The sequence below is a fragment of the Zootoca vivipara genome, chromosome Z1 (assembly GCF_965207765.1).
Source record: "Zootoca vivipara chromosome Z1, rZooViv2.hap1.1, whole genome shotgun sequence".
Taxonomy (NCBI): domain Eukaryota; kingdom Metazoa; phylum Chordata; class Lepidosauria; order Squamata; family Lacertidae; genus Zootoca; species Zootoca vivipara.
In genome coordinates, this window is record NC_142583.1 from 65,996,365 (window position 1) to 66,258,881 (window position 262,517).

General features: G+C 45.3%; 1 protein-coding gene across 4 annotated transcripts; it reads left to right on the forward strand.

Annotated features, from left to right (window-relative positions):
- The first annotated feature begins 25,130 nt into the window (after positions 1–25,130).
- SLC4A4 (solute carrier family 4 member 4) lies at positions 25,131–216,047 on the forward strand. 4 transcript variants are annotated; one of them, XM_035103066.3, is made up of 26 exons: positions 25,131–25,268; positions 70,321–70,394; positions 90,235–90,405; positions 137,291–137,426; positions 145,838–145,998; positions 147,257–147,436; positions 156,596–156,672; positions 167,595–167,752; positions 169,451–169,538; positions 171,153–171,307; positions 171,866–171,979; positions 172,120–172,294; positions 177,921–178,054; positions 179,238–179,509; positions 184,770–184,840; positions 188,000–188,188; positions 189,035–189,148; positions 190,418–190,579; positions 194,306–194,484; positions 194,751–194,823; positions 199,375–199,443; positions 203,603–203,776; positions 207,440–207,601; positions 210,959–211,055; positions 213,318–213,397; positions 214,988–216,047. In XM_035103066.3, exons 2-25 carry the CDS (start codon positions 70,322–70,324, stop codon positions 213,359–213,361), a joined length of 3,228 nt encoding a protein of 1,075 aa, XP_034958957.1. In that variant the 5' UTR covers positions 25,131–25,268; position 70,321; the 3' UTR covers positions 213,362–213,397; positions 214,988–216,047. The 4 variants fall into 4 exon arrangements, with proteins under 4 accessions (XP_034958957.1, XP_034958959.1, XP_088516787.1 ...); XM_035103068.3 differs by having other exon boundaries at positions 147,257–147,409; XM_088660661.1 differs by lacking the exon at positions 210,959–211,055 and adding an exon at positions 155,142–155,237 and having other exon boundaries at positions 147,257–147,409; positions 214,988–216,035.
- Positions 216,048–262,517: the final 46,470 nt, after the last annotated feature.

Genomic DNA, 262,517 nt, shown 5'->3' on the forward strand with positions numbered 1-262,517 from the left:
CTCTGCTTGGGCAGTTTGTACAGCTGCTCTTGATGGGCTGCAGCTCAGGGACAAAGCATCTATCCTTGCATGCAGAAAGTTCAATCCCCAGCATCTTCTGTTAGGACTGGGATAGACCTTTTCTCCTGAAACTCCAGAGAGCTGCTGCCAACCAGTGCGGTCAATACTGAACTAGATAGTAAGGCAGCTCCCTGTGAAGAAAGGAGATTCAGGATCAAAGTTCTGCAGGCCTATAGAGGTCACTCTCAGCTGAGAGGAGCAAAGTAACCCTTCATACCCTCCAACATTGCTCAGTTGGAAAGAGGGACATTTCTCAATTCCCCCAACTGACCCTTGGAGGGTATGACCCTTGTGCTGGGTACCGCAGTTCAGGATCCCAGCTAACCCCATTCCATCCCATCCTGTTTTTCTGCCACCCTCAACTCGGCAGTGTTCTGTGGTCACTGAGAAGGTCCAACCCTCCCTGAGCTGCTTTGGGAACTTCTCCCCATTTTTATAATTCTGCAAACTATGGGGATCCCTCTCTTGCGTTTGTGTGCTGCTGCTTTTGGCTAAAAATGCAACAGCACTCATAGCCTGATCATTAGAAATAGAGGGATATCTCAAATTGATCATGGCACGTATTTAAGGAAAAGAGTAACCACCCCTCCCCACATAGCCAAATCCATATTTTGTTACTCTTCCATGAGCCATTTGGGCTTGTAGGGCAGCGTAAGGTGAAGAAGGGGCCCAGTAAATTCTCTCGTCAGTATCCTTTGCCAATCATATCTCAATGCCTTTGATATATGCCCTAAGGGCTTCCTTTGCATAAGTACTTTTATTGCTTGCAAGTTGGTCTCTCCATAGCACAAGAAGGGAATTTCTTCTCTTCAGGCTTGGGCACGTCCTCTCGTAACGTCGCTTTTAATAGTGCAATAAAAAACACTTTTTAATCACGTTTAAGTGCTTTGTAGGCAGCACATTTTCTGGCCTTTAAAAACTAGATTCACGGTATGGTCACATTGCTGTCGTACATTTAAAACACTCTTACACCATTTTGTGGCTTCTCCTCCCCCCCACCCACCCAAAATTGGGAGCTGTAGTTTGTTGGGCATGCTGGAAACTAGCTCTGTGAGCTGCCTCTCAACAACTTCCAGCACTTAACAAACTACAGTTCTGATTTTTTTTGGGGGGGGGGGAGAGCCAAGAATGTTGAAGTGGTAGGAGTCACAGGTAATTTGACACACTCTGCCCAGCTCTCTCCTCTAGTGACAACACACTCTCAGTTGGACCAATATATTTTGGTGCCAGAGACAGAAAATTATGGTCTATTTTTCTGCACTAGTCATGAGCAATGGGAATGGGGACTAGGTTTGATGTTCTTGGCTTTTACTGATAGTTATTGGTGGTGATGGCAAAACCTTCCCTCCAAGTTACACCTCTATTGGGGGCATCCTTGAAATAACCTCTCTTATTCGTTTTATACGATTGGTTTGATGGATGTTTTTTTAAAAGCTGCTGTAAAAGCTGCCTTGGGTGCATGCCGGGGAGTGGCAAGGTAAAGCGGTTTTAAATAAATACAAATCAATCGATAACGGCTTTGTAGCAGTTGTCAAAGCTAGGCTGGGAAAGGAGGCAGCACCAATTCAAACCAGGATGTCTGTTTGCCAGGATCCCTGTGAAGTCAGTAGCAGGGGCTGCAGAAACTGCAGTCAAAGTCATAGCAGCAGGGCTCCGTTGCCTAGGCAACAGAAGAAGGCCCTGCCCAAACTTTAAGTTCCGGCACTACTTCATCTCTAGAAATGCTCTATATGAATTCCACCTCTGCCCCCTACCAACAACCAATCTCACAATTCAGAAAAGAAGAGTCTGTTCAGTGGGGGACTGCCATTTTGGTGACAGGCCACAATACAAGCCCTTCTAGAAACTGTGCCACAAGATTATGCAGGCCGGAGAAGATGCTCAAAGGCAAGGAACAAGTGGTCTAAGCACTTAATTGCGTTGCCAAAAGAAAAGAAAAAAGAGGAGGCAGATTTGCATAAATATGTTGATTTATATGTCTAGGTGTACATTTAGTATTACTAACAGGCAGAGGGCCTTCTCGGTAGTGGCGCCCACCCTGTGGAATGCACTCCCACCAGATGTCAAGACTATCTGACTTTTAGAAGACACCTGAAGGCAGCCCTGTTGGGGGAAGTTTTTAATGTTTGATTTTTAATTGTGTTTTTAATATCCCGTTGGAAGACGCCCAGAATAGCTGGGGAGGCCCGGCCAGATGGGCGGAGTATACGTAATAAAATAATAATAATAATAATAATAATAATAATAATAATAATAATAATTCAGGTGACCTCTGTGGTTGCTCTGTCTGCTGTCCAGGTGTGAAGTCGCGATGGGCAACTTCAATTCCCCTCTGCTCTCCCTTCTTGTGACTCTTTAGTGTTAAACAGGCCAGACAGGCTTCCAAGTTGAGGAATCCCCTTGGTGAAGTAGGGCGCTCTAGGAAAACAGTAGAAGAGAAATCAGCAGCAGGACCCAGAAGGTGGATAATGGATGGAATATACTGCAGCTTTTCTGTGGGGTTTCAATTTCTGCTCCCTCACAAGTCCAGCTGGACTGAAGACAACGTTGTTTGCAAAGGTGAAATAAAACAAGTTAAACCACAAAAAGGCAACTTTTTCAGGCAGAGAACTCCAAGGCCGTCATTGCAGGTGCCATGTTTATCTTCAGCTACCTTCCCCTCTCCAAAGACTTCACACTTAGCCTGTATATGTGGCTAAATGGCTCCGGTGCAAAATGGTCCCAGAATCCTTTGCACCCTGGTGCCATCTTGTGCACAATAAGCAGGTATGTCTGGAGGTGTGTGTGTGTGTGTCTCCCTGCAGGGTATTGCTGCCATCCTGAGGGCCCCAAGTGCCCGACATCTTAAGAACTCTGGCCCCACGAGATGTGTTCAGGACCAGCCCACACATCAGAAGTGGCCTTGGGGAGTGTCACTCAAAGGCCAGCGCCTCCTGTCATGTCCAGTCGAGATGAGGCAGCCCGTCCCTTTGGCCTGACGAAACGCTATGTTGGATGCGAGGCTCTGGGAAGGGAAAGAGGTCTGGAGCCACCCAGATGCAGAAGATCAGCGCATGTGTTTATCCAGCCGAAATGATGTGTGAGATCCTCCAAAGGAAATATTTTGTCCTGGTTCTCTGAGAGCCTGAAATGAAAGCCTTGCCCTTTGACAGCGCAAATGTTTACATTCAGCATGTGAGCCCAGAACACTCTGTCTTCTTCATGCACATCACAGCTCCGTCGTGCCTTGTTGGAACCCAGTAAAGTCAGAGGAATGGAACGGCCACACCAAGACAATGGCCCCCCGCTGCTGTGTAAACGTGGAGGTGAAGCCCTGATTCTGATTATTTTGGAAAAGCAGGAGACATCCGTCCTCCATCACTTTAGTGTGTAACTGTGTATAAGCTGTTTTTTTTATTATTATAAAAAAAAATCATAAGTGTTTTCTGTTATGCCAGCTAACAGAAATGGCCTTTAAACTGGTTTGTTTTTAAAGATATTGGGGCAACTGGATCCAGATTCTCATACTGGTTGTGTGAACCTGTGGCCCTCTCATGTGTGCTTAAACCCTACTGAAGTCAATAGGACTTAAGCAAGTATTATCTCCCCTCCACCCTATTTTCCCCAGTACATGGAACGGTGTGGCAAATGGTAAGAATTAAAAGGATGGGAACATTCTCTCTATTGTGGAGGGAATTAGTTGTGTTTGCTGGGGAAAGTGCTTAGGTGAGATTGTGGGGGAACCTCCAGAACTCTCCTGTCATGCATGCTGAGGGCCTGCGAAAATCCTGAGATTTACGTTCTTCTGAGGAGTAACACATGAGATCTTCTTCATCTAGAATGTTAATTACTTACACACACACACACACACACACACACAAACACACACACACACACACACACAGCTTGATCACAATAGCTGTTGACAGTTTATAATCCCCCTACGTAAATGCAAAAAGTTTTGCCTCAGAAGCAAAACTGTATATAAAAGAAAAAACCTCAGGCAACAGGACCAACAAATCTAGGAAATGCCATGTATGCAGGGGAGACTTGGTGGCAGTGGTTGTCAACCAGGGTGCTGTGGCACCCTAGGGTGCCTTGAGTGATGGTCAGGGATGCCGTGGGCAACACTGACCTCTGTCCCTCTTTCCTTCCCTCTCTCCTCTGATGCTCGCGTCTCTGCCTTGGGAAGCTTTATTGCAAACCTTTGGGGGGGGCTGTTTGACTTTCTAATGCTCCCCCAATGTGAACTGTTTTCTTTAGACTGTCCAAGGGAGTGAAAAAGTAATGTGAGCAATATATATGGAGAAGCGAAATGTAAATGACACAGGTGCAATTTTCAGCCTCGAATGAGGAGATAGCAAAGCAACAAAAACAACGTCAAGCCTGACACAAAACCTCTGAGTTAATAGGAGACCGAAAATGAGTCCCAGGGATACGTCACTCTAATAACCACCCACCCAAGCAACAAATCTCCAGTCCAAATCCAGTAATTGACTCCCATGTGGCAAGGGCCCTGTGTGCACAATCTCTGTTTTGTACGTACAGAAATGCACGCTGGAGTCAGCAAAGCACACAGAGAAAAGAACAAAGCCAGAGGTTGCCTACATTGGGAAGTGTGTGTGTGTGTGTGACACACACACACACACACACACACACACACACACACACACACACACACACTTATACTGGGCCACTTTGTGTGGGAAAACTGAACAGCACACACAAACGGAGAAGAATATCTGCTTGTACACCTGCTTATGCAAAGCTCATGCCAGTGCAACAGATGGTTTTATTTGTTAAAACAATTCAGACCTCCAGATATAAAAAGATCTTCACCAGTAAGCAGAAGGAGGAGGAGGAGGAAGTGGCTAGCTAGGCAGATGCCTTGGCCACATCCTGATTAGATTATTGCAAGACACTCTATGTGGGGCTGCTCTTGAAAAGTGTGCAGAAAGTGCAGCTGGTGCCAGAATAATTTCCAGTGCTTGTTTTGCTGGCCATATCATGCCAGCCTTACTAAAATTGCATTAGCCTCCTGTTTGTCTCTAGGCCCAATTCAAGCTGCCGGCAATGATCTGTAAAGTGCTAAAGGGCTTGGGAGCAGGGCATTTGAGGGAACACCTCACCCACCCACCCCCAATGAATCTGTTTTATTTTGGTACGTTTGTAATTTTTACTCTTTTTGGTTTGTATGGTTTTATTGTGTTTTTATTTAGGTTTTACTTTGTTCTTAAGGGGAGGGGCCAGGGCAGCTTGGGAGTGGGTCCCAGCCAAAAAAAATCGCTGGGGCAGGTTCCATGGGGGGGGGGAGGTACTGGGACAACCGATCTCAGTGATCATGGGTAGGAGGAGGAGTTACGCTAAGACCAGACCATGTCATTACCGAGGAGGCTGGTTTAGTCGTTGTCTGAGGACTATCCCTGCCTCCGGGTCTGGTCTTGACTGGATGGATACTGGAATCAGCAAGGGATACCCACATGACCTGAAGGTGCTGCTGTGCAATGCCAGGTCAATGATTCATAAGACCACTGGTTACAGGTAGGTAGCCGTGTTGGTCTGGATCGAAGTAAAATAAAAAAAATTCCTTCAGTAGCACCTTAAAGACCAACTAAGTTTTTATTTTGGTATGAGCTTTCGTGTCTGAAGAAGTGTGCATGCACACGAAAGCTCATACCAAAATAAAAACTTAGTTGGTCTTTAAGGTGCTACTGAAGGAATTTTTTTTATTTTACTTCATAAGACCACTGCCATCCATGACTTGATTGTGGATGGAGGACTTGACCTGGCATGTGTGTAACAGAGACTTGGTTGGATGAAGCAGATAGGCCTGTCCTTGCTGCTGCTTGCCCACCAGGTTTCTCTTACGCACAGCAACCCAGGAACATTTTTGCTCTGTCAGGTTTTAGTATTTCGATTATATTGAGCTATTGTTTTGTTCTGTCTGGTTTATTTTGGCTTTGAATGCGCATATCAATTTATTGATGTCTTGTTGTTGGAAACTGCCTTGGGACAGGTGCTCTTTTTAGAACTGAAAGAAATAATAGGAAGGTTTTAGAAACAAACAAAATCAATCGCCTCCCTGGGCAGGGAGTCCCAAAGGTTGGGTGCCAGGAGAAGAGTTTGCATTGAGAGTTTGCAGGTATCAAAGACTTATAGAATTATAGAATTGTAAAGTTGGAAGGGACGAAGAGCAACATCTTGTGCAGCCCCCTGCAATGCAGGAATCATTTTGCCCCATGTGGGGCTCAAACACACAAACCTGAGATTAAGAGTCTCATGCTCATTGAGCTATACGTGATTCGTTGATTTCAAAACGTTTCAAAAACGTGTATATTAGGCAAAATTGTATACAGAAAAGTGTTCATGAATTTTCATGTGGAGAACTTGGAAAGAACTTGGAGAATTTTCATGTGGAGAACTTGGAAAGGAAAGAAACCAAGATTGACAGATTGGTTTATATGTACAGTGGACGCTCGGGTTGTGAATGTGATCTGTGCAGGAGGGATGTTCGCAACCCGCAGCATTCGCAACCTGCAGCGCTGCATCTGCGCATGTCGCAATTAGCCACTTCTGCACATGCACAAAGCGCGATATAGCATTTCTGCACATGTGTGAGCGCCGAAACCCGGAAGTAACATATTCGGGTACTTCTGGGTTCGGTGCAGGACCCAACCTGAAGAGACGCAACCTGAAGCATCTGTAACCTGAGGTATGACTGTACTTTCAATATCACAGCCAGTTTGACAATATAAGAGGATACCATGGGACGAGACTTCCCCTTCTCACCTGAAGTGTCCCTATTTTTCAAAAAGGGGAAAAGAGAGGACCCAAACAATTACCGCCCAGTCAGCCTGACATCAATACCAGGAAAGATTCTAGAGCAGATCATTAAGCAAACAGTCTGTGAGCACCTAGAAAGAAACTCTGTGATCACTAAAAGTCAGCATGGGTTTCTGAAAAATAAGTCATGTCAGACTAATCTGATCTCATTTTTTGACAGAATTACAAGCCTGGTAGATGAAGGGAACGCTGTGGATGTAGCCTATCTTGATTTCAGCAAGGCCTTTGACAAGGTGCCCCATGATATTCTTGTAAAGAAGCTGGTAAAATGTGGGCTAGACAATGCTACCATTCAGTGGATTTGTAACTGGCTTACTGACCGAACCCAAAGGGTGCTCATCAATGGCTCCTCCTCATCCTGGAGAGTAGTGACTAGTGGGGTGCCACAGGGTTCTGTCTTGGGCCCAGTCTTGTTCAACATCTTTATCAATGACTTGGATGATGGGCTTGAGGGAATCCTGAGCAAGTTTGCAGATGACACCAAATTGGGAGGGGTGGCTAACACCCCAGAGGACAGGATCACACTTCAGAACGACCTTAACAGATTAGACAACTGGGCCAAAGCAAACAAGATGAATTTTAACAAGGAGAAATGTAAAGTACTACACTTGGGCAAAAAAAATGAAAGGCACAAATATAGGATGGGAGACACCTGGCTTGAGAGCAGTACATGTGAAAAGGATCTAGGAGTCTTGGTAGACCACAAACTTTACATGAGTCAGCAGTGTGATGCAGCAGCTAAAAAAGCCAATGCAATTCTGGGCTGCATCAATAGGAGTATAGCATCTAGATCAAGGGAAGTAATAGTACCACTGTATTCTGCTCTGGTCAGACCTCACCTGGAGTACTGTGTCCAGTTCTGGGCACCACAGTTCAAGAAGGATACTGATAAGCTGGAACGTGTCCAGAAGAGGGCAACCAAAATGGTCAAAGGCCTGGAAACGATGCCTTATGAGGAACGGCTTAGGGAGCTGGGTATGTTTAGCCTGGAGAAGAGAAGGTTAAGGGGTGATATGATAGCCATGTTCAAATATATAAAAGGATGTCATATAGAGGAGGGAGAAAGGTTGTTTTCTGCTGCTCCAGAGAAGCGGACACGGAGCAACGGATTCAAACTACAAGAAAGAAGATTCCACCTAAACATTAGGAAGAACTTCCTGACAGTAAGAGCTGTTCGGCAGTGGAATTTGCTGCCAAGGAGTGTGGTGGAGTCTCCTTCTTTGGAGGTCTTTAAGCAGAGGCTTGACAGCCATCTGTCAGGAGTGCTTTGATGGTGTTTCCTGCTTGGCGGGGGGTTGGACTGGATGGCCCTTGTGGTCTCTTCCAACTCTATGATTCTATGATTCTATGAAGTGTGCAAAAAAGGTGTTCCTTGAGGTACAGAATGGACACTAGACACTTTCACATGAGGTGGAAAATGTCACATGGCTTCCCACCCATCTTTGTATATCGGTGCAAATACATCTCTGCAACTGATGTTTGAGCATCACTTGGTCCATTTAAAGAAGTGCCACTGAAATATTTGGGACTGTTTTCAAAATAACACCCCAATGTACAGTGGTACTTCAGTCTATGAACAGCCCTGTTAACGAACGCTTCGGACAACGAACTCCGCAAAACCGGAAGTAGCTGTTCCGGTTAGCGAACTTTGCCCCGGAAGATGAATGGAAGCCAAACACCAGCAACAGGAGACCTCATTAGGGAAAGAGCGCACCTTGATTTAGGAACGCTTTGGTTTAAGAACGGGCTTCCGGAACGGATTAAGTTCGTAACCCGAGGTATCACTGAACAAACAAATTCCTTAGATGAGAGGAACCTTTCTTTTCTTTTTCTTTTTTAATACTTTCTTTACACTTATGCATCATACAGATAAACAATAAATAAAACGAACATATAATACCAAACCATAAAAAATACAACCTTTCTTGGAGTAGGCAGTTTATAGATTCTTGCTCCAAGCGAGATATACGGCGATTCCCACCAAATGTAATGATTACTCAGAAACAAGTCTCATTACACTCCAGGAGACTTATTCCCCCCCCCATACTTTATTATTATCGTACCTTTATTATCAAGCAGCATAAAGAGACACACAACCAGCCTCAGACAGTGGCTCAAGACAAAATGTTTATGTAAAGATTACCCAAAGCAATGAAACAACACTAATTGAGAAAGGAAAAGAGGAAATGTAACAATTAACTTCTGAGTTAACAAACAAGATGTATCAAATACCAAATAATCATAAACATTTTTAATAGAAGGAAATTTGTGAATGAATGCGAGACTTTTTTTCACATTCAGCCAGAAGAGGGCACTCATTTAAGATTCAGAAGTAACTGAAGGATACAGAAGAACATCATGGTACCAAAGATTAATATAACAGTATCACCATATATTATTGACAACTTTTGAGGCTGACTGGTGGACTGATTGGCATATTTATCAAACCCGCCAAGGTATTTGTTTCGCCATAAACTTCAAACCTGAAACATGGTACACAAATAACGCAGGCTGGTTAATATGTGGTAGTGATGACGCCAAGATTGCAGGTTCGATCCCTGCATGGGACAGCTGCATATTCCTGCCCTGAAGGGGGGTTGGACTAGATGATCCTCAGGGTCTTTTCCAACTCTACAGTTCTATGATTCTAAAACTAGCATACCAGGCAGAAGGCCGTGCTAGGAACATCTTTTTTTGTTGTTGCAAAATTACATGTATAAATTGGAATTTATGACGGTGCAGCCCAGCAGGAGAAACGGCTAATCATGTCATCCAGAAAAGAAAGGAAAAAAAAAAGGCTGATGATCAGATGATCCGGTTCTTGAAATTAAAATAAGTTCCCAAATGTTTGGGTTTTGAAGCTGGGATTACTGGACAACCAGTTGAATGCCTTGTGTGACACAGAAGGTCACAAAACACATTAGCATAGCAAAGGCCCTCCTAGCATTATTATTTATGAGTTGATGGAAAAACATAAGGAGCTGACTTTCTTCATGATCTGACTTGTTTACAGTCTGGGAAGTGTTTTGGCACTGGGGAATAGGCAAGCTGCTTATGATTCTGGATATTTGACTACTTGAATAGACTGTTCATTTCCACTGTGTTAACTATAAATACGTTATTGTTTCCAAAACGTTTCCATCAATTTGTTTTCTTCTTCTTCTTCTTCTTCTTCTTCTTCTTCTTCTTCTTCTTCTTCTTCTTCTTCTTCTTCTTCTTCTTCTTCTTCTTCTTCTTCTTCTTCTCATTTTCTTGGTATCTGCTACCAAATCCACTTAAAAAACAAAACAGACTTTTCACAGTTAGGAAAGTGATGGGAAATGCACTGAAAAATGTGGGGTGAACGAATATTTAACAAAAAGATTACAAGCAACATGCACGAAAAATTGGATGAATTCAGAATGAATGCTCATTGTCTTACAACTTCCCCACGAACAAATCAGAGTAAATGCTCAGATAGGAGCATTTATGTCTAACCTCCATGGAAACTTTGTTCAAGCAAATCAGGATGACTATTCAGTGAAGAGATTGTCTGGAGGAACTCACAGTCTGACCGTCCATATAAAACAGTCTTGTCTGCTGTTCTGATTGACCTAGTCTGTCAAGACTCCACAGTCATATCAGAGTGAATACTAATTAAATTGCCAAAATCATCTATCTTCCTCCAAACAAGATGAATGCTCAATCAGCAGGTTGTCTGGAAGTGCCATGAGTGCAGAAGAAACGTTTGGAACTGCGAGCACCATTCAGTCTCCAGAGTCTTCACTTATTTTTCTGGGGCGGCTGGGGTGAAAAAAGGAGTTAGGACCTACATCTTCTGAAATTCCCTCTTCTGTACAGCTGTTTCACTGGGCCATCATACTTTCTTCCCATGGCCTAGGACAGGCATAGGCAACCTTGGCTCTCCAGATGTTTTGGAACTACAACTCCCATGATCCCTAGCTAACAGGGCCAGTGGTCAGGGATCATGGGAGTTGTAGTTCCAAAGCATCTGGAGAGCCAAGGTTGCCTATGCCTGGCCTAGGAGAAACCCTGCTGCAAGCTGGAATTAATAACTCTACATTGAGTGGTATAAACCTTCTGCTTAATAAGCCTGCGCTTAATATCTTCCCGCTGCAGCTGGAATTTCAGAATCAAGGTTCAGCAGGCAACACAGAGGAAACACCACATACGATGCTTATTGCCTTGGAGTTATTTTTCCAAGCAAGGTCTTTGCTTTATTCAGAAATTGATTCATCAGTATGTTTCTTGCCCCTTTCCCAGCTGATCATGCAACGGCATTTAGGATTTGTAGTTAGGCAATTTAGGCCATGTATAGAGCCTCTGTTCTCCAGAAGAGGGCTCCAAAATAACAAAATCACAGCCCCAGGTAGAAGAGACCCACTCCTAAGTGGCTCAAAATGCACCCAACAGACATTTTTTTCATCCCGATGCTTGCCTATGCTACTAATAAACACAGCTTCAGAGCTAATATGGCAGGCTGCTGATCTGCAGTGTACATATAGGCTGAAAGCTTTAGGGAACATCCATAGGATCTGTATCTTTCCCTCAAATGCAGCTGAAATACATCTCTATACCATTTGCCAACTATTACGCTACTGGCTTGTTTTATTTACAATGTGATGTTAGGCATGCTGTTTGTTGAACTGTTTCATAAAGTTTACACATCATTTGGTTGTTAAAACAAAACAAAACACCTCAAAGCAGTTTCCAAAAAGATAATAAAATTGAGAAAAATTCACAACCCTGTGAGATAGGCTAAAATGAGAGGTGAGTGGCCTAAAATCACCCTATGAATTTCAAGGCTGAGTGGGGATTTGAACCCTGGTCTCCCGGGTCCTAGTTCAACACTCTAACTGCTACACCACACTGGCAGTAGGTAGACCCAACATTTCCTTTCTGTAGTCAGCTGGAAAAGCAATTACAGTTAGGCTTCACATAACAAAAAAGTAATGCTTTCTCTCTGTGTGTTTTTACATTTGCACCTTGTTCACACCAATGTTTTTTAGCTGGATCTTTGAATGGCAGCTTGGGACCGTGGGGTCCCTAGGAATGAGGATAGAGATCTATGCAAAGCATACGCAGGACACTACAAGGAAAAGCACATTTCAGTCCCTACGCAATGCCTTGCAGACCTGCCTGGGTAGGTTGCACAATTTGAGGAATGCCGAAGTTGCTGCCCTAGGTTGGGCTGGCTGTTCGTCTGGTGCTGTACCCTGTCTGGGTCAGCAGCCAGTCTTGGGTGCTTTGGGAACAAACTGCGCCAGGCGATCAAGGAATAACTTCCACTCCAGGGACCATTTCCTCTCAATTCTGCACAGCTTGAGAGTGCCAGAGCTTATCTATATGTATATACTATAACTGTAATTACAATTGTCTTGGAATCCCTTTTGGATATATGCAATGGAAATGCAGGAGAAAATGTCAATGTGTACACGTATGTATGAACATTTGTCTTGCATTTCTTTTTACCATTTCACCACAATTAATGACAAAAGAAACTAGGTGAAATTCTCATGGGGCTCATGGGTTTTGGTAGTGTTTACCATTGCGGTTGCTGGGGGGGCTGCTTGTAAGGGCGTCCTTTAATTCTACAAATCATCTCACAAGCGGCCTTAACTCTGCAACTTTCGCCGTTGCCTGAGCTTCGTTGAAAGCCCATGGGAAGACACTGTGGAGGGTTTTATTTTTTCAGATCAGAGATTCCCTTTGCAATCAATGTTAGCTCTCCTATTCAGGCTTTCAAAGCACATGGAATCTCTGGATCTAGGGGGGGGGAGAGAAAGTGTGGGACAGCAGTAGAATTGTGGAGTTTGTAGGGACTATGAGGGTCATCTAGTCCAACCCCCTGTAATGCAGGAATCTTTTTGCCCAATGTGGGGCTCGAACTCACGACCCTGAGATTAAGAGTCTCAGGTTTTACCGACTGAGCTATCAGGACAAAGCAGGAATTAAAGGAGCCATGAAGGATTCACAATCCACATTAAGCCTAGCTATCAACGAGACATTGCATCTCGCACCAGGTTTGGGAAACCCAGCCAGATGGGCGGGGTATAAATAATAAATTATAATAATTATAATTATAACAATTATTATTATTATTATTATTATTATTATTATTATTATTATTATTATTATAAAAATAATTATTATAATTATTAAAGTCCAGGGTCACCACCCATCTGGTCAGTTCCACACCCCAGTGTTCTAGGATATCTTATAAAAAATTAGGATATCTTTTTAAAACAACACACATGCAGCTGGTCTGTATGAGGGTGGCTTAAGTCACCCATTGCTACATTTCCTTTTCTGGATGCTTCCATGATTTCATTATTCAGAAAAAAAATATTGGGCTCTCGTTATGGCGTGTGCTGGACAGACTTTACATTAGTTCATTGTGTCTTTATGTGCCTTTAGCACATTATGAAAGCCAGCTTATTCATTGGATTGGATTCTGTATCAGTTTGTGCTCTGCGTAGTCCCGGGGCACACCCACAGCTATCTTTGACCTCACTTGTTCACTAAACCCACTTTTTCCTTCCTTCTCATTGTACTCAAAGTGCATATCTACCTACTGGTTGTTTCGCATGAAGCAGTCATGCTCTGCTTGCGCAGCCTCTCACCCATGAAACCTTATTCCACAGCACACTGGTAATTTGAGTCACTTCCATACCAGAGAGGAGAAGTCCTGGTTGTTAGTATAAGGTTACCCTTTTTTTTTTTCAAAGAATCCGGGGACACTTTTTTTTAAAAAAGGTTATTTTAAAAAAGTTATTTAAAATTATAATATTTAAGAAGTAATATCTTCTCTTCTGTGGTCTCCTCTGTCGCACAGCCTTCCTCTGGGCCCTGGCATGCTCTCTTGGAGCACTAGCTGTCGTGGAGTAGGCTTGGCCACGTGTTCTTGCCCTCCTGGTGCTCTCCTACCTCTCCTCCTCAGTGGTGGTGGCAGCAGTGGTGGGGCAAGGTCAGGGCTCCCCTCTTTTTTTCCTCCTTCCTCTTTCTCTCTCTCCCTTCTCCTCTCCTCCTCCTCCCTGCTTCGGCTCTGGGGTTGTCCTGGCCCCAGAGCGCCGCTGGGCAGTTGGCCGGGTGGCCAGGCACTCTCGTTCCCGGCTTGATTTGGGTCATGGGGAGGGATGGGGGTCAGTGGTTCCCCCAGTTGATGCGCCGGGCATCCCTGGTTCCCCTTGGCAGTGGCGGCAGCAGCGGCAGTCTCAGCAGCCCAGAGCCAGCCTGATAGCGCAGTTGGCTCTGGCTGGCTTCAGGAGCTGCTCGCTGCCGTGGCACTCGCCATTTTGCCTTGCCGGAAGTCCCCATATGATGTGTCTTGTGCCGTTGAACCAATCACACAACATTCATTCCATACTAATAAATCTACAACACTTAAAATATAAATCCAGGGACATTAAATGAAATCCGGGGACATTCCGGGGATGGATTTTGTCCAGGGACACATTTGTAAATCTGGGGACTGTCCCCGGGAAACAGGGACATCTGGTTAGTGGCATTCTTCTCTTTATGTTCATGTTGAGGGAAGATCTAGGGTCAAGATGAGGCTGATAAGGTGCTGGTGGCTTCTTGTCTGTGGCTATCTTCCCCAAGCCCTAAGATCAGCATGAGAGTCCTGCTCTCTGACCCGTCATTAATTAAGATTAGATTGTTGGGTACCAGGACAGGGTCTTTCCAGTTGTGGCCTCCTAGTTTTGGAACCCCCTTCCCTGAAGAAATCTGGCAAACCCACCTCTCTTGCTATCTTTAGACATGCTGCAAGGACCTTTGTGTTCTGCAAGGCTTTAATACGATTAGGGATGGGGAAGAAATTCAATTACGTTTGCATTCAAATGTGAATCTTCCTAGTCTGCACTTTCTGAAACAATACAAGAGCAGCCCTCTTTTGAAATTCATACTTCTCTAGACCTTGCAATGGTGTTCTCCGGCCAAGCTGTCTCTAAACAATATATGCATATACTAAGGTGCACTTGAAAGGCATATTTTAGTGAAAACAGCATACAAAAATGAAACGACATTTGGGAAATTGCTTTACAAAAATGTGTCTTTTTAGGAGAAACACACATTAAAATGCTGGTGATTTTCCATGAGGACTACTTGATAAAACATTGGCAAACTGAAATGTGGAGAACTGAAATTACAGATTTGCCTATCCCTAAATAGGCTGGAACGTGTCCAGAAGAGGGCAACGAAAATGGTCAAAGGCCTGGAAACGATGCCTTATGAGGAACGGCTTAGGGAGCTGGGTATGTTTAGCCTGGAGAAGAGAAGGTTAAGGGGTGATATGATAGCCATGTTCAAATATATAAAAGGATGTCATATAGAGGAGGGAGAAAGGTTGTTTTCTGCTGCTCGAGAGAAGCGGACACGGAGCAATGGATTCAAACTACAAGAAAGAAGATTCCACCTAAACATTAGGAAGAACTTCCTGACAGTAAGAGCTGTTCGGCAGTGGAATTTGCTGCCAAGGAGTGTGGTGGAGTCTCCTTCTTTGGAGGTCTTTAAGCAGAGGCTTGACAGGCATATGTCAAGAATGCTTTGATGGTGTTTCCTGCACAGCAGGGGGTTGGACTGGATGGCCCTTGTGGTCTCTTCCAACTCTACGATTCTATGATTCTATGATAAATATGCTTCTCAATCACCATGGTCTTCAGGACTCTCTCCAGGCCACACCCCTCACCAGCCTTGCTTTACACACCCCTTGAGTCCTTTCTCCTTTCTTTCTGACCAGAGCATGCCCTTGAACTTTGGCAATGCCTCCTGCTGATGTGTGGAGGATAGAGGGAGGGTGGGTGTAGAAGCAGCTAACCTTTGCATGGCTGGGATATAGCCTACTCTACAAAGATAAGAGTCACACCCATTGCTCTGCCCAGTTTTGCACCCTTGGAAGGGACAGTGGATGCCATGGGGACAGCTTAGCACATTTCAAAGTAAGTGCAGTAAAACACATTGCCATCTAAAGCCCCTCTAAGTCTGGACTCTAAATTTACCTAAGGGCATTGTTATCTCCAACCTGTGATAGGTGTCTTGTGCAAAAATGCAGAGAGATTTCCATTTATCAGGAGACGGGCTGGCAAACAGTCATCCCCACTGACGAAACTTCAGCCAACGACCCTAAAGGATTTGTTGGAAATCCTGGAAACCAAGTGCTCTTTGGTGAGAGAACCCCGGCAGGGATTTACGGTAACACGCCAAAACATGTAGCAAAGAAAAATGTGGAAATATAGGCTGTAAAACCTTTAAAATGTGCCCTTTCCAGCTACTTGCCTAACAAAATAACAGCCAGCCAGCCAGCCAGCCAGCTGGCATCACAATGTCATCTTCCTGGCTGTGCCATTCTAATTCAACACTCCCGGTTCGGATTAGACTATGTGGTTTCTCTGAAGGTATGATCACAGCTCTCAGGGCTAGCCTGACTGCACACCAAGCCAAGCAATTGCTAGGGTGGCAATTTGTTTAAGTGCGCTGACAAAGCATCTTGGACGATCTGCCTGCAACTTTTGGAAGGGATGCTGAGATGATCCTTTTGGATTTTCACTTTTTGAAATATGGCAACTGTAGAAGAAGGAAAACCAGTATTAATTTAGAACTTCAGGCACTTAGATGTCCATGGCAAAAGTGTCTCTCACTACATGTAAAGGAACTGTGAAAAAGACTCTATGAAACCAACAAGAAGGCGAAAGATGTACTTTCCCCTGTTTGCTTGATTGTTTTGTAGCACAAGAAAATCTTTAATAAAAACTAACAAAGAAAAAAGGCCTTCAGGCTCTAGCTAGACTTCTGTACAAGACTGTAAGCAATGAAGAGTACCTCCTTCTTGCCTGTTTCTTTAATGTCATTGTGATCTAGTATCTGCTACTTAATAGTAAAAAAGATATAGAAGCATTCTTTTTTTTAAAAAGCAGGAGGTTTTGAAAAAGGAGGACTTTTTAAAATTAAAAAAGCTACTTTTAAGGGTGTACCATAGCCCAGCTGATCTTTGCAACAAACAAACATAAAGTAGTGGAGGTGGTAGGCTTCAACTCAAAACGAAATATGAAAAACAAACAAACACCAACAGTGTGTTTTAAGAACATGTTTTGATTATTTTATATTGTTACATACCAGATAAGAACTGCAACAATGTTATCAACACAGCTATGGGGAGGGGAAGTAGCTCAGCGTCTGAGCACGTGCTTTGCTTTCAGAAGTACAAAGTTCAGTTGCCGGCATCTCATGTTAAAAGGATGTCAGGAACCAGGGCACGAAAGACTTCTGACCGAGATTGGGCAGAAACTGGGTTACTGGGGGACACGGAACAACTGCCTGTCTGGTGTAAGGTAGTTTCACAGGTCAACGGGGCTCTCCCTGTGTTCATTTTTTTTAAAAGGAAGCAAATGGATTTGTGCCTTTGGCATTCACAATCGTTCATATCAAAAATTATTTCTGTAATAACAAATTTAACCACAAAGAAGAGAGAAAAACAGGAGAGAGAAAAAATCCACCAGCTCACATTAAAAATACAATAACCATCAATTCAGTGAGACCATGGAGTGAGCTTCCAGGGAGGAAGCCAAACCGCTGGAACCGAAGTGACCTCTCTGGGGCGCAAGACTGGGCAGCGTGTATGGAGGTCCTGGGCTGCCCAGACGACAACACCCCCTTCTCAGCCTGGCTGATGTGGTCCAAAGGAAAGCAGAGCCATACATTTGCCACCAGCTTGGCTGCAGGAGTTGCAGGAAGCAGGCGTACCAGGCGCCATCCAACTGCCTTAGGGACTCCACTCCGGATTTGCGTAGGGTTTTTACTCCTTAGCCTTTTCTCCTGAAGACAACCTGCAAGGCAGCAGAGCTTTAGGGTCAGTTTTCCTTCTCTTAGATAGGCTATGCTCCCAGGTTTACAAGCCCCATCTACACCTCACTTCCTTCTACAGCACGTCCAGAAAACACCTTGACTATTAGACCCATGACTGGTCTCGTCCGCTCAATCTACTGGCAAATTCTTCACATGCTGGGGAAATACTTAACTCCCTGAGGGTTTGAGACCCATCGGCTACCCTTACCTGATTTAGCTGGCCAGTCAAAGCCATTCCTCAGGGTGTGGCCGCTGTTGCATACTGACAGCTTCTAGGAGCCACAGGTGAGAGCTGAGTGCAGGGTAGGGACCCAAGGTGGACAAACTAGAAGGAGCTTGGCATGTTTCTCACCAATGGTACTGCCCATCCCCCTAACACCCCACCATTGATATATCCATCTTAATTTAAACATGTAAATCAATATATACCCCCAAATAGGCATCTCCACCAAGTTGATGCTTGTAAGAAGGTTTGTTGTTGAGACTTGGCTTCCTTCCTTTTCCTTTATAAAGGTACTTTTATTGCCGAGGTTTTCAACATTTTTGAGTCCACAATTGCATTCTTTCTGCAGCACTCTTGTGGGGCTCATGAGCCCAGTTATGCCACCCCTTGCCTGCAGAGCTGGCAGCCTCTCGCCCAGGGGTCAGCAAACTTTTTCAGCAGGGGGCCGGTCCACTGTCCCTCAGACCTTGTGGGGGGCCAGACTATATTTTTGGGGGGGAAATGAACGAATTCCTATGCTCCACAAATCAGCCAGAGATGCATTTTAAATAAAAGGACACATTCTACTCATGTAAAAACACGCTGATTCCCGGACCATCTGCTGGCCGGATTTAGAAGGGGATTGGGCCGGATCCAGCCCCCAGGCCTTAGTTTGCCTACCCAGGCAGTCTCGCCCTTTTTTCAACACCTTCCCTTGTGGAGGGTTCCCTCAGCCTCCTCTCCCCTCTCCTTGGGAGTCCTCCGGGCAGCGGCTGCTGTCGTCCCTGGTCTCTGAGCTTCCCTCCTTGCCCCGAAGAGAGGTGCCTCCCAGAGTCACCATTCGCCTGGAGAGCCAGTGTGGTGTAGTGGTCAAGAGTGGTAGACTCATAATCTGGTGAACTGGGTTCGTGTCTCCGCTCCTCCACATGCAGCTGCTGGGTGACCTTGAGCTAGTCACACTTTTTTGAAGTCTCTCAACCCCACTCACCTCACAGAGTGTTTGTTGTGGGGGAGGAAGGGAAAGGAGAATGTAAGCTGCTTTGAGACTCCTTCGGGTATTGATAAAGTGGGATATCTTCTTCTTCTTCTTCTTCTTCTTCTTCTTCTTCTTCTTCTTCTTCTTCTTCTTCTTCTTCTTCTTCTTCTTCTTCTTCTTCTTCTTCTTCTTCTTCTTCTTGCCAGGGCTGCGGCAACAAACAGTTGTGCACACTGGAAAGACCTGTCAGGAGTAAGCATGGACCAATGGTATCAAATAGTATGGGATACAGCCTTATTAGAAAAACTAACCAATGAACTGAAACTGACATGGGGACAAATAGAAGAGGACACCTTCACCCCGCTATGGTTACCCTGTATCACATACACAGCCCAACAAGACGACAAGAACCCGCCAACAGCATACGAATCAATCTGGCTAACCTGATTCAGAAACACCCCACCCCCACATGAAAACAGAGTTCACCACAGCCAATCACAAACAAAGAACCACACCCTAGGCCAGGCACCCCCAAATCTCGGCCCTCCAGATGTTTTGGACTATAATTCCCATCATCCCTGACCACTGGTCCTGTTAGCTAGGGATCATGGGAGTTGTAGGCCAAAACATCTGGAGGGCCGCAGTTTGGGGATGCCTGCCCTAGGCCAACCCCAAACCTCTCTCACCACCAAAGAAATACAAGGAGCAAATAGTAAGAGAACCCACACAAGCAACGCTGACACAAAACCCCACACATACTGTTGTGTATTAAAGTAATAGCACAGCCAAGTATGTATTGTAATATAGAGTTTATTGTATTGTATTACAGAGTTTATTTGAATGTATAAGTTCCAGCGGGAACGTATATCGTTTGCTGGTTCAGAGTGCAGGATTTGGATCCGCTGCTGGATTGGTTTACGCTGGAGGGAATCCTTGCCATTGGTTCCCGCCAAAATGTATCTTTTCCCTGCTATAAGCCCCAGTTTTCCCCATTCCCTGTGTTCTGGCTCTTACTTGTTCTTTGAAGTAAAGAGATGTTGTACCAGATTCTCGCCTCCTGTTTCTTATTTGCACCGAGCTGAAATCACTGAAGACCCACTACACAACACATACACTGAGTAGAATAGAAGCCTTGCCACCCCACCCCACTCCACTCTCCATGGACCCCACCACCTCTGTCCCCCTTTTCTTCCTAATGTTACACTAATGTAAACTGATCTGTAGAAAATGTAACTTGAAAAAAGAGGCAGTGCGCATACTTTTGTAAGCCAAGAAATCTCACAAAGAAAAAAAATATTTAAAAAACAAAAACAAAACAACAAATAGCTGTACAAGCCTTTGGGAGGCAGAGACATAAGAGGGCATCAGAGGAGGGAGGGGAGGGAAGAGGGACAGAGGCCAGTGTTGCCCGCAGCACCCTTGACCATCATTCAAGGCACCCCAGGGTGCCACGGCGCACTGGTTGAAAACCTCTGCTTTTATTCCATCCCCAACACAAGAATCTCTGTAGAGAGGATACTTGAATTGATAAATAAATAGATTTTGCACTATGTAATACATATCAAACTTAACTGGACAAATGACTGTCGTTCTATGTTGTTCTTGTATTTATATGAAAATCAGTAAAAATTATTGGTAAAAAGGAAAAAAATGGCTAGAAAGAAAAAAAATGTAGCAAAGGTTGTATTATTGCACTTTATTGCACAGTACAGGCCAATATACTGTATATATATATATAAATTGTTTCTTAGATGCCTCCTCCACCTGTGGTTTCAAACAAGAGAAGGTGTCCCTTCTGGGAATGGTGGCAAAAATAAATACTCCCTCAACAAAAATGTCTCCAGCAGTGATCCCCCCCCCAAAAAGTTTAGGGGTACTCTCATTTTCCTACTCATATTGAAATAATGCCCCTCAAGGAGGCCAAACTTAGATTCACAAAATGTTTAGGGGTAAGCGTACCCCTGTGTCCCTGTCCCCCCCCCAAAAAAGCACTGGTCTCCAGTGAAAAAAAAGTCTGGCCTCCCCATGAGACGCAGACATACATAATATACTGCCTGGGGGGGTGGGGAGAAAGGGTTTTACTTTGCAATAGCCCTGAAGCACTTCCTTTAGATTACATGAGGCAACCGGTTGGGTAGGGAAGAGGAAGGGGGAAATCCCTGTACTACGCACAAAAGTGGCTCTTCAGTTAATGCTACACAAGTAATAAATTCCAAGGAGGCAGCCCTGTTCATCTCCTCCCACCCCCTGGAACGTGGTGGCTCCTTAAAAGTGATCTTTATTGTGATGGAAGGTTTTGTGGGACAGAATCTACCCCGTTATGGCACAATGTTCATGCCACAATGAACGGGCTTGGTTTTTCAATGTGCCATTGGGCCGTTTTTCATAGTAGGCAGCAATTTTCTACACCCTTCTCAGACAATTGCATGGTGTCACTCCTAATATGGATTTGCCCCCCCCCCCAAGGCCAACCTTTGCTTCTTTATTTTTTTTTTTTGCTGATGCGATAGTGTCACGGTGCTCACTGGACACATGACCTCGAATTGCATTGTCTCAAGACTGTGCTTTTCGCGTGTCATCACCAATTAATCAGACTGTTTACAATCCCCCCTCTTCCTTCTACATCCATATGTATACACCTCTGCCTTCTAACACTTGGAGCAACCTCACAAAGCAGACTTTTGCTTACTAGAGCCTGTGCCACGATAAATTTGTCAGTCGTTAAAGTTCCACAAGATGGCTGGCTTTGCTGCAGCAGCGGTGCAGTGCTTCGCAGATGTCTTCGCAGATGTCTTCGCAGATGCAAACTCCACCCAGTTCTGTCAGAACCTACTCCCTGGTTAGGTGAGTAGGGGATTGCCGTCTAGCATTTTTACCCTTTCCAGAAGTTTTCTTCTGAATGCCTGGCCTGCCCTTTGAAAGGAGGACAAGTTTTAAACTTAAGCTGGTGTGGTGTGGTGGTTTTGGAGCGTTGGACTAGGACCTGGGTTCAAATCCCCCCCCAGGCCATGAAGTTCCTTGGGCCAATCACTGCCTCTCAGCTTTGCCCACCTCACAGGGCTGATGTGAGGATGAAGCAAAGACGCAGAGAACAAAGTACACCACCTTGAACTCCTTGGAGAGAAGTCAGAATATAATATTGTTGTATGTTTCCTGGGTGCTAGACACTGAATTTAGCATGTTAAAATATAAACCAGGCTGGCTTCATGATGAAGTAATCACCTGGAGAAATGGACCATTTATGGACCTGCAAAAGAGTATTGGGAAATAATTTATAATGAGTTGAAAAAAAAGTTTAAAAGTACTTTTCAAAAAAACCAACCAACCAGAGTTCTTTTCGTTGGGGATAATTCAGATGGAAATTCCCATGTGTCAAAGGTGGTTATTTATGTGTGCTACTACTGCGGCCCGTGTTTTGTTAGCTCCCAAACGAGCGAGGCCCCAACTAAAGAAATATGGAAACTTAAACTGATGGAATATGCGCAGCTTGCAGACCTAACATATAGAATAAGAAAGAGAATAAGAAGAACATACATTTAAAGAAGATTGGAAAATGTTTCTTGAATATACGGGGGGGAAATTGTGTACACCTGAAAACATTGGCAGCATTAAGATAAATTCAACAGTGTAAACAAGTTTTGATGGATGTAATAATGGAATACTGAATGGTTTCGTTTATGTAAAATATGCAGGGATTTATGATATGCAAAATGAACCATGGAAAGGGAAGAAGGGAAGTCATTGATATTTTAAGGTTGTTTAAATATTTTAAATTGCAAAACAGAAAATTTAATAAAAAATATACACACACAAAAAAGAGAAATGGACCATTTAAAAGAGCACAAAGTAATGGGTAATGTCCCATTAAGAAGGCCATTAACAGAGAGTCTCTGGGCTGCCCAGCAAATAGGTAGGCCTAAAGCCCCTTCCTAAGATGAGAGACAGTTACCGTGTTTCTCCGAAAATAAGACACCGTCTGCTATTTATTCCCCCCCCCCAAAAAGCCACTATTTTCAGGGGATGTCTTATTTTTTCCCTCCTCCTCCTGCCACGGCCGGCATTGATGCTGGGCCTATCACTATGTCTTATTTTCAGGGTATGGCTTATATTCCTTGAATGCTTAAAAATCCTGCTACGGCTTATTTTATGGCTTCGTCTTATTTTCGGAGAAACAGGGTAGCAGAGGCAAATGGACAGAGTTTGGGGGTGGGCAGCAGAACTACAGTGGGCAATGAGTTATGAGAACAGGAAACAAGGGACAGTTTTGCAAGAGGGGGCAGGGAGAAGGGGCGCAGTTTGTTTTATGGTGCAGAAGGGGTCAGACATGATGTTTGGAGTCTCTTGGAATCGGAGGCTGTGGCAATGGAAGGAACAGGACTGTGCTAGGATGTGAATGCTCCACACTCTCTGCATCTAGACCCAGGTTGTGTGTGTGTGTGTGTAAATAAACCGTATAGCATAAAGACACAACAGTCTCTGCTGAACCTCCTTGTCCAAAAGGAAACACAGACCCCCATAAGTGCATCTTGAACCCCAGGAATCTTGCACCGCTTGGAGACTGGGGGTGGCATGGAACAATAATAAGCAATCATAAAGGGACCGCGAGGGTCATCTAGTCCAACCCCGTTGTAGTGCAGGAATCTTTCGCCCAACGTGGGGCTCGAAAACACAACCCTAAGATTAAGAGTCTCATGCTCTGCTAACTGAGCTGTAATAGGAAGCATCTGCCAAACAACAACAATAAGAAGCACCTGCCCAGGCTAAAAGTGTGTGTGTTTGTGTGTGAGAGAAAAAGGGAAGAATATTTATAAATATATATAATTTTTTAAATTTATTTTCCATTTAATAATATACATTCACGTCATCATTATCCACTTTACGTGATCCTGCACAAACCTTGGACATGATAGCTTGTGCAAGTCCCATTATGTGGATGGGAGACACAACTCCCAACTCACAGAGGAGGTTTCTTTTTTGTGTATATATTTTTTATATTTTCCATTTAATAATATACATTCACACCACAATTATCCACGTTAAGTCCCTGGCTCTTTAGAGCCTATCAACTTCCTTCCCTCCTGCCTCATGGCTTTCAAAATTAACCTTTAGAATCATTGCATTTTGTACGTTTTCCAATTCTAATTACACTCATTACAAAATAACTCAAAATTTAAATGAATATAGAAAGGTAGAAAACTTCTCCTTACAAGTCTTCAGATAACCCTGCTAGCGATGTTAATTGCTTACAATAATCTTTTAGATATGATATAAATTTACTCCGGTCCTTTTGGAACACTTGATCAGGCTGGTTTCGGATTTTTCCTGTCAGCTTCGCCAGTTCTGCAAATGGAAGAATAATAGACTCATAGAATTGTAGAGTTGGAAGGGGTCCCCCGGGGTCATCTAGACCAACCCCCTAAGGAAAAAGCTGCAAATTCCTCCACAGCCCCAGCCAGCCTGCCTTCCAGCGCAATCCCTCGCCCGTTTCCACAGAGCAACGGGACTCCAATTCCCAAGGGGGGGAAAAAAACCATTGCAAAATTCTCCTGGGAGCTGCTTCGAAAGCACTCTGAGCGGGCCTGAGGGGGAGATCTAACGCGGCCGGAGGTTAGATCTCCCGACCGAGTCGAGGAGGCCGCGTGGCTCCTCCTCCTCCGGCTGGCCGGGGCCCCCGTGACGCTTCCCGGCGGCGAGAGCGCACCAGGGCTGGCAAGGGAATGGGATCTGGCGGGAGGAGGGAGAAGGAGGTGGGGACGGGCGGGAGGCGGTGCCGAGGCGACCGAGTCACTGCTTTAAATCTTGGACGGGCGAAGCGAGGAAGCTCCCAGCGCTGGAGGCTGCCGGGTCTCTCGCCGTCTCCGCCTCTCTCCCGCGCTCTCGCTTGCCGCCTCCGCCTCGGAGGAGCGCAAGGAAAGGGCGCTTCTGGGGGGCTGCTCCACCCGCCTTGGCGCGCTCGGACGTGAGGCGAGGCGAGGCGAGGCAAGCGGGCAGGGGGCACGACGCGCTCGCCTTCAAGGGAGCCATTGAGCGAGCGGCGACCCACGCGCTCCCTTGCTCCTTCCTGGAGGGGACGGACTGACTGGCTGACTGGCTGACTGACTGGGCTGCGCTTGGCCGCTGCTGGCGCCGGCCGCCCCTCGCGTCCAAGTTGAAGCGACTTTCTTCCCTTCCCTTCCTTCCTTTCTCTCTCCCTCCGTCCGTCGCCGGGCTGCGCCGAAGCAGCTCGCCGCCCGCCGGCGTGTGAGGAGGGAAGGACTCCGGAGAAGGCTCGCCTCGAAGGCTTCCTCTTCTTCTTCTGCTGCTGCTGCTCCGGCAGCCCCGAACAGCCGCCGCGCTGGAGGAGAGACGCAAAGGAGACCCCCGGAGGTAAGGAAGGCGACGGGGGTGGGCCGAGGAGCGGAGTTGCCCTCTCGTTACCGCTCGCTTTCCTTCCCGCAAACAGCTCACCTGCTCCCACCTGACGCTTTTCTTCTTGCGTTCTCACAACCGCCCCGCGAGGTAGGCTAAGGCTGGGAGAAAGTGGCCAACGAGCGAGATTCGTGGATGGAAGGGAGACGATATTGGAAGCAGGGTCCCACTAAATCTATTCTGACGCTCTTAAGGACTACATGAAAATAGTTTGGGGTAGTGCTTTTTATTATTATTATTATTAAAGGTGCTGGTAGACACCATGAAGTTGTCGTAGTAAAAGTGCCACACTTTTTAACATTTTTTTTTTTTGGCGGGGGAAGGTGCCAGTTCTACATACTCTTGAGACCCTCCCCAGAAAAAGTACCCGGTTCGGGACAGGACTTCTTCACAGTTCGCTAGACTTGGAGAAGAAAAGTATTTTTTAAAAAATATTTCCTCGTACTTATTTATTTATAGCCTGGATTAAAATAAAGCAAAGCTTTTTGCTCGGGTCTGCTGACAAGGTTTAAATAATTGACAGGCACAAAGTGGGGAAAAGACCGCAGAGGGTGGAATGATATTGGTAGTGGTGGAAATGGGAACATAGGAAGGACTGTAAAAATGTATGCCGCAGAGCATGTGCATAGGGCCCCCCATGCCACATCTAACTTCCATATATTGGGAAGTGACCGCTGTACAGGCAATGGGGGTAGATGATTAAAAGTGCAGGATTTAGAGGTGTGTGTGTGGGGGTTTCTTGTTTGGGCAGGAGGGGCCATAGTTTAAGTTCTGACATACGGTTCTGGAAGGGGTGTTGTGTGTTCAGACTTGTCCGAAAGTTGCGCATATTGACCCACTCTTCTTGCTTACAATCAGGTGTGATCATGGTTACTTAGCTGAGAAAGGCAAGCACTTTGCACATGCTCCGGGGAACTCTCTTGTGAGGCTGAACCTGGGCATGGAAAGCATGTATGCACATAGCTAAGGTTTGGTGAGTTCTGGTTAAAATGAAACTCTGCAGAGAGCCAAACCTGACCCAGTGAATTTTGGGGCTTGAAGGAAGAAAAGGAGAAAGGGCAGTATTTGAGAGGTCTGGGAAGAGCAGTGGGAGTGCAGAGAATCTCAGGAGTTGTTTAGGGATTGCATAAAGGTATGATGGGGGACCCAGGTGGCGCTGTGGTTAAACCACTGAGCCTAGGGCTTGCTGATCAGAAGGTCGGCGGTTCGAATCCCTGTGACGGGGTGAGCTCCCGTTGCTCGGTCCCAGCTCCTGCCAACCTAGCAGTTCGAAAGCACGTCAAAATGCAAGTAGATAAATAGGAACCGTTACAGCGGGAAGGTAAACGGCGTTTCCATGTGCTGCTCTGGTTTGCCAGAAGCGGCTTTGTCATGCTGGCCACATGACCTGGAAGCTATACGCCGGCTCCCTCGGCCAATAATGTGAGATGAGCGCGCAACCCCAGAGTCGGTCACGACTGGACCTAATGGTCAGGGGTCCCTTTTCCTTTACCTTTAAAGGTATGATAGATGAACTGCAAGGTAATTTGGCAGTAAGGTGAAAAGAGTCAGGACTGGTTGTCCAAAGAGAGCAGCAGGGCTTAGTGGTTTGGGAAATAAGTTGTAGGGTTACTGACGAGAGGCTAGGCGTTTGGGGGTGTGGGCTGGTGGGGTAAGATGGACAAGGGAAGTAGTTTGGAAAGCAATGCTGGAGTTTGCGTTTCAAGGGCTGCTTGCTTGGAGGCAAGAGAGAGCGAGTTGCTGGATCTGCAAGGATAGTTTGCCCAGAGGGGGATATGTTTAGGGTGAGTGAGACAATTAGGATTAGCTGAGACAGGGAAAGGGAATTATTTCTCGCTGTTGTGGAAAGGAAGCTGGGAGATATAATTTGCATAGTGGAAGAGAGTGATAGAGTAGCATTGAGGTTTCTATCAAGACAACCAATGGGGATCTGTGGGAGGATTAGAGTTTTTTTTTCCTGCTTCAGGTGGCCAGCAGATGGAGTTTGTTTTTGATAGAGGTCTCTTGTGATACAGGAACACTAGATGTGGGAAATAGTAGGGTCAGGTCAGAGAGACTGCAAAGGGAGTCAACTCTCTGTGTTGGAAACTGAGCACAGCTGGGGTGGAGCAGAGGACTTTGGGGCAGCGAAGTATAGGGATGGGGCATATTTATTTTATAGCCCCATCCTTTACTGTCTCATAAGCAAAATGGAAGTCCTTCCCCCCCCCCCCCCAGAATTAAAGATCTAAACTAGCAAGTTGTGGAGGTCGGGGAGCACAGATACTATTAATATGCCAAGGGAATATTTGGATATGAGGTTTTGGGGTTGGAAGCATTCAGTTTATAAGCCTAGGTAGACAAGGTACTGAAAGTTGAGGACTAAGTTACATGTTTCACAGAGTTGTGTTTTGCTTTGCCTGTGCAATTTTTTTTTTATTAAAAACATGAAAAGTAGTCTCTGGAGGTTGCTACTGCAGACAGTAGCAGGCAGGAGCAACCATTTACTGTAAATATTTTCCCTCCTGCCATTTACCCCTTCAAAATCACCTCTCCTGGCTGCGTTTTTCCATGGCAAAGGGAAGAAGTTGAGGACCTGGGTCTTTTTCATTTGTAAGGGAAAATCCACTTATGGAGTATGTGATACTGAGCACAGAAATGGCTTGGGGTGGGGAGGGGAGACTAAACAACCTTCCCACCAAGGTTGTAGCTGGGTCCACATTGCATGATTCAGAACACACATCTGTGCGTAATCCATGGTTTTGACGTGACTATGGTTCGGGGATATCAATGGCAAGTTGGGTGGAGTTGTGTTACTCACATGTGGAGCAGCTGAGGAAGGAGGCAGTGGGAAGTGATGAGGGAGAAAAATTGGGGGAGTGGGCTTGGAGGTTTTTGCGTTGTGAGATGGGGATATATATTTGAGGCTTTGGGAAGAGGCACATTAAGAGGTGGTAGTGACTTAGCTATTGACTGGCGTACTTATTTGCCAGAACTACCACCATCTATTGCTGCTAGTAAAGGTAAAGGGACTCCTGACCATTAGGTCCAGTCGTGACCGACTCTGGGGTTGCGCGCTCATCTCGCATTATTGGCCGAGGGAGCCGGCGTATAGCTTCCAGGTCATGTGGCCAGCATGACAAAACCGCTTCTGGCAAACCAGAGCAGCACATGGAAACGCCGTTTACCTTCCCGCTATAGCAGTTCCTATTTATCTACTTGCATTTTGACGTGCTTTCGAACTGCTAGGTTGGCAGGAGCTGGGACCGAGCAACGGGAGCTTACCCCGTCACAGGGATTCGAACCGCCGACCTTCTGATCAGCAAGCCCTAGGCTCAGTGGTTTAACCACAGCGCCACCTGGGTCCCTATTGCTGCTAGTAGAGCCTTGTAAATTAAGTTTGCAAACGTAACTAGCTTGCCTTTCCACCGACCCACTAGCCTGCTGGCGATAGGCATACAAAATGAAGAAAATAAAGCATTTTTATACTGTGTGCAGAAGAGGGACGGATTTCTCTATCCCTCCTCTGCCAGTCTGCTCAGTGGCCTGCGCGCGCAATTCATTCTCGCCTATTTCAACCAGGCTAATGCTTATTTTAAAGGCTCCGCTCAGCAAAAAGCATGGCTAAAATGTATTTCTGGAACTCTGTCCTGCCTGTAGTAATTATCTTCTTACCTGTCCATTTCCTCCAGTTTTCACCACTGTGGCAAATAAAGGTTTCTGTCGGGAATTGCAAGGTTTGGGCTTAAACAAAGGAAAGAGCAGAAGGGTTGGACACATGTTTGTGGTCTGTAAGCACCAGGCACCAAGCTCAGGCCCTCCTGAAGGGTCAGAAGTGTGCTATGTTGACACTGTTATTGGCTGGGCAAAGAAACTGAGGGGCGGCGGCACTAGGTCAGGCCATGTTTCTATCTCACAGCCCAGGTGCTAGGCCACACAATCGCCACATTTGCAAAAATGTGGGGTGCGACCATTATGTGAACTATTATTACTAAACAGTCTTTGCATGTTAATGCATCACTGTACAGTTTAGCTGTCGTGGGAAGATGCAGGTCTTGCCATATCGTGTGCCTCACCTATGGCAGCTTCGCCCGCCTGCCTGCTCCCTTTGTGCCTACAGAAATGTGGTATACTGGCAATGTGCGAGAGATAAATGCGTATCCATAGGCTACTGGTGCATACATTGCTGCTCCATTTAGGTAGTGAGACGAACGGAATTATACCAGCGATGAAAGGTAATTAACCCAATTTTGGGACTGAAAAAACAGGGTGTGACGATTCTGCACTGGCGATGATGAAATACGATACTGTGTGAATCTTGCCCATGCATCTGGTGGAGAAGTGTGCAGGAGAAAAAAAGACATCTTCCGCTATGTCATTTCTGCTGCTCTGAACCAGCCTTTTCCAACCTTCTTCAGATGTTTGGAGCTTTCAGTTTCCATCACCCCCAGGCAGCTCAAGGTGTAGGGAAAAGGCAACTCTAAATGCTTTTTTGTACCAGTGTTTAATTGCCACCTGATCCCTCAGGTAAGAAAGGCGATGATGATCTTGCCAAGTGCTGATCTCCCTCTTAAAGCGAAACAGCTCTAAGCTATGCAGACTGCTCTCCAGTTCTGATTTTTAAAGTGCACCCTAGTAACCTCGGTGGGATGAGAAACAGTGAGGTTTTCATGGCCCACTTCTAGAAATAACTCATGCAAACCAGACACTCCTTCATGTAGTACCTGTCTGTGAGAAAGGGATAGATAGTGTATATATTTGTTTGTTCAGAGGTTTGATTGGGCAGAAATAGCACAAACCTAGGCCCTTCATGTGTTTCCTTGTAAGAGAGAGGCTTGGAAGGTGGCAAAGAGGCAGGGCCTTTACGATTGTGGATCCTTCTGTGCCCGTGAAGTGCTCCCTCAAGGGACATCTGTCTGGTGCTGACACTAACATCTTTTTGGCGCACGGTTAGGACATTCCTTTTCTCCTGGGCATATGGTGATGTTTGATCCAGCTGAGTCAAAAGTTCTACCTTAGTTCTACTCTGGATTACTGATAAGTCATTCCCTGCTCACTCCCCTTGCCAAGGCTTTATGTATTGATTCAGTTGTTTACATTTTTGATAGATGTTGCTTTTAAACTTGACTGTAAGTGCTTAGAGGCTAACGCAACAACAATAATAAATAATAAAGCAGATATGCTGCTCAACTCATTTTTCTTTCGTATGGGTTTTGCTTCTCCCCTTTTACTCAGTCTTCACCAACCTAATGATCTGCAAAAGTTTTGGGCTACCAATTCACATCATCAGCCCCAGCCTGAGTCTCAGGGCCTGTGCATCTATAGAAAGAGCAATTTTTTGCAGTGTGCATATTATGCCAGTTTGGATGGCTGTAGAAACTATTGCATTCGATTTGCGCATCTGAAATACAAAATTCACATGTTTTCCCTGCGCTGTTCAAAATGTTGAGCCTTCTTCAGTTCAGGTGGCTTAGTCTGTTGAAAGGTGGTATGGAACCTACACCTGCTCCTCTCTTCACCTGCTTAATATTGCATTTCCAGTTCAGTCTAGCGTTGAGTTTTCATTTAGAAAAAGAACAGCGGATAAACACAAAACCATTGTGTTTTTAAGGACTTGGTGTTGATTAAATCGGATGAAGTGGCATCGGCTCCCCATTTCTAGGAAGACGTGTTTCTATAAGGCATGTAATATCCAATTAATCTTACACTGTGCTAAGAGGAAATATTGCATGCCCACACTATAGTAGAATTAACTTCTTGCACAACCTCCCTTTGCTTTCTTGAAATAAACTTCCTGCTAATCCTGGTGTGCTCTGTTCCCTCTTTTTTGGCCTGCTAAACTTGGTGTCTTAGCATCCTTTTGTTCTCTGTACACCCCCCCCCCCCCTGATCACTATAGTGTTGTAATAAGCCTGCCTTTTGTTTGCAATCTTCTTCCCTCCTTTCCTTGCTTTGGTTTTCACTGGTTGTGTGTTCGCCAGGAGACAGGATATGTGAGTGGATCTCCATTGCACATAATGTTTCTTGGAACTGAAACTTCTCCTTTTCAAATCGTGTTAGGGATTAGGTAAGCCTTTAGCTCAGTATTTCTTGCTTTCATCACTGTACAGTTTGTGACACAGCCTATTCAACTTGAGTAACCTGTGTTTGCTTATTAATACAGTGGAACCTCGGTTTATGAACACCTCGGTTTATGAATTTTCGGTTTATGAACACAGTGGACCCATCTGGAACGGATTAATTCATTTTCCATTACTTTCAATGGGAAAGTTCGCTTCGGTTTATGAACGCTTCAGTTTATGAACAGACTTCCGGAACCAATTACACCCATGCTTCAGTTTATGAACGCTTCAGTTTAAGTACTCCGTGGACCCGTCTGGAACGGATTAATCCACTTTCCATTACTTTCAATGGGAAAGTTCGCTTCAGTTTATGAACGCTTCAGTTTAAGTACTCTGGAACGGATTAATCCACTTTCCATTACTTTCAATGGAAAAGTTCGCTTCAGTTTATGAACGCTTCAGTTTATGAACAGACTTCCGGAACCAATTGTGTTCATAAACCGAGGTACCACTGTACTTGCAACTGCTCTTGATCTAGAATCTTATCGGGCATCTTGCACTTTGCTCTTTCCTATTCTTGTGTGTCATGGTATGATTTGATTGAATATAGATTGCGTTCCTCTGCTATATGGGCTAATCTCCACAAAGGCCTCCCCCCCCCCGAAATCTGTCGCACTATTAGTGTGACCAAGAGACAGAACCTAACATTTGGCCCCTATCCAAGTGCCCAGCTTTACTTTCTCCCATATAAGTCAACGTGGAAAAGCAAAGCCCTGCACAGGGGGAGGATATTGGATGGGTTGGAAATATCTGCTACCTCCCCCCTACTGTGCATCTCACATATTGGCAGAGCTCCTTCAGGGGTTCCACAGAGGCACTTGACTTTACTCTTCAGGTTCTTGCAATATACAAACTTCCCTCCATTCTTATCTGCATTTGATGGACGTTTTGCTAGGCTGTTCAGAATTCCTGGGAACTGTGAGTTGGCATAGAAGGGTGGATGAGGGGATCTAATGAAACATTTTTAACAGGGGGCAGAGCAATGAATGCTGTACAGGTGGCCCATTCTCCCCTCTAGCTGCTTACTGGGTGGCCATGATGTGGTTCCCCTGGGGGAGAAGCGGTCGAGTGCCTTCCCCACTCAAACACACATGCCTGATGTGTGATGGTGGTCATTCCTTATGAAGGCCTTTATGTATGATGGACATCCGATTCATTTCACTCTTCCCCATAAAGCAGTAGCTGGAGCATGTGGATGAGGCTTATGCATGTACAGAATGCAGGTGTTTCTGTTCCAACCTGTGTTCATGACCACCAGCGCTGTTTCTCTTCTGCTGCTGTTCAGTTTCCACCAAATACTACATTATTAGTCTTGCTGTCTGCTGTTTAACATAGGTTACGTAACGTATGTAATTATTTATGTAAGTTGCATTCATCTCGCATAAAGGAAACACCGAAACAATGTAAAGAAAGTAATTATAACATACCATTTGCAGATTTTAAAACAGCAACAATGTTAATGGACACCAATAGTCTGTTCTTGTCTGATTTCAGTTCCCGACCGTACACAAACTGCAACAATTTCTGCTCCCTTTTCCATTTTCACCACAATTTTTTGGGCTTCCCATTGCAAGTTTGCTATTAGGGGCTAATGCCCAGGTTTGCTTTGCAAGCCAACCCCTCCACCTGCTGCCTCGGTCACTTGTCCTGCCTGTCTCCAGTGTTTCTCTCCCCCTGGAGCATACACAGTCTGTCACCAGCATGACAGTGGACTAGAACAAATATAGCATAGAGAGACATGCACTGCGCATAGCGGGGAGTGGAGAGGAAGAGGCAACATGCCTGAGGCCAGCTTCCAATTTGCAAACTATTTTATGTAAAAATTTCCAGAGGGGGTAGTAGCCATGTTAGTCTCTTGCAGCAAAACCAGCCAGAGTCCTGTTATACCTAAAAGACTAACAAATTTATTATGTCATAGGCTCTTTCATGGACGGAAGCCCAGTTTTTCAGATGCGTCTTTAAGTTGCCACAGGACTCTCTGATTATTTAATGCATGAAGCCTGCTGTATAGCCTGCAGTCATAGAATCATAGAGTTAGAAGAGACCACAAGGGCCATCCAGTCCAACCCCCTGCCAAGCAGGAAACACCATCAAAGCATTCTTGACATACGCCTGTCAAGCCTCTGCTTAAAGACCTCCAAAGAAGGAGACTCCACCACACTCCTTGGTAGCAAATCCCACTGCCGAACAGCTCTTACTGTCAGGAAGTTCTTCCTAATGTTTAGGTGGAATATTCTTTCTTGTAGTTTGAATAGTCAACCACGGAAAAGCAATACCGCCTTTTGGGTATTGGGTGGGTGTGTTCTCTTCTTTCAGTATTTAAGAAATCACAAGGATAAATTGGGCTTATTACATGTCAAGCCACTATTTCTCATTGCTACTATTGGTATCGTAGTAGAACTTTGGCTGCAAAGCACCCACACAGTGCTGTAGAACAGCAGAAGAGGCTGCAAGGCTTTCAGGTAGGAGCAGGGTGGAGACAAAAGCCCCTAGCATATCATTGCCATTGTAGGCTGGCACTGCAGAAAGGCTTAGGCTTACATGTGTTTTTGATAATGGGTGATGCAGTTTGGTTTCGCGTGTTCAGGACCCACCTAGTTGCTGGCAGATCCTGTCAGCATTCCATTCAACTGATAAGTTTTGACATTTATTATTTTTAATTTTTGCTAGTGCACGGCAGATATCAAGATTTAAGTATCCCATGTTATCCCCACTTGCTGATTTTGCATAATCTGAAAAGGGGTCAGTAGGATTTAACAAGCTACTATAGAATATAAACCTGGTTATTCCTGCCCCCCCTCCCGCTCCCTAATTCCCCGTTGTCCAGTCTCCTTTGCTGTTGTGTTTTCATTGCTTACGGTGTAGGTGTTCACAATGGAATCATAACAAACAGTGCAACTTCTGTCAGGGAAGTGAAAGGTCAGTTTGGATGGGAGAGAAATGAAATCCACATAGGGTGTACTGAGGGTACTTCCGGGAGAAGCTGCTATGTAGTTGGGATGACTGGGATGTTAGAAGCAAAGAGGTCAGGAATTTTAAGGAACAGGGAAGGGTGAAAAGGAGCACTGTAGGCCGAGAAGCAGGAATTTGAGAGAAAGTTAGTTAGAGGGAAAAAAAGGATTAACAGGAAAAGCCAGGATTTTTTTTGGGGGGGGGGAAGGAAACCTCACATAGGACCTGGGACCAGGAAAGTTTGTATTGTGTCAGCCATGGGGCTGGCAAGCAGAACTGAGGTGGAAAAGAGTAAGAAGTGGTCTGGAAGTCAGGGGTCCTGTGAACGAAGCACACACATAAGCAGGTAGCAGTGGGAAAATGGGTTGGTGGAGGTAGCAGATGCCTGAGAAAGTAAAGAGCTGAAGGCACACCGGAGTGGAGAGAATTAGGAGCTGAGGAGGTGAAGAGCCTTCATTCTCGACATGCATTTTCTTAAGCGAGTGGCTTTGCCGCACAGGTCAAACTTATAGATACCCTGGTGAGACAACTTACTTAAAGATCCTTATTTGTTTGTAAAGAATGTTGTTCTTGAGCTTACCTGGCTGTTAGTGAGGGCGCTAGAACCTAATTGGAGAAAGTTTTGTTGCAACAGCTGCAAGTCAGGCTCGACTCCCCAGGAACATTCTTGCTTTCACATTTGAATAGGTTCATCGATAACGGAAGTAGGGCTAGTGGCCGCGAATCAATTGATGCTAATTAATATCTGTGTTTTTTTAAGAAAATCATTTTTATTAAGGATTTTCTTAGTTTACAAAGATAAGAGCAATGTCTCTCTTAAGATTTTTACAATTCAGTTTCGTTTGTTGAGACATTGGTGAGGGGGGGGGAAGGATAGTAGGTGGAGGGAGGGTGGGTGGAGTGGGGTGGGTTTTTTCTTGTCAGCGACGTTTGCATAGGTTCTCTGTTGTTCGCTTGTTTTAATTAATATCTGTTAACACTTCGGGGCTATGGTAATACCTGATGCTAGGCAGCTTTGAAAAACCAATTTAATAGACAAAATAATTTCTTTCTTTTAAAGAGGGAGAAGAAGTCCGCCGAATTCCACAAGTTCTGCTCAGTAGGGAATAAATATTCCTATCAAGTATCTGGTTCATTTAACGAGGAGTTAATGAGGATAAATGGATGCACTGGCCTTGGTAATTGCTACCATCTCCATTTCTCTTTAAGTGCTTCCTAATGGTTGCATTGTTTGAAAGAATGTGTAAATATTGACAAGAAATTAACGGTTTGCTTGGTTAAAGCAACAGCTCCCGTGTCTGACCATCTGTTGCTATTAAGACAGCCAGATGTCAGTGTGTGCAGAAGTACAGAAATGAATTGGCTTGTCCAGCATTCGGCCAAGGGTTTGTTTATGGAAGTCCAGTATCCAGGATCACAGTTAGAACATAGCACCGTGGCCTGTAGACTCCACACCTTCTCAGTTTTCAGCTGAATGAGATTATCGTGTTGCTGATAGCTCCTACTGTACAATTGAGAGAGGAGAGGCGAAAGCTCCTTTTCAATATGCTCCTTCTGTTCTCTGACGTAAAATACGTCAAAACTGCCACACGATTGGCGCAGGAACTTTCTCTTCACAACGCTTTAAGCCACTTCTAACTAGAAATACAGGAAATCTCTTTTTATGGTGGTGTTGGGGAAGAAACTTTCCTCTTTAGTTCCTGGAGGGTTCCTGTCCCAGCATAGCAAATTTGGTTATTCAAACTGCTTAACCAGTATTGATAAGGTCAGGTTCCCTCCCCACCCCGTGTGGTGTAGTGTTGCCTGATGACTCAGTGAGCAGCGCAATATAGGAGATTTAGTGTGTGTATGTAATGGTAAAGGTAAAGGAACCCCTGACCATTAGGTCCAGTCGCAGACGACTCTGGGGTTGCGGTGCTCATCTTGCTTTACTGGCCAAGGGAGCCGGCGTACAGCTTCCAGGTCATGTGGCCAGCATGACTAAGCCGCTTCTGCCAAAACCAGAGCAGTGCATGGAAATGCCGTTTACCTTCCCGCCGGAGCGGTGCTTTCGAACTGCTAGGTTGGCAGGAGCTGGAACCAAACAAAGGAAGCTCACCCCACCACGAGGATTCGAACCGCCGACCTTCTGATCGGCAAGCCCTAGGCTCTGTGGTTTAATCCACAGCACCACCCATGTGTGTGTACAGAGGGCTTTTAAAACCATTTAGCACATATTTGGCCCTTTCATAAGCTTCTGTGCCTGAAGTTTCTTGTGGGAACTTCATTGGTAACCAGGTCCTACAGGAAAGGATTGCAGCTATTTTTGGAGTTATGAATATTTCTTTTATTATGGTTTCTTGGAAATTTGTTTCCCCATAGCCTGATTGTATGACAATTGTGTTTGAAGATCTGGCAATGTGTAACTTTGGTGCAGAAGAGGCAGTAGTACGGTGGGGGGGGGGAACACACACACACACACACACACACACACACACACACACACACACACACACCTCCAGGCCAGGGGCTGAATGTGGCCCTCATGTCAGGCGCTAGCCAGCAATAAATCACACAGTGTAAGTTGGAGTTAACCCTTTATTAGCAAAGACACTATTAGCACAAGAATGTCAGGTCTAACGAGCACAGCAGCTCGTCACTGGTAGGTCTTGCCCCCATGAAGCAGTTGCTGAGATGGAAGGTGTCTGCCTCCCCACAGCTTCCTAACGCCCCTCCTCTACAGGTTCCCCCCCCCCCAAAGCAATTGGAGACTGTGCCTATGTGAAGCCAACCTCTCCTCCACCCTTTTAATGCCTCTCTTGGTTCTGGGAGACCAGGAGGGATGGGAGCTTGTCATAGCAGCTTGTCACACCTGTGACTCTTCACCAGCCAGACTCATCTTTGCCTCTTGGCCTCCCTCTTCTCGTACTTCAGCTTCTGCCTCTGATTCTGGACTTCTCTCTGCCACAGACTCCCCCAGCTTACTAAGGCCTGTTATCTCTTCAGCTTCTGACACCTCCTCCCAACCTTCTCCCTCTGACCACTCGTCATTGTCCCACCACCACTTCCAGGGTTCTGAACCTTCGTCCCTTGGTGGTTCCTCAGCTAGCTCCATTCCTTCGCATCCAACCAGTCCATGACACCCCCAGGCCTCTGTCTGGCCTTTGGCACTCTCCCCAGGTCACACAGCCACTCCAACCACAATGGATTTTCCCAGGTCACATCCCTTAGTGACCTTGATTTGCACTCTCCTTTTGTGTCTTTGCCAGACTGGAATGTGTGCTTGAACTTTATATTCCTCCTTGCTTGCCCGATTGGAGGATAGAGAGGTTGTGTGTACCCACTTGTTCCTGTGGCCCAAACCACCTCTAGTATTCAGCCCTAGTAAGTTGCCCATTAGGGAATGTTGCCCCCAGGTGGAAAACACATTCCTCACCCCTGTGGTAGGAAGAAGAAGAGGAGTTTGGATTTGATATCCCGCTTTATCACTACCCGAAGGAGTCTCAAAGCGGCTAACAATCTCCTTTTCCCTTCCTCTCCCACAACAAACACTCTGTGAGGTGAGTGGGGCTGAGAGACTTCAAAGAAGTGTGACTAGCCCAAGGTCACCCAGCAGCTGCATGTGGAGGAGCGGAGACACGAACCCGGTCCCCCAGCTTACAAGTCTACCGCTCTTAACCACTACACCACACTGGCTCCCAAGCTGAATATCCACCTCACAGTTTATGGAGAAGGGTTGCGGCCTATTCTTCTCCCTGATGGGATGACTTTTCCATGAATGTGGGGATTTCCTCCCCTTAAACGGAGAACTCAGACAAACTTTATCCCCTACCTGCTCCCTGGTATGGCATTGTTCAGACAGTCTGTTGTCTAGGGCTAGGCGATAACTGACTCCCAACATGGTGATATATCAGCAGCTAAACATGATGATATACCCATATTTCACGATGTCTGAAATGAGGATGGAGCTATGTAGAGGCATTGGCTGGTTTCACGGTTTTCCCTGCATTGTGATTTTTGCATAACACCCACCCTGATTTGTGATATAATTGACAGGTTAAACATTAAAATGATATCATGGTATGGACTTCAAACCATTTTTGGACAATATATCAGCATATCTCCCAGCCCTACGGTATATCTATGCATGTATTAAAAAATATTTATATACTGCCCTTTATGGTTTACCAGAGCAGGGTGCAGAGCAGAAAATAAAAACAACCAATAGATACTAAAATACTCCATCAACCAAAAGAAACGGCTAAAAGCCACAGAGCAGGCGGGACCATTTCGCTGCATTTCACCTTTGACCTGGCCCTTAATCTGCAATATAAATGTTGGTCCTGATCCAGCTAAACTAAGCCCTATTGCATTAATGGAGCTTATGTATGTTGTGACTGTCTTAAGTCCTGTTCATTTCTATGAGGCTTAAGCCCCACTGACTCTAGTTGGGATTTGAGTCACAGGTACTATGCCTTTTGCAAGACGCCTGTGTTTTGTTGTATTAGCTACTCGAGCTTGAATGAATTCATTATTCATGGTGAATTGTGGAGGGATAGTGGTTAGCAGAGCTGTTTGTTTCATTGCAGGGGCTTACGCCCCTGTCTTCTGGAGTGTCTCACATAGGGTGTGGAATATGATGGTATGTTGCTGTGTGAAATACAATAAAAAAACAAGGTGTCCGTGGTTCGAGTGATTTATGTCCTAGCACTCTGCTGAACTTGCCCCCTTACAGTAGCCTCCTTTCTGTCAGCTGTTCCAAACTCTCCGTGACCCTGTAAGGAGGTGAGTTGGATTACCTGTATGGCTGGCACCTGCCTCTGAATGAAACCTGTGACCTACCAAGCCAAACATAGCTCGCAGGTGTATCAGGCCCACCTTGGGCCTGATAACCGTCCTGTTTTTTTTGCTGCATGCCTGCTAAAACAGGCAGACCTTTGAGTGCCTGGAAAATAACAATTCGAAGCTTGCAGGCAACCGCACCGTAATGGTATTTTGAGGGAGAGGTTTGCAAATGTGATAAAAGCACGATGGTTGGTATTAGAGCAGGATGTACGGCTCTGGTGGAGCATTGTTCTTCCTAAGTCAACAAATAACTGAAAAGAAAACTGGAAAGGGACAGAAGGAAAAGCCTGTATAAAACCCGTCTTTCTACTCTGTGACAAGTGTAGAGATTTAAACAGGTGATTCAGAGGCACACAATCGCATGGAAGGAAAAGCGTGCATCTATTCTGCATTTAGTTTCAGTGTCAAGCTCCTCAAGGACTAATAAACTTGCTACACCAAGTCCGTTTCCAAACTCTTGTAAGTGGGCAGATTTCTTACTATTCTTGCACAGAGTTTAATGTTACAACGTGTTGTGTAAATAAACTGGGAAAGACCTGGAGCAACTTTCTTATTCTATATTCCTCTCAATGAGTATTGCCTATTATGCAAATTTGTATTCTGCACCTGCACTCCTAAGCCTTTGTTGTTGGTTCAGTTTTCACATGGCTTGTCCAAATTAAGCTAAAATATTATGCAGTTGCAGATGTGACTCACTTGCAGGTGTGTCAAGTACCATGCTGAAAGTTTGTAACTTTAATTTTACCACCTTTGTTTTTAAAATGCAAGCGTTCTGGTCTGTTATATGTAATGCTTTGTTGGCTTTCTCCTTCGGAGACTGCACTGAATTATTTTTTGGGGGGGTGGGTGGGTGGTTTTTTTTTCAAGGCAAGGGGATTCGGGGGGGGGGCATTCCACAAAACTCTTCCCTACTTTTACCATTTGGTGCTTTCAAATGCTGCTGACCTCTATGTGTGTCTCTGTTGTGACATTGTTTTATTGTGTGTTTTAATTGTGGGGTGTTTAAATGTTTGTGCAACTGGTTTTTATATTTCGTACACCGCTTAGAATCTAGTTTGGGCATTAAGCCATATATAAGTCAATAGAAATAATACAATTGGTGCCATCTAAGTAGCAACACCGCAGTTAACTGCTTCCTGAGACAATCACAGGTAGTCATGGGCATATAAGCAGCATGATGCTGTCCCATCATCACTTAGTGAGTTGACTATATGATGTCATGAAGCCAAATCTGAGTAAGGGAAGCACTCCTTCTTATCGCTGTGAATGAGTGAACCGTTTTAGACACTGCATCTTGCGCTTGGCAAGAGAGAATGACATGTGTGTTTTTCTGTAGCGAGACAGAATCTGTTTCCAGAAGACAATTTTTGTGTGCATGACCTGAACAAATACATAGAACTGTGTGCTTGAACTGTGCCAATATACAACCTTTACTCTGCTGCCTACCTCTTGTCCATCTGATGGAAATTGCAACTAATTTTTGTGTGTGCTGCGTGAGCAGAAATGTCTGAACGTTCTTGCCGTTTTCTACACCCTTGCGTATAATCCTGAAGCAGGTCCTTGCATCCTAGCCCCAAGGGAGTTCAGGGTCCTCTCCATAGTGCAGTCAGAAATGAAGCTAAAATACTCTGAAGGCAGCTCGCTTCGTTGATTGTAATCTCTGGGATTTTCTGGCCTCAGCACTCTGATGTGAGCAGAAACTTTCTGATCAAGGTTAACGGCTTTTTATCATATCTGGCTATCAGGCTAATGTTGGCTCAGTGCAGTTGAACCTTACACCTAATTCCAGGTACCTTGGCCTGGCCTTGGTCTCAGAAGCTGATAACTAGAGGGGAGGATCCATGGGTGGTGTTCAACTACTCAGAGTAGTCCCATTGAAATAAATGAGCATTACTTGGTTAGGTTGATTAAATAGGTTTGCTCTGAGTAAAACTTAGTTGATTAGCACCCCATGTTATACTTTCTACAGGGTATGTGTGTGCATTTCATCATCAGACCCCACTGAAAGTGAATGGGGAGCAGCACAATGGCATACACGCCTTGTAGGCTTATAGGTTGCCTGTTTCAATATCATCCCTACCATATCATAGATGCTATTCAGTTTCACATATTTTTAAATTAACCCAGTTCCCAACATTCGGGGCAATATCTTTTTCTGGCCTGGCCATGTGCTTGGAAGGAAGTGAGGGGACACCTGGGTTCTCCCCCCCCCCAAAAAGATCTAGGAGTCTTGGTAGACCACAAACTTGACATGAGTCAACAGTGTGATGCAGCAGCTAAAAAAGCCAATGCAATTCTGGGCTGCATCAATAGGAGTATAGCATAAAGATCAAGGGAAGTAATAGTACCACTGTATTCTGCTCTGGTCAGACCTCACCTGGAGTACTGTGTCCAGTTCTGGGCACCACAGTTCAAGAAGGATACTGACAAGCTGGAACGTGTCCAGAAGAGGGCAACCAAAATGGTCAAAGGCCTGGAAACAATGCCTTATAAGGAACGGCTTAGGGAGCTGGGCATGTTTAGCCTGGGGAAGAGAAGGTTAAGGGGTGATATGATAGCCATGCTCAAATATATTAAAGGATGCCATATAGAGGAGGGAGAAAGGTTGTTTTCTGCTGCTCCAGAGAAGCGGACATGGAGCAATGGATTCTAACTACAAGAAAGAAGATCCCACCTAAACATTAGGAAGAACTTCCTGACAGTAAGAGCTGTTTGACAGTGGAATTTGCTGCCAAGGAGTGTGGTGGAGTCTCCTTCTTTGGAGGTCTTTAAGCGGAGGCTTGACAGCCATCTGTCAAGAATGCTTTGATGGCGTTTCCTGCTTGGCAGGGGGTTGGACTGGATGGCCCTTGTGGTTTCTTCCAACTCTATGATTCTAACTCACCTGCCCTGTCTCTGACAACCCCACACATAAACACAGGGTCCTTGGGTTGAGGACTATGCCAGGGGTGAGGGAGCCTGCGACCCTCCAGACTACAGCTGCACTACAGCTTCCATAATCCCTGACATTTGGTCATGCTGGCTAGGGCTGATGGGGAGTTAGGAGTCCAACATCTGGAAGGCCACAAATGGTACAGTCAAATGGTACAGTGATGATGTCTTAACAGTGTTAGAAAATCAGAAATATGAGCTAGGGGCCAAATGGCTCCTTAAACCAGGGTTACAGTCGCCAAAATGGAATGCCTAGTTGCTATTTTGGGGCCACATGTATTTTTCAATATGAGCTTTTGGTTCCTGAAATTTGTTCTGATTGTACAGATAAAGTATCATGGATAGAATTCTACAGGATGTCTTGTTGGTGTGTGAAAACAGTCCAGATCCAAGGATCCCCGGGCATGCACCTCCAGATGGTGGAGGCGTCAGGCACCATCCTGGCTCCTGGGCATGTTCAGTTGGTCACAAGTGGCCAATAGCCAGGTGCAAAATGTGCCTGGAGTTTCCAAATGTTGGTGACGGCTGAGGAAGGACAGTGATTGAGGTTGCAGTCTTCCTGGAGAGCGACTCCTTTTGAACGTGGTGGGACATGCTTCTGAATGAACATGCTGAGGATGACCCTGTAAAATGCACACTTTAATACCCAGATGTGTGAGAGAAAAGCTTGAAAGACAAAGAATGGTATTATCGTGCAGGCATTCTCGATAGGAATTTTCCAAGAGAATGCTATTTGGGACTTAGGTGTTGTGTGCCTTTTTGGAAACTGGAGTGGCTTCACAACAAATACCGATGCTTTGAACGAACTCTTATACAAGTCCAACAGAATTCAGTGGGACATTCAAACCAGGGCTACCCTTTGGAGCCTATTGTGGATACTGAAAGTTCAGTTTTGTAACAGCTAGGGCTTGCAAAGCTTGCTCCTGATAATTGTAATATAATGTAAGTTTTTAATCTGTGACATTTTAATGTATTTTAATGTATTTTAATCCCCCGCCCAGAGTAGCTGGGGAAACCCAGTTGGATGGGCGGGGTACAAATAATAAATTACAATGTGCAGAGCGCACTTTATAATTATAATGTGCAGAAGGCACTAGTAACCCCTTGCTCCAGTATGGAATTACAAGTAGTACTCTCAAATGACAGGGTTTGTTAGTCTCCTGGAAACGCCAAGTTCTATTGTGCTTTTAGAAATTATTTATTGCTGAACTTTGCATATGACAGTTGTAGAGTAAACAGGCTGCCTTTTGCATGGAGTAGCCTGTGTTATATAGCAGCAATAAATCTGTTGCCATATTGATGATACTTGTGAGACAAATGATGGCTGAAAACAATGAGACAGAATGAAAAAATGGGTATATTGTATGTGATAGGATATTTAATGTAATGTAACCACTGAGCCTAGGGCTTGCTGATCAGAAGGTCGGTGGTTCGAATCCCTGTGACGGGGTGAGCTCCCGTTGCTTGGTCCCAGCTCCTGCCAACCTAGCAGTTCGAAAGCACGTCAAAATGCAAGTAGATAAATAGGAACCGCTACAGCGGGAAGGTAAACGGCGTTTCCGTGTGCTGCTCTGGTTCGCCAGAAGTGGCTTTGTTATGCTGGCCACATGACTTGGAAGCTATACACCGGCTCCCTTGGCCAATAATGTGAGATGAGCGCGCAACCCCAGAGTCGGTCACGACTGGACCTAATGGTCAGGGGTCCCTTTACCTTTACCTTTATTTGGTATATAGTAATTCTGGTGGAAATTTATGGAACATGCATTAGAACTGCATTAAAATGGACAGGATTGAAAGAGGCAAAATCTGCAGGATTCACAAATCGAAGTTGTGAAAGAATTAAGGTCGTTTGGAATCGCTGAAAAGTTCTACTTTTGAGTTTGTACTTTTGCTTCAGGTGATGTTCAGAAGGCCTGGTGAAAGACAAAAGACAAAAAACTGCATTGAGGTTTTCTTACAATCGAGTGGCATATAAATTTAATGAAACAAACAAAAGCTGAAATCCGTAACTACAGGATAAGGGAGTAAAACTCACCAAAGTAAATTGAGTTTATTTCTAAAATAGGAATGTTTTGGAATTATTATTATTTATTAAATTCGTATACCACCCTTCACCTTCACTCCGCAATTCACAACATAGGAATGAGCTTCAACTGTTCTAACCACGCTATATTATTTGCTGGATAAAACTGAGGGCAGTGCCAAAGTTTGTAAGGGGCATCTCAGTGTGGCAGAGTCAAAGTTTTGCATGTGTGTTTTGCCTGCAGTTTCAGACATGGACAGCTTCAGCTGAAGAGGCACCTTTGGCTCATTGGTGATGAGGAAGCCTCTTCCTTTCTTGAGATTCTGGAAAGCCACTGCCAGACAGAGTAGGCAATACTGGTCTAGGTGGAAATATAGGAACATACGAGCTGCTGGATCAAGGGATGACTATGGGAAAGTGCATTCTCTCTGCCAAGGAAAGCTGGATTTCACAACTTGCATTAGTCATACACATTTGCATACAGTTCTTTGGTTTGCATAGTTCGCAATAAATGGGATTGGCTTTTTGATATTTCAATTATGAAAGTATACATTTTAATCTTTTAATAGGGTTGTTTTATTGTGCCAGTTAACCGTGTAATTTAACTAAAGATGTTTTTATCTTAATGCTTGTGTCATTGGGTTTTTGTTTACTTGTAAAGAACTTAGAAACCCATTTGGGCTTTCGTAAATCGCTTTGAGTTCATTTTTTAAAAAATAAAATAAAAGAGTGACTCATTAAAAATATGTAAGGTCATAATGATAACAACAATAATTTAGTCTGCTTCTGCTAATCATAGTGAGGGGCAAGGAGATATAGAGATAATAGAATTTCTTCTTGGTGTCTGAAAGTGTTGTAAGTTGTTCTGAGCATCATTCTGGAGAGTTATCAGACATTTCCTCCCAGAGATTTTCAAATATTCATCAACCATAAAGATAATAAACTTGCTTAAAAGTTTGAATTCTACAGTTGGTGCCATATTTGATGGCTTTTCCTTACTTGCTTGGGAAATGGAGAATTGAAACAATTTGGTGAAATTTTAGAAGGTCTGAAAACTTTGCTTTAACTTGTGAAATACAAGCCTGGATTAAACTGAGAGCTGTTTCCTTCTGACCATGCTTGGTTGAAGCTGATGGGTGAGTTGAAGTCCAAAACATCTGGAGGGCACCAAGTTGTAGAAGGACCCATTTTGTATGAGCCCAGAAGCAATTAACAGAAAGATGCAGTAGATCTGTCTGCATCTTTTTCCATTCTGCCTTTCGGCTTGAAATTCTGACTGTATTTCAATTAACCCCGCAGCTCAGGGTCTCCTGAGGGCAGCTTTATTTATAGTGTCTCTACTACATTGCGGCAATATTTATTTATATAGTGTCTCAGGATCTGCTTGGGGTGCATTGCAGAATGGTTAAAAACAGTTCAGGTTAAGAGTACCTATGTTTGCAGGTAAGAGGAGAGGTTCTGTGCCGTAGTTTCTCTGCCTCAAGTGAAGTTGCATTCTGGAGTTACAATTTTGTCATCTTAAGTAGCCCCCCTACTGCCTCGCCCACTAACTTCCCATGACTGGTATATTTAAAGAATGTTTATCACTAGTTTTTATCTTTTAAAACAATATTTCCTGGTGGCCTGCTGCTGTTACGCATCTTCATTTGGAAGCATGCTGCGTCACGCAGTGTGTGCTCATGAAATGCCTACCAATTTGCTTTGTCTCTTGAAAGAAGCAGCAGATCCTGACAGGATCCTGACAGGAATGGACCTTCTCTGCATGTTGGGGGCGAGGTATGGCAGACTGTGTCAAGGCACCACAGTGGGGTTTTTTTTTTTGTAAGATGCCTTTGGTAGTAGTCTCTTAATGTGCACCAATTTCCCCATAAATTTCCAGCTGTTCCTTACAGTTCATAACGCCTTAATGGCCCATGGCTATTGGATCTGAGAGAGCAAGAAGAGGCTGTCGCAAATAGCTCTTCTGTGTACTGTGCTGCTGCAGAATCTCTGGAAACAATCTTGTAGTTCTGTCCTTGCTCGGCTGCCTAGGCTGAGATAAAAAACTGCCTGCGGGTAATGGATGGGGAAGTTCAGTGGTAGTGCAGGCAGGTTCAGCAATGGGAAAGAAGATTCCTGCTTGAAATCCTGAGGAACCACTGCCTGTCGGTGTATATGCAGTCCGGAGAAAGGCGGAACAGTGGGTCTGTTTCTTTTTTTTATAAAAGCAATTTATTGATTTTTCCAAATAAACACATTAAAGACAATAAACAAAACAAACATTCAAAAAACAGATACCACACACACAATTTAACAATTCTTCCCAAATCTCTTATTCCCCATGCTCTGCTGAGCTTGACTTCCCTCCCTCCCTTCATTTGGTTTTCTTTTCAGATCTTATCTCGCAGTTCCTTTATTTTGTCCATTTAAAATCAATTCGTAGGATTTATTTCAGTCCTGCAAGTGTCTTTAAACTTCTACAGTTCTTTTCCATATAGTCCACAAATTTACTCCAGTCTTTTTGGAACCTTGTTTCCCCCTGGTTCCGGATCCTGCTAGTCAATCCTGCTAACTCCGCATAGTCTATTATTTTTGTCTGCCACTCTTCAATCGTTGGTAAATCCTGAGTTTTCCATTTTTGGGCTAACAAAGTCCTAGCCGCGGTTGTCGCATACAAAAATATTATATGATCCTCCTTTGCAATCTCTTGTCCAATAAGTCCTAATAAAAATGCCTCAGGTTTTTTGGGAAAGGTATACCTAAGAATCTTTTTCAATTAATTATATATCATTTCCCAAAATCTTTTAACTTTTTCGCATTTCCACCACATATGATAAAACTCTCCCTCCTCCTCCTTACATTTCCAGCAGATTTTATTACTCATCCTATACATTTTAGCTAATTTTGCTGGTGTTAAATACCATCTATACATCATCTTCCATACATTCTCTTTCAGGGCGGTACATGCAGTAAACTTCAATGTTTGATTCCATAGTTTCAACCACGCATCATACTCAATATTATGCCCAAAATCTTTTGCCCATTTTATCATCACAGTGGGTCTGTTTCACATGCTCTCTACTGTTGCTGCACGTGAGCATAGGCCATGGGTAGGCAAACTAAGGCTCGGGGTCTGGATCCGGCTGAATTGCCTTCTAAATCCGGCCTGCGGACGGTCCGTGAATCTGTGTGTTTTTACATGAGTAGGAATGTGTGCTTTTATTTAAAATGCATCTCTGGGTTATTTGTGGGGCCTAGGAATTTGTTCTTCTTCTTCTCTCCCCCCCCCCCATATAGTCTGGCCCCCCACAAGGTCTGAGGGACAGTGGACCGGCCCCCTGCTGAGAAAGTTGGCTGACCCCTGGCATAGGCTATTGCTCTCTGCTATGTCTTCATGAAGGGTTATCAATAGCTGCCACCCATGTTGGCTACTTTCTGCCTCCACAGCCAGAGGAGGTTGTTGGAAACTGCAGAAGGGGCATGTGCTCTTATTGTCGGGTTCTGTTTGTGGGTTTCCCACAGGCATCTAATTGGCTGGTGTGAGAACAGGATACTCGATTGTAGATGCTCCATTGGCCTGATCTAGCAGGCTCTTACGTCTCCTGGGAAAGTGCAATGAGTTACGGTAGCTTGTGATATCATTTTCCCCCTCGCAAGAACCCTGGGAAACCTATGGCCCTCTCATCATTCCTGATGGTTGGCCCGTGTTGGAGAATCACAGGTTTTCCACCTGAGGGGGGTGGGGGGTGGAGAGAGACAAAGCGGAGGTGTGCTAAAAGACTGTTAGTAGCCTTAGTGCTTTGCTGAGTTCCGCAGGGCCGGCCTGACCGTGAGGCAGATCGAAGCAACCGCCTCAGGTGGTGGAATCCTGTGGGGCAGAGCCTGTGGCGGTGACTTCCGGCAAGATATTGCTGCTCAGGATCTTGCCAGAAGCTGCCATGGCACAACCATGGTAAGCAAGGTGGGGGGGGCAGCACCTTCCTGTCTCACCCCCTGAGGCGAAATGGGACAGGCCGCCCCTGTCCCCAGGTGAGGAAGTGCAGCAGGGCAACGATTGCTGCCTCGCGAGTGGTCTCTTTGCCCTTTGCCCTTGGCAGGCAGAAGCCTGCCAATGTGATGTTGGAAATGGAAAGCCCAATGTGTTTGTAATAATAATAATAATAATAATAATAATAATAATAATAATAATAATAATATTTATTATTTATACCCCGCCCATCTGGCCGGGTTCCCCCAACCACTCTGGGCGGCTTCCAACAAAATATTAAAATACAGAAATCCATCAAACATTAAAAGCTTCCCTAAACAGGGCTGCCTTGAGATGCCTTCTAAAGGTCTGGTAATTGTTATTCTCTTTGACCTCTGGTGGGAGGGCATTGCACATGGTGGGTGCCACTACCGAGAAGGCCCTCTGCCTGGTTCCCTGTAACTTGGCTTCTCGTAGCGAGGGAACCACCAGAAGACCCTCGGCGCTGGACCTCAGTGTCCGGGCAGAACGATGGGGGTGGAGACGCTCCTTCAGGTATACTGGACCGAGGCCGTTTAGGGCTTTAAAGGTCAGCACCAACACTTTGAAAGCACGTCAAAATGCAAGTAGATAAATAGGAACCGCTACAGCGGGAAGGTAAACGGCGTTTCCATGTGCTGCTCTGGTTTGCCAGAAGCGGCTTTGTCATGCTGGCCACATGACCTGGAAGCTATATGCCGGCTCCCTCGGCCAATAATGCGAGATGAGCGCGCAACCCCAGAGTCGGTCACGACTGGACCTAATGGTCAGGGGTCCCTTTACCTTTACCTTTACCAACACTTTGAATTGTGCTCGGAAACGTACTGTGCGCATTAACCTCACAATTATTTTGAAGGATGCTTTGAAAACACCAGTCCTGACCTTCAGCAGATGCTGCATGTGGATGTTTAATTTTACCCAGGAGGGGGGGGGAATTGGCTTTGACACCTTTCTGGAGTTTGAGAGTCCAAATCCTGCCTCTATAAACAGTGCCAGAAGTTTAATTCTACTCCTTGCAGTGCAGGATGGGATATGCTCTCTTGTCTTTCTGGCTGGGAAATGGCTTTCTTTAATTACATTATTAGCCAAGAGAGACAAGCAGACTATTTCTGGTTTAATGCAGCAACCACGTTTAATGTATTGGTTAAGAATGAACAGAAAGGTGGAGGGACACCGACAACAGAGGTCCTTCCTCCTCTGGTCACTGCTATGGATGTACAACCTGACACTGTGTCTCAAGGCACTGCAATCGTATGCAAGGGATTCCCATGCGGTGGGGTTGATGTTGCCAGCCTTCCTGCCACATTGGCAGACATCTTTGTAGCATAGAGTTGGTCTGCCAATGGGATTGGTGCCCGAAGCCTGCTCCCCATAGAGCACATCCTTGGGGATCCTGCCATCTTCCATTCTGGGGACGTCACTGAGACAAGACTTGAAACTTGACTAAATACAGTGGTACCTTGGTACTTGAACGGCTTGGCTCCCGAACAAATAGGCTCCCGAACGCCGAAAACCCAGAAGTAAGTGTTCTGGTTTGCAAACGTTTTTCAGACGCCGAACGTCCGCCGCGGCTTTTGCTTGAGTGGAGGAAGCTCCTGCAGTCAATCAGAAGCCACGCCTTGGTTTTTGAATGGTTTCGGGAGTCGAATGGACTCCGGAAAACTAGCAACTCATGCAGAAGGCTGAGCTAGGACCCTTCATTTTGACACCTAGTTTTCTATGGGGGAGGGCATGTTATGAATGGAAGGAACATTCAGTAAAGTTAGCCCCCATCTGAAGTCAGAGTGTTGCGACCTAGACACAGGCTTACAACCTCAGTGGAAAACTAGGCGTTAGTCTAAAGGTTCTGTTGAGTTGATTTAGAAACCTTGAGCTCTCGATCTAGTATAATCTGGCTTTAGGCCTAGTGCACTCATTCCGTCTGCTGGAGCCATAAAAAACACACCAAGATAATGGGTGTAGATAACCAGGGCTTAGTATCATCAGCTTCCTGTTACCTTTAAGAAGGCATAAATTCTTAATAGGAATTGAATGTAAAGGAGCTTATTTTTAATAGGTTTCTCTCCGGAACATGTTTGCTCAGCTAAGAGGTGGAATGCCTCAATGATAGCATAGTCAATCCCATGGAAAAATATCAAGGCGGTGTATGTAATTGGAGGCTGATTTACTACACTGCCATATTTGGTGTGCAAAGTCTGTTGTAATCGTTATGCCATTTGTCTTTGCAATAAAGCCTGGAGGTGGTACTTTTTTGGGGGGGGGGGCAGATGGGAAGTTGATGCAGAGAGATAGATGACCTGGCCCAAGGTCACCCTCTGAGCTTATGGCTGAGAAACCAGTTTCTCTGATTCATCAACAGATGTTGGTATCGTAACTCAGGAGAGCTCAGTAACAATTCTAGGCAGTCCTGTGCATACTCCACAAGGGAGATAAAGATAACACTCTGTGCCAGGCTAACCTGGATGCTGTGCCAGTTTGGTTTGCACAATTTTTATTGTTCTCCCGTTACTCATGGGGAATGGCACAAAGTGAAAGTCCTGCCCGTAGCAAATCCCGCTTGGTTCCCACTGCTGCCCTTCCTGTCTTTTGAAATCTCACAAGTTGTTTCCCACACCTACCCTTTCTAACAGTTGAGGACTAGAAACTTAGTTTTTAAAAAACAAACAAAGTGACAGCTGCTTCCAAGGTTACTCAATTCCACGTTGCATTTGATTTGCTGCTGCGGATTATTAAGCCAAACTCTGATTTATGGCCCTCCCCTCTATTTCCTTCCTACCCAATTTCATTTCACAGCTGTTGTTTTTGGAGAGTCACTGTATGTTCTTTTGGGTCCATCCTTGAACACCCTAGTCAGTTGTCCCAGGTCTGGCTCCAGGTGTGAGGAGGCCCTTGCCAAAATGTCCTTATGTGGGCCTGCTTCTCCATTGGTTAAGGTTCCTTTGGTGGGCAAGGCGTGACTTAGAGCCACCATTTAGGGGTGGACCATGGCTCAGTGGTATTGCTCCCGCCTTGCAAACAGAAGTTCCCAGGTTCAAGCCCCAGTGTCTCTAGTTAGGGCTCCCTGTAAGTGTGGAGAGACACTGCCGGTCATTGCAAACACTACTGAGCTAGCTTCCTATGTTCCTCCTGTCCCTGATGCAGCATTGTTCAAAATTAAAATGATGGTTCCAGTGTATTTAGTAGCATGGCTTGAAAACCTAGGCTTGCTGGCAGGTGCATTGAATTTGCACTGTGAAGCAGTGGGTCCTGCTGGGGCTCAGCACACCTGGCAGCTATTCCAGGATGCTGCATGCCAACACTGGGCTCTAGTGGGTCCTTGAGCCGGCTCTTTCTGGCCACGTGCCCTGCAACCTCCAGTGGCAGCTGTTGTTTCTTGCTTCCACTGCCTCTCAGAGGAACAGAGCACCAGATTTTCCCCTACTGGTGGCTTGTACTGCTCCTCCTCCTCCTCCTCACTGCTGTTACCTGTTGGTTCTAGCAGGAGAGTGTAGGTGAGCGAATAGACAACAACTTCATAAGAACAGCTCTATGGATGTGGTTTAGTACAGAGTGTCATAGAATGTACTCAAGGCTATGTAAAATGGCAGCATGTGTAAAATGGTCCTTGCTAGAATCTGGATTATTATTATTATTATTTAGTATTCCTGTTTTAATTCACAGATGTTTGCTGCATTCCTAGTTTGCAGCCAGCATTCAGGATATATTATTTGTGTTACGGTCGTTACCTTGAACTCTCATAACATTGACAAGAAATACAGAATATGTGAGGCAACACTTATTTTTGCACCAAATAATTATTGTTGTTGTTTAGTCGTTTAGCGACCCCATGGGCCATAGCACGCCAGGCACTCCTGTCTTCCACTGCCTCCCGCAGTTTGGTCAAACTCATGTTTGTAGCTTCAAGAACACTGTCCAGCCATCTCGTCCTCTGTCGTCCCCTTCTCCTAGTGCCCTCAATCTTTCACAACATCAGGGTCTTTTCCAGGGAGTCTTCTCTTCTCATGAGGTGGCCAAAGTATTGGAGCCTCAGCTTCAGGATCTGTCCTTCCAGTGAGCACTCAGAGCTGATTTCCTTCAGAATGGATAGGTTTGATCTTCTTGCAGTCCATGGGACTCCCAAGAGTCTCCTCCAGCACCAAATAATACTGTTCAGATTTTTATTTTTTTCCTGTGGAGAGATTAGCCCATATCTTGGCTGTTGTTAACATCTCTTAGTTACTGTTAATATCATCATAATAATATCATACGGGCAATTCCATTTGCGTGATCTGGCTGTTTTTGTGTAGAATACTGTATATCTGTGGTCTGAAAGTGAAGACTTGGTCTTACTGGCAGTTACAATCACTTGCAACAGCTTGTTTGGGAAACGTTACTAGTTTTTACTTATGTTGCATTTAACACTGGGATGAAATGAATTGGTTTGGAAAATGTTTGCATTCTCAGATCAGTAAATACATTGTTTTGTTTTGTTACAAGTTAGTTCTGTTTTTCCCTGTTTGCCTTCTATGCTGTTAACTGCTTAAAAGGATATTGTGTAATACAGAACTGAATTTGAGGAAGAGGGGGACACTCTGACCATGCTTTCAAAACTAGCATTGTTGTTGCTGTTTAGTCGTTTAGTCGTGTCCAACTCTTCGTGACCCCATGGACCATAGCACGCCAGGCACTCCTGTCTTCCACTGCCTCCCGCAGTTTGGTCAAACTCATGTTCGTAGCTTCGAGAACACTGTCCAACCATCTCGTCCTCTGTCGTCCCCTTCTCCTAGAGCCCTCAATCTTTCCCAACATCAGGGTCTTTTCCAAGAATTCTTCTCTTCTCATGAGGTGGCCAAAGTATTGAATCCTCAGCTTCACGATCTGTCCTTCCAGGGAGCACTCAGGGCTGATTTCCTTCAGAATGGATAGGTTTGATCTTCTTGCAGTCCATGGGACTCTCAAGAGTCTCCTCCAGCACCATAATTCAAAAGCATCAATTCTTCGGCGATCAGCCTTCTTTATGGTCCAGCTCTCACTTCCATACATCACTACAGGGAAAACCATAGCTTTAACTATATGGACCTTTGTAGGCAAGGTGATGTCTCTGCTTATTAAGATGCTGTCTAGGTTTGTCATTGCTTTTCTCCCAAGAAGCAGGCGTCTTTTAATTTCGTGACTGCTGTCACCATCTGCAGTGATCAAGGAGCCCAAGAAAGTAAAATCTCTCACTGCCTCCATTTCTTCCCCTTCTATTTGCCAGGAGGTGATGGGACCAGTGGCCATGATCTTGGTTTTTTTGATGTTGAGCTTCAGACCATATTTTGCGTTCTCCTCTTTCACCCTCATTAAAAGGTTCTTTAATTCCTCCTCGCTTTCTGCCATCAAGGTTGTGTCATCTGCATATCTGAGGTTGTTGATATTTCTTCCGGCAATCTTAATTCTGGCTTGGGATTCATCTAGTCCAGCCTTTCACATGATGAATTCTGCATATAAGTTAAATAAGTAGGGAGACAATATACAACCTTGTCGTACTCCTTTCCCAATTTTGAACCAATCAGTTGTTCCATATCCAGTTCTAACTGTAGCTTCTTGTCCCACATAGAGATTTCTCAGGAGACAGATGAGGTGATCAGGCACTCCCATTTCTTTAAGAACTTGCCATAGTTTGCTGTGGTCGACACCGTCAAAGGCTTTTGCATAGTCAATGAAGCAGAAGTAGACGTTTTTCTGGAACTCTCTAGCTTTCTCCATAATCCAGCGCATGTTTGTTATTTGGTCTCTGGTTCCTCTGCCCCTTCGAAATCCAGCTTGCACTTCTGGGAGTTCTCGGTCCACATACTGCCCAAGCCTGCCTTGTAGAATTTTAAGCATAACCTTGCTAGCGTGTGAAATGAGCGCAATTGTGCGGTAGTTGGAGCGTTCTTTGGCACTGCCCTTCTTTGGAATTGGGATGTAGACTGATCTTCTCCAACCCTCTGGCCATTGCTGAGTTTTCCAAACTTGCTGGCATATTGGGTGTAGTACCTTAACAGCATCATCTTTTAAAATTTTAAATAGTTCAGCTGGAATATCATCACTTCCACTGGCCTTGTTATTAGCAGTGCTTTCTAAGGCCCATTTGACTTCACTCTCCAAGATGTCTGGCTCAAGGTCAGCAACCACACTACCTGGGGTGTACGAGACCTCCATATCTTTCTGGTATAATTCCTCTGTGTATTCTTGCCACCTCTTCTTGATGTCTTTGAAACTAGCATTACTGCCACTAGCATTACTGCCACTCAGAAGTTCACCAAAGCAGAAGGACATAAACACCAGGCTTCATTATATTACTACATCTCCATGTCCGACACATTTTGAGAGCGCCTACTGCATGACTCTCTGAGATGACTATGGAAATATGTTGGGGATAGAGTTTGCAAAAGCAAGCAAACAAAAAACTCAACTCTAGCAAGCCTGTCTACAAGCATGAGCAATGTTATATGGGGTTCTAGAACTCATACAAGATTGTGACTCTCCTTCCGTGGACTGAAAAGTGGCAAGTTGCAATTCTCTAGCTTATAGGCAGGAACTGGGGGATCTTGCATGAGCTTGCTTGTTCCCACATTACATTCATTATGACACTAGACCGCTTGCCTTGTGAGCAGTTTACTTGTGTGTGTGCGAATCTGCCTTTGTATGGTATAAACATCATTGCACATCTTAAATCACTGCACATTGCGCCTGCTGTGTTACTGCTCTTAAATGTTAGTCCTTTTCCGATCTTAAACCGAAAATATGAGTCCTGCTGTGGAGGAACCCATATAAACACATCAACAAGGGCTTAAAATAGACCTTTGCCAACATTAACATTCTGTGGTCTTAAAAGCCTTTTAAAACTGTTGGGAAATGTGGATTCTGTCACCAGGGCAAGTTTTTGAGGGCGATGAGAGTTAGAGAAGCATTGCTCAGGATCTCTACAGCTATTGTTTCTTTACAGCAACTCTGCCAAAGCATCTTTAAAAACTTTATAGGGTTTTGTTGCCAAGAGATACTTGCCTTTAACTTGAGAAGCATTTGTCTCACATGCTCTAATCCTCGAAATCTCCAGGTAGGGCTGGGAGAGAATCGTTCCTGACACCCTGGAGGAGCCATTGCCAGTGTAGACCAGAGGTAACCAACATGGTGACCTCCAGTTGTTCTCAGACTACAACTTCCATCAACCCTGTCCCATTGGCCATGCACTGATGGGATCTGGAGTCAAACAAGATCTGGGGATATCATTAGTATCTCCAGCTTCTTTTTGGACTACAGTTCTCGTTATCCATGCCCTCTGGTCCTTCTAGCTAGAGTTGATGATGAGAGTTGTAGTCCCAAAACAGCTGCAGACCCAAGTTTGGGAAACACTGGTATAGGCAATAGTGAATCAACCAGACCAATGATCTGAGTCTATGTGAGGCATATTTCCACATTCCTGCTTTACACCTTGATTTCCATGTGGGGAGAGAGAGAGCAGATAGTGGGCCTTGTCTGTCATTCTTGTCCCCTGCTTCCCTTAATTTGGGGAGAAAACTTAAAAATAAACCAGGGATTTGTCATGTGGGTGGGGACCTTCCACCAGCCCTGGAAGGTTAAAAGAGCCAAATAGCTCTAAACCGTTCTCTGGTTTCCAGGCAAATTTTTGGTGTAAAACCTGAATCTCTGTGCCCACCTTAACTTAAAATCAAGGGCAAAAGAAGGCTGAGTGGGCCCCATATCGGAAATGTGGCATTTTTTAATTATAAAAAAGGTTAATCTGGACCTGACAGCCCTGTGGAGACCCCAAATGGTGGTGCAAGGAAGAGAGATGGCATCTTTCATTGAAGGCACATAAATGAAGCTGGTTTGAGAAACAAGGCGTCAAACAGTAGTATCTTACAACAAGGTGTATAGGATACATACATATGCATTTCGGATAGTGTTGCATGAACACTAATTAAACACCCAGTAAATAGGAGAGTGAGTGTAAACACAGCCTAAGAAACCTTGGCTTTCCATTAACAAACCTGGGATCGTAGTTTGTTCCTCCCTAACAACTGGGACACAGGTGGCTCTGTGGTTTTATATATAGGGCTTGCTGATCAGAAGTTCGACGGGGTGAGCTCCCGTTGCCCAGTCCCAGCTCCTGCCAACCTAGCAGTTCGAAAGTACGTCAAAGTGCAAGTAGATATATAGGTACCGCTCTAAGCGGGAAGGTAAACGGCATTTCCGTGTGCTGCTCTGGTTCACCAGAAGCGGCTTTGTCATGCTGGCCACATGACCTGGAAGCTGTACGCTGGTTCCCTCGGCCAATAATGTGAGATGAGCGCCGCAACTTCAGAGTCGGTCATGACTGGACCTAATGGTCAGGGGTCCCTTTACCTTTAACAAGCCACAAACACTAGTCGGCCTGAAGCCATGGTTTGTTAGGGAGCAAGAAACCATGCTTCCTGGCTTGGAGCTAATGGCTACCTGGTTTGCTTATCTTGTTTGTGGCAGGAGAGGATTAATGTGAAAGAGATGAAGCAGCATTCATTCCTAAATAAATTTATGAAAAGCCAGAAGGTCTGGTTTATTGTTATATATGCACCACAGCCAATACCTCTCTGTTTGGAACTACCTGTGTTGAAAACGTGAGTTTTTGAGTCACAAGCTGGATATTAAGACGGCAACTGTTGCAGGAATCAGAAGCATAGCTGCCAAGTTTTCCCTTTTCTCGCGAGGAAGCCTATTCAGCATTAGGGAAAATCCCTTAAAAAAAGGGATAACTTGGCAGCTATGATCAGAAGCAGATGTTGCTGGCCCTCCCTGTTGCTTTTACTGTCGGGTCCTAATGTGTGGAAGTTTCGTTTTATTAGTGGAGAAAACAAGACCTAGATGACAACCGAATGCGGTTATTATGAACTACACCTGCTTCCTGGCTAGTAATTTTGGAGGTTTCTTAACCACAGACCTTGTTAAAAGTGTATTTATCACCACTGTAGCCTTGTTTGTTTTTTGTGGTCACTATCCTACCATAGTGGTGTAGAAACATGTGATTTCATGTCTAGATTTCTACCCTTGCTTCTCTCTACAGATATATAACGTCATCACAGCGGGAGGATACTGGGCATATGATCGGGCATAAAGGAGCTGCTTTGTGACTGTGATGTGTAAGGGAAATGGTTCGCTTGCAAACAGTCAGCTTTCCTCTGTTCATTGTTGATCTCTTTCTTGTTCATTGTTATCTTTCTTGCACGAGTTCCCCCCTCCCCTTTCCTAGCACTCCCTGCAGTATTCAACACGGTTTGCTAGATTTCCCCGGGCCCTATGAATTTATATATATATATATGTTTTAAAAATACTTTATTTAGATTGGAATTAAAATACATTCATCACTCACTCGAAAAGAATCATACAAACAAATAATAATACATAAATAATAATATACCAAATCATATAACATGATAATAAAATAACGTAGAAAATAAGCTATAACTTCATATCTAAATAATAACAATCATACTGTGGTATAAATAATAGTAATCATAATATTCATAAACATAGAAAAAAGAAAGAAAAAAAGAAAGAGAAATAAGTAAAAGAAAAGCATACATACGGTAATCATTCGTATCGAAAATCAGCAATATCCTATCAATCCAACAATGTTCCCAGTCCCCTACCTGTTGTATTCCACAAAAGACTTCCCCTTATCTTTATCTCAGATGTGCTTAACAATTATCCTCTAACACTGCAGTCCTAATTTTACATATTTAGGTGGATATCTCCAATAATTGTTAATTAAACTATAATTAAGATATAAGCTCGACTTTCTACACATTCCGTAAGAAAATAAGACGACCAAAATAAGATTTTTGGGGAGTCTTCCTTCTTTCCCCAGCACCATTACTTAATTTATTCATTTCTGTAGAGACCACCCCATTAAAATCTCCAAATATAATAATTTTTTGGTCCATGAAATCTAATAGTGCTTCTTCTAATTTTTGATAAAATTCTGGTTTTTTGGGGGCCCTATGAATTATATTTTGAGCCTGCATTTTCATAGGAACCCAAGCAAACCGAGTGGCAGCGGGACAAGGAAGTGTTATCTAACGAATGGATAGAAATTAATTTGGAGAGGGGCAGCCCAGCTGGCGGCGGCTGTTTTTTTGTCCCCCCCCCCCCGGGTCGGTGTGTGTGTGTGTGTGTGTGTAAATATCAAAATAAAGTTACCTAATGGAAGACAAAGGAAACTGAAAAACCAATCTGGATACAAGGTTGCAAGGGATATGATTATTTGGTGTTTCTGTAGTGTTTTTCCTGGGCGCTCAAAGCATTTCAGCACATTATCTCAGCAATTCTTAAAATGATACCCCAAGTTACTATCCCAGAATTTCTAGTGGGAAAGTGCTTGGGGGCAGAGTGGGAAGGTATTCCCTGAACTGAGCAAGTTCAAGGCGAACATGAGATTTGGACCCATGGACTTCCCAGCTCAGGAAGTCTCTTCATCATTGTTGATGCCTTCCTTGCCTGTTCACAAAGATTGGCTGTTGGTATTGCTTGCCCCATTTATAATGATCTGGGCCTTAACACACTCTAGCTTTTGAAAAATCCGCTTTGCTTTGCTTTGCTGCTCCTTTTCTGGTTGGGTCATTCTACTCATATGTTTCTAATTCATAGTGTGACTATGGCAGCGTGGTTTCAGGCCCCAGTGCAACTTCAAAGAAGGCTACTGTAAGCAGGGTTTCCATTCCATAGCTCAGCTGATCTCATGGCCAAAGCACCGAACATCTTCCCCACCAGCTGTCTTGTTCATGTTTCAAGGATGATGCCTTGCAAGGGAGTCCTTCTGGAATGATAAACTCCGGAACGCTAGTTCTAAGAGAGAAAGGGATGTCAGAACTGTGAATATTTTGCCTTTATTGGGAGAAAGGGAGATTACAGTTCAGCAGATTTTCCAAGGACACCAGTCCATCAACATGTTTCTTTGCAGAAACTTAGGCTACGTACACAGAGAGGTTTGAAATGCAGCGAGGTAGTTCCTCCCCCTCTGTCACATTTTTAGAGGGAGCGGGTAGGGATATCTTCACCCGACGCGCATTACCGGATTTGTTTCCGAGTGCCTGCAACTCCCCAAACTGTCAATGGAGCACGTGCAATGGCTATCTGTACTGTATACATACCTCAGCGTTAACCATGGCTTATGTTTTCAAATTGGATGGAAGCTGGTTTGAGGGAGAATGCATCAAACGGCCGCATTTCTCAAGAAACTCCAGGATAACTCAGGTAGAGCACGAGGCTTTTAACCTCGGGGTCGTAGGTGGGAGCCCCATGTTGGGCAAGAAAATCCCTGCCTCCCACCTCTACAGTTCTATGGATTATGCCATGTGTATTTTGCTTCAAACACCGGCAGTGGGAGGAGACTGGAGCTGGAGCAAATGATACACAGCCTCATTCAAAATGAAGAGGAGCCAAGGAAGAGCTTAATAATGGCCTCCAGTTTAGCAAGGCAATTGCATGCTGGTGTCTGCTACTCTGTGCTAAGCACCGTTGCTGGATTAGGGTGCCAGACTCTGGGGTGCTCCCTCCAGCCCCTTGGGATGAATGAGGTTGCCCTGGTTTTGCTCAGATATTTTCTGCAATGTTTCTCTACACCTTTTGAAGAAGTGTGATGCGCATGGAACCTCCTTGGATTTTAAGATATCCCCAATGACTTATCCTCGAAAGGTGGAAATGGGTGCCCGACTGGTTTTGGTGTGTGTGTGTGTGTGTGTGTGTGTGTGTGTGTGTGTGTGTAAACATTTTCCAGGTATTTGAATATCTAAATAGGGCCTGCTGAAGTATTTTGTGACACATCCTGGTTTGCAGGGGAGTTTTTCTTTTTTTTGAATGATTTATTCAAACTTTCTCAATGATTAATTCAAACTTCCTGCTTGTATTGAGAAACTCCTTTCGACGGGGAAGTTACAGGAGTCATTGACTGACTTGGGGCTATCAACTGATTTAAAGAATTTCTAGGTGACTTATCAGTCAAAAGGAACTTGGTACATGTAGGTTGCACAGTGCCAAACCCTTGTTATTCAAGTTGCCGGGAATCCCAGGTGGGCAGAGTGCTGCTGCGCTTGTGCAGGCTTCTTGCGGGCATCTGGTTGGCCACTGTGGGAACAGGATGCGGGACTAGATAGGCCACTGTGTGTAAGGGATATTTGCAACATGTTTTGTTGCAGCTGGGGCAGATGAAGGCGTCCGGTTGTGCTGCTGCAGATGCACCATGGCGTTTCTTCTCTCTGAGCTCTTCCCTGCGGTCATCCCTCCTCTGGTCACTGCTATGGATATAGGACCTGACTGCCTTTAGGGTTGCCAGACTCAGTAGAGCACAGGACTTCTGTGCCTTTAATTGCCCTGCTCTCTTTTGAGTCTGGAAACCTGAAAGAGAAACCAGCAGACCCTTTGTTTAATTTCCAAGCAAAGGATCTGCTGTTTTCTCTTTAAGGTTTCCAGACTCAAAAGAGAGCAGGGCAATTAAAGGCACAGAAGTCCTGTCCTCTATTGAGTCTGGCAACCCTAACTGCCTGTCTCCGGGCACTGCGGTTGTCTACAAGGGATTCCCACATGGCGGGGCTGATTTTGACAGCCTTCACGCCACGACGCTTGCAGACAACTTTGTAACGCAGAGTTGGTCTGCCAATAGACTTGATGCCTGAAGCCAGCTCTCTGTAGAGCATGTCCTTTAATGTGTGTGTGTATTTGTGTATGTATTCTGTTAATAGACACAGGAGGTGCATCCCACACAGGTGTGCCCATAAGGTGGCAAACAAACCAATTAAATTTTGCCATTTGCAATCTTGAAATGTAAAAATTTAGTTGAGTGACTGGAGCGAAGCTTTCAGTTGTAGTAAATACTTTGCTATTTACTGCTAAGGTTTGGCGAAGATCTCTAATTTTGGCACTCCGTGAACTGAATTGAACTGCAGACATGCTGAAATCTATTCGGCAGTCTCTTTCAGAGCCCCATACGAGGTCTACATTAAGATTACCAGATTTTTTTCAATGAATCCAGGGACACTTTTCTACTTCAATGGATTTCGTATGGGGACTGATTTGTAAATCCGGGGACTGTCTCCGGGAAATGGGGGACTTCTGGTAACCTTAGTCTACATTTCCTTTCGGTGACTTGGAGGAAAAGTACGCCAAGGATGGGGAAATGTCACCTAGTTAGATGAAATTTTGTACAATGAGTGTGCAGGTGTTCCGTGGCGGATATGCAGGAACTCCTTGCTAAACGTATGCACGATGAAAATGTTCCCAGAGGACAGGGTGTTCGAAAATCATTGATAGTGCCGTTCAAGCACAGGATGTGTGAGCCTATATTTTCCTGAATGGAAGTGAGTTAAACTACGTTGTATACTTAGTAGACCAGACCTCTACTTCCGTTTCAGTAGCAGATTGCTGCCGTGGAAGCGCAGGTACTAGGTAGGCGAAACATATTTTGAAGTTTGTGTGCAGAAATATTTGTGTGTGTGTGTGTGTGCTTTTTCCAGCTGGATCATGCTTAACTGTGCTGGTGGTACTTATTTGTGTAGCTGGAAGATCTAATTTCACAACTGGGAGGGGCCAAGGCTGATTTCATTCTGTGTAATTCTAACATTATGCTCCTGTGTTGACCAACAGGCTCAAGCTATTAATGGAGTGGCTGTTCTCTCTCTCCCGCCCCACGGCTGCCTGCTTCCCTCCCCTCCTCTGACTTTGCATGCTCTCGTAGCCTGTTCTGACTTCACTGACTGCAAAGGGAGTGGTATTTCAACTAGGCTTTTTTATTGGACGTACTGAACGCTACCCATATAGGTTCCTCAGCTGACTGGTGTTCCTTCAGTGCGTTTGGCATAAACCTTTGCTACAATTTTTCATGCAGGTTTCGAAAGCAACCTTGAAATGACAGCAGTCAAAATTTCCGCTCCCTCTCCCAGCAAATTGGAATTTCTGTGCAGAGATTCCTAGGACTTGTGGCAGAGGTCTGAACTTTGGTTTGGACACAAAAAACAACTGTAAATATCTTGCGTATGAAGCATTTACAAGAAGGTATATACTGTACTGAGGTCTTGTGCGATTTCTTTCTTCCTTTTTTTAAAAAAGAGAGATACCAAGAACAGATGGAAGAGCTTCTGAAGCAATTAGGTAGCTTTAAGAGAAGCGTAAATGAACATGCTCTTGACTGTGGAAACATAATAAAAAAGGACACTAAATGAGGATATCCAAGAGGATTTTTTAAAATAAAAAAAATAGCAGCAACATTTTGAATTATCCATAACCCTCACTTTAATTTGTATGTCCTTTTAGGAAATCTTAATTTTAGACCCTAGAAAAGCCTAGAGGTAGAATTAGATTTTCTTGCTATTGGAAATAACAATAGCTCCAATGTTATGCCAATATCTGCAATTTAAGGTACAACACTTAAGTGTGCATACCTGGGAATAAGTCCCATTAACCTCAGCACGACTTACTTCTGAGTAGACATACATATGATTGCACTCGGGTTCTTCTTTTTAAATAAAAATATATAAAGTATTCCCAGCAAACAAATTACCCGACTAGTCGCTTTCTGTATTTAAAATTAATAGCGGTACATTTCTCACTAAGTATGAAATATACTTTTCTGAAAGGCTATGACATCTTCAGGACTGAACTAAAGCTGTAATTTTTACCTGGCTGGCATCCATCTCTCTCAGGAGACAGTGGAAGGGTTGTGCCTTCAGGGGTCAAACCCTTGGGGAGTTATAGGGCCCCGCTGTAAGAAATGTGTATTTTCAATGTGGACTCAAAAAGATTATGAAGAACTCTGCTTCACACAAAAGACCCACCAACCTGGACAACCAGGTGTCTATGTAAGACCCACTGGCAGGATATGGGGAGATAAAAAACAACAACCACAAATCACGTTCTAGACTTATATAAAGAGCTCTGCCAGTATAGCTTCACTGGATGCATTTTTTTAAAAAAATTATTATTTTGCACCTGTTCCTTCTTCAAGTAGAAAAAAGAAAAGCATTTCTCAATGCTGTCAGCGATTAATTGTCCATTTAAACTTAGCACAAGAAGGCCTTTCCTCTGTTGCACAGCTGATTTGCATTAAAAAGCATTTAAAAATAAATAAATCTGTAGGCTGTGATGAGACTCTGTAGCCGAAAGGTGGCAGTACCCCATCTGTTTAGCTGCTTTTACTCCTTTGGAGAGAAGCAGCTTAATTTCTGCTCGCATCTGGCTTAGACACACTGATTAACAATTCAAATCCTTCACACTACGAGGACGAAATGCATGGCTACCTGTTTGCGTGGTTGTCAACCCACAAGTTTCAAACATGTTTTTTTAGGACATCAAAGTTACTTTTATTAAAAGAGTGCATTAAAGTGCCTTTTAGGGCAGTTGCCCTCACAAAGTGGCATACGGAAAAAATTCACGATAAGCGATTGTGGACAATATTAAGGTCCCATCAATCCACACTGCAGCCCTGAAAACGAGCACAACAATGAATAAAAAGTGGATTGAAATAATAATAATAATAATAATAATAATAATAATAATAATAATAATAATAATAAGACATGACAACTACAGTAGAAAGTGGATCGAAATAGTGGGCAACTGTTCTCTCTCTCCTTCCCCATAATATTTAGCCTCAAAATCCTTCATGGTTTTTAAGCAGACAACCTTTTGCTATCCAGACAATATAAATAGATTCTGTGCAGTAATCAAGGGAGCAATACATGTGCAGAAGATTTCTGTGCAGACCAGAAATTCCTCACCATCTGTTCCAGCTGTTGTTCAGCTGAATTTATAGCAAGCAACTACTTTGCTGCTTCAAAAGTATTGCATGTGTATGCAGATGCAAAGACCGTGGGCAGGCCAGAACAACCATAGAACCCGTTGTTTGGTGTGTGCAACCAGAGACACATAAATGGCACAGAGTAAACTCTAGGGGAACGTGTGTGCGTCCATAGCTTTGAACGGGGAATGGGTGTTTAACTGGCAAATGTTAGCTTGTGGAGGATGCAACATCTTTTTATCATCACACTGGTTCACAGAGTAGCTTGCTATCTGACTGCTGATAAAGTTGGAGCGTTTCACCAAAAGAATACAGGTTTTTGCATGCTATATGTAAATTTGCCTGTGCACTTGAGTGCGCAGATACTATTTTTCTGCACAGATGCAGGGATGTACTTAACACACAAGGCAATACTAGAAACGGTGTTGCCAGACTTGGCTAATCTACACATTCGACTGTTGCATAAAGTGTGCTGGTGTATATATAGTGCAACATTTAATTAGGAGTGGTCAATAAATTTGTTCTTTGCAAATTTCTTGATCGGCACCTGCCAGGCTAATGCGTGAAACAGGATGCAGTTGCCGTTTGGATTCTGCACTTCTCTGAATTTTGCAATGCATTTATTGGCTCAAACAGTGTATCCAAATGTGTATTTTAGGATAAATTACCTCTTAAAAATCAAATGCACATTTTGAGAGGGGAAAAACATTTAGAAATGTATATTTTGTGAGAAAATGCTTATTTAAATACAAATTTTCTTGTGGATTTTCTTTTGCACAGATTAATACGGAAATGAGACAGGACATGCTTATAACTGAACACATGGAAAGCTGACATGGTCTGAATATAGCCCAGGCTATTCATTCCTACATTTAATAAATTATACTAGAAAAATATTTAGACCCTGCAGGCTTTTGTCTATAGAGCAGTAGCATCTGAAAAAGAAGCATTTTACCTCTCTCCTTCCCTGTGCCTGCCCCAGATCTGCTCTGGAGGGTCAGGGGAAACTCAAGAGCAGCACATGGGATGGAGGAGAGAGCAAATTGTTCCATCGGGCTAGCGGAACCCTAATTCATTTCTACATACTTTTGTATTCACTCAGGTCCAGAGTCTCCTGAGCCGCATAGCAGCTTGATTTGCATATAATACTAAGCTGTGGTTTGTTAGAGTTGTGCCACAGACAGATGAAACAAATCATGGTTTAATTTCCCCAAAGATTGGTTTTTATTGGACAGGTGAACCCACCTGCCTACAGAACCTCTGTCTTGTTGGGATTCAGCCTCAGTTCATTAGCCCCAGACCATTACAGCCTCCAGACTCAAATAACCCATTGACCCGTTGAAATACAGCTGGGTGTCATCAGCACACAGTCCTGCAAAATCTCCTGATGAGCTCGTCCAGTGGCTTCACGAAGATGTTAATGCCATGATGCGTGTGCTTGTGGGATCCCACAGCACAAATGCCGTAGGGCTGCGCAGAGGTCAGAATGCTGCCTTCTGGAATTGCCTGTAGGTAAGGAGTGGAAGCAGTGAGAGATTTTACTTTCTTGGGTTCCATGATAGCTGCAGATGGTGAAAGCAGTCACGAAATTAAAAGACGCTTGCTTCTTGGGAGAAAAGCAATGGCAAACCTAGACAGCACCTGACAAAGGTCCGTATAGTTAAAACTATGGTTTTCCCAGTAGTGATGTATGAAAGTGAGAGCTGGACCATAAAGAAGGCTGATCGCCAAAGAATTAATGCTTTTGAATTATGGTGCTGGAGGAGACTCTTGAGAGTCCCATGGACTGCAAGAAGATCAAACCTATCCATTCTGAAGGAAATCAGCCCTGAGTGCTCACTGGAAGGACAGATCATGAAGCTGAGGCTCCAATACTTTGGCCACCTCATTAGAAGAGAAGACTCCCTGGAAAAGACCTTGATGTTGGGAAAGATTGAGGGCACAAGGAGAAGGAGATGACAGAGGATGAGATGGTTGGACAGTGTTCTTGAAGCTACCAACATGAGTCTGACCAAACTGCGGGAGGCAGTGGAAGAAAGGAGTGCCTGGCATGCTCTGTTCCATGGGGTCATGAAGATTCGGACATGACTAAATGACTAAACAACAACAACGGAGCGGAAACACAGCAAACGCAATCAGAGGAGCCTCCCAAAACAGTGGAAATCGTGTATGGAAAGATCTATCAAACAGCAAGAATGTCCATAATAAACCAAGGCTGATAGTATCAACAGCCGCCAAGAGAACAAGGAAAATCAACAGGGACGTGCTACCCCTGCCCCAATCCTGACCGAGGTAATCCATCAGAGTGACCAAGGCTGTTCTTCCAGACGTGCCTAGAGATGTCTTGCAACCACTGTCTTCAGCATCTTGTCCGTTTTTCCAGAGCACAGGTCCGAGAAGAGGACTAAGGAGATGGGGGGGGGGCTAAATTACCTGCTGCCATTCTGCAAAGTTGAAATGGCAGCTGGCAAATGCTGTGGTCCTTCATTGCTCCCTTTTTTGCCATTCATTTAGCCATTGTGGGGTGCAGTGTAGGACCAGATTTGGCCTCTTGAGTTCAAGATGCTGTTCCCTAGTGTACAGCAATATGCGAAACAGACCTGCTGTCCGTGGGTTTGAGAAGTATGCAGCACAATCCTACTTACATCTACTCAGAAGTAAATCCAATTAAGTGGGAATAAAGCTGGCCTGGATTCAGCTGGACAGATGCGATAGCGGAACTGCTATCTGGACTTTCCTCACTTCTACTTGCACCCCTGCAAATTGACTTGGGGTGGGTGGGAGAACCCCCAGAACAGTATGCAGTGGGAGGTGAGGGGAGATTGTCTGGTCTTGTGCTGGTCTTTACTTAAAGGTAAAGGGACCCCTGACCATTAGGTCCAGTCGTGACCGACTCTGGGGTTGCGGCACTCATCTCGTGTTATTGGCCGAGGGAGCCGGCGTACAGCTTCCAGGTCATGTGGCCAGCATGACAAAGCCGCTTCTGGCGAACCAGAGCAGCACATGGAAGTGCCGTTTACCTTCCCGCTGTACCTATTTATCTACTTGCACTTTGACATGCTTTCAAACTGCTAGGTTGGTAGGAGCTGGGACCGAGCAACGGGAGCTCACCCTGTCGTAGGGATTCGAACCGCCGACCTTCTGATCAGCAATCCCTAGGCTCTGTGGTTTAACCCACAGCACCACCTGCATCCCCTATGACATGAGGAGCAGGGACCGAGCAATGGGAGCTCACCCCGTCAAGCCCCCCTTACTACAGCCCAAAGATTGATAAGGTAAAGGTAAAGGACCCCTGGACAGTTAAGTCCAGTCAAAGGCGACTATGGGATTCTGGCGCTCATCTCGCTTTCAGGCTGAGGGAGCCGGCGTTTGTCCACAGGACAAACATGACTAAATCGCTTCTGGTGCAACAGAACACCATGATGGAAACCAGAGTGCACGGAAACAACATTTCCCTTCCCACCGCAGCGGTACCTATTTATCTACTTGCACTGGGGTGCTTTCGAACTGCTAGGTTGGCAGGAGCTAGGGCAGAGCAACAGGAGCTCACTCCGTTGCGGGGATTCAAACTGCTGACTTTCTTATCGGCAAGCCCAAGAGGCTCAGTGGTTTAGACCAGGCATCCCCAAACTGCGGCCCTCCGGATGTTTTGGCCTACAACTCCCATGATCCCTAGCTAACAGGACCAGGAACAGGTCAGGAAAGATGGGAATTGTAGTCCAAAACATCTGGAGGGCCGAAGTTTGGGGATGCCTGGTTTAGACCACAGCGCCACCCATATTGATACACAGGAAAGATTAATCTATGGTCTCCTTTAGTCAGTTGATCGAAGATATGATAGCACTTGGAACTTATGAATGCATTGCTTACAGACGTAGGCTTTGTATGACAGTTATAATTATATTTGAAATGTGTTTATAAAAAACTTAGTAGGTTGTAAATAACCACATATTGTTATTAACACTTTTATATACATATATACTAGATAAGCATATATGAAATTGTAGTTGTTTGCCCATATAGTGATATATTATAACTTTCCATTTCCTTTCTGTGCACTTTATTTTTGTTTTATCCTGTGCAACTTTCAATAACTTTTTTAAAGCAACACACCAAAATCTCCCCCCTCCCTTGCCTTGGTGCAAAATCTAGATAATGTTTATTAGAGCTTAAACAAACAAAACAAACACCAATATACTGGTAAAAGGTAAATGGACCCCTGACCGTTAGGTCCAGTCGCAGACGACTCTGGGGTTGCAGCGCTTATCTCGCTTTACTGGCTGAGGGAGCTGGCGTACAGCTTCCGGGTCATGTGGCCAGCATGACTAAGCCATTTCTGCCAATCCAGAGCAGCGCACAGAAATGCCATTTACCTTCCCGCCGGAGCAGTACCTATTTATCTACTTGCACTTTGATGTGCTTTCGAACTGCTAGGTTGGCAGGAGCTGGGACCGAACAACGGGAGCTCACCCCGTTGCAGGGATTCGAACCGCCGACCTTCTGATCGGCAAGCCCTAGGCTCTGTGGTTTAGACCACAGCGCCACCCACGTCCCACTAATATACTGGTATTATATTGTACAGTATTCGGGAGCAATTTAAACCATATTCCCCACAAACCGGGCAGGGCTTTGTGGCGGTCTACCCTGCCACATAAAGTAAGTGGGACAGAAAATGCCCGGGGTTGGGGGGCGGGCAGTTCTCTGCATAATCCTGTAGCTGCCATTGTAATCCTGCCCACTTTGGGTCTGATCCTGTCACGTCATGGCAGTGGGGCCAGCTTTCGATCCAATGGATTCTGGGCTGCCTCATCCCTGCTCTGGGGAAGCTCCATTTTTGGGTGGGTGGGTGGTTTTGGTCCTTACCAGTGGCACTTCCACTTGCCCACAGATTCAATGTGTGGAGAAGAACACTCCCATTCAGTCGATCAACAACTCCTGCCCAGCGCAACGGTGGTTTATTTATTATTATTGTATTGTATTGTATCCCACCCTTTCCCCACCTAAGGGGCTCAACAGGTGGCGTCCCTCTACCCATTTAATCCCACAACAACCTTGTGAGGTAGGCCGGGCTGAGAGGCAATGACCTGCCCAAAGGTTGCCTGGCCGAGTGGGGATTTGAACCCAAGTCCTAGTCCGACACTTTAACCATCACCTCACACTGGCCATCTCTGGGTTGCTCTGCCCATCTGCTAGCCTAACATCAATTAAATTCTCTTAACAACAACAACAAGTTACAATTTATTTGTATCCCACCCATCTGACTGGGTTGCCCTAGCCACTCTGGGCGGCTTCCAAACATAGTTAAACCTTAAAAAGCTTCCCTGTGCAGGACTGCCTTCAGATGTCTCCTAATATATAATTGCTCATCTCCTTGACATCTGATGGGAGGGCATTCCACAGGGCGGGTGCCATCACCGAGAAGGCCCTCTGCCTGGTTCCCTGTAGCCTCACTTCTCACAGTGTAGGAACCGCCAGAAGGCCGTTGATGCTGGGCCTCAGTGTCCTAGTAAAATCACTATGCCCGACGCATGAAGCATGCTTTCTTTCTCTGCATGCCTGCATTGTAGCAGGCATGGTCTGAGAAAAAGTATTCCTCCCATGCTTGGAAGAGAACGGGAAGTGTCTCTTGTAGGAAAGCTTTTAAGCCAATTGTTGTTTTTTTTAAAAGGGGGAGGGGAAAAAAATCAATGAATTGAATTGATTAAATGTTGCAGCATCATTAACATTTTTATTTGTGATAAGGGGATGGAGGGAATTGACAAGATACACATACTTGAGAGGGAGGGAACTGGAGAAGAACGATAGGTGGGTGACCGTCCGAGATATGCAAATGAGCCTGGCGCTCTGACTTGCTGGAGCTTGCTGGTCCCTGGATAATCCTCAGATGTCAGATTTCCGTAAGGCTAACATGTGACACGCAGCTTTGCCTCGCAGTGAAGAAGTGTGCTTTGCTGGTATTAAGAGGGCTGGCGGGAGCTTCGGCCACGTCTGTGGGTTTGCACGCATCTCCTGCCGCCTTTTGCTAGACGATGCGCACCGCTCTGTGGACAGCTACCTTGCGTGGGGTTTTTTTAAAACGTGAATGCTTCCGCCAGCGGCTCAAGCCCCTCTTCCTCTTCGTGGCATCTCTTTAATTAAAAAGGAAAGGAAGGAGAAAACAAAAGCCTTCTAGTTGCGAGCACCCTCTCCCCACTCCCACCTGCCCCGTCTTGTGATGCCCCGTCGAGATTAGGAGCAGCTGAGCGCCGTGGGACCAGTGGGGGGGAGCTGCATGAAGGAGTGGCGAGCCCAGAGTGAAAATCGACCCTGCTCTCTTGTAACATGAACAATAGCCTGCAAGTGAATCTGCCCAGGAGCTGGGCCAGTTCGAGTGGCTCCCTCCAGGAGAAGTCTGAACACTCTTTCTTCCTTTTCTACTATTACAGGATGGAGGATGAGGCGGTCTTGGACAGAGGGGCCTCCTTCCTTAAGCATGTGTGCGACGACGAGGAGGTGGAAGGTAAGGAACTGTCCCTTGTTTCTCTGCTTGGTTTTGTGAATGGACCAAAGGTCTGCGCTTCCATGATCAAGAGGCATTGTGGGATGGTGCAGTCTCTTTACTGGCTGAACTGCTTGGGGCACTTGGGAGTGGAGTTGGGAATGAATGGGGAGTGTTTATTAATAATGGAGAGTTTTGTTTTGAGAACGTCTATGGGGTGTTCCGGGTGCCACGGTTTTTCCACGCCTCCGAGTTAATGCATACTTCGTTTTCACGCAGTTTTGGCTTTTGATGTGTGGAATACTTATCGGTGCTTAGTGAATCGCTGCTCCGTAAAGGATAATGCAGGCGGCAAAGCGTTTAGCCAGCCTGATGTTAAACGAGGCCGGCAAAGCTGGCTCTGAAAGGGAGGCCTTGGAGGGGCAGAGGCAGAGCCCTCTCGTAAGAGGATCATGTCTTTCTTTCCTGAGGGATTCTTTCAGATCAGGACACGACTTTTTATGATGGAAGGCTTTCTCCCCAGTCTCCTCCCACTTAAAACTTACACTGAGCAGCGAGAGAAGTTTTCCCTTTTGCCTTTCCACAGAGGTGGAAATGAAGCATGCCTGTCAATTTGCAAAACGTTTTTAGTGCTGTGTGTTGGTAGATTTTTCGCGTGACTCTTGAAAGCTCCTGGAGAGAGGGGTAGTGTTTTCAGATTCCATGGACCAGCTTTGAACTCTGGATATGTAATGGAAGCCAGTCCATTGAGCTCAGTGAGGGCTTGTTGACACATGAAGTTCCTGGAGGGAAAAATTAGTAAATCCCCCCCCCCCCAAAAAAACAACTTCTGGGAAGGCTCAGTTGCTGAAAATATTCCTGTTGTGTGTTCATTTGATTTTTAACAAACAAAAAAACTTGAAACTGATTTCCTTATCTGTTTCTCATGGGTTTCAAAGCCCAGAGTCAGTGCCAAACTAACTGGTGGGCAGTCAGAGTTTGGGGAACATCTCTAGTAACACCGTTTAGAAAATAAATACATTTATTCATTCTCTTTTCTGTCGTGGATACTCATACCAACTGCCTTTACTTTAGCAATTAAAAAAAAAGCTTTCATGCTTAGAATGACTTGTTTTGCCAAATAGGTTGACATAACAAGGGATACATTGCGAGTGACATTTTCCTGTGCTGGCAAAACATGCGCACTGAAATATGAGATTTGACAGTATTATGATAACATTTGCACCCCATCCTTCCTCTAAGGAATGCAGCTGCTGTTCATGGGATTGCCTCGTTTTATTATGATAGCAGCTTTGAGAGGCAGCATATGGCTGGATTGGGCAGCCTTCCTGAAGGCACTAGAAGAGTGAGGCCTTGTAATTACAAAGTGGGTGGGGTCCCTTGCAAGACCCTGTCCTTAGGTTGACCCCAAGGTGAGTCCCCTCCAGCAACTCCACTGGGCCCAGACTTTTCATACATGCTGCCTCCCGAAACATACTCACTTGTCAGAGAGCAGTAGGACTTTCCTTTATGTATCACTGAATCATAGTCATAGAGCTGGAAGGGACCTTGAGGGTCATCTCCTGCAACCCCTTGTAATGCAGGAATCTCAGCTAAAGCATCCATGACAGATGGCCACCCAACCTCTGCTTATCTCCAAGGAAGGAGAGTCCACCGCCTCCCGAGGGAGACCTTTCCACCAGCAAACAGCTATTTCTGTCAGAAAGTTCTTCCTGATGTTTAGTCGAAATCTCCTTTTTTTGGTAACTTGAACCAATTGGTTTGGGTCCTGCCCTCCAGAGCAGGAGAAAACAAGCTTGCTCCATCCTCCATGTGACAGCCCTTGCGATATTTGAAGATGTTTTCGTATCTCCTCTCAATCTCCTCTGGAGAGCCAGTGTGGCGTAGTGGTTAAGAGCGGTAGAATCGTAATCTGGGGAACCGGGTTCGCGTCTCCGCTCCTCCACATGCAGCTGCTGGGTGACCTTGGGCTAGTCACACTTCTTTGAAGTCTCTCAGCCCCACTCACCTCACAGAGTGTTTGTTGTGGGGGAGGAGGGGAAAGGAGATTGTTAGCCGCTTTGAGACTCCTTCGGGTAGTGATAAGCGGGATATCAAATCCAAACTCTTCTTCTTCTCTTCTTCCTCTTTTCCAGGCTAAACATACTCCATCATCCCTAGCTAATCACCAAATCCAGAACATCTGGAAAGTCACAGTTTCCCCACAACCAACACAGTCCCACTCTTGCCCTGTCCAGAAAGAACGCAGATGGTAGAAAGTGAAACATATGTTTAATTAAGGAAATAACTTAAATTCGGAACAAGCAGACACTAAATATTGACACCCTGCAAACGATATCTTCCCCTCATCCAACGAACTCTGTTCCTACATGTTATCCTAACCGTGTATTGTTATTTATTATGTACTGAATTTATATACCGCCATATACCTGGAGGTCTCAGGGCGGTTCACAGAATAAAACTGAAATATAAAACCACAAAATACATACTCAAAATAAAAACAACAACCTAATATCGCCTCCCAACCCCCCGCATTTTAAAAGGGCATAGGATGTCAGTCAAATTAACCACAGGCTGGTTTTCCATTGTTGTTGTTTAGTCGTTTAGTCGTGTCCGACTCTTCGTGACCCCATGGACCATAGCACGCCAGGCACTCCTGTCTTCCACTGCCTCCCGCAGTTTGGTCAAACTCATGTTCGTAGCTTCGAGAACACTGGTTTTCCATAAGTGCCACCAAAGCAGCATTTATAAAACCAGTTTTGGGGCTGCTCTTCGGTCTTCTAATGCAGGTGTGGGGAACTGGACCTGGCTGTATCCTTATTTCCACACACCCCTTTTGGCCAAATTTGACAGGTGGGCAGACTCACCCACTTGTCAACCACCCGATGTCACAGTGATGTCAGATGACCTGCTTTTGCTCACAGGGTTTGAAATCCAACCACACGCGGACAAAGAAAGGCGTGCAGCACATCCTAAAATGCTGACAATCAGCTGATCGCTGTTGGCGGTTGGGAAGCCTTATGTGCCACATCTACAAAGCGTTGCTGGTGCTTGGGGAAGTCCTATGTGTAGCACTTCAAGGGCACTGAATGTCAGCTGATTGCTGCTGTTTGCCTACCAAGCTTGTGTGCTCTAGCGAGAAGTTCCTACCAAACTGAACACCTGCGCACTGCTTTTCCTCACAGGGGCTGCTACTCCTTGAGGAAATGTACCTTCTTGCTTGCCTGGAAGATGCTGTTTCTCGGTCCTTTTGCCTATGTGCCGATATTTTGGAAACTTGAATATCCTCCTTAATAATAAGAATTTCATTATTTATATCCCACCCATCTGACTGGGTTGCCCCATCCACTCTGGGCGGCTTCCAACGTGCATAAAAAACATTACACATTAAAAGACTTTCCTATACAGGGCTGCCTTCAGATGTATTTGGAAAGTCATGTTATTGGTTATCTCCTTGTCATCTGAGGGTGTTCCATAGGGAGGGTGCCACTACCGAGGAGGCCCTCTGCCTTGTTCCCTGTAGCTTCACTTCTTGCAGTGGTGGAACCAGCAGAAGACCCTTGGAGGAGGACCTCAGTGTCCGGGCTGAACGATGGTGGTAGAGACACTCCTTCAGGTATACAGGGCGGAGGCTGTCTAGGGCTTTAAAGCTCAGCACCAACACTTTGAATTATGCTCTGAAACATCCTTCCTTAGAAACACTTGCTTCTGGAGCCCACCTTGTTGAAGGCTTGTTCCTTTCTGAACCTGAATGCCCCACTGTTGGCTCCTGCCTTCCGAAGGGGTTTTAGTCCTAGTCCTCACACATGGTCCCTACTGAATTAGAGTGTCACAGTGGCCGGATCAGGCTACTTCAGAGTAACGACGCTACGCAGCTCTGCATTTTATTCTTTTATTGGTGCTGCGTATTTACAGTGAGGAATTCATTGCTATTTACACAGAGTGATGTTGTCAGTCGCTTTCAGAACCTCCGAATGACTTTTGGCGCGTCTTTCCCCAACACAAAAGCTTTGGAAGCCCCATCCTCTTTCCCCTCCTCTTCCTGCGTAATTCTGGAGTTGGGGGGATGGGTCTCCCCTCCTTCTTGGCCCCTTCCTGTTCCACCTGGGACCCTGGCTCCGCTACCTTGCCTGAGCCTCGGACCCGACTTCCTGCTTCCCCGCTGGACTCGGAGCTTCCTCTGCTTTCCCCTGTGCTCGGGGCTGGGCTTGAACTCAGGAGGGGAGGGACTTCGCGATATCCCCTGTCCCTCACATCCACCCCCCTTCCAAGCTCCCCTTCTCCCCTCCCCAGGTCCCCCCCAGGTGTCGGTGACGACTGGAAGCCTAAGAACTCAGTGCTTTCCGAGCCCGTTGGTGTGAACACCTCCGCCCAGTCCTGCGAGGCTCCCCCTTCCGCCTGGGAGGACTGGAATCCCAAAAATTCCGTGGCGTCCGAGCTGGTGGGGGTAAAAATGTGCTGCCAATCTGCTTCTGCCTCTGACTGTGTGGATCTCGGTGACACCCATATCTCGTCTCCCGAATCCTCAAACTCCGCTTCCCAGCGCCATGGTGAGCTGCTCTCCCTTGCCTCCTCCTCCTCCCCCTCCCTTTCCATGTGCCAGGGCTTGGGTCTGTGGGGATAGAGGGCGTGAAATTCTTCCACCAAGAATTCCTCCTGTATCTGAGTGGCTGGGACCCATTCATTCTGGGACGGTGGAGCATCCTCCCATGCCATGAGGTACTCCAGGCCCCTCACCCCTCTCCGTGAATCAAGGATGGCCGTGGCCTCATTGAGTTGCTCCCTGCCTCCCCTCTCCCCCCCTCCCTCGGGGGTTTGTTCGCTGTCTCGGAGCCTGCTGCTTTCCCTGTACGGCGACAGCAGCGATCTATGAAACACTGGATGCACCCTCATATCCTCTGGCAGTGCCAGCCTGTATGCCACCGGGTTGACCTGTTGCGTGACCGTGAAGGGGCCCAGCCGTCTGGGTGCCAGCTTTTTGCACCTCCCTCTGGTGGGAAGGCCCTCCGAGGACAACCAAACCTTGTCCCCCACCCTGATGACCTCCCCTTGTCGCCTGTGGCGATCCGCCCCCTTTTTGTACGCTTCCTTGGCCCTCTCCAAGTGTTCTCTGAGCTGCTGGTGCACCGTCTCCAGTTCCTCTGCCCAATCCTCAGCCTGTGGGCCCTCCTCCTCCTCCTCCCCCTCCCTCTCTGGGAAAGATCTGAGGTCGCGCCCGTAATTGGCCTTAAAGGGCGACACCCCTGTGGAGACGTGCACTGCATTGTTGTAGGCAAATTCTGCCAGTGGCAGGCGATCCACCCAGTCCGTTTGCCGCTGGCTGACGTAGCATCTCAGGTACTGCTGCAGAATGGCGTTGACCCTCTCCGCCTGTCCATTGGTCTGCGGGTGTCTAGCCGTCGACAAGCTGACCTCCACCTGCAGGAGGTTCATGAGCCGCCGCCAGAACCTGGAAACAAATTGGCGGCCACGATCCGAAATAACCCTTAAAGGTAATCCATGCAGTCTGAATACGTGATCAACAAACAGTTTGGCTGTCTCTTCTGCAGAGACCGCCCTGGCACACGGTATAAAGTGGCACATTTTGGACATGAGGTCCACCACCACCAACACTGCGGTCTTGCCCCTGGAAGAAGGCAGATCTGTGATGAAGTCCATGGACACCACTTCCCACGGCCTGTGTGGCGTGGCTAAGGGCTCCAGCAATCCTGCTGGCGCTGCTCTGACCACCTTTGCCCTCTGGCAGGTGTCACAGCCCCGTACATAGTCTCGAACATCTTCCCTCACCCCTGGCCACCAGAAGTGTCTCATGACTAGGTGAGCGGTTTTGTCCCTTCCAAAATGACCCGCCGTTGGGTTGTCGTGCATCTGCTTGAGGACCGTACGTCTAAGCTGGGTGGTGGGCAGGTACAGTGCACCCTTGTAGAAAAGCAGCCCCCTGCGTTCTGCAAAGTCCTTTGCCTGCTCCCTCCCCCCTCTCAGTTCTCTGAAGATGCGGTTGGCAAATTCATCCGCTGCCGTCAGTGCTGTGAGTTCTGCCTCGCTCACCACTGCTGCTCCGCAGGACCATGCTGACGGGGGGAAAATGTGCCTTGGTGCTGGTGGCGCCTCCTCCTCCATGTACTCTGGCTTGCGGGAGAGGGCATCCGCCCTGACATTCTGCTCCCCCGGGATGTAGTGGATGGAGAAGTTGAAGTTCGAGAAGAACTCTGCCCACCGTATCTGCCGCTGGTTGAGCACCCTGGCCGTTCTCCAGAACTCCAGGTTCTTGTGGTCCGTGCACACCTGGATGGGGTGCTTGGCGCCCACCAGGAAGTGTCTCCAGTGCCGGAACGCAGCGTGGATCGCAAGAAGTTCCCTGTCAAACACTGTGTAGTTGCGTTCTGGCTGGGTCAGCTTCCTGGAGAAGAAGGCACAGGGTCTCCACTCCCTGTTGGCGTCCAGTTGCAGCAAAATTGCGCCCACAGCTTTTTCCGAAGCATCTGTCTCAATGCGTAGGGGCGCATCCTGCACCACGTGGAACAGGTTCTGGTCTGAGGCGAACACCCTCTTGAGGCTTTCGAACGCTGCCTGCGCCTCCGGTGTCCACCTGAACTTCTGCTTGCCTCTCAGGCAGTCCGTGATGGGAGCCGTAACGCGGGAGAAGTTCTTGATGAACTTCCTGTAGAAGTTGGCGAAGCCCAGTAGGCGTTGGGCGTCTTTGCGCGTCCTGGGGCTGTGCCAGTCCAGGATGGCCTGCACCTTGTCCTTGTCCATCGCCAGCCCCTTGTCTGACAGCTTGTAGCCCAGGAAGTCCACCTCTTTGGTGTGAAACTTGCACTTCTCCAGCTTCACATACAGGTGGTTGTCCTTCAGGCGTTGCAACACCTCCCTGACATCCTTCACATGCTGCACAGGGTCATCGGAGTAGATAAGGATGTCATCCAGGAATACCAGGCATTTCCTGAAGAGTAGGGACCCCAGGACGTGGTGCATGAAGGCTTGGAAGCATGCTGAGCCCCCTTGCAACCCGAAGGGCATCACCAGATATTCAAAAGAGCCTAGAGGCGTGAACATCGTGGTTTTCCATTCATCGCCTTCCCGGATCCTGATCAAGTTGTACGCCCCCCTCAGGTCTAGCTTGGTGAAAATCTTGCCCCTGCGTGCCGCTGTCAGGAGATCGTCCACTCTGGGCATGGGGAAAGCCACTGGCTCTGTCACCGAATTCAGCCGTCTAAAATCCACCACAAGACGGCGCTGTTGCGTGTCTTTCTTGTCCACCCAGAAGACCGGGCTGCCCCCAGCTGCCTTGCTTTCTCTGATGAACCCCCGCTTGAGGTTCTTGTCGATGAAAGCGCGCAGATCCTCCAGTTCCTGATCTGACATGGCGTACAGCTTGGCTGGGGGTATCGTTGCCCCTGGCACCAGGTTGATCTGGCAGTCAAAAGGCCTGTGTGGGGGTAGGTGGTCGGACTCCGCTTCGCTGAAGACCTCCTGCAGGTCCCAGTACGGCTTGGGTATCGCCTCACCCCCTTTGACGTGCATGGTGGCCACCGTGGCTATCGGAGGCCCCTCCCCTGGTTGGTGCTGCATGCAATGCTCCAGACAAAAGTCCGACCCAAACGTGATGCATCTCTGGTGCCAACTTATGGAGGGGTCGTGGCGCGCCAGCCAGCTCATGCCCAAGACGATGGGGGGGTCTGAGATGGTCGTGACGTTGAAAGCCAGTGTCTCTGAGTGCCTTCCCACTGTCATCCTCATGGGGGGGGTTTGATGAGTGATGGCCCCTCCCAGCAGCTCTCGGCCGTCAATGGTTGCCACGTGCAGAGGAAAATCCAGCTGCAGAAGCTGGATCTGGTGCGCTTCTGCAAAGTCCCTCGAGAAGAAGTTGGCTGAGGCACCACTGTCAATTAAGGCAAGGACTGTCATGGGATAGCCATTTGGGAGCGTTAGCGTGACTTCTAGAACCACTCCTGCTCTGGGAGGGGTGGGCTGGCTCTGCTCCTCTCTGTGCGGGTGGGTGGGCTGGGGCTGTTCTCTGCTGACTGTGCCTGGCTGCCGCCCCTTGTCTCCTGCAGCCAGGCTTTCCCGTTTCCCTGCTGTGGTGCTGCGTCAGTGGGGGAAGGCACCACCGTTCCCGCCTTTCCTTGCCACTCCCTGCGATGTGGGCAGTCTCTGACGAGATGCTGGGGGGAGTTGCAGAGAAAGCAGTTCCCTCCCCTTCCCTCCTTGCGTCTTGGCGCCGCTGGGGTTTGAAAAGCCCGCGCGCGCGCGCTATCAATCTGCATGGGTTCCTGGTCCTGGCTGGCTCCAGGCGTGGCTTGGAATGGCTGTTGGGGGAGTGGCTTCTCCTGCGACCGTGGGAACCAAGCCCGCTTTGCGCGCGTTGCTTGCTTGTCGTTCCACCGGGATTCCTGTCTCACCCCCACCGCCAGAGCCGCTTTGCTCAGCTGATCCATACTACTGGGCTTTGGACCTCTCGAGAGCTCATCCTTCACCTCCTCACTCAAACCCAAGTAGAACGCTGCTTGCATTGGAGCTGATTCCAGTTCCCACCCCAGTCTGTGCACCAGCATGGTGAATTTCGCCCAATATGCGCGGACTGTCATATTTCCTTGGCGCAAATTATGCAGTTCCTCCTTAGTCTGGTCCATATGACTATCTGACGAATACATCGTTTTCAAACCTTCTAGAAAGAGTTTGACATTTTTCATGCAAGGATTCTTTGTTGCGATTAACGGTCTTAGCCACTCCCTGGCTGCCCCGGTCAGGTGCTCCACAATAAACGCTACCCTGTGCTCATCGTCAGGGAAGTCATCATGGTGCAGCTCAAGAGCATACACAATCTCAGTCTCAAAGCCATGATATTCCCTCGGGTCTCCATTGAACTTGCTTACTAGGGTCCCGGCTCTCCTTCCTGGCAGCACTTGGACTGGGGGTGCCCCTCCCGCCTTGTTTTTCTCTGCATCCAGTTTGTTTTGGAGGTCTACCGCCACCGCCCTTAATTGCTGCTCTCTTTCCTGGAGCGCTCTCACCTGTTCCGCAAGTTGTACCCGGTCGTCTTGGAGTTTCTTGGTTTCTTCTTTAGCTGCCCTTAATTCCCCCTGCGCCTCCAACGTCAGCTGCTGCAGGTCCTGTTGGGCTTTCTCCGCGATCTGCCGCCATTTCTCCGCCTCTGATGCACTCATCCCGGCAACTCCAAAGTAGCCCAAAAAAAGATTCGGAGGTTGCTGTCACAGTGGCCGGATCAGGCTACTTCAGAGTAACGACGCTACGCAGCTCTGCATTTTATTCTTTTATTGGTGCTGCGTATTTACAGTGAGGAATTCATTGCTATTTACACAGAGTGATGTTGTCAGTCGCTTTCAGAACCTCCGAATGACTTTTGGCGCGTCTTTCCCCAACACAAAAGCTTTGGAAGCCCCATCCTCTTTCCCCTCCTCTTCCTGCGTAATTCTGGAGTTGGGGGGATGGGTCTCCCCTCCTTCTTGGCCCCTTCCTGTTCCACCTGGGACCCTGGCTCCGCTACCTTGCCTGAGCCTCGGACCCGACTTCCTGCTTCCCCGCTGGACTCGGAGCTTCCTCTGCTTTCCCCTGTGCTCGGGGCTGGGCTTGAACTCAGGAGGGGAGGGACTTCGCGATATCCCCTGTCCCTCACATAGAGTAAAAGGGTTCAGAGAGGTTCCTGGCCTGGTACTTAACAGAGGGTGTCATGGCAGGAGCAAGGTTACCCCCTCCTTGGCTTCTTGGTACATTGCTTCGTTGAGAGGCCAAATAGTCTTAAATCCCGAATTTGGTGGAGCTTCAGATGTGTTTTACAAGATAAAACATTTTTTCCCCTAAGAAATGGAAAGCATTTCAGAGCTCCACCTTTATCCTTTTGAGATAAGCCTTTGGCTCAGCAAACGTGAATTCCTGTGAAAGTTGTGGCAGCCTCTATGACTTCATAGGGGAGTGGAGATTTCTCATCTGACAGCTCAATTACTGGAATTTTAAAGGAAGCAGGAAGGGGGGTCCTGGGGGGGGGCTTGTCCATTCATTTTTTTTGTACCTCTAATAGACAGATGTTGAGCAGTTGCTCAGATTTTCTGTCTGGAGGGTTAATTAGAACACTCTGCAGGATGGAAAATGGATTAACACGAATCCCATTAACACAGATGGAAGTTAGCCACAAATTATGAGCAATTTTTTCGTGTATAGTGCATTCATCAGTCTGAGTGCTTTAGAGATACGTTTATCTTACTCGCCCTCTCAGCAACTGTAGGGCCTTATTGTTTCTCTGGCTGCAATTCATGATGTTGAATGCAATATTGGAGTTGGGGCTGCCTCCATCTTTTTCTGGTGTTGTAACTGGGAGCTCGATTCTAGGCCAAATCCTGTTTCTGGAGGTCAAGAGAACTGTGTGAAACTTAAGTGACAACAGGCAAGCCTGGGGTGGAATGGGAGAAAGCACCATTTGACCTCCACCTCTATTTTCATTCACAAAATAGCCATCATAGTTGCTGACCAGGAGCATGCTGCCTAGACCTGAAACATTGCATTTACAAAGCGGGTAGCAAGCTTTTCTTCATGGAAACTACTTTCCTTTTAAAAATCCAAACTCCTATCCTACTGCCTACATTTCCTTTAAAAAACCCACCACCAACAACAAATGTTTAGGGATTCTAGAGTTCCGTATCACAGGCTAAGTAAGACTGCTGATGCAAAACATTTAGGTACAGGCAATAATCAAAACATGTCAGGAACAAAAAACGATAAGCCTAACATTAGACAATGCGCACCATAGTATAAGTAAGAAACAACAGGCTGTATAGATTGTTTAATTTGGTCAAAGGCTTGGGAGAAGAAGAATGCTTTTGCTTGGCGCTTAAATATATGTAAGCCTCCCAGGGGACAGAGCCACTGCAGAAAAGGCCTGTGTTATTGTTATTGTTGGTTAATATTGTTATGTATTTTTGTGGTGTTATGTTGCAAACCGCCCTGTGATCCTCAGATGAAGGGTGGTATAGAAATTTAACAAAAAATAAATAAAAATAAACATGGCAAAAAGAAAATGGTGCTTGAAGCAGATGGCGGCTGTCAAAAGCCATGAAAATGCACCCAGAGTTGGAAAATAGGCTTGTGCATCTCCCTCCCCATACCCTTTTGTGCTCCCCCTGTAATGGAAGCCTTTATATTTGGGGGGGGGGAGGGAGTTTTGTTTTTTTTAATGAAGCTCACAAAAATTCAGTGTGGTGCAATTTAGAATTCTCAGACTCCCTTTACATACATAAATATGCTGTTTTAAGTCAGCCCTACCTTTAAAACCTTTGCCTTTTAAAGTAGGATCCAAGTCGTGCTTGCTCGATTAGAGCAGGGATCATAGCAACGCAAGCCTGATGGCTTCTCTAACCTCTCACTCTCGCAAAGGAAGAAAAGCAGATTAGATGCCTGGGAGTCCGACTCTAGCAACAGGTTTACAAGCGATGAAGGAAAGGACTGCCCCTCTCCCCTCAGAAGTGCTTTTCTTTCTCTGCCTTGACTGCATTGCAATGGTTGCTCAACCGCTTCCAGTTTAAGGGGCTAACTCTGACATGTAACTCCCTCAATAGGAGCATAGGAAGCTGCCTTATGCCGAGTCCCAACTAGCTCAGTATAATGAATAATAATAATACAGAATATTAAGAAACAGTTTTAAACAACTTGCAGTCACAAAATAAGGTGGGTGCTAAAAATATTCACCTCGACTTATGTAAGGTAGCCTTCCTTACATTTACTCAGGCTGGGGATAGGACAGAGGTTTCTGCAATGTGTAATGACTTAGTGACAACACTAACTTAAGTGTTAGATATAGGGTTTTAGGGGTTTTTTTGATGAGTTTTTTTGTGTGTGGATTTTTTTTTTTTGGTATTGAACCCTGCTCGAATCTTGTATATATGCCAATAACAGTTTGAGAATCTGAAAATCTAAACCTCAAGATCAGGCATGCCTTTAGTATTCTTTGGTAGCTGCGCAATGAAGGCGCCAGGCGCACCTCTGTGGGAAGGGAGTTCTGCAGGTTAGGGGCTGCCACAGAGAAGGTCCTCTCCCAGGCCTCCCCCTCCCTGAGCCTCTAACAGTGAAGGAACTACCTGGAGAGCCCCCTCTGCTAATCTCATCACCCGGGAGGGTCTGTAAGGATGGGGTTGGTCTTTCAGATATTGGTCCATCCAGTTCAGTATTGTCTACACTGGTTGGCAGTGGCTCTCCAGGGTTTCCAGACAGAGTCTTTCCCTTTCTGGAGATGCCAGGAATTGAACCTGGTAACTTCTGAGGATGGATCAAGCATGAATGTATTACAGATCAAGCGTTGTGCAAGTCACAGTTTGGTGCTAAATGGGTGTAACATGGGAAGTAGTTCTGTGACTTTGTAAGAAATGGAGTGAGAGAGGCGTGCATTTTGTTTTGGAGCACAGGGTTTAAACTGGTCATGTGGGTCAGAAAAGCTGCCCCCCAACCTTTCCCTCTCTACCGTCTTTAGTATCAGACCGTCTTGCAAGCCAAAGTCTTCTGGCGTGTTCTTGCATGTCACGAAAGTCTTCAGAGGTCATTTATGTAAAAGATTACACTGGCCTTTGGAAGACACTTGCGTTTCAAAGACCTGATTAGAAATGATCAGGCTATTCTGCAGTTGCATGCTTGATAAGACGTGCCCCCCCCCACATTCCTATCCTTTTCATAGTCCATAAAAGGTTCGATTATAACTTTGAGATAAGTGCTGAATCCTCACTTAGATTTCCCAGTGTCAATAAGCTAGAGAACTTGTGAAATAAGGGTTAGTGGAAGCTGGTGATTCTGATATGTTTTATATAACCCAGGGGTGGGGGGATGGATTCCCTGGATTATTCGTCAGCCTTTTGTGCCCCCTCTACTGCTTCAGCCTCGGAGTCTGAACTGCTTCCTATCACAGGCTCTTTCTACTCACTACATCCTGTTGCCCTTTCAGCATCTGGCCCATCCTCCCAATCTTTTCCCTCTGACCTCTCCTCTGTGCCCCACCACCAATCCCCTGGCTCTGGGCCTTCCTCCTCTGGGGTTTCCCTTGGGGGTTCCCCGGCTGGTGCGTCCCACCACTCCTCTTTGTCCAGCCAGTCCCTGACAGCCATGTTGGTAGGGGCAGATGGGAGTTGGAGTACCAACATCTGGAAGGCCAAAGGTTCCCTGTCCTCTAGACGAGCACTGGGCAGAAGAACGAACCATGTGGAATCATGTACTGTAGACCAAACATGAGTCCCCTTCCTAGCACAACCTCATGAGACTACCTGCAAGGACGGGCTTGAGCCAATGCACAACAGTCCCAACCATCCAACCGCCGTCCTCACAAGGTGACCAACAGAGAGACACTCCCCCTATATAGCCCCTCCCAGAGGCAATCTACTAGGGCAGGCCAGTCCAACTCCCAAGAGACTGCAATTTACTCCCAGTGTAAAAACAAACAAACTGGAAGTGATCTACCCATTGTCAATGAGGATTGACCAGAATTGTTGAGCTTTTTTGGGGGGAGTTGTTGAGCTTCTTTTGGGAATACCACAGCTGTTGAGCTTTTTGGGGGAGAATCAAATATTTCCCTCATCTCACGCTCCGCCAATAACAAACGCTCGAAACGTATTCAACAGCGCAATAAGAAAACACAAAACAGTGCCCACTTTACGTGGTGGAGGGACAGAGCTAGGGGGCCAGGGGGGCACGCAGAAACAATCATTCAAAAGTTTTTCTAAACCTGCGATTGATAAGGAGCCAGCGATCGACCGGGATCACCAGGGGACCTACCTGTCGACCGCGGTTGACCGGTTGAACATGTCTGTACTAGGGTGATAAAGGTCTCAAAACAAGTGAGTCAAAACAAGGCCCGAGGCCTGAATACATCCAAAACAGTGAGTTTACCTGATGCCTCCAGCACGGAAAAGAGAAAATGAACATTAGTTTGCTCTAGCTGCTGATAACAGAATTCTCAGTTCCTCTTCAGCTGCTCTCTCCCTCCAGCTTCTTAGCTAGAGGGCCCTCTGGCCCCACCTTGGCAACTTCTCACAGTTTGTCAGGTTTTATTTTTTTGGCTGCAGTTTGTGGCTGGCATAACCTAATTCCCATGCCTCTCAGCCAACTCTTCTCTCCGTCTCAGCTTTTGGGGCAGCCACCTGCCAGTCTTGAATCTTCAGATAGTCAGCTCAAGTGCTTCGCTCTAAATCAGCCTGACCTCGTGCCCATTGAATGTTTGGGACTGCAGCCCCCATCAACCAAAGTCATTTGGCAAAGCCTGGTCCAAATTTTACACCCTTCCTGATTTTCAAACTGTTAACACCACCTTCAAAATGCCAAGATATAGTCCTTGTTGGTGACTTTTGTGTTTCCAACTCTGATGTGCTTCATCTGCCCCAAATTCTTCTGCTCTCCAGGGCTAGAGCTTTTTGTTTGTTTGTTCATACGGTAGTTCCTATGCCCAGAATTCCCCTCCCAGGTTGACCTGTCCCTTTCCTTTATTTCATATATGTTATTTATATAATATACAAAAGATTGTGTCCCACCTTTCCAGTGTCTCTTTGCCACTCAGTGTGGCTCGCAACAGCTTAGAGTCACAATACAACAAAAAATAACATGAAATGCAGCAACAAAATACAAAACATAAGCAACAACCAATAATTGTTCATTTTTAAATACTGCACCTGTCCTTTGCTTTATATGTAAGAAAAAGTCTCAGAGCAGCTCAAGAAGATGGAATACAATGACTAAAAGCAATTGAAAACCAAAAAAATGAAAACAAAGAAATGCAAATTTCATAAAATGTTCATTAAAAAGTCCTACCCACGACACTAAAAGATGAGCAGTTCTGTAGGAGGCAACTTGACTACCAAAGGTGTGAGTGAATTAAAAGGCACCTAAAGACTGGCAGTGATGGTGTCAGGTGTGTCTCCCTGGGGAGAGCATCCGTCAGACAAGATCTCTTCTATTCCCACTCTCAAACCAATCTTTTCCATGAAGCCTTAGCTCTTCCCTCCCACCCCAGAACAAAGCCAAAGCATGTGCAATTGCACTTGTACACACCAACCCCCTGTTACCTTCCCATCCCTCCCCTCCTCTTCAGCCCTTTAGTTAATTTCCCTAACTGCTGAAATTTGGGTGGCAAGCTCCCTGGGGCAGGGGACTCAATATGTTCCCCCCGCATCTTTCAACCTACTTTGAAAAGCAACACGTCAGTGGATAAATAATAAGGGATGCATTTCGCGGCAAGCCTGACATCGAGCTAGGGATGAAAAGATGAGAGCAGGGTGCCTCTCAGGACAGCGGCATTACGTGCCATTGAAAATCAGAGTTGGCAGGATCAAATCTGCAAGGCACATTCAGTAGAAAACTGGTGCCGTCCTTTGGTTGCTGGAGCAGCAGTGGCTACCTCTGATGAATTGTTTTAATGCTTGATAATAGAAACACATCATAGTAAGCCTGTAGTCCTAATACTTTAATATGCTGCCAACAGAACTAGACAATCTCTTTAATCCCTCGATCACATGTGCACCAGTGCAGCTTTTGGTAACATGAATCTGAAGTTGTGTGTGCGCATTGCTTTCATGCTTTCCCCGTATTCTGCAGAAGAGAGAAAATCACAGTATTGCTTTAGGTGCTTCAGTAAGAGAAACAGACAACAGAGAGAAAGGGTTTTCTGCTTTCCCTCCCGCCCCCACCGGAGACTTTCTTGGAGGAAATGGTTGGCATGTGTATACAATATCAAGACAAACTCCTAGACTTTCCTCCCAGGAGTGCCTCAGCGGGAAACACTTGACACAATTTTTCAATGAGCCTTTATGTACGAGATCTCTCCCCTCCCCCATTTACTAATGCAACTTGAGTTTTCCCATGGGAATGAGACCGTAAATTGTTCTTGTCACAATCCTACTCAGCTTCAAACTGATCAAGCTTTTTCCAGTGGTGTTTCAAATATACGTGATTTCTCTTAAACGCACAGTGCCTTGGAACGTAACCCCCGTGTAAATTGGGAGTTGCCTGTATGGGATATGCCCCCCCAAAGGATATGTGTATTTTGGTGTCTGCCTCAAAGTTGCTGAAGAATTTGAACTCGGATGTTGTTGATTTCCCCCTAAAGCTTTAATGTTTAACATTGCGAAACTCAGGCGGTTAATCCAAGGCACAGATACACGAAGGCGGAAGGCAGGTGAGCCAGCTGTTCAGGTTGATCTGACGACGATGCACCCCTTGCAACCCTGTTATAAGTTGGCTGGGTTCAGGTTGGCATGGCAAGTGGTTCTGTTCCTTACCAAGCAGTCTAGCACTCCTGCCTAGAAGGAGGAACCCGCTCCACCTATTGGCATCTACAGGACCTAGGTGATGGAGGGAGTGGGTATGTCTCCTGGGTGGGTGGAGCATTCCCCTCTGGACCCAGTGTCTGATGGCCCCTGGGTGGGTTGAGCGATAGGTGCATGGTAGTGTCAGAGGAAGGCTGTGTTAGAAATTAGCCAGGCGCCAGACACATTTTGCACCTGGCTATTGGTCACTTGCAACCAGGTGAAGATGCCTGGGTGCTAGGATGGTGCCTGACAACTGCACCTCTGGAGTTGCATGCCTGGGGAGGGGGTGCCATTGAATCTTGACTGTTTTCACACACTTGATACCACATCCTGTACAATTCTATTCGTTATATTTTATCTGCACAATCAGAATGAATTTCAGGAACCGAAATGCTTTTCCTGTGCAGCTTGAGCAGGAGCAGTGAACAGCGCTAACAGTTAATTGTTGTAGCTTGTCTTCGCTTACCCCCACCCCACTGCTCTGCTCACCATTGTGAAGAATATTCTTTTGTTAGGAATGGTTCGTTTTGAGAAAACTAGGTAGGCATAGGCCAATAAATATGTGGACTGTCCCTGGATCAAGTGACTTGTCTTCTTTAAGTTCTCAGAGTTCTTAACCTAGTTTAAGGTTGTCATCTAAACTAGCCAGATTATTTAACCGAGAATCAATCTCAGCCGTTTGAAAAAGAAGGCTTTAGAGCCACCTGGCCCCCAAATGGCACCTAGACATGCCATTTTGGTAACTGTTACCTTGGTTAACAACAACAACAACAACAACAACAACAACAATAATAATAATATTTATACCCCGCCCATCTGGCTGGGCCTCCCCAGCCACTCTGGGCGGCTTCCAACAGAAAAATAAAACACAGTGATCTATTAAACATTAAAAGCCTCCCTAAACAGGGCTGCCTTCAGATGTCTTCTAAAAGTCTGGTAGTTGTTTTTCTCTTTGACATCTGATGGGAGGGCGTTCCACAGGGCGGGCGCCACTACCGAGAAGGCCCTCTGCCTGGTTCCCTGCAACTTGGCTTCTCGCAATGAGGGAACCGCCAGAAGGCCCTCGGTGCTGGACCTCAGTGTCCGGGCAGAACGATGGAGGTGGAGACGCTCCTTCAGGTATACTGGACCGAGGATTTTTAGGGCTTTAAAGGTCAGCATCAACACTTTGAACTGTCCTTGGAAACGTACTGGGAGCCAATGTAGATCTTTCAAGATCAGTGTTATGTGGTCTCGGCGGCCGCTCCCAGTCACCAGTCTAGCTGCCACATTCTGGATTAATTGTAGTTTCCGGGTCACCTTCAAAGGTAGCCCCACGTAGAGCGCATTGCAGTAGTCCAAGCGGGAGATAACTAGAGCTAGACTGGCTAGACAGTCCGCAGGCAGGTAGGGTCTCAGCCTGCGTACCAGATGGAGCTGGTAAACAGCTGCCCTGGACACAGAATTGACCTTCGCCTTCATGGACAGCTGTGAGTCCAAAATGACTCCCAGACTGCGCACCTGGTCCTTCAAGGGCACAGTTACCCCATTCAGAACCAGGGAATCCTCCACACCTGCCCGCCTCCTGTCCCCCACAAACAGTACTTCTGTCTTGTCAGGATTCAACCTCAACATCCTCCAACCGCCATTTGGAGTCTAGCTTATACATATATCTGAGTTTGTTTTAACACTGGAGATAGGCTCCCTGTGGGGAGGAAGGCAGGGTGAGCAGGCCTTCCCACTGCGACAGGTGGAGCAGAACAAGAGGTTGAGGGGATTCTCCCACCTGAACCTTCCCCAAGGTCCTTGACGAACCACCCTTCTGCATCATCACAGAGCCAGTGTGCCCAGACTATGACCTGGGAGACCAGGGTTCGAATGCCCACTTGCCACGAAGCTCGATGGGTAACCTTGGGGGCCACTCCCTGCCTCTCTGCCTAACTTACCTCACAGGGGTTATGAACACCACATTGAGCTCATTGGAGCAGAAAGGATATCAAGACAATAAATAAATGTTAATAAGTCATTGTCTTGACTCAGCCAGGCCACGAGAGTTGGTGCATATGATTGCTTCCAGTCACTCTGAGCCAAATAACCGAAGTGATTATGGTTTGAAGGAAAGCGGCTGATGGCACTTAGAGATATCCAGCTGCTGCTTGAGTTTACGAGAAGCACACCTTTCCGTCACTGCCGGTGTATGTTTGTTTATCTGTAGTTCTCCTCCCTAAAGCCTTGAGAAACGAGTGGGTAAAACCAGGATTATCTGGCCACATCAAAGATACTTCATGTTTGTGTTCTATGTGAAATTAAGGCAAGCAGATTCACAGTATGATGGGTCATCAGATTATGGAGTAAACATCTGACTAATTTTTTTCATAGGTGTTTTGCTTTATGACACTAAAATGCTTTCAGCATTTCCCTCACCTAGGGAGGGACCATTGCTGACATTTTTTTTCTTTGCTCCTTTTGGCTGGGATAAAGATGCATCAAACGAATCATGAATAAATCTGTTGGCTAGTACACACATTCATTTTTAAAACTGGAGCACTTCTTCTTTATTTCCTGTATTAACAACATTCATACCTCTTTGTGGTCTGGCAATGTTTTAAATATTCTTGATAATCAAGTCCTGTGTTTTCATTTCTTTGACATTCATAAAAAAAACTCATTCTAGTCCTCATGAGTTTAGAAGGAAGCTTGAAATGCGAAGGCAAAAACGGGGGGAAAATGCTGATGGATCCATTCTCATGGCCATCTGCATGCATGTTGCCTGCTGGGAAAGACCGTATGTGGTGCTGTGTGCAAGGTTTGACTTTTGGCACATGGGTTTTTTGGGGTGGGTGGGTATGAGAATGCCACCCCCCCCAGTCAAATTTCTTGCACATGACAAATTCATTTCAGGAAGTGGGGCATGTTTGAAGAGATGTTTTCAAGTGTTCATCTTATGGTCAACATGTACCCAACAATCATGGAGATAGGCACTCAAAAAGAATTTGTTAAAGGCTAGCAATGTGCAGTATTTTAAGTTGCTGTGAAAGCCAGGCTCTTTCAAAACTAGGGCTGTGAACAAGTCTGATGTTGGATGTGGAGCTGCTGGTGAAAACGGCAGCCCTGGGCCAAGTTCTCTTTCCACTGCATGTCTGACACGATGCCATCATGCATCATGGATTCAAATTACAAGAAAGGACATTCTGGCTAAACCTTGGAGAGAACTTTCTACTAGTAAGAGCTGTTTGACAGTGGCATGGACTGTCTTGGAAGGTGGCGGACCGTCCTTCATTGGAAGCTTTTAAGCAGAGATTGTATGCCCACCTGTCAGGGATTATTTAGCTGAGATTGCGGGGGGTGGGGTGGCTAGATGACCTTTGGGATCCGCCGCAACTCTGCAATTCTGTGATTCTTCCCCACTTCTCCATTCCCCATGGTTGGTTTGTGCAGGCGAGGAAGTTCACATGCTGAGAATGATATGCAACCTCTTGTTCTGTGCCTAAGAATGAGACTATTTTGTGCCGGTTACGTGGCTGATATATATTGCTGCTTCTTGAAGTAATCTGAAGATTATTAAAAAGCAACATGTTTATGCGCCCTAGGTCATCATACAGTCTACATTGGGGTTCACGTGCCTAAGAGTTACCGAAGGAGGCGGCGTCACAGAAGAAAGCCCAAGGAGAAGAAAGAAAAGGAGAAAATCTCTGAAAACTCGGACAAATCTGATGTTGAAAATGCTGATGAGACAAGCAGCAGCATCCTCAAGCCACTCAGTGAGTACTGGGCACTTTTTGCAATGTTTCTCAGGGAACCACAGTACAAATGGTGAGGGCTCTTTATGGGAGGTATATAACTGAAAACATGTGGGCCAACAGAATTATGCAATGCAAAATGCTCTGAGTCCTTGCGAAACCCTGCTAACCTTAGATCAGGTGTTTGCAAAGATGTGTAAAACTTGATTTGCCTTCAGAATTGATTGAAATGATTTGATTGAACATTTTGGGTTTTTGTGCACTTTTGGAATTTTATTTGTTTTGGTTAACAGTCGAGGTTTGTGAGTCAAAGGGCTACATCTCTCAAGATGTCAGTTATGCATTGATTTAACAGAGCCAAAATTGGGATGGCAAAGATTGAAGGTTCAGTGTTATCTTCCTTCCACGGATCATGGCTTCATGGTCTTTCTCCTTACACAATTTTGCAGGGTACTGATATGTATTTCAGTGTCTCTGAGCTAGATAAATGTTGTTTGGGGAACTTCTTGAAGTATCCTTTCATTTAGGATATGGTCGTACCTTGGTTTTCGAACAGCTTAGTTCACAAACAACTTGGAACTCGAAACCGCAAACCTGGAAGTAGGTGTTCCGGTTTGCAAACTTTGCCTCGGAAGCTGAACGCCTGGCACGGCTTCCGACAATCGGAAGCCACGCCTTGGTTTCCAAATGTTTTGGAAGTCAAACAGACTTCCAGAACGCATTCTGTTTGAAAACCAAGGTAGAGCAGTATTGAGTGCATGGGGTATTCTCACCTCAGAGAGGAGCAGCCAGAAATTACTAGTCTCTCAGCTGAGTCAATGGAGTGGCTCTCCTTCTCTGCTCTCCCTCTGCAGCAGATTTATGGCATGGCTACTTCCAGGTAAGGGACCCAGGTGGCGCTGTGGGCTAAACCACCGAGCCTAGGGCTTGCCGATCAGAAGGTTGGCGGTTCGAATCCCTGTGATGGGGTGAGCTCCCGTTGCTTGGTCCCAGCTCCTGCCAACCTAGCAGTTCGAAAGCACATCAAAATGCAAGTAGATAAATAGGAACCGCTATAGCGGGAAGGTAAACGGCGTTTCCATGTGCTGCTCTGGTTTGCCAGAAGCGGCTTTGTCATGCTGGCCACATGACCTGGAAGCTATACGCCGGCTCCCTTGGCCAATAATGCGAGATGAGCGCACAACCCCAGAGTCGGTCACGACTGGACCTAATGGTCAGGGGTCCCTTCACCTTTACTTCCAGGTAACAACTGAGGGAGGATCCCAATGGATCTTGCTTCTCATGTTGACCTGGCTTTCTTTTTCTCCATCTTTTTCTTTTTCTCCATCTGCTGCAGCCTGATGCTAGCATTTTATGCAAATTCATGGAGAGCAAGACCCACCAGTGCCTAGTAGCCACAATATCTGAGTGTATAGAAGCAGTGCCACACTCTGAATACCAGGTGCTGAAGACAAACGCCAGTCAGCTTTTATGTCCACCTGGTGTCACGAAACCCCCACAGGGCTGGGGTTGGCAGGCCTCTAATGCAGGAGGAACAGGAAGAAGAAATTGGGGTGGGGGTGGGGTCTGAATGCAGGGGGATCTCCCCATTTTGCTCAGCTGCTTTGGAATGGGGAAGTAGGGATCCTGGTTCCTTCTCAACCTCTTCCCATGGAGCAGAGAGCCTCATGGAAGGCTAGGGAGGGCTGTGAGCAGCCAAAAGAGGGGAGGCAGGAGGCAGCTGTGACTGAATGGGAGCTGGAGTAGGTGCAGCATTATTGCCTAGAACCCAGGCACCTCATTCGCAGATGTGAGAAGACCCACCCACACCAACAGAGCACATGTACAGCAATCCTGATATTTCCCACAAGGCGAGCGAGTCTCTTGAGTGAGCATGCCATACCTCCTCTTTGAAAGCTTGGCAGGCAGGATGTGGAAACTTGTTAGGACATCTCCATTGCTTCTGTCTTGTTTTGAACAACTTGCCTTGTTTCTGAACTCCTGAATCGGGACTCCTGAGCTTCATTGTCCACTGCTGGGCTTATACTGTCACTTGCTTGAATAAATGCCTCTTTCTTACATACAAGTAGGAGCATTTGCCCATGTGTGTGTGTGTTGGGTGGGAGCCCCCCGGAGGCATTTTAACTGGCTGTAGTTTGAAACTGGGTTATGGACTAGAATCCAGAGGCACCAACCAAGCACAGGGAGCAATAGTTACTCCACATTCCTAATTGGCTCTCAATCAAACTTCTAGGAGGCAAAGTGAGCAGGTGGTCTTGGATTTCCCACCCCACCCCAGGCTTAGAGGCCAGCATTTCCCATCTTTTATCAGCTGTGAATAAGCTGCAGTCTCATGGGTATATACCGATGGGATGTACTTCCCTCATAACCATGCATAGGTTTGGATAGTTGTCCTTGCTGTAAGGATAAAGTAACTGAAAGCCCTCCTCTCCACCTGGCACTGTTATTACTGTGCAGTCTGAAAGATTTCAATGCAACTGTCTCATTCCTTAAGAGTTCCAAGAATAGACTAGCAGGGGCTGCTAGTTCACAAGATTAAGGGGCGATGGGATGGATGTTGGTGTGCATCAGGCTTGCATAAGACTGATTTGCTCAAGACTGGCTTCAGCCAGTGCTGATTTAACAAGTGATGAAAAACCTCCCGAGTTGCAGTTCCGACTGGGAACCTAGATGCAGATTTCACCAAAGGCTTTCAGAGTCCCTAGATCACATCTACAGAAGTGACACACAGTCCTTGTCTAGAAAGGGGCGTGAGGCTTTGTTTTTATCACTGTTGCCCATTCTTATGCCTTTACTTGGAGGGTAAAGCGAATGAAAAAAAAAAAAACTAATTGAAAGCAAAGTCAATGCAAATAAAATTTTTCCTACAGTTGCAGCGGTTGCTTAGGAGCAAAAAGACTTCTGTAACTGGAATTCTTTCAGGAATCAGAAGTAAAATATAATTAAGATCCCCACAAGATGACAGATCTATAGAGGAGTATTCTAAATTCACTTTGCTTGGGTTCTAGCTGCATCTAATGCAAAAGATTCAAGGCTCCACCACACTGTCATTAGTTTTTTTCTGGGATGCTTCTCCAGTCTTATTGCATTATTGCTCTCTGGGTGGGCACTCTTGCACAACAAAAGCAGGGCCAGCTGCCACTCACCCACCCTTGAAGATTTGTGGTATAAAAGTTACAATATTTCGCCAAGAAGCTACGGGACATGCTCCAGTTGGAAGAGAAGCAGCATGTCCACCCCAAAACTTTTGCAGGTGCATACAGTATTTAAAGCAGGATGTTGTATGACCTCCCTGTCATCATCAAGGATACAAACAGGGCCTTTTTTTCAGCTGGAACTCATAAGAACTCAGTTCCAGCACCTCTCAGGTGGGCGCCATTGCCCTGATAAGAGAGCAAGAGAGAGTTCATGGTGAGTTCCGGCATCTCTTTTTTCTAGAAAGATATCGCTGGTTACAAATAATCATGAACGCCCAATAAAAAGGGCAACCAAGTAAATTGCTCTTGTAAGTGTGACTTGGATGAACAATGAGAAGCAAAAAGCACTTCAGTTATATTTATGAGTAGGAACAGAATGGGGAGGGGGTGTGCATGAGGGAGAACTATTCTAATATGGCCACATTTGACAGAGACACAAATAAAGATGATCAATTCTGCCTATTAAAATGCCTGAAATAGGAGCCTCCTCCAAATGGCCTTCATAGGGCACTAGCAAATCAAGTGAAAAGGCTTACATGTCTATCTTCTGGCCCAATTGAGACAAGTGTGTGTGTGTAAGTAAACAGAAAGGTGTTGTTTGGCCGAGGGGCAGGCATCTGCATAGGAAATCCTGTCGCTTCAAGGACCATGCTTTATTTTGTTCAAAGTTCTTACCCTGCTTTTAAAGCCTAAAAATGGTTTGCTCCGCCCCCCCCGTTACTCCTGCCATTGCCTCTTAAGAGCTTTGTGGCATCTCAAAATTCTCCCCTTCCATGTTGCAGAGGGAGCTCAGCCTTTAAAAATATATGCGCATATTCCTCCGTTGGCACTGCTTGTAAAATTTATTTCCCGTATTGCCGCCACATGTTAGCATCCAAAGCATCTCCGAGTAAGGGATTGTTATCTCACAATATTTGATCTCATTTCCACGGGCACTTAAGCGATTGAGCATATGGGTTTGGTTTCATTTTTGAAAAAAGTAATGGGCGCTAATGTGGATCTGACTCAGCTACTCAAATTAATCTATGGATTGCTATCCTCTGTGTCTCTGCGGGGATTTTCCCCCTCCTCCTGGTGAGTGTGTAATGTAACCTCTGCTACTGTCTCAGCGGTAGCCGTGTCATCTAAGGCCTGAGGTTAATGTGCAGCTTTTAACATTTGTGATTCAAAATGCAGCTTTCCCTGGAAAGTAAATGCTACATAATCTGATTAGGCAGAAAGCTAGCATGGCTCAGACTCTTGTTTTTTTGGAAGGCATCCTTCTGTTTGGCTACATGGCTGTTGGACAGTACCTGCCTTTAAGGAATGTGTGAGAAAATCAGCAGTTGAAGATACGTAACAAATTCAGCATTAGGAATTGTCCATAGCTAAGAGATGCCAGGGAATCCATTATCAAGTTGTTGTTGTTGTTGTTGTTGTTTTTTTTTTTTTTTAAAAAAAAAACAGCTAAACCGCATGGCCCTATGTATACAGCTGATGTTTTGCGGTGGTTAAGTGTTAGTGTCTGAATATCTAAACCAGGCATAGGACCTCCAGATGTTTTGGGACTACAATTCCCATCATCCCTGACCACTGGTCCTGTTACCTAGGGATGATGGGAGTTGTAGTCCCAAACCATCTGGAGGGCCGGGTTTGCCTATGCCTGATCTAAACCATGGTTAAGGATCTTCCTTCCGCAAACTAGGAGCAGGAAACCATGGTTTGAAGTGGGGTTTTTCTTTCCTATTTGCACTGCACCAAGCATACCATGGTTAAAACCAGTTTGTCTACTTTTCCAGTCTCTGTGCTTGCAAGGTGATAACCTGGCCGCTCTGGTTTGCCAATATTAAACTGTGTATGTGCAGACTTTAGTTTGGGACTAGTCCACGTGGTGCCCTCTTCATGTTGCTGGACTCCCCGGCAGCACGGTGAATCAGTCGTCTGGGATGATGATAACTGTTGTCCAGCGACATTTGTAGAGTACCTTGTTGACTCACCCTGGCTTATAGCTTAACTGTAGTTCACTGTATTTTATTTAAAGCTGCTTTTACCCCCAGTCTTCATGCCAAACTAAAATAGATGCAATCACACAAACCCATTAAAACATGTGGTGATTTTGACGACCGTGGGTCATTTTGAACTTTTTTATTTTTATTTTTGGATAGTCAGAGCCAGGGGAATAATTGACATTTCTGGTGTCTGAAGGAACACGAGTTCATATCAATTATCAGGCAATATTTACCATGTTGTCTGTGGAGCAAGCCAGCAGAGCTTGTGACCTACCAAGCAGAGATGTATGATTACCCATGATGCTCCTGCCTGCTTATTTTCCTACCTAGGAGTGCATAAACAGGTGTTGTCTAATACTTAGGAAGGGGCATGTTAGATAACTTGGTGGTCTGTGTTCAGTGTGGATGTTCAGGCTTGCTGTAGAGATTACCACTGAGCACAATTGACTTAAAGTGGGAAGGACCCTGTGGTAAACATTTCATTGCTGTGTTTGATCTTTGCTGATCAGTTATATTTCCTTTAAAAGCACAACACTTACCATTTTTTTCATGTTCAGCCCTCCGATAAGCAGATAATAAAATTTTCTACATAAGGAGCTGAGGTGATGTGAAAATGGGTTGGTTCAGACATAAACACTAAACTGCCTTGAGGCTTGTTTGCTTTTAAAACAATCAAGCCGTGTATGAATTTCATGAAATGAAGAATAAACAAACCATAATTTAGCAGTGCATGAGCAAGCCTCAGTCTTGTTGAGTTTCAAACCATGGGGATATTAAACTGAAAGTAAGTACTAATGAAGGCCTTCTCCCAGCTATGTGGGACAAGGAGGGGAGATTTGAAAGTCTACCACTGTGCAGGAGGAGAAGAAATGCAGAAGCTCAATCTGTCACTTGGGCTCTTTCCAACTTGTGCACATAGTGGTAAACCATGGTTAGCATTCTGTGTGAACCAGCCCAATCAGGATGAGCCACGGCAAGCCATGAGCTCCCCACTTCCCTCTCCTCTGGTGTGACTGTGAGGAGGACATGGGATGCATCCCCTACTGTTTTAGATTAATCGTAGTTTGGTGTATATTATGCAAACTCTAAACTGCCATTGTTAACTATGGTTTGTCAAAACAAGGCAACTGCCTAAACCATGGTTGGAAGCTAGCCTGTTTCAGCAAACGATAGTTAACATTAACTTGGTTTGGGTTAACTTAAAAATGAAACTAAAGAAGAAGAAGAGCTTGGATTTGATATCCCGCTTTATCACTACCCGAAGGAGTCTGAAAGCGGCTAACATTCTCCTTTCTCTTCCTCCCCCACAACAAACACTTTGTGAGGTGAGTGGGGCTGAGAGACTTCAAAGAAAGGTGACTGACTAGCCCAAGGTCACCCAGCAGCTGCATGTGGAGGAGTGGAGACGTGAACCCTGTTCACCAGATTACGAGTCTACCGCTCTTAACCACCATACCACACTGGTTCTCAGGAGCTTCTGAGCTCCTCCTTGCACTGTGTTAGAGGAGGGAGGGGCAGAGTGCATGAGGCTGAGTCACCTTTCTGTGGCTTAGTATTGCATGTGGAACCAGCTTAATGTATGCAGAAATATTAAAGGCTTGCTCAAATACAGTGGTACCTCAGGTTAAGTACTTAATTGGTTCTGGAAGTCTGTACTTAACCTGAAGCGTACTTAACCTGAAGCGAACTTTCCCATTGAAAGTAATGGAAAGTGGATTAATCCGTTCCAGGCGGGTCCACGGAAGAGTACTTAAATTGAAAGTACTCAACCTGAAGCGTACTTAACCCGAGGTATGACTGTACTTCATATTGGGAGCTGTGCCCACTCATGCTCTGATCTCTCAGCCAACTTGCCGTAAAGGTCCTGGTGTGCCTTTTCATTCTGGGCCCGTGCTGTACTGCCATTTGTGTATGCTGCCATTTGAACTTGCCTTACCTTAAATGAACTCAAAAAAGTGTATATGTCATCTGAGAGAGAGCAACACAAAACACGCTGTCTTTCTGAGCTGTAAAAGCCAAGTTCACACACCTCTGTAGCAGAGGTTCCTGCTTTGCAAATACTTCACCAAGCCCCCTCCTCCTGCCCCCACTCTGTGTCCCTGGTATGTAGGGCTACAGCCTTGATTAATTAATTAATTGGTTGGATTCCTTGATTGAAAACTTTCTAATCGACTAAAAAACAGTCCCTGATCTGCAAGGCAACCCATTTCCTTAACCATGTCAATTACAGTGGTACCTTGGTTATCCAATTTAATTCGTTCTGGAAGTCTGTTCGACTCCCAAAACGGTTCGAAAACCAAGGCACGACTTCTGATTGGCTGCAGGAGCTTCCTGCACTCAATTGGAAGCTGCAGAAGCCGGTCGGACTTTCGGCTTCCGAAAAACGTTCGCAAACCGGAACACTAACTTCCGGGTTTGTGGCGTTTGGGAGCCAATTTGTTTGGGACTCAAGCCATTCAACTACCAAGGTACCACTGTACTCTTAATTTAAATACTTCTAAAATATGAGATAGCAGACATTCTCTCTAAGAGGCTTCACCTCCTTCACTGTTAAGCAGGAGGGAATTCCTCTTCTGAGATGGTACGTGCAATTAAAATGTGCTCTTTGAGATTAAAAACTATGAAAGTACTGGTTACAGGTAGGTAGCCGTGTTGGTCTGGATCGAAGTAAAATAAAAAAATTCCTTCAGTAGCACCTTAAAGACCAACTAAGTTTTTATTTTGGTATGAGCTTTCGTGTGCATGCACACTTCTTCAGATACAGTGAAATGGAAGTTTCCAGGCACTTATGTAGAGAAGGGGTGGGGAGGGGTGGGGATGGGGAGGGGGGATCACTCAGAAGGGTGGTGGAAATGGGTGATTGACTGACTGATAGCTGTTGATGACCGCAAACGACTGCAAATGGTTTTGCATGAAAAAGCAAGGGTTGAGATGGCTGAAGATCGCTTATCATGTATAATGAGATAAGAACCCGATATCTCTGTTCAAACCAGGTCCCTCCATGGTTTTGAGCTTGGTGATAAGTTGCAATTCAGCAACTTCTCTTTCCAGTCTATTTCTGAAATTCTTTTGTAGTAAGACAGCTACTTTGAGATCTTGTATAGAATGTCCTGGGAGATTGAAGTGTTCTCCTACTGGTTTTTCTGTCTTCTGGTTCCTGATGTCAGATTTATGTCCATTTATCCTTTGGCGTAGGGTTTGGCCTGTTTGTCCAATATAGAGAGCTGAAGGGCACTGTTGGCATTTGATGGCATACACAATGTTAGAGGATGAGCAATTAAATAGTCCTGAGATGGTATGTTGGATGTTGTTGGGGCCAGTAATGGTGTTGTCTGGGTGTATGTGGCAGCAAAGTTGGCATCTGGGTTTATTGCAGGCTCTGGTACCAGTGTCCATGTTAAGTCTGGTGGTTGTATTATTGTGGGTGAGGAGTTGTTTAAGATTGGGTGGCTGTCTGTAGGCAATGAAAGGTCTTCCTCCCAGAGCTTGAGAAAGGGAGCGGTCATTGTCCAGGAGAGGCTGTAGATCTCTGATGATGCGTTGTACTGTTTTAGCTTGGGAGCTGTATGCGATGACTAGTGGTGTTCTGTTATTTTCTTTTTTGGGTCTGTCTTGCAGCAGGTTCTCTCTAGGTATCTGCCTGGCTCTGTTGATCTGTTGTTTAACTTCATCAGGTGGATATTTTAGTTCTAAAAAGGTTTGCTGTAGATCTCTTAGGTGAGATTCTCTGTCTGTAGAGTTGGAACAGATGCGGTTGTAACGTAAGGCCTGGCTGTATACGATGGATTGTTTGGTATGTTTGGGATGGTAGCTAGAAGCATGTAGATATGTTTGTCGGTCAGTTGGTTTTCTGTATAAGGTGGTGTCTATACGTCCATCCTGTATTTTTATAGTAGTGTCCAAAAAATGTATTTCTTGCATAGATTGGTTCATTGTTAGGTTGATGGTGGGGTGAAAGTCATTGAATGTCTGGTGGAAGGTTTCCAGGGTCTGTTGTCCATGTGTCCAGATAATAAAAATATCGTCAATGTATCGCAGGTACAGGAGAGGTTTGAGTGGGTAGGAGTTAAGGAAACGTTGTTCTAAATCTGCCATGAAGATGTTGGCATACTGTGGGGCCATGCGGGTGCCCATGGCTGTGCCGCTGATCTGGAGGAACAGGTCATCACCAAATTTGAAGTGGTTGTGGGTAAGGACAAAGTGGCAGAGTTTGGTAGCAAAGTCCGCTGTGGTTTTATGAAAGTACTGTGTTTTAAAATTCAAAGCTAGTCTTAACACAAGCATACATTTAATCAATTAATCAATTAAGCCTTTTGGTGAAATCAGCTAAGGTCACAGTTTTTTTATACTGAATGCAGTGGGACTTATTTCTGAGTCCAACGTGACCTCTGTTCTTCTAACTGGAAACCTGTAGATTGCTTCCAAAATGTGCCATGGGGGAGTTAAGAGCTAGTTATATTTTTGGTTTTAAGAAACAATCAGGTCTGGGGGCCATTACAGCAAGCAATAATTTCTCAAAGTTCACTATACTGTTATGGGCAAACCATTAAGTGATTAAATTTCATAGGGACATTTGCTCCCTGCAGAGCAGAAAATTGGCTACCCCCTTGTCTGCTTCTGGCAGCTAGTTGTGTTGCTTCTGGTCACCTGGGGTGTGGGGAAGGAGTGCCCCCACTTGGCGGGGGCTGTGGATTGATTGCAGCAGCAGCATCATAATCAGGGATACGATCGAGTGGCTTGGCCAGCAAACCACCTTAACAGAGCTGTAGGCAATTCAGTAGTGCTGGGAACTTGAGCTGTTATATCGTACAGTATATGTAATGGAGAACGCATCGCATAAATGAATCATTTCACCTATCATTTTCATCTCCCAGGCCGATTGTTTTGTGGGTTTGGGTCTACAAAGGAAATTACTTCATTTGTGCACTGGTTTCATTTCCTCCGCTACCACCCCACACACTTCCATTTGCTTGAAGCTGGACCTCACCCACCTTTCCCTTTTCCCGTCTGGCACTTTGCACGGCTTTTCTTTGTGATGGAAAGCGGTGCGGGGGAAGGAAAGAAATGAAAATGTTTGATGGCAGGCCACTGAGCAAGCCAAGCCATTGGCAGACTGATTGAGCTGGCGAAGCCTGCGGGTGGTGGTAACAGCCACACTTGGCTTCCATTTTTGATTCACTGCCCTCACGCCCTCAATTTGGGAAGGCCTCTGATTAAAGCCTTGTGGTGGATGGCTTTTGAGAGAGGCTGCTAGGAAGATTCCTTGCATCTAGTCACGCCATCGACCTGCCTAGCTTAATATTGCCTACATAGATTGGTCTCCCAGCTCTGAAATCACCTCTCTCGCACAATATGTTTTATGTCAGCAGTCGCAAAGGAGAATTTGATACCCCTCAACCGTCCTGATTTTCCCAGGACACCCTGGAATTACAGAAGCCATCCTGGCTTTTCATTGGATCCCAGGATGCCCCATTTTCCCCCTCCAAGCAGAGGTGCATTGCTCTCACATGAGTAATCTGGCTCCCGCAAGAGCGTGACACTAAAAGATGCACATCCCCATTTTTTGCCACTGGAATTTGGAGGGCATGGAATTTTCACCATACTTCACATCGGATCCAGATTCGGTGAAATCCGTGACCACTTTCTCTGCCTCATGCGGCACCTGTGTTCCCACCCACCCAATTAAACTCAAACGCCTACAGATATTTATAAGAGTACCCACACCAAGGCGAGCCTCGGGGTTTATGTAGAATTAAAGCGGACAATGCGTGTCATGTAAGGATTGTAAGACGTTTGCTATTTTTAGGTCTCTCTGGATAATGCCCCTTCTATTTATAGGTCTGCAGTATCCCTTGCTGCGTTCAGGGTGGCACACTTGAGTGCCTGTGTCTGGAAAAGGGGTTTGTGACAAGGCCTTGGTGAAAATGGCGCCTTCTCCAATGAATGGGTAGGACTAGAAATGCCATTCTAGAAGAAGGGTTCGCCTTTGAACCATGTGAATTGATGATTTCAGCTCATTTCAGCACAGGAAGCAAGCCCCCCTCTGAGTCTAACTGAGGCTTCCTAGTAGAGCAGGGAAGGGGAAACCTGTGGTGCTCTAGACATTGCTAGACGACAACTCCCACCACCCCTGACCATTCTCCATCCTCTCTGAGGCTGAAGGGAGTTTGCCTTGGAGAATAGCAGGTTCCCCATCTGTGCCACAGAGGCGGCACGCCTGCATTTCTCATGCCTCAGTTCTTTCCCCCTTTCTTTCTGAGAGACTTGGAGAGCCCATTGATAGGGCATGCGCTTTGCATGCAGAAGGTCCCGGATTCCATCCCTGACACACCCAGCTAAAAATACATCAGAGGGCAGAACTTGGGGACAAACTCTGCCTGACACCTGGAGAGTCATTGATGGATCAGTGGTTTTATTGCTACTAGGAAGTATAGTGGTACCTCGGTTTATGAACACAATTGGTTCCGGAAGTCTGTTCATAAACTGAAGCGTTCATAAACTGAAGCGAGCTTTCCCATTGAAAGTAATGGAAAGTGGATTAATCCATTCCAGACGGGTCCGCGGAGTACTCAACCTGAAGCGTACTTAACCCGAAGCATGGGTGTAATTGGTTCCGGAAGTCTGTTCATAAACTGAAGCGTTCATAAACTGAAGCAAACTTTCCCATTGAAAGTACTGGAAAGTGAATTAATCCGTTCCAGATGGGTCCGCGGCGTTCGTAAACTGAAAATTCGTAAACCGAGGTGTTCGTAAACCGAGGTTCCACTGTATCGTATACAGTCGTACCTTGGTTTTCGAACAGCTTAGTTCTTGAACGTTTTGGCTCCTGAACGTCGCAGACCCGGAAGTGACTGCTCTGGTTTGTGAACTATTTTGGGAAGCCGAACGTCCGACAGAGCTTCCAATTGGCTGCAGGAGCTTCCTGGAGCCAATCAGAAGCCATGCTTTGGTTTCTGAACGTTTTGGAAGTCGAACCGACTTCCGGAACCGATTCCGTTCGACTTCCAAGGTATGACTGTATGTGGTGTTGCACAAGCAAATGCAGGAAGAAGTGATGGCCACCAATTTGGATGGCTTTAAAAGAGGATTAGCCGAATTCATGGAGTATAAGGCTACCGGTGGCCACTAGCCATGGTGGTTATGTTCCGCCTTCAGGGTCAGAAGCTTCTGAATACCAATTGCTGGAAAACACAGGCAGAGGAAGTAGCCTTGTGCTCAGTTTCAGCTTGTAGACTTTCCATGAGCATCTGATTGGCCACTATGAGATGCTGGACTGGATGGGCCACTGTCCTGATCCAGCAGGTTCTTGTTATGTTCTTACGGTCTTATGATGCATGCTTGTGATTCTTTCCAATGAACTGCTGCAGTGTAACACACCGTCTAAAAGCAGCACACAGACTGCAGCCTGATACCGGTATAAGCACCTTTGAAACCAGCCCAAAGGTTGAATAAAAAACGAGCCCCCTCCACACTTTCACAGCACATGGGAAGACCTCTTAACTGGCAGTTCCCTCTTTTAATCCTGTCTCAAACTGCTAGCATGTGTGGCTATAATTACCTAAGCCACCTTAATTCTTTGACTAATTCTGCTCTGTGTGTGTTCACGTGAAACTGCTGAGGGACAGAAAAAGTCAGAGGAATTTGCTGTGCTGAGAAGGAGGAGGTTAAAACAAAAGCAGGCAAGGAGGAGAAAAAATCCCTCTTGAGTAAAGTTCTGCCTGTAAGCCAAAGAGATTTTACATGCACTCAGAAATGACACAGCTGATAGCTAGCATTGCTCACCCCACACTTTTGGATTAAGCATTCTCCATCCAAATCTCCTGAGAAGCGTGGGAAAGCTTAGAAACTACCTGGCCAATCCTACCACTTGCTCCATCAGCAAATCGGTGTAGCATGTAAGAACGCAGGGAAGTAGGAAACTGCCTTCACACTTGAGTCAGACCATTGGTCCACCTAGTGCCAAGGGTCTCAGACAGAAGTCTTTCCCAGTGCTATTCCTAACTCAGCGTAGTTGAGGCAAAATATTCCTGTGTTGCAGGGGGTTGGACTAGATGACTCTTGTGGTTCCTTGCAATGCTACAAATTCAATGATTCTGCTTGGAGATGTTTGGGAATGAACCCAGGTGCTTCGGCATGCACTGTTGTTGAGATGCTTGGGAGAGAGGCTGCAAGATGCTTTAGAGCAGGCACCCCCAACCTGCGGCCCTCCAGATGTTTTGGCCTACAACTCCCATGTTCCCTAGCTAACAGGACCAGTGGTCAGGGAAGATGGGGATTGGTAGTTCAAAACATCTGGAGGGCCGAAGTCTGGGGATGCCTGCTTTAGAGAATAATAAGTGGCGATTAACAGTGCTTTCTCAAAGTAGTATTATTATTATTTTTTGTCATCGTGAGAATTCACAAGATTCCTGAAAACCGAAAGGATTTGTTTTGCTCTGCAAAATCTTTTGTAAATCACATCTCATGCCTTTGCAGATTATGAAGAGGCTGACTTAGCGACTTTGGAGACATGGGAACTGGTGTGTTTGCCCACCTAAAACCGTACAATATGACCCTCATTTTTGTGCGAGTAGAAAGTAGGCATTTGGAGAACACACTCCTTTGCTCAAATCTAAACCTCTAGGCATCTTCTTATTGGTAAATGGAGAAGCAGATGACATTGACCTCTCTCTTGAGTAGGAAGTATGAGACTTGTTTATTTATGTAAACCATATTTAACCTGGTCTTCAGCTGGAAAGTATACCCGAGTGGCTTGTAAAGGTCTACTGTTAAAATGGGCCTTGCATTCAGGCTTACAGACCTTTAAAGTAAGTTCAGTTACTTTTTGGGCTCTCCTACAGGCAGGAGTAATTCAAAGATTTCCAATTATTTCCTTCCAGCATGGAAGGAAGGCTGCTGGCATGTGGCTTGGCTGTGAGTTCGAGCTAATGTTTATTCTGCGTTACTTGTAAGATGCCTCAACATTTTCTTTGAAAAATAATGAATGAAGCCTTCCAGGTGTACAGGTAAGCTCAACGCTCTTGCATGGTGGTTTGTAAGCCAATAGCAAACCATGGTTTCACATCAGGGGTTGTTGCCAGTAAACAAACCATGGTTAATTGCTAGTAAACAAACTATGGCTAGTCTACTGGGCTAGGTTCAATTGCTCAAAAAACCACACTTTGGCTGCACAAACCATGACATGGTTTTAAGTGTGTGCCAGACCATTGATAGACCTATCTTCCATGAACTTGTCTAATCGTTCTCAAAAGGCACCTGAATTAATGACTGTCAACATGAATAATTGCAACGTTTACTTCTTGTGTCTGGTTGTAGAGTATTCAGTTGCCTTCTTTTCCCTCCTGGCCCTTAGAAGCAGCACTCCCTCTGCTTCTGCTGACTTTTGAGTGTGTCCTTACTCTTTTCTGTCAAACTGAGCCTGTGCTTAGTGAATTGAAATTGATTTATTTGTCAACTCAAGCGGTAGATGAAACCTATATGATCTGTATAGATCAACTGAAGATGGAAGCAGAGGCAGAAGTGGTATGCTGAGAGGTGCTGTTGCATGAGATGTGGCGGTTCCCTCATTACGAGAAGCCAAGTTACAGGGAACCAGGCAGAGGGCCTTCTCGGTAGTGGCACCCACCCTGTGGAATGCCCTCCCACTAGAGGTCAAAGAGAACAATTACCAGACCTTTAGAAGGCATCTCAAGGCAGCCCTGTTTAGGGAAGCTTTTAATGTTTGATGGATTTCTGTATTTTAGAATTTCTGTTTTTTTGGAAGCCGCCCAGAGTGGCTGGGGGAACCCGGCCAGATGGGCGGGGTATAAATAATAAATTATTATTATTATTATTATTATTATTATTATTATTATTATTATTATTACATACTAATTTTATTTTCTTGCATTGTCACTTCTGGCCAAAGCTGTTCCCAACCCCCTGCAAAATCTACCAGAAGCAACAGTGGAATGAATCTGTACCCCACAGAAAACAAAACACCTCTTTTATACCTCTTTCAGCTTGACCCATAAAAACGAAGACAATGAATGTTAGTCTCCAGCTTTGTTCCATAGCTTAGGCTTTCAGAATTGGGTTTTCTGATGTCTTTATTTAAATGGCTTCTTCGAGTTGCAGGTCGTGGGTGGTTCTGCTAAAGAGAAAAATGCAGCAGCAAAGTCTCTGCATCATTGTGAGTGGCTTAGGAAAGCAGGTTCCTTCTGTTGAATGGAAAAAGGCTGGAGCTTCTGAGAACAGCTCTGAAGAGCAGTAAGAAGGTAGTTTGGAGCAGGGAAGATTGTTCTCGCAAGAGCATCATACACGTGTGCCTGGGAGGTGGGGGCTGGAATTACCTCTGTGACCTACTAACCTCCTCTGGTCTGCCGTGTTCTTTCTGAGCGCAGATGGTAGCCTTGTGGGTTAATTACAGCCTTACCGCTGCATTAAGATGCTGCGAGTAGATGTCACAGTGAAATTGTGTGTGTGTGTGCGTGTGTTTAGACATGATTTCTACAAAGTGTTTGTGAATAAAACAACCTGACATATAATGTGTATTGCACAGTGTACAGAAAGCATGTTGTAGCATGGAAGCAGTCACATTTTTGGACAAATGCTGTTCTCATTTTTAGAGAATGTTTCCAATCGTTTCAGCGGTGGCCCCTCAGTTCCCATAGTTCTCTTTTGCTGCTTGAACTGTTCAACACATTATAGAAATGTTGTGATGGAGCAGATAAGGGGAGCTAGGGTTCTCTTCCCGTAAAAATAATCCTGCTTGAATTCAGTGGGTGCAAAATGGCAAAGGGCAGCAAAATCTCCACATGCTGTTCTTTCCTAATGGGAAATCTTTGCTTATTTGGCCCATACCTGGAACGGAAATTAATCCAGCCGATATTAAAAAGTGGTTTTCACTGTTGCTTTTGCTTTCTGCCCACAAATGATACATAACTTGATTATGTCTCTCCTTCCCTATTTGCATTGTGTTCCCTTTGCATTGAAATGAATGTGGTGGAATAACATAAGGCAATGCAACTTAACGCAATTAACAAAATTGATTACATCACTGATATAAGTTATGTGCTTCCACCACAACAGACAGTGAGACAATTAATGTAGTTTTTGGTAGAAGGCAAACCGCAGTGGAGTGGAAACAGCTCTGCATGTGATAGATACAGGGCAGAATGGAGAAACAATGACTTATTACAACCCTGGGACAAAGAAGCCTTGGCAGGAGGTTGGACTGGATGGCCCTTGTGGTCTCTTCCAACTCTATGATTCTGAGCCTGGGAACCATAGTTTGCCTCCTCAGAGCTACAATTTCCAGCATATTCTACAAGCTTTAGAGGCTTCCTTGGGGGAAAGCACATGGTTTAAATGTTTGCTGTGTAAGCACCCAGAGATCAACAAATTCATTCAACTCAGGATCACTTTAAAATAAATAAATCTGCACTCTGCGATAGACAGGGCTCCCTGATCAAAGGGGATGTCAGAGTATTCAGCCCTTCTTGCACAGGAGGAGTACCAACAGTTTGCACAGTACACCCTTGTTTGGTGACTTACAGTGCCATCCAAGGGAAGAGAGCCTTGTGGACAGCCGTATTGTATTCCGAATCCTATTTATTGTGTGCTTATTGATTCAGGTGAGTGTGGGTGTTTCTGGGAAGTTTGTGAAGGCCTTGAGTCATAAAGCCGACAGATAAAACATGCACAGGGAGGTGCCATGCTCCAAGCTGAGAGGGGTTTAATACCTTCCTTCCGAAAGGGTCACACTGAGAGTAAAGGCAGTTTCTGAATAATGAATGCCAGGTGGGGTGGGCGAGTCACAGCTGCATCTTCCAGATTTCTCCCCTCCTCCCGAGATGGAGTGTGGTGTTCAAAATGGAACACAGAAAGCTGCCTTACACAGAGTCAGACCATTGGTCTTTCCAGCTTAGTACTGCCTATGCAAAGATTGGCTCTCTTCAGGGTTCGGGGCAGGAGTTTTTTCCCCTAAGCTGCTGGAGATCGAACCAGTGTTTTTTGCATATAAATGGTGTACCACGGAGCCCTTGAGATTTCTTTCAGTGTGCCTAAAGCAGGGTTACTGGGGGTGGGTGGGTTATTGGGTTGTTGTTGTTTATTTTGATTATGTATTTTGTGGCTTGATACAGTGGTACCTCGGGTTACAAACACTTCAGGTTACAGGCTCCGCTAACCCGGAAGTAGTACCTCGGGTTAAGAACTTTACCTCAGGATGAGAACAGAAATCACATGACGGTGGTGTGGCAGGCCTCATTAGCTAAAGTGGTACCTCAGGTTAAGAACAGTTTCAGGTTAAGAAAGGACCTCTGGAACGAATTAAGTTCGTAACCAGAGGTACCACTGTAACTTCACAGGTTTTAAAAAATAAGTGAGATATAACGGGGAAAAGGTTAAAATTTTATAACGAGTTGCAAAATTGAGAAATGATGTTGTAATAGTAATTAGGTTTGGAAAATAAGATATAGAATCTGCTAAGAATGTTATGCAATGAACCGCTAGAAGGGGGACTCGGGGAAGTCCCCTATAAAAAAAAGAAAAAAGAAAATGGAATATATGTAGTAGAAATTGTTGTTTTTCTTTAATTTTTCTTTATTTTTTCTTATTTCTGTTCTTTTTTAAGTATGGATGTTATTACAATGTATAATCATATGGATGTTATTTTTCTCTTTTTATAAAATTTAATAAAAATTATTTAAAAAAAACAAAACAGAGGTACCACTGTATTTTGATTTTATTCTGTGAACCTCCCTGAGACCTCTGGGTATTAAATTCAATAAGTAATAATAACAATGATAATTACCCAACAAGGTTCCTGAATTCCCTGGACTACAACCTCCATTAGTTTCAGCCAGCATGGCCAATGGTCAGGAATGATGGGAATTGTAGTACAACACATCTGGAGTGCGCAATATTGGTGGCCCCTGGTCTAAATGCTAGACTAGCAAGCCAGCATGTGTTGTGACCTGCAGGATGACCTCAAGTAAGCACAATATGCCAAGAGGTGACCCTTGGGGAGTGTCGGATAGTGACTTGTGGCAGGTTAAGCTTAGACAGGGAGTTTTCTTGTGGAGATGGGGACAAGTTACACCAGGGCAGCCCAACTTTTCACACCAAGTGGACCGCAAGAGCACTTCAACACGCAACCTGCAGGCCACACCCTGCCTGGTTGCCCAAGGGGGCTGGGTAGGAAGGCAAAAAAAATTGACTGTCCCCCCAGCCCTCGCACTGCCTTCCCAAAGTCGGCTAAGCTTTGGGAAAGGAGGCACAATGCTGTGTCAGGGTCTTAGAGTCCTCCCAGTTCGTTCCCCAAGTTGGGAAAGTGCTCACTAGGGTTTGGGAAGGAGCTGGAAGGACACAGACAAAGTTCTTATGCCTCCTTCACAGTGCCCAGCACCTCACTTACCTGGCTTTGGGAAGGCAGCACAAGGACTTGTGGGGGGGGCATCAAATGTTGCCAAGGGCCTCCAAAAAGGTCCGCAAGGGCCCTCGGACCATGCATTGGACCACTCCGAGTTAAATTAATAGAAAAGTATGGTAGATAAGAAGGCTCTCTCAACATTAAATACCAATTGCGGTTTTATATCAGTTTAACTAACATGGCTCACACGCCCTGGAGATCCCTGGGAAATTGGTAGTTGAAAATAGCATTCACTGTGGGAGAACCCAGACCCCCAACATAGTATTGCAGCCTCAAGATTTTTACTGTGGTGGGGACATGACAATGAAAGAATTTTTTTGTAGATATGCCTGTTGGATTTTTCCACTTCAAGCACCAACAAATCTCAGGGCAGTCCTTGTGGGTTCTCTACACTGCTGAGTGCTCGATTGCTGGCTCTATATAAATATTTACTTTGTGGGAAAAGTCTTGGGAATTCAAATAGAGGTGTTGATATTCTGATAAGGGAAACCCAACTGTGTGTGTGTGTGTGTGTGTCATTACCCCGTTGTCTATAGATTTGGTCTGAGTGACAGTCTTACAAGATATCCTTTGCAGGACTTACTGTAAACTGATCTTGGAATGATGAGCAGATGGAAAGATGAGTAGAGCTGCCTTTTCATGGGAGAGTTGACCATGAGCTTTATATAGCTTTGATGCTTCTCTCTTGAAAGAGAGTAAGATTTCAGTGCTTTCCCTAGTGATCCCTTTCGTAGCTCGCTCTGATTTCCAGAGCTTCCCCCAGTTATTTTGTGTGCTCTTGTGAAAATAACCAGCCCTTCGGTTATTTTGGAACCCATTTCCTTGCAGAAAGGGAGTCAGGATGATGGCACACTGTCACCGCAGGGTGCAACCTTCACAACGGATCAAATTTAGGTTGGGGGGTCGATTCTTTTTCTCCATCATGGCTGAGCCAATGTCCCCACCTGCTGTTAAAGTTAAATGACCCTGCTGGTTAATGCTCTCACGGGCAGGAGAAAGCAGCTCTCCTTTCCTTTTGCTCCTTGTGTTTTTGGTGTGAAGTTGGAGGGATTCCTTACAGACACGGGTGATAAAAAGGACTCGGGTTTTCTTTCTGGTTAATAGGCCTTTATAGCCCTGTTGAAAATGGATGTGAGGTACTAATGTGAGCCTGTGCGTAGTTGTTTTTTTTTTTTTTGCAAATCATTTTGCATGAAATTGCAGCTGCAAACATGCCTCCTTTGAAGCAAGTTCTGTTTGACTCTGTGGTGCAACTTAAATACAATATGAGCAATCTTGCATTTAAATTTTAAGCAGAATTGATGACTCCCCATGAAAAGTGTCCCCACGCTGGTGGGATTTTTGTCTTTTCTGCATATATATTCCTTAGCTGAGCACAGTGCATACTATATGCCGAATATGTACGTGTTAATTTCTGATCTTCCTTCACAGCAGAGCTGGCCAACCTGTGGCTCTCTAGATGTTGCTGGACCCCAGCTCTTATCAACCTCAGCCAGCACAGTTAATTGTGTCAGAGATGATGGGAGCTGTAATGCAGCAACATTTCGGGGATGCCAGGTTGGTTATCCCACAATTTGTATTGTTTGTACAAAGTTGTACAGTTGCGTGCCCCGCCCCCCTAAGTAGTTTGTGCTCCTCTGGTCATCTCCAATCTTCTATCCTGAATCAGTGTATTCTTGATCAAATGCATTCCTGGGTCCTATGTGTCTAACCTATCTGAAGCTTTCAAGCATAAATGATCTCATGTTAGCATCTTATCTGATAAGTTTGCAAACATTTCATTGATTAAAAAATAATAATCTAACATGTGTGCCCAGTTAGCCTTGAACTCTTGATAATCATACCTGAGTACACTTGTATGGTTTTTGTTTCTAGAGGGAAGTTAATCAGAAACTGTGGCTGCTATAGTTGAATTCATGTGTCATTTTCTTGGTAGAAAATGCCTCTGTGATCAAGCACAGCAGTCACACATACAAGAAACGGGTATAGTTTTAGCTGATTATGGGGCTGACTAAACCTCGCCATTAGGGCCAAATTGTGTTTGGCACTGATTTTTGTTGCTGCTACTGCTGTCTGTGTGAGTCCAGGAGTGATGATCTGGGAACTCCAAATTCAAATAACAGTATTTGCTGTCAACTTAGTGATGACTTAGAGTTGACCAACATCTCTACTTCCACCAGGAATAGCGTTGGTAGCTGATCAGAGATTTCACCTTCTCCTGTACTTTTACCAGAAGCTTAATCTGCTTGAATTGGCAGATAAAGCTTTTCATGAGACACAAAGGAAAACCCTTAGCCTGGTTTGGACATGATGATAAACCAGAAGTAGCTAGCCTCTGGTCTTCTAAATGTTGCACTGTTACTTCTGATATTCCTGACCTTTGGCCATGATGGGAGTTATCTTCCAACAACATATGGAGGGCCACAGGTTCCTCCACTTAAACCATGGCTCAGAATTGCTTGCTTTTTGGGGGACTAATTACAGTTTAATGTTATGGTTACAGGTAGGTAGCCGTGTTGGTCTGGGTCGAAGTAAAATAAAAAAATTCCTTCAGTAGCACCTTAAAGACCAACTAAGTTTTTATTTTGGTATGAGCTTTCGTGTGCATGCACACTTCTTCAGTTTAATGTTATGTTCAACGTGGACAAATGTGGTTAACTTTAACTATGATGTGTTGAAACATGTAAAGTTCAAACCATGGTTTATGAAGCTGAATCGTTTCAAACCCACTTCCTATACCATCGTTAGCATTAGTTTTGTCCTACACTAGAAATGCAGAAAAGTTAATGTTAATTGTGGTATAAGAAGTGGGTTTGTTGCCCCATGCAGATCTGGCCAGCTGGTAATCTGCAAGCTATGTCTACTTCTTCCCACTCCTTCTTGCAATCACCTGGAAGTACTCCTTCTTGTGGTGATGGGGGGAGGCCCCTGGGGCAACCTTATGTTTCCTGCCGATCAATGTCCCTACCAGTTATGAAGCTGCATCTCCCATCCTGCTGTTGGCCTGGCTAGTGTTGTTCTCCCCCAGTTACACTGCTAGGGCACTAGCATTGCCCAGGCCTAGAGTGGTGTGTGAAAGTTGTGTGCCATTTTCCAGCTGACCAGTTTGCATTTCCCACAAAGAAGTGAGAGGTCAAGACCATGCATTTCCAAATTTGAGAGCTGTTTGTGTCTGCCCTGTCCAATGCAATTCGCTGGAGGGGGCAGAGTATTGTCTTGAGGTGGGTGGGCATCCTGCAGAAGGGACTCCCTTGGGAAGTTGTGGACTCTTCTTTGGTGGAGGTTTAGTAGAGATTGGATGGCCACCTGTCCTGGATGCTTTAGCTGAGATTCCTGCATTGCAGGGGCTTGAACTAGATGACCCTTGGGGTCCCTTCCAACCCTATTATTTTTTTTATGAAACATGAAAGTCTATGGAAACATTTGCTTCATATTACGGTGGCCCCAGATGAGCTAGAATTTTGATGACTGAATGCCTAGGGATTTTTTCTTTTCTTGAAGTCACATGGTATCTAGACAGTGTGAGGAGTTAGCTGCTTTAATTCGTTCCCTGAGTTGGCATGGGGAATTTGGAATTAGCCAAGGTTCGTCATTGACACACAGCAGTGTGTTAGAACCGGTATCCTCTGAAAGGTTTTTGGTATCTTTAGTCAATGAGTAATATGCTGTGCTGTAATTCTTTTAGTATGCCTTATCTTATAAGGCTATCATCTGTTTTCTCATTTGAAGGATACAGTCATGCAGGGCAAGGCCAGATAGCTTTTAAAACACAAACTCAGCATTTGGTACGCTTGTAAGAACAACTGCACTAGCTTTAAAAAAAAATTAACGACAGCACACGTGCTAATTTTCTACAGCACTCACCTGTTTCAGCATGCACTATCGTGATCCTCGAGGCCACTTCATATGTTACTGTGTATCAGTGTTAGAAACTCAGCTATATAAGCTAGGCGTCAAATGGCTCCTTACACCAGAGTTGCAGTCGCCAAAACGGAATACCTGGTTGTCATTTTGGAGCCATATGTATTTTTCAATACTTCTTTTTGGTTCCTGAAATCCGTTCTGATTGTGCAGATGAAATATCATGGATAGAATTCTACAGGATGTGTTGCTAGTGCTTGAAAACGGTCAAGATCCAGGGATCCCCCAGGCATGTATCTCCAGATGGTGGAGACATCAGGCGCCACACTGGCGCCAGGTCATCTTCACTTGGTCGCAAGTGGCTGATAGCCAGGTGCAAAATGTGCCTGGCACCTGGCGAATTTCGAATGCTGATGTGTATGGAAGTTGCTTTTCATAGCTAAGCCACACAGGCTATGCACACATCTGGATGTGCTTTGTATTTATTTAGTACATTCCCTTTTCCCTGTGCTGTGGCCCTGAGCACCTGCTTTTTATTAAGAGAGGTACGGCAGCCCTAAACTCAATTAATCTCATCTGTGGCTTGGCTCTATCAGACCTGTGGTTTTGGCTTACGGTTCAGTGGTTAAAAGTTAAAAGTGACTGTGTATGAGAGTTAACACAGTGGCTGAGTGTGCCAGCTGGAAGTTCTCTGATTTCGGCCTTCCTCATTTGCTTAGTAGCCTTTAAAAGCAATCCAGCCCCTGCTTATGTTGGGCTGGGGCTTGGACTGAGCAGAGGTCTGTCTCCACTCACTGAGCTGCTCTTCTGCTAGTCACCCAACATGAGGGTTGGCGGCTGCACACAGGTGGAGTCTTCACTGGCAGATCCCAGCAAAAAGTCCTGATGGCAGAGATGGGGCAGGGCTGAGTCAGCCCAGAATCCACTCTATCCTGATCTGGTCTCACTGCTGGCACACAGTGACATCATCGGCTGTGATCTGGGTTTGACTACTACATCAGCCTGGAGCTGGAGTTGGCCTCAGGGCTGATTGCCCTACACCTTCTGAGTGGCTGGGCTCAGCATGCAGCAACGACACTTTGCAGTGACCTGCTGAGAGTGGGTCAGGGTTTGGATTATGCCCTTTCTCCAAGCTTCAGTTTCCCCACCTGCAATGTAGGATAATAATCCTTGGAAGTCGAACGGAATCCGTTACGGAGGTCCGTTTGACTTCCAAAACGTTCGAAAACCAAATTGTGGCTACTGATTGGCTGAAGGAACCTCCTGCAGCCAATCAGAAGCCGCGGAAGACCCCTCGGACGTTCAGGTTCCAATAGAATGTTCACGAACTGGAACCATCATTTCTGGGTTTGCGGTGTTCAGGAGCCAAAACGTTCGAGTTCCAGGGCGTTCAGAATCCAAGGTACGACTGTATATTAAATAGCTTGAATGCTCTAAAGTGATGCAGTGCTCTGTTATAATTTAGCATCTTGCCTATAAATTCACCTGGATTCAGATTTAGTTCTAAGCAGCTGAGACAGTACCTTCCTGTTTTGACGCTCCCCAGGGAACTCCCTCCTGCAACAGCCCATGATTCTCAGCACGTGCAAATCTATGCAAGGTCAAACTTTCCATGACCCCCTAGCAATTCTGGTGAAAGCCAAGTAAATTGACGAGGTGATCAGTGCCAAATCGGCGGTGACTGAACCAAGCTAAAAAATCCCCACAGCGGGAACATGTACAAGCTGTGCATTTATCTATTCAAGAAATAGCACCATGCAGGGATCCAGAGCCAGTTGTTGAGACTTGGTTTCCACAGTTGTTGAGACTTGGTTTCAGATCTTGCATGGTGTCAGTCCTGCTGGGGAGGGAAACTCAAGTACTGTATAGGGTTGTCTACTCTGTAAAGACTCATGCAATCTGGGGAATCGATCTGCTAAGCAATTCTTTGTTGCAACTCCCCTGCATGGAGCCATGGAAGGCAGCTGCCATTGGGCTGTGTTGGCCGTGTGTTCTTGTTGCTATTAAAAAGATTGTAGTTACCTGGAAACACTGGCTGCTTGTTGCGGCTTGGGCTCAAGAATGCTGATGCAGTGGGGCTTCACCCCCTTCCTGTTCCAAAAGGCCTGCACTCCAGCATCAACATGGGTCTTTAAAAAGAGAAAGAAGAAGTAATTAAAATCATTCCAGTATCCTCAAGGCAGCGCTGGAGACCAGGAATGAGCAAGTAAACAAAGCTTGAACCTTAAATGTCCCTCTTTGCACACTATTTGCAGTCAGTGAGAATGGGCAGGGGCATATCAGGGGTCTTCAGTTGTGTGTGTGAAAGGGAGGTTACTGGTGGTGAGTCTTCTGACTGCTGGGGGGCAGGATTGCCCCACAAATACCCTTGTGAATAGGTAACTTTTGGGGAGGTTGCTAGCAGAACTAGCAGCGGTGGAAAGTGGGAGCTGGAGGGAAAAGTAACATGATAACATGGTTTTCCCCTCTCCTGCAATTCTCCAAAATTTTGCCTTGGGAATTCTGCCCTGAGCTCTTGACTCAGCCCTAGGCATATGCATAGTTATGATTCCACCTGTGGACTTTAAAAAGGGAACAAACATTGGCTAACCAAATTGGGCTTGTGTGAGATGGGAAATAGTAGGTTCACACCGCACCCGAATAGTAAGTTCTTTGGGTACAGATAAGCTAAGTCATTAGTCTTCCAGTCTCAAAATGAGGAAAATCAAAGCAGAAATAGACTGGAAATAGACTGGAAAGAGAAGTTGCTGAATTGCAACTTATCACCAAGCTCAAAACCATGGAGGGACCTGGTTTGAACAGAGATATCGGGTTCTTATCTCATTATACATGATAAGCGATCTTCAGCCATCTCCACCCTTGCTTTTTCATGCAAAACCATTTGCAGTCGTTTGCGGTCATCAACAGCTATCAGTCAGTCAATCACCCATTTCCACCACCCTTCTGAGTGATCCCCCCTCCCCATCCCCACCCCTCCCCACCCCTTCTCTACATAAGTGCCTGGAAACTTCCATTTCACTGTATCTGAAGAAGTGTGCATGCACACGAAAGCTCATACCAAAATAAAAACTTAGTTGGTCTTTAAGGTGCTACTGAAGGAATTTTTTTTATTTTACTTCGATCCAGACCAACACGGCTACCTACCTGTAACCAGAAAATCAAAGCAGTCTACTTTACAGGGCTCTTTGTAAAGATTACTAAGATTGCATGAAAGACCCTTTGAACAATTGAAGTGCACTATGTGTGTACTTTGTGAACACTCAATTAATATAGTACATTTGCATCTTGTGACTATTTTGAACATTTTTACACAAATCATCGCTGATGATTTTAAAGAGTGTGGAATGTTTTTTTTTCTTAGACCCCAAGGAATGAAAGGATGAGAGAGACCCATTCTCCATGACCATGGAAAGTTCCTCCCCAGGCCCTGTCTGACACTTTTGCACATATATGGGCAGTGCCTGGTGATTCCTTCAGTCATAGGGTCTTGAAACATGCAGGTTTTTTTACATTAAAAAGCTGAAGTTAGTAGTATGCACAGATCTGTGCTGGACAGCAGATTCTGCAATTGAGTAAAACTTCTATGGGTTCATCACCATGTGCCTTTCCGAATGTGATAGATACCTATTGCTTTCCTGATATGTTCTGTCACTTATATAGTGTAGACATAATGAATGCTTGGTGTAGGAGACCACCTGGGGACATTGTATATGCCACCCCCAGTATTTCACCAATGGGTGAGAAAGAAGTGTATTAAATGAATGAAAACATAGTAGGGAAGGGTGGAGACCAGTCAGCATTAGCATCTAGAACAGTGTCCTTCAACTTTGGTTCCTCAGGTGGTGTTGGACTACAACTCCCATCATCCCTGACCATTGGCTAAAGCTAATTGAGGATGAGACTACAACTTGTAGTTGCAACAACATCTGGGGGCTAAAGGCTGATCCAGAACAAATGAAGAACTTTATGCTGCATGATGTGTCTGGTGACTGTTGGAGCACTGTAGGCACACTTGTTTTCTAGTACAGTTGCTCCATCTGAAAAGCTGCCTTGGGTTCTCTGGGCTTTTAAGCTGCTTTCCTGAAGGAAGCGACACATCCCTAAATTCCTAGCCAGTGTATCTCTTTGGGCTGTCACGTGTCCAGTGCACTCATTCCCGTTTTTGTTGAATAAGGACTTTCTCTTGGATGCAGCTTGTCTGACCTTCCTAAAGCAATTATTGTGTTGCAGTTCATCCACGAGAGGGTTCAGTGCTTTACCCTCCATGGCACCCTTCATAAACCACTGGAGAAGAAAATTGTCTTTGCTTCTCTCCCCCTTTTTTGTTTTCAGGAACACTTTGCAGTCTTGACAATGTGCAGCTTGCCCAGGCATTGAAAACTTGTCACTTCACAGCCTTCGTTCGTTGCTGGAAGTGGATTTGCGTGTATCAGCCACTAGGTGACCTTCAATAGCTGCATCCAGTCGATTGCTCCTCATCTTAATAATCTGAGAAATGAATGGACTTTTGGTCCTCCCTTTGCAGCACCAGTGACCATTCTAGGATTCTGAACTAGGAAACCTCTAATTAACCAAACTTTGCTGTTTTGCTACTAACCATTGCTATGATTGCCAGCTTCATAACGAGCCAGGATATTAAACTTCAAACCATGGTTTGATGTAATGACATGTTCTGAAGCTGGTAACTGTTGGGTTCTCAGTTTAGAAACTGTGGTTAGTTGGAGGCTTTTTGGCTTTCTCTCACTACAGAGGGAGCAGCAAAGTGGCTGCATGTGTAGGTTCATCTGTATCTTGGGTTTATTAAGCTGAGATATCTGCCCTAGGGATAAGGGCATAAGGAGTGCTTGGTGGAACAGGCCAATTGACTCACCGAGTCAAACATCCTGTTTTCACTGTGGCTAACCAGGTGCCTGCAGAAAACCCTCAAGCAGAACCTGAGCACAAGAGGGGAAAATTTGTGCCGTGGGAGGAGAAGAAACTGTAACTAGCTGTGGATTAACAAACCATCATTCATGATAAAAGAGTTATGTTTGCGCTAACCTGTTTGTCCGCAGATCGCAAGGCTCAACCTCAACATTGTGTCGTTGGATTATTATTATTATTTTTAAAGCCTGTGACATCAACTATTTCACTGTGTAGTCTTTGGAAAGGAGCTGCCCCCCACCCAAATGTGGGAATTTCAGTACCTGTTGATGTCTTATTTCATCCCTATTATAGGCATATTAATGTAAACTCTTGATGGCATGCCAACAAGAGAAGAAAACGAGCAATTAACATATATTGGGTACTTACAGGTTTGCTTTTTTAAAACGATTATCTGGATTTTAAGGTATTAGTTGGAGAAATATGCTCCCCCCGCCCCCAATCCCTCATTAAAGATAAAAAAAAGACTAGCTGTTAGGAGCAGCAGAGAGCTGTGTGCAGGAGCCGGTGCATATTGAAAATTTGCCTGGGCTCAACTGACCGAATGACTTTGGGATCCAGCATTGCCAAGCAGCTCAGCTTAGTTGCCCCTCTGCAGACGGGTATTCCCTGCCCCCTATTTCCCATGTGTTCAGAAAAGGTTGGTGGGGGCGATCTAAGACAAAGAGACCCTTGTGAGTTCCAGCAAGTTGCTTGGCAGTGGGCTAAAGTCTTGTTGAATATCTTGCTTCTCAGCTCCTGTGCTTTGAACTGTGCAGAACAGACAGAAGTTGAACTGTATAATTCTATCAGGAATTCCTGGAAGATCTACAAGCTGATATAACTCTTGGAGTTCTCATTGGTACACCAGACTTCAAAAAGTTTCCTAATGTTCCCCTGCCACAGTCACCTCCCCATATGGCATCCATCTCTCTCTCTTGGGGTATAAGTAAGATCCCAATATTCAAGGTGCCCAACTTTTTTATTTTTGCAGTGCTTTGAATAACAACAAAAACTGACTTTAGGCACAATTGAGTACACCTTCATGGATTTCAGTGAATATGGGAGAAAGCCCACACGTTTTCTGTATTCCTCCCTTTCTGTTCTAAAATCCCCCCAAAAACTTTTAAGTAAATAATCAAAACCTACCATTACATTTGCGATGGGGAACAATATTGAAAGTCTGTCTTAAACCTCTTCTTTCTCTCTTTCCATTCATCCATTTTTGTTACTTGTATGGCATAATGTAGGCCTTATATCTTTTGCTTTCCTCCATTTATGTTGTGTCTATTTAAAATTACGTTTCTCCTAAGTTCCCCTGTTTTTCTTCCTATTCCATCCCTTGTGCAAGGCTTAAGTGGAAACAATTAATGGGTTGTCCACATTTCTTCCTTCAGCTGGAAGCTTGTCAAATTATTCCTCTCCTTTATGACCTTCCTCCTCTACACCCAACTACAGGGGTAATCACAAGATCCATGTTTAATCCAGAAGGTACCAGCCTGGGGGATTGCAAATTGCAAATTGTTGCTTTATGTGATCCAAATTGCCATAAACATGACCTCCCAGCTGTTCTTCCTTACCCTGTTGACTAATAACTAACAAGCTATTTAGTGCACTACCAAAAACACCCCCACCAATTTACTCTTAAAGCACCAGGAAAACGACACGTAAATGGGTTGTAAAATGCTTCTCTAAATGCCATGCAATTACTTAAAGCGGTAATTGCTAAAGTTTCATTAACAGAGCTCGAAGAAGAAAAACCTTGCTTAGGTGGAACTGTAATTAGCTTGGAGGGGGGGGGGAATCCATTAAATGGCTTTGGGTTGGGGTATTGTTTTGTTTTTTGTTTTTGTATTACAGCTGCCTTGGTGGGAGTAAGTCTAAACAGGCCAGGGCAACTCAAGTTCACTGCAGAATCTATCCTCTGACAACACTATTTAAAATTAAAGGCCTTATTGTGGTGTATTAGAGTTGAGTCAAAATCTTGCAGTGGGGAGGCTGGGACAGGGGCTTCTTAAACATTTGGGGAAAGGACACATCTCTGTGGCAAGACATCTGCCTCATTTGCAGAAGCCCCCAGGTTCAATCCCTGGCATGTCCAGGTTGAGTTGAGGAAAGAAATTGACCTGAAACCTTGGAGGAGCTTCTGCTAGTCTATGTAGATACAGTGGTACCTCTGGTTAAGAACTTGATTCATTCTGGAGGTCCGTTCTTAACCTGAAACTGTTCTTAACCTGAGGCACCACTCTAGCTAATGGGGCCCCCTGCTGCTGCGCCACCGCCGCAACACAATTTCTGTTCTCATCCTGAAGCAAAGTTCTTAAGCCGAGGTACTATTTCTGGGTTAGCGGAGTCTGTAACCTGAAGCGTCTGTAACCTGAAACGTCTGTAACCCGAGGTGCCACTGTAATCCTGAGCTTGGTGGACAGCTTATTTGACTCAGTATTGCAGAGTTATATTGTGCGATCTATTTAGGGCTACAAGAACACTCTTTATTTTATCTGACTGCTCACAAAATGAGTGTCGTGCTCATTGATTTAGCGCAATAGGGAATGCTGGTAAAAATAGGAATATTGATTGAGCTGCTTCTGCAAGACGTTGGCTAAAAGCAGCAAAATCAAGGTGACAGTTTGCTGTTTAGCTGGTGTGCTTCTTGGCCCTAAGTCTTCTCTCTGCCCCACTTAATCCTCGTACTTCTTATTTTTATCACATTTTGAGCACATGGATATGTTGAATTCCACCCATAGGAAGAAAGGGCACAAGCATGATTTCCCACATTTTTGTTCTTCTAATAACTATAATTTACCCAAACCAGCTTTGCACCTGGAATCTCGTTTCTTTGCTACCATAAACAGTGGATGAGCATGTAAAAATATCTGCGGAGCTTTGTCATAGTCCCCGCTTTTTTTTAAAAAAGTTTCCTCCTAAAAGTTTTGCATATCATTATGCTTCTGTTTCTTTCTCACACAGGATAGTTTTCTTCACATCTTTCTGCTTATACCCCAAAATAGATTTTTGTGATTGAAGGATAATTCCATGTTTAAAAAGAGAGAGCTATAAGCACTTATTTTAAAGGATTAATTTAGGCATCACATCCATGCGTGCCTGATAAAATTCAAAACTAAACCCACCCACACCTGAAGTTTCATTTTTCTCAGTGTACCTGTTACATCTGTCTTATTTCTTGAACTCGGGTAGATAATTAATTCTGAAGTTCAATCAATATTGCCAGAGGAGTGATAGAATACAGAGCACAATATCCTGTTGGTTCAGTTGTATAATGCTGAATGATAGATAAAACAACCCCGTGAATGTCAAGTAATCTGAGTAATTTTTATCAGAACAACCAAAGCCTTAATTTATGTTGCATCCTAACATTATGTGTGGCGTAGCTCACACAAAACAATTTCCCAGTTGTTTCCCATTCATTTCCCATCAATATATGGGTAGGACTTTCAGAAGGGGTTGTGAACCTGAGGACCTGTTCTACAAAGCTGTCTTTTTGCCTTCAATACAATTTCCTTAACTTTTGAAAAGTGCTACCTTTCCCTCTGCCAAGGTACCCTTTTATAGAAAGTCTAGACATTTGAAGAAAGAGGAAGGAGCACTTCCTTCCATTTTTTGTCCAGATACGTCTCTCTGTTCCTCCATCTCTACTGAGTGTGCAACTGTTCATGAGGCTTGACAGGCATATGTCAAGAATGCTTTGATGGTGTTTCCTGCTTGGCAGGGGGTTGGACTGGATGGCCCTCGTGGTCTCTTCCAATTCTATGATTCTATGTACCTGCATGTGTGCATTGACCTTGGCCATGCCTGCGGCTGGAACGCAAGCTCTCTTTTGGCAGATCTGCAAGAAAAGCCACAACAAAACATGGTTTCATGGACGAAAACACTACCAATGGCTACTCATGGAGGACGAGGCTATCAAGGGAGAGTGCTCTTGTGCTCATGTCCTACTAGGGGTTTCCCACCTTTGGGCATTGGGTTGGCCATTGTAACGGGATGCTGGACTAGATGAGCCATTGGCCTTATACAGCAGGCTCTTCTTGCATTCTTCTTGTTCTTCCCCTCTGTCTTCTCACACTGGAAAGGAACGCCAAAGGAGGCATTGGGATATGTGTGAGGGAGTGCTCAATCCCTGGCTTTTCTACAGTAGTTAGGGCTAGGAGCTGTCCTGGAGAGCAACTGCCAGCCAGTGTTGGCAGTACTCTGCTAGATGGGCCAAACAGGTAGCTTCCTGTGTTCATGTAAGCTGTTTGTACAACGCTTCAGAATCTTCATCCTGCATATATTTATTTCTTTTCCACTTAGGCCTAATCCACAAGCAGCCTCCTTTAATCTCAGCTTCTCTTCCTCTCCCAGAGTTTGCTTATTTCGACGCTGACATTTGGCTGCAGCACCTGCTGTTTGGATCCTTCCTGGTCTCCCTTTTTGCAGAATCAACCGTTAATCCTCAGGATCTGCTTTATGCACCTCAAGGCAAAACCGAGGACAACATTTGAAACCATTTTTCTTTACGGATTTGTTTCTCTCTTCTTCTTTCTTCTTTCTTTTCCTGGCAATTGTTTTGGTTCCTTTGCCTGTTTTTCGGCTCCGTCTGATTGTCCCCCTTCTCATCTCTGCTGCTCTTCCTCTCCCAGAGTTGCTTATTTCTGGCGCTGACATTTTGCTGCAACACCTGCTGTTTGGCACCTCGCTAGCCTACCTTTCTGTATCCGCACTAATGAGCTCAGGCAGAACAGAGAACTGTCATTCAGGGACCTGCCCTCATTCAAAGCACAGAGCACGTCACTGTCTCCCCCTCTCCATCACAACAACTATAGAAGAGGAAACGCTGTCCGTCAGGAACTATTAATTGGCTGCTCCTACCCAAAGGTCACCAAGGCCTCTTTGTTTTTTCTTAATGAACGGAGGCAGGTGATACTAGGGAGTTGAGCACACTTGGTTCCTTTTTCATTGTTCACCTGGACATAGTGTGAGTGCAGAGCAATGGTGGGCATTGAGAAATTTCCCTCCCCGTGGAACGCCCTCCCATCAGATGTCAAGGAGATGAAGAGCTTCAAACTTTTAGAAGACATCTGAAGGCAACCCTGTATCGGGAGGTTCCTATGCCTCAAGTCCTGGTTCACTTTTGGGCATTTTCCTACCTCCTGGGTGAAATTTGGTAGCAAAACCAAAACATGTGGGTCAGACAAAAGAGCTTTATGCAACAATAGATTGGGAGAGCTGGGAACAAATTATATGGAAAAGAGTGGATCTTGAACTTGATTTGTTTCTCTCATGTTCAACAACTGAAATGTCACCATTTCATTTGAACTGTACTTGGGGAACAGATTTATTTCATTTCATCAGAACTCAAGGGCTGTCTTCAGGTGGTAAGAGAAGCACATAGCGCCAAACCACTTAGAGCTAAAGTTGAGGTTATTAAATTTAGGAGCATGTGCCGCACTCCTAGCAGTGTTGGTCTTTCCCACTGAGCTGTGATTGCAGAAAAAAGCTTTATTTTAGGTGTGGGTGGGTGGGGGGTAGATTGCATTGGCACAGGAAGGAACCCCACTAGTTGTGACCTCCGCACAGCTTTTCAAGAACAGCCCACTCCATACTGTAGCCTCTGGACACATAACAGCACCAGAAAAGAGCACCAGAAAAGCATATAACATGGAATTAAACAGAGTATAAAAATATGTAGGAACATAGCAAGCTGTGCTATGGCTTTTGGTCCACCTAGCCCAGTATTGCCAGCACTGACTGACAGCAACAGCCCAGGCTTTCAAGTAGGGACTATGGTCCTACTTGGGATCTTCTGCATGGAAAGCAGATGTTCTACCACTGAACCACAGCTCTTCCTTCTAAGAGAAAAAGAGAGAGAGAGCACCACTTAGGGCTAGCCGATGGGTGATGGAACTTAAGAGTTCTTTGCATGCTTAAACCACACCTAAATGAGACTTTGGTTTGATGCAGCGAGCTTTTTTTAAAAAAAATAGTCATGAAATGGACTGTATCAGCCTTAGAGGTCAGGGCAAGGTACATTTCCCATTAGAATTTTAAATATTTTCATAATAGCATCCTGGGAACACCACAAGACAGTAAAATATTTATCAATGTTATACAGATAGAATTTGCTGAATTTCAAAACAAGTGCTGTTGCCGCTGTTTCATTTATGAATTGCTTCCCAAGAAGTACCGGTATTCCAAAGTGATTTACAATATAATAAAAACATGCGTAGAACGGTTGCTCATGTAAAAACAGTTTCACGTATAAAAAGCGTAACTCCCTAAATGTATAGATACACCTGTCTTGCCTGCAGTTTGAAAGAGCAGCAGCACATACATAAAGTCAATTAAAATCCAATACAGATACATAACTAAAGTGTACGTAACTAAATTATATAGACTGCATCCAAGTAATTTCTACTCAGAGTTTATGGCTGTTTATCTCAAAGGGAAGGTCTGCTTGGACTCTGATTAATGTTGCATGCAGCTGAATGTCTGGAACTAGGCTTGCTGAAAAGATTTTTAAAAATCATTTCTGGAGTGGCAACCGAATGGTGTGGCTTTTTTTTCATGTGATGCCTCATTAACAGGGGAACAGATGAACCGGGGGGGGGGGGGCTCTGTCTGTCACTTGACAAACCCTTCACAAATGTGCAAAGCAGTTAATTAATTAGGAGGTGTGTATTGCTGCCCAAATTTCATGGTGCGCGGTGCTGATCTTTTGCTTCGGCATGGTGATGATGAATTCCAGAGGGGAAAAGCTATGCCTGCCTGCCTGTCAGCAAAAACAAAAGCAAGTCTCTTGCTGACAGCTTTAAGCAGAAGTTGCCAACTTGTTTGACTACAACTCCCATCGTCCCTGACCACTGTCCATGTGGTCTGTGGCTGGTGGGAGCTGGGATCCAAGAGGTATCATGTTGACTAATGCTGCCTTAAAGCTTAGCAGTTTCGTTGTAGCATTAGTTTTAACCAGTGCTTTTTTGCTAGAAAAAGAGGTGCCAGAACTCTTCGCTTATGAACACCTCCCTCGTTCTCTTAGAATGACATGCTGAAACCGAGTTCCTATGAGTTCCTCCTAAAAGAAAGCCCTGGTTTTAATGAGCCAAAATGCTTCAACACACATTCATGATTATTATAACAAAAGACTGTGTTGCAGTTGTTGGCATCTATCTTATCTCAAGAGACAATGGAGTGTGCCTCCGAGGGTGAAGTAAAACCACTTCGTTAGCAGAATTGAAGTGACCTCCCCGGGGCGCAAACCTGGCAGTGTGTATGGAGGTCCTGAGCTGCCCAGACGACAGGACCTTCCTCTCAGCCTTGCTGATGTGGTCCAAAGGAAAGCAGAGCAATATGTTTGGCACCAACTTGGCTGCAAGAGTTGCTGGAAGGAGGTGTACAAGACTGCCTTAGGACTTCACTCCGGATTTGTGTAGGGTTTTCTCTTTCGCCTTTTCTTCTCACAAAGATATCCCACAAGGCAGCAGAGGTTTAGGATCAGTTTTCCTTCTGCTAGATGGGCTGCCTTCCCAGGTTGACAAGCCCCACCTGCCCCTCACTTCTGCACATGCAGAAACCACCTTCTTGACCATTGGACCCGCTACTGGTCTCATCCGCTCAAGCTCCCAGAGCTTGTCTTCCCATGCAGGGGAAGTCCCTCCCTAACTCGCTGAGGGTTTGCAACCCATCAGCTACCCTCACTTGGTTTAGCTGGCCAGTCGAAGCCATTTCCCGGGGTGTGGCTGCTGTTGCATGCCAACGGCTCAGTCAGTGCCATCTCCAAGCAGGGCTCTTGTCAGAAAAGTGTAGACAATGCTAAGCTAGATGAACTCATTTGGCACAAGACAACTCCTATCTACCTTGCTTCTGTTCACATGATATATTGCCCTCTCGTTTTTGTCTGTGTGGCATAACCCTCAGCGCTCCCTGTCCTTAAAACCCCTTCCTACCAGCCAAAGCTTTTGAGGCCCTGCTCACCATCCCCCCTCCTAATTCTGCAAAATATATCTTTTCTGCGAGTTATTCCTGTTTGATGCATCCATCTTGCTTTCAGAATATAGCCAGGTTCTCTGTTTTCTGTATGTGTGTTCGTTCCCCTAATTTTGGCCCTTGGGATAGTGCAGGTTGCAAAATGAAATACTGTTTCCAGAGAGGGAAATTTAGAATAAGTGCACAAAGTGATAATAAACATAGACTGTTCAGGGGAGAGAGGAGAGGATGTGGAGATCTCATTCAGCCTTTGGAGACAGTTGCCACCATTCATTAAAGTGGCCTGAAAGAGCCAAAGTTAAACGATGCCAGGCACTTCCTCTAGTGCTGTCCAGGTTGCCTTTTTAGCAGAACTCTCCGTTCCTCTTGCCCAAAGGAGGCCATTGAATAGGACTTTAGGTCACCCGTTTTTCTGGCATCGCTGGAGCCTCTCAGTAGACACCAAATTTAACCCTGTGCTGTTATCTTCAAGTCGATAACCAGTGCTTAATTATCTAACTCTGTCTATCTATCTATCTATCTATCTATCTATCTATCTATCTATCTATCTATCTATCTATCTATCTATCTCTGGTTTCAGCCAAAGCAGTGCAAAGGAGAGGCTGCATCAGACTGTGTCAGGAGCAAGGCAGGAGTAAATCACACTGTACAAGTTAATTCTTTATCACTCAAAACAGGATCTACAGAGGAGTGCCAGGCCTAATGAGCACAGCAACTTATCTCCGCTGGCCTTGCCCCATGAAACAGTTGCTAAGATTGAAGGTCCCCACTTCCCCACAGATGCCTAAATCCCCTCCTTTCCAGCCCCCCCCCCCAAGCAAAGAGAGACTGTGCCTGTACATCGCCATTCTCTTCTCCGCCCTTTCCATGCCTCTTCTGGTTCTGGGAGACCAGTGCAGCAGAAGAGGGAGACATCTGCGACTCTTCACCAGCTGGACTCTTCTCTGCCTCTTGGCTTCCCTCCTCCTACCCTCCTGCTTCAGCTTCTGCCTCTGATACTGGACTTCTCTCTGCCACAGACTCTCCCAGCTCATTAAGCCCTGTTACCTTCTCAGCTTACAACACCTCCTCCTCCCAGTCTTCTCCCTTTGACTACACATCATTGTCTCACCACCACTCCCCAAGCCCTGAGCCTTCTTCCCCAGTTGGTTCTTCCCACCATTCTTCTGCATCCAACCAGTGCATGACAAGCTGCATCAGTCCACCTGTTACATAATAAAGTCCTTGGATAGTATGCAGAACTTCATATGAGGAGTTGGGCTTCCTCAGTGGGAATTGCTCTTCCTTACCTTCTTCTCCATGCAACATCAAAATCTGTTCAGCAGGGTCCTCCAACCCTTTGGAACAGATTTTGTGGGTGAATGGAGTGGGGGCTGCAGAGGAAAGGAGGGTGGAAGTTTTGTTGTGCAAGCAGACATTCACTATGCTAGTGGAATCTGCCTTAAACCCCAAGTTTATATTTTTTAATAGCTTCTTTAAAAAATGCCACCTAACAAGTAGTGGCCGTCATTCCATCCTGTGGTTGTGAACTCCACTCATTACTAAACTGCTGTGTGAATAAATAGTTCCTTTTGGGGTGTCCTTTTGGCCAATCAGCTTAATGACAAGAACGCAATATAAGTTCATCTTAGTTTAGGAGCCACACTGTGTCATATTAGTTTACTTGGTTTGGAACAAGTCCCACATGAAATTGGCTTTAATTTGCAGATCGGTCTTTTTCAGTCGCTCTGATAGGCTCAATATTTACTGAGCCCAAGAACCGAAGCAATTTTGGTTTGAAGGAAAGCGGCTGATGGCACTTAGAGATACTCAGGTGTTGCTTGAGTTAACAAGAAACACACCTTCAGATAAACACATTTCCATCACTGCCGGTGTATGTTTGTTTATCTGTAGTTCTCCACCCTACAGCCTTGAGAAACGAGTGGGTAAAACCAGGATTATCTGGCCACATCAAAGATACTTCATGTTTATGTGAAATTAAGGCGAGCAGATTCACTGCTAAGAAAGGATGATGGATCATCAGATTATGGAGCAAACATCTGACTAAGTTTTTTATAGGTGTTTTTCTCTATGATACTAAAATGCTTTCAGCATTTCCTTCATCTAGGAACCATCGCTGGCATTTTTTTTTTACTCTTTTTGGCTGAAGACTGGGATAAAAATGCATCAAATAATATGTCATAAATAATTATAAAGAAATAATCATAAATAAATTTGTTGGCTAGAATGCACATTCATTTTTAAAACTGAGCACTTCTTTATTTCCTGTATTAACAACCTCTATACTTCTGTGTGGTCTGGCATTTAAAATAATAATAATCTTGATAATCAAGTCCTGTGTTGTCAGTTCTTTGAGAGAGAGAGAAAAAAAAAGTTCTAGTCCTCATGGGTTTAGACTTAGAGCAAAGCTTGAAAGGTGAAGGCAAATAATAAAAATAAAATAAAATGCTGATGGACCCATTCTCATGGTATCTGCATGCATGTTGGCTGCAGGAAAAGCCTGCATGTGGTAATTTCAGCCACAGAACATGCTGCTGTGTGCAAGGTTTGACTTTTTTTGGGGGGTGGGTGGTATGAGACTGCTACTCCCCGAAGTCAAATTTCCTGCACATAACAAATTCAAGGTAGTGGGGCACCTTTAAAGAGGTGGCTTCAAGCATACTTCTCATGGTCCCCATGTACTCAGTGATCATGGGTAAGGGTAAAGGGACCCCTGACAATTAAGTCCAGTCGTGAATGACTCTGGGGTTGCGGTGCTCATCTTGCTTTATTTTCCGAGGGAACCAGCGTTTGTCCGCAGACAGTTTTTCCGGGTCGTGGCCAGCATGGTGAACCAGAGCAGCACATGGAAACACTATTTACCTTCCTGCCGGAGTGGTACCTATTTATCTACTTGCACTTTGACGTGCTTTCAAAGTGCTAGGTTGGCAGGAGCAGGGGCCGAGCGATGGGAGCTCACCCCGTCGTGGGGATTTAAACCACCAGCCTTCTGATCGGCAAGCCCAAGAGGCTCAGTGGTTTAACCCACAGCGCCCCCCGCGTCCCCCAATGATTGAGGGGCACTCAAAAAAGAAATGTGAAGTATTTCAAGTTGTAAAGCCAGCGTGTTTTAAAAAGCTGAAATAATCTCTTCTGTAGTATTAATTTCAAAACTAGGACTGAGCAAGTGTGATGTTGGATGTGGAGCTGCTGGTGAAAATGGCAGCCCTTTGCCAAGTTCTCTTTCCACTGTTGTATGACATGATACCCACATCATGGATTCAAATTTCAAGAAAGGGTATTCTGACTGAACGTGTTGAAGAACTTTCTTACAGTAAGAGCTGTTTGCCAGTGGAATGAACTGCCTTGGAACGTGGTGGACTGTCCTTCATTGGAGGTTTTCAAGCAGAGATTGTATGCCCACCTGTCAGGGATTCTTTAGTTGAAATTCCTGCATTACAGGGGGTCAGACTAGATGACCCCCAACTCTAGAACGCTATAATTCTATGATTGCAGTTGTCTCTTAAATTGGCAGCTGTTGGTTTTCTCATTCAGTACGTAATGGCCATACAGTAATTTAATTTGATTGGTTGATTATGCTCCAAGGACCATAATCCTTTTCTTAGGTCTGTATGCGTGATGTATGATTTTTGGAGTGAGAGGAGGGTAATCTATGCATGTGGTAAGCACAGGCTTTTAATTTGGATGGTGAACAGATTGGTTATGTTTGCGTTTCAGCAAACAAACATATGGTTTAGGTAATGAGATACTGGAACGTGTGACTCACTCAGTGATGTTGATGGGGCAGTAGATTGAAAACAAACAACAGATAGTACTTCACACCATCATACAGTGTACAATTGACATGAAACGTTTTGATGCTCTTGCAGGATCTTTGAGATTCCTCCAGCCCTGATGGAAATTGCTTTTTGCCTTTGGGTACTTGAGGGCATAACTTCAACACACAAGAGTGGCCTTAGCCGAACTCACAAGAAACTGCTGACGTGTGTGATCTCTAGATAGCAATTTGTTCATTTTGAAATCCATTGTAGGCATTTGCTACATCTTGCAGATGAAACAAAATAGGTGGGGTGCATGAGTGGGTGGGGAGTCCTGCTCCATTTGCTTCATTCAGAGCAGCTCCGTTGGAATGAATGAAAGCTCTGAAGAAGCAAAACATTAGTGCATTGTCCCAGAAATGAGTTCCAGGAAAAGAAGATGCCATGACATGGGTTTAGCAAAAACAAAATCCGTGGGATATGTATGCATATGTACATACATAAAATGATAGGTGCTGCCTTGCAGTTTTAGAAAACAGAATGTGCAGAAGTTTTGCAAGTACATCAGTCTATGGTAGTCATTTGTGGGAGAAATGTTCCCTTAAGAGGACAACCTTACTCCTGGCAAGTTATCATCTGAAATATTTCAGACCTTTTTATCCCACTAAGGCCATTACTATTTTCTTTTATCCCTTTTCAAAACTCCTCTTTTGCTTCCTTTGGTCTTTTGCTCCCCTACCCCCATAAGTCGCCCTGTGGTAGCCACTTATTTTTAAAGCTATGTAAAATGTTCTGTGCATGGTATGACATTTATTGATTGATTATGAGTCCATGAGATTATGGATTTCAGTTTTCTAATATGCTTACAGAGTTGAGGCAGTAACAAAAAAGAGAGGAAAAGTTGTACACCTAATGGCTGTTCTTCTCATTAATGCTACTACCTTTTGGTGGCTAGTTGAGTATGATTTGAAGTGGTAGAGGGTGAGTTTAGGCTGGTGGAGTCTGTGTGTGACACATGCAGGTCAAAGAGGAAGAGGGAAAAGGTTGGTAGTTCATTACTTCGGGTTAATTGGGGCTCTAGCTTGTAACTTGGGCTTGGGACTTGCGGTGTTTGCTCTCAGCACATCCTGTTCCCTCAAGCGACCAACATGAAAATATGCTGTTCTTGCTAAAGAGAGCATGTAAATAACCAATGAACGGCCCATTAATCAACAGTGGCACTAAAAAGACCAGTGTGGTGACGTTTGAGCTGCGGCAGACCTTGTGACCCAGCAAATTCCGAGTTTGGATTTTGGACTTTTAATGTGCATGTTTTAAATGCAAAACTGAGGCTTAAATAGAGAGGGAGGGGGGGATCTGTGTTAACATGGTATCCAATTTTAATGCGTCTGGGCATTCAGTTTTACCAGAGTAGCATGTACTAGTTACAGGTAGGTAGCCGTGTTGGTCTGCTGTAGTCGAAAAATAAATAATTTTTTTCCCTTCCAGTAGCACCTTAGAGACCAACTAAGTTTGTTATTAGTATGAGCTTTCGTGTGCTATTTGCTATTGGTATGCACTTTTGTATCTGAAGAAGTGTGCATGCACACGAAAGGTCTCTAAAGTTGCTACTGGAAGGATTATTATTTTTTGTTCAGAGTAGCATATGGTATAGTTATTTTTCTGGGATGTGCACCTTCAGGCAGCAGGTGCGGAAGGGCTTTCATTTATTTATGTATTTATTTAAAAGCATTTCTAAGGTGCTTAATGCGTGTGTGTTTTTAAAGAAATCCCTAACTGGCATACAAAAATAACACAAAAGCAATAAAAGCAGTGAAACACCCTTGTAAGAACACGCACAAGCAAAAACAGGAATAACATCAATCTTGTGGGTCAAGAGAAGCTTGGGCACCCTCACACGGCATCTGGAGCAGCTAATAGTTGATGCTATGTGCACAGCAGAGGGAAGGCCAATTCACAGTGTAGGGGCAATGGCGGGAAAGGGGTTTTGCTTAGCTTTCTCCCTAGAGAGGGACAGGCGAGTCGCATTCTAACATGCAGTCTGCTACCTGCAAGCTAGAAAAGGTATAGCGAAGGAAGGGTCATGTGCCACTTTTGTGCGACTGAATGGCACTCAGATGCTACTCAAATTGAGCACCTGCCTCAGAGCTCCCTGACATCGCGTGAGGTTCAGAATTCAAACGCTTTTTGTGCTCTAGGAGCAAAAAAAGTGTGGTGCTTTCTCTGTAAAGAAGGCATGCCTGAGCCCATGCTTTGATGCTTATCAGAAGTTAAGTGAAGACTTTTTGGGGTTTTTGTTGGGTAGGCTTTTTCGAACCTTTGATTATATGGACAATATAGCAATTACTGGGATAATTGGTAGTGTATTGCTTTGCTGCATCCAGATGCTGTCTCAAGACCTGCACATCCTGATTCAGGTGTGACCGGGAAAAAGAGCTAGGTGTCACCAGCATGCTCAAGAATTTGTCCTTCAGGTCTCCTGATGGCCAGTCCCAACAGCTTCACACACACACACACACACACACACACACACACACACACCCCAGTGGCAATACTTATTTGAGCGTAGGAGCCATGTATTTAGTCCATAATGCTTGTGTGTGTGTGTGTGTGTGTACACACACACTGTATATTCCTGTGTATAAGACTACTTTTTAACCCAGGAAAATCTTCTCAAAAGTCGTGGGTTGTCTTATATGCCGGGTCGTATTTCTTATACGACGAGTATATCCCAATCTCAATATTTTAACTGGAAAAGTTGGGGGTCGTCTTATACGCCCTGTCGTCTTATATGCCAGAATATATGGTATGTTTCCTCAGACCCTAATGCCCTATTCAATTGTTATCCTCCTCTTGTGGTTGCTACCCTGTGAGGTGGGGTGAAGTGGGGATAAGCCTGTTGCTCCTGTCCCCTCCTGCATTGCTGGCTCCTATCATGCCACACATGTTTGGGGCTCAACAGCTGTAGCATGGAGCCTGCTGAAGTCAAAACAGATTCAGAATCCATATCTTCTAACCACATGGGGAGTGTTACTGAGAAAAAGAGGCTTGTTGCTGTGGATGTTCAGCACCCTGAGATGTTGGAGGTTGCAAGAAATGCAGCGTGGGCATGCAGGAGGCACAGGGCCTATGAGCTGGTCCTATTTCCCTCTCGTATGGTGGCAATTGTACATGTGTGTGAATGCTCAAATAGGCCTTATGCATAAATCTCTATATGGAAGGTTGGTGCCCAGAAAAGAGGCACTGCCCAGCTTTTTGCCTTTGACAAGCAGGTAACAGAGTGAAGCAGGGATAGCCAATAGGATGCTATCAGTCCCAGCCTGCATGGCCAGTGGTATGGGATGATGGCCCTGGGCTGAAGCATGCAGTGGAAGTCTAAAGTCAGCACCTTGGTTAGCGCATGGTGGGAGCCAGAGATGAGACTAGGCTCGCTGGCAGGCCCTTGAGTAGAAAACCAATAACCTGGAGACTTCGGAAGCTGAAATAGTAATGTAGGGAGGTGTGTGCTCTAGGTCTTGCTTCCTTGGAGGAGGAACTGCTCTTGGTGAAACTGGCTGTGCTCTGTTCTTGGGGCATCCTGCAGTGCCTCCTGATGCATTTTGGAATGACTTGGCACAGAAAGCAGGATCCCCAGAAGTGAGGGAGTTTCTGTGAGGAAGAGTTGGTGCTGGATGACAGAGTAAGCAACCTTGCTTGGAAAAAGGAGATGGAGGTACCACAACCCCTTCTTTCTCCTGCTAGGGAAAGAGGGCCTCTCTATTTTTGAAGAGGGTCCAGGACTCCCTTACTGATGTGGAAGTCGAAACAAACAAACAAACAAACAAAAATTCCTTCCAGTAGCACCTTAGAGACCAACTAAGTTTGTCATAGGTATGAGCTTTCATGTGCATGCACACTTCTTCAGATACCAGATGTGGAAGTGTCTGGGTTGAGGCCCTGTCCTATGGGAATGAGATGTATTTTAACTATGGAAGGAAGGAACAGTTCGGACAAGCGCCAGTCTGAATATTTTCCAACCCTCGTCCAATTTGAATGAGTTGAATTCTGAGTTTTGATCCATCCAAGTTGCTCCACCCTTTCCCTTCCCAGATTTTCTGTGAGTTTAATAATTCTTTTACGAATGCTTTGACATGACCAGGTAGCATTCTGAGAAAGTCTCAGTATGGTCAGCTTTCCATACCAGCTGCCAAAAGGTGACACCGGCCCTCCATATTTTGTTTACTACTACTACTACCTTATTTTTTGTACCCTGCCCACCTGACTGGGTTGCCCCAGCCACTCCGGGCTGCTTCCAACAAAAATGCAAAGACACAGCAGAACATCACACATTAAAACTTCCCAATACAGGGCTGCTTTCAGGTGTCTTGGGAAGATTATATAGTTATTTATCTCTTTGGTGTCTGACAGGAAGGCGTTCCACAGGCGGCAGCGCATCACTAACAATACGCTACTTGTATTGTTTCAAAAAGCAATGCAAGCCTAATTTTACAGAACTTGAGTTGAAATAGGGAGCTGTGAGAGAGTAGACAACAGTTAACTATTCATTTCATTTATGAATTGCTTCCTATAAAACATTCTGAAGTGAATCGGCAATTTAAAAAAAAAAGGGTATAAACAGAAAACTGTTTTTCAAGTCCATTATAGATACAGACGGAGATAAAAAAAATCTCTGCTAACGAGGCTTGTTGGAAAAGGAAGGTTTTCAATAGGCACAGAAAAGACCTGCTTCCTACATCATATAGAAAGGAACTCCTGATGAGGTCCTTAGCAGGAGTGATTGGCTGGGTATATAAGGGGCAAGACAATCTTTTAGGTATCCTGTTCCTGAGCTGTGTATGGTTTTGTACATTAGTACCAGCACCCTGAACAGAATAGGCATAAAACGAGTTTGGAGATAGCTCAGGATCCAGAATTCCACGTCAGACAGAATTCCTTCTCAAGTTCCTGACTTCTGCTCCCCTTTGCTTACCCACATGTATGAATCAGAAAACAGAGGTGAGCAGCTGAGGTGCAGAAGGCGAGAACTTTTAGCTGAGCTTTTGTTGCTGCTCCTGCTTGTTGGTGGAAGGGACACTTTGCCTTCTTGGTTTGCATGGGAAAGGAGCAAATATAGCTTGCTCCTTGACCCCTTTGTTCTGTTCAAAATATTACCCCCTGTGCCAAATTATAAATATAAAGTTGGTGACCAAGGCAAAATGCAGATGTAAATAATTGACATGGGGGCCCTTGAATTTTAGATGGACTGCTGAGCGAGTTGTCAGTTACATCAGCACCAGGCTAGAAAGAACTACTTGGATTTGTCTTCAGTCGGAAGATATTGGCAAAGTTTTCAGTTCTTTAGCTTGGACACATGCAATTAACACAGTACTGTGCTTTGATTCACCAGGTTGGTTTACAAAACAACTACCTCTCTTCTCACCAAAAGGTTTTTGTTTTTTAAATGATCCCTGTCTCTCACCATCTCCCCCACCTCCAGTTAGAATGGATCTTGATCCTATGTTTTAAAAACAAAAAACAGAATATGCTTGTCTTGTTTGTCTCAGGATGGGAAACTTTTGTGGCAACAGGAAACCAGGGAGAAAAATGTATTTTAAAAGCTGCTGTTGTTATGGTTGCTTTAAGTAAGAGCATTCTTGCAACTCCTGATTTGCTCAACCCACTCTTAGTCCAGAAACTGGATCTTGATTGAGTTTTCATAGCTGTTATTGTAATTATTTTCCCCTCCTTCACATTATTTTTTAAAATTGTATCCACATACTGTACTAACTCAGTAATCCAAAAAAACGTCCACATGTTGCAGTAACACAGCAGTCCAAATTAACCTAAAAGTACACAAACCAGCCAAAATGAATGCACAATGTCTTGAAACTAAAGAATACCAAGTATAATCCAAGGAGAAAAGAAAAAAGGAAAACACAGAAGCAGAATGAAACAACACCTCCTGAAAACTCTTACTTAATCTCCAAACAGCAAGAGCTAAACCATGTATATCAAAATAAGAACCATAACTATGGAAATATATTGGTGAAAAAAATAACGCTGAACCCAAATTAAATCCTTAAAAGCAAAGGATGCTATCACTGTAGTGATCTATGCTGAACTTGCACTTTTATCTGTTTTGGAAGCAGTTCAAAGGTGGGGCATAATTGTCCTAGGCTCGTGGCTTTTGTTCAGTAGAACATGTTATAGTCATGCAGTGTAGAGAGAGAAGACATGGGGCAAAGCCTTTGCTGAGTTGCCCAGTAAATCTAAAGAATGGCACAAGGTGTGGTAAATTCAGGCTGACAGCCCAAGGAGACTGCAAAAAGTAACTTGTTTCCAGATAAAACTTATATCAAGACCCAGATTTCCAGAGTCTAAACCAGGGATTCCCAGAACTTTGACATGCACACTTGCTTTCTGAGTTAAAATATGGGAGGTACATTTTACCCTTGCAGCCCAAAGGAGTATGAAGATGAGAGCAACTCACTTTTGAGCAGGGGTGGGGAATCTATGGCCCTCCAGAAGTTGCAGAATTACATCTCCCATCATCCAGGATTGTTGGCCGTGCTGGCTGGGGTTGATAGGAGCTGGAGTCCACCTAGAGGACTACAGGTTCCTATATGCATTTGGCAGCTTTAAACACAATCAGTAAATGAAATCACCTAAAATTGCAGTTGACTTATCAACATGGAAATAATAATAATAATAATAATAATAATAATAATAATAATAAATAATGGTAGTGCTGCAAGATTAGGCATGCAGTTGTTCCTTTGGGTCTGGCATGAAAAAGAACATATTAACAGTGGTCTTTCCCCCTTTAAATTTGAACAGTAGCTTTCATCAAATGCAGCCTCTTAAAGAAGTGGCACTTGCTGAGTGTTAGGTGATGTGGAAATGCCTTTAAACATAGTTGCTTGGATGGTTGATGGTTAGTTGCATTCGGAGATGCCTGAGCAAAGTGTTAAAAGAGCAAGACATTACAGAGCAGCAGGGGTTAATGGTTCTAGCCTAGGGATGGTAGGTTCTAGGTATGGCATGGTATAGCAGGTGTAACCTACATGTGACCAAAACTAATGTTCTTTTTAGCTACACCGTGTCTTACCTGTGGATGAGTTGATTGCTTTGTGCCTTTCTGCTCCTTCCCTTTTCCTCACTGTATTTGATACTTGACTAAATGGACCAGAGTACACAGCTTCCTATGCAAACGAAGAGCTGGGCTATTTTGTTAAATATTCCCTTTTACACTGGTAATGAGTGTTGCCTCGCAAGCCAATGAAAGTTCCAGCTTTGTACAAACCGGGTGGGGGGGGGAGTTGGCAGTGGGAAGCCACTTCCTCTTCACGAGGTGCCCCCCAAATAGTTTTGGCTTGAACTGGTTCTCTGCCTATAAAGGAAAAAGACTTTAAAGGACCTCGGCTGATCAGAGTACTAAAGGTCCCTGGGCATGCACCATAGAGCAAATTGGTGCTGAGCCTGGAAGCTCTCTCCGGTTTTTTTGGACAAGGAGCTGTGTGGGTCTGCTGTGAACACAGAGCTTAGAGAGGTGGGGGAAGAAGACGCACGTCCTCTTGAACTTTACCCCCAGCTTGGAAGTTTTTTTTAAGAAGTTGTAAGAAGAGAGAGACTTGAGAAGTAGGCACCTAGCAAATAATAATAATAATTAAAAAAAGAGCTGACAGCCCACAGTGAGGGCTAAGATGTCAGATGGAGCAGGCGACGAGGAGAAGCAGCCAAATGGATGTGGGGAGAAGGGAAGGGAGAGGAACCGCACCTCCCTGATCATCCTGCAGTCTGTTAACCGCAGTATTTTCACCTCTGCAGTCTCCCCCGCCGCCGAACGCATCCGCTTCATTTTGGGCGAAGACGATGACAGCCCCGCACCACCCCAGCTCTTCACGGAACTGGACGAGCTCCTGGCTGTTGATGGGCAGGAGATGGAATGGAAGGAGACGGCAAGGTGAGTTGGCATCGCTTTGTCTTTTAGGCTCTGGGGGAAGCGGGCGGCCCCTTGAGGAAGAAGTTGTGGCAAGCCATGTGTTAATTTTGGGGAGCACCTTCTTCCGGAAGTTTGGGGGGTTCCACAAGTACCATTAGGACTGTAGCTCAGTGGTAGGACCTAAACTGGATAGCTCTGTTGGCAGAGCATGAGACTCTTAATCTCAGGGTTATGGGTTTGAGCCCCACATTGGGACTCTGGTGGTCCCTTCCAACTCTCTGATTCTATGATCTGAGGCTCAGTTTGCAGCATCTCCAGGTACAACTGGGAGAGAGACCCCTGCCTGAATCCTGGAGGACCTCTGCTAGCCAGCGTACGCAATGCGTGGACCAATGGTCCGACTCAGTAGAAGTCAGCTTTCTCTGTCCCTTTCTTCCTAATTATTCTCTGGTGGTTCTGGAAAAGCTTTTTCAATAAAAAGGAATTTTCCAAGCATTTGCTGGTAAATAGAGCTACTATGTTATCCTTAATTATGGGGAAGGGTCGTAGCTCAGTGGCGGAGTGTCTGTCCTGCAAACAAAAGGTTGCAGGTTCGATCCCTTGCATCTCCAGGTGGGGTTGGGACCTCTGCCCGAAATCCTGAATTGTCACCCCCAGTCAGTGTACGTAAGACTGAGCTAGATTGACCCAATGGTCTAAAGCAGCTTGCTAATGTTCCTATCCTTTATTCAGAAGATTAGCACACAAACAATACACACACAGTGATCTTTGCACAACACTTGTCACAAAAGTGACAATTCATTAATTCATATTAAAACCATCTGTGCTTAAAAACAAATTTCAAATATAGTTCCTCTATCTATCTATCTATCTATCTATCTATCTATCTATCTATCTATCTATCTATCTATCTATATCTATCTATTTTTCTATCTATCTATCTATCTATCTATCTATCTATCTATCTATCTATCTGTCATCTATCTATCTATCATCTAGTGTAGTGGTTATTATATAGGATCTCAGCCAGGAACTCTCACCTCAACCATTAACTTGCAAGATTGTTTTAGGCAAGATGCTATTTCTCAGTCTCAGTTTCCCCTGTGCAGTTTGGGGACAGTAGCACTGCCCTACCTCACAGGGTTGTTTTTAGGGTTAGTGAGGTAGTTGAAGTGATATAAAGGGAAGTGTTGTTGTTGTTGTTGTTATATCCCTTGGCTTGAATAATTTCAGACTGAAATCATTTTAAAGTAACAGAATAAAGCACCCAAAATACGGCCATTCAAACATTTAGATGTTTTCAATTTGGAATTAGCATAAATGAAACACTTTGAGGTTGGGTTTTAATTTGCACGCACACCATGCTTAGTTTCTTATTAGACTAAAAAAAATGAATAAAAAATTGGTCACTTACAAGCAATGCATGCAGATGAATTGTGCTGGAGTGATGACACAATTAGACAATAATTAATCAAGTCACCATCGTGTAATCCACCCAGCAGTAATTCCAGTGGAGCTCTGCTGTGACATTACAATAACTGATCCCTTTCCCCAAATCTAGACTTCTGTTTTTCTCTCCAAGTGCTGAGTCATTGTTTTCCAGGACCTTCCACCTCTCCCACTACACTTTTAAATATTAGCTCTTCGGTTTTCTCTTGTTATCAGAGCTCTGCTAATCTCTCTCTCTCTCTCTCCCCCCCCACTCTGTTTTAAGATCTTCTTACTGTGTTTGGATATATTAATCCCTACCTGTGAATATCACCTTGTTCTCCCTAACTCTGGGATTCCTACTCCTCAGGGGAAGCTCCATGCATGAAGATTACTGAGCGGGACACTGGTCTTACACACCAATCCTCACCCTAAATCTAACCGTCTTACAACAAACGCAGGCCATGGGGCTGTCACAAAATGTGTGTGCATTTTTCTACACTAGTATGCTGTACACTTTTCTAGGAAAACTGATTCAGACACGTTTCCCAGATGAGTGTACACTGGATGTTTAATGTATGTGGCCACATTTTCCATGCAGGGAAATGTTGATGTTGCATGATGTGATCATAAAACGAGGAGCCCATACTTTTGCTTCTGTAAGGTTTAGAGGCACTTTGCTGTGGGTTGCTTTGCATTAGATAATAATAAAAAAATTGCACTTGTCCTACACATCTCTAGCTTCCCAAAAGACCAGCCAATTTTGCACATTGCATAAAAATGGCCTTTTAAATGTGTTTGTGGTAGGGAATTATTGGTTTGTTTTTGTTTTTATTATGTATTTTGTATTCTCATTTTGCATTTTTCTCTTGTGAACCACCCTGGGATCTTCGGATGGTATGCAAATTTAAACAACAAGAACAACAACGAGGTTAATAAAAAATGAAAGAGAAAACTTATTAATTCCTCACAGCTGATCCAGAGGTGAAAGAGGGGAGACCCTCAGATCAATTAAATCACTGTGTTAATATAAACAAACTTCATATAGATGCTGTTTTTCAGTAAAAAATCTTTTAAAATAACATTTAAATACCAGAATCAAGACAACCCCCCTTTTACACATATAAAAGGGCAGCTTTTGAAAAAGACAACAAAATATTGTTAAATACAGAAAAAGCAAAGGTACTCATGAAGGGCATGTTGTATAGTTCCTTTAAAGAAGAATGAAGCATCATATATTAGATTCACATATTGGTATACAGAAAAGGGGGGTTGGAGAGGAGACAGGGAGATGCAAGATTCATACAGATGACTTTTCAGATATTGAACTTACAGCTGAATAAATGAAGCTACCTGTCTTGTTTATCTCGAAAGCAGGTTAAAGTGCAAGTAGATAAATAGGTACCACTACAGTGGGAAGGTAAACGGCGTTTCCATGCGCTGCTCTGGTTTGCCAGAAGTGGCTTTGTCATGCTGGCCACATGACCTGGAAGCTGTACGCCGGCTCCCTCGGCCAATAACACGAGATAAGCGCCGCAACCCCAGAGTTGGTCACGACTGGACCTAATGGTCGGGGGTCCCTTTACCTTTACCTTTACATGAGATGTAATTTGGAAACAACAAAATTTGCAAGGCTAAATATTTTGTGAACAAGAGTAGTTGTTGTTGTTGTTTAGTCGTTTAGTCGTGTCCGACTCTTTGTGACCCCATGGACCATAGCACGCCAGGCACTCCTGTCTTCCACTGCCTCCCGCAGTTTGGTCAAACTCATCTTCGTAGCTTCGAGAACACTGTCCAACCATCTTGTCCTCTGTCGTCCCCTTCTCCTAGTGCCCCCAATCTTTCCCAACATCAGGGTCTTTTCCAAGGATTCTTCTCTTCTCATGAGGTGGCCAAAGTATCTGTCCTTCCAGGGAGCACTCAGGGCTGATTTCCTTAAGAATGGATAGGTTTGATCTTCTAGCAGTCCATGGGACTCTCAAGAGTCTCCTCCAGCACCATAATTCAAAAGCATCAATTCTTCGGCAATCAGCCTTCTTTATGGTCCAGCTCTCACTTCCATACATCACTACTGGGAAAACCATAGCTTTAACTATACGGACCTTTGTCGGCAAGGTGATGTCTCTGCTTTTTAAGATGCTGTCTAGGTTTGTAATTGCTTTTCTCCCAAGAAGCAGGCGTCTTTTAATTTCGTGACTGCTGTCACCATCTGCAGTGATCAAGGAGCTCAAGAAAGTAAAATCTCTCACTGCCTCCATTTCTTCCCCTTCTATTTGCCAGGAGGTGATGGGACCAGTGGCCATGATCTTGGTTTTTTTGATGTTGAGCTTCAGACCATATTTTGTGCTCTCCTCTTTCACCCTCATTAAAAGGTTCTTTAATTCCTCCTCGCTTTCTGCCATCAAGGTTGTGTCATCTGCATATCTGAGGTTGTTGATATTTCTTCCGGCAATCTTAATTCCGGCTTGGGATTCATCTAGTCCAGCCTTTCGCATGATGAATTCTGCATATAAGTTAAATAAGCAGGGAGACAATATACAACCTTGTCGTACTCCTTTCCCAATTTTGAACCAATCAGTTGTTCCATATCCAGTTCTAACTGTAGCCTCTTGTCCCACATAGAGATTTCTCAGGAGACAGATGAGGTGATCAGGCACTCCCATTTCTTTAAGAACTTGCCATAGTTTGCTGTGGTCGACACAGTCAAAGGCTTTTGTATAGTCAATGAAGCAGAAGTAGACGTTTTTCTGGAACTCTCTAGCTTTCTCCATAATCCAGCACATGTTTGCTATTTGGTCTCTGGTTCCTCTGCCCTTTCAAAATCCAGCTTGCACTTCTGGGAATTCTCGGTCCACATACTGCCTAAGCCTGCCTTGTAGAATTTTAAGCATAACCTTGCTAGTGTGTGAAATGAGCGCAATTGTGCGGTAGTTGGAGCATTCTTTGGCACTGCCCTTCTTTGGAATTGGAATATAGACTGATCTTCTCCAATCCTCTGGCCATTGCTGAGTTTTCCAAACTTGCTGGCATATTGGGTGTAGCACCTTAACAGCATCATCTTTTAAAATTTTAAATAGTTCAGCTGGAATATCATCACTTCCACTGGCCTTGTTATTAGCAGTGCTTTCTAAGGCCCATTTGACTTCACTCTCCAAGATGTCTGGCTCAAGGTCAGCAACCACACTACCTGGGGTGTACGAGACCTCCATATCTTTCTGGTATAATTCCTCTGTGTATTCTTGCCACCTCTTCTTGATGTCTTCTGCTTCTGTTAGGTCCTTTCCACTTTTGTCCTTGATTATGGTAATCTTTGTACGAAATGTTCCTTTCATATCTCCAATTTTCTTGAACAGATCTTTGGTTTTCCCCATTCTATTGTTTTCCTCTATTTCTTTGCATTGCTCATTTAAGAAGACCCTCTTGTCTCTCCTTGCTGTTTTTTGGAAATCTGCATTCAGTTTCCTGTATCTTTCCCTATCTCCCTTGCATTTTGCTTGCCTCCTCTCCTCCGCTATTTGTAAGGCCTCGTTGGATAGCCATTTTGCTTTCTTGCATTTCCTTTTCCTTGGGATGGTTTTCGTTGCTGCCTCCTGTATAATGTTACAAGCCTCCATCCATAGTTCTTCAGGCACTCTGTCCAACAAATCTAAATCCTTAAACCTGTTCCTCACTTCCACTGTGTATTCATAAGGGATTTGATTCAGATTGTATCTTACTGGCCCAGTGGTTTTTCCTACTTTCTTCAGTTTAAGCTGGAATTTTGCTATAAGAAGCTGATGATCTGAGTTACATTCAGCTCCAGGTCTTGTTTTTGCTGACTGTATAGAGCTTCTCCATCTTTGGCTGCAGAGAATATAATCAATCTGATTTCGATGCTGCCCATTTGGTGATATCCATGTGTAGAGTCGTCTCTTGTGTTGTTGGAAGAGAGTGTTTGTGATGACCAGCTTGTTCTCTGCTTCATTTTGAACTCCAAGGCCAAACTTGCCAGTTGTTCCTTTTATCTCTTGATTCCCTACTTTAGCATTCCAATCCCCTGTAATGAGAAGAACATCCTTCTTTGGTGTCATTTCTAGAAGGTGTTGTAGGTCTTCATAGAATTGGTCAATTTCACTTTCTTCAGCACTGGTAGTTGGTGCATAAACTTGGATTACTGTGATGTTAAAAGGTCTGCCTTGGATTCGTATCGAGATCATTCTGTCATTTTTGAGATTGCATCCCATTACAGCTTTTGCCACTCTTTTGTTGACTATGAGGGCCACTCCATTTCTTCTACAGGATTCTTGCCCACAGTAGTAGATATGATAGTCACCCGAACTGAATTCGCCCATTCCCTTCCATTTTAGTTCACTGATGCCCAGGATGTCGATATTTATTCTTGTCATCTCATTTTTGACCACATCCAGCTTACCTCCACTCATGGTTCTTACATTCCAGGTTCCTATGCAATATTTTTCTTTACAGCATCGGACTTTCCTTTCGCTTCCAGGCATATCCGCAACTGAGCGTCCTTTCGGCTTTGGCCCAGCCGCTTCATCAGCTCTGAATCTACTTGTACTTGTCCTCCGCTCTTCCTCAGTAGCATGTTGGATGCCTTCTGACCTGAGGGGCTCATCTTCCAGCATCATAACTTTTATATGCCTGTTGTCTTTGTCCATGGAGTTTTCTTGGCAGGGATACTGGAGTGGCTTGCCAGTTCCTTCTCCAGGTGGATCACGTTTAGTCAAAACTCTCCACTATGACCTGTCCATCTTGGGTGGCCCTGCATGGCATAGCTCATAGCTTCTCTGAGTTATTCAAGCCCCTTCGCCACGACAAGCCATTGATCCATGAAGGGGGAACAAGAGTTAGGGTGGCCAAAGACTAACCATGGCACACCGGATAGTTTGCACTTTGAGAGGACTCCCATTCTAGAATGATTTCCAAATGTTTCTATACAGCTGCTGAAAAAGTTTCAGTAGCCAGAGGAGTAAAAAGCTTTTGCCTTATGATAAAAGAAACATCTGGTATTCTTACTACAATCCACTGTCACAAAATGTACTGGTGGTCACCAGCTTGGATGGCTTTAGAATAGGATTTGACAAATTTATGGAAGATGAAGGCTCCTCCAGCAATGCAATACATTCACCATGTCTCTAAATACCAAGTGCTGGGGCTCACGAGCAGGAGAGGGCTATTGCCATTTTGTCCTTCCTTCAGACTTCCACAGGAATCTGGTTGGCAGCTTTGAGAACAGGATGCTGAGCTAGGTGACCTTTGACTTGCTCTCGCAGGGCTCTAGCTGTTGCTACGTTATGCAGAGAAATTGTATATTACCTCTGTAAAGGGGTGAGCACTATATTTCTGTGTGATAGAAGTACAGAAAAGGTGCTAGATGTGAACCTGTGTCTGCAACACCCCTGTGATTTTTAAAGAAATGTTTGGATCATAGAATAATAGAGTTGGAAGAGACCACAAGGGCCATCCAGTCCAACCCCCTGCCAAGCAGGAAACACCATCAAAGCATTCCTGATAAATCAGAGATTTGTGTTTTTAAAATCTACTGTCATGGGCTGGCCCTATTTCTGACACCAATATTAGGTTTGAGTTTTAAGGCTTTAAATTAATTCTACAGGCATCTTCCAAGTAAAAAACATTTTTCTCCACCACCTGTGGCACAAGGCAGGTTTTGAGCTCTGTATTGTCTGCCTTGAAGCCCATAGAATTCCCCAGGGAGCTGGTTGGTACAAAGTACTGTAAACCAAACTTTGGTTTGGTGAGACTGTGTGAAGAAGCAGGTTCTCAGAGAGCTTCCTCTCCAGTCCTTTTTGCTACACTGCACCACGGTTTGGCACACTGGTCTTGTGGTTAAGGCCTCTCCAGAATAACTGTGAGTTGTAGCTAAGGTTTGTAGCTACAGCTCATGGTCCTTAAAGTATGATTTTAGCCATGACTTCTGGTTTGGATAACATGCTAAATTAAATGAAAAAGAAGATTGCCAACAAAAAGGACAGAACTAAACATTTCCTTATTTTTCTGCTGTGAAAAATTATTGACTCTGGAAAAATTTGTCCGGACAAACCATGGTGGGGGGGGGGGGGAGAAAGCAAAGTCTTGTCTTTATCTTCTTTTAGTAGTAGATTAGGACAAAGGGCAAATGCTGTCTGGTGTAGAAACATTTTTCCACACCTAAGGGCTGTTTCATAAGCACATGCAAGGGTTGTAAACTCCTGACCTGTAGGGTAGCTTCTTTAGCTTTTAATAGCTGTGTGTGGGAGAGACGCCCAGCAGGTGCATAATTAAATCTCCACCACCGTAATGATGGCTGCAGGATTTCGCAGACATGCATTAAATCAACACTGTTTTGAAGGGAGATCACGCAGGAACGGGAAAGAGTGGGTTGCACGGGGCTCCCTTGAGACATTGCATCAAACCACAATTAAATAAACTTTACTTTGTCTTGAAGATCTGAATAGACAAACCACGATTTGCAGTTGGCTGGCAAACCATAATAAAAAAAATATGTTTATTATTTATCAGGCCTTATTTTATTTCCCCTCCATCATAGAGTCAAATCACCCCCCAAAAATACAAAACCAAAACCCCACAAATGATATAGCTAACATGAATTCTTGAGATGGTGTTGTGTTGATGGATGGTTTTTCTGTTTCTTTGCCTTGGAGCTGACTGCTACTCCTATCGCATACCCAGTTGATGGTTTGTTTGTTTGTTTTAATTAAACAAATGCTAATTTGTATCATTTTTAATGGCTGTAATGCATATTTTATTTTATATTTTAAAGGCCGTCAGGCCAAAAATCGGTATATAAATAAGCCATAACATGTAACGAGAGGAGGGAAAGAACTTTGCAATACTTTTGAGACTAATGGAATTGTTGTGGCACAACTTTCTTAATGAAACATCTGATGATGTAGATGCTTGTCCTTGAAAGCTCACACAGCAGCGCTTCTTTGTAAGTTCATCCTCGCCAACTCTCTCTCTCTCTCTCTCTCTCTCTCTCGCAGGTGGATAAAGTTTGAGGAGAAAGTGGAGCAGGGTGGAGAGAGGTGGAGCAAACCACATGTTGCCACGTTGTCCCTACACAGCTTGTTTGAGTTGAGGACGTGTATAGAGAAAGGGTCGATCATGTTGGATCTGGAGGCCTCGTCGCTCCCTCAGGTAGTAGGTAGGTGCCCTCGAACACAGTGCTCTGGACTGTTCTACATCGCAAGAACCAACCTGGTCCGTTGAATTGGATGTTCGATCTGGGCATGTGTTTATTTTACGCTGCTTTTCAGCAAAGCAACAACAGCAACCAAGCTTCCTGGGGTGGGTTGCAGATCAATAAAAACAATATGACCTCTAACGTCAGACTTACAATCTAAAAAGACATAACACAAAAGGAAAATGGATTTTGAGGAAGGAGGAAACAAGCAAACTTGGGTACCAGTTCTTTTAATTGCCTTCTGGGATGGAAACAGTTCGAGGAGAGGAGGACCCAAAAGTTGCTGGGGTCTCAGCTGTCTTGATAGTGTGCCTGTTCATCTCGTTCAGTATCTTGGATAGTCTACAAGATAGGGATGGGGGCTCTGTAGTCCCCTAGATGTTGTGGGACTCCTAACTCCCACTTTGTTTACCTCTTGGTAGTTTCTTTGTTGTTTAAGGATTAAAACACATTAGTGTATAGGGTTGGGTGATATATCAATCCATTGTCCAAAATTGGTTTGAAGTCCATATCGTGATACCAGTTTCATAATTTTTGACCTGGCAATATATCACACATCATGGGGTGTGTGTGAGTGATGCAAAAATCATGATGTGTGAAAAACCGGGAAGCCAGCCAGTGCTTCTACAAAGCGCCACCCTTATTTCAGGCATCGTGATATATAATAATATTATTATTAATAATAACACTAATAAAATAAAATTTTATTTATACCCCGCCCTCCCCAGTCAAAACCGGGCTCAGGGCGGCTCACACCAATAAAATTACAATAAAACATAAAAAGCAATTGATTAAAATACAGATTAAAATACAGTATTGAAATTTAAAATGCAGCCTGATTTTATGTAGTCCATAAATCCAAGCCATGAGGGAGGAAAACACAGGGGTCAGACTAAGTCCAACCCAAAGGCCAGGCGGAACAGCTCTGTCTTGCCGGCCCTGCGGAAAGATGACAAATCCCACAGGGCCTTGGTCTCCATTGAAAGAGCATTCCACCAAGTTGGGGCCAATACTGAAAAGGCCCTGGCCCTAGTTTTGCTGGTTTTGCTGGTGGTATATCGCGATGTTGAAAACCAGATACTGCCCAGCCCTCATTGTGTATGTGAACTTACACGTACCAGCCTACTCTGAAAACATTTTATTTTATTTCTGTTTACGTTGTTTTGCTCCTTTTCTTCTCTCCCTGCCTCCCCCTCTCCCCCAATCCTCGTGTTTGCAGAAATGCTTGTTGACAACCAGATCGAGACAGGCCTGTTGAAGCAAGAAATGAAGGACAAGGTCACTTACACCCTGCTCAGGAAGCATCGCCATCAGACCAAAAAATCCAACCTGCGCTCCTTGGCCGACATTGGGAAGACTGTCTCCAGTGCAAGTAGGATGTTTACCAACCCAGATAATGGTAATCCAGAAGCCAGTGGGCTTTGGCCTTCCCGTAGAGACCCACCGAAACCCTGCTCCCAACTAACTCCATCACCATCTCATGGCAACGCATCTAACCCCATGAGTAGAGTAGCAGACCATACTGACGGATGTATCAGTTATGGGCTCTGAAGGCTTCTTAATGCTGTGGCGCATCGCTCTAACCATATCTCCATGGGCTAACTGAGAAAAGACATGGGCGCGCTTCGTTTTTGTTAGTCTGCTTTAGTCAGTCACTTCGGCAAAGCAAAAAGCAGAGTAAAGCGTGGCACACGCTCGAAACGGCACAACACAAACAACGACGTGTCCTCCGAAATAGAATGGGGCTGCATCCACACAGCAGCTCATCTCGTTTTCTTGACATTTCCCTAACGGTTAATTTCCTCATTATATTTGAACGTTCATGCGGTGTAAAATCAACTTCCAGAAATGGAACACAAGCTTGGCACTCATTTCCATGTTATTGGCTTCCAGGAAAAAAAAAAATCTGTTTGCAAACAACGCAGAATTGAGCGCTAACCTTGCGCTATGTCCTGCTGTATTCCTGGGAGTGGCTTTTATGTCACGAGAAAGCTGAAATAGAATGTGGAAGTTAGCAGTTAGGGGGACGTCAGGAAAATGGGAATGAACTGCCACATGAATGCAGCCTATGGCACACTGAGCTATCTAGAATGTGTTAGACTGTAATGGCGGGAGAAAATTGTCCCGAAGTCATTTTGAGTGTTAGTGTGCAAAATAGCAGATGGGCTGTGTAATAGTCCTCTGTGAGCAGGGGTTGACTCACCCATGGTCCTCTGGATATTGTAGGACTCCAGTGCCCATCATCCCCACCAGCATGGTCCATGGTCAGGGATGATGGGAGTTGTAGTCCAGCAATATCCCAAGGACAGGTCCCACCCCAACCCCCCAGCTCCGAAGGCTTTTGTTAGAGTTCTGGGAAACGAGTGCATTAACTGGAAAGAGAGGAATTAGGTTTCCCCTCTCTACTCCTGAAGGATAAAAGTTCAACAGTTCAATAGTCTTGAGTTGAGAAACTCCAGAAACGCAAAAAAGGTGAACAGAGCAATCATCAGCTATATTACTACAGGGGTACCTCGGTTCTCGAACATAAATCTGTTCCGGAAGCCCATTCGGTTTCCAAAACATTCAAAAACCGAGGCACGGCTTCCCATTGGTTGCAAGAGCTTCTTGCACTCACGTCACATGTTTGGGTTCCGAAAAACGTTCAAAAACAGAAGCATTTACTTCCGGGTTTTCAGCGTTCGAGAACCAAAACGTACGACAATGGAGGTGTTTGGGAACCGAGGTAACACTGTATTCTGACATCTCATGATTGAGTGATGTTGACTATTGTGGGGATTAGCATTGCTTAAGGCCCTGCATCCCTGCTGGGATGAGAGGGGACTTTTATCGCTTCTCAACATGTGAGGGGAAAAATAATCTGATTTAAGAAAAGAGGGAGAGAACCGCCAAGGCCAAGAATCATGGATTCTCATATGATCTCAACAAAAGATTCAAACCCCTCCCCCACTTTATTATTCCAAGAAACGCTCCTTCTTGGAACGCAAGTGGTAAGTTGCATCTTTTTAATTAAAAAGTACTTGGCTCAAGGCTGTGATAAGCAAAATGTTTTATCTGTTGGGGAACTTCCTCTTGGTAAGTATACAAAGCAGCCTTTGTCAGCCTGGTTCTGTCCAGATGGTTTGGACAATATTTCCTACCAGGCCCATCCAGCACAGGTGTGCCAGCTGAGCCAGATGATGGAAATTGTACTCCAAAACAGCTGGAATGCACCAGGCTGAGCAAGGCTGATTTAAAGACTGGATGTCCAAAAGAGAGTGGAGACAGTTATTTCTGGCTTCAGTGTAATGCACGCTGCAGAAGCCAGAGCCAGTTGTTGTGAACCTGCTTAAACACTGCAAGTGGCGCAAGGGCTCTCCATGCAAAGAACAAAAAAGAATGAATTGCACAAAAAAGAAAAAGAAAAGAGCATGCTGGGGAGAAATCTTCCAAAATAGTCTGTTCCTATATGCTACTTTTCTACGAGGAAATTACAGTGCATGGGATTATTGAGTATTTTACTATTGAACTTCCCATCTGCAGACTTTAGTGCGGTAGACCTAACATGGCAGCATACCAGTAATATGATGGCTGCGAATGTGCAGATTGGCTGTTGGACTTCAGTTGACCTGCCTTGTTGAACCATAGCATGATCTGAGACTTTTTAAGATGCAGACTTTAGAAGGCAAGGTGGCTTTTAAGTCCGTGCCCTACCATTCATTTTCTAGTGGATATTAAGAGTTCGAGTTCAAGTTTATTACAGCCGTAGGCCCATATCTACGTAACAATACAGCATTCATCATACAACTAACAAAACAATTTGATAAATTTAAAGCAGCAAACAAATTTATTAAAATTGAGATTAAAATTAATTCAATTAAAACAATCAAATTCAATGAAATCCAAATCATCCAAACCATAATTCAGCTTCTACCAAATAAAATTGTAAATGCACAGCACAGTTCTAGGTCCCTTTAGTAAGTGTTAATATTGGTAGACCATCAAAATCATAGAGGAGTCCGTTTTCCTTCTTATAGAACAAGACTTTAGTCAGAAATCTAGCGACCATAAGGGATCTGGATGGGTCATGGATATTAAGAGCCTTAGGGCACAATCCTACGCATACTTTCCTGGAGAGTAGGCCCCCATTGAGCCCAGTGGGGGTTATTTATGAGCTGCTGAAGAGAGAGGCTTCACTCTAGGAAAGAAATGCCGCAAGCTCATTCAGGAGGGAGAGAGCTCTCAGCCCTTCCACTAATTTTTGTGGGCTCATTTAGAAGTCTGTTTTGCAAAGTTGATGTAAAGATTACAAGATTATTCATGTGAAAGTTGAATAACACAAAGATATCCTGCACTAAACCTATGGCCTTCCACAAGTAGACTGAGCAACAAGGAATTGCATATCCCAACAGACAAGGCAAGGGTGAAGCAACAGGTTGGGCTCAAACTTAAAATCATGTTACCAAGTACCTGATAAGAATAATTTAAAGTAGCAAATCAGAGAAAAACTAATAATTGTGTAATTGGTAAAATGGACAGTAAACCTTCCACGAGTACATCATCTCTCAATCTTGTTCAACAACCTAGTACAAAACTTTTTGAATTCTTTATATACTGTTTATTGGATTCCTGGCCCATCATGAGTGCTTGGTTGTTTTTTTAATTAATTTTTGTTCATGTGTAGAGCTCCATTAATGTGCATGGTGCCTTCCAGAATTAAACTGGCAAAAAGACAGAATGATTCCAGCTCCAAAACATAGATCAATAAAATGAATAAATGAAACGCTCGTGTAAAACGCAACATTTGATCAAAATTTACCGTTGAAAGCAAGCCCTCCAAAGGGAACAAGTTGCAATCCTCACTCCCCAGTGTAGATAACCCTGATTTGCATGATGACTTTCTCATGTTTTAGAAAAAGAATGAAACATTCCATGTGGTTCATTCCATATATGTTGATTTAGAATAGTCTATAAATTTGTTGGCATGCTGTGATTTGTAGTAAATCTGTTGCTAAAGCTATGCTGTTTAAATCTGCAAGAATAATTGATTCTGACTGTGAATGTATGTCCAAGCAAGTGGGGCTTTCATTGAATTATTTGGCTAGCACTGTGTACTTTTTGTCTCTAGAGGTGGTTTCACCTATCTAGTGTTTGGCTACTTTGTTCAATGATAAGTGCTAATTTTCCTTATTAATGTAAATTAGTAGCATCTTTAGCAAGGGTTGTGTTCATAGAGTCCTACGTTAAACTACTTCAGAGGCCAACTTGCTGCAATGCTATCCGGAGCAGCCCTAATAGGGAAGGATGGGAAATTAAACAACTTATGGTTTATCTGAAGCAAGACAAACAATGAGCCTGGGTCCAGATAACATGTTAAGCTTAGCTCCAGGTACCATGGCAGCAGCAGGACTGGGAGAGGAACGCAGTGGTCATAGCTTCCTCTCATAGTGCAGTTACGCTAAGCTATGGTTTGGCTTAGCACAGGCTTCCTCAACCTCGCCCCTCCAGATGTTTTTGGCCTACAACTCGCATGATCCCTAGCTAGCAGGACCAGTGGTCAGGGATGCTGGGAATTGTAATCTCAAAACATCTGGAGAGCCGAGGTTGAGGCTTAGCGTGACGTGCGAATTATGTCACTGGCAGATTCATGTTTGAATGCATTCCCTAAGTTGTTCTCACGTCACTGATGGGAAGCTGAGGTCTGGGAGAAAGTTGCTTGCCGCAGCGAGTCCATAGCAGAAGCTGGATTCTGCAACCCACACACCCCAAACCCCTTCTCTTTGTCCTTTAGACCCCATAGACTCTAAACTATTTAATTTGTTAAGAAAGTATTCCAATGCAAATGTTCGAGACCTGGGTCCATCTCCAAATGCTGCTCTTTGCCAATCCTTGTGTTTGGTTCCAGGCTTCTTTGCATATACTGCATATTTCTGCATGCTTCCATATTTCCCGCAGATCTTTTCCTTGGTGCTTTTGTTTGCTGTAGTGCAAACAATAAACTCTGTGTTGTAAACAGATGAGCAAGATGGGAGGGGAGTGAGGGATTTGACGTAGCAGCAGGGTTTTGGTGAGGGAGAAGATTTAAAGAACTGCTTTAATGAGCATTTAGATTTTGGTTCAGGCATATTTTTACTCAAGTGGGACTTTCATTGGGCTAGTTCTCACCATGGTTTAGCGTTACATGCACAAGCTAGAATAAACCTAGGGTTGCCATACGTCCGGAATTTCCCGGACATATCCGGAATGCTGCTGTCTCTTACAGGGTCTGGGTGGAAATCGGTAAAATGTCTGGGAAAACCCAGACGTTTGGCAGCCCGTGTCGGCTCAAAAATTGCATTTTTCTCTGTGATTTTGAACAAAAAACTTTTCACTGTTTGAAATATGGCAACAAGCTCCTCTTGTGTGGAATGACCAGGAGGAGAATCTTCTGATGTTTAGTTTTATTTTAAAAGAATGTTGTGTATGAACCAGAGATTGAGGTTTAAAACAAACTCTAGTCCTTTTCTAAACAAACGGACCACAATACCTGTGTTTTGCTGGCTTCAACAACCCTTCAGTTTCTTATCTTGTATGTAACAACAACCCAGGAGTAGTGGAAAGTGAAACAAAATTCTGGCTGCACAGGAGGAGGAAAAAGGAGTGCACAAGCTCAGGGTGGTTCTAGCTTGTGCAGACATTGCAGCTAAACCATGGTTTATGTTACATGTGAACTGGCTCATTGAGTTACGTACGTGGGCATGCTCAGTAGCACTGGTAGAACAGCTGCTGGCAAGGAGAGGCTGAGATAATTCAGAAAAGGCTTGCTAAGACTGATGGGCTTTGAACCAAGAATCTGAGGGTCTGGGAACATAACTTGTGAGTTACTGTGGACTCGGGCATCATAGTCCTTTGGAACGCGACTGGCCCTATGAGTCTTCTGTATTGGCTATGGCAGTGTTTCTCAAACTTGGGTATCCAGCTGTTGTTGGACGACAACTCCCATCCCTGGCTGGCAGGCTCAATGGTAAGGGATGATGGGAGTTACAGTCCAACAACACCTGGAGACCCAAGTTTGAGAAACACTGGGCGGTAAGGCAGGTGAACAACGCAGGTCTTTGGGTTGGTATAGTTCAGGCAGATGCCAACAACTTGAGCTATTGACCAAAGGACTTTCCTCCCAAATACTGATTCAAAGAGAAATGCCTTAAAAGTTGAGCTAGTAGCCATGCTAGAAATTCTTTTTGATCTGACTGCTACCCTTTAGGGTAAAACAATAGTTTGGAAACATAGAAGTTATCAATTATTCATCACGATTACTTATTCAAACTGAAAGTGGTTAAAAATGCATTGAGGCAGCAGTTGACAATAAGGCGTGGGGTTTTATTCCTTTAAGTGTCGTTCAGGTTATTCTAAGTAGCTGAATAATGCATCAGCAGAGTTTAGAAATAATGAGAGTAGAAAGAGGAACAGAAGGGGAAGGGGGTGCGAAAAAAAGAGACATTTCTCCAGGTGATACAAATCATTGGCACGTTATTTGAAGTGTTACAAAACGGAATACATACACCCCCCCCCCCCGTTGTGCATGTTGGCTGTAACAGCCGAAGAAGCCGCTTTCTTTCTAAATTCTTCAGATGTTTTCTGGGTACCGTTGTCAGGATGCGGGTTACTATCCAGTGACAGCAAAAGATTTGGCCATCTGTTACGACCTTTGGTTGCAGAATTTGCTATGGTTATTTACAAAGCTGTGGTTAAGCCACAGAAGCACCCGACAACCTATTCTTTGCTTCATTGGACGTAGGTGTTCAGAAGGAATCCCATTCACAGAATACTAGAGTTGGAAGGGACCCCAAGGTCCATCTAGTCCAACCAACCTGCAATGCAAGAATCTCAGCTTAAAGCATCAGTGACAGATGGCCATCCAACCTCTGCTTAAAAACCTCCAGGGAAGGAGAGTCCACAACCTCCTGAGGGAGTCTGTTCCACTGTCAAACATCTCTTACTGTCAGAAAGTTATTCCTGATGTTTAGTCGGACTCACCTTTCTTGTAACTTGAATCCATTGGTGGCAAAATAGGATACAGTGGTACCTCGACTTACGAATTTAATCCATTCCGAATGGACCTTCATAAATCAGAAAATTTGTAAGTTGAAGCCAATGTGGGGGAAAATTAAAAAAAATCGTAAGTCGAAAAAATCCTATCTAAACCGCATCCAAAATGGCGGGCGGAACTCTGTTCGTAACTCGAAACATTCGTAAGTCGAGTCATTCGTAAGTCGAGGTAACACTGTATTACAGTCCATGTAATGCATTCATTATTGGGCTAACTAGGAATATTTACACTCGCAAAGCAAAACTTACATAGGCATTCACTTCCGATGTCATGGAAAAACACTATTTCTCAAACAAACTACTTTTTCAGCTTCAAGTGAGTGATCTTGCTTAATATCCTTACATCTCTACATAGATCAACAAACAGACACTGCCATAAGTGAGCATTTAACCTGCAGTGCTCAGGTACCAACTCACATCAACCCCAGCCAGCATGCGTCTGTTTGATTGCTAGGATAAAAGCTTAGGAGTAAATACAGTACTGCCACTCAGAGGTAATATTTTTCAGCCTAGGGCTCATTCCCAGAGCCCTAGCTTCCAGATCTTCATTAGTGAAGGGGAAAAAAACAGTTGTATGAATGAGCCACCCAGTCTCCCCACAATTTTGAACTAGTTTCCTGGATTGAATCTGAGTAAGTTGTGGCGATTATGTGTTTGCACCATGCCATTTCCTCTTTCTCCTTTTATTTTGAATATTATATATCGTTCTGCACGTTTGAGGGTTGCAAAAGGGCAAATATTACAAAACCCTGAAAATGCACTCAGTGCCACATTTTCTATAAGTACATGGCTGCCAAAAGCTGGCAATACCTAATGTTGGAACGGTCTCTAATTGACGTGCGGATGTGCGTAGCTCTCTGTGGTGTGTTAACATGAGTGTCTGAATGCTTTTCTGTCTTAACTCTCTTGCTTCTGCAGTTGCTTTAGCCTTTCTCTTCCTCCTCCGCCTTAACTCTGCTGTCTTCTTCCTCCTCCTCCTCCTCCTCTTTGCTGCTGCTCTCGAATGCGTGCTCTTCCTCCTGCTTGCGACTCTAAAGCCCGCAGCCCGCTTGAGAGCTCTGTGCCATGCCTAGCAACCCGCACGTTGGATGATGAAATCCGGGTGCAGCGCAGCCCCAGCGTGGGATGGCTAAGTAAGTGGATGGTGGGAAGGGAGTTGCACTTTGCAGGGAAACGGGTGTGCATTAAGGGGATGTGGTCGTGTGCTGGGGGATCAATCTGGAGATAATGACAACATGCCAAAAAGGTGGGCTTCCAAGGAATTAAAGCTCCCAAATACATCTTTCCATGGGGAAAACTACTGACCCTGTCCTTGAACCAGAAACTCTATGAGCTAAGATGCTTCTGCTACTGCAGACTGCAAGGATAGGGGAATGCAGCAACACGCCCTGTGACTGGTGGGCAGACTAAGTAGCCCAAAACCATCCTTGTAGTTTAGTCTGGTCAACAGAGCTGTACCACGTGGTTGCTACAAGCCAGTCGTTGACCTCAAGGACCCAGAACTAGACATTCAGGTAGAACTGCCCTCGGCTGTAGCCTGGCCCCAAACCATCTATTTGACGTCATATCTAGGTCGGTTTCGTGCAGGACGGCAGCAAAGTTGGGGTGTAGGAACTGATTTCCATGATGCTACTGAACTGAACTCATCAGGCACCCTTGTGTACATGACCTGATACCTTCCTGCAGTGGTGGTGGTGGTGGTGATGTATCACATGTGGAGAGTTACAACTCAACTTCCCTCACTAATGCAGCAATTGAGGCAGTTGCCTAGTGACTTGTTAATTCTATCAAGTTGTGGCTGAATAGAGGTTTGGACCATATCTCAACCCAACATGGAAGCACTACATGCACAAGCTCTGCAATTGATTTTACCCTCTTATTTATTTCGCATGTTCTTTATATGACTCGGAGGCAAAAACAAGCTGAAGATGAAGGGAACCTCCATGGGATTATGATGTGCCCCCAGCTAGCCAAATCAGGATGTTTTTGTTTTACCCTCATGTTGATCCTAAATCTGTAGCTCAGTCAACATGCTGCTTCTTGCATCATCTTCAGTTAGTAGAGTGAGCAAATACTTCATCCCTTCTTTCTGTCAACTTTTTGTTTTAGATGCACATAAAAGTTCAAAGTTCTCTACAAAGTTTTCAAGGCCTCTGAAAACATAATCTTTCTCATGTTAGTAAAATCTCCTGGCTGGCCAGTTGTGATCTTAATGGAATCCAGCCAAAATTAAACGCCCATTGAGTCAAGTGGGGAGAATCAAGAATTTCTCTAAATGAGATTGTTGAGGATAAAAGGGACTGCCATATATACATGTATTCTGCCATTGCTTGGTGTTGGTACTTGCTTTAGCAGATAGCGGCTGTCTTATATTGAGCTTTCAACCACCCTTCATGTAATTGGCAAACTGTCTTGCTCGGGTATCGCTATGGCCCGAGTCTCTGTGTGTCCCCAAACAGTGTTTTAACGGACCTTGTTCTTGTTCTTTCAGGCAGCCCAGCCATGACGCACAGAAACCTGACTTCCTCTAGTTTGAACGACATCTCTGACAAACCTGACAAAGAGCAGGTAAGTCTGGAATTCCTGACCATCATTTCCTTGCAAAAAATGTACCAGGAAAGAATGTGATGCTCAGGAGGAGATGAGCACTTTAGGATGAAGGGAAGACGTGAGCAGCTGCAATTTTTAAAGCACTGGCTGTTTTAAGAGGCTATTGTCTTATTGCCAGTGTTGAGTTGAAGGCTCCTGACTTGGTGGTTTATCACTTTGCCCAAGAGATCCTGCAGAATTCTTCCAGCTTTTCAATAGGCCAAAGCAAGCATGCTTGCCCTTTTCCTAGTTACAGGTAGGTAGCCGTGTTGGTCTGAGTTGAAACAAAAATAAATAAATCCTTCAGTAGCACCTTAAAGACCAACTAAGTTTTTATTTTGGTATGAGCTTTCATGTGCATGCACACTTCATCAGATACACTGAAACAGATTTTCTGCCCTTTTCCTGTTGGAGAAGAAAGCTCTTAATTTTAGAGGTTTTCCCTCTATCTTTCACATAAGGAGGTCAAACGCAAGTGGTGTTGCAGGTCTAAATTCACTCCCTGCCCTCTTCCCTCATACTCTTGCTTGCATTCAAACTTCTTAATTATCAATCACTTTTTTAAAAAAATCATCCTTAACTAAGACAAGAAGCATTAACAAAGCTTAAGTGAAGATAAACAAGGTTTACCAAATGATGGAAAAGTTTGATTGGCCTGTTTTGTTTATGTGTGCATAATCAGTTGTAGGTTTTTGTTGTATGTTACACCAGCATTTGACAACTTGGAGCCCTCTACCCTAGAGCTCTGAGGAATCCTATCCCAAGTTCAACACCAATTCCTCCCATCCCAACACACACACACACACACACACACACGGTCCTGGTGAGCTGAAGCACTGCAAAATGGTTTTGTTAATCTCATAAAGTTGACAATGAAATCATTTTGATGGGGTGGGTGGGTGAGGGTGTCGATTTGATTGTGCTGATCCTTCAAATTCTGTCTCACACGAGACAGATTCAGGTGATATGTGTGTGCTTTTATATACCGTGTTTCCCCTATTTTTAGACGTAGTCATAATATAAGCCATAGCAGGATTTTAAGCGTTTAGGAAATATAAGCCATACCCCGAAAATAAGCCATACTCTGCGGAGCGAGACCGCTGAGTGCCCCAGCCAGCCAGTGGGACCCAGCACGATGGCAAGAGGAGGAGAAGCAGAGAAAGAAGTCACAGCGAAGAGGGATGTCTGGCAAGCGGCGTGGGCTGCCGCCGAACAGGGCCACCAAGGGGGAGGCAAGGGTGTGCGCGGATCCTCCGGGGCCCCCGTAGGCAGAGCTCAGTGCCGGACCTTGCGCTGGACTCCTGAGGGGGGGAAGGAGAGGGGGCGCGAGAGTCACACTGCTTTTCGGCGGATGCTGCTGCGCGAAGCAGCTTTCCGCGTCTCGGGAGGGAGTTGCGGGCGAAGAGGCGAACAATGTGAGGCTCGAGGTAGGCAAGACGGAGGGGTTAGGAGAACAAAAAGGCTGGGCAGCAGGCGGCTGCATGCACCGTGGCCTCGAGCGCAGGCTGGGGAAGAGGAGGCGAAGGAGGCGCGCTCAGTGGGGGTTGAGGCATGGTGGAGTGCCCCGAGCCTCTGGGAGCCGGCAGGAGGAGGAGGAGGCTTGCCGGGTCGTCACCCAGCAGCGTGCGTGGAGCGCCCCGAGCCTCTTGGATTGTTGTTGTTACTGCTGGCTGCCGGAGGCTCGGGGTGCTCTGCGCGCGCTGCTGGGTGATGACCCGGCAAGCCTCCTCCTCCTGCTGCCGGCTCCCAGAGGCTCGGGGCACTCCACCATGCCTCAGCCCCCACCGCACTGAGCGTGCCTCCTTCGCCTCCTCTTCCCCAGCCTGCGCTTGAGGCTGTGACGCCAGGGACGAGCGTGCACTCCTCTCGCTGCTGCTGCTGTCCGGGAGAGTGACGAAGCTGAGCGAGATTCCCCCCCCCAGTCCCGTTCCCGGTCCCATGGGGAGGCCTGACATCACCGGGGCCGGAATATGCCCCCCGCTGCCTCTGGCTTCAGCCCCTGCACGCCTTCTCCCGGGGAGCCTCGGCGCGGCGCTTTGCAGGCGGCCCCGGCGGGAAGCCTGCAGCTACGGCGGCGAAGGCGCCTTGTGTGGAGACCCGACCTACCGGGCCATTAGCACGCGCCGCAGACGGGAGCGCATCAATTCCCGCAGGTTGCGCGTGCTCGCCCTGCCTGCTCTCTCCGCAGCCCAGAACCGGCGGCTGCTGCAGTGCAGAACGCTTGGAGAGCCCAGCAGCGCCGCGGAGCAGAGAGCCTGTGAGGAGGGAGAAGGAGCAGTAAGAGAAGGAGGAGGAGGACTCCTCTATGCTGCTTGGCGGTGGCACATTAGCAGCACGGTCATGGACACCCCGGGATAGGGGCCCTTCCTGACAGGGTGGCTGCGGCCCCTCAGCGCAAGCTGAGACCCAGTGTCGACGGGGTGCCCCCTCCCCAGCCCAGCCTGCTCCATCTGAATGCGGGGAGGGAGGGAAGGCATGGGCGTATGTGTATGTGTGTGTGTGTGTGTGTGTGTGTGTGTGCGCACACACACGGTCCAGCCCGCCACAAGTTGTAATACTGTATTATACAAGTACTGTAATAAAAACAGTAATAATTTTTTTTTTTAAAAAAAGACATCCCCTGAAAATAAGACACTGTGTGTTTTTTTGAGGAAAAAAAGTTATAAGACGGTGTCTTAAAAAGGGGGAAACACGGTATATATCGAGGGGGGGGGAGGGAGAGAAGTCAATCTAAGTGCAGCAAGGGAATAATACATTATTTAGTGGCATCTTGAGGTAGATGAAAAGACCTTTGTCTTTCCCATGACAGCTGACTGGCTTGCATTCATTAGTTTGCTGTGCTTCGTACAAGTTTGACAATCCTCAAGGCTTTGTTTTGAAATGCCATTCTGTTCAGAAAATAAATACCGAAAAATCGGAGAGCTGGATCACTCTCTTGTTTTGTTTTGCTTTTTTGTCCACCGTAGGCTAGAGGCTGGGGAAGTATATGCTGATATACTGAAGTTTCCTTATTGCTTTTATTTTCCTTATTATTATCCTTATGCCCATGACAACCTTATTTGCATCAGGATGGGAAACCCATTCTTCCTCAAACAGAGAAAGTGACAAAACTGAGCAAAGACACTCACCTGGCAGCAGAGTTCATGACCCTAATAGGGTCATGTTTCATTGTAGGAAGTTATGGCTATTTATGACAGTCAGCCAAACAGGACGGACACGTGAGACCACCATTCACTTCACGTTAAATCATTTAAATCCCATCGACTGCAGAGGGAGGGGATTAGGTCTACGCAGCACTCGTCTATATAGTGGCAGTTAAATATACTCTGTGCTTACTTCCCAGCTCATCTAGAAACCCTGTTTTGCTCAATAACCATGGGATGAAACCATCGCTGCTCTTCCAACTGCACAGCAGACTTTCACTTTCTGCTTCTCTCCTCTGCAGCCCCCTGCCCTGCCACACCCTCAAATTTTTCTCTGTAGGTTTGTGGGACCACCCAGAAAGGACTCAGGGTGCATGATGGGGAAAGACCTGTTACACGAGCAGAACTATACTTGTATGACATGAGGTAAAGCTAAAGGCACCCCTGACCATTAGGTCCAGTCATGACCGACTCTGGGGTTGCGGCGCTCATCTCGCGTTATTGGCCCGAGGGAGCCAGCGTACAGCTTCCAGGTCATGTGGCCAGCATGACAAAGCCGCTTCTGGCGAGCCAGAGCAGTACATGGAAACGCCGTTTACCTGCTCGATGTAGCGGTACCTATTTATCTACTTGCACTTTGACGTGCTTACGAACTGCTAGGTTGGCAGGAGCTGGGACCGAGCAACGGGAGCTCACCCTGTCGTAGGGATTCAAACCACCGTCCTTCTGATCAGCAATCCCTAGGCTCTGTGGTTTAACCCACAGCGCCACCCACCATGAGGTATCGCCCCATAAATTTGGTCATCTAGTAAGTGGTTCTGCTTGGTGCCCTCGCACGTGTACACAGAGAGTAAAAATAAATAATTTCAAATTGCCTACTTTGTCTCTAAGCAGATAATTCCGTGTTCCAAAAGGTTTGTGTATACCGTGTCAGTTGAACTTAGGTTCTATAAAAGTTCTGTTTCACCGCAGGCCGACTTGATTTCTGGTAGCCAGTTAGCATGCAACTTTATTCAGGAAGTGTATCAGTTAAACAATGGGATAAATGAGGCACAAACCCCCAAGATCTATTTTAAAAATGCTGTCATTTGGGTAGGCTGTGTAGCTTACAGGAGGAAACTCAGGTCAGATACAAGTGGAAAGTATGCAGAACAGGCGAAGTAGTTGCTTTTTATACACCAGGCTTGAATTGTGTATGTTCCTGTTGAGAGATGCATTTAAGTTATTGCATTTGATGAGTTGGAAGAGCTACGGGATATGGTTTTTGGGGAGACAGAAGCAGGGTTGCCTGCTCCTGTCTAAAGGGTGTGCGACAGTGACTCCCCACAGGGCTGGAGAGCACCAGGACGTCTTTCGTGCCTTTTGTATCAGTTTGCTCTTGGCTAACCAACCAACGGTGAGCCCGAGGATCTTGGTTTGCTGCTTCTGTTTGCTGGCAGGGAGGAGCGAACTGGGTGCTCTCACTGTAAACCCTTTAATCATGGCTTACTGTGATGTATGAACACAGGTTTTGTACGAGTGGGTAGATAAATGAACTAAAGGTTCCACCATTGGCTTTGTTAATGGCAGTATCCGCAGGAACTTCGACAGAAGCCAGGTTAGGGAATACTTTTTCGTTTCCCTGTCTATCCTGTGCATTCCAAATCCTACACAGATCCCTCGCAGCCAATGGATTGCATCCAACAGACTTTCGCACCCCCTGCAGCCCCTTATTCATCCACAAAATCTGCTCCGAAGGGTCCCACAACCTTGTGGAGCAGATTTTGAAATGCATTGGGGGGGGGGGTCTGTAGTGAGGAGAGGAAAGGGCAGTCCAGTTGCCTAAGTGGGTGTCTGTTGGTGCTACAGCAGTGTTGGATACAATCCAGTGAGGGCAATAGCCCCGGAATACAGTGTGTTTGTGTGTGTGTATACATGCATGTGGGTCCACACCCTGGAGAAGACTCGTGTGGTCGGACCCCTGCTTTTTAAAAATGTGCCCCATCTGGTTTTGTTTGAAAACAGAAGCAGACTCTAGTATCTCCCAACATAAAGGAGCCCAATTTTATTTCTTAACTCCCTCCTGATTGGGGATTATGTGAAGGCTCCGCAGGAAACTGAGTTCCAAGTGCTTTCACCCTCCCTTAATGGTGTCGCTGTTCCCAGAACCCTGCAGAAATCTTTCAGTTCTCTGTGCTTTGTTTAAATGTCCTTGGCAAGCCCTTATGGACCATGAATCTCAAGGACCTTTCTCCCCCCCCGCCTCCCCCCCCACCAGTTAGCATTTTAAATGCATGCAAGTTAAATAAACTTTGGGTAAAGCAGCATTGGGGGCTGTGCTTGCTACTCAACATCACACAGTTCCATATAGAAACTCCAGGAAAATATGCACGGGTGTTTACAAATGCTCTCAGAGCACGTTAAAGGGGTTCCCCTGCCTTTGGGGAAAAGTGCATGCTTAAGATGCATAATGTGTTTTGATGAGTGTAGCCAGCTGGACCATTGATTTGATGATCTACACAAAAAAGCCTTGTCCCCAGTGTTTGTAGCACTTCCCTGACTCCTGTGTTTCCATATCAACAGTAAAGTGTCTCTCTCTCTCTCTCTCCATTCCCCTGCTGCTGGCCAAAACTAATTCTAAAGTTTAAAAGAAGTTGGCCTGGATGGAGGGGTGTGTGTGCCCCATGCTTGGTTCTGCTAGAGATGTGTCCAGGACTTCCTGCCTCTTCGGAGCTCAGTTCATTGATGGATTGTGTAAAGGGCCTGTTGCAGTCTCTCTTTTCTTTCTTCTGTCTGTGCTGGTGATTGTTTAACCTTTCCCATTGCTGGGACTATCCTAATTACCGTATAATGATTGCCGCGGTGACCTAGATTCACCCTAGACCAGCCTTTTCCCACCTCGGCGGAGGGCACCAAGTTGAGGAAGGCAGATCCAGGAGAGGACTCTGGTGCAGGAGGGAGAGAGCACACCTTTTTGCTTTGACACCTGTTTGAAGGGAAGCCAGTGTACGCAAGAAAAATTTCAGAAGATTTGCTCTGCTCCTAAAGTGGTCAGGATGTTTCATGGTGTCTTTTACATCTCTGAACTAAGAGTGTCAGGTGTAAAAGGGACAGTAGAGAAAGCAGAGGGAAATGAAGAGGGAACAGAATACAAGGGGCAGCTGTGAAATTTCCATAGAGCTGCCTATGAATTATAGCTTGGACATTGCAAATTTTTCACATTCCTCAGTGCCTGCATCAAATTCCTAGGAATCCAGGTGGTTAGATATCTGGGATTTCCACCCCACCCCAAGCTCTTCTGGATACATTGGATATTTCAGAGGAGAGCTGAGTAATGCCTTAACAAGGGTGAGTTCATGATAGTTCTTAGGAGAGATACGGGTCCCTGCAACCCTTGCCTTCATTTCTCTTCTGTTCAGATCCAGGCATGGTTGTATACTATATGGTAGGCTGCTGTGTTTTTTGCATGTGTTGCTCATAGCGTGACTTGGGAAGCTCTGCATGCCTCTTTCCTCAGCAGCCCCATGACCCCAGGAGCTCTTCCCGAGCCACCTAACCCGCCTCGAGGCTCCCCCTGTCCTCATACTTGACATAAAAGATAATAAAGAGCAGGCAGCGACTTGATCTTGTTGTTGGGTTTTTTTAAAAAACCAACTTATTTGAATTTTTACAGTCTGCTGCGTCTAGAAGACTGTAGCTTAAAAGTAGAAAGCAAGTTTAAAGGCTTATTAAAATAGCACTGACATAGCAACAGATCCCCTCCCCTCCCAAAGCAGGCACAGTAACTCCTTAACACCCAAATGAAATTAAAGTGAGGGCCAGAAATCTACAGAAAAGGTCCTGTTTTCTGGTCTGAGAAGCCAAGTACCTGGAGTGATGCACAACAGACTCACTTTGTGGCCATTTCAGATGGGGCGTCTCCAGGTGCTTCCACACTGAAGGCACCTGCCAGTCACCAAAAGCAGCAGCTCCTCTAGGCATGGGGGAATTTGCCGCAGAGTGAGGTTACAACACTCTGTTTGTATTGCTAGACGTTACTGGGTTGGAGAGGAGCAGGGATATAGAAAGCTGCCTGTTGCCAAGTCACACTATTAGCCATCTAGCCCAGTGTTGTCTACACGGACTTGCAGAAACTCTCCAGTGCGCCGGGCAGAGAAAAGTCTCAAATCACATCTGTCATGGACGCTTTAGCTAAGTTTCCTGCCTTGCAGGGGGTTGGGCTAGATGACCCTAGGGCAGGCATAGGCAACCTTGGCTCTCCAGGTTTTTGGAACTACAACTCCCATGACCCCTAGCTAACAGGGCCAGTGGTCAGGGATCATGGGAGTTGTAGTTCCAAAACATCTGGAGAGCCAAGGTTGCCTATGCCTGCCCTAGGGGTACCTTCCAACTCTACAATTCTGTGGTTCTACACCCCTTCTAACCAAACATGTTAACTTATAATGTCAGGGGCCAGGAGAATCTATGCATACCATGTGCTTTATTGCTAAGCGATGATCCCTCCCAAACAGGAAGCTTGGGGAAGGCTCCACTGGAGAATGCATTAATTGTTCCTGTTGGTTCATGCTAAGTGAGTGGTCTACCACAGGAGTTAATTCCCCTCCACGGAGAGTCACAAGGCTTTGTGTTCAGCAGCTAGCACCCATCTTCCCCCCAAATCTGCAGACGCACCATTGGGACCAGTATTTTCATGTGTGTGTGTAATGTATTGGATTATCTGTGGAAGAGCAACTCTGGATTAGAAGGGGCAAGGAGAAATGGGGTTGGAGTTTTGATGCCAGAGGTGCTGTGTGGATGCTGCAAAGGACTTGGATGTGCGAGGAGCACCCATCACAGAGTAAACATCCACCCTTAGCCTTCAGTTCAAGCCCTGTATAGGCTCAGTTTAGGCTTTTGAGTGCAGTTTAAGGGGAAAGCTCTTCGTATGTTCTTATCAGACAAACAGCCGTTTCCTTTGCCCAGGGCGCTCTGAGAATTGTAGCTCTGAGAGGGCGGGTTTAGCAGTCTCCAACAGAGAATCCTCACAACATAAAATCCCAGGATTTTTTGGGGGGTGGAAGCTACAACAGTTAATCTGGAATCATATTGTTGAATTGTAGTAATATACAGTTTTTAGCTGGGATAGATTGGGGGGGGGGAAATACTTTTGTCTATAAAGGTATTCCCACCAGATGTCAAAGAGAAAAACAACTACCAGACTTTTAGAGGACATCTGAAGGCAGCCCTGTTTAGGGAAGCTTTTAATGTTTAATAAATTATTGTATTTTAATATTTCTGCTAGAAGCCGCCCAGAGTGGCTGGGGAATGAATGAATAAATAAATAAATAAATAATAATTCAAGCAAGGGAAATCCCAGTGCTTTTGATATTCCTTAATTGCCCTGGTCTGCTTGCCATCCTAGTTCCTTCACTACAGGTAAAACTCGGGAAATTAGAATATCGTCGAAAAGTAATGCAACTTAAAAGGTGAAACCAATATATGAGATAGATGCATGACATGCAAAGCAAGATATGTCAAGCCTTAATTTGTTGTAATTGTAATTATTTGTCGTTAGGCTGGTCAATTATAAATGGAATGTAATTAATGAAATGTAATAGTGATGTTTGTATATTTTTGAATTATTGTAACTATTTGTTTTATTACTGTGGAATTTCCAAAAGAAAGCATTTGTAAAAATTAAAAGAAAAGAAAAAGTCTCATTACTGAAATAAATGCACTTTTTGACGATATTCTAATTTTCTGAGTTTCACCTGTATGTCAGAGTTCTCTGCTTTGCTTGTATGTATAAATTGCAACACACTTGTCCCAATTCAACCCCCCCCTTTCATTATCTGTATTATGCTATTACTGCAAACATGCACCCAGAGGTGTGTGCCATATTTGGACACTGGGTGAATTTCATACAATCCCAATTGAATGCATATTGAGTCAACATTTCTTGGGTGTGTGTGTCGTAAGCTTTTGACTTTTACAGATCTCTTCTTCAGAGCAGCCTTTTCACCACCGACTGGTATTGTCTGCTTCAAGTGAGAATGGAAGGAAAGAAGTAACAGTGGATAGAAAGATAAGGAGCTAACCCTGTTAGCATTTTTAAGCTGTTGGCAAAATGTCTTAAGAGAACACATCACAGCAACTAACAGAGGCAGGACTTGATGAAGTCGGACGTATCGGGAGTGGTGAATTAAATCTGCGAATTACTAGCATAAAGATTTTAGCTGAAGCCTTCTGAGTGGATAGGGTCACCCCGGGACAATGTGGAGGAGGAGGAAAAGGGGTGAGATAAAGTTAGATACTATTTGGAGCCAGGTAGGCGATGGTAGATGTTGGTGATGGAAGAGGACCCAGAAGAGAAAAAGCCAAATTCAGGGAGAGAAAATAAAGTGGGTGCATTCTTTGCAAAGTACAAAACACTCGACAGCTGGAGATTATTCAATAAAGACTAGCATCTTCTGTTAATACGACTTACCTGCATGTTGGTAGCAGTTTCTCAGCTACTGTTGTTGCTTTATCTTTTAGTACCAGATTGCCTTTATACTGTCAGCTTACAAATATAACAACAGTAACAGCAACAACAATCATATTCTTTGGGATGGAATCGAGTGCATGCTGGAAATTTTTTAAAAAGTAAAGGACCCCTGACTCTGGGGTTGCGGCGCTCATCTCGCTTTACTGGCCGAGGGAGCTGACGTTTGTCGCCGACGGTTTTTCCGGGTCATGTGGCCAGCATGACTAAGCCATTTCTGGCGAAACCAGAGCAGCACACGGAAACGCCATTTACCTTCCCACCAGAGCAGTCACTATTTATCTACTTGCACTTTGTCGTGCTTTCCCGTTTTAGGCATCTCCCAATAGGTGTGGGATTTTAGGGACCCTGTAAACATCTGGGTATGTGGGCCACAAGATTGCATAATTGGACACAGTGTCCTTGTGCCACCAGGTAGTCTGTGACATCTTCCAGGGGGAAGACTTGGTACAAGTGGTAAGAGATGGGAGCATCCCAATATATCTAGTATGTGCTCGGTTTGCGTGGGCTTTCCGAAGCAAATGTGGTTTTGTGATTTATCCTCAAGGGATCTGCAGAATGTCACGTGTGTGGTGTCGGCTAGAACACTAAGGACAAGATGAATAATTGCAGCTGGAATATCCTTCCAGCTGCACTTTTCAAAGAAGAAAGAGTAAGAAGTGGAAACTTCTCTGCCCTTCACTGGAGCATCAATTTGTCACCTTAAGCTACTCTGAAATTTAGACCTTTCCCCACCACTGGTGCAGTTTCCACCAGTAATCTATCAAGGGATGGCAGGGACGTCTTTCATTTCACAAACGTTTTTGCCTCCTTCTCTTGTTCTGCTTTTACCTCCAAACGGAAATGCAGCTCGGGCATTTCCACGTAATATTGCACACGTAAATGGGACGCTCTTCTTGTTGTGGCTGTTGTGGCTATTATGGTGCACAGCCATTATTAAATTGCAGTGACATACGGGTAGAAGGCAATTTGTAAATTAATAATAAACAGCATGTCTTAACTGTCTGTGGTTTCTCTCACAAGAGGTGTAAGTCCAGTAGATACAAAAAAAAATTATTTTGGGAAAAAATGTCTTCTTATTCAAGGAAAAATATGGTAAATCTATATACCTGACGACTGAAGATTTCATTCCATGCATCTGACAAAGTGGCCTGTAGCCCACAGAAGCTTCTGCTGTAATTAAACTCGTTTGCCTTAAACCACAAGACCCTTTTCATTCTCACAAGACTCCTGTGTCTTTTCTCTCTCCCGCGCAGCTGAAGAACAAGTTCATGAAGAAGTTACCTCGAGATGCCGAGGCCTCCAACGTCCTGGTGGGAGAAGTCGACTTCCTGGAAGCCCCTTTCATTGCCTTCGTTCGGCTGCAGCAAGCAGTTATGCTCGGTGCTCTTACAGAAGTCCCCGTACCTACCCGGTAAAGGAGCCTTTTCTTTTCTTTTCTTTTCTTTTCTTTTCTTTTCTTTTCTTTTCTTTTCTTTTTTAAAATTTACATAACACATTTCAGTTTAAACATATCATTCACCTTCACATTTTGGATTCTCGGAATCCCCCCGCCTTCTCTGGTTTTCATTGTCAATCCCTTTTTCTTTCAGCTTATCCTTTTTTTTCTAATTTGTTATAAATATTATTGACTTTTCCATTGTGTTTCGTACTTCACAAGTATTACTCTAATCCTGCCAAAGTTTTTAGTTGTTTACGGTGTTCTCTTTAAAAATACATTATAATTTTCCCCCCATTCTTTTTTAAACTTCTTCTCCTCCTGGTCTCTGATTCTTCCAGTCAATTTCACCATTTCAGCATAGTCCATCCACTTCACCAGCCACTCCTCTTTGGCTGGGACTTTATCTTCTTTCCATCTCTGGGCCAGTAATATTCTCGCTGCTGTCGTTGCATACATTAAAAAAGTATTTTCTGCTCACTCAGAATCTCTGTCCCTAAAATACCTAATAAAAAGCCTCTGGTTTTTCCACGAATGTTATTTTAAACCAGGCACCCCCAAACTTCGGCCCTCCAGATGTTTTGGACTACAGCTCCCATCTTCCCCGACCACTGGTCCTGTTAGCTAGGGATCATGGGAGTTGTAGGCCAAAACATCTGCAGGGCCGCAGTTTGGGGATGCCTGTTTTAAACATCAGAAGCCTTTTCAAGTCCATGGCTGTATTAGCATTACTTAAATCAGAAGGGGGGAGGGGAGAGAGGAGAGAGAGCATGCATTCATATTTAAGAAAACTCCAGTGTTAAACTAAGGAATAACAGCAACAACAAAAAGTGTTCTCTATAGACAGGAGAGAGCCAGCAGTAAATCGCACTGTGCAAGTTGGAGTTAACTCCTGCTTAGCAAAAACAGGATCTGCACAGGAATGCCAGGCCTAATGCTCACAGCACCTCATCTCTGGTTGGTCTTGCCCCCATGAAGCAGTTTGTGAGTCTGAATGTCCCCACCTCCCCACAGCTCCCAGTTAAGGAGCCTTTTCTTCCCCCTCCCTCCCTCCCCCTCCCTCCCTTCCTTTTCTTGATCCTGTTTTCTATTATTAAAAGGCAACTACAGTCATACCTCTTGTTACGAATCCTGCGGGTTGCGTACGACACGGGGTATGGAAGTACTGGAATGGGTTACTTCCGGGTTTGGTGGTTTGCGCATGTGCAGACGCAACAAATGACGTTATGTGCATGCGCAGAAGCACCGAATCGTGCCACACACATGCGCAGACGCGGCACTTCTGGAACAGATCCAGAGATTTGGGATTTGGTCCCAGGCAGGTTGGTGGAGAAGCGCCTTTCCTGCTTTGCAGGGGGTTTGAAGAGATGGCCCTGTGGGTTCCTTCCAATCCTACAATCTATGATTCATAGCCTTCCATTTTTCTTTGATCGCTGTCAGATGTTAAGATATTTTTATTAAAGTTTTTCTGACGTTAATGATTCAACAAGTTCTGCTATGTCTTCTTGTTATTTATTAATGTTCAACTGATACAAATTATATGAATCTCCATGCTCCACTGCTTTTATCTAATTTGGTGGTACATATTTTACTGAAGATATACTAGGTTGGTTTTTTCCAAAGTGAATCATGACAATATTTTTTTGTTTCTTCTTTTTCCTCCTTGGGAGTCAGGTTCCTCTTCATTTTGCTGGGTCCCAAAGGCAAAGCTAAATCATACCATGAGATTGGCCGAGCCATCGCTACTTTGATGTCTGATGAGGTAATCTCCCTTCTGTGTTGCTGAGTGCAGTTCACTTAGCATTAACTGATATTTGCATTGTTGTTGTTGTTGCTGTTGTTGTTGTTATTCTTGGGACGCGGGTGGCGCTGTGGTCTAAACCACTGAGCCTACGGCTTGCCGATCAGAAGGTCGGCAGTTCGAATCCCCCCGACGAGGTGAGCTCCCATTGCTCACTCCAAGCTCCTGCCCACCTAGCAGTTCGAAAGCACGTCAAAGTGCAAGTAGATAAATAGGTACCACTCCGGCGGGACGGTAAACAGCGTTTCTGTGTGCTGCTCTGGTTCGCCAGAAGCGGCTTAGTCATGCTGGCCACATGACCCGGAAGCTGTATGCCGGGTCCCTCGGCCAGTAAAGTGAGATGAGCGCCGCAACCCCAGAGTCGTCCGCGACTGGACCTAACGGTCAGGGGTGCCTTTACCTTTTTACCACCCTTCATCACAAGCTCTCAGGGTGGTTCACAAGATAAAAGCTTTAGCTTTTCTAGCCCCAGCCTCAAAAGAGCCAATCTTGCAATACTTCCAGGAAATGTCCAGGGCAGTCTTCTGTGAATCTCCAAGAATGGGAGATTTTGAAGGCTGTTCCATGCATTACATTGAGTAAAGTGTTCAGCTTGCCACCATGTGATAGGAAACTGCAACCAGTCTTGACTGTCTAGAAGCAGAACTTCCTGGGGTGGTGGCAGTCCTGTGTCTTTGAACACAGGTTTCCGCCAAACATCAGTAAAATGGCAGGATGGAGGTAACTTATAGGCAACAGGTGGCTGAGGAGTAATTTCCTTGCCTACCATTCCCCTTTCAGCTCCCCACACCCACTTTATTTCCAGCTAGGTTCAGAGCAGTGGTGTAGGGAGCAAACTTTTCTGGTGCTTTATTTTCCCATGGAAAATTCTCTGCCTCATAATTTCATTAGTAGCAGTGAGCAGGTGAAAAGGATCAACTTCAAAGGCAGTATTAGGTGAGCTTGGTTGTTTGCTAAATGCAGGTAAATTAGACGTCCTAAATTAGATCACTCTCCAGGGCATCACCCGATGTGAACTGAATTTTTTTTGCAATCCCAATTAAACTAATTTGCACAGGAACATTTTCCAATTCGAAAAATTTCGAGGAAACCTGCATCGCTGGTTCAGAGACCAGAAATAAACCCAGCTGCAGGGGCAGCAGGAGTAGCCTGGGAAACTGTTGCATTGAAAAGCGGCAGGTGCAGGAAAAATTAAACACCCCTTTGCTGCTTCCTCCTTTGCTGAAAACTACTTGCCTGCTTCCCCCCCCCCTTAAGCAAAAGCTCTGCAAAATAAAAGGTAATCTGTCAGTTCGGCTGGTGGCAATTTGGCTAGTGCTACATAACAGGGAGGAACCATAGCTCAGTGGGTGGTGGATGTGCTTTGCACTTGGAGGACTGCAGATTTAATCCCCAACATCTAAAAGGATCAGGTAACAGGTTATTGGAAAGACCTCAGCCTGAAGTCCTGGAGAGCTGCTGCCAGGCAGAAGAGAAGAGTGTTGGGCTAGATGGACAAAGAGGATGACCTCATAAATGAGGCACCTGTAGAAGTATTTGCAAGATGGCAGCCTTCCCTTTCCTCCCTACGTGCAGGTGTTCCACGACATTGCCTACAAAGCCAAAGACAGGCAGGACCTGATCGCTGGGATTGATGAGTTCCTGGATGAAGTCATTGTGCTCCCCCCTGGGGAGTGGGACCCAGCCATCAGGATAGAGCCCCCCAAGTCCCTCCCGTCTTCAGACAAAAGGTAAGAGAGGTGCATATGCCGCATTAAGGCATGCCAACTTTTTCAGCTTTCATATTCCAAAATCAAGGCGTGCCAAAAAGGTTGTATCAGGACTTGGGATATTTTGGTTAAATTAATAGAATTTGGTTTTGCCTGGTAAGTAAAATGTGTGTTAAATTGCATAGGGATCATTAAAAATGATTCCCAAGTACTTGCAGTTATACGTACTTATTTGTTTAGCAAGACCCGACATTTTCATAAGGTAAAATTAAAATTCTTTAGTTTTCCGAATGCAATTTATATGCTTCTTCGCCAAATATAGACTTGCCAAGCTAAGTGTTGTCCAGTCACAAAAGTAATAGCATGTTTGAATTCCTCACCCCCTCAAAAAAACAAAACAACACAAAACCCACAAAATTTTAAGACTCCGTCACTGGTGCAGTAATTAAGTTTCACCGCCTAAAATGGCACACCTTAATGCCACGTGCCTCGTCGCAGTTGCGGAATCCAAAGTCACAGGCCAAAGATCCTGGATATATGGAAGCCCAGCTGAATTGTCATTTCTTTCTTTCTTCTCAGGAAAAACATGTATTCAGGTGGTGAGAATCTGCAGATGAACGGGGACACTCCACACGACGGGGGAAATGGAGGCGGGGGGCACGGGGACTGCGAGGAGTTGCAACGAACTGGCAGGTTAGTGACAAAAGTCTGCGCACCGATACGGGGCATCTCGCTAGATTGCTGTAAGCACTGGCACACAGGCTTCTTGATTTCAGATTCTCCTTTTGTGCCTTGACTCATGTAATTGTGGCACATGGTTCTCCCCTTGCTAGGTTCTGCGGCGGTTTAATCAAAGACATCAAGAGGAAAGCCCCTTTCTTTGCCAGCGACTTCTACGATGCATTCAACATCCAAGCTCTGTCTGCCATTCTCTTCATCTATCTGGCTACTGTAACCAACGCCATCACTTTTGGGGGGCTGCTGGGAGATGCTACGGACAACATGCAGGTGAGCCATGGCTCCGAGCAAGACAGTTCAAACTTCTGCAACTGCAGTAGTCTGGGCTTGGCCAAAAACAGAGTTTTTTTTTCTTTTTCACGACCGCTTCAAACAGCACAGCCTTGCGATCTGCTGTGCAAAGAAAAACAAATACAAAACAAGTATGACTGGACTTAACTGGGGGTCCTTTACCTTTTTAAAAACTGGTCCAGTGAGACACTTGGGTTTTCAGATGGTGCAAGATTACCTGTGCTGTGGTCAGCTGCAACTTGAAAGACCTTGCATGCATCAGATATTGGAGGAAAGTGTGCAGGGCACCGGGGCGAAAATGCTATAAGCAATCTTGTATATGCTGGCGAGATCAGTAACGCCACAATTTGCAAGAGCAAAACAGAAGTATTCACTCAAACAAGCACTAAGGGTGCTAGCTCAGATTGGTCGCAATATTCTAACTAGGTTAATCAGCACCAGGCAGAGATCAGTGAGTGCTGAATCTCTAAAGAGAGTGCTGTCATGATTCGAGAGTATTGGGAAGGTATGTTCCCTGATCAGGAAGCTCCCTAATCAATAACAAACATGGTGGGGCTGCGTTGCTTACTTGGCTCAGGTTGCGTCACTGCCGGGTACTGGGATAGATAGGGGCAAGGTGGCAGTGAAGTCAGTGCAGTGCAAACGCGCTGGCAGAGACAGTCTAGTGCTCTTCATTCTGGTGTTTGTCAACAGTGTAAAGGGAAGTCAGGTGAGTAGCACAGTCCCACCATGCTATCCACTACTTCCCCATATCCTATGTGCTGCTGTGGTTGTATAATCCGGGGCACAGAATGCACTCTGCACATGCTCTTGACCCATCACTCTTCACTTTACAAGTCTGTCATGTGTTTTAGGACTGAACCTTGGTATTCGGAAGTGGTTCTGGGTCTAAGCCGCAGCACTCCTGTATTGAGCCCTGTCATATTCTCGGCGTAGATTTAATCAGGCTCCCAATGTTCCCACCAGAAAGGAACAAAGGAGGCTATCCATGGAAAGTGACTTGCCTTTGAAAAAAAGAAACTTCCTGCTGGCGTGCATGGAGTGGAAAAAAAGAAACCTTTTCAGTTCCACGTTGAGTCTGCTGCAAATCTAAACAAAATTCATCTGCTTACATGAAACTCCAGGAGAAGGGGAAATAAATCAGTGTCAAGTACTGTGAATGCCTCCTTCACCTCCCCATCATTGGCCAAATATTTGTTCTCAAAATGAAGGAAGTTAGCTTAACAAAGAACTCTCTGGTTTCTTTACCTCGAACAAAGCTTCCTGGTCTGTGAGACTTTGCTACTAACCTTCAATTTTTATAGCATATTCCCTTTTTACATTTGGCTTAGTTTCAGCTGGATCTTGTGTTGTGTTGTGTTGTGTTGTGTGTACACACTAGGTTGGCTCCCTCCCGTGCACCCACCAATCTTTGTGTTCAGTGAAAATATTAAATTCGTTGACATTTAAATGAATTATGCAGAGCAAATCACCCTGCATGAGAAGTGTCAATCCTGAGTGTAGTTATTGTACCTTCAGAAGTCATAGTCAGGCAGCACTGAAATAAATTCTTAGCCAGGGCTAGAAAGTGAACTAGTTGGTCCTTTGCCCTGGGCTCAGAGAAGTGCATTTGGGGAGAACATGGAAAGGCACAGTAACTAAGGAGATAATGACTAGTGCTAAACAGCAATCTCCCTTCCAACTTTTGTTGTTGTTGTTGTTTGTGCATATGTGGCAGGGAGGGTTGGAGTTTCATTAATGCTGCTGTTTTTCCTGGGATCCAGGAAAAAGCCGATTCAGTTAGCTGCTCATTCAGCCCCAGAACCATGGGAAATAATTAATCTTGGAAAGGTCTAGAGCAGTGTTTCTCAACCAGTGTGCCTCCAGATGTTTTGGGACTACAACTCCCATCATCCCTAGCTAGCAAGACCAGTGGTCAGGAATGATGGGAGTTGTAGTCCCCAAACATCTGGAGGCAGACTGGTTGAGAAACACTGGTCTAAAGCAGGCATCCCCAAACTTCGGCCCTCCAGATGTTTTGGGCTACAATTCCCATCTTCCCCAACCACTGGTCCTGTTAGCTAGGGCTCATGGGAGTTGTAGGCCAAAACATCTGGAGGGCCGCAGTTTGGGGGTGCCTGGTCTAAAGCCTGTAGCCCTCTAGAGGGTTGTTGGACTACAACTCCCATCAGCTCCAGCTTGGCCAGTGCTCAGAGATGTTGGGGAACTGTAATTCAGCAGCAATTGGAGGTCCACAGGTTCCCCAGCCCAGCCCAAAAGCAAATCCACACAAAGTAGAGTACCACCAAAAACACTTACCAGTCTTTGGTGAATGATATCCCAGTAAAATCTGGGCAAAGTTAGTACTTCAGGCTGTCTGTTGGATCCAGTGTTAGTTCTCTATGACAGGCAGACAGATGAGGAAGGAGGTCAAGCAGGCTGGGCTCTAGGGTAGAGTCCATATGATGAGCCAGACAAGCAGACAAATCTATAGACCTCACCGCCACCCACTGCCTCCAGAGAAGCATGGAGAGCTGATTTAAGGAAGCCTCCCTGGATTTCACAGAAAGCTGTTCTGTTTTGATCAACAGCCTCTGCAGTACAGAGCCAAGGCTCTAGTAGCACCCTGGACAGCTCCTTACAGGGCTCAGGCTGAAAACTCCATATGAGCAGGGCTCAAATGTTGCTTCAGCAACAGTCACCCTTCAACCGAGCCTGAAATAAGAGCTGGTGTAGCTAGATCTACTTTCTGCAAGAGTAACCTCTTCATTTAAACGGGCCTACTTTGATTCCAACAGAGCAGGGAAGACTGTGGTTCCATTAGGGCTTCTGAGCTGGAGTCAGAGGCGGTCAACGTGACCTTGGGCCAGAGAGGTAGAACGAAAATGGTTCCTCTTGCACAAGCACCTTCTGGTTTACTGTATGCAACTTGGACTGGCCCTGGGGGCAGTTCCCTCTCCCACTGACTCCCTGGCTTCATGCTCCAAAGAAGAAGAGGAGTCTGACCCCAGGGATGTGAGCAGCTCATCAGGCTCAGTCTGGTCAACAAGAAAGAGGTGGAGCCAGGAAAATGGAACAATGGTAAGCAGGCACAAAATTAGTGGCACATGTAGCATCATAGAAGAGCCAAATTTCTGCATCAGCCACCTCGATCAGATAAACATGAGCAGCACAAAGGCAGTGTGGGGGAGCTGTACTGCACCCCACTAACACACACTGGGTGCAACTGTCTCTCATTCAGGGCCAGTCCATGTGTGTTTGTAGTATCTTCATGGGGGCCTGCACACACAAAATCCAGTGTACAGATATTTAAATCACACAGTCATTTCCAAGACTTTTATATAGCTAAACAACCACATCCAGGTTGGTAAATGTTGAGTGTTGTAGTCCATATGTAAACATTATGCCCACAGGTGAGAGTCCACTTGGCCCAGAGTTAGGTCAGGCATTTCCACTGGGTGAAGCAGGAAGCAGGTGTGATCCTCACTGTGTGTAGCCTCCACAACAAACAGAGCTTTGCTTGAACTGGGTCAGTGCAATTTGTAACTGCATTCTTTCCTCTCTGCGTTCAATGAAACTACACTATTTACATTTGCTGACGCACTGGAACGTTTCCCTTATCTCTGCAAACAAGAGTTTTGAGGAAAGTGGATTCTTAGGAACTGTGCTACAATTCGGTGTATTGTATTCCTCGTATAGTAGTTTGTTTAGTATTAGCACTGGTTCAGAAATACTTGAGGCATTTATCATTGCTATGTCCAGTATTTTGACTCTGTAACACAGAGTGAGGATGTTTGCTTCTAATATGACTGGCGGTTTTGGTATCAAGGCTTTGTGTTTCTGAGAAAGCAGGGTTCTTAGACATAGAATATCTTCTTAGACATAGAATAGAATATTGTGTAACAAATAGGCCTTTAGCCTTTGAATTTATCATTTGAATGTGTAAAAAAAAATGTTGAAAGTGACTGAGGAGAGTTTAGGGGCTCTTGGGATGATGGATCACATAAAACAGGCCGAAAATTATTGCTCAAGGGGTCAGGATGTGGGCCTCACTCACGGTTACCATCTACAGGAGCCAGCCAAGGACTCTGAAATGTGCAGTATTTTGCCGCTTCCAAGTGCCATCAGCAATGTAGTTCTCTCTTTTATTGCTTTTTATAACTTCTGCTGTCAAGAATTTTGCTTACGTTTAATAAAATGAATAAGGTCAGCCAATCCAATTCAGCATTCCAGTTATCTTTCCCCCCCCCCCAATCCCACATAAATATTCTGTACAGGCCCTGGAGGCTCTGGCAAGTATCTTTATTATTCATATTTACAAACTGCAAAAGGAAATTATAGTGTCCACAAAAGTTGGTATCTGTGACCTGCTGAACTACATTCTTAACATTGCTGCATGGCACACAACATAAGGTTTGTTTGCTTCACAGTGTGTAGCAAAGCCATGTTTATGGGAAGACAGAAAAACTTGAAGGGACTTCTTTTAAAAAATGAACTTCACTCTGCAAAAATCCTTCTCCTGCTGGACACACTAATTCATGGATTGGGGACGTTGCAAGAGTAGGAGGGGTTTCTGATGAAACCTTTGCCATGGTTGGAAAATGCATGTGAAATATGTTTCAAAGTTGCTTCCTGGATGAAAACTCTGAAACTGGAGCTGAAAGATTCTACCCTTAAAATGGACAGTAACAAACACATTCTTACATAGCACTAAACCATGGTTAGTGTTAGTTGGCCAACCGTGTGTGAAGTGTTGGGCTTGCACACACCTCAATGCTCCTCTTACTCGGCCAGGAAGAGGACTTGGGCAGGATTTAGTTTCACCTTTGCAGAATTCTGGCTTTTCATTATGTTGTGGATTAAATCATTTTACAGTATGTTGCTACACCTCGGGGTGGCTGGGAGAAGCTTTAAAATCGCCCATCTGCTGCATTCTCAAACATTTAGAAGCTGTTAGGCAGAGAAAGCCAATCTTGTAATATTAGGGTTTTTTCATGTTTTAAGAATTCTAAGCTAATTTCTTAATTTTTTAAGGATGACTTTTTCTTGTTTCCGAACATTTGGAGGGTGGAAATAGCTCTCGATTTCCTCAGCAGTACTGATTTTCCTTTTGCTGTTAAATTTTAATATGTACAGTATATGGTGACATCCTAGCAGGTGCTGGGAATGGTTTGTGGTTATTATTATTTGTTATTATTAGTATTTATTACATTTGTACATATCTCAATGTTCATGGCCATATCTCAGATGCCAAAAAGATACCGGTAACTCTTGTACTCATTGAGTTGTGGTCATCTACTTTAACTACAGCTACTACTAATAATAGAATTTGTTTAGTGCTTTGGAGTATTCAAAGTGTTTTTCAGTGCTTATCTTGTTGCAATTCCTTACCAACAAGGCAGAAGGTAAGCATCATTGTTCCCAAAGCGTAGATGCAGGACAGAGCTGAATCTGAGAGAGAAGTTTGCCTGAGATCACCTGGTTAGTTTATGTTAGAGTCGCAGCAAATTCAGGGGAAAGGAATTAACTGTGGTTTGTGGGTTGTTAATTCTGCCCTATGTGATTATTGCGGGCACTAAAAGAATAGAGTGGAGTGCATTTACCCTTTTTGTTCTTCTGGTTCTAGGGCGTGTTGGAAAGCTTTCTGGGCACCGCAGTTACAGGAGCTCTCTTTTGCCTTTTCGCTGGCCAACCACTCACTATTCTGAGCAGCACTGGGCCCGTCTTGGTCTTTGAAAGGCTTCTGTTTAACTTCAGCAAGTAAGTAAGAGAGAGGCTGGTGGTGACAGGCCACTGCTGCTTGCAACAGAATGCCCTGGATCTACTGTGCTTGTAATGTGAATGTTTCCTAGTGTATATATTTTGCAATGTGGTAGAATTATGAAACACGGAGGGGCAAGAGAGGTTTTGTCATCACACTTCCTGTTGCAGCTTTGGAGTATTTCTTAGATTTCCACACAAGGAAATGCAAGTTTCTGCTGTGCATTCCTGCCTGGTTCCTTCTCCGCCAAGGAAATCTTGGTTGGAAACCAAAGTCCCCTTCCACAAAGGATTTTCTATTTTCAAGTTGGTCGCACATTTAACGCCAGTACTGCAAGCAGGACAGAAAATAGCTCAGGATCTGCTGGTAGATCTCTGAGTCATATCAGCAAAGTTGTTGAGCCCCAATTGCAAGAAAGTTAACATTCATATTTGCTGCTCCATCCAATTTTGCCTCTGGTCCTGCCCCCCCATGGGCAGAAGAAGGTTGCTCAGAAGGGGGAAAAGCTGAAAAAAGTTCCCAAGCCCTGATCTAGCCCAGAATTGTCTGTTCTGGTTGCAGTGGCTCTTCAAGTGGGGAGGCACCTGCTTCATTAAACCTTCTAGTGGAGATGTTGAGGATTTGAACCCAGGACCTTCTGCATGAATAGTGCAAGAGCTCATGGTTCCTTCCCTTTCAGGCTTCGTATTTCCCCACCTCATTCCTAACTCTGTGGAGGAATAATCGCCATTGCAGCGTTGCACATTCCTGCCGTTGTTCTGCAAAACAATGGAGTTTAATGCATCGAATGCAGCAAATTGTATCCTCACTCTTTCACTATGTAAAGGCGTTTTTGGGTCCTCCTAGCTGTGGGAAACAAGCTTGAAATATGTGAGCACCACATGCTGAAAAGCTGATGTTGAAGATGGGTGTAGGGGCAAAATCAAGAGTGTAATCCAGTGTTTAGGGAGATGGGGTTTCAATGCCATGCCCACCTCTTTGCCCCCTACGTAGGAGAATGAGAACAAACCTTCCAACTGAACCTTGTTTGCACAATCTGATTCCCCTTTGCCTTGACGTATTACGTAGCTTTTCCAAATGCACTTTCTTTTGAAACTGTGGAATACTCTGTTCCTTTCGTGCAGCCCCCCTGGTCCCTTATTGCCTCTTGGTTGTTCACTTGGGTTAACTCTTTGTTTGCAGAGACAATGACCTGCATTATCTGGAGTTCCGCCTCTGGATTGGTTTGTGGTCAGCCTTCCTGTGTCTTATCCTGGTTGCCACTGACGCCAGCTTCTTAGTCCAGTATTTCACCCGTTTCACGGAAGAGGGCTTCTCCTCCCTCATCAGCTTCATCTTCATCTATGACGCTTTCAAGAAGATGATCAAATTGGCAGACTACTACCCCATCAACTCCAAATTCAAAGTGAACCAGATTACACTTTACTCCTGCACCTGCATGCCGCCAGATCCAGGTAAGAGGGAGGCTTCTTGCGAGCAACCTGCATGTACACTCGCTTGTCTGCAGGCTAATAAAACTTGCAACTTCCCCTACCTGTATTGGCCTTCCATATTGTCAGCCCAACATGCAGAGCATGCTTCCTCAGGCAGGTGCCCTTCAGATGCTCTCGGCAACTTTGACAATGATCCGTGCTAGCTGGGACCGAGGGGGGATTGTAGTCTGAAACATCTAGATAAGAACCCATGTGCCTCTCAAGGCCTTTTTTTTGGCAGCCCTTGGCAACATTTGATGCTCCCCCCAGCTCTTGTGCTGCCTTGCCAGAGCCACATAAGCAAGGCGCTGGGCTTTGGAAAGGAGGCACAAAGGCTTCCTTGCCAAAGCCTAGAGATAGTGCTTTCCCAGCTATGGGAGGGCTCTAGGACCCTGCCTTGTTTATCCAGCTTTGGGAAGGCAGCACAAGGTATGAAAAGATCTAGAGGTTAGCAGGTTAGGGTTGACAGGCATAGAAGTTCCACATGAAACTATTTATCCATTGCCCATTTTCCATTTAATTCCAGTTAGCAGAGCCAACATGATAAATAACTAACAGGGACTCATTCTTTTTTGCAAGGTGCTTTTTACCCACTTCTAAATAAAAAAAGAAAATTTGCTCCTAGAGAGATGATTTACTTGCATTGCAACCTTTCCACAAGGAACAAGAGAGCCAGCAGACTATAATTTATTAAAACATCTCCATCCTCCTTTTCCATAAAGTGGCTCACCATCTCCAGTCCCTCCCACCCGCCCCGGGTCTGATGTCCTCGGACACTAAAATTAAATCTTGCCTTGGTGGTAGAAACAGGAGTACAAAGAGCTCGAGTTGAGTAGTGCACGATATGTGGCAGTCACCTTTTGTCAGTAGCGAGGTATGTCCAGCATTGAGACAGCAATGAGTCAGAGGTTTGGCACTGGGCAAAGCAAACTTGAGCATTCAGCACGCTTGCCAAACAGGAACATGACCTGTTCTGCATCCTACCTGTCATACATCAGGTGGCCTGTACCTGGATTCATTTCAGTTGTGCATTAAATATGAAGCCAGAGTACTTAATGAGAGGTGCTGGACCTCAAGCCTGCTGGAAGGCAGGCAGATAGATGCTCTTGTCTAGAAGTGCTTCCCGGTGATCCTAGATTTATAATTAGAGGCAGCACGGTGTAGTAGTTAGAGTGTTTTGACTAGGGAGGGGGGAGACCCTAGTTCAAACCCAGCTTCAGCCATGAAGCTCACTGTATGACCTTGGGGCCAGTCACTGTCTCTCAGCCTAGCCTACATTGCAGGGTTGCTGTGGGTACAAAACGGGTAAGGACAACAGAGTATTCTTCCTTGGTCTCCCTTTTGGAAAGGTGGGGTACAAATGCACCAAGTAAATAAGCAAATGAAGCTAAACGTTGGCAGATGCAGGGCAAAGAGAACACTTCTTCATGCAGCGCATTGGAAAACTGGAATTTGCTTCCAAAAGATGTAGCTGCTGACTTGGATGGCTTTGAAAGAAGACGACTAGGCGATATTATGGGGGATAAGACTATCAACGGGGACTCTCCACAATGGCTGGTGTTCTCCCTGAACCATTGGAGGCTGTATGCCTCTCAATGCTAGTTCTGGGGATCACAAGTGGGGAGAGGGCTCTTGTTCTCAGGTCCTGCTTACAAGCTTCCTACTGGCACCTTGATGTATCCTGTAAAAGGAGGACGCAGGACAAGATTGGCCTTGCTTGGCCTGATCCAGCAGGACTCTTGTGTAGATAAATGGGCAAAGTTTCGGGACTGCTTTTTGCAGCTGAGGAGTGATGGCTGGATTCTGATCGTGAGAAGGGAGTGGGGGGTGGAGACTGACTTGGAAGAAGGGAACAGTGACCCAGGGGAGCCTGTAACAGCCAGGAGACGAGAGTCAGAGGCAGGAGAAGCTGCAAGAACAGGTACAGGAGGAGGGAGAGAGAGGTCAGGCTGGTGGTCCTCCTCCTCCTGCCCCCATCTCTCCTGCTCCCAGGACCAGGAGAGGATTGAAGTGGGAGGAGCAGAAGGCTACACGCAGGCATAATCTTCGCCTGTTTGTATGCTGCTCATGTGGGGGGGGGGGAGATGCATAAGCTGAGGCTGGGTTCCTGCTGCGACTGCCTCATCAGGTGCACACCTAGAAGTAGCTGGGAGACGTAGGACTGATGGGCATGCCTTTTCCTAACTCGTAAGTGTACTTTTGGCAATAGCTACTTCCTCAATCTGGACATTCCTTGCCTGATAGTACCGCGACACCATCTAACCCCCTTCGCCCCCGGTCTTATCGCTGGAGTGGTGAGCCAGTGTTCCTCCAGAAGTTGCTGAACTACAACTCCCATCATGCCTCCCTAGTTGCCCATGCTGGCTGGGGCTGATTGGAACCTGGCGGGTGACGGGTTCTCCTTAGCTCAAATAAATTGGCCAGTCTTTAGGGTGTCACAGGTCTCCTAAAACACTTTTAAAAATACCAGTAGTGATCTTGTGTCCCTGTTCTGGCTTTACCGCAGCCAGGTCTAAAGAATGTGGGAGACATTTTCATTTTCACCCACTGCAGCAGCAGCAGCAGCAGTGAAAAAAAACGACCTTATCTTGGTTTTTTGCATCTGATGAATGGGATTTATCACCAATGAAAGGGTATGTTGCAATAAATCCTTTAGTCTTTGAGGTGCCACGCACGGCTTTGCCAGTTTTGTCCTTTCCAGGGAGGATGTAAGGAATGTGCTTTACTGCGGAACATGTTCTCTGGAACAGGCACTCCTTGATCTACAAAACCAGGTGGAATTGGCTGGTATAATTTCTTCCAGTTAAGCTGACAGCATTTACTGCTCTTCATTCCACAGTTAATTCTTCGAATTCTATACTAGGCGCTTAATAATGTGTGAACAGCTTAAATTAAGTGTGTGTGTGTGTGTGTGTGTGTGTGTGTGTGTGTGTGTGTGTGTGTGTCACTAACAGGTAATCCAACAGCTATTTAAAGCCACACTCCCACAGCAGCTCTTTTCTGAAACCAGCTATTGAAATCCCTTTGCACACATGTGCCTGCACTCATATTCCATTTGATGAATGAAATAAGCAGCGGAAGAAGAGCCCTCCTCCTTTGCTTGATTATTGGCTTACTGCATCTCCTGCTGGTTATCAGCCAGTACTGCAGCAAAGTCGTTCGGGGCAGTGGAAGGAAAGAACTTGACAGATAAGCACAACAAAGCAAGTCTGCAACTGCTTTGTAGGCGCAGCCTCTTTCTTCGTCTGATCTCACGCGCGTTTATTGTTGGCTTTCCCTAGGGATGGACACAGGTTTTTTTAAAAAAACAACGAAGGATGTTTGTATAAAATTCATTAACAGCGTAAGGAGGAAAGGAAAAAAAAGGCTCGATTTGTTTCCAGTGTGTATTAACACCGGGAGAGCTGTGCTTTGTGAGGCTGAGGCTTTCTGGTGCTATTTAAAGTAACTGCAGTTTTCCATTCAGGCATTGGCTGTGTCCCCTTCCCTGGCGAAATCTGGTGATGCTGCAGGAATGAGGCAGGGTCCACCTTTATCTAGACCTTGACTTCCAGTGCTGGTTTTGTGAAGTGGTGGGCTCCGCTGTGGTCATGTCAGGGGGTCACCTACATTGGTCCTGATGCCAGTGAAAGGGAGCGACCCCTCACCGTCTGTCGAGGAAGCTGCGTGTGGACCGACCACTGTTCCACTTGATCTGTTCGGCTTCTATTTCTCCTGTATGGGAACTGTCGAGAACATGCTGAGAAGGGCTGTGGCTCAGTGGTAGAAGACTGCATGCAAAAGATCCCAGCTTCAACTCCCAGCATCTCCATGCAGGGCTAGGAGTGCCCCCTTTCTGATAACCTGGAGAGCGCCTGTCATTCAAAGTCAACAATACTGAGCTAGAGAGACTTGTGGTCTGACTTTGGTATAAGGTCACGTTCTATGTTCCTGGCACCCACCTGTCCCCATCTTCATCTCTCCGGGCCTCAAAGGACTGTCCTAATAAAGCTTGCCTGATTGGCCCGTTATTATTATTACAAAACCACAAAATATATAATCAAAATAAAAACAACAACCCAGTAACCCAAGCCCATCCCCACCATCCTTTTTGGAAACAGCATACCAAAACTTCTTGAATGCTGCAGTATAAAACCGATGGCCTTGAAAGGAGATAGGATAGCCACCTTCAATACCTCAAGGGCTGTAACATGGAAAAAGGAACAAGCTTGTTTTCTCCTGTTCTGGAGGGTAGGACTTGAACCGATGGCTTCAGGATACAGGAATGGAGATTCCGACTAAAGACCAGCTTTCTTGACTGCAAGAGCTGTTTGACAGTAGAACAGTCCCCCTTATGAGGTGGTGGACTCTCCTTCCTTGGAGGTTTTGAATCAGAAGTTGGATGGGCATCTGTCATGGATGTTTTAGCTGAGATTCTTGCATTGCAGGGGGTTGGACTTGATGACCCTTGGGGTCCCTTCCAACTCTAAAATTCTATGATTTGATGGTTCTATGACACTGTGGTCTGAAAGACAAAAATCGCCGGTGATTTTTCCAATAGCGTATAAGTATATTGAAGGGATGCAAACTACTGTTTATGGTTGCTTGAAATATCATTCTTTTAATGTACTCTGCAGGCATGTTTTAGTCTTTTCTGAAATCCTGACAGTTTGGATGATCTCCCCACACACACACACCTATCTACCCTCCCACCCACAAGGGAAATGCTGAATGTTCTTCAACACACCTTAACTGCAAGCATAACCATTTTAGCACTCAAATTATTATCCCTATATAATGAAGGAATAAAATGGCAAAGAGTTGAAAGTTCTGATCTTGTAATGCACTTTGATCTCCTGGATAACATGAGGATTTATTAATGATGATTTTGCAATGGAATACTGATAAGGGTTCCAATCTCTAGTCATGCAGGCACCGAAATAATCCAGGGCAATTATGTTTTTTTGTTTTGTTTTGTTTTGTCTATATTGAGTAGAAAGCAAATGATGAGCGATGCAGGTTTTGGAGTGAAGCATTGTCTACTTTTTGAAGCTTTTCTATGTATTTGGAGTAATTCAGAATCGCTTTTTGGGCTGTTTATAGGTTGAAGCATAAGATGACTGCAATTCTTAACTGGATATTATTTTTAGATAGGCGAAGGGCAGTTCAGCTGTGAGTTTCTTTTTTATTGCAACTTGTTTCCCACAGCATTTCAAGCGGTTCTTTCAAAACGCTGCAATTTGCTCTCTTTTGTCTTTTGCAGTTAATTCTTCTGCATTTAACGTGACAAGCACAACCCCATCTTATTGGTCTGCAAGTAACTCTACTGAGATGGTAAGCTGAGCTAATGAGGAAAACGGACACTTGACATTTCTGTGTTCTGTGCAAGTTACATTATCTGTTACACTCCAGTGCTTCGCCACTCTTTTGAACCTTTTATTTTTTAATCTCATGGAATTCAGAGACATTTGTTGCCAGGTAAGTGGGTAGAGGATTATAGCTTTAATTTTTTTTCCTGTACCCAGGTTCATAACATAAAGGAACAAACTGATAGAGTTGGAGGGAAATGGTGTGCGCTTAAATCATTTAGTCATGCACAAGTTCTTTTGGTTTCAGAAGCAATTAAAAATGCCAAATTTTGCCCGAACTCTTCCCCCCTTTCAAGAGGGAATGAAACACCACCTGGTGTTTAAAATCAACAACATGATGATTTCTTTGTGGGATTTCAGATGGGGAATGTTTCGGCGTGGACACTATTATTATTATTATTATTATTAGCCTTTATTTCCACATCCCCCCCCCCCCGCAAAGAGCTCAAAGTGGCATGCAAACTTCTTCCCCTCTCTATTTTGGCCTCACAACGACCCTGTGAGGTAGGTCTGGCTGAGAGACAGTGGCTGACTCAAAGCCGCCCGCTGAGCGTCTGGGCTGAGTGGGGATCTAAACTGAAGTCTCCCAGGTCTCTAACCTCTGTGCAACCGTGACTCCCATTGCAGCAAATGGGAGACAGAGCGAAGGCTGGTGGGGAAGTGTGGGGATGCCATGCGCCCATCCGTGCATCAGTCACACCGCTGTGCTTACCGGGAAGGTCAAAGTAGCAGGCAGATCAGTACTGTGCCTGCTGACCTCTGCAACCCCTCTCCTGTTGGGGTAAGCACTGTAACTTGGCTGGTAGGGGCCCCAGGAGCACAGTGCTGCCATTCCCTTCCAGCTGCCCCTAATGATAGCATGGCCCTGTACACATGGGGATGAGGGGGAAGTGACAGAGGGAGCCTGGGTGGAGGAAAACGAGGCAGTGGCCAAGGAGGATTGCTTCTGGGAGGAGCAATGTGCAGTGATGACAAGCCCTCTGCTGTTTCTGTCCTGAGGTTTCTGAAACGATGCTGGGCAGGTAAGATACATGCCTTAACTGGGGTCATGCACCCTCGCCAGCACATAACTCACCCTCGCAAGAGGAACTCTGCAGCATCCTTGGCCTGTTTCAAGCGGCTATTAAGAACGGGAAGAGCATCCTATTAGAAATTCTGCAAGGCAGCCAGCAAAAGAAGAGGAAACTGCTGAGCATTACAATGTACTGTGACAAAGTGCCATAGCCTCAAGGTGCTTCTTGTGTTTGCATAGGAAGTGGCATGTCCCATCAGTCCCCGTGTGCATCGGCTGCCAAAATAGCTTCCGCCCTCTCATCCCCCGCCGCCTCCTCTAGCCTGGCTTGCTAGGGTCAGCTTTTCTTCTTCTTTGCTTTGGCATCTTCCTCCCCACCCCAACTTGCTCCTGACTCTTACTACCCTTCTCTTGGTCCTTCCTCCTTTCTCTCTCTACTTGTTAATCATTGCCTCTCCTTTCTCTTGCATTCCCTCCGTTGCAAAAAGTAGGTTGCAAGCTCCTTGAGGCAGGGCTCTTTTCTTTTGCTGATTTTGCAGCGGCGCACTTTATACGTAGATGGCATGAATATTTATACTGTGCCATCAGTGTCTAGTGTTTTACAGAGCACAAAAAGAGAAGTCTCTGCCCCGTGGGGCTTACTGTCTTAAATTTGATGCTGCTGAGAAAACAGGAAAGGGAAGAAGTATATAGATAGGGAGAGAATATGCGTGCATTTCAGTTATGTGCACTGTATATCACAAACATATAAAAAAGAGGTGGGAAATCTGCGGCCCTCCAGATGTTGTTGGAGTCCATCACCCATCAGCCCCAGCCAAGAAGTCAGGGATGATGGGAATTGTAGTTTGGCATCGTCTGGAAGGCTGCAAGCTCTCCGTCCCTGCACTGAGTTGTGGCCTGGTTCTCTGGTGACAGTTTTCACTTGCCAAAGTCGACGAGGGCATTGAGAGGCTCTCTGAACTGGAGCGAGGTTTCCTTAGACGTTTTCCGAGGCTGCAGTAGAGTCAAGGCATGATTCTGCTGACACCGATGGATCAAAAGAACCTGCCAAGTCCTCTCTCGACAAGTTTACATTGCCTCTTGCACCACCGTGGTCTCTGGTTTCTATTTTATTTTCCACTTCATAGCGCTAGGGAGGGCCATCCTCCCTAAGGTTTCTTGGCAGTGAAATTTGCTTTCACATTGCGATTTTGGGGCTTGAACAAAAGGAATCCTGTTCTGAAAACTGGGTGATAAAAAGAAATAGCCCGAAGAGGCCCGCATGCCTCCGGTGTAGCGCTTCTGAATATAGATTGAAGGAACACCACAAGTGCTAGATGGCAATCTTCAAAAGCAACATAGAGGAACACAATGGGACAAATGTGGAGGGTTGGGAAGGAAGGTGAAGCAAAAACACAGATCTCAGCGAATCCTCCTTCCCTTACTGCGGTATTAAGATTGGACAAAAGCTGTCGGCAGGAGCTTTTGCTTTTGGCTAAATCATTATAGGTCCTGTGTTATTTTCCTGAAAGGGTTTAGAGGACCCAAGCTGTTTCCAAAAGCAAAAGATGATGGTAAACCTAAAGATGCTGACCGTGCCCACTTACTGGTGAGATGTTACTGTGCTGGGGTACAAATTGATGTACCCCAAGGCAAGATAAAGTTTCGGTTCACACAGCCAAAACTTCTGCGTGACACATTACTCCAGGGGAGGCGATTCCATTAGGAGGAGTGGTGCACTGCCCCACCAAGCTCAGCCGGCCCCCACCTGCCTACTTAGCATCATTTCAGCGGAATCTCAGTGTTTTCATTGTAGAATGCAGCAGGGAGGAGGATGGAAGCAAAACCAGAATTGGTCCATTCTATCATTGATTCTGGTTCTGCCTGCTGTTGGCCTCCCAGTGGGCACTGGTTTTTCCTGGATTGCTGTGCTCCTTGCTGTCAGCACCGCAGGAAACTTAGCACCTTTGCAGTTTAGCACCTTGGGGGGGGGAGTCTCGTCCCCGTCTGGGGGCTCATTTGAATTTCACCCAGCTTTGCGTCATGCCTTGTGTGGAATGAGAAAGCAACGGTGGATGGCTGTAAGCTTCTCTTAATTAATTAACAGATGCCACCTCTGTTGTTGGTTTGCAGCCCAATGGCACAATCGACTGGTCATCTCTGGGAAAGAAGGAGTGCTTGAAATACGGGGGAGTCCTCTTTGGCAACAATTGCAAATACGTTCCCGACATCACACTCATGTCCTGCATGCTCTTCTTGGGCACCTATACCTGCTCGATGGCCCTGAAGAAGTTCAAGACCAGCCGCTATTTCCCAACCACCGTAAGTATCCTGGCATGTCTGTCATAGCCCCATCCGAGTCTCACTGCTGAGCAAGCAGGGGCCAGGAGTCTCCAAGGAATGCTTGCCTGAGAGCGGAAACCAGAAGTCAGGGAATCCAGATCATCAGAGCCAAGGATCCAGTCCAGAGGTCAGGGAGCAACATATTTGCAAAGAGTTCTGTCATTGTCAGCATTCCTTTCAGCTGCTTCTCTGGTTCATTGGTTACTGGAGAACCAGCTGGTGGATTTTCTCCAGGAGTACAGCTTTTTTCAGAACACTGATTTCATTGTGTGGTTCTTTGGTTTTTCCTTCTGTGTCCATCAAACACTCACTGGGCAGTACCTTATTTAAGTTGCAGCCAAAGTAAAATGAAATAGTTCTTCACAGTAGTCTGGTACTGCTTTTTAATTAAGGATGGAATGTTTTCCTACTGAATGTTATTTTATCGTTTTAATTTTTAAAATAATTTTAATATCCATATTTTGGGTTAGGGCTTTTGTGTTTTGACTGGTTGCACTGCCCCTTTGACCGTATGGGATGAAGAGAAGTTACATGGACTATGATGATGATGCCTGCTGTTAGTTGTGCTAATGTGCCTTTATGTTACTGTTATTATGTGTCTTGCAGGGCAGGAGATCGCTATGCATATTTATTACCTGTATTTTGTGTAAATGTGTTACCATTGCGATGTATTTTTACTTAAGCCAAAGCTTTTAAATATGTTGTAAGTTGCTTGGAGATCTTTTTTGTGTGTGTAACAAGCAACTAGGAAGTTCAAATAAGAATAACAACAGAAGTATAATACATAAACAACAACCACAATGAACACATGCTTTTTTTTTCCAGGCAAGGAAGTTGATCAGCGACTTCGCCATCATCCTTTCCATCTTCATTTTCTGTGGAATTGATGCTCTGGTAGGTGTGGACACACCGAAACTCCTTGTGCCAAGCGAATTCAAAGTAAGTCAATCATTCCATCCTCAGCTCCCATAAAAGAAGGCAAAAAACTGTTATGTATTGAGATAGCGAACATGTCCCTTTGTGTGTTGTGGATGCTGCTTCTCCATTGCCCACTCCCCATGATGTAATGTAATGCATCTGTGTTACTGCATGGGATGGGCACATCATATGGTTGCCATACGTCCGGACATACCCAGAATACTGCCGTAGGGTGGAAATCGGCAAAATGTCCAGGGAAAATCCGGACGTTTGGCAACCTATGTCGGCAGTGCTTTTTTCTTTTTTTTAAAAAAAAAGCTCAAAAATGTCTTTTTCTGGCGATTTTGCCAAAAACGCTCAACAGCTTTGGCCAAAATAAAACACGCTCAGCAACTTTTGTGTCCAGATTTGCACTTTTTGAAATATGGCAACCCTAATATGCAGCACTAATGTGGAAAGCCAGCATGATCTGATTCTCCCACCTGGTTCCCTCTGGCAGGCATTACAGCTACATGAAACTGGCTGATACACTACACAAGTGTGTATGAAGCATCCCTGAGAGCAGCCAAGTTTTCTGCTTTGTGGGTTTCTGAGCTTCCCTCGCCCACCCTGTTGGTTCTTTCTGCCCTTTTCTCTGAGCTGCAGCAAGGCTGTTGAAGGCCGCAAGAATTGCACTCACTACCAATATGCTACCAAGCCAAGGTTAAGTTCTTGAACTAAAGTCCTGAACAACATGGGGCCGGGTTATAACACTTCACCTTCCATCCCCTGCCTGGTCACATCAATACTTTGGAGAGACACTTTGTGGCTCCTTATGCTCCCAAGGACCATTTTATGTCCACCAAGACCAGGGCCTTTAGCGTGGTGGCACCTGTCCTTTGGAATATGCCCCCAAGGAACATCAGGCAGGCACCTGCAATGTTGGCAGGTGCCTTCTTAAAACTCACCTGTTCGTCAAGGTGTTCCGTTGATGTATGAAGCTGATCTACTGATGGGTGTTTGGCTTTATATTTGCTCTATGGATGTAATTCTGTTGTTGATTTTTATGCTCTTTGCCAACCCTTAACGTTGGCAGCTCGGAACGTTTTGCAAATAAAAAGGTGCTGCAAGGAAGTGAGAATACGCCCCTGCTGGTCGGCAATTATTTTTTGTTTTGTTATGGTCCCTGAAGGTCCTGCATTCTTTTCTAGGAACTTGGTGTCCCAGTGATCTAGCAAAGTGCTCATTTGGTCCAGATACGTTGTTTGCTATGTCTCTCTAATGGTCGTCTTTATCTCCTTTCCCCCGAAGCCAACAAGCCCCCACAGAGGCTGGATCGTCCCGCCATTTGGTGAGAATCCCTGGTGGGTTTATCTGGCAGCAGCCATCCCCGCATTGCTTGTGACCATCCTTATCTTCATGGACCAGCAGATCACGGCTGTTATTGTCAACCGGAAAGAACACAAACTCAAGGTTGGTGCCTGTTTACAGTAGACTGGAACAGAGATGAATCCAGGAGCTTATGAGTATAATTATAAGCATCTCACCAACGAAGTTAGGGTGGGTAACGTGCTAACCTTCCAAGGTTTCACAGGGACATCTTCAAATGTTTTGGCAAAAAAACCCCAAAAACCTTCCAGTGTGGTCTTCAGGGTCACTTTGTAGCTGTACTTAGGGTCAGGGGTGGAAGAGTTGTGTATCTCTAGCAGTTGCTGGAGTAGAGTTCAGGCCACATCATCTCTGACCATTGACCATGCTGGCTGGAGCTAATGGGAGTTGGAATCCAACAACATCTGGAAGGTCCCTGGTTCCTTACCATTGGCCTTGTACTGCGCTTCCCAAACTTGAGCCTCTACCTGCTTTTGGACTACACTTCCCATCATCCCTGCTAGCTGTTGTAGTCCAACAACAGCTGGAGACCCAACTTTGGGAAACATTGGCCTAGTTCAATACACCTCACAGCAGTCTTACCATTATGCGGTTTTGGTAACCCAGGCAATAAGTAAAAAAGGGTTGTTGTTTTTCTGTTGCACAAACAGCTTTTCTCTCTCTGCTCAGCTCAGATACCAGAAGCGAGCTGGGCTAGGATGAAAATGCCTGGGGCAATAGACTACCAAGTTGTCATAGGATTCAGCTATCTGCACTCGTGAACCCCTTTTTATATGAATTTCAGATCCGCCCCCTCCCCTGCGTGCGCTTTATACGTGAATGGAGCAAACTTGTAATTAAACAAACACAGTTTCTTTTGTCATATCTAGTTTGCGCCAAAGACGAGGAGTTGAAAATGTTTTCTAAAGAAATAAAGATGGCCTTTGTTTTGGCTTTAGGTCAGGAAATGCTGCCCAGGAAGTATGTTTTTGGACTGCACCGGTCTTGGTTTCTTTCTCAATGAACACTTACTCCTTGTTTATCTCATACCGGTGTCTGCGTACTATTTTTCTTCCATCTGCATATAGCTGGGTGGAGGCTCTTATTTAAACCTCTGCTGAGGCTGATTCTTGCTTAGATAGGACCTGGTCCCACATCTGCTACAGAAGAAGGGCACCAGTCTCTGTAGGTTGCTAGCAAAGTTCGTCAAGTACCCCCTCCCAGAGGTAGTTACTTCACCTTCTGTAGCAGCAACAAAAGGAGGATTTGAACAGCTGTCAAATTTTCCATAGCACCGTTTTACAATTGCAAGGAGGGTAATAATGGCAGCTGTGTGTAGTTTCATTCTAATTCTGCAGCACCAAACTGACCACCCCTGGGTACAAGCCTGGGCAGTGTGTGTGGAGGTCCTGGGCTGCCCAGATGACAAGACCCCCCTCTTGGTTTTGCTGATGTGGTCCAGAGGAAAGCAGAGCAATGTGTTTGGCACCAGCTTGGCTGCAGGAGTTGCCGGAAGGAGGCATATAAGGCACCATCCAACTGTCTTAGGGACTCCACTCCGGATTTGTGTAGGGTTTAATCCTTAGCCTTTTCTTCTCCCAAAGATATCCCGCATGGCAGCGGAGGTTTAGGATCAGACAAGCCCCATCTGTCCAAGCTCATGTAGTAGGCCATATTATTAGTGGCTATGAGGGCTTGATTTCAATGGGTTGTTAGCCACCCTAGCATCATATTCATTCTCCCTTTTCCTTATATCTTGATTGTAGTTGAGCACATTTTTAAAACAGACCCTCAACAACCTTTGTAAACTCCAATTCGTATGATGCCAGCTGCCCATAGAGCTTCCATTCTGCCAAATTATTATGCAAGCCACCGACAATCTAGTACCGTCCAGCATTTTTGGACTACAATTCCCTTCAGCTCCAGCCAGCATTCAGGGATGATGGGAACTGTAGTCCAAAACATATTGGGGGCACCAGTTTGGGGAACACTGGATCACACCCATTCTTTGCTGGTGCCCCTTATGCCCTGAAACTCTTAAAACACTCTGCAGTTCTGTGATTCTTTGAAAAGTTCCTTAGTTAATGGAACTTTACTCCTTAGTCATCACCAGGAATTGAAACAAGACTGAAGCCCACTGTGTTTGTGCATATTTATCCTGTTAACCTTCATTTTCTCTCCCCCCCCCACTTCTCTTTGTTATTTTCCCCCCACTTTCAGAATTTAGATTTAGATTTAGATTTCTCAGGCCAAAGAGCCTACGTTGCCATGTGCGCTAATGGTGTTACATAAATGATAATAATGGCATCTCTTAGCGAGGCCCATCTCCCACTCCGTGGATGCTGGATTTTTAAGGCTCATGTGACGCGTGGGGAGCCAATGGGGAGAACAGAACCTGCTACTCTCTGCCCGTTGTGGAAGAACAAACAAACCCACAAAATCCAGGATCGGTTGCTCCTCAGGGGTTTCGGCAGAAGAGGCCAGGAGTCTGTTCCCAGGCTCCAATTAGTGTTCAGTTCACCACACACCAGGGCTACTCACCTTGGCAGAAATAGCTTTCTGTTAAAGTGCATATCAGTAACAAGGAAGAGGATGCAGTCAAGAGGGGAGGATTTGCTGAAAGATAAACAAGGACCCAATTGTCACTGAGATGGCAGACCTTTGTTTCTGGGCTATATTGCACTTCATACTGTGGGTAGAGGCCCTTGTGACCCAGTGATGCTCCATCCAGCCCCCCAAAAGTCCCCTCTATATGAAAGACCAGTTCCATCAGAAGGGAAGAGTTCAAATCTCACCTTCTCTTTGTCATGCTAGTTTTCTGTGTGCAGAGATCCCCACCCTTTCCCATTCAGTCATGTGAGTCCCTGCCTGCAGTTTGAAATGCAACAACCCTGGACCCAAGTACCACCTCAGTGTTTACCTCCTCTGTGGGAACTAGGCCATGGTGTGCTCTGTAATTTGTTTAATAGGTTCCGAGTTTCTTGTGTTTTTGCAGCTGAGTGAGTCACACCTATAATATTTGCCTTACCAAAAACGCAGTTTCACAACCCCTGGCTTTTAGGTTCCTTCAGCGATCCAGCGATTGTGCAGTCTTGACAACCGTTATGCATCGAGGCCCACATATAACTATATATGTGGGCTACATTCCATTTGGCTGTGCCATAAACAAATACTACTTTCTGTAGGTTGCTTTCTGTTTGCACTGAGATATCAGGTGGTGGGCTATGTTGAGCACTTGCCTTTCTCTGGAGCATAACTCAGTGCAGATCTGCAGTTCAGGATAACCCTACAACATGCTCAGCTGAGGCTCTGCTTAAAATACCACCAGCAAAGGAGAGTCCAACACCCCTGAGGCCATCTGTTCCATTGTCAAACATCTCTTACCCCTAAGATGCCAGCTAAAATCTGATTCCCTGTGATTTCTACCTTCTGCAGCAACAGAGAACAATTCTGCTCCATCCCTTCAGGCACGACACCCCTTCAAATATTTGAAGACAGTTGTCTTGTCTCTCCTTTAATTTCCTCTTCTCTAAACTAAACATACCTGGGCTATCCTCCACCAGGAACCTTAAATTATGCCCTTCCTGCCTAGGAACCTTTCCTTGCAACTTTTCAAATAAATAAATAAAAATAAGCCCCTTTCCTTGTTTGCATGTGCTTCTCCACTGCATAGAGCCATTTCTGGAGCACTCATCCAGCCGTTTCAAAGATAATTAAGTTAGCAAACGGGGTCAAGGTTGATTCTGTAATGATTCTGTCCTCCCTGCAGCAAGGCTTTCCATCACATGCAGCAAGCACCCTACCACTGTTCCTCTTCTTTCCTCTTTGCAGAAAGGTGCTGGCTACCATCTGGATCTGTTCCTGGTCGCTGTGCTGATGATTATATGTTCCTTCATGGGCCTTCCCTGGTATGTTGCTGCTACAGTGATCTCCATCGCGCACATTGACAGCTTGAAGATGGAGACGGAGACGTCCGCACCCGGGGAGCAACCCAAGTTCCTGGGAGTCAGGTATGCCAGCAGGGCCGGCCCTGGCATTGGGCAACCAGAGAAGAGTGGCATTCTTCATTCAGGGATCAGGACCCATGATCTGAGTCTTCCACAGAGAGTAGGAGGAAACCTAGCTTAGTAGCGCAGCCCAAAGAAATGAAGAGATAAAAGGCCCTCCAGTCAGTTGTGTATATAATAGTTCTTCATGGCAATTCACTATCTTTGGGTGACGGTGGAAAACTCCTTCTAATAGGAACTGGTCTGATAATTGCTGGGTTTTATTTCAGGGAACAGAGAGTGACTGGAGTGATTGTGTTCATTCTGACGGGCATTTCAGTCTTCATGGCTCCCATTCTGAAGGTAAATGATTGCTCAACATTTTTGCCTCTGCTTCACCCTCCACACAATGCTGAGCTCTCTCTCTGTGTGTGTGTTTGGAAGGATTTTTCTAACATATTTAAGGAGCTGTAATAAATGACTGTAAAAGAAGAATTTCAAAACATCGCCTTTGTAGAGTAATAATGTTTCTTGGGAGCAAAGTCATACAGAGGACAAGCAAGATTATTTTAGGGCAAAAGTGTTTTTGGCAAACTATTGAAAAGTTGCCACAACACTTGCAGAGAATGTGCCTCCCTAAATTTGAAAAGTACGATGCACCGTTCACTTGCAAACCCCTACCAGGATGGTGGAACTACATGTCTTGTGAAGAACAAGCTTGTCACCAAAAATAGCAGTGCCCCAGCCCATAATATTTAGCAAATTATCCCTCCTTGTCCTCATAATGTCATGCTATGCAGTTCTCCACCCTTCTTCCACATCAAGGGATACCCACAGCAGAATCATCTGGTGGATAGCTCAGTCAGTAGAGCATGAGGCTCTTAAACTCAGGGTTGTGGGTTCGAGACCCACATTGGGCAAAATATTCCTTCATCGCAGGGGGTGCACTAGGTGACCCTTGTGTTCCTTTCCACCCTTACCCAATCTATGATTCTAGGACATGGGTTGGCAAACTAAGGCCCGCCAGCCAGAGCCGGCCCAATCACCTTCTAAATCCGGCCCGCAGACGGTCTGGGAATCAGCGTGTTTTTACATGACTAGAATGTGTGCTTTTATTTAAAGTGCACCTCTGGGTTATTTGTGGGGCATAGGAATTCGTTCATTCCCCCCTCCAAAAAAATACAGTCCACCCCCCATGAGGTCTGAGGGACAGTGGACCTGTCCCCTGCTTAAAAAGTTTGCTGACCCCTGTTCTAGGATGTGAGGCTTATAGTACTGCATACAACATAGAGGTAGGAACTTGGCGTGGAGAGCAGGCTCCTGGTTTGGGTAGCAGCCCTGAGCTGCTCATGACATGCAGTTCCACCCTACCTGGTGGTGCTGAAATGGAATTTCCCCGAATTTGCAAGGGTTATATGTTTCAAATCTGGACATGGCATTTTGTTGTTGTTGTTTTTTAATTGCTTTCCGCTTTGCAGGCTCATTATCATTATTTATTATTTTGTGCTCATAGCCTGGCCTCCACCAAACAGCTTGTGGCAGGTAACAACAACAACAACAAAACTACAATTAGAACAATTTAAATTATGAATCTGAGCCCCAAAACAATGACGGAGTAGCAAAATTGCTGTTGCAGTTCGCCTTAAGTCAGGCTGTGACCCACCAGCTGAACAAATGGCTTGACTCACTATAAAGCAGTGCGTGCTGTTTGCAATCTTGGGTAGGAATAGCATACTGAGTACGAAGAGCAGATCAGGGCCATGGGCGTAGGCAGGGGGGCAGGAGGGGGCAATTGCCCCCCCTAGAAGCAAAAGCTGAGGGGCGCAGGCATGGCAGCCCCAGGCTCCCGCTCCCGGCGCGAAGCTCCAGAGGCGCGCGTGGAGCGTAAGCGGAGGAGCGCTAAGCAGGAGCGGGGAGTGTAAGCGGAGGAGGCAGCCACAGGCTCGCGTTCCCCGCGCGCCTCTGGAGCTTCGCGCCAGGAGCAGGAGCCTGGAAGGCGCGGAGGAGGCAGCCACAGGCTCGCGTTCCCCGTGCGCCCCTGGAGCTTCGCGCCGGGAGCGGGAGCCTGGGGCCGCCTCCTCGGAAGACCGGGGAGGCGCGGAGGAGGCAGCCACAAGCTCACGCTCCCCATGCGCCTCTGGAGCTTCGCGCCGGGAGCGGGAGCCTGGGGCCGCCTCCTTGGAAGAGCTGGGTGGCGCAGGCAACATAGCCCCGTCCACATTCCCACTGTGGCCCCCCTCCCGCCCCTTGCAACGTATGAGGAGCATTCTGTGTCTTTAAAAAGAGGTGCAGCATCTTAAATGTTGTTTTTCCTGCTTGACCAAGAAGGCAAGGGCAAGAGTGCAAAGCCAGTATCCTCTTTAATTCTTTTATTCCTTTTCTTAATTTAAAAAAACAAAACTTTTTCAACCAGCCCTCCAGCTTCTGGGTTGTTCATTAACAGATGAGGTACAATTGCATACCAGTGCACGGGTCTATATAATCATTTGTAACTGAAACCTGAAGCATAAGACATAGCCACGAAATCTGACTATGGATCAGTGAAGCAGTAACGCAAGGCATGGTGGGAAGAGCTTTTACCTATACACTGCCTCTGTATGTGGAGGCTCAGTTTCATTGTTTCCCATGCACTTAGGCCTCCCTTTCTGTGTTGGCTGACGTCTCCCGCTCTAGAAAATGGAGCAGGTAGCACTTTCTTTTTTAAAACAGAAAAATTAGAGAAAGCACGAAGCGTTCCAGGATGATGCCATTGTGGGAAAGTTCAAAAAGTGATTTAATACCTTCTTTTTCAAAAAAATAAATATGCCCTCAGGACATTTCAACTGAAATAGCAACTGGAGAGTCTTTTTTGTCCAAGCACGTAGCAGTAAAACTACCTGCAGGGTTGGGACGGGGAAGAAACAAGAGAGGCCAGTTAGAGCTCAGGCCAGGCCAAGCCAGACAGGAATTTCTGAAGATGAGCAGCTTAGGAAGTTCTGGCTGCCGAGGTGCTCCCTGGGGTGGTGGTGGTGTGAATTTCCACAAACTTCAAACCATCTCATATGCTAGTTGCGGTACCTCTGCCAATTCCCTCGCTGTTTGTAATGCCACCCGGGCATTTAAACATGCATTCCCAACCTTGCAGTCTGAAGTAATCCTGAGACATTCGTGTCTCTCCCCCCCCCAGTCCATCTTGAGCACATAGAGAAGACCCCAAGGCCTTTTCAGTCTTGACCGTGCAGTTGGTTATGTTCACTTCCCTGTGATTGTGGTAAAGAGCATTCTTATCATAACACATTGGGGCGATGTGTTGTTGCATGCTCCTGCAGGCTAGACTTCTTAGAGCAGGCATTCCCAAACTTCGGCCGTCCAGATGTTTTGGACTACAATTCCCATCATCCCTGACCACTGGTCCTGTTAGCTAGGGATCATGGGAGTTGTAGGCCAAAACATCTGGAGGGCCGCAGTTTGGGGATGCCTGGTTTAGAGATTATTAATTCAATAGGGAATGCACTGATTCCTTAAAGTTCCTGGCATGTGCTATTTATTTTTTTGCTTCTTACTCTGCTGTGCACCGGAGTTGCTTAAAAGTGAGCACAATATCCGGAAGCAGGAGAATATAAAGTAGTTCAGGTAATTGAGTAAGCACTGCCTGCCATTTAGTGGCTCGTGCCTGTTACTGCAGTTAGCAATTGCATATCCTTTGACATCACTGCCGCTGTTTCTTTTGGGTACTTTTGGATTCACCTATTCTACACTAAGAGTTTTGAAGCAAAACCTGCAATGAGTATTTTCAGCCAGCGCCGCTGCAGTCCAGGCAGGAATCCTAGACGAGTTTCTAGAAACCAAGAGGCAGTTGGGTATGTTTAACTGAGAGGTGATATGCTAGCCTTCTTCAAATATCTAAAGGACTGCCACATGGAAGACGGAGCAAGACTGTTTTCTCCTCCTCCAGAGGGTAGGGCCCAAACCAACGGATGCTTCGTCACTTGAAAAACTGCACATGTTTTGAAAATGAATAAAAATTAATTGGCAAAAAACCCCCCCCAACAACTGTAATTGAGGCACCACAAATTAAACACAGAGCTTCACTATCAATGCCAACTAATTTACCCCCCCCCCCCATGGAACCAGTTTGCATATTAAAGGAGCAAATGTTGGCATCTGTCTCTCTGAGAGACAATGGAGTGTGCCTCCAGGGGTGAAGTCAAACCGCTGTGTTAGCAGCACTGAAGTGACCTCCTCAGGTTGCAAGGCTGGGCAGTGTGTATGGAGGTCCTGGGCTGCCCAAACAACAAGACCCACCCTCCCTCTTGGCCTCACTGATGGGGTCCAAAGGAAAGCTGAGCAAGACGTTTGGGACCGCAAAATAAATGTTCATTGACCATATGTAGAGACCTTGAGGGGCTAGGCACTTGTTTGCAAGCCAAGCCTTAGATGCATGGCAGAAGGACGAACTCTTGTTTCTTAAAAATTATAACAATAACAATTTATAATAATAATTTATTATTCATAACCCACCCATCTGGCTGGGTTTCCCCAGGCACTCTGGGTGGCTACCAAGAAAATATTAAAATACAATAGTCAGTCAAACATTAAAAGTTTCCCTAAACAGGGCTGCCTTCAGATGTCTTCTAAAAGTCTGATAGTTGTTTTTCTCTTTGACATCTGGTGGGAGGGCGTTCCACAGGGCGGGTGCCACTACCGAGAAGGCCCTCTGCCTGGTTCCCCATAACCTCACTTCTCGCAGCGAGGGAACCACCAGAAGGCCCTCGGCGCTGGACCTCAGTGTCCGGGCAGAACGATGGGGGTGGAGACGCTCTTTTAGGTATACTGGACTGAGGCCATTTAGGGCTTTAAAGGTCAGCACCAACACTTTGAATTGTGCCCGGAATTGCTTACTTCATGTTTTTTTCTCCTCTCCCCCACTTTTAGTTTATTCCCATGCCTGTGCTGTATGGCGTGTTTCTATACATGGGCGTCGCTTCCCTTAATGGAGTGCAGGTAAGCTTTTTCCTTGGCAACCCAAGGTCTTACGATTGGTAGGGTGCACATTACAGAAGTCCCTTGTTGGGAAAGATGGTAAACATTAACCAGCCTCCTCATTCTCACACATCTGAAGTAGGTCATTCAGCTCCTGGAAATAAAGCACATGGCTCAATTAGTCAGTTGGCCAATAAGGTGCGGGAGACCTCATTGTTGCCATCTTCCAGCTGCGTGCCAATATGTTTCCTCTTCTGGAACTCTGTTTATTTTGATTAACATTGTCTCCTGCCCTCTCGTCTTCCATCTCGTTCTCATTCAGAAAGGCATGCAGAAAATTGACCAGTATGTGTATCACACACACACACACAAAGTACACGACTGTGGTGCAGATTTATACCATTCCCCTGTGCCAGATTTATGTATAAGCTAAACAAGCTATAGCTTAGGGCCCCACTCTCTTGGGGGGGGGGCAAAAAAATTTAAAGGAAAAAACAACTGGATGTACATTTCTGAAATATAAGATAAAAAAACAAATAAAATAAAACCTACATACAGCAACAGTGTTTTGTGTTGTGTAGGCTCCTATGATGTAAGTAATGGGCCCCACCTGCTAGCCTGCTCCCTAAAATATCACTGGTTTGCTCATTTCTATATATAGGGTGCCTTACATTCTGCATGGACTGGTTGCATGGCAACATGGACAAATGGCTTTAGATACCTATTAGGTCCATAAATGACCATATAGCGTATATTCAACACAAAAAACAGTGACAATTTGTGGTTGACAAAGGTCAGCTGGACATATAAAGGGCCCCATTACCTTCAGTAGCTGAGGGCCACATCAAACCTAAATCCGGCCCTGCCCTGAAATGATACATGCTTTATTAATTAAAACAATACATGTATTATTAATGTTTTTTTAAAAAAAGAATTGGTTAATATCCGCAAGGTGCAGGGTTTCAGGGAAAGCAAGTAGAGCTGTCCAAGTAAGCATGACATGGGTGAGTTTAATACCCCTTGGCAGAGGACTCTTACTGACCCACATTCTTGTACCGGGGTCTTTTACTGACCTCTCTATGTTTCTCTGTGGAACTGTGAACTCTATAGCAGGCGTGTCCAACTCCCAAGAGACTGTGATCTACTCCCAGTATTAAAAAAAACTGGCAGTGATCTACCCATTGTCATTGGAGGGAGGAGGAGCGTGCGTGTGGTGGGTGGAATGCCCAGAGTTCTTGAGCTTTTTGGGGGGAGGATTCCACAGAGTTTTTTAGCTCCCCCCCCGTAACTTTTTGTACACGATAAGGATCCCGCCATTTATCAGGATCAGCCGGGGATCTACCGGTAGATCACGATCTACTGGTTGGACATCCCTGCTCTATAGAAAGCAACATAAATAATTGCAGTTTGCAGTTCTAATCATTTATCTCTGGAGGAAAAACAGCACAACTGAGAACTCCTGGTTCTGGAACGTAGTGGCCGGAATTTGTGTGCTTCCTTATTCTGCAAATGTATAAACTGCTTCACAGCCTGAAGATACGGATGTAGTGCACAGTAAGATAAAATGAGATCAAATGCACAAAAAAATTACTCTTAAAAACGAAACCATTTCTACCAACTTTAAAACAAACAGACAATAAGAACATTTCTGTAGATGCAGAGTTAAAATTCCATGATATGACTGGGTCACACTTCAGGAAAAGCCTTCTGAACACAGACTTCATCTGTATTGTACATTTAAATGAGTGTTATACCCTGTGGTAGCAGGAAAGCATTCGCTCCTTAAAGTGGTATGAAATTGCTTTAAATGTGTCATGCAGATGGGGCCACAAAATCTTCATCTGCCACCTAATACAAGGGAATCTAACTGTAGAATGCGGATTTATGCCAGAAGGTCCAGTTGTCATAGCCGTATGGTGAATTAGCCTTGCCCCTAAAACGAGGCCGTCTCCCTCCAATTTATGAAGAGGCTTGAGTTGATGTGGCTGAGTTGGCATAAGTTCATGGGAAGCTCACGGTTCATAAAGCTTGGCAAATCGTGAAACCTCGACCACTCATTTAAATGATTCTCTTGTCGCTTGAGAAAATGCTCCGCGAAAGCTCTTCCCCTCGGAGAGCTCAGCATCTTGGACTAGCACCAGGAAAAGCTGGTCATGTTTCTGTTAACTTTCTGGCACCTTGTTAATTGCATTGCTCTTCTGTGCTTAATAGAAAAAGGAGTGCATGTTTTGTGTCCTCCCCTGGAGATTTATTTGGGCCTTGGTTTCATTCACTGGATTGAGATTAATCTGGCTTCAGAGTCAGCCAGCTGTGGGCAGCGGGCCAGGGTTCTGCCAGAGGACAAATAGTTTATTGTTAGTTCTTGCCTGAGCTTAGGCCTTTACTGAGGCCATCACTCAAGTGGAGGAAAGTGAGGAGGTGGTTCTCAGCATAGGCATACAAGCTAACTAAATAGATGAGGGAGCATCTTTCCCTAGATCAACAAAACTGCAGGAACACTCGCTGGTTCTCAGGTTACACAAAGGTCATCATCAGCTAAAACTTGAGTTGCACACTCTCCTGTCCTTGTGGCAACAATTCCATTATCCACAGGGTGCTGCAGGAAAAGGGGGGTGTTCCTCCTGCCTCACTACGATGTGTGCATGTTCCAGGGCCGGCACACCCATGAGGCAAGGTGAGGCAACTGCCTCGGGCGGCAGCATCCACAGGGGTAGCAGATTCAGCCTCCAAGGAATGCATCTCCTCCTCAGCTGTGCCTTTACAGTGGCCTCTTGGGAAGTAGACGGTGATGCTGGTTTCCTCCCACCCTTGTTCCCAATGTAGATCCCCCCTTCCTCCTTGCCTGGATGTGTGCATTTGCAGAACCATTTTGTGTTTTGCCTCAGGTGCCAAAATGACTTGGGCTGGCCCTGGCACGTTCATTATCAGTGGTGACTAGGATGGGACTAAGAGCTCTGAAAATGAGTGATGATGCTGGTGAAGTTCATCTGAGTTTAGGCGAAAACCTGCCTGAAATTTGGAGCAAGCTTTACAAATCTCATAATGCTCATCTGACTTGGATTAAAATCAAAGCTGAAAAAGATTGGCTCAATCCTAGGGTAGCTCAATCAGTATAATGTGCAGTTCTTAATCTCGGGGTTGTGGGTTTGAGCCCCACTTTGGGCAAAAGATACCTGCATCGCAGGGGTGTGAACTAGATAACTCTCGAGGTCCCTTCCAACTCTATGATCTCAAACATTCCCTTTGCTTTGAATCACACTTCTGTTGGGCAACAATGACTGGGATAAGTAGAAAAGAGGTGCAGGGATGGGGCATTGGGGTGCTGATGAAGCTGGGGGTGAGGGGTTGACAGTCAGCGTGTCTGGGAATGAGGGGGGAAGTGCGTGACTTACAAAGTTTGCTTGGCTTGGAAATTTCTAGAGTTAGAGCAGACCTTTTGCAACGAATGGACATGAGTTAGTCATGACCATAAATATCAATAGACCTGTTCCAGGTAGGACCAACATTATATACAACCCTAAACAAGGCAAAGGTAAAGGACCCCTGATAGTTAAGTCCAGTCGTGAACGACTCTGGGGTTGTGGCGCTCATCTTGCTTTACTGCCCGAGGGAGCCGGTGTTTGTCCACAGACAGTTTTTCCAGGTCATGTGGCCAGCATGACTAAGCTGCTTCTGGCAAAACCAGAGCAGTGCACGGAAACGCCGTTTACCTTCCCGCCCTTTGACATGTTTTTGAACTGCTAGGTTGGCAGGAGCTGGGACCGAGAACGGGAGCTCACCCTGTTGCGGGGATTCGAACCGCCGACCTTCCAATCAGCAAGCCCTAGGCTCAGTGGTTTAGACCACAGCACCACCCGCATCCCAAACACAACCCTAACCCAGGTTATTATTACTTTCCCACTGAGAATTAGCTTGGTTTATTTCCAAGCGAATCTAGCTCAGGCTGACCACTGGGGAAACCCTCCTGTCACTGCAGAAAATCTGCACGATGGCACTTGTGCGTTTAAGGAGAGGATCCTGCAGCTCCCACCTCTTTTGAGTTTTAAAACAGTACTAAAACATCGCTGATCCATCAGTTGGGTGCTGGAAGCAAAACTAAACCTACCGCTTGCTTTTTCTGCATTGATGCATGTCAGCACCACACTGCTGAACTCTCCTCCTCCTCCTTTCTCCCCTCCAGTTCATGGACCGCCTGAAGTTGCTCTTGATGCCTCTGAAGCACCAGCCTGACTTCATCTACCTGCGCCATGTCCCCCTTCGCCGGGTCCACCTCTTCACTTTCCTCCAGGTGGTGTGTCTGGCTCTCCTTTGGATCCTGAAGTCTACAGTGGCTGCTATCATATTCCCAGTCATGGTAGGTTGGCGCGATCGTGACTGCCACCCGTTGCACCCATCCTTCCTTCTAGCGCCGCCCTGACTTGCCTTGCTGATCAGTGACACAATTCCACAACCCTACTCCTTGCCTGTCCAAATATGGAAACAATTTGAACATACTTATTTTGCTGAAAAGTAAGTTTAACTCCAGGAGGCTGTGCAAGACAGGAGTGCCTGGCGTGCTCTGGTCCATGGGGTCATGAAGAGTCGGACACAACTAAACGACTAAACAACAACAACAACAAGTTTAACAATGCAATGCGAGATAGAGAACAGGCCTCCCTTTTTCCTTAAACCCCGCACCCCCCACAAAACTCATCTGTGTGTGTGTGTTTTTTGGTTCGTATCCTGTAATCCCTAGGCTTCTAAGCCTTCAGGATAATAACAAAAATATAAATAAATCTCTCTAACACACAATGCTAATAATTGGAACATCCAGTGAATCTGAAGGTTGGAGAACTCAGAATAGGTGAAAGGAAAGGACTTCTTCACACAGTGCAGAGTTAATCTATGGAATTCCTTCTACAAGACGTAGTGATGACTACCGGCCTGGATGGCTTCAAAAGAGGAGTAGACAAATTCTTGGAGGGCAATGTCATGTTATGTCAGAGACTTCGTTGTTGTTGTTTAGTCGTTTAGTCGTGTCCAACTCTTCATGACCTCATGGACCAGAGCATGCCAGGCACTCCTGTCTTCCACTGCCTCTAGCAGTTTGGTCAGACTCATGTTGGTAGCTTCGATAACAGTGTCCAACCATCTCATCCTCTGTTGCCCCCCTTCTCCTTGTGCTCTCAATCTTTCCCAACATCAGGGTCTTCTCCAGGGAGTCTTCTCTTCTCATGAGATGGCCAAAGTCTTGGAGCCTCAGCTTCAGGATCTGTTCTTCCAGTGAGCACTCAGGGCTGATTTCCTTCAGAATCGATAGGTTTGATCTTCTTGCAGTCCATGGGACTCTCAAGAGTCTCCTCCAGCACCATAATTTATAATATAGTCAGAGACTATATGCCTCCAAATATCACTTGTTGGGAACTGAAAGTGGGAGGTGTGCTATTGTGGTCATGCCCTGCTTGTGGGCTTTCTGGGGGAATCTGGCTGGCCATTGTAGGGAAAGGATGCTAGACTAGATAGGACTTTGGCCTGATCCAGCAGGGACCATGTTCTTATGTGTTCCTAATTAAAGGGAAATCTTCAAGAAAACCAAAAGGCTCCTGAGCAAGCCCTGCAGTATGTCCTAGTTGAGATTCCTGCATTGCAGGGGGTTTGGACTAGGTGAACCTCTGGTTGCCCCCAGCTCTACAATTCTGTGTCTCGGTGTTAGTAATGGAAATGGTTTGTTTTCTTTATTTATGGGTATATAATCAGCATAAAGCTATAGCAAGGTGGAATGCAACATGTAAGAATAAAACCAACAAAAAAAGGAAGCATATCAATAAATGCCGATTGGTTAAAAGGGCAGGGGTGGGACCCTCATGTTGTAGAGCCTTGTAAACAAAACGGTTTTCAAAAGATGTTTGAAAGGAGGGATGGGTGGATATGAAATAATTAGGTATGCTAGTAAGATGGCCAATGTTCTTTGTTTTGCCTTGTTTATTCGTCACTTATTCATAGTTTATACATAGCCTGGACCACCCTTCCTCTGAGAAGTCTCTGTCTTTCCTATTTTGCAAAAAGAGAGGTGTCCTCTTGCAGTTGGATTCTATACCTTTCAGTAGCCAGTGGCTAATAACCTTTAGCTTTAAATCGTGTGGATCAGCCATATATTTCAGGTTTGTTTTTCCGTTATCTGATCAGGCATAATAGCAGTGACATTTTTTCCCCCAAGTTGAGGAAGTCCGCTAGTTGTAGGCTAGAGTTTTGGTAATATGGGGAAGTTTTACTAGTTCCTTCTGTTTCTTCCTTCCTTAAGCACTGGGAGGTTTCCTCGGGGCAACAACATGGGGGTAGGGGAAGGGAGTGGAGGACAGAAAAACTGACCTTCTCTGAGTGGGCATTTTCATACTACAGTGGAACCTCGGTTTATGAACACCTCGGTTTATGAATTTTCGGTTTATGAACGCCGCGGACCCATCTGGAACGGATTAATTCACTTTCCATTACTTTTAATGGGAAAGTTCGCTTCAGTTTATGAACGCTTCAGTTTATGAACAGACTTCCGGAACCAATTACACCCATGTTTCAGTTTATGAACGCTTCAGTTTAAGTACTTCACGGACCCGTCTGGAACGGATTAATCCACTTTCCATTACTTTCAATGGGAAAGTTCGCTTCAGTTTATGAACGCTTCAGTTTATGAACAGACTTCCGGAACCAATTGTGTTCATAAACCGAGGTGCCACTGTACAGTGGTTTAAGAACTGCTTAGTGGTTTAAGAACGCTGCAAACCCTGAAGTAGGTTTGTGAACTTTGCCTTGGAAGCAGAACATGTTCCACTTCCTGTTGAGTGTGTTCCGTTCGTGAACTGAGTCCCCCACTGCTATGGGAAAGCACACATTGGTTTAAAAACGCTTTGGTTTAAGAATGGCCTTCCGGAATGGATTAAGTTCGTAAACCAAGGTACCACTGTATCCTAGAGTAATTGTGGCAAATTCAGTTACGTGCAGTCATTAGGGCTTTTGTTGTTTTTCCAGTGTGCATCACTTTGCATCAAGGGGTGACAATATTTTTGGGCCCATGTTGACATTTCAATTTTGAAAGGGTATCACTCCCACTGGTTATTTCTCCATTCCCCAAACACTCCCCTTCCTCTAAAGACAATGCTCAGGGTAATAGACCATCTGCGGAATTTTAAACTGTGACGGTATCATGGGCTATTGTTTTTATTTGTTACTGTGTTATGTATTTTTGTCTTTTTATATTGCAAACCTCCCTGTAATCCTTGGATGAAGGGCGGTGCAGACATTCAATAAAATAATAACTAATGATTTCCAGATAGGGGAACCACCATGTCCCTTACTTTCTGCTGCCTCTACCCTGTCTGTACATAAGATAAACTGAGGCTTGCCACCCCACCTCTCCCCTCTTCCTGGTGGATATTCCTCAAAGCCACAGATCTATACAATATACCGCACAGCTATACAATGTGGCAAGTTTACAGGTCTCAGCTAAAAGCTATCCATGTGCAGAATGTCTCTTGCCAGACTTGTTTTTGCTATGAGAGTACTCCGAGTTAGTCGTTCCATGGGCTGCAGCGGTCGTGCAAATTACGTTTGCGTCCCTTTGCTGCAAATTACAAAGTGAGGCTAGGAAATCCTTATGTTTGCCATTTTTTTATCCTGTCTTATTCTCCTGAACCTCTCCAATAAAGACAGTGCAATTTTGCAGCTCTGCCTGTTGCAGAGTTGGCAAGAAGTGGCACTTGACATCATGGTCTCTGAATATTGTACCATTTATTTCCAACCTGCCGGTGACTCGAGAAATTGAAACCTGGAATCTGAGTGGCAGAGCTTCCGATCGATTTCAAGCTGGGTTCACTGCAGCGGCCGCTCAGGTTTCAAATATTGTTAACCCTTTCTTTACCAGCCCGGAGGCTAAGGGAGGAGCCCCACGTTGGATCAGGTGAGGCAAAGAAGGTAAGCTTTGGTGCCAGAGAGGTGGGGGAGCTGTTGCATGTCAGTAAGAGAGTGCTGGCTTCTGTCCTGATAGATCCTGGCGCTCGTGGCAGTCAGAAAAGCGATGGACTACCTCTTCTCCCAGCACGACCTCAGTTTCCTCGACGACGTCATTCCAGAAAAGGACAAGAAGAAGAAAGAGGACGAGAAGAAAAAGAAGAAAAAGAAAGGCAGCCTGGACAGTGACAATGAAGATGTAAGGCCATTTTCACCATTGTTAACTTTTTTAAAAAAACAACAACAACAGTTTTTATCCTGGCTAACTTGTGACAGCTCTTCAAGTTTGGATTACATACATAACTATCCTCACTTCATGCCACGTCAGCCATGAAATCACAGGTTCTTGGCTATGTCTGATGCTAGAGACAGAGGCTGATATGCTTAATACACAGGGCTGTGTGTATTTCACACTTCTGCAGCAGGTACTGAATTCAATATTGAAGTGGGCAATGCCTGCTAAAGTTTTCCAAAAACGAGAAGGAATTTGGTCTGACAGTTGTGGGGTCGCCAAATGAGTGTCATGTTAACCTCTCTCTAATACTAGCAAAATAAGAGGAAATACTTTGTCAAATTGCAGAATGCAGCTCTTCCCCCCCCTTTACACAGAATTTAGGTTACCTGGCTGTAGGATTTTAATCTACTGTAGCACAAAATAGACATAGCCCAGCCGATGCTCCTTTTCTGCCTAAAATGGATTTGGAGCATCCCTAAGCTGCTGCCCTCACAATCCTCCGAACCACCCCTCTGCTACCCAACGCTGAGCAAACTCAGGCGTGGTGGTCCCACTCAGCCAGTTGAATGCGTAGTTACTTCTACATTTGGCTGACAGTGCAGGAATATCACATCCAAAGGCAAACTTTGAAAAGGAAGCTTCTGTCATCTTTAGCTGTGCATACACCAGCCTATACCAATAGCCTGTTGGATTTCTCCCTCTGACAATTTTGTGCATCCAGCCAAACATGAAAGTGACCTCATATTTGTCTGGCTACATTGGGATCACGATGCACAAAGGCACCCAGTCTGTCTCTTTGCACCCACCTATAGAAGTTCTTCAAAGGTCTTTTTTTTTTTGGCTCTGGGGGAATTGCCTCATCACCTGCCTGGTCTGGCACTGAGCCCACTGGGGCTCCTGTCTCCTGTATTTCCAGCTCTTTTCAAAAGCGCTATTGCCCAATAATGCTTTTGCGAATCCTGACAGCCCTTGGTAACCACCTCGGGTGGTTGGTTCTAACACAAGTCCAGGAGATGAGAGAGATGGCTGGCGGAGCTTTCTTGTGAATGCAGCTGAATTTTCTTCAGTCTCAACAGACAAAGGAATTCCTGCCATCAGCAGCTTTGATCACACATTACGTTTGTCCCTATGAATTTGTCCCCAGAAAATTTGGGCAGTATGTTCATGAAAAATCACCCAAAGCCTTGCTTTCAAGTCTTGCCTTTCCCTTGTTATGGGAGAAAGGTTAATTTTCAAGAACCTATTTTTTCCCTCCCTTATCAAAGTCTATTGATAACAGTTCCTTTTCCGTTTTCATGTTTATGATGCTCCCAAGTCTTGATTTTTCCGTTAATTCTGTTTTTAACAACAATGATAAGGATAAGAATAGTATACCGTCCTGCCTCAGGGTACACACAATCTTAGCAGCCATCCACACTTACAGTGAGAATATTATTTTGATGTTTTCTTTCCTTTCCGTTTGCCTTTTGTTTTAATGCTTTCGAAGCATCTGACTTGCTCAGTTACATTCTACATTGTATGTCTTGTTGGAAATCCAACTTTAGAAATGGCAACAAGAAAAGCGCCTGAATGTAGGTTGGCTTTTGATGATCTCTTGATTCCAGGTTTTTCAGCCTGACTGACAGACGGGCATGCTAACCCAACGTTGTGCCTTGCAATGTGTTGAATTGTGTTGGGGTGTTTTGCTTTTTTATATATATATACTCATGTGCCTTAAGCTGTTCTTCCACATTACAAAGACTCCCTAGGCCACCGTCTCCATTTCCACATGTTGGTAAGGCAGGTGGAAACTGCAGAAGACCTTAAAGGGCTGCTCCTATGAGGCTCTGTTCTGGAAGTCGGCAACCGGCAGCCCACGGGCCAGAACCCGGACTGAGGAGGATTTTTATTGGCCGCTAGGTGTGTGTGACACAATTGAGGCATGTAACTTTCCAGGAAGCTCCATACTGACCAGCCTCAGAAAGCAGTAAATTGAAAAAAAGGAAGGTGTGTGTGTGTGTGTGTGTGTGTGTGTGTGTGTGTGTGTAAAAGTGTAAGACATCTGGGGAGCAACAAAAGCATTGCTTACAGCAGCCTTTGCCATCCTGATGCTCTCCTTACTCTAGCCCCCATCAGGCCTAGTCAGCTTACGTTGAGTGCATAAGTTTGGCGAAGGCTAGCTTACGGGTTCCAGTTGGCGAAGGCTGGTTTCTGGCTTCCAGAAGCATTAGGATAATTGCATCAGTGCTCAGCTGCCTCTCTCACACAACCTCTCTCCATTTCCCCATTGTAATAATTCCTAAGCCCAGCAGTCATGAAGCCAGCTAGTTTCAGGTGCCACGTCCTGCCAGGTGCTAACTGAATGGTGGTGACATCCCTGGAAGCATGAATACCTCTTGACCTCTTCGATCTCTAGTATTGGCTGCACCGTCAAACACAGTGACTCAGAGATTTTGCACTGTTAACTAAGAGGCAGTGGTCCATTTATTTATTAATAGGGGGCAGTGTTTGTGCACTTAACATATTTGTAAGTCTGCCTTCATTGACTTCCAAGGCCATTTTTCAAGACAAAACGTGGTGCCGTCCTTTGGCTTTTTTGATTCAGTCATTAGGGTCTATTGGCCATCGTTGCCTGTTCTTCTATGTCTTTGGTCTTGATGGCTCACCCTTATAGTCGTGGACTGGCTTCCTGCTCAGACTTGTTGCCATCTAAGGCTCCCATGCTTTTCATAAAATGATTGCAAAATGTCTCAAGTGATTTGTGCCTTCTGTGGTTAAATTATGGTCATCAAAACCTATAAGGACCTACCAATTGAGGTGTAGCTTTGGGCTGATCCATAAACATACCCTCTTTATACTGCAGAGATGGAGTCTGGAGCCCAACCCCATTCTGTTTCCTGAGTTTAGTAGACTACTTTTGGAGTTGTGATGAAGACCCTTCTGGAGGCACATTACTTCTGTCAAATTAGCAGTTGTAGCCCTTGATGACCACAAGCTGCTCAGATGAGCAGAAGGATGATGAGGATAAACAACTAAATAAACAAATGCCTATTGGCCTAAAAGTTCTGCAGTATCATTCAAACAACCTTTGTAAACTGGACAGCAGTAAAGTGCGCTGAAGTGCATTGCGCGGTTATTTCCTTAACTGCCAGAAGGTGGAGCTGTTGCTGAACTTGATGCTACAGTTAAAAAAGCAATAGCAAGTTGGTAAGGAACCCCTGAAATGCTGGAGCTGGGCTGGTACGCCCTGGATAAATCTGTGGGGAATGGCAAGAGAGAGCGAGAGAGCGCACGGGCGAGATGGAAGCATTCTAAGAAATTTTGTGCACGTTTCTTCCACAGTCCGACTGCCCCTACTCAGAAAAAGTCCCAAGTATTAAAATTCCAATGGACATCATGGAAAAGGAACCTTTCCTAAGTGATAGCAAACCTTCCGACAGTGAGTAGAACTAACAGCTTGCATGCCTGCTTCAGTCTCAATTGCACCTCCAAAAAGCAGCTATATAGCGATATATAGATATAGGTTTATATATCTATATATACTTACAATATTGATTTTTTTTTTAAAGAATAAAAAAACCTTGTTCCGTAGATGTTTTCTTTCCCCCCTATACCTACATGTTGTTTCTTTAAACCACACAGCATGTAATATATATTTATATATATTTGGTTGGCTTTTTAAAAATATCTCTTTCTTGTAAGTTCGTTGGTTTTGGTTTTTTGCTTTTTTTTTCTTTCTTCCCTCCTTTTGTGGCTCCACTTTTTTAATTTGCTTTTATCCAGCTGCTAACAGATCCGTCACTAGCTCTCTCTTTCTCTCTTTCTAACCCTCCAAATCAATCCAGCCCATTTATGGCATGATATATTTCCAACCCCGCACGGTGGATGTGCATGCACTTCTCTAACGCTCTTCAATGGTTTCCTTTAGCTCTCCCTCCCTGCTGGCTAATCTTCTGGTTTCGCAGCCTTATAGAAGCACCGCCACCACTGTCTCGCACTGTTTGTTTCCTTAGGATCCACTCACCCGCCAAAAATCAGAACTTAAGCATATAATATTTGTCCGCTGTGTCCTTTTTGTTTTTTTTGTTTTTGAAAAAGAGGTCATCCTGTGAATCATGTAGCACTATTAACACACTTGTCTTCCTTTAGGTGGCTTGGGGGGACATTCACTTTCTTCTTGTCCAGTCTTCAATTTGTGCTAATACCCCAAAAACATGATTGCCTTTTTAATTTCAAAATGAAAACAAATAGGCTTAATCCCTTGCCTATTTTCTGTTTGTTGCTTTATTGATTTTTTTTTTAATGGAATGTCAAAGGTGATTGCACATGGCAGGTCTTGTATGGTTCGGTGTGTATTTTGCTGAACAGGAGGAATCGTGCAAAACTCGCAGGTGGATATTTTGCGAGTTGGTGGGAGGTGGGAGAAGGATGCATGGCTTGGCTCTCTGCAGATATAAACCAAGTGACAAATATCCTAGGGGGAAAATATCAGTGTAGACTCGATCAGAATCTGTCTGCCTGCCCTCATGGTGCCATTGCAGCGTGCGGAGCAAGAGAACCAGACTTGCAGACTGCCTATTTTGGGTAGGGGAAAGTGGTGGAAAGAGATGGGCCTGTTAGACATGCTAATTGAACGGAATGATGCCGGCTGGATGGGTAGACAGGAAGACGGTGAGTGTCAAACGCTTCAGATGCAGGAGAGATGGAATAAATTAGGTGCAGCGCTGGTGAGCGGGTTGCTTGCTTCAGGGGTAACCATGGTGGCAGCAGAACAGTCAGATGGGACCACAGATGTCTATTAAAAAGTTGCTACATCTTGAATGCAAAACTGCCATCTTGCTGTCTGGACTGAAGTCGTCATTGTCCTCCCCATCCCAGAAAAAATGAGCTTTCCATTTCCCTCTTGAGTGTGGACGGGGATAGAGATGATGGGGAAGGTGTGGTCCTCCAGGGGTTGTTGCATTCCCAGCACCCATCAATCCCCAAACAGGATGGCCATTGGGCAGAGACGATGGGAACTGGAGCCCAAGAGGGTTGCCATACGTCTGGAATTTCCCAGACATGTCTGGGATTTCCAATGCGAAATTAGCGTCCCGGGGGAATTTCAAAAAAATCATTAAAGTGTCTGGGTTTTTGATAAGAGATAAAATATCTTTATTGTCATTGTCCCCTTGCGGGAACAACGAAATTACTGTGTTTTGCCAACAGAACAAGTAAGTGTCTGTTTGACCAAATAACTTTTTGACCAAATAACTTTTTGACCAAATAACTTTTTGTGTAATCCCCTCCCCCCCAAAAAAGCTCAAGAACTTTTGTGTCCGGACTTTTTACTTCTTGAAATATGGCAGCCCAAGAGTCCAACAACATCTGCAGATCTGCAGCTTGAATGCAAAAATAGCACATGCTGTTTAACACCTACATGAAACCACTGAGTGGGATCATCCGGAGTTTTGCAGTACGTTGTCTGCAATATGTTGATGGCACATAGCTCTGCTACTTCTTTGCACTTGGAGGTGTGGCATTCGATTTGCTGGGCCACCGTCTTGCCTCGGTAACAGGCAACTTTGTACTTGGCTCGAGATGTAGCAACTTTATCTTAGCTGCTTTGAGTTTATTCATAAATAAAAGAGGGGTAGAGATTTCTAAAATCAACCAGTTGCTAAGCATTATTATTTTATTTTTATTTTTTAAAAAAAAACAGGAGAAAAATCATCAACATTCCTTGAACGCCATACATCATGCTGATAAAATTCCTTTCCTGCACTCCCACACAATGCCAAGGTGAGATGTACAACCTGCATGCACACTATTTGTAATTCAGCTGTGGCTTTTTGATTGGTACGGTGGGTTGAAACTCCAGTGCAGAAGTTCCACTGCAAATGAAATAAAGCTTTGACAGCAATCTAAATGTGCCGGGATCAAGCCCTTATGCAGAATCAGCAAAACCTAATGATTCAGTGAAGCTTGTCACTTTCTCAAAATGTTTGGTGTCACCAAAACATTGATACCCTCCAGGCGAAATAAGTCACCTGCATAAAAGTTAAGGCTCTTTTATAGAACCAGACTGGGATGCATGAGAGATGCTTAAGTAGTGTAGCAGACAGTGTCCTTTTGAGAGGGGCGGGTGGGACAGAAATGACAACCAGAAAAGAAGGCATGATGCAATAGGGGCAAATGTCAGCTTCTGCACTTAGGCAGGAAGAACCAGCTGCCCAAATATAAGATGGGAGGGGGGAGACGGACACCTGGATTGCCAGTAAAAAGGCAAAGGTACCCCTGACCATTAGGTCCAGTCGCAGACGACTCTGGGGTTGCGCGCTCATCTCGCTCTGTAGGCTGAGGGAGCCAGCGTTTGTCCGCAAACAGCTTCCGGGTCATGTGGCCAGCATGACTAAGCTGCTTTTGGCGAAGCAGAGCAGCGCACAGAAACACCATTTAGCTTCCCGCCGGAGTGGTACCTATTTATCTACTTGCACTTGACGTGCTTTCGAACTAGGTTGGCAGGAGTAGGGACCAAACAATGGGAGCTCACCCTGTCGCGGGGATTCAAACCGCTGACCTTCTGATCAGCAAACCCTAGGCTCTGTGGTTTAGACCACAGCGCCACCCATGCTGGATTGTCAGTAGTACATGTGAAAAGGATCTAAGGATCTTAGTAGACCACAAGCTAAACACAAGTCAACAGTGTAATGCTATGTCACAAGGACTTATGGGAATTTGCAGCTGCGCAACTTCAGGGGGGCACGAGGTAACCTCATCTTTGAATTACAAGATGGCAGCACCACCCAGCAAGTCTAATTATGGTTTTCTGCTGTAGAATATCAATGACCAGATGTCGGGGATCTCTGGAAGGTACCCACTTGGGGAAATCCACTTTATGAACTATACCATACTTGCCTTCTCCTTGGGATGTGCTGTATCTAGAAAGGCATTCTGTGCCAAGGCTTCTAGAATTGCTCCATGCCAGTGTGTTTATTCCTGCACGTATCACCGTAAGAAATACCTCTCACCCAGTTGAAACATAGCTCCCAAAGTTAGGGAACATCTCCGGGTGTTCTCTTTAAACCCTGGCCCATGTTCCAGCGCACTGTGCAAGTCCTACGTGACATAAGCAATGTCTAGCACTTTTGTTGCTTTTTCACATGTTCAAAGGAACGTTATTATCCTGTATCTACAGGGACTCCGCTGGCAGAATGGGGTAATTGCAACCAACCTTGTTGCTGTCTTCATATTCCTGTTTGGTAGTTTTCATATTATTGCACCCACATAAAAGATAGGGGTGGTTAGAATGAGCAAGGGAGGGGGGGATTCATCTGAGTGTATAAATTCTGCTTTTATGATTTCGGTTTTCTTTCTCATCTCTCTCTCCAGCCCTCCACGAACTCCAATGAAAGTTGTGCCTCAAATTAGAATAGAGCTCGATCCTGAAGACAGTTATTTCTGGAGGAGCAAGGGAACAGAAACTACGCTGTAATGTGTTCATTAATCTTCAGCTGAAACTGGCTTTTTATCTTTTCCTTCTCCTCCTCCTCCTTTACTACTAGCCAAATATCCAAAATGCTCTCTGCCTAGGTAGAACCAAGGCAGATTCTTCTCTCGGAAGCATTTAGGTTCCCCCCCCCCTCCTTTCCTCTGTTTATTTTCCCCCACTCGCTCCTTTCATTCTGACCAAGACACTTTTCTTTCTTGGTTTTGCCTTTTCAGTCACACACAATATGTCGTACACCCTCGTCTTGAGATTTTCAGCAGAGGGTGGAAGTATTAAGGATATATTATCACAGCTTTGTGAAATGTCAGCAGAACTGACTGGGTTTTTTTTTTAGTTGTGAATCAGATTTTTTTTGTTTTTGTTTGGGTCCCTTCCCCCCCCCCCAATGTCTTTTTCCTCTTTATCAGAACGAAATTGACCTCCGGTCTAATTCAGCACCCCTTCTCGTTAGTCCTCAGCTTCGGTAAAATGCTGCTAACCCTAACATGTTCTTAACATCACCTGTGCTTCAGTAGTCTCAAGCAGAGGAATCAAAAATGGTACATCCCTTTCCCCCATCACTGATGTGAGTGTGTGGACCCTGCCCTATGCAACTTCTATTCTGTCCCAATTTAATGGATTCTTAACCTGTCGGCTGCATTGGCAAGTGTTATTTTCTTTTCTTTCTTTCTTTTTCCTTCATTGTTTTTATTTTAAATTATGGGGGCCTAACCTGCGACTTATATTTTTTTTGTCAATTTTTTAACTGTTTTTTTTAAAAAAATTACTGTAAAAAAATGAATTTTTTTCCTGCAGCAGGAAACATAATAGTTTTGAGTAGTTCTACCTCTTATTTCTAGATGTCGGACTTTCTCTTTAAAAAAAAGGAAAAGAAGATTAATAATAATAATAATAATAATTGTATAGTATGTTATATAATGTGATTTTTACAAAAAAGAAGAAAAAGCAAAAAAAATCAAGCAACACAAAACAAAACCACAATCTCAAGGGTATATGGCATAGAACTGAAATCACCTATATCAATACCTTTATTAGAACCTTCCTTCCTTCCTTCCTTCCTTCCTTCCTTCCTTCCTTCCTTCCTTCCTTCCTTCCTTCCTTAACAACCTGATCACCCAGCGGTTGAGCTTGGACATGAAGCTGAGCTATGGCTAAACAAATTAGCAAATTAGTTTGTGCATGAAGCTCAAACTCAAGCTCTCCTGTTTTCTTCCTCCCTCCCTCTTGCCACAGAATAGCTGGCTTTGTGTTACGGCCAAATCAGGACTTGCGGTTTGTTTCCTCTCCAAACCGAACACAATCTAAAAGCCAAGGCTTGTTGTTGTTGGTTTCCCGGTTTGGGAGGCCCACAAACCACAAGTGCTGATTTAGATGATAATACCAAGCTAGCTGCTCCATGTTTTGTTCTCTTGCTGGATGAAGGGAGAAACCCGTACGCAAGTGGCTAATTTGCTTAACCATAGTTAGTAGCTTAGTGTCAACTCCGAGTTGCAGCCAATGAGGGAATCAGGGCCCAAGTTTAAACGTCATGTAATTTTTTGGTGGTTCTGTTGAATGCAACCAGCACAATCGGACCACTCTGCTGCCACACTGGCGCCATTCATCTCCTGGAGACCTCTGCGCAAACGCCATCAGCGTGAACGAGGAGTGCGCAGCAGAAACAATTTGCAAACTCCCTTCAAACGGGGAATGAGTAAGGTCAAATGAGCAGATGCAGACTATAGTCATGTGTTGAGTCCCTGTCCAGAATTGTTAGTGTCATTTCATTTATACACACTTGTTGGTGTGTGTGTGTGTGTGTGTGTGTGTGTCCACACAGGCAGTACATTTTTCTGCCCTCCCATCAGATGTCAAAGAGAAAAACAGCTACCAGATTTTTAAAAGATATCTGAAGGCAGCCCTGTTTAGGGAGGCTTTTAATCTTTAATCGATTATTTTATTCTTCTGTTGGAAGCCGCCCAGAGTGGCTGGGGAAACCCAGCCAGATGGGCGGGGTATAAATAATAAATTATTAGTATTAGTATTATTATTTAAAAAATGTTTAGGGGTACTCTCATTTTGGCTCAATAAAATCACCATTTTACGGTTCAAATCGGGAAAAATAAATAGAGTAAATGGACAAAAGTACAAAGATTCACAAAATGTTTAAGGGTATGCGTACCCCTGCGTACCCCCCAGAAAAAAGCACTGCACACAGGTGTACAAAGTGGTGTGGAACTGATGGGTGGGGAGGCACTTCTAATGCCTTAATTACCAGCCTCATTCCTGCCCACCCAAACCTTATTTAGAGTGGATTTAAGTTGCTTTTCACCCTGTGTCAATCTATATAGAGTAAAATCTTATTATGTGTCTCTTTTTGGGGGGGGGGCTGTGCTACTTCATACTGCATGTGGCTGGAACCACTTGTTTGTAGTTCCCCTGTAAAAAACATCACTGCGCAGGAGAGACTTGGGAGAATGGTTTTAGGCTACCCTTCTCACTGATGTGCTAGGTTTTTATTATTATTATTATAAAAGTGTTCAGAGAATATTTCCTTTGGAAAAGGTGCCCCACACGATTCTGCTGTGCATATAGATTGGCTCCAAATCCAACTAGGTCCAGGTGTGCATTGGATGAGATGCAGAGGTATAAAAATAGGATGGGCCTTATATGCAGTGGCTGTTAAAGCAATAATTAGAAACTGGCTGTAGCCACTCCAGTGACTCTCAGAATGCACTTTAGCCAGGCTACTCTTGCAAGGGAGGACTAAGGACACCGGGCATGATCCAGGCCACCCCTGAGCAGCAGCTTGGGTGTGCACCCGGGACATCTCCCTTTTTTTCTCAAACAGTAGCTCCTTGCGCTGCATTTGGGTCGAGACTTTAAGGCTCCCTAGAGTTTTGTAGGCAGTTTGGGAGCATGCAAGAGCTGGCGTCCCCATCGCACATAGATTGCTGACCACACCGCCCTTCTGGGTTAGGACCAGTGCGCTGTGTGTCGGTCTGTATCTACTCTCAGACAAGAGTAGTTTTCCTCCTGCAGCCAAGTACCTCACTTCTGCGCTTGTCCACACCACCAGTTCTTGGGAGACTCCTGTTGTCACAGGTATCGAACAGCGCAGGGTGCCTTGGATTCCCCACTGAGCTGGCGGTGCAGAGAGCGTGGAAGCGAGTTTCTTTTCTGCAGGAGTAAAATCCTGCTCGCGGGAGCAGGGGCCCATTCGACCTCCCTGGTTTTAGGTGGGAGTGATTCTATATCACCAAGGTGCAAAGCACAAAAGGAAGCTGAGAATCTTGAAACCAACAATGATGGTTTTGAGATGCAATGTCACACACACACACACACAAATTCCCATTTTCCTGTCGGTAAGTTCCTAGTGGTCATTCTCTCCCGACAAGGGTCTTCCACTCCTCAACTTGTACTTGAATTTACTGTGGTAACTTCTGACTATAGAAAATGGCATTGGAATTGATAGGGAGAAAATTCTGTTTTCAGTTGCTTGTACCACTTAAATTTGGGGGGTGGAGGAGGAGGAGGAGGAGGAGGAAGGAACAAGGGTTGGAGGTTTTGCATTTCATGCACTCCTGGCCTTCATCGTGCCTGGCTGCACCATTTATTTATTTATTTTGCCGTTCCCAGCGCTAAGGGTCTATATTTACACTACAGCTGTGAATCGTTCTTTTTGCCAGTCTAACTGGCATGGCTTCCCTCTGAAAAAGAGCACTGGGAATTGCTGTTTGGTGAGGGTGCAGAGAGGTCTCCGTTCGGGGTTTCCGTTCCACATGGCCTCTCACCACAGAAATCCCCTTAGATGAAGGAATGGCTATAAAACCAGACTGTGGAGTGTAAAGTTACCCTCTAAATATTTCAGCTACAGGAAATGAGCACTTTTTGTGTAGTATTTGGTTTCTGTGCAGGAGCATTTTGGTGCCTGCGTCTTGTAAGAGTAAGGCCCAGCTCACACATAATACTAAGCCATGGTTTTGTTAAGCTGCTGTTTGCTTAACCAACCAGGGGTTAACCTCAACTTTCACAGAACATCAGACAGACCATGGCTTGTTACTCCAAAGCTACTTTACAGTTGCTCTTGCCTCATATCTTTGTTACTTGGTGAGCATGTGGGTTGGAGCTCCAAAACAAACCATGGTTCAGGAAAGGTGCTGGCTTCACATAGAACACCTAGCCATGCCAGGGTTTATAAACCAGAAACAAGCCATGGCTTCAAGGTGTGGTTTTGGGCAGAAAGCTGGTCACAGTGAAGCTGCTGGACAGGGTTCACACATGACGCTAAACCATGGTTTGCTAAACCGTGGCTCATCGTTATGTGCCAGCCATATCCAGTTGTCTCACTGGTTGTCAAAGTCACAGCTCCCTTCTTTTTAAGACCATGGGAGCTATTGGGAACCTAGTAGAACAAAGTTTCACATATGAATGGGATACAGAAGAATAGAGAGATGGCTGTAGCAACACATGCTTGTGTGTGGTGCCATAGAGCTCCGAAGTTACTGCACCATAAATCTCATCCCATCACCGGACTGTTGTCAGTTGAGACAAGGAATAGAGAGTGAGTGAGTGAGTGAAGCATACTTTCAGGATGCACAAAACCTTTCTGATTCTTACCAGAAGTAAACTGCTCTGCAGCTTGGAATCTTGCTCTTCTCTCCTATAGTACTGTACACAATTCGGGCTGCTCTTTTAAGGACACTTCCTAAGGATTAAGCCCGAAAAACTTATTACAGGATTGTGCAGGTGGTCAAGTAAAAGGTAAATGTTCAGAGTTTGCCTATGCCTGGTCTTTGTTATAACGTTGTGGTTACAAACCTTTTATTTATCTCCACACTTCAAACTCCACAGAAGGGCTAATCATGGAGCCTTTTGGACACTCGTACTAAATTAATTAAATTAAATTAAATTAAATTGTAGAAGGAGCCAGCCCTACTCTTTCTTCAACTGCTGCTCTGGGGGCCCACGCTGCATCCAGTGGCTGATAAGTTTCCCAGGCACCGAGTCCATGCGTGCATGAAGCATCTAAGCCAGGCATAGGCAAACTCGGCCCTCCAGATGTTTTGGGACTACAACTCCCACCATCCCTAGCTAACAGGACCCGTGGTCAGGGATGATGGGAACTGTAGTCCCAAAACAGCTGGAGGGCCAAGTTTGCCTATGCCTGGTCTAAGCAAACACAGGAGCCAGGGTGAGGCCCTGTCACCTTCAAAAGAGGGAGTACATCCTGTCACGGTCCAAATGGTCACTGCTACTCTGAAACCGAACTTTTTTGATCGCTCCTTGCTGTTGCGAAAAGGTACGTGGCTTTCACCACAGAGGTAGCGGGGATTGAGAAGTGCCACTCTTTGCACATTAAGACTCCTGGCCCAGTGGCAGTGGCTTGTAGTTTAAAACGGGGCGCTCAGGCTATGAATGTGTGGTTCTAGTCCTTTTCTAGATCCTTTAAGAGCCACCAGGAGCAGCAAGAGCCGAGAAGGCAAAAGGGGAGGAGGAAAGGTGGCTTTGATCGGGCCAGTCAGAGAGGCATGATAGGCCTCACTGAGGACTACAGCCTTAGGAAGGCGTGCTGCTTAGACCAACTTCACAGCCAAACTCTGCAAAGAGTTTTTTTTTGTTTTTGCTCAGGGCTAATGTTGAGTGAAACTTTTAAAGAGCCAGAGATAACTATGTCCCAGACCTAGAATGTGAACGTCCTGACCACTCATGTCTTTCTGTCTGTCCTTTTCTGACTCATTTCTGTAGTTCCTTCCTGATACAATACATGCATTCACATTATTTCTCGGAATCAAGATGCACTTTCAGATACTTTTTTGTTTTTATTGTTGTTATTTGTTGTTATTATTATTTGTTCGTTGTAAAACTCTTATTAAAAAGTCTGTACTTGCTTTGGAGGAATGACTTATTAAAACGAAAACACAGCCACTTTATTTTGAAATGAAGTAGATCAATCACAGTGGAACAAACAGGAATTTTTCAAGAGAGAGAGAAGAAAACATTTCAAATTGTTGAATGATTCCCCCCTCCCCCCTGGAATATGAAAAGTAAAACCATGAGATTCCTTATTATAAAATTATAGGATTTTACAGTTTTATGAGGCTTTCTATTGTGACTTTTATGGAATCAAGAAATGAAGAAGATGAGATATTTTAGCATTTATATTTTTCAAAATTAAATGTATACTGAAAATAAAGTAACTTTATGCATTTATCTGTGTTGTCCCAACTTTTTTTTTGTTTGCTTGCATGCCTTCTAACATGACACATGGATTGGTTTTTGCCCTGTCTGTAGCCTGTTGTGCAAAGTTGTCTTCTGTATGGGCAAACCAGGAATCAAAAAGATCGGACGATCTCCAACTAAGTCATAATCTGAGTAGACTTGTTAAAATCACTGAATGACACTCGCCAAACCCAAAGATTCACTGTGCTCCCTGCAAGACTCTGTTGTTTCATTTCATACTTGAGAGAAGCTCCTAGCATTCATAGTTGGTGAAATGTTTTCTGGCAGTGCCTGGCTGCTAGGTTTACACTCTCAGCAGTGGAGGAGAACCAGAAAGCCACAGCAGAATCCAATAAACAACCAGGCACAGCTGGAGGGAAGGTGAATGAGTGAGCTAGCAAGCAGTAGCGGCACCGAAAGGGGCTATAGCAACTGCCATACAGCTGCCGCAAGCACTCTGAGGCTTCTCATCCACAGCCTCCTGCGAGAACCAGTGAAGACTGGCCAGCCAGCCCGGGGGGTGGCAGCCTCCTCCTCCTCCATCTTGGCGTTACCCGTAGAGACTCAGAAGAAAGGAGGATGGGGACAAGACTAGAATTAGTTGGCTCGGCTTCACCAGTTGTTGATCTCCTTGACTTCTGCCACAACCTGATAGGTACAAGACACCGCTGGTGAGAACTGGGGCAATCTTAATGCCCTGGATAGCTTTGCATGCACCCCCAAATAGAGGGAAATGTTAGCCCATGTTGCCTTATTTCGTCAGGATTCCTTGTGTGAATTAAGCAGATTCATCCCACGAGTGGCCAGCGCACCTCTCTTTGTCTTATTGGAGATGGACAGCTTCGACCTCCCCTTGAGTTTTGCCGCCTTTAACGCCTTTGTCACCCTCGTAGATTCTCCCCAGTCGAAACAGTTCCACTTGTCAAAAATCCCTCCATTTCCATTGCCTGGATTGGGCGGAGCCTTGCAGCTGAGGCCCTACCAGTGCTGAGTAGAGAGGAATGATTGCTACTTGGGATAATATTAGTTGTTTTTGGAAGCCTCTGCCAGAAAACATGTTATAAGCGCAGCAGGTGCATGAACTGAATGCTGGTTCCTCCCTTGATCAGCGTTGCTGGCTACTTGCCCACCCAAATGGTGGCCCCGCAGACCTCTGAGCCTTCCCTGGAGTTGACAGCTGTGCTGTTGTTCTGGATGTATAAATCAGAGCCAAAGACTTGGCATTTGATATTCTTTAAAACAGTACGGCAAGCAACTCGAGGTGTCTTCATTGTAAAATCAGCTTGTAAAATCTGGCAGAGGACACTATGGCATCACACCCAACAGTATGAGAGAGGGGCTTTTGCTGGCTTGCTTGCTGCTTTTCTGAATTGGGAAACCTCTGCTGGCGGTGGTTTGGGGTACACTGAGCTCCTCCAAATTAGGGGTGGCTAAACAGTAGACTGCTTGCCCTGGAAGTGAATCGGACCCTTCCTTCCCCGAGGAAGCTGATCAAGCATTGATACTTTTGAAGAAGGGGGATGTAGATGTGCTACTCAGAGAGACTCAGACCAACCAATTCTAATTTCTGAGTGGAAGGGGAGAACACTTACTTTTTTGGGGGTGGCATAACATACCTATGGGTCTTTTTAGATGAGAGAGAATCATCCAGACATCTGGTTTCCTTGCTCTCATGGTAACCCTGGATTGGGGGGGGACACACATATTGTGAAGAAATATGTTCAGGGGTACTCTCATTTTGACTCAATAAAACAGGCATCCCCAAACTGTGGCCCTCCAGATGTTTTGGCCTACAACTCCCATGATCCCTAGCTAACAGGACCAGTGGTCAGGGATGATGGGAATTGTAGCCCAAAACATATGGAGGGCCGAAGTTTGGGGATGCCTGCAATAAAATCACCATTTTATAGTTCAAATTGGGAGAAATAAATGGACAAAAGCACTAAGGACTTGCATTACCTCATACAGTGGACCTTTGGGTTACATAACTTTCAGGTTGCGAATGTGGCAAACCCGGAAGTGTATACCGTGCGTGCATGAGCAGAAGCGCTCTATCGTGCCACGTGTGTGCACAGAAGCACCGCCGCCTCTTATGAATTTTTTGGGGTGCGCACGGACCCCCCGAACGAATTACATTTGTATCTGGAGGGTCCACTGTATTACATAGCTGACAGCTCACAGTAACTTCCACATTGGCATGAGGTTGTGTGCATGAACATCTTCCCGATTCCTCTGCTTGCTATTGGTGTCTGCCATTTGAGGTGGTAACAACAAAACTGACCAATCACTGTGCTAGATTCCAACTCCTACTTCACACATTAAATGCTTGCTTCCACCTGAGACTCAGGAAACACTGTGATAGGAAAAGAGGCCGCCATCGGGGGTAGCAACGGAACTGACAATTCACATGCTAGAGAAGAAACTAATTTTCAATTTTATTTTATTTTTGGTTTATTCTCCCATTAGATTCACAAAATGTTTAGGGGTACGCGTACCCCTGCATCCCCCCAGAAAAAGCACTGGTTTAAGCAGAATAAATTACTCATTTTTTAACATTTTGAAAGTAATAGTCGTATTATTAGCTGTCACGCATTGCCCGTCTCAAAGTACTCCCGATATATAAAGTTCAGTGTTTATTCAGCTTTAATAAGCAATGAGGATGTTAGTCGTAGCCAGACAAATAGATTTCTCCCTGTCTCCCCTCCCCAATTCCAGCTGGCATGGAATGAGCTTGGCGATTCTCCTAGCATTTACCTGCAATAACCATTTCCACTCGGAGGCCCCTGCATTTGCAGCTGACCTTAGCATTAAATGAATCCAGCTCAGAAAGACAAAGGGTGCCCTTTTTTGCTTTTGCAAAAGAGTTGCAGGAAACAACAGGTGCCATTTGGTTGCCAGGATACTTACTAGGCTACCCAATAATTCTTTTGTCAGTTGCCCAAGACAACCTGGATGCGAAGAAGTCATGCTCGTGAACTGTTGCGGTGGGGAAATGTCACCCATATGCCTATATAGGTCAAGAGGGCTGTTTGGGGGGAATTAATGGAGTTATTCTATCCAGTTGCTTGCTGCTCAGTTCCATTTATATACAATGTGAGAGACATCAGCAAGTAATAAAGAGCTTACACTTTTCAATTACAATAACGGATTACTCATCTATAAGCGATAAAAAGAGCAGCAAATCACAATACATAAAATACCACAAATCAATGTAAAAGGATAAAATTAAGAGACGAGGACACACTACTTATAATTTTTTTTAAAAAAACTATCCCTGAACTCTTATCCCAGATACTTCTGCTGTTCTCAAAGCCATTCCCTGTAGACAGTAATAATAATAACAACAAAAATTTATTATTTATACCCTGCCCATCTGGCTGGGTTTTCCCAGCCACTCTGGGCGGTTTCCAACAGAAAAATAAAATGCAATAATTTATTAAACATTAAAAGCCTCCCTAAACAGGGATGCCTTCAGATGTCTTCTAAAAATCTGGTAGCTGTTTTTCTCTTTGACATCTGATGGGAGGGCGTTCCACAGGGCGGGCGCCACTACCGAGAAGGCCCTCTGCCTGGTTGCCTGTAACTTCGCTTCTCGCAATGAGGGAACTGCCAGAAGGCCCTTGGCGCTGGACCTCAGTGTCCAGGCAGAACGATGGGGGTGGAGACGCTCCTTCCCCTCAGTTCTTCCTCTGGAGCAGAGCAGGTCGCTTATAAAGGCTCCTTGCTTCCCTTCATAGCATGTGCAGAAACTACCTTCTTGACCAGGCACAGGCAAACGTGGCCCTCCAGATGTTTTGGGACTACAACTTCCATCATCCCTAGCTAACAGGACCAGTGGTCAGGGATGATGGGAATTGTAGTCTCAAAACACATGGAGGGCTAGTTTGCCTATGCCTGTTCTTGACCGTTGGCCTCATCCATTCAATCTGACAGATCCTGTCTTCACACGCAGAGGAAGTCCCTAACTAACCAAGGGTTTGAGTCCCAGCATCTCCCCTCACCAGGTTTAGTTGGCTAGTCAAAACCATTTCCCAGGTATGGCTGCTTCCACATGCTGACACCTTCTACGAGCCACTGGTGAGAGCTGAATTCAGGATGGGGACCAAAGGTGGACAAACTACTCCAGAAAGAGCTCCAAATGTCCCCCACCAGAGGTACCACCCATCCCCTTTGCACATTTAATAAATGATCAGTGTAATATAGTTTAAGGCAGGTGTGGTGAACCTGTGACCCTCTGAATGTTCCACCATCCATGGTCATTGGCTGTGCTTGCTAGGGCTGATGGGAATTGTAGTTCTCCAATGTCCAATGTATGGAGCGCGGGTGGTTCTGTGGCGGTTCGAATCCCTGGGGTGAGCTCCCGTTGCTCGGTTTCCTGCTCTTGCCAACCTAGCAGTTCGAAAGCACATCAATGTGCAAGTAGATAAATAGGTACCGCTACAGCGGGAAGGTAAACAGTGTTTCCGTGCGCTGCTCTGGTTCGCCGGAAGCGGCTTAGTCATGCTGGCCACATGACCCGGAAGCTGTACGCCGGCTCCCTCGCCCAGTAAAGCGAGATGAGATGAGCACCGCAACTCCCGAGTCGTCTGCGATTGGACCTAACGGTTAAGGGTCCCTTTACCTTTAATGTCTGCAGGACCGAAGGTTCCTTGCCCCAGGTTGAAGGCAATCATGTTAAGAATTAGTTTGCTGAATCAAATATCCCACAGGACATACTTTTTACAATCCCAAAAGAGCCCAGAATGGCTTGGGCTTTCCTTGTAGGGAAGGCACACCTGCCTCCTGATCTTAGCCCATTTCATTTATACGATTCCCATTTTTGAGATGGGGCGAGCAGACTTGGACTTCACACTGGATAGAGGGCTGCGCCAACTTGACTGCTGACCTAACAGCATGCAAGACTGTATTTATAGAAACCCAAAACCTGTTAACCAAGTCTGAGGCCTCATGCAGCACAAACAAGGGCTGCAAGGGAACCAAATATTTAGATTAGAAGAAAAATATTGCTCTAAACTCAAAAGACAGTCCAGGCCATGTCACTAAACACACACACACAAATGGATTAAGTTGGATCTAGATCTGTTTTACTGGAAAAGGAGACTTTGGAGCAGAGTGGATGTCCTGCTCTCATTTTACCGACAGTGAAAGCCACACTCAAATTTAGACACATTTGTGCCAAAAATGTTCAGGTTCAGTGAGCAGTTTGTGTAAAAATGCCAAACGTGCACACAAACCCCTACCTCATTTTTAAATGAAGCTGATATTTTATTGTGTTGATGTTTTGATATTCTGTTGGGAGCCTCCCAGAGTGGCTGGGACAACCCAGACAGATGGGCGACATATAAATAATAAAATTATTATTATCATTAGCTATGTTTTTGCTGTCCATTGTCTTCCCTGGAAGAAGATGGGGAGGAGATTAAGGCTGGCAGTGCTCATTTCTTGGAGGTAATAATAATAATAATAATAATAATAATAATAATAATAATAATAATTTTTTATTTGTACCCCGCCCATCTGGCTGAGTCCCCCCAACCACTCTGGGCGGCTTCCAGTCGAATATCAAAACAATACAGCAATAGTACAGGTAGACAGCGGAGATCATCAGCATCCTTAAATAACCTGAGAGCGCCATATGTGTGCTTGCTTAATAATAATAATAATAATAATAATAATAATAATAATAATAATACTTTTTTATTTATACCTCGCCCTCCCCAGTCAAAACTGGGCTCAGGGCGGCTGACACAATAAAATTACAATAGGACATAAAAGAAAAAAACAAATTAATTAAAATACAGCTTAAGATACAATTTAAGATTTAAAATTTTAAAAATGCAGCCTCATTTTAAAATTGTTGCTGTTGTTTAGTCGTTTAGTCGTGTCTGACTCTTCGTGACCCCATGGACCAGAGCATGCCAGGCACTCCTGTCTTCCACTGCCTCCCGCAGTTCAGTCAGACTCATGTTGGTAGCTTCGAGAACACTGTCCAACCATCTCGTCCTCTGTCGTCCCCTTCTCCTTGTGCCCTCAATCTTTCCCAACATCAGGGTCTTTTCCGGGGAGTCTTCTCTTCTCATGAGGTGGCCAAAGTATTGGAGCCTCAGCTTCAGGATCTGTCCTTCCAGTGAGCACTCAGGGCTGATTTCCTTCAGAATGGATAGGTTTGATCTTCTTGCAGTCCATTTTAAAATATCCCAAATCAAAACCACAGGGAGGAAAACATAGAGGTCAGACTGAGTCCAGCCCAAAGGCCAGGCGGAACAGCTCCGTCTTGCAGGCCCTGCGGAAAGATGTCAAATCCCGCAGGGCCCTGGTCTCCTGTGAGAGAGCATTCCACCAAGTCAGGGCTGGTACTGAAAAGGCCCTGGCCCTAGTTGAGGCCAATCTAACCACCTTATGGCTCGGGATCTCCAAGGTCCTCTGTGGGGCATACTAGGAGAGGTCATTCATTCATTCATTCATTCATTGAAAAGGGCATAGACCGCCTTTGAAAACAATAATATCCCAAAGTGGTTTGCAATGGCTAAAATGCACCGATAACAAACAATATGAGTTTAAACCCGTTGCCTTAGCCTGAATAATACTAAATGTCTCCCACCCCGCCTGCGTTAAGCACCCATGCTCTGTGGGTGTATTTATGGCCTAGTGTTTTATAGAATGGAGGCTCGTAGCCCTGAGATGATAATTTATGGAGGCATTACACTGTCTGAATCCCTTAATCTGTTTAAGTAGGTTTTTCATTATCTAGGGAGGCGATTCCCTCGCAAGGCCATTGTGCGGGGAGAGATGAAGCAAAGACGGCTGAGCTATCAGGGTCTCCCTAATGCCAGAGGGTCTATGAGTGTGTATGTTCAACTATGTGACTGCTGACCAGTGTCCATGTCAAAATGAGGCTGAAAAGGACAGGGTTAGGTAGGCCAGGTGTGAAACATCTGGTTGCAAAGATATGCTTACTATCCTGGGAGTAATTATGGAAATTAAATTCACATTGCATTTAAAGGCAAACCTACCTAACTGACATTTTCTGAAACAACACGAGAACCGCAATGCAGCCATCCTTTGAAATTCAAACTTCTCCAAATTTTGCAATGCAGTTCTCCAGCCAAGTAACGCATACAACAATGCGTATCATACTAGGGTAAAGTGTGCATATAAATGCGTATTATTTGTGAAGATAACATGCACAATTGCATTGCATTAGGGAAAACTGAATTGCAAAAAGGGGGTTATTAGGCAAAATTGCACACAAAGGTCTGAGAAATTCACTGATGAATTTCCATGAGGATTCATGTTGTGGAAATGTGAAGAACTTAATTTAAGATTGGAAAAATGAGGGACAGAGTGAAAGTGAAACTGGCTGGTTTGTCTGCTTCTACCTGGGAGTAAGCCACACTGAACACAGTGAACATTGTGAGTAAACACACAATGTGCTCCTTGCGTGTTATTTCCAGGAAATTGAAGAAAGAAATCAGAATTATTAAACTGCAGAGTCTGCGCAGGCGAGTTAGAAAAAGGAGTTGTCAGGAACACAATGTGTTTTCCTTCCATCTCTAAAATAAATTTTATTGTGTGTCAGCAGGTTCAGAACATAACACAGAGAAAGGTTTTTACAAGCAAGTTGTACCAGATTCAGTTATGCAACTGCATTCATTTTCGAGCCGTAGTGAGTGCTTGCTATTGTCCCAGTAAAAAGTTGAACATGGATGATTACGTCAAATGGCACGTGCTGAACTGAATTTGCACTCTGGGGGTAATGGGCATAGGAAGAAACCCCACATGCAGAATCTCGCAGAAAAACACAGCCCTACATGCTCTACAGAATCTTAAGCTGCTGGAAGGATGCTGAGAGACATTTCAGCCAGGGCTACCTGCTACGGAAAGGTATCCTCACAAATAAGAGACACAGTGGCTCTCATCCAATACTCATAGCATAAAAACAAGTGGCTCCAGGTGGGAATGTGCCTTGTCCACATAAGTTTAACCATTATTCTGAATTAGCACCTTGATGCAGAAGCTCACCTGTCTTCTGTAGCATCAGAAATTGAGTTCTCCATGGGGGGTTGTCCACTCTGAATTGGGAATCTTTCGTTACTAGGGGTCAGGAGCAGGTGCCAGGTCAACAATAACTCACATGGCTTCAGTGAACTCTTGATTCAAAGAAACAAGACAGCTCAGAAGGTCAGCCCTAGAGAGCACAGCACCTCTTCCAGGTAGAACTTGCCTCGATGTTCTGAAGGTCCCTGTCTTCCCACATCTCCCTAAGTCTGAGACTTCTTCACTGAGCCTGTCTCTTGCTCTGCCTTCTTCATACCTCTTCTGGTCCTGGGAGATCAGGGGGAAGGGGAGCTGGTCGCAGCAGGAGGGGGAGACTCCCTGGGTCCTTCAGCGGCCTGTTTTATCTCTGCCTCTTGACCCCCCTCATCTCCAGCCTCTGCTTCTGCCTCTGAGTCTGGACTGCTCTCTGCCACAGCCTCTTCCTGCTCACAAAACCCTGTTGCCTCTTCAGCTTCTGACACCTCCTCCTCCTGGTCTGCTCCTGATCCTCCCTCTGACCACTCATCATCACCCCACCCCCCATCCCTGCCTCTGAGCTTCCTTCCCCTGGGCATAGGCATCATCTCTGGAGGGGCATGGGGGGGCTGAGGCACCCACAATTTTTTCACTGTGTGTGCCCAGCCAGGAGACCCAATGCATTGCATACTGAGGCGAGGCACTCCATTGAGCCCTGCTGCTACGACGTGTGATATCATGGATGTGTATGATGTCATGGACAAATGCCGGTCACGCACAATGTTGGGTGGTTCCCCAGCTGGAATGTCCAACCACTCCTCTCCATCCATCTCCTCCTCCTCCTCCTTTGGCGATCTCTCGTAGCCAAGTAAGATTGTCTTCCATGAACACGGTCTTAACAGTGAGTCCGTAAGTGACTGTGGAGGCCAATTCTGGATCCACACGTCCTTCCACAGTGGGGACATAGGTTTCCAGGCAGGAGATGATCACAGTGAGGGTTTGCCAAGTGTGCCTTCCTCTTAGCGTGTTTCTCCCTTGCATCCTGAGTTCGAGCTTCTTCAAAGTCCATGACACCTTTGGTAAAGGCTGTTCTCCAATTGGAGCACTCACAGGCCAGTGTTTCCCAATTGTCGGCTTTTATACTACCGGTACATTTTTAAACATTTGCCTTGAGAGAGACTTTAAATCTCTTTTGTTGACCACCGGCATTATGCTTTTCAATTTTGAAGTTCGGAATAGAGTAGTTGCTTTGGAAGACGATCATCAGGCATCCGCACAACATGACCAGCGCTCTGGCACAGGTTAGCTGGTTCGCCCCAGAACGCTGGCCCAAAAAGCACTCTTTTTTGTCTCATGCTCATCACCTGTCTCCAGTGAGAGCTCAGGACCAAAAAAACCGCCTGTCCCAACTTTGATCAGCAGGATGCTGGAGGGTATACAATGCTGAGCTAGTTGGGCCGCTTCTTTTGTTCCTGGGTCACCCAGCTGCCTCCCCATCAGGGTACGGCTCTGCTTTGAATTGGGGAATTTGCCCTTCTCTGTTGCTTAAAGGTGACTGGCCAACAACCTGCTGACACTGATTCAATAAGAGGCCTGCATCTGAATTCTGGAGGTAGCGAGCGGAACTGTTGTTCATAAATAAGGCTCAAAAGAATAAAAACATCCCCTTGCTCTCGGCATCACGTGTCGGGGAAGGAGGGGGGGGGGTTGATCATGAAAATCTGCTGTTCTTATAAAGCAAAAATGCACAAAACATTTGTATAGTCGCCATAAAAGAAAATATTTTCCACTCGAGGAGATGGAAGTTATTCTTTCCCTTTGGGGAAAAAAAAAGAGGAATGTTATCTCCGGGGCATTTTACCTAATGAAAATAAATAAGAATGAGAAAGTCACAAGAAGTTGAAAGGGCATTTTATTAAATATTAGCAAAACTGATGGGCAGCTAGATGCCATATGCACTGGTTTATTGATTGCATTGCATTGCTATCCTACCTCCCCCCCCCCGCAAAAAAGAGAGCTCAAGGTTGCATGCCTGGTTCCCTCCACCTCTTCATTTAACACAACAACAACCCTGTGAGGTAGGTTAGGCTGAGGGAGGGACTGGCCCAAGGTCACCTAGTGAGCTTCATTTGGCCACGTGGGGATTTGAACCCTTGTCTCCCAGGTCCTAGTGCCGCACTCTAACCACTACACCCCACTGGCTTGCGGGTTGGACTCAGTGAGACAAAAAAACCCCCATTTATTAACCCACCCCCCTGCTTCAATGATGGGATAGTGTTTTATTAAAAATAAAAACAGAAGGAGACACTTTCCCTGGGGTTGCTGGAAACCGACGTGGGTGAAGGCATCATCCACAGACAAATCAAATATTTTCGCTTCTATCATTACGGGCCAGGATTTTATTTATTATTTTTTTATTAGGATCATTTCTAGCCTGCTAGTGTACAATGACAGCATCTTAAAAAGCAGAGACATCACCTTGCCGACAAAGGTCCGTATAGTTAAAGCTATGGTTTTCCCAGTAGTGATGTATGGAAGTGAGAGCTGGACCATCAAGAAGGCTGATCGCCGAAGAATTGATGCTTTTGAATTATGGTGCTGGAGGAGACTCTTGAGAGTCCCATGGACTGCTAGAAGATCAAACCTATCAATTCTTAAGGAAATCAGCCCTGAGTGCTCCCTGGAAGGACAGATCGTGAAGCTGAGGCTCCAATACTTTGGCCACCTCATGAGAAGAGAAGAATCCTTGGAAAAGACTCTGATGTTGGGAAAGATTGAGGGCACTAGGAGAAGGGGACGACAGAGGACGAGATGGTTGGACAGTGTTCTCGAAGCTACGAACATGAGTTTGACCAAACTACGGGAGGCAGTGCAAGACAGGAGTGCCTGGCGTGCTATGGTCCATGGGGTCACGAAGAGTCGGACACGACTAAACGACTAAACAACAACAACAACAACAGTGTACAATGGACACCATTGTACAATGGAACCTAAGATTGTAGTTCCTCACAACTGGTGGACCAAAATGTGACATTGGGGTGATTGTGCCTGATTTTTTGCTTGAGAGGTCCGAAACTCACAATATTTTTGGGGTTTCTACAAATCCCTGGGCAACGTCAGGCATTCCCTGCTAGTGTGTTCCATTTGGAGGAATTGCTCTGTAAATGTGTATATTCAGAGAAGTTCACAGATGAATTTTCATGAGGCTGTTGAGTGCTTTAGTATACCCAGTGCTTTTTTCCTTAAAAAAATATGTTTAGGGGTACTCTCATTTTCCTACTCATATTGAAATACTGCCCCTCAATGAGGCCAAAACTAGATTCACAAAATGTTTAGGGGTATGCGTCTCCCTGCGTCCCCCTGGGAAAAAACACCGAGTAATCCAATCTGCTTATGCCAACATGATTGGGGCAGGACCTGCTTTGTGGCTTCCCAGTGGATACAGACACTAAAATAAACCTGTGGTCTTCTCACAGAACGGTGCCCAAAGATGTCAATTTGTTTTCCCCGAAAACTGTGTGCACATCCAGAAAGGTAACATGTCAGGTGTGAACCTTTCTAGACATCCAGAGTAGACTGGATAGCTAAAGCTGCACCTTCATTCTTCAAAAAAAGAAGGAGAAGAAAAAAAAGAGGGAGCTATCTTCATACATCCAAGGACAGCACCTGCCATGGTGTCTTGTTCAGGATGTTGAAGCGGACAGATCAAGTGACATTTAGTTTCCTACCTTTGAGGGGCAGATTGATCTTTCTGCAGCCCGCCCCCCCCCCCAGCCTCATTTGCTTAAAGTGCAAGAGGCAGCTTTCAGAGGGATTTTGATCACAGATAGTGCTGTGTGACTCTCCACTGCAGAGATGATAAAGGCACAGGAAAGAGTAAAATGATCAAGGCTGCATAGATCATATTCCCCATAAAGGAAGTCTTGAGTAATTGAGTCTCTTTAGCATATAGCTGCAGTTTTCAAACTGTTTACAGTCAGGCTGCATGCACACCACATTTTAATAATGATAATGATAATGATAATAATAATATATTTATACCCCACCCATCTGGTTGGGTTTCCCCAGCCATTCTGGGCAGCTCCCAACAGAATTAAAAACACAATAAAACATCAAACATTAAAAACCTCCCTAAACAGGGATGCCTTCAGATGTCTTCTAAAAGTCAGATAGTTGTTTATTTCCTTGACACCTGATGGGAGGGTGTAGGTTCCCTGTAGCTTCACTTCTCGCAATGAGGGAACTGCCAGAAGGCCCTCGGTGCTGGACCTCAGTGTCCGGGCTGAATGATGGGAGTGGAAATGCTCCTTCAGGTATACTGGGCCAAGGCTGTTTAGGGCTTTAAAGGTCAGCACCAACACTTTGAACTGTGCTCGGAAACGTACTGGAGCCAAGGTAGGTCTTTCAGGACTGGTGTTATATGGTCTCAGTGGCCACTCCCAGTCACCAATCTAGCTGCAACATTCTGGATTAGTTGTAGTTTCCGGGTCACCTTCAAAGGTAGCCCAACGTAGAGTGCATTGCAGTAGTCCAAGCGGGAGATAACCAGAGCATGCACCACTCTGGCAAGACAGTCTGTGCGCAGATAGGGTCTCAGCCTGCATACCAGATTGAGCTGGTAGACAGCTGCCCTGGACAAAGAAATGACCTGCACATCCATGGAGAGCACATGGCCCCCCTCCCAAGAATCCTGGGAACTGTTAGTTTGTTAAAGGTGCTGGGGACAGTAGTTCTGTAAAGGGTAAACTACAATCCCCAAGATTTTTTGGGGGAAGCTTTACATGTGTGGATTAAATGTATGCTGAAACCTTTACATGCTGGCAAGGAACGAATGTGCTTCTGTCACAGGACCCCCACCCCCCGGTACCATCAACATATAGTGGCATCCTATGGAGCCCCCCCTAGACAGACCCCTTTCCCTATGATTTGACAGCCTATTTCGTTTCATTTTATTTAATCGCAGGAGCCATAATGAAGAATCGGTGTGGAGGGCAGTGAAATGGCATGGGTGACAAAGGATAAAAGTGAGGAAATGAAGTCCCGGGGACTTGCGGCTTGATTTAGCTGGGGAGAAGAATTGAGGAAGTTGAAGGTTTCACGGAAAAGTGGGTTTTATGGAGGTGTGTGAGACAGAGTGAGACAGGCAGCGGCAGAGGTGGCCTTGTGCAGTTGTCTGTAACAGATGCAATTTCCCTAATGGCTCAGTATCCTATCACCTGCCTAATCCCAGTGATCTCCTGCAGGGGATATGGTGAAGATGCATGACTCCTCCCCCACTCCCCGCTGCCTCTGAATAATTAAAGTTAATAGAAGTGCAAACACTAACCAGGAGATTGATGCCTAAGGTGGCTCTGAGTATCTGTTATGGCAACCGTTGAGATGCATGCAAAATATTGCCAGCATGGCTGTCGGTTGAGCTCCCTGGTTCTCCGCTAATGTGATACTACTGTACTTGATGTTGTTTGATCCAGGGACAAAACCAGAAGGGTCAAGCAGATCACATGATCTAAACAACAGCAACAACTCCAGAGTGGTTTAACAGTCAATCCCTCTTCATGGGGAACTCTGAGAACTGTAGCTCTGTGAGGAGGATAGGGGGTCTTCTAGCAACTCTCAAAGCACCCTTAACAAGCTACAGTGCCCAGGATTCTTGTGGGGGGGGGGAGCCATGGCTGTGTTTAAGGTGGCACAACACAGATGGTATCCATGGTTCAGTATCGAATAAATAAATAACATGTGCTGCGTTTACCAAGACATTACAAGGCACAGGCATACAGGAGACAGCATAACCATCATCATAATTTTATTATTCATACCCCACCCATCTGGCTGGGTTTCCTCACCCACCCTGGGCGTCTAAGCCTCTCCAAACACGCAGTTAAGCCTGTATAATCTCAGACGGAATACAGAGGGTTTTTTGGTCGTTGCTGTTGATAGAGCACCCTCTAGTGGATTTTTAAAAGAAAGTTACTACTGGTGTTGGGAAGGGGAACAAGGTACACCTGAAAAGAAAGTTTCCAAGTTTTCATGAGCAAAGCATAAGGAATGTCTGAATTGGCCAAGCAGGAATTTGAAACCAGGTTGCTGGTACCCAGTGGTTTTTTTTCCCCCTGGCGGGATAAAGGTAAAGGTAAAGGGACCCCTGACCATTAGGTCCAGTCGTGACCGACTCTGGGGTTGCGCGCTCATCTCGCATTATTGGCCGAGGGAGCCGGCGTATAGCTTCCAGGTCATGTGGCCAGCATGACTAAGCCGCTTCTGGCAAACCAGAGCAGCACATGGAAACGCCGTTTACCTTCCCGCTGTAGCGGTTCCTATTTATCTACTTGCATTTTGACGTGCTTTCGAACTGCTAGGTTGGCAGGAGCTGGGACCAAGCAACGGGAGCTCACCCCGTCACAGGGATTCGAACCGCCGACCTTCTGATCAGCAAGCCCTAGGCTCAGTGGTTTAACCACAGCGCCACCTGGGTCCCTGCATCCTGGCGGGATGCATACCCCTAAACATTTTGTGAATCTTCGTACTTTTGTCCATTTACTGTAAGGTGCCGGCCTGTCTGGAGACTCCAAATCCTGTATAGTGGACGCTCCGGATATGAACTCAATTTGTTCTGGGGGTCCTTACGTACCCTGAAAAGTCTGCAACATGAGGCGCCGCTTCTGCACATGAACGCGGCACGATAAAGCGCTCCTGTGTATGTGTGCGCAGCGAAACCTGGAAGTATACACTTCTGGGTTTGCCGCGTTCGCCACCAGAAAGTTACGTTACCCGAAGGTAATGTAAACTGAGCGTCCACTGTACTAAATTGTTGTGTGTGACCCATTTGCGCATGGCTGTGATTGGACTGGGGCCAGAATGGGCAGGCTGTGGTTCAATTCTGCTTCCATGCGCTTATCTTTGTGGGGAAAGATGCAGGTTGTACCTTCCCATCGTTAAATGTGCCTAAGCAGAATCATTTAACTTTTTTTTAAAAAAATGCACTGGTTCCCAAAGGTATTTAGAAAATCCCCTCCAGTTCGCAAAGCTTTTGTGACATGGGACCCAAGGGGATTAATGAGTTGACTTCAGACCTGGCTCTTGAGATCTGTGGTTGTTTCCCTTTCCCAGGTTTACAGAGGCTTATGTGAGTTACTTAAAATGGGTGACATTGTCCCCCCCCCACTTTCTCTTGGGAAGAAATTCCTGATTTGGAGCCACACTGACTAGGGGATCTTTCCCTTGACTTAACCGTGTGAAGCTGCCTTGTAAGTGTCGGGCACTTGGAACAAACCAGCCCATTGCTCATTGGATCCATTACTGACCAGGTGACAACCACGAGGCCCAGTACCCTCTGAAAGTATTGGGGTGCAGTCTCAAAACATGCACACAAGAGTGTAAATTTGCAGATTTGTACACGGGCTCTACACCTGTTCGGTACATACAAAAGGGAGGTGCATGATAAATCTCATCTCACTGACCTTTGCAACATCACTACAGTGGTACCTCGGTTTATGAACACAATTGGTTCTGGAAGTCTGTTCATAAACTGAAGCGTTCATAAACTGAAGCGAACTTTCCCATTGAAAGTAATGGAAAGTGGATCAATCCGTTCCAGACGGGTCCGCGGAGTACTCAACCTGAAGCGTACTTAACCCGAAGCATGGGTGTAATTGGTTCCGGAAGTCTGTTCATAAACTGAAGCGTTCATAAACTGAAGCAAACTTTCCCATTGAAAGTAATGGAAAGTGAATTAATCCGTTCCAGATGGGTCCGCGGTGTTCGTAAACTGAAAATTTGTAAACCGAGGTGTTCGTAAACCAAGGTCCCACTGTAATTCCTTCTCTCTTGCTTGATAATCAACACTGTGGGTATTTAGAGGAGGGGAAGAGAAATGAAACCCCTATGGATGTTATCCACAAGTCTAATCCACTTTGTCTCTTTCTTTGCTTTTCCACTCCACCAAATGCAGAAGGTTTTTTTTTTTATAAACCCACTTGGATGAGCAAGTACTCCACTTTAGTTTTATGTATTAATGGGACAGATTTTTTAGATTCTAAAAAAAAAAATTGTGGGACTTGAAGGTGACATTTATTAAATGACACCAGGTGTTCATAGGGTGAGCTCCTTTGTTCCTAAGCCATTGGCTGGAAGCACGGGAGATGAATGACTTTGCCAAGGTTAGAGTTATTGATTCATGAAAAAAGCTGCATAAGTGTACAATTCAACTGTTTGTTTGTGCACGTACCCTGATTGTACACTCAGTGAATATGACATGTGAACACCCTGTTGTTACTTGTAATTATATTATTCAGCTGGGGTCCAGCTCCGAGGGCCTTCTGGTGGTTCCCTCACTGCAAGAAATGAAGCTACAGGGAACCAGGCAGAGGGCCTTCTTGGTGGTGGCGCCCGCCCTGTGGAAGACACCTGAAGGCAGCAACTGTATAGGGAAGTGGCTGGGGCATCCCAGCCAGATGAGTGGGGTATAACAACAACAACAACAACAACAACAACAACAACAACAACAACAACAACAACAATTTGAGAGCCTCTAAATCTGCCTGTACTGCTTCAAGATCCTCTTTGGGTACAGAGAAAGTATGAGTTTAATAGTCTTGATCCCATCTGTAGCTGTTGCACACGAGTAGACGAGAAGGACTTTTCCATCCTGAGTCTGTGAGCATTTTTAGAGGGAAAATCCTTTAAAATCTGCACACTCTAAATAGGTTTAAAATCCCCATGGGGCAGCCGTTTGCATTTCCTTGTAAGACAACCAAGGACATTGTACAGTAAAAATGATGGGCGGGTGAAATGGTGGCCACTATCTAGTGTGGTAGATGTGTCTGCCATTCTCCTCTCTCTCAGGTCATTCCAAGGGACATTCTGGGTGGCCAAGAAGAGGGACTCTGCTGCTGCCCCCCCCATATGCTGATACTTCCATTCAATTAGGTAAAGGTAAAGGGACCCCTGGCCATTAGGTCCAGTCGTGACCGACTCTGGGGTTGCGCGCTCATCTCGCATTATTGGCCAAGGGAGCCGGCGTACAGCTTCCAGGTCATGTGGCCAGCATGACAAAGCCGCTTCTGGCAAACCAGAGCAGCACATGGAAACGCCGTTTACCTTCCTGCTGTAGCGGTTCCTATTTATCTACTTGCATTATTGACGTGCTTTCGAACTGCTAGGTTGGCAGGAGCTGGGACCAAGCAACGGGAGCTCACCCCGTCACAGGGATTCGAACCGCTGACCTTCTGATCAGCAAGCCCTAGGCTCAGTGGTTTTTAAATGATTTTAGTGCCCACCCTGGAACGATGCCTGGATTTTATCTCCCACCCCCCTTTGCTCCGCCCACCAAAATTTCAAGGCGAAAGTTCAAAAAATGTGATTGTTGGACTTGACTGTAAAAAGTGGATCCAAGAACTGACTCCTGATGTTCCTTGGCCCTGGCAATTGAACCAAATGATGGTGGCAGCCATAATGGATCTTTTCGACGAGTATTCCCAAGATGTGAGCTCAGGGATGCCATTTGCCAGTGTATCCCGAACATTCCTAGTTTTCCCTTGGAGTGGGCTGCTTTTCATGACTCAGCTGTTGAACTCCAAAGTCCCCCCATTAAATCACCTCCCATTATATATAATCACAGCAGCCACAGGTGTGGCTAAAGCTCTTTCTTTTATTAGCTTGGAACCCTTCCCAACTCCTGAGTCATGCTATTAAGCGCCAATGTACTTTAGGATACACGCATGCAAATATGAGGGCCTCTATCCAGACCTGCCTTTAATGATTCAAAAAGAAAGCGATTTGTCACCATTACGGTGGGCTCTTGTCAGGCACGTAATCTGGGGCAGGGAATTTATTGGTGATTAAAATTGCATCAAAAGGAAAGAGATATCAATATAGAAACTACTGATCAGGCTCAGAAACTGTGCACAAAGCAGTTTGCTGCAGCCTCCCCCCCCCTCTTGAGGCTGACCCTAATGGCTTCTGCTCAGTTGTATAACCCAGGCAGGCAAAATTAATTCCCCCAATTAAGCCTAATTGACACAACTGACATTAGTTCTGGGTTGGAATCATGCATCGACAGCATCTGCTAGCACAGAGGAAGGCAGAAGACCGAGGCTGCTCTTTCTTGCTGGAGACACACATTTTGTTGGGGAACTGACTGTAGCCATGGCATTGGGTGGGCTTAGCGCAGGGCTGGGGAAGCTCGAATTCAAGGGTCAAATGTGGCCTTTCTGGCTTCCCAATCTGGCCCTCACAACTCCCTGCAAGTCACACCTGCTTCTATTCCTCCTCAAGTGTTTTCTTGCCTGACTGGCATCCGTCCTTGAAGTCTGGTAATGCCTCTTGCAACTAAGAACATTAGTTGCTCCACCCAATTTCCCTCTGGCCCCACCCACCCCTGGCATGTGGCCCTTGGAAGGTAACGCAGAAGGGAATGTGGCCCTCAGGGACAGCCTTCTCAAAGCACATCACGCCTAGGTGGAAAAAGAACTGCCCTGGCTGTGTGCTACGGAGCCAGGTTCAAGAAGCTTGCACTGAAGCACAAAGCCCTGTACCTCTTGGGACCTACATACTTGGACAGATGCCTGCTCTGATGCACACTTTAAGACATGCAGGAAGTGCCCTTTTGGTATTGGTCTGAAATCTTCTATGCAGTAACCAGCGAGAGGGCACTCTCTGGATCCTTCTCATCCCAAAGAAGGCTGGCACCACCAACACTTCTGCGTTTTCATCCTTCACAATTTAAGAAAGAGGTTGACAAGCTGGAACGTGTGCCAAGGAGGGCAACTAAGATGATCAAGGGTCTAGAAGCCAAGCCTTATGAGAAATGGTTGAAGGAACCGGGTATTTTTCACCTGGAAAAGGGGAGACTGAGAGGAGATATGATAGCCGTCTTCACATATCTGCTGGGCTGTCTCCTGGAGGATGGAGTAAGCTTGTTTTCTCCTGCTCTCCTGTAATTTGTAACCAATGGTTTTCTCCTGCTCTCCTGTAATTTGTAACCAATGGCTACAAATAACAGGAAAGGAGGTTCCGACTAGACGTGCGGAAAAACTTTCTGACAGTAAGATCTGTTCGACAGTAGAACAGTCCCCCTTGCGAGGTGGAGGACTCTCCTTCCTTGGAGGTTTTAAAGCAGAGGTTGGATGGCCATCTGTCATGGATGCTTTAGCTGAGATTCCTGCATTGCAGGGGGTTGGACTAGATGACCCTTGGGTCCCTTATAACTCTAATGATTCATTGTTAGTTAAGTACCTATTTATTTCCCCAGGTTTGCTCAGTTTGCTGTTGTCAGGTTTTGTGGTTCTGACTGTTGCTTTATTCCTTGTTAGTTTTATTGTTATAATGGGAACCCCCTCTGTCACTGCTTTTAGTAATGGAGAGAGAACTAGAATCTCCTGCTCCTTCCTCTTCCTCTTCCCTTCCCTGTATTACTGTAAGAGAAAATTCTGCCTGACCACAGAATTCTAGGCGTGTGACTATCTAACTTCAGTGAACTTAAATCTGTCCTGGATTGGTATGACCTAGATATTCCACACTCCTGCCCTGTTTCACCTGCACATTATTTTATAATTCACAAGTAAGCCCATGGGGGGAAAAAAACAGTTAATTCAGCCTCTTTCCATCAAAGCACGAAAATGTGCCTTGCATGAGGGGCGTTGCTATCTGCTCAGCAATAATCCATTTTACATTCCAGCTGACATTTAAAAAATCCAACAGACTTAAGGCAGGCCTCTCTTTGAACCATGCAGGGTGGAATTGCCAACTCACTCCTCCTATTTTCACACAGAGATTGAGCATGTGTGCTTGTGTGTGTGTGTGCTCATGCTCAATGGATTTCATAAGAGCCAACTGCTAGGGGTTGAGGGGTCTTTGCCCCCCCCAATAAAATATTTGAGGCCTCCACAAAGTTTATGGTCATTGCCATTCAAATACAGTGGTACCTCGGTTTAAGAACAGCCCTGTTTACGAACAATTCAGTTTACGAACTCTGCAAAACCGGAAGTAGTGTCCCATTTGAGAACTTTACCTCAGTCTAAGAATGGAATCCAAATGGTGGAAGGCGACGGGAGGCCTCATTAGGGAAAGCGTGCCTCAGTTTAAGAACGGTTTCGGTTTAAGAACGGACTTCCGGAGCGGATTAAGTTCGTAAACCGAGGTGCCACTGTAGTGTGGATGAGCTGCATCATGTGATCGATTATGTGGGGCAGGGCTTACCTGCTCCCCCCCCCAATATTTTATTCAAGTTGGCACCCTTGGTGGATTTCATTTGCACTCTAATTCAGTGGTCATGCACAAGATACGTATATGACAGGCAATGCCACGATCAGTCATAGAATTATAGTACTTACTGCGGCCAGACTGAATGTTCTTGATTCGGCGGTTTTGAGGGGAAGATTTGGAGGAGTCCTATACAGTCAGAGAACGTGCCATTGTGCCTTGGGTGAGGTAGAATCCACAGAACACATTTTACTGAGTTGTCCCTTTTATAATGATTTAAGGCAATATCTTATAACCCCATATTTATCTCAGTTTAGACCAAGAGAACGGCAGGCAGCACATTTGCTAAACAAGCCCACTGGGAAAATAACCTTCTCGGTGGCTAAATTCCTCTCCCTGGCGCTCAAGTGTCGGAAACGTATAATCGAATGCCTTGATGTGGGTTACCTGTAGGAGGTTCAGTAGCGTGGTCATACTTCATTTATGTATCCCTCTGATGCCTTCAGTTTTTTATATTTTTATATTTGTATTGAGAAATGTTTTTCTTTCTGACTATCAGTCGAATAAAGTATTTTGATTGATTGAGTTCTATGAGTCTATGGTTCTATGACACGCCTGTCTAAAGTTTCTTCCTTGCATCTTGCTATCATAGCGAGGTGCTTGTAGGTGCCAGGCAGGATGAAAATGCCAGGTTGGCCTTGCCCTGCTGTTTAGACAGGTGTCTCATAGTTGCCCCTGGAAGTTAGTCAGTACCATTTCCCCCCATCCATTAGAAGATGTCGGACTGACCTCAGCTGCCCAAGATAAGTCTCTCGGTGTTCCCTTGTTTTTCAATTACAGCACATTAGCACATGCTTTGATCTGGCACGGCATCCAATTCCTTCTCACACTCTGTTCTCCACCAACATTTTTCATGAAATGTTCCCGAGCACGAAAAGTTCTTTAAAGTAGAACCAAGAATTAGCTGGCTTCTTTCCTACAGGAGGACGAGTAGAATGAGGAAGAGGAGGAGGAAATAATAACTTTCATTATTCACCAGCGTTGATTTTCACTTCCTAAGCACTTCAACGACAGTTGAAGGATACTGCCTTCGAAAACGCCCATCAGGTGTGGAAGCACAACTTGGGGAGGTAACAAATAGTGCTACAAAATTTGATAGCTAAAATTATAGTTGATTAATTGAATGGAAGCAGGTTTTAATCCATGGGTTTGCTTGTAGCATAAGGACACACTGGGTGTTTTGGGTTCTGGTGGGTTACCGGAATAGGCAGAGTTCTTAGGACGCACCACCAACAATGGCCAATGAATTGCTACAACTAGCAGTCACGTACTATCGAAAATCTATACATTATCATTGTAGTAGGAACAGAGTCAGAACTGGTCAAGGAATAAAAGGACTCAAGGAATAGGAGAAAAATATATCAATGGTTCTGGTGTGTTCCTGTAACATGCAGGGACCCACAATTCAAATGGATAGCTCAGTTGGTTAGAGCATGGTGTTAATGGCGCCAAGGTTGCAGGTTCAAACCCCGTAAAGGGCAGCAGCATATTCCTGCATTGCAGGGGGTTGGACTAGATGATCCTTAGGGGACCGTTCCAACTTTATGATTCTGTGAAACCACTGTGAAACAATTCCATTTGCCTCTCTTGCCAAGGCAAATGTTCCGTTGTCTTTACCTGCTGCTTGGAGCTGGTTAGTGGAAAGGGGTCACACACCCCAACATGTGCAAAGCGACAAATGGTGTAGCAGGGAAGCTCTCCGCCCGCCCACCCGCAGATAAAGCCTTGAGCTTGCTCTTTTGGTGCTAACTGGGATGTCTAGGAGACCTGTTGTTGCTGGCGAGAGGGCATCCTTCCCCTTCAAAGGAATTGGGTCGGGTGATCATCCCTGAGACAATCAAATGAGGCATTTGCCTCATTGGGAAATTCAAGCCTGGTTTTTTTTTTTGGGGGGGGGAGTCTTCTGGCTGTTGTACAGAGAAGTATTAGCAAAAACCGTTCTCTAATGGAAAAAAAGAGAGATGAAGGTTGTGAAATCTCCACTGAAGGTTGTGGCTGGGTAGCTGGCTAGCGTGACTCTGTGAGCTTGTGGGAATTTTGCATGAGAGATTACCCAAGTACCTTGAACTTTCGGTGTCTCTGGGACTCTGAACAATTAGGTGCATTTGTGGCATTTAGGGGCTTTGCTCTTATTTAGAACCAGGGAAAGGTTAGTGGACTTTTGTGGGGAAAGTTCATTTGCTCTCAAATGGCAGCCAGCCCAGAACAAACCCACACTCCACAGCTGAGTTCTTCTCTTGCCATAACATCAGTAAAATATTCGTGTGTCAAAATGCTTTGAGTATAGGAAGCTGCCTGATATCAGTGGGGTCCAACTCCCTTCATCCCTGACCTTTGGCTAAGCTCAGCTGGCTGTGGGGATGGTGGAAGTTGTAGTCCACCAACATTTAAAGATCCAAGGTAGAAGAAGACAGCCTTGTATTGACTCGAGATCTCTCTTTCCCGTCCTGGCAATGACATTCCTGGGTCTTTCCTAGCATTTCCACCAGGCATCTGGTATCCCAGAACAGTTGTCATGACTTTAGCATCTGAATAGGACCCATCAACATTATCTGCCTAATTCTGGTCAACTGGACCTTCAGCCTGCTATTTTAATTTCCCATAATGCCATGCCAAGCACTCCAGGGTATTGTGGGAAATTTAAGCGGTGCCTCTTAGCCAACGTTAGAGTCAGAAATGGGCCACCAGAGGACATTTTTGCTTATGGCTGCCTCAAACCTATATGCCCTCGTTCCTTGCAGGTGGGGTTTGCATTTAGGACATTTTGCCTACAAAATGTGTGCCCTGCCACTAACCTACGGGCTCTTCCCTGTGGGAAATGTCCAGATCACAGTTGGGTTCTGCAAATACAGAGGTAACCTCAGAGCACCTTACGTTAACGCCATGTGTGTTGAAGAACAGGATCGTAGCAAAATATCAATAGAACATCACAGGATCCAACAGGAAAGCAAGGTGTCCTTTGTTCACACGAATGAGCAAATAGCCAAGGTCATTATTTATTGAGAAATTGTGAGAAAGAATTTTCTCTGCAGGGAATCTGTGAATGGATGATGGAGAGTCTTTGATTACTCTCTCTCTCTCTCTCTCTCTCTCTCTCTCTCAATACATGGCTTTCCCACAGAGAACCCTGGGAAGCAAATATCATTTCTCAGAGAGCTGCAGTTCCCAGCACCCTTGATAAATTACAGTTCCCAGGATTCTTGTATACAACTTTAGTGGCCAGAATATTCCTTATGCAGGTTATAGATTTAGCAACATTTCCATACAATTCAACCTCTAAGCAGTTTACGTTATAAAATATTCATTATAAAATAGCAATTAAAACAGACTTCAGAAAAAGTGGACATGACAAAATGACCAACAACCCCCCCCCCAAAAAATCAAATGTACATAATCAAATCGCCCGGGTAGTTTTGCCTAAGCAAAAAAAAAAAGTTTTTAGAAGGTGCTGAAAACACTAGAGCTGAGGCACAACCTTGACCCAAATATTATTAGGTGGGATGTTTTGGAGAATAGGTGCTGCCGTGCTAAAAGATTTGGGGAAGGGCTGCAGCTCAGGGGCCCAGCATCTTCCTTGTGTCCAGAAGGTCTTGGGTTCAGTCCCTGGCATTTCCAGGTAACACGAGAATGGTAAGATTTTTGCACCTAAAGTCTGACTCAGTATAAGACTGCTTCCTATATTTCTATAAGCTTGATTTCTCGCAAGCGTGACATAAACATTATGTGGCACATTTGTGTGTACATATAGTCTTGCATCTTCTCACCGGGTTACTGGAAGTCAGTTTGTCACCTGCTTCATTCTCCAGTTCAGCCTTCCTTAACCTGCAACACAAGAGATGTTTGAGGCACTATATTTCTTCTCTTTCTCTTTGGCGATCGCTCGTAGCCGAGTAAGATTGTCTTCCATAAACACGGTTTTAACAATGAGTCCATAAGTGACTGTGGAGGCCAATTCTGGATCCACACGTCCTTCCACAGTGGGGACATTGGTTTCCGGGCGGGAGTTGATCACAGTGGGGATTTGCCAAACGCGCCTTCCTCTTAGCACGTTCCTCCCTTTCGTCCTGAGTTCGAGTGTCTTCAAAGCCCATGACACCTTTGGGAAAGGCTGTTCTCCAACTGGAGTGCTCACAGGCAAGTATTTCCCAATTGTTGATGTTTGTACTACATTTTTTAAAGATTTGCCTTGAGACAGTCTTTGAACCTCTTTTGTTGACCACCAGCATTATGCTTTCCATTTTTGAGTTCGGAATAGAGTAGTTGCTTTGGAAGACGATCATCAGGCATCTGCACAACATGACCAGTCAAACAAAGCTGATGTTGAAGAAACATTGCTTCAACACTGGTGATCTTTGCTTCTTCCAGTACAGTGGTACCTCGGTTTATGATCGCTGCGGTTTGCGATCGATCGGTTTGCGAACGCCGTGGACCTGGAAGTGCTTACAGCTTCCAGGTTCTGCGGTGCGTGGATGCGCAGAAGCGATCTGTGCAGCGCAAGCATGCGCAGAAGCGATCTGCACAGCGTGTGCATGTGCAGAAGCGCTCTATCGGCGCTTCACACATGCCCAGAAGAGGCTCTCCATTTACGGATTGCTCAGGGAGCAACCAGCTCCCCGGAACCAATTGCTTCCGTAAACCGAGGTACCACTGTACGCTGGTATTAGTTCCCCTGTCTTCCCAGGTGATGTGTAAAAAATTTCTGAGACACCATTGATGGAATCTTTCGAGGAGTTGGAGATGGCCTTTATAAGTGTTCCATGGGCACTATAAACTCCCACCAGCCCCAGACAGTGTGGTCATGTTTGCTGGGGCTGATGGGAATTGTAGTACATAACTGTTTGGAGAGCAGGTTGGGCAAGCTTTCTGCGTCGTTTGTAGACCAGGTACACTCAGTCCTGAGATTCACCTCAACATACAAGATTTATTTATTTTTTTAATGTTTTTGAGCCTCACCGTTGCAAATCAGAACTTGCTGAAGATCAAAACATTCTGCAACCGGAGAAGCCACATTTCGTAACTTTGCTGTGAGCAACATGAATTACGCTCAGCAAACTGGAATTCTTTGCGGGAGATGAACTCTGAAATAGCTACGCTCTTCTTCTTCTTCTTCTTCTTCTTCTTCTTCTTCTTCTTCTTCTTCTTCTTCTTCTTCTTCTTCTTCCTCTTTTAAAAAAAAATCTGCGGTTGCCAAATCAGTAATTATGCAAATGTTATAATCTTGATAATTTCACTTAAAAATAAAAATGGCAGGTTGAGGCAGCTTCTGCCCTTTGGCACGGTGAGAATGTGGTAGTTCCCCCTTGCTTGCCGCTACAACTCCGAAGATGGAAATCTCTATGAGGTCTATGAACTTTACGCCACCTAGAAGAGGTTCTGTGAGGACTGAAAATTGGATTGCTGACTTTGGAACTTGCTGGACTGGAAGGGAATGGCCGAGATCAGGGGAAGGGGGGGGGAATTGATGATAAAGGAGAAAGTTTAAAATTTAGAATGTAAAATGGATTTAAAAAATATGGAGGATCTTTGGAAAGAAATTGTGGCAAGGGAAGAAAAGGAATGTTAATTAAATTAGAAGTAAGATGCAGTAGTCAATTGGAAGTATTAGAAAGGGAAAAAAATTTATAACATGAATAATCAAGGGGATGGTTGGGGGTTCCACTCCTCTTGTCGACCCTCTACGTGCTGGGAGCTCTTGGTGGCAGAGGGGGCCATTGGGGCGTGGAGGGCGGGGGTGGGGGTGGAGGGAAGATCCAATCGGAAAAAACAACCATTGCCCCTCTCCTTCTTTCCTCTAGGGGCTTCTCGTGGCAGGGGGAGCACGGGGGTGGGAAATGATAATATAAGAGAATTTAATAGAAAATGTGGATAGTTTGAGGATATAAGATTGGGAGAGTATGGAAAATAGAATGGGGAATATGATAAGAAAATTGCTTAAATGAGTCTTAAAATGAAAATCAGAAAAGGGGGAGGTAGGGGAAGCCTACAAAACAATGTTTAGGGGGGGGAAGGAAAGGTATAATTATATTTTTTTTTCTTTTTGGGTTTTTCTTTTTCTTTATTTTTTCCCTATATCTTGTTTCTTCTTTTTCTTTTTTGTGATTTTGGTAAAGATTGGATAGATAGTTGGGTGGACACTCGCCTGTATCTCTCCCTGTCATCCCACTCGGTGTCGGGGGGGGGGGGGTTCCTGGGGAGAGGGGGGAGGGGTGGGGGATAAACCCAATTATAAAATGTACCACCTTGGACTGCTCACTTTTCGGGGGATTCTCTCGTGGCAGGAGAGATCCCATGGAGGGAGGGTAAGAAAAAAGGGGGATAATATGTTATCTATGTGTATGTATTTTTTCATTATGCAAAATTAATAAAAATTATTATTTAAAAGAAAAGAAAAGAAAAGAAGAGGTTCTGTGTGACAGTGCGGGTTAAAAGGAATATCATCAGCCCCCCCCTTTATGAAACTATACAGTGGTGGTTCTCCTCCTCCCCATTTCATCCTCATGCAGCAACTCTGCGAGGCAGAAAAGGCTAAGAGATGGTGACTGACCCAAGGTCACCCAGTGAGCTTCATGGCTGAGTGAGGATTCGAACCCTGCTCTCCCAGGTCCTAGTCCAACACTCTAACCATTACGCTGCACTGTTGTGGGACTGCAACTCCCACCAGCTCCATGGCAGATGATAAGGGATGGTTTTATCCGTTCATTTGGTTTATATCCCGCCCTTCCTCCTCCAGAAGGATGGGAGTTGTGATCCCTTGATACTGAGAGGAGTCACATATTTCCCATGCCTCTTCTAAATCAAGGCCAGTGCAAATAATGGCAACCAATGATGGCTGAGTCGAGCCTTTATATATTGTTTGGGGGTCACATTAATCTCTCTCTATTTCTCTCATAGCCATATTCGATTAACTGAAAAATACAATGCATCCTTTTTTTTGTGTAGCTTCCTCCCTCCGCTTGCAAACTTTGCATCAAAGGAAACAAAAGCAATAAGAGGAAAGGAGAGAGAAGAATGTGAACAAGAGGCAATGGCTTTGTGCCGTTATTGTGTTTGCTGGCGATATTCTTTTCATCCATCCATGCCTGAGGTTGCAGAATGACTGCAATTTGTTTGGAATAATTTTCTAAAAAAGCAAGTTGGGATCTGCGACAAAATGTTGCAGTGGCTCAAGCCCTGACAGGAGTGCTCCCGTTCAGGCCCCAGTCAGTCTGAACCAGGAGACTTGCTTCACCCCTCAGGGCTTGTGTGTACGTGTGTGTGTGGAGTTTCTATTTTTTTTACAAAATTATATATATATATATATTTATTTTTCCATTTAAACATATATAACCACATCATCATTATTATCCACTTTACTTCTTTGGCTCTTTAGAGCCTGTCGACTTCCTTCCCTCCCACCTCTTGGCTTTCAAAAGTAACCTTTATATCACAGCATTTTATATATTTTCCAATTCTAATATAACTCATTACAAAATACATCAAAATTTAAATAAATGTAGAAAGGTAAAAAAAAATCCTCATTACAAATCTCCAGATAACCCTACTAAGTGTTGTTAATTGCTTACAATGATCTTTCAAATATTGTGTAAATTTACTCAAGTCTTTTTGGAATTCTTGATCGTGCTGCTTTCGGATTTTCCCCGTCAGCTTCGCCAATTCCGCCAATTCATCTGCCACTCCCCTTTTATTGGTACTTCTTGTTGTTTCCATTTTGGGGCTAAAAGGGGTTTACCGCTGTTGTTGCACACATGAACAGTCTTTATCTTCTTCTTTTTTTTGTATCACTTCACCTACTATACCCAGTAAAAAGGCTTCTGGTTGTTTTTTTTAACAAAAGTGTTTTGAAACATTTTCTTTAACTCAGGCATAGGCAAACTCCGGCCCTCCAGATGTTTGGGACTACAATTCCCATCATCCCTAGATAACAGGACCAGTGGTCAGGGATGATGGGAATTGTAGTCCCAAACATCTGGAGGGCTGGAGTTTGCTTATGCCTGCTTTAACTCATTATATATCATTTCCCAGAAAGCCTTTACCTCTTTATAAGCCCAACACATATGGTAAAAGATATCTTCCTTTTCTTTACATTTCCGCTCGTCTTCCACTGCCTCCCGCAGTTTGGTCAAACTCATGTTCGTAGCTTCAAGAACACTGTCCAGCCATCTCGTCCTCTGTCGTCCCCTTCTCCTAGTGCCATCAATCTTTCACAACATCAGGGTCTTTTCCAGAGAGTCTTCTCTTCTCATGAGGTGGCCAAAGTATTGCAGCCTCAGCTTCAGGATCTGTCCTTCCAGTGAGCACTCAGGGCTGATTTCCTTCAGAATGGATAGGCTTGATCTTCTTGCAGTCCATGGGACCCTCAAGAGTCTCCTCCAGCACCATAATTCAAAAGCATCAATTCTTCGGCGATCAGCCTTCTTTATGGTCCAGCTCTCACTTCCATACATCACTACTGGGAAAACCATAGCTTTAACTATACGGACCTTTGTTGGATGACTAAGTTAGAGCCACTAATTTTAACTGGTCCACTTTGAGTAAAACTCAGTTGGCTACCACCCTCAATGTTGAGATGTTTAGACACATCACGTGAAAATGGCTTCAGAGAAACCTCCTTGGAGAAATAACATCTGAGGACAGTTCAGCACCCCCTGCTCCTTTGACTTAGCTCAGAACTTTAGATTATGTGTTTATATTCGAAGGCAAGAGACACAAATTATTTCCCTTAACTGGTGTTTCTCTAGCAACTCCCATTTCTTGTCTTTAAATGCAAGCTATCTTAACTAGGAGATGAGCTGGCCAGATAGCTTAAATTCTTTGGGTCAATAAGAAAACTTTTTTTTATTTAAAAAAAACACCTCATCCACAAAGCATTATAGTTCGCTACCTTCAATAACTTTATATTAGGAAGGAATGAAATGCTAGGCATTCTAAGTATGAATGGTGGGTCTTTGAAGCTGTCCTTAGGCATAGGCTGACACATATCAGCAAAAGGAAAAAGGGCTTATGAGAGTTATTCGGTTCTTTCATAAGCTGCGTGCTTCATAAAACAATCTGGAGAAGATGGTTAAAAGCCATGCTGCCCTTAACAACAGGAATCTTCAACCTTTGGGGAGCTGGCCGGTTCTTTTGATCTCTGTATCAGGTCATGCGATCACATGGTACATCTCTTGATGGGTTATTCCACATCATTCTGCAGAGAGCGAAGCCACGTTTGTCCAAGGATTAGGGGGTTAGGGCTAAGGGCTATGGTCAGGGCTCCCCCCCCCCAGACTCAGTTCCAGCACCTCTCAGGTGGGCACCATTGCCATTATAAAAGAGCAAGGGAGGCGTTCGCGGCGAGTTCTGGCATCTCCTTTCTCTAGAAAAATGGCACTGATTATGGTAATGGTTAGGTGTAGACTTTGGGTTAAAGTAAAGGTAAAGGTGACCCCTGACCATTAGGTCCAGTCGCAGATGACTCCAGGGTTGCGGTGCTCATATTGCTTTACTGGCCGAGGGAGCCGGCATACAGCTTCCAGGTCATGTGGCCAGCATGACTAAGCCGCTTCTGGTGAACCAGAGCAGCACATGGAAACACCGTTTACCTTCCCACTGTAGCGGTACCTATTTATCTACTTGCACTTTGACGTGCTTTCGAACTGCTAGGTTGGCAGGAGCAGGGACCGAGCAATGGGAGCTCACCCCGTCACAGGGATTCGAACTGCTGACCTTCTGATTGGCAAGCCCTAGGCTCTGTGGTTTAACCCACAGCGCCACCCTTGACTTTGGGTTAGGTTAGGCTTTAATTTCTAAACAACAAGAACAATGCAGCTGGGAGAAGGATAGGCCAGAGAGTTTTCACCCAACAAACACAGAAAGACCTTAGAGATGTGATCTCCCCACTATGTTTTGGTTTCATAACATTTTGTTGCATGCCACCCCAATCTCCAAGTGGTGAGTGGCGCCAGGGGTTCCAAGCACTTACCCAGGGTTCAGTTCCCTTGGAATGAGGGACAGCAGAGACTGTGGTGTTTTTATGATGTATGGTTTCACATATATACAACCTGAGCCTATGATGGAGGGGCTTTGTCATGGGCTGGTTGGATGCAGATGAAAGGTGGGAGGAACCAGCTGGGGAACCACCAAGGGAAGAAAGCTCAGGACTTGGGGAGTGGTGGTGGGACAATGATGAGTGGTCACGGGGAGTAGACTGGGAGGAGGAGGAGGTGTTGGAAGCTGAGGAGGTAACAGGGCTTAATGAGCTGGGAGAGTCTGTGGCAGAGAGAAGTCCAGTATCAGAGGCAGAAGCTGAAGCAGGAGGGTAGGAGGAGGGAAGCCAAGAGGCAGAGAGGAGTCCGGCTGGTGAAGAGTCACAGATGTCTCCCTCTTCTGCTGCAACCAGCTCCCCTCTGCACCGACTCCCAGAACCAGGAGAGGCATGAAAAGGGTGGAGCAAAGACAGGCGTCATGCAAATCTAGTCCCTGGTTGCTTGGAAGACCTCAAGAGCCTCAGACCACAGAGGCAGGGCATAGCCTTCATGGCTAGTAGCCATTGATAGACTTACCTTGGATTTGTCTAACTCTCTTTTAATGCCACCCAAGTTGGTGGCCATCACTACTTCTTGTGGGAGCAAATTCCATAGTTCCATGGTCTTCCAAGCTGGACCTGAGCTCAACAGCATGCTCCCCTCCAGTAACTAGTATTCCGAAGCATCCTGCCTCCAACAGTGAAGAGAGAACTGAGCCATTTCCCCGGCATTTGGACATCCTGCCATAGGATCATGGAAACAGCAGTCTGCACACTTCCTCAGCATGCTCCGAGCCAGACTTTTCCTTTCAATATCTAGCTCCATGACCCGTGATATCTTAGAAGCCCAAGGAGCTGACTGTAAGGTGACATTTAACTTGATAGCTTGGCCTTTGCTATTAATAAAACATAACATTACTTCAGCGGTGCAAATCCTGATCCTTCAGATCATCCGAACCCACTGCAAAAATAGAAGAAGAAAAAAGTTGGGGGCGGAGGGAGACAGACTATAAAGAGAAGGTGCCAAAAAAAGCTTACGCGAGTGTTTGCTGTCAAACAAAACTTTGTGCCAGACGTCCCAAACCGAAACATTACAAGATCACAAGGCTTCTTTTTTCAGGAGAGCCTCTGAGTGAGGCACTTAAGCACCAGTATTATTCCCAGGTGGGTTGCAATAGGTGTTAATTGAATTCCATTTGCATTTAATGGTGTAACTACCAAATCTGCCCCTTCCAAAATAATACACAACACTGAAATGCAGCAACCCTTCAGAATTCGTGCGTTTCTGAATTTTGCAGTTCAGTTCTCTGGCCAAGTAATGTGTACAGTTAAGCATACCTTGGGGCAATGTGTACACAATAATGCATCTGTTGGTGAAAGTAACATACCCAACTGCATTGTGTTAGAGAATATTGCTTTGCAAAACTGAGCTGGATTGAACTAACCCGTTCTACTAGCAGAAGCCAGTGCAAGGACTCCAGCTAGTGCAATAGGACTTTTTTTGCTCTCCTCCCTGCACGCCTCCCACAAATCTACTCGGGGTGGGGGTGGGGGTGGGAGAAACCCCTGGAATGGGGCATGGTGAGGTGGAGGAGCAGGAGGACACTTCTATTCTCACAACATCCCAGTGAAGTAGATTTGGCTGAGATATAGTGACAGGTCCAAGCACTCATGGCTGAGTGGGGATTTGAACTCAGGTCTCTCCAAAGTTAGATCAGTGTTCTGTCAGGCAAATGTTTGAAGGGATTTGCAGTGCCCTGTTGTAAAGGGAAGAACCCAACACTGTACTGAGAAGAAGAAGAAGAAGAAGAAGAAGAAGAAGAAGAAGAAGAAGAAGAAGAAGAAGAAGAGGAGGAGGAGGAGGAGGAGGAGGAGGAGGAGGAGGAGTTTGGATTTGATATCCCGCTTTATCACTACCAGAAGGAGTCTCAAAGTGCCTAACAATCTCCTTTTCCCTTCCTCCCTCACAACAAACACTCTGTGAGGTGAGTGGGGCTGAGACACTTCAAAGAAATGTGACTAGCCCAAGGTCACCCAGCAGCTGCATGTGGAGGAGCGGGTATGCAAACCCGGTTCACCAGATTAAGAGTCTACTGCTCTTAACCACTACACCACACTCGTGCTCAATCAGCACAAGCATTTCCGCTTGCCCAACGAGAAGAGGGGAGTTTGGCAGGTGCCCTCCTTTTCCTGCCTATTGGAGGAAGAGTGAGATATAAACTTAATGAACCAATGTTTATTTCCATCTACAGTCATACCTTGGGTTACGACCGCTTCAGGTTGTGCCTTTTTGGGTTGCGCCCCGTGCTGAACCCGGAAGTCCCAGAATGGGTTACTTCCGGGTTCCAGCACTCGCGCATGCGCAGAAGCGCTAAATCATGCTTTGCGCATGCGCAGAAGCGCCAAATCGCGACCCGCGTGTGCGCAGATGCCGTGCTGCGGGTTGCAAACGCTGCAGGTTGCAAACGTGCCTCCCGCACGGATCACGTTCGCAACCCGAGCGTCCACTGTATATACTAATAGAAAAGCCACCTCCAGGCTTCTAATTCTTCTGAAGCTCAAATGAAACCATCAGCACTGAAGAAGAAGCTATCTGCAGGCATGTTGGGGAGTGTGAGGGACAGAAACTATAGACAGCCGCCTCCCATCTTAACCACAAGCTCTTCCCCAAGCGCAAGTGGGAGCGGGGAGGGGGATGTCTCTAGCGAGGAATCAGGAAGTAGGAGCCAGGGCTCGGGCAAGGTAGCTGAGCCAAGGCGCCGCTTGGGAACGGAAGGGGGAAGCAGGGAAGCAGCGGGAAGAAGACCGATCCCAGCGACCCCGGAATTGCGCAGGAAACGTCGTGGGCGGAGATTTAGTACCCCCAGGCTACTTTGCTGGAGGAAAACGCGGGAATCTCCATTCGGAGGTTCTGCACCCGACTGACAACATGTACATAGCACTGTTTCAGCACTGTAAATAGACTGCACTAAATAAAAAGCTAAAATGCAGAGCTGTGAGGAGTCGTTACTCTGAAGTAGCCACCAGCGCCACTGTGAGAGGGAGACTGGACCCCAAGGGTGGCAAGAGAACAGCTTTAGGAAAAAGCTCTAAGAACGAACCCTCCCCAAATGTCCAACAAGAACTGAGCATGCTCAGGGGCCACAAGATGCTGGGTATGTGTTGGGCTGATGGTGTGGGGGGGCATGGCTGGCGTGCTAAACAGGAATACTTCACAGTGCAACATTTTGTTGCAGTTCCTACTTGTACCACGGAAGGAAAAGTGACCCAGGACCCAGGCAGGGCTGTTGTTGCCCCCCAACTTGGCCTGTTGGGAAGCCTAGGGCAGTCACACATCTATTACTATGTGCCCAGTGATTGGTTGACATAGGGAGCTGAGGAACAGCAATATTCAGAGGAAGCTTTGCTGAACGGAACAGTGCAGGGATGTGAAAAAGCTTCACCTGTAGGCTTCTGCCTGTTCTGCCGCTGTCAAAGGCCCAACGCCTCTATCCACCGGAGACAATAAAAGGCTATTTAATAAAACATCCCTTTAAAAGAACAAAAGAAACAAACCTTAGTTACAAACGAGCCACATTTATAGGTCTAAGCAAGTTAATGTTTGATGCATTGATAAACCAAGCTATTCTTCCCACACTTTGAACCGCCCTTTTGCGATATGAGACCGGGGTGGAAAGGCCATTATTTTAATAAATGATGGAAGTGTTGTTAAGAAATGACAAATGGCATTTTTCTCTTTCTCCCTCTCTCCGTTCATGCGATCCTCACTTCCCATGTGATGCCTTATGGTCTCTGAGAAACTCTACGGACATGGACCCTGTGTAAAAAGTCAGGATGGAGAGGCAAATTTTATGCCAGCAATAAATGCTTCCATTTAGATGTCTTTGCCTACTCAGCAGGCGGTTATTGATGAGAATTTGAAAAGCAGCTGAAAGATACATGAGCAAGAATCGCACTGAATGCAACTGTGAATTTATCACCTGCTTCCCATGTGATTTTTTTTTTCATAACTGCCTAGCCTAAACAGTGATGTTAGAGCACTTAAAACCAATGGCTTCAAGGAACCACGGGTGCCAACTTGAATAAACTTGCCCATCAACTTTGGGCCCCCCGGCCCCCACTAATATTTTATTGGGGGGGGGGCCTGAAGTCCCCTTGGCCCCTAGGCGTTGGCTCCTATGGTTCCAAATGCCACATTTTCTCACTTAAAGATTAATCTGTAGGGATCAGAGAAATGTCAGCCCCCAAAGAAAAATGGTAAAAAAGTAAGAAAATGTGGCCAGGAATGCTTGGAGGAAAGGAGTCAAAATGCTCTTATTAAGTATCAAGGTCTCCGAGAACATGCTGTTCAGAAGCTTATACAAAACACTGCACCTAGCCTTTTTTTTGTTTAAAAAACACACACACACAACTTCAGAACGAATTAAGAAAATCTGTTTTCCCCCACAGCCATGGGAAAGGGATAAACTAGGGACAAAGAGATGAGTTCTCTAAAAATCAGTTGCTTCTAAAAGTCAACACATTATGTTGTCATATTTGCACCCCCCAAAAAAACCCCTCCCCATACAAGTTAAACTTAAGTGGAGGCATAGCTTAAGCTCTCCGTCATACCCTCACAATCTCCTGTTCTCACATCAGATTTCCAAGGAGACAGCAAGCCCCCACAAAAAGTTTTTTTCTTCTGAGTCTAAACTATAGTTCTCTGCATCTTTTCTCAGTCTGCCTCAAACTGCTACTCTATTCTTTTCACACAGAGATCCAGCTTGGTTTCCCCATCCTTTACTGTCAGCTCTTTGATAGTTCTGTCCCAAGAAGCAATTGGCCAGCTCGTGCACTGTGGTCTAAACCACAGAGCCTAGGGCTTGCCGATCAGAAGGTCGGCGGTTCGAATCCCCACGACGGGGTGAGCTGCCGTTGCTCGGTCCCAGCTCCTGCCCACCTAGCAGTTTGAAAGCACGTCAAAATGCAAGTAGATAAATAGGTACTGCTCCAGCAGGAAGGTAAACGGCGTTTCCGTGCGCTGCTCTGGTTTGCTAGAAGCAGCTTAGTCATGCTGGCCACATGACCCAGAAGCTGTAGGCTGGCTCCCTCGGCCAATAACGCGAGATGAGTGCCGCAACCCCAGAGTCGTCCGCAACTGGACCTAACGATCAGGAGTCCCTTTACCTTTATAGTTCCCATGGCAACATATCACCCCTAATTTTGCCCAACAAAAGAAAATACTTGCTAGGCCAGGCCAGGGCTACCAAGATATATAGGATCATGCTGTACTTCTCCCAACTGATCCTGTTTGTGCCTGGAGATCCTGCATGTCTCCCAGGGATTTCCTTATGATTTCAATCTCCTTTGAAATGTCCCATGCTGTTTTCGGTAGAACATTACCTTGGTGCCCTGTAGGGCTTTTCAAATACTTTCTTCCTATATTGAATATCTGAGAATCATAGAACTGGGAGGGACCTGTCAGCCCCCACTTGCCAATGCAGGAAATTCACTTCTTCAGCATTCCAGATAGGTTGAACATCCAGATTCTGCCTTTAAAAAGGGTTCTTTGCTATTTCCACTCCACTTGCTTTCAAATCAGAAGGTCTTTTTCTTATTGTGCATTCATAAGAAAAGTGAAGGGGGAATGCACTGGAATGTAGACAGGTAACACTTGCTTTGATGCAACATCATCTAACCACCGTGCAAGCAAATCAGGATGATTGCTCAATAAACAGGTTGTCTGGAAGTGCTTTCAAAGACTGGGGAAAGTGGCCCTTCCAAATGGTTGCTGTGCTGTTCTATCACTCCTTCCATAAATTAGAACTTATGCACAGCTACCATGGTCCACTGTGAGATTTATCCATAATGTCTGCTTTATTCAAGCTGGTAACATTGACCATGGACAACAATACATTGAAAGTAGATGCTCAATGACCTCTGGAACACTCTCCAACAGCCTTAGGACTTAGCTACATTAGCAAAAAAAAAAGCGTTTAAAATGCATTATAGACATGCAACACCAGAAGGTCCTGTAGAGCACAAAACATTTCTATGTGATTTTACATAGAAGTTTCCCCCCTTTTGTTATAATAGTTTAATTTATGACTTATTTTTAGTGCTCCCCCATATGTAGATTCACCCCTACGTACCCTTTGGCAACTTCTAATCTAGAAGGGGACGACAGAGGACGAGATGGTTGGACAGTGTTCTCGAAGCTACAAACATGAGTCTGACCGAACTGCAGGAGGCAGTGGAAGACAGGAATGCCTGGCGTGCTCTGGACCATGGGGTCACGAAGAGTCAGACACGACTAAATGACTAAACAACAACAACAATCTATTTGCTCTTGTGGTCTCCATCTCGACCTCTGAGTTCTTAGCCACCTCCTCCTCTCTTGATGCAATTGACTCTTATATCAGAGTGGAATTTTGCAGAGGTTTTACAGTTTCTTGCATGATGAATTCTGCATTCAAAATTGGGAAAGGAGTACGACAAGGTTGTATATTGTCTCCCTGCTTATTTAACTTATATGCAGAATTCATCATGCGAAAGGCTGGACTAGATGAATCCCAAGCCGGAATTAAGATTGCTGGAAGAAATATCAACAACCTCAGATATGCAGATGACACAACCTTGATGGCAGAAAGCGAGGAGGAATTAAAGAACCTTTTAATGAGGGTGAAAGAGGAGAGCGCAAAATATGGTCTGAAGCTCAACATCAAAAAAACCAAGATCATGGCCACTGGTCCCATCACCTCCTGGCAAATAGAAGGGGAAGAAATGGAGGCAGTGAGAGATTTTACTTTCTTGGGCTCCTTGATCACTGCAGATGGTGACAGCAGTCACGAAATTAAAAGACGCCTGCTTCTTGGGAGAAAAGCAATGACAAACCTAGACAGCATCTTAAAAAGCAGAGACATCACCTTGCCGACAAAGGTCCGTATAGTTAAAGCTATGGTTTTTCCAGTAGTGATGTATGGAAGTGAGAGTTGGACCATAAAGAAGGCTGATCGCCGAAGAATTGATGCTTTTGAATTATGGTGCTGGAGGAGACTCTTGAGAGTCCCATGGACTGCAAGAAGATCAAACCTATCCATTCTTAAGGAAATCAGCCCTGAGTGCTCCCTGGAAGGACGGATCGTGAAGCTGAGGCTCCAATACTTTGGCCACCTCATGAGAAGAGAAGAATCCTTGGAAAAGACCCTGATGTTGGGAAAGATTGAGGGCACTAGGAGAAGGGGACGACAGAGGACAAGATGGTTGGACAGTGTTCTCGAAGCTACGAACATGAGTTTGACCAAACTGCGGGAGGCAGTGCAAGACAGGAGTGCCTGGCGTGCTATGGTCCATGGGGTCACGAAGAGTCGGACACGACTAAACGACTAAACAACAACAACAGTTTCTTGCATATGAGCCAACTCCCAGGGGCTAAGGACCCTTCGTCCCCTCCATAAAATATTTAAGGGGGTTGGAGGAGGCAAAGATGATGGGCATTGCCATTCAAATGGTGCCTTGCATGCCGTATTGTATGATACAATAGAGCATTGCACTATAAAGTGTTATATACCATAAAAACAATGCAATTGTTTGTCCAGGGGCAGGTACCACAAAAAAGGAGCATTGCTGATAAATGGAATATATTGAGACTATGCACAACAGACTCCAGAGCACAGCAAAGCATCCAGGACAAAACCTGCCTTACTGTTAGGCAGCTAGAGGTGAGCCAGACACTCTCCATAATGAATTCAAGCAGTGGATCAGAGCTTCTCTAAGCTTTCCTTTTGCCCGAAAGAGAAGAGACAGAGGAAGACTAGAGCTGTGACCTGCAGCTGTTATTTCACAGATAGTGCAATGTTGCCATCTGCAGGCTAAAACAACAACAACAAGAAGAGTTTGGATTTGATATCCCGCTTTATCACTACCCGAAGGAGTCTCGAAGTGGCTAACATTCTCCTTTCCCTTTCTCCCCCACAACAAACACTCTGTGAGGTGAGTGAAGCTGAGAGACTTCAGAGAACTGTGCCTATCCCAAGGTCACCCAGCAGCTGCATGTGGAGGAGCGGAGACGCGAACCCGGTTCACTAGATTACGAGTCTACCTCTCTTAACCGCTACACCACACTGGCTCTCAGTACAAAGCAATAAGAATACACATTTCTTCATGAAATAAAGCTAGGTTTATTAAGGCTTTGGTGGACAAGAGATCTCTTCAAGAATCCTAGGAATCTGATATTCTAGTGCAAGCCCTTACTGGAAACTTAGGTTTTGTTTTAGGGCTGTAAACCACTGCAGCACATTTCACTACACTAGGGAAAACTGTGGCCAGATGATTTGTGTCCTTCTCTCTCTACTGTCCAGATATGTGGAAGTGGAACTTCATGGCCTCCCCCCCTCTTTTACAAACCTATATCCCACCTTTCCTCCAAGGAGCACTAGGTGGTGTACGTACCTATCTTCCTACCCATTTTATGCTCACAAAAACCCTGTGAGGTAGGTGAGTGACTGTCTCAAGGTCACCTAGTGAGCTTGATGGCTGAACGAGAATTTAAACCCTGGCCTCCATGGTCCAAGGGATGCGGGTGGCGCTGTGGGTTAAACCACAAAGCCTAGGGCAGGAATCCCCAAACTTCAGCCCTCCAGATGTTTTGGACTACAATTCCCATCTTCCCTGACCACTGGTCCTGTTAGCTAGGGATCATGGGAGTTGTAGGCCAAAACATCTGGAGGGCCGCAGTTTGGGGATGCCTGGCCTAGGGCTTGCCAATCAGAAGGTTGGCGGTTCGAATCCCCGTGACGGGGTGAGCTCCCATTGCTCAGTCCCTGTTCCTGCCAACCTAGCAGTTCAAAAGCACATCAAAGTGCAAGTAGATAAATAGGTACCTCTCCAGCGGGAAGGTAAACGATGTTTCCGTGTGCTGCTCTGTTTTGCCAGAAGCGGCTATGTCATGCTGGCCACATGACCCGGAAGCTGTACGCCGGCTCCCTCGGCCCATAAAGTGAGATGAGCACCACAACCCTAGAGTCGTCCGCGACTGGACCTAATGGTCAGGGGTCCCTTTACCTTTACCTCCATGGTCCTGGTCCAGCACTCAAAACACTAGACCACACTGGGTCTTCTTTTTATGGTTGTCTTTAAATAGACCTGGACCAGACAGTCCTCCAAACAGGTTATTTCTTCAAATAGGGACCTGGTGATAGAATGAGGCCTGTCTGTCTTTGCATGCAGTACATGGGGCTCAGTTTCTGCCAACAGCAGCAACTTTGACTCAACATAGCTCTGCTTCTTGTGTCCCAAAAGCTTACAGATTCCTCAAACCATGGGAATGGCTAAATTGAGACGTGTTTCATAATAAGGGCTGAGCTCCTTTTCCAATGCTGATTTGTATGGTACAAGTCAACACATATTAAGTACCTTTAGTCTGAGCTGATTAACCTTTTGGACCCAGATATACAAACAATGTGAGTGGGAAGGTCTGTTGCCCCTCCTTCCTCCCTGGTTCATTTTCTGCTGGCTGGTCTTCTAGCTTGCCTTACATAGATGTTGGGAAGTCTTCCAGAACTCAGAGGGCCTATTCCATTTTCCTTGTGGCATATTGAGATACATCTCCTATCTCAAAACCTGTCCTGCATTCTGAAGTTTGATATTTGGGATGAAATACTTAGGGGTGGTGTCACTTACCTCTGAAATTTACATGCTACCAGAAACATTCTTTCCCGAAATCTGCCTCTGATGAAAGGGGACTTCAGTTTTGGACAGTATGCTAGCTCAGGAGGTGTGCATCAGATCAGCTCTTCAAATCAGAATCCACAAAGAACAAGTTCCACAAGCATGCCTACCGTATTTCCTCTTGAGGTTAGATTGGTAGCTGCTTGGAGCAGGGCCTTTTCAGTGGTGGCTTCAATTGCCCCTATGTACTGTGGACAGTCCTGCTCCTGTTCCTGTTGTTGTCTTTTAGAAAAAAAGTTTGAGGATGCCTTTTTTATTTTATTTAATGCGGACACATGCATTAGCCCTCAACCTTTCCCCCAGGTCTCTGGAAATGTAGCAAGAAGCACACATCTTACCTCTAGCACATGGGCAGGCAAACTAAGGCCTGGGGGCCAGATCCGGCCCAATCGCCTTCTAAATCCAGCCCACGGACGGGCTGGGAATCAGCATGTTTTTACATGAGTAGAATGTGTCCTTTTATTTAAAATGCATCTCTGGGTTATTTGTGGGGCATAGGAATTTGTTCACCCCCCCCAAATATAGTCCAGCCCCCCCCAAGGTCTGAGGGACAGTCGACTGGTCCCCTGCTGAAAAAGTTTGCTGACCCCTGCTCTAGCACATAAAAAATGTGTGTGGATTACTAGGCCACAGCTGGATATATAGTGTAAAGCAGGCATCCCCAAACCTCAGCCCTCCAGATGTTTTGGACTACAATTCCCATCATCCCTGACCACTGGTCCTGTTAGCTAGGGATCATGGGAGTTGTAGGCCAAAACATCTGGAGGGCCGCAGTTTGGGGATGCCTGGTGTAAAGCAGCTTTACCCAACCTGGTGTCCTCCAGGTATTTTTGATTACAACTCAAGGATGATGTGAGCTGTACAATGGTATCTCGGTTTATGAACACAATTGGTTCCGGAAGTCTGTTCATAAACTGAAGCGATCATAAACTGAAGCGAACTTTCCCATTGAAAGTAATGGAAAGTGGATTAATCCGTTCCAGACAGGTCTGCGGAGTACTCAACCTGAAGCGTACTTAACCCGAAGCATGGGTGTAATTGGTTCCGGAAGTCTGTTCATAAACTGAAGCGTTCATAAACTGAAGCGAACTTTCCCATTGAAAGTAATGGGAAGTGAATTAATCCGTTCCAGATGGGTCCGCGGCGTTCGTAAACCGAAAATTCATAAACCGAGGTGCTCGTAAACCGAGGTTCCACTGTAGTTCAAAACATCTGGAAAGCGCCAGCTA

Coding starts and splice junctions, on each gene's coding strand:
- SLC4A4 (XM_088660661.1), top strand. CDS start 70,322: ATGGAGGATGAGGCGGTCTTGGACAGAGGGGCCTCCTTCCTTAAGCAT. Junction 90,406..137,290: donor CAGCATCCTCAAGCCACTCA/GTGAGTACTGGG, acceptor TCACCTCTGCAG/TCTCCCCCGCCGCCGAACGC. Junction 184,841..187,999: donor CAAGTAACTCTACTGAGATG/GTAAGCTGAGCT, acceptor GTTGGTTTGCAG/CCCAATGGCACAATCGACTG.